Here is a 280,603-nt window from a genome sequence, read left to right as displayed (position 1 = left end):
GTGGAGCAAAGCCAGAAACTGCTTTGGTCCAGTCTCCTTGATATAAACACGGAAGCGATGTCCCTTCCTGTTTACTTGACTGGCAATTGCACCGTATTTTAAAAAAATCTACAGTATTCAGATAGTTTTCAGTGATCTGAATACTTTGAAGTGCAAAGGAGGGATCGGGGGTCTTTTAGACTCCCGATCCCCTCCATAAAGAGTACCTGTTACCACCTATTACTGTCACAAGGGATGTTTAAAACTGATCAATTAATTTAATTTTTTTTTTTTTTTTTAAAACACAATTTAGTAGTAATAACATAAATAAGAAAAAAAAGATTTTTTTCAAACCACCCCCGTCACCCCGAGCTCGCGCAGCAAAGAAAACATACGGAAGTCACGCCCGCATATGTAAATGGTGTCCAAATCACATGTGACGTATCGCTGCAATCGTCGGAGTGAGAGCAATAATTCTAGCACTAGACCTCCTCTAATGCTAACTTGATGACCGTAAAAAATGTTTTTAAAGCGTTGCCCATGGAGATTTTTAAGTACCAAAGTTTGTCGCCATTCCACTAGTGTGTGCAATTATAAAGCATGACATGTTTGGTATCTTTACTCTGCGTAACGCCATCTTTCACATTATACAAAAAAATTGGGATAATTATACTGTTTTTTTTTTGTTTTTTTTTTATGCATGAAAGTGTCCCTTTTTCCAAAATAGTGTGTTTAAAACACTGCTGCACAAATGCCGTGTGACATAAAATATTGCAAAAAAAGATGTTTTATTCTCTAGATGTTTGGGGTTCTAAGTAATTTTCCAGAAAAAAAAAAATATAGATTTTAACTTGTAAACACCAAATGTCAGAAATAGGCTTAGTCCTGAAAGGGTTTAAAGAGGTTTTGTAAGTTAACAGGGCAGGAGACAAAAATTAGAAGGAGCAACCCAACTGACGATAAACTAAATGAAGATACAAAACACTTAGACTAGATATATTCTTAATTATCCATACAGATACAGCCATGATAAGACATATGAAGACCTAAGAGAAGGAAGGGTGTGTACTCTGTTAGACCCACATGGTGTTAAATTTATGCATAGAGTTAGATACAGATAAGTATGATTATTTTATTTTTTTTCAAATAAGAGATCTATTTATTGAGATCCACTATCCTGTCAGAGTGGGTGAGGCAAGGTACATTTTAGCACGATCGGCCTACGAGCGATGAAAAGAGCTCTAGAAATTGTGATCACCAAATTGAGATCCACAAAGGTGAGATGTCCATTTTAATGTATGATAAACAGGCATACTTTGGCCTTATCCATGTCCTTTTATGAAAAATAAAGAATAAAAAAACAAAAAAAACTAGAGACATAGAACATGTACCTTAATTAAAATCTGGTTACCCCAATAGCGACATCAAAGATGAGTTTTTGTTAATAATATTTTTTCTATTTCAACAAAGCAAGTGATTAGTGTGAATAAAATAATAATTTTGTCTTTTCATTAAAAGGGAAAGCGGGACAGTATGTATGTAAATTTTAATAAATATACATTTTCTCTTAATTCTTATTAAACTTTACATTTTTCTAATGCTGTAAGTTAACCCCCTGGCCGAGCAGCCACCATAATTTTACTGTGGTAGGTCAGCACGATCCCACGAGCCATCGTAGCTATACGTCTGCTTGCAGTATACTTTATAGCAGGCACGCCGATGCTCGTGGCCACCTGTCACGATGACTGCTGACCACTAGCGATCACGGGCATGAGTGCCAGATCAGGGAAGTTTGTGTATCATATAAATCCCTGTTCTGTTTGGCGTGAGAGATCATGAGTTCCTATTAGGTAGGAATCGCGCTCAGTCACTTCCTCGACGTTAGTCCCCCCCTCCTCCTACAGTTAGAAACGCACATAGTGAACACAGATAATGCCTTGATCACCCCCTAGTGTTAACCCCTTCCTTGCCAGTGCTATTTTTACAGCACTGATTGCTGTATAAATGCTAATGGTCCCAAAAATGTGGCAAATGTGTCCACCATAATGTCGCAGTTTATCCTTGTGACACATCACAGGAAGCACCTCTGTGGTTAAGAGGACAGAATTAAAATTAGAATTGGGAAACTTAACATTAATAAATCACCGGGACCAGATGGCTTGCAACCAAGGGTACTTGGGGAACTCAGTAAAAATTAGGAACAATGGCCTGGCAATTACTTGACTGACAGTCTACTGACTGGAATGGTACCAGCTGATTGGAGAAAAGCCAATGTAGCACAAATATTTAAAAAGGGCCCAGAATACATCCCTGGGAATTACAGACCAGTTAGCCTAACATCAATAGTATGTAAACTCTTGGAGGGGATGATAAGGGACTATATACAAGATTTTAGTATTGAGAACGGTATCATTAGCAGTAATCAACATGGATTCATGAAGAATCGTTCTTTCCAAACCACTCTATTAACCTTCGAGGAGGAGGTGAGTTGCCATCTGGATAAAGGAAGGCCCGTAGATGTGGTGTATCTGGATTTTGCAAAAGCATTTGCCATAGTTCCCCATAAACGTTTACTATACAAAATAAGGTCTGTTGGCATAGGCCATAGGGTGAGTACATGGATTGAAAACTGGCTACAAGGGTGAGTTCAGAGGGTGGTGATAAATGGGAAGTACTCAGAATGGTCAGGGGTGGGTAGTGGGGTCCCCCAGGGTTCTGTGCTGGGACCGATCCTGTTTAATTTATTCAGAAATGGCCTGGAGGATGAGGTAAATCATTAAATCTCTGTATTTGCGGACGATACTAAGCTAAGTAGAGCAATAATGTTAGGATGTGGAAACCTTGCAAAAAGATCAGAATAAATTAATGGGATGGGTAACTACATGGCAAATGAGGTTCTATGTAGAAAAATGTAAAATCATGCATTTGGGTTACAGAAATATGAATGCAATCTATACACTGGGGGCAGAACCTCTAGGGGAATCTAGGATGGAAAAGGACGTGGGGGTCCTAGTAGATGATAGGCTCAGCAATGGCATGCAATGCCAAGCAGCTGCTAACACAGCAAACAGAATATTGGCATGCATTAAAAAGGGGATTAATTCCAGAGATAAAATGATAATTCTCCCGCTCTACAAGACTCTGGTTCAGCCGCACATAGAGTATTCTTTCCTGTTCCGGGCACCAGTCCTCAGGGAGGATGTACTGGAAATGGACCGAGTACAAAGAAGGGCAACAAAGCTAATAAAGGGTTTGGAGGATATTGGCTATGAGGAAAGTTTGCGAGCACTGAACTTATTCTCTCTGCAGAAGAGACGCTTGAGTGGGGATATGATTTCAATATACAAATACCATACTGGTGACCCCACCATAGGGATAAAACATTTTCACAGAAGGGAGGTTAACAAGACTCGTTGCCACTCATTAAAATTAGAAGAAAAGAGGTTTAACCTGAAACTGTGTAGAGGGTTTTTTTTTTTACTGAAAGAGCGGCAAGGATGTGGAATTGATAGTTTCAAGAAACGATTAGATAAGCACCTGAACGCAACATACAGGGATATACAATGAAATACTGACATATAATCACACACACAGGTTGGACTTGATGAAAGTGTGTCTTTTTTTTCAACCTCATCTATGTAATTATGCAGTCCCGATAAAAATTGCAGATTGCCGGCATTACTAGTAATAATAAAAATGCTACAAATCTATCCCCTATTTTGTAGACGCTATAACTCTTGCGTAAACCAATCAATATACACTTATTGCGATTTTTTATTTTTTTTTTGTTTACCAGAAATATGCAGAAGAATATATATCTGCCTAAACTGAGAAAAAATTATTTTTTTTTTTAAATGGTGATATTTGTTATAGTAAAAAATATTTCGTTTTTTTTTTTTTAATTGTCGCTCTTTTTTTGTTTATAAAAAATAAAAACCGCTGAAGCGATCAAATACTACCAAAATAAAGCTATATTTGTGGGGAGGTAAAGGACGTCAATTTTGTTTGGGTGCAACGTCGCACGACCGCGCAATTATTAGTTAAAGCGACACAGTGCTGAATCGCAAAAAATGGCCTGCTCCTTCAGCAGCCAAATCTTCCAGGGCTCAAGTGGTTAAAGAAACATTCAAAATTCTCGGAAAAGAAAACATCCAGATATAAAGATACATAGATATGGATATCTATTATTTTTTTTAAGATATCGTCTTATATTACCAAATATGCTAGGGCCGATAGTTGTCGAGCGTCTAGAATTATACAAGATTTAGGACAGCAACCTATCCTCAGGTACTTACACTGTATGGAGCATGAAATTGTGTTTTATTTCCTCAAATAAATATGTACATATTTAATAAGAAAGCATCTAATATTTGAATTTTCTTTTCCAATTGGTTTCATTAAGGTTATAAACAATAAAGATATAAAACCGTACAATACAGTATAGAGAAGCATCAGTACATGACAACACCATTGACTAACAACATTGGTCGTTAAAGAACTAAATTAGCCCCACTAATTTTGGGCTATGATTATAGTTCTGAAGAACAGGAGATAAATCCACCAATGAAAAACTGCATGACCAAGACTCCCCCATCTAAGACAATTGCTCATCCCAGCCATGAATTGATCATGATAGCTGGTCATTATAGTGCATACACTGCCTGCAAACTGGGAGTGGGACCAGTGGTCCTAGATCACTCCCCAAACTATCAAAGGGTTTAATAAGTAGGAAAGAGAAAGGGAGAAAGCGAGGGGGGGGGGGGGAAGAGACAGCAAGCCTCTCTTGGAGCACTAAGAGGTTAACCTCAGATCTGACAAGGTTGACCCTTTTTTTCAAATCCGGGAAGCTTATCCTGCAGAATGGCAGAGAGGCGTTCATTAAACGTTATCCAGGACAACTTATTATTTAGGAAGTCAAAAGAGCATCAGGGATTTCCAGGATCTTGTGATTGTTATTCTGGCTTCTGTAAGACTGAAGCAAAAATTAAATGTTGGGTGGGTCTCTGGGTTCCCTCAGCAGGATGACCGAGGAGTGCCTGTGGTAGGGGACTTAGATTGGTCCACGTGAGAGAATAGATAAAATTGTAGATTTGGGTACAGAATCTACGAGCTTTTGGGCACATGTGCCATTCGTGATATGCTGTACCCTCTTGGCTGCGCCCTCTGAAACACAGGGGAAGGCTCACAGCACCCATGCAATTGTAGCGAGGATAATATTACAATTTTAGTTACTGAGCTTATTTATGTTTATAATATAGCTACACTTAAATTGTGTACTTTCTAAATAATAGTGGTCTGATTTTAAAATGGATTTAAGATGTTATTAAATTAACTATTGACCTTAACCCAAAGGTAACTAGCATAGATTTGAACCTATATATCCCAAAAGATTTGCTTGGAGTCAATAATGCATGTAACCTCCACTCTAGGAGTTTTGATGGTAACAATGTGGGGAAAAAAAAGTGTAGAAAGTGTTGCCATTAATGAATTAATCAAACATTATAAGTAATTGGTAGGTTGAAAAGTTGTCTAAAGGTTTGGTGTACAGGTTAAGCTTCCAGTCTATGAAGGTATCGGCTCATTAAGGTTGTGAGCTGATGCTAGTTTGAATCCTGGTCAGTGCTTCTTGGGGACCCCAGTGGTTGGTGCAAATGCCTGGAAGGATACAAATATATTGAAGAAGGTCAGAAAGTAGTAAGAATGTTTTATAACAGCTGCTCCTTAAGGGAAGCAGCTTGGTTTTATATATAAATGTTCTTCTACATACTGTCATGAAGTTCAGCAGTAACACAAGTATTATTACAATCTAAGGATTGAGAATTGGAACAGTGTGATAAAGTGACTTGTCCAAGGAGCTGATGTATTTCAGGAAATCTCCCATGGCTACACTGGCCTTCAGAGTATTTAACCTGCAAGTTGTGGCCCCTTCACAGGTGAAAGCAGACACGGATTAGAACTCACATCAGTCAGGAAGTCTCCCACTGACCGCCAGAGTACTTAACCTGTAGGCTATGGCTGCTTCACCCAGCTTTTCTTCTGAAAAAGTACCTTTTATCACCATGGCTTGATGTAGAGACTTCAGGAAGCCTTTCTTGTATCTCATTCACACAAGGACACACAACTACTAATCCAGCAGACTCCTCAATGGTAAAGTGAACTTTTAGAATCTACAGCATGAGTAATCTTTCAAACCATATAACTGGTGATTTAGTCATACTGGATTTTCAACAAGGTTATGCCATTAGATTATGTGGAACATTAGTTAAAAAATTAATGTCTCTTTCTTCTCTCCGGACATGTGACAAATCACATGACAGAGGGGGAGAGGAAGGAAGACACAGTCTGCCCTCCTTCCGCAGTGCTGAGACGGGGGACAGTTCTGTCCCAGCACCAGCTCTTTTCCCCCTCTTGCAGGCTGGAAGGAGGAGAAAGTCCAATCCTCCCTCCAGCAGCAGCTATCAGCTGCAGCTCTTTCTGACAGGAGTAACACTGCACCCAGGGCTAATGGCTGAGAGCGCTGACTGGAGTGTTTTAATTTGGGGGGGGGGGGGGGGGGGTCAGAACACAACAGCTCAGCAGGGGAGATTGCTGGACTTAGGTCGGACTGGGTTGAACGAAAAAAAAACTATTTGTGTGTACCAGGCTTAAAAATGATAAAATACAGGTAGCTTGTGATATTATTAAATTCTTTTAACAACCCTTTACAGGCAGTCCCCGGGTTACAAGCAAGATAGAGTCTGTAGATTTGTTCTTAAGTTGAATATGTTTCTAAGTCGGAACAGGTACATTTTTTAAGTGTAGCTCCAGCCAAAATAACTATTTGTAAGCTCTCTGGAAAGCATAGGGATGTTTGTTTTGTTTTGCTTCTTCAGGACCCCAGTGGTTGGTGCAAATGCCTGGAAGGATACAAATATATTGAAGAAGGTCGGAAAGTAGTAAGAATGTTTTATAACAGCTGCTCCTTAGGGGAAGCAGCTTGGTTTTATATATAAATGTTCTACATACTGTCATGACGTTCAGCAGTAACACAAGTATATTATTATTACAATCTAAGGATTGAGAATTGGAACAGTGTGATAAAGTGACTTGTCCAAGGTCACAATGAGCTGATGCTAGAATAACATCCAACATCTTTCCGGAAATCTCCCATGTTTACACTGGCCTTCAGAGTACTTAACCTGCAAGTTGTGGCCCCTTCACAGGTGAAAGCAAACACAGGGATTAGAACTCATGTCATTCAGGAAGTCTCCCATGGTTGCACTGACTGTCAGACCACTTAAACTGTAGGCTATGGCTGCTTTACCAAGCTTTTCATCTGAAAAAGTAACTTTTATCTGAAGATGCGCTCACATCAACTTTGTAGAACGTGTGGATGGACAACCAAGTCACCACCTTACACACCTGGGAGACAGACACTTGATGTAGGAAAACCCAGAAGGTCCCAATTGCCCTGGTGGAATGGGCCGTGACAGGAAAGGGGGGCACCTGCCCCTTCAAGGCATAAGCCTAGACCACGATCTGTCTGATCCACCGTGAGATGGTGGTCGACGAGACCTCCAGCCCTTTTTTTGGACCAGCCACCAAAACTAACAGAGAATTTGACTTCCGGAAGGGAGCCATGGCAGACAGATATACCCTTAGGGTGCGGACCACGTCCATGGAATTGGGAGCCACCTCGTTAGGGTGTGTCAGCTTAAGGCACACAGAGATGGAGACACAATGTGCTCATTGAGATGGAGGGTCAAAACCACCTTTGAAAGAAAGGAAGGCTGCGGACGCAGCACCACCTTATCCTTGTGGAAAACCAGATAGGGCAACTTGCAAAACAAAGCCGCCAACTCAGAAACCCTCCTGGCAGTAGTAGTAGCCACTAGAAAAAACACTTTCTAAAAAAGTCAACAAGGGAATTTCCCTGATGTTGTCAAATAGCGGTTTCTGAAGCGCCGACAGCACCAGGTTCAGATCCCACAGAGGTAGGGGTGGTCCCACCGGAGGGACTACATGCCAAACCCCTTGCACAAAGGTGCTTACCAATGAGTGAGACGCCAAGGGTCATTGGAAAAAGACAGCCAGGGCTGATATCTGTCCCTTGATGGTGCTGAAGGCCAGTTTCTGGTCCACTCCTCACTGTAAGAATGGCAGGATCCTGGAAACGGAATAGGTGCGCGGACGCCACCCCATCTCCTCACACATGGAGATATAAGCCTTCCATGTACAATGGTATATCTTCCGAGAGGAAGATTTTTGTGCTCTCAGCATAGTGGAGATTACCGAGTCCGATAGACCTCTGTTCCTCAAAACCTGGCTTTCAACAGCCATGCCGTTAAAACCAGAGACGGTGGGGGCGGGACTGGACGTTAGCCTGGATGGACGTGTGAGGGGAGAGCTCCTGCCATCCAGCTTAATGTAAAGATTCTACCTTACCCACCTCATCTTCCTTGCATTCCACGCGATCCCCAGAGCTTCCTGGTCTGTCAGTGCACCACCAGACCACATCATCGCAGTGCTCTCTGCCCCCATAGCCACCTGACAGACGGGCCACAGCTCCAGCACAAGGTACAGCGGCCATCTTGCTCCACCCGGGCTCAGGGCTGACACTCACCCCTTGTCACAGTGCACCCCTCCCTCGCCCGCTGGAGCTGCCCAGGCTGCCACACCGCTGCCTGCAGAATTTGTACAGAAAATCCTTGGTCCCTAAAGTGCATGGAAGGACGGAGAACAGCTCCAGACCTAGGAGCGGCAGCCATATTGCTCCACCCAAATGCTTGCTAACATAAGGTATAGCGGCCATCTTGCTACACCTGGGCTCAGGGCTGACACTCAACCAAAGCCACAGCACACCCCTCCCTCGACCGCTGGAGCTGCCCAGGCTGCCACACCACTGTCTAAAGTGTGTGCACAGTACAACCTCTGTCCCCAAAGTGCCTGAAAAAAGGTAGAATGGTTCCTGGCCTAGGAGCGGCGGCCATCTTGCTCCACCCGGTCACTTGCTAATAAGGCCATAATCTGAACCTCTACTGCCAACTTAGGCTTTGGTAGGAAATTGCTGATCAGAAAGGACAATGCTTGCTTGCAGACTCTAATAAGGTACTCTACAAAGGATCCAGGCACTCCCCTAGCCCACACAAAATAACATGAAGAGTAACACAAGTATTTTAAGTTTAGCAGTGTTGTTTTATAACTCTTTCATTTTACGAGTAGCTCCAGCTTTGAGAAGGACATTTTTTTTTAAATTATTTATCTCAAGGATTTATTATCCTCTGTTCTGGGGAAAATATGAGCACCCTTTTACTATGGATTACCAACATGTAAGAGCCAAAAGTAAGGTAGTGTTGGCTAAATAAAAAGCTAGCCAATCTATGTAGAATACCACTGTCTACTTTGCCCCACACATGATGCATCTGCCTAGCACAGGCAGGAGGAAGAGATATTGCTGTCAGGGCACTAGTGAATGTTCTTAGCAGATACAGTACAATGCAGATATAAAGCTGCTATAAAAGGACTAGAAATGGTGCCAAAACAATCCAGAAAACATATCTATTTAGGCTAAGTTAATATGTGCGGTTTGGGAAGGGGGGTGGCAGTAAAAATGCACGGTTGAGCTGCATTTTTTAGCACCCCTTCCTGAAGCAGCAAAGGGTAGCAGATGAGGTGTTTAGATGCCGCTGTCTACCTAATATGCAACACCAAACACGACAACACATTCAGAGGAATGAGGAAGTGCTGCAAATGCACATGGTTGCCCCATTTTGTCTGCAAAAATGGGGTTAAAACAGGCAGCATCGCATCACATGTAAACCATCTCTGAAGTGTGATTCAAACACGGATGGGGCTTCAGAGGAGAAATATATTTACCAGTATATCTTGTTATTAAAGCGTAAGTAAAAGGTATTTTTTTTTTTCATTTTGGATAGGCTAAGGAAAGGTTATAACCCCTCTCAGTTTCACCCCCCAGCTGTAGCCCATGGGAAGAGTTCCCTCTATTACTGTTCTGGGGACAACCAACAATTTGGGATTTTCTTTTACTTTCAATAACGGTAAACAGGACAAATAGCGAGAGTGAATCTCCCTGATGGGGGACACAGACGACAATAAAAAAATAAAAAAAAAATAAAAAAAAAATAAAAAAAAACGTCAGGTGTTCTAATCCCTCTATAAGATACACAAAAGGGTGTAGATTAAAAAACTGTTTTAATCACATAAAGTTAAAAAACTCACATTTCAAGGGTTAAAAAAGTGCGATGGATAAAACAATCCAGGGAGTGATCAGATCAGTCTGCACATCCTGCCGGCTGAGACACTGGAAGCTGTCAAATCCAAGGAACTGCTGTGGATAGAGCAGGCGGAGGATGATGACGTCACTGGCTGCAACCGGTTTCGTGAGCGTACGGGCTGAGATAGTGAGTCAGCCGCACTCCTTCATCCAGCCGTGTGTGCTAGTCCGCCGGACTTTTGTAATGAACGGACTTTCCCGCAATGGAAAAAAGTCCATTCATTTTGAACGCGGCTCCAGGTAGCCGGGACTAGCAAAGGAAGTAAATTTTGACGGCGAGATTCACATGTCGCTGGCCCCGTCACCTGGTATGGACTTAAAGGGGAAGTCCTATGCCAAAAAACCAGCGTGGGGGTCCCCCCCCAGGTCAATATAAGACCCTTATCCGAGCACGCAGCCCGGCCGGTCAGAAAAGGGGGGTGAGGAGCGAGCGGCCCCCCTCCTGAGCCATACCAGGCCGCGTGCCCTCAACATGGGGGGGGTGCTTTGGCTGCCCCCCCCACCCCAAAGCACCTTGGCCCCATGTTGATGAGGACAAGGGCCTCTTCCCGACAACCCTAGCCATTGGTTGTCGGAATCTGGGAGCCCCCTTTAATAAGAGGGCCCCCAGATACCGGCCCCCACCCTATGTGAATAAGTATGGGGTACAATGTACCCGTACCCATTCACCTGGTGAAAAAAAATTTAAACAAAACAAAAAAACACCACACAAGGGTTTAAAATAATTTATTGCACAGCTCCGGGGTTCTTCTTCCGACTAATTTGGTTCTTCTTGCCGGGCCTCCGCTTTCTTCCTTAATGGGAGCAGGTAACAGGTCTCAAGGACAGGGTACATGAAACAGAATCCAGGACAAAAGCAGGTTCAGGCAGGGACAAGGCTAGCAGATGGAATTCTGAAGCATTTGAGCCTTGGTTAAGGGTGGTCTTATATAGTCCAGCAAACCCCAACAGGTGTGCTTGATAGCTGGTTGGTAGTCTTGACAGGGAGACACCCGCTGGTGGCCACCAGAATTACACCCGCTGGTGCTGAGCGCAACAGTGCCACCAACAGGTGAAACTAGTAATGACACAGTTCCCCTACCTTAAGGAGTGGCCGCCGCACACTTCATTCAGCCCTTGGTTTGACAGCCCGAGTGGGTACGGAAACCCTAAAAAGTTTCCCTACTGAGTCTGTGGACAACTTCCAAGGCCAGAGTCCTTTAGTTCACTGGGGGATGTGCCATCAGAGTCTGAGAATAGGACATGTACACCACCACCAGGGTCAGAAAGTTTGGATCCGTAAATTAAAATTAGCAGAGCAACAGGCAAGAACCCACCGGAGTTAGACCACACAGAAGCAATACATGCAGGCTGGGCAACAAGAAGAATTGCAACAGCAAGAAGATGGGCAGTCAGGAAAACATCAGCGGCAAGCTGGGCATCAGGAACAGGTTTAGCAGGCACCATGAAATCTGGCGGGGCAAAGGGCACCAGGTCATCTGGCAGGGCACCAGGTCTTCTGGCTGGGCAGCGGGCAGAAGCACATCAAGCTGGGAAACGGGCACCGGAACTTCAGGCTGGGAAATGGGCACCAGAACTTGAGGTTAGATCGTGGGCACTGGAACAAAAGGCTGGACAGCAGGCACTGGAACGGCAAACAGGAGCGAATCAGCTGGTGTGGAGGCAGGATTGTACTGGTAGGATGGTATGGGTTGGGAAAAACTTCTGGTTTTAGCCATTGAAGATTTGTATGTGGACACAGGGCTGTAGGTAGTGGATGCAGCTGGTAGAAGCGAAGAGCAGAAGGATGGTAAAACAGAGGGAGCAGTTTTTGAAGGCAAATTTAGTGAAGCTGATGGAGGCAGCTGAGAAGAAGTAGAAGGGTTAAAGGCAGGGTAGATGCAGAAGGAGGAAACGGTAATGGTAGCTCATTGATAGCAGGGTGTATTGGGCAGCAACTGTGGTTGTTGGGGGTAAAGGAGAGGAAGACATCCCAGCAGGCCAGTATCTAGCCACAGAAATGGGTGGTTGGGAGCGGACAGAGGCCAAGTACAACAAACTTGACCAGGCCTGTGATAATGATTGCACAAAATCAGGTTTGCACACTGCTCGTCTGACCAGACTGCACTGCATCAATACATTCTGCAAGCACCTGTTGAGGACAAGCTGAGTATTGCTCAAAGAAAAAGGCTGAGTCATCTTCCAATAGCCAAACCAAAGACTCTACCTGAGATGCACTAAAAGGGGGTGTATAGTCATCACCTCCCCTAGAGGCACCAGACAGGGCCAACTCGGCACAGATCTGAATAAAGAGTTGCACGTCCTCAAACAGAAAACTGCCTTGATCAATAAAAACAGGAGCTAGACAGATGTATTCTAACTGCTCCTTAATGCATTCACTTAATGTCTGATAACAAAAATCTGTCATCTGTTGCCAGGAGCGATAAATACAGAATATCTTCCAGATGCATCTTTCAGTAATTAGCAAGTGCTCAGACCCAATTTCCAGGTGCAACTGATCCGATTGTATGGCTTCAGAATTCTGTCAGGGGGTGCCATACACAGACATCCAATACAGGTGATAAGACCATCGGGCTGCACCAAGGAATTAGGAACATACGTGAAAAAAGTAAATTTAAGATAAAGATACACATGCAAACCAAACAGCAAACCATAAACAAGTAATAAGTGCAAGACACTGCAAAACACCTATCTAACTAATGTTCATAAGCACAGGAAACAAAAATAAATAACCCAGGCAGGGACAAAAGCAAAAGAGGAACAGAAGCCAGGTATAAGGAAACAGGCCGTAATGGGAGCAGGGGGCAGGTACAGGGAACAGATCTGAAGGACAGGGTACATGGAACAGAATCCAGGACAAAAGCAGGAACAAGCAGATTAAGGCAGGGACAAGGCTAGCAGATGGAATTCTGAAGCATTTGAGCCTTGGTTAAGGGCTGGCTTATATAGTCCAGCAAACCCCACAGGTGTGCTTGACAGCTGGTTGGTAGTCTTGGCAGGGAGACACCCTTTGGTGCTCAGTGTAACAGTGCCACCAGCAGGTGAAACCAGTAATGACACTGTTCCTGACACTGCCTGCCCCTTCTTGGGTCCTTTTGGTAAAACAAAAAAAAGTCTGATCTTCAGAGCTCTGCAGATCTAGACAAATAAACCTTGACTGCCCAGACAATGTCCAATGAATGCAGTCATCTCTCTTCCGCCGAGTGAGGCTGAGAGAAAAAAGAAGGAAAAATTATGTCCTGATTTAAATGAGAGGCCGACACCACTTTTGGCAAAAAGGATAAACAGGTCGTAACACGGCCCTGTCATGGTGAAGGATCAAGTATGGCTCCCTACATGAAAGGGCCACCAACTCTGACACCCTTCTAGCCGAGGTGATGGCCATCAGGAAGGCTAGCTTGCGTTACAGCAAGTCTAATGGAATTTCCTTGATAGGTTCAAATGGTTGTTTCTGTAATACAGACAGCACAAAGTTCAATTCCCAGGGACACATAGGTGACCTAATGGGGGGGAGCAAACGAATCACCCCCTGCATAAAGGTTCAGACTAACGAATGAGATGCTAAAGGCCTTTGGAAGAATAATGACAAGGCCGAAATCTGACCTCTGATTGTACTCAAAGCCAATCTGATTTCCACAGCCAACTGTAGAAAAGAGAGAATTCTCCCAATCACGTATTTCAGAGGAAGCCATTTTCTGGCTTCACACCAAGCAATACAAGTCTTCCAGACCTTGTGACAACTTTTCTAGTATTGACTAGGTTAGACAATACTGGTCCCAAGATGACATGGTTCTTTAGCACCCTGGCTTCAATAGCCATGCCGTCAAATTTAGAGACTGTAAATTGGGGTGGAATATAGGACCTTGAGGCAGTAGATCGGGTGTCATGGAAGCATTCATGGCCTATCGTCAGTCTCACAATCTCTGGGAACCAGGGCCTTCTGGGCCAGGCTGATGCCACCAGAATGACTGGAATGCTCTCTCTCCGAATCCTGTGCAACAAATGTGGAAGGAGAGGGATTGGAGGGAAAGCATAAACCAGGGAGTTCCATGGTTTCATGGAACTGGCAGAGGATATGCTCCGATTTCCAGAGGATCCCTTGTTCGGGACACAATTTGCTGTAGATTGTTGTTGAACCTGGATGCCCATAGGTCGACCTCTGGCCATCCCCAACGCAGGCAAATTTTCTGGAACACACCTGGGTGTAGGGACCATTCCCCCCAGGCAGATCTGCTGATGGCTGAGACAATCCAGTTCTCTACTCCTGGGATGTGGACTGCTGATAGAATCAGCACATGTCCCTCTGCCCAGGCTAGTATGTGGTTCACCTCCTTCAGAGGTGAACGACTCCTGGTACCGCCTTGGTTTATATAGGCCACTTGTCGGACTAAACCCTGATAGAGAAGTCCTGAAGCTCCACCGTCCAGCACCGTAGGGCCAAAAATACTGCCCATAATTCCAGGACGTTGATGGGCAGGATCTGTTCTGTCCCTGATCATTTCCCCTGAGCTGTGAGCCCTTCTAGGGTCGCTCCCCAGCCTGAGAGACTGGCATCTGTAGTCAGTACTCTCCAAGTTACCGGGAGAAAGGATATTCCCTTTCGCAGGTTCGGATCCTGCAACCACCAGTTTAGGCTTAAGCGTGCCCGAGGAGATAAACACATTGGATAATCCAGGGCTTGTCTTCTGTTCCAAGCCAACAAGATGTCTTGTTCTAAAGGCCTGGAATGGAACTGGGCATAGGGCACTGCCTCGGAGGATGTCATCCTCCCTCGAAGACTCACACAGAGCCGAATGGAGGGTTGTCTGGTGCCCCTTATCTGACGCACCTGAACCTTCAGGGCACAGATCCTTACAGGCAACATGAATACTCTTGCTTGAACCGTATCTAGGATCAGACCTAAATACTTTAGACTTTGAACTGGTTTCAAGGCTGACTTTTCGGTATTTATGATGCAGCCTAAGCTTTTCAAATCTCTGAGCAGGAGGTCGTCCAGATACCCAAGTACCAGGATCCCTTGGGCCCTTAAAAGACCCAGTACTGGTGCTAGGACCTTTGAGCTTGCTACAGACCCCCGGGTGTTCACAAAGGGTAGAGCCACAAACTGAAAATGACGTTCCTCTACTGCAAAACGTAGGAACCGCTGATGAGGCTGAAAGATAGTTATGTGTAAATATGCGTCTTTTATATTGACGGAGGCTAGAAAGTCTACCCCCTGGAGTGAGGCTACTACTGAATGGACAGACTCCATCCAAAAGAACTGTAGCAGTAGATACTTATTCAGGGATCTTAGGTCCTAAATGGGCCTTGTGTCCCCATTTGGATTCTGAACCGTAAACCGGTTTCGAGTAAATCCCTGTACCCCTTTCGGATACCAGAAACTCTACATTCAGTCCTTGATGCACTAGATGATGTAGTATAAACAGGGCCAAGAATAAATCCAGGGGTAAAAACCAAGCTTACTTACCTACCAGCTCGCAGACAACCAATTTAGCCTGTATAACAGTATGCATTAAAAGCAGGGGTTTAGTTTCCATGCATTTGCAAATGCTTAGAGACTAAACTCCTGCTTTCAATGCATATTGTTAGACAGGAGGTTTAATTAGTTGTCTGCAACCTGGTCGGTAAGGTTGTTTTTTTTCCCATGGATTTATCCTTGGCCGTGTTTATACCTTATGTAGCCTTCCAATGCTGCTTACTGCCATGGCCAGTTATAGATGGGGGCAGTGGTGTCTTTTGTGTCACTAGACAGTGTAGTGCCTGAAGCAATACTTTTTTTGTAGGATCCGAGGGAACACTGGATCTTAAAAACCTCTGAGGGGGAACCACCCGCAACTCCAGCTTGTAACCACGAAATATAATTGAGGTGACCCACTTGTCCTGAATTATTGTTCTCAAAATGTCGACAAAGTGCAGCAGCCTTCCCCCCACTTGAAGGAATGGGGGCATCCCCTCAAAAGGAGGGCTTGGTGCTGGGTTTAGAAGAGCTTTGGACCCAGGGCTTCTTCTGGCCCTGTGGCTTGCCCCTGGCCCTAGCACCCTGTTGGCGGTGGAACTGCCTTGATGCCGAGACATTTCAGGAAGCAGTCCCTGAGGTTTTAAACAAGGGATGTTTGGTGCTTTAATTCACAGGAAGTAGATAACTCTTCCCTCCGGAAATCTTTTGGATATATTTGTCCAAATGATCACCAAATAAACGTTTCCCATGAAAAGGGAAACTTGCCAATAAACTTTTTACAAGGAAGCTCGACTGACTAGTTCTTATGCCACAAAAGTCTGCGCATATGTACAGACAAGAGAGCCAAACGAGAAACCTGCTGTAATGAATCCTTTAAGGCGTCAATAGCAAAACACAAAGCTTGAGGAATATCTGTCTTACTTTCAGGCAGATCATGCTCCTGGTTAGGCCTATCAGGCTGTTTGACCTGATTCTTCTATGGACTGGCAGATACCAATTGCTGCAACAGCTGGCTGAATAGCTGAACTGGCCAAAGAAAAAGAAGCCTTTAATAATGACTCAATTTTTTTGTCAACAGGGTCTTTCAAGCCCTGTGGGTCATCTACCGGACAAGTTAAGTTCTTGTTTAAGGAAGAGACTGCTGCATCAACGGCCAGGCATGCTCCATTCTTTGACAACATTTTCATCCATGGGATATAAAAGGGAAAACTTCTTAGGAGGAACAAAAATCCTGTCAGGATGTTCCCAATCAGCATACACTGCCTGTTCCAACAGGGGGTGTAGGGGGGAAAGCCTGTGCGGGCTGAAGAGGCCTCAAGGATCCTAAAGAGGACCGGGGGGCTCAGTCACTTCTGCAAGAGGCAACTTAAAGGGAGAACAAACCATTTTGGTCAGATTCAGGATCAAAAGCCTCTGCGACTGAGAGGCAGACATCAACTGGATATCTTCTTGTCCAGATTACTCGGAAGCAGACTTGCCTGCCGGACACTCCACAGAATCCTTAACTTTTAGCTCTTCCCCATCCTCAACCCATTGCTGCTCCAGACTACAAGGCTCTGGGGAGGGGTATCGGTCACGCTGCTTGCAACCCTGCGGGATGGAGGCAGTCAAGCCAGCAATCCTGTGCTCTAACCTGGCTAGGGCCAAGGACAGTTCATCCTTGGTAATAAAGGGTGCAGCAGCAGCATTGACTGTAGGCACAATACCAGATAGGCGCAGCGGCTCAGATTGACCGGAAGCCTTTAGTCCTTCAATTGATACAACACTAGAGATAGGACTAGGTTTATCAGGCACTACGGACGACATAGGTGTGTCCTTCCCTGTAGTGTTAGTCCCGTGCCTCTTTATTGAAGACATTTACTAGCCACAAAAACAGTACTTGGGTATAGTATTAAAACACCTCAGGAGGGAGAACCTTTAATAGGGCTTACAAAGCCCCCATGTAATAATCCTAAGCACCTTTAGCCTGCCAAGCAACACTTGGTGATTCACGTCACCCGGCTAAGTAGAAATGGACTGCTGCAAGTGCCTGTTCAGAGCCTGCTCTGTGACCCACAGCTGCCTTCGGGAAGCACCGCATGCTTGGCGTGTGCGTGCACGGTCCCGAACAGGTGTGGCTGTTTTCTCGTATGATGCAAATCTTCGTAAAGGCTAATGCTCATGTGCGGCAAAGCCGCGTGTGACATGGCTGCCAAACTGCTAAGTCCAGCGGCGCTTTTGCGAATGCATGTGCACCATGGCCGCCAAACTGCTGCTGAGCACAGCGATACTTGGGAACACATGTGCTCCATGGTGAACTAAGGCGAAAGGGCACACCGTCATGCACCGCCATACAGGTAAAAAAACAGCCAAACAAGCAAAAAAAAAAAAAAAAGGTACACTTTGCAAACACCTACAGCTAGCCCAAAACTCTCCCATATGGTCACCGCACACAGGTGTCCTGCCTCTAGCTAGCTTGACTGATTGTTACAATCACTGGGACACCCCACAATAATAAGGGGGTTTCACTTACCCCTCCAGGTGTAACTTGAGGACCTTCAAGGACTGGACCCCTTTTCATATTTGGGCTCCACTCCCTTAGACCTGTACAGCACCCTGCAGAAATGCCTTAGCGCTGTAGTGTCCAGGATTCTGCGTCGCAGGGCCCAGTGCCCAGAGCCCGCATTACAGCCAAAACCTCGCAAGATCTTGAGTCTTCTTTATGAGGGGTTTGGGTACCATTTATCTAAGCATATAAAGCCTGTATCAAATGAATCTGATCGTCAATCCCTTGATTCATTTAAGAACTGTTTGTGGGACTAGAGTCCTGGAGTTCAGAGAGCTCAAACAAACCATGCCATCCACCCTGCAGACACTGGTAAAAAAAAAAAACGGAATTACTTGTATGGGAGGGGTTATATAGGGGATCACTTCCTGTCTAAAGACATTTGGTCTACCAGTGTCAATTCACCTTCAGATGGAGTATAAGCCAGCAGGTAATGAATATTATGTAATGATGTATGAAAAAGAAATATGGCACAACCGTAACATTACCAAGAACTGGATGTCCCTCCAAAATTGATGAAAAGAAGAGAAGAAAACTTTCTTCATAGGTCTGGGCCATAGGGTAGAGTCGCAAGACAGAAGCTTTTTCTTACAAAGAAAAACATCCAAGTCCGGCTAAACTTTGCAAAAACACATCTGAAGTCTCCCAAAAGCATATGGGAAAATGTATTATGGCCTGATGAAACCAAGGTTGAACTTTTTGGCCATAAATCCACATCACCAACAAAACGCCATAATTCCACATCACCAACAAAACACCATACCCACAGTGCTTTGGGGCCGTTTTTCTTCAGCTGGAACAGGGGCTTTATCCAAGGTAGAGGGAAGCATGACCAGTTCCAAATACCAGTCAATATTGGCACAAATCCTCCAGGCTTCTGCTAGAAAGCGGATTACGAAAGGGGACTTCACCTTTCAGCATTAGAATGACCCAAAACATACATCAAAATCAACAAAGGCATGGCTTAACCAGAAGATTCACATTTTGGAATGGCCCAGCCAGAGCCCAGACCTGAATCCAATTAAAAATCAAATCTACATGTGTCATGCTGATAGACTCATACCCATAAAGACTGAGTGCTGTAATAACATCAAAAGGTGCTTCAACAAAGCATTAGTATAAGGGTGTGCACACTTATGCAGCCATATTATTTTTTTACTTCTCTTCACTTAAAATATTTCAGTTTGTTGTTTAACCGAGTTTATATGTCACATTAAAAGGTGGAAAGATTTCTGAAATTATTTATCTTTGTCTAATTTATTTACATCACAGAAACCTGACATGTTAACGGGTGTGTAGACTTTGTATATCTTGTATGTTTCCTCAAATAGTCCTGAAGCTTTTAGCTAGATTACTTGGCATCTGCCCAATATCTTCAACAGTACCACCATCTTAAAGTGTCACTAAATCATAAATCGATACCTGCATTTGTACTTACCTTTGTCTCTTCCAACTTTAGTGTCAAAAATCACATTTGATTGGAATTTTGACTTATCTGTAAATTCCGTATCTTAGAGTACAGTACAGGACTTTTAGGCCTCATGCACACTGGTTTATTGGAAAACATGGTTTCTCCTGACAGGAGAATATCAGCATTAAAAATTCACCCAAGCAGTTTGGCAGCAGTTGGTGTTTAGGCATTTAATTGGCCAGAATGTTAATTCATTAGAAGTGCTAAACATGCCTAGCCTTTAGCAGCGGTTTATCTGGCAGAACTTTGCTGCTCCTGGGAGGGGGGGAGTTTAGAGGCAAATCCCCCCCACCCCCACCAGACACCCCTAGTGTCAGGTCACCCTGAGGCGAGGTGACAGATGCACACCGTAGGGATCAGGAGTGCACCGCAAGGTTGTGGACCCTACGGCTGATTGCTGCAGACAGGAGACAGGTCTCACCGGGGTTAGAGCGTAAGATTCCCTGGGGCGCGGAGTCTAAGAGCCAGCAGGTGTTGACCAGAGCCTCGAGTGGTGAGGATGGACTTGGCTGCAACTGGCTCCAGGTCGCGACCCCCAGCTCACACCCACAGTAGGCAACTGAAGGATAGGGATGGTGAGGGACAAAGCCAAGGTCGGGGCCACAAGCAGAAAGGAATAGTCAGGGACACGCCAATAGGTCAGGATCACAGGCAAACAGGGATAGTCAAAGACACGCCAAAGTCAGTAATGGAACAACAGAAGAGCACACGGCAGGTAACAGGAAGCTAAACACACAAAGGAATACACAATGGTTGATCAGCACTGTTGGCTTGCAGTGCACAGGTTAATATAAGGTTCCCTGATAGGGCCTGGGGTGGAGCCATGCTTAGAGGAGAGGTTATAAAAACCACCAGGTGGAAGTGGCTGGCCTCTTAGCCTGAACACATGAGTTGAGGTAAGCAAACAGGAAGATCACTGCATAACCATGACAGTACCCTCCCTCTTACAAGGCCTCCCCCTCCCCCGCCTGGGTCCAGGCTTAAAGGGAAATTCCAGATGGAACCTCCTCAACAGACGAGGAGCAAAGACCTCAGATGCAGTGATCCAAGACCTCTCCTCAAGGCCCAACCCTTTACAAAGTACGAGGTACTGAAGAATGCCTTTACGGAGCCGGGAATCCAAAACTTGACTAACCTCGTATTTTAGCTTATCCTCAGAGACCGAAACCGAGGTAGGGAAAGGACGAGAGGACTTGAGGACTAAAGGCTTTTTAGGAATGGGTAAGGGCATGAGAAGATCAGGAGTCTGAGCAGGGTCCCCCACACCCTTAAAGATGAGCTGGGCATCCAGCACAGGACCACCAGACTGGGCAGAGGTCAGTGGATCCCTGAGGTCAGGTTGGTTAGAAGGTGACATGTCACAAGAGTCAAGCTGGATAGCTGCAACACAAACAGAATGCAGAGAACCCTGAGAAAAAGATTGAAAACCCCTCCTGGCCGAATGAGGTATTCTATCCAAAGGATGGATTGAGCCTCTAAAACGGGTTAGAACGGACATAGTAGCAGTAGGGTGAGGCCAGGTCACCGAAGGTGCTGAACAAGAAGCAGGAAGCTCATTGGGCATGGGCTGGACTGGCATAACTGGTGCAGAGGTCGACTGAATAGTATTGTCAGGTGTAGCGACCATCTCAATCGCATCACAGGGCATAGCAACTGTGGAACTTGCAGACAAGTTAGCCTGGCTGTGCGTCCAAGGGAGATTAGGGACAGGCAAAGGTAAATGGTTATGCGAACTGGAGTGAATGATTGACTCAGGTTAATAGGTGGACCCCTCATCCAGAGTACCACATGACCTAGAGAGTGCATCAGTCCGACTATTGCAGGACACATCCCAGAGATCGCTATATACAGCGGGAAGAGCAGAAGATACTGGGATGGTGTTAACAGGAAGTTTCTCCTTTGGGGTACCCTTGAGTAGGCAGGAAGAGGAACAAGAGGAACCCCAAGCCAGGATCTGTCCAGCAGACCAGTCAACGTGTGGAGAATGGAGCCGTAACCAAGGAAGACCTAATATGATAAGAAATGAAGTCTTAGGTAAGACAAGGAAGGATATATCCACTCCTGGTGGAGTGTCCCTACTGACATCTTAACAGGAAGAGTCTGAAAGCGGATAGGGCCCCCTGGGAGAACTGTGCCATCAATCGCCAAGACCACCAATGGTGTTGTAAGGGGCAAAAGGGTAAGTCTCATGGAAGATGCAGTTTCCCAATCCATGAAATTGGCAGCGCCTCCGGAATCCAGATGTGCTGAGACCGAACAAGAGGAAGCACCGACATGAAGCAACACAGAAAGGAGAAGACGAGAAGGTGAAGGTGATATTTCAGGGTCTAATACTCCGCCTTCCAGATGTATTAGCCCTGAGCGTTTTTCCGGACGAAGAGAACAAGTGTCACGGAAATGACCTTTGGCTCCACAAGAGAGACATAGGCCCAGAGTTCTGCGCCTAGCACGTCGTTCTTCGGGAGATAACTTAGTCCAGCCCAACTGCATAGGTTCCTCGGTAGGCAGGGGGTGCTCCTCGGATCGAAGAGAAGGGACTGGGAGCTCAGGCTGCCTAAAGAACGGGGAGTGATGGCGTCTTTTTTCCAGAGCCCTCTCCTGAAAGCGAATATCGATCTGGTTACACAAGGTGATGACACTGTCCAGATCAGCAGGAAGGGATCTTCCTGCTAATTCATCCTTCACTCCATCAGAGCGCCCTAGTAAAAAGGTTGCAGCTAGGGCCTCATTATTCCAGCTCAATTCAGCTGTGAGGATACAGAACTGAAGAGCATACTGTCCCACAGATGCGGACTCTTGACGGAGACGTAAAAGAGCGCTAGCCGCTGAGGAGACATGACCTGGTTCCTCGAAGATTTTCCAAAAAAGTTTCAAGAAATCAGACAGGCTAAAAACCACTGGATCATTCAGTTCCCACAGAGGGGCAGCCCAAGCTAACGCCTCGCCGGACAGGAGGGATATGATATATGCAACTTTTGCCCGATCGGACAGGAAGTTTTGGGCCTGAAGTTCAAAATGAATTGTGCACTGGCTAAGCAACCCCCTGCAAACCTTGGAGTCCCCAGAGAAAGGGGCCGGAGCTGGTAGTTGTAATGAATGTGTGGCTGCGACTGATGCGATAGGTGCAGCGGCAGATAGCAGTTGAGGTTGTTGAACCGGGGGTCCTAATGAGGCCTGAACCTGTTCAACACTGGATGCCAAATCCTGAAGGAATCGCATCACCTGGGTCTGATGCGATTCTTGGATCTCAAGTCTGCGAACTAAGCTCTGCAATGGATCATCTGCAGGAAGCGGCACGTCAGCCGGGTCCATGGCTGATCAAACTGTCAGGTCACCTTGAGGCGAGGTGACAGATGCACACCGTAGGGATCAGGAGTGCACCGCAAGGTTGTGGACCATATGGCTGACTGAAAGGATGGGAGACAGATCCCACCGGGGTTAGAGCGTGAGATTCCCTGGGGCGCGGAGTCTAAGAGCCAGCAGGTGTTCACCAGAGCTTCGAGTGGTGAGGATGGACTTGGCTGCAACTGGCTCCAGGTCGTGACCCCCAGGGTCCCCCAGCTAACACCCACAGTAGGCAACTGGAGGATAGGGATGGTGAGGGACAAAGCCAAGGTCGGGGCCACAAGCAGACAGGAATAGTCAGGGACACGCCAATAGGTCAGGATCACAGGCAAACAGGGATAGTCAAAGACACACCAAAGTCGGTAACGAAACAACAGAAGAGCACACGGCAGGTAACAGGAAGCTAAACACAAAGGAATACACAATGGTTGATCAGCACTGTTGGCTTGCAGTGCACAGGTTAATATAAGGTTCCCTGATAGGGCCTGGGGTGGAGCCATGCTTAGAGGAGAGGTTATAAAAACCACCAGGTGGAAGTGGCTGGCCTCTTAGCCTGAACACATGAGGGGAGGTAAGCAAACAGGAAGATCACTGCATAACCATGACACCTAGGAGCGGCTGTAAAAACATCCAGTGTGCGTGAGGTCTTATTTTTAGACCAAACTGACAAAAAAAAAAACTTGCTAGGGCTGTTCATAGAGCAAATCATATACCCTGCCCACTATCATGAAACTCCAGTTTTTGTAGCAAGCAATGAGGTATGATCAAGAAAGAATAGAGGGGCCTGTGTTCTGTACTGCAGTGGTCATCAAACCTGTCCTCATGGCCTGCTAACTAGGGTTGCCACCTGTCCAGGATTCACCGGGACAGTTCGGGTTTGGAACTGTCTGAAACCTGGACACATTATTTAGACTGGACTACTAGTTACTGACTGCAGTTGTCTCAGTTGAGAGTGTCTGTTACACTCTTTTATACTGCCCAAAGCCAGCACTAATAACCCCCCCCTTAACACACGCAGAGGGCAGAGGAGAGAGGGCTCGATCTGCACCTCTTCTCCCAACTCTCTCTGTCTGCCCACACTCCAATCCCCGGTGCTGGGCCTCAGAAAAGGAAAGTGGGGGCCAGAAATTTGAAGTCCAGCAGCCTCAGAATCATCTGGATGAGAGGTGTTGACTGCCAAGGGGTGACTGAAGTCTCCCCCTTCTGTCTCTTGCCTCTGAGTGAGTACACTAAGGCAAATCAGGGTTCTCAGAGCACCCCTTACATCAGAGTTTCCCTTTACACCAGAGGCCACAGTGTTTCCCCTTACATCAGAGTCTTCTTCGTACATCAGAGTTCCCAGTGTTCCCCCTTGGATCAGTATTCCCAGAGCATCCCTTATGTCAGAGTCCCCAGAGTTTTCCCTTACATCAGAGTCTGCAGAGTCCCCCTTTACAGTGAAAGGGAACTCTGAGTTCAGATGTAAAAGGGGAACTCTGTGGACTCTTGTTATTAACTTCATATGATTAGAAATGTTATTTAGTAGCAAAATATATGTATAGTTTATACTATTAAAAAAAAAATTGTTGTACGCCACAAAAGTGTTCGGGTTTGACTTGAAGAAAAGGTGGCAACCCTACTGCTAACAGGCCAAGTATTGCCATGTATTACCTTGGGGAGCTGCAGACTAGACTACTGCAATTACTGCGCAGCAAATTATATCACCTGTGATGTATTTCCGTTATCTTGCAAACCTGGCCTGTTAGTGGGCCCTGAGGACAGGGTTGATGACCACTGCTGTACTGTACTCATTCTCCTGGTCCAATTTGGTAATGAAAACCACTGGAACTCTTGACTCTTCTATCTTTTGCAGAAAACATGGGAGGATCTTCCACTCCTATCTCACACAGCAGTCGAGGGAAGGCACAAACCAGCTTATATTGAGCTCAAGGAACTGTAACAGAGCATCTATTGCAAGGGCTAGAGGATCCCTGGTCTTGGCTACAAATTTGTTCAAATTGTTGCTGAACCTGAAAGCCAGGATGTCTACAGCTGTGTTTTCCCACCTTTGACAGATTTTGAAAGATCTCTGGCTGCGGAGACCACTCCTCCAAGCCTAGGTGTTGGCGGCTGCCAATTGTCCACTCCAGGGATGTGGATGGTTGAGAGAGTTAAATGGGCGCCTCCAGCTAGGAGAATATCAGATTGTTTCTCCCAGGAGTAGCCTGGCTTCTGGACCCAACAGCACCTTTCAGGGCATGTCAAGGAAAGACTTTTACAAGTCTAGGGCAGGATTGGAGATCCACCAACTTAGGGAGAGCTATGTCTGGCTATACAGCAGTATTGAGAGATCCAAGGATTGGATTTGCTTGTTCAACATCCAAAGTTTGATGGATTGAAGAGGTCTGGAGTGAAACTGGGCAAAGGAAACTGGTGTGGGGGGGTTCAACCATCCAGTTCAACCACAAAAAAAAAAATAATAATAATAATAATAATATCATACAATGCCATATACCCAATTCTATACCCACAGTTGATCCAGAGGAAGGCAAAAAAAAAAAAAAAAACAGCAGAGCATGATCCAATTTGCTAAAGCAGGGGAAAAATTCCTTCCTGATCCCCCGAGAGGCAATCGGATTTCCCCCCAGATCAACTTTACCTATAAATGTTAGTACCCAGTTATATTATGTACACTTCGGAAATAATCCAGGCCCTTCTTAAAACAATCCACAGAGCTGGCCAGAACCACCTCTGCAGGGAGTCTATTCCAGATTTTCACAGCTCTTACTGTGAAGAAACCTTTCTGTATTTGGAGATGAAATCTCTTTTCCTCTAGACGTAAAGAGTGCCCCCTTGTCCTCGTTGTTGACTGTAAAGTGAATAACTTGACACCAAGTTCACTATATGGATCCCTTATATATTTGTACATGTTGATAATATCCCCCCTTAATCTCCTCTTATCAAGAGTGCATAAATTCAGTTCCTCTAATCTTTCCTCATAGCTGAGTTCCTCCATGCCTCTTATCAGTTTGGTTGCCCTTCTCTGCACTTTCTCCAGTTCCCCAATATCCTTTTTGAGAACTGGTGCCCAAAACCGAACTGCATATTCCAGGTGAGGTCTTAATGATTTGAACAGGGGCAAAATGATATCTCTCTCCCTCTCTCTCTCTCTCTCTCTCTCTGGCGTCCATACCTCTCTTAATACAGGAAAGGACTTTGCTCGCTTTGGAAACCGCAGCTTGGCATTGCATTATATTATTGAGCTTATGATCTACCAAAACCCCCAGATCCTTCTCCACTATGGATTCCCCCAGTTGTACTCCCCCTAAAATGTATGACGCATGCATATTCTTAGCCCCCAAGTGCATAACTTTACATTTCTCAACATTAAACCTCATCTGCTACATAGTCGCCCAATTAGACAGAGCATTGAGGTTGGCTTGTAAATTGGAGACATCCTGTAAAGACGTTATTCCACTGCATAGCTTGGTAGCATCTGCAAAGACGTAAATGTTACTTTTGATCCCAGACCCAATATCATTTATAAAGATATTAAAAAGTAAGGGTCCCAGCACTGAACCTTAAGGTACACCACTGATAACCTTAGACCATTCAGAGTGAGAATCATTAACCACTACTCTCTGAATTCTGTCTTTTAGCCAGTTTTTTTATCCATTTACTAACGGATATTTCCAAACCTGTAGACTTTACCTTACACATGAGCCGTGTATGCGGAACTGTATCAAACGCTTTTGCAAAATCCAAGTATACCACGTCCACCGCCACTCCTCTGTCCAAGGTTTTACTTACCACCTCATAAAAAGAAATCAGGTTTGTTTGACTTCTGTCTTTCAGGAATCCATGCTGTCTGTTGCTTAAAATATTTTTTCCGGCAAGAACTCATCTATGTGGTCTTTTATTAATCCCTCCAGTATCTTCACAACTATAGAAGTTAAACTAACAGGTCTATAGTTACTTGGTAAAGACTTTGTTCCCTTTTTAAATATAGGCACCACATTGGCCCTGCGCCAATCCAGTGGTACTATTCCTGTCATTAATGAGTCTCTAAAAATTAGATACAATGGCTTTGAAATTACAGAGCTCAATTCTTTTAGGATCCGTGAGTGGATGCCATCAAGCCCAGGTGCTTTATCCACCTTTATTCTGTCCAAATTTTTCTGGACCATATCACTTTTGAGCCATTGTGGATTTGGGGCTGTGTCACTACCACCCCCATTATGGACAAGAAACTCCCCCATGCTCCTTTGTATACATAGAGCTGAATTAATAAGTTAGCCTTCTCTTTGTCCCCAGTCACCCACTCCAGATTATTTTGTAAAGGGCCTACATGCTCAGACTTGACCTTTTTACTATTAATATATTTGAAGAATTTTTTGGGGGTTTGTCCTATCTTTTGCAATCTGTCTTTAATTTTGAATTTTTGCATCCTCGATTTCCTTTTACATATTCTGTTATATTCTTTGTAACATTTAAATGACACTAGCGTTCCTTCATTTTTATATATTTTATAGCTTAACTTTCTTTTTAGCCATTTAAACTTATTGCCCATGGGAATATGCTTTGCAGTGAGAGCACAAACAGTCTTTTTGAAGAATTCCCATTTCTGTTCTGAGCCCATTGATGCCAATATTCTCTCCCAGTCAAGGTCCTGGAGAGCAGCCCTCATCTTTGGAAAATTTTCTCTCTTGAAATTAAGTGTTTTTATCTTTCCCGTATGTGATTTTTGCTTACAGCTAACATCAAATGAAATCATGTTAGGGTCACTGCTACCCAGGTATTCCTTTATCTGAACATTAGTAATACGTTCTGCATGGTTTAAGATTACCAGGTCCAAAAGAGCATCATTCCTAGTAGGGGCCTCAATAAACTGGACCATAAAATTGTCCTGTAATAGGTTTATAAATTTTTTGCCCTTTAACTGTCCCAGCAGTGCATTACTCCATTAAATTTCTGGGTTGTTAAAATCCCCCATTATTATCACTGTTCCAGCCCTTTCTATCTGTGCAAGGAGCTGAGTCTCCACCTCCTCATTAACATTTGGTGGTCTATAACAAACTCCAATGATTAACTTTGAACTACGCACATCTGTATGCAGTTCCACCCATAATGCTTCAGACTCATCACACTCTCCGTCCACCAGCTCCTCTTTCTCACTCGCTTTGAGATCACTTCTCACATACAGACAGACCCCTCCACCTTTCCTTTTTATTCTTTCCAAAAGAGTGCATAGCCAGGAATATTAATAGCCCAATCATGTGAGGAATGAAGCCAAGTTTCAGCAATACCGATTACATCATAGCTCTCCTGATGCACCAGAGCTTCCAACTCAACTATTTTGCTTGGCAGACTTCTGGCATTGGTGAACAAACATTTTAATGCATGAATATATTTTGACCGGTCACATACTATCCTCTTGGGTGTTCCGAGATTACAACTAGGACTTGCCACTATAATTTACCTTGGGTTTATGTGCTTTGGTTACCCTACCACTAATGCCCCTAATATTACCCTCTGGAATATGCTCCACGCTGACTGACTGACTGACTGACTGACTGACTGACTGACTGACTATCTCTGGACCCTCCGTCCCCATCGCCTAGTTTAAAAACCCCTCTAACTTTTTGGCCATCCTTAATCCCAGCTGACCTGCACCCTCCTCATTTAGGTGCAGTCCGTCCCTTCTATAGTACTGGTTATCAACTGAGAAGTTGTCCCAGTCCTCCAGGAACCCAAACCCCTCCTTACTACACCAGCTCTTGAGCCACTTGTTTACTTCCCTAATCTCCCTCTTCCTTTCTGGTGTGGCTCGATGTACCGGTAGTATTCCTGTAAATACTACCTTGGAGGTCCTTTTCCTCAATTTAGTTCCCAAGTCCCTAAAATCATTCTTTAGGACACTCCATCTGCCTCTGACTTTGTCATTGGTGCCAACGTGCACCATGACAGCTGGGTCTTCCCCAGCCCCTCCCAGTAATCTGTCCACCAGATCCGTGATGTGCCAAACCCAAGCGCCCGGCCGACAACATACAGTTCGGTACTTCAGGTCATTGTTACAGATTTGTGAAAAATATAAGTGTGAATAATACCTCTTATACTCTAGTAATGTGAAAAAAAGCAATTGAACCTCACCTGCACAAATTCCGCGCCATGTGGAAAAAAAGGAAAAATACAAACAAAAAACAGAGAAAGCTGCTCCCTATAAAAGTGAAAAAAAGCACCTTAATAGGTAATAACAGTAATTTAGGGGCGCTCAGGAATAATCTAAACATGAAATATTAATCAAACCATATCACTACCAAAATAACATTGATGCAAAATATTAGAACCGAGATCTAATCACCATAAAAAAAGCATAATGTAAAAATATAAAATACAATAAGGGCTGGTGAATAACCAATCACATAATAAAGTCCCAATATGCGTGTCTCTACATGGAAAAATCCTGGATGATCCAAGTGTCTAGACAGATATGATAATTGTGGTATGGCAGCAGATCCAAAGGGTTTATGACTCCCTCCACCAAGAAAACCGCAATACACCACTTGTGAAGATACAAGTCCAAACTGCTTACCAGATTTGTTTGACCACTTTAATTAAAAAGTAAGTCAAACAGCGCCTGTACAGGTAATGCCTGCTCATATGGATGCTGGTGGAAACAACCATAGATAATACGTCCCCTTTCACAGACTCAGGCGGTATATATGAAAAAATACAAAAGGATCCATAGCGTAATACGGACATTAATAAAAAGATAAATAAAACACGGACAGCCAAATGGCTCCTTACGTGGTTGTGTGCCTGACCCGGCACTGGGGCTGCTCGCCTTGACCGAAAAACTCGGTCTTCAGACAAACGGTATATTCTTTCTGCAATCGCTAGTAGCGTGCGTTCCAGGCTTTCAGACCGACAACCAAGGGGCCGGAAGTGGCGTCAGAAGCGTGACCAGGTACCGCTGCGATGTACGTTTAGTTGTCAACGTCCTCAGGAAGCGTACCAGGTCACTCGTAATTAGCGCTTATAACTAATCCTAGTAAGGCTATAGCCAATAGAGGGAGCAGGTGATGCGCAGCCTCAGCGTTGCTCAGGCAACACAATGAACATATGCAATTACTACCAATTACTACCATTCATGTCCATAATGCACAGATTGTTACAGATTGCCCTCCCTGTCCTCCTAAGAATTGAGCGCCCTACCACCAGAATCTGTCTTTCCTTTCCCTTCGCTCCCCCCCACCACTCTCACTGGAGGAGTTCTTCCCCTGGCAGCTAGGAGAATCCCTCAGCTTCAGCATTGCTGGTCTCTGACTGGGACCGCCAATGTCACTCAATGGAGCGTACTTATTGGGATGCTACAGCCCTGGATTGGCCTCACTGGAACTTGTCCCTCTACCCTTCCTGACTGTCACCCATCTACTCTCTGCTAGTGCTGGCACCTCTTTCTCCACCCACCTCTGTGCTGGCCCCTGCCGGCACCTGCCGTTCCTGGCTCTCATTTAGGGTGGAGGGGCCACACAGTTGCTTCCCCAGATTCAGAACCTTGGCTTCCAGGGAAACAATGTGCTTACATTTTGCACAGCAGTATTCGCCCTTGATCAGATGACCAAGGAACGCATACATGCCACAAGACTTACACCGAGTTGCCTCTCCACACCCGCCAGTCATCGTACCTATTAATTTAATGAGGATTCGAGATTATACCCAGTCCAAATTACCTAACAACTAGCTTCTTGACACTAATACTCAACAAGACAGTACACAGGTACTCACCAAGTTCATTTAAATTTGTTTTAAAGAAATGTAAGCATGCTTTGGGCATTTGCAATGTCTTGGCTGAGGAGACCTTCAGCAGGATTTTGTCCAGATAAATTGTGGCATTAATACCCTAGGTTTGCAGAAGAGCCAGAAATTGGGCAAATCATTTTGTGAACACTCACAGTGCAGAAGAGAGCCTGAATGGCAGTGCTACAAATTAGAAATGTTGGTCTCCTACATAAAAAACACACAGAAACTGATGTGAGAAGACAGGGATGTGTAGACAAATATCTTGTATGTCTACTGCTGCCAGAACTTCCCGTGCTTTAAAGAAGCTATGGCTGATCGTATTGATCCCAACTGATAAAAAAAAAAAAAAAAATAGGATTTTTGCACTCACCGTAAAAAAACTTCTCTCTGAAGTTCATTGACGTACACAGCTCCATTAAATCTTGACCGTGGGGTTATCACGCCACCTTCAGGAGAGGACTAGGCAGAACATGTAACATGTGAAAAACAACAGAACTGTCCCTCTGGCTATAACCCCTCAGCCTGCTTCCTGCAGCTCAGTACGTCAACAAGCAGTATAATGTAAAATAATAGGAGGGGTGGGTGCTGTGTCCGTCAATGAACTTCAGAGAAAAAGGATTTTATGGTGAGTAAAAAAATCCTATTTTCTCTTTCGTTCATTGACAGACACAGCTCCATTAAATCTTGACCGTAGGGAGGTCCCCAATCAGTGTCATAACGAGGGGTGGAAACAGAAAACAACTTCACCCACAGCCAGAGGCCATCTAAACCGACCACATCAGAACTTGTGGCCAACGTATGCAAGGAATGCATTGACAACCAAAATGTAACTTTCTCTAACAAGAATAAAGAGTGTAAATTGCAACAATTACACGCTCGCCTGCAAAACTTTGCATCCAAAGCAAGCATCTGAAGATGCGCTCACATCAACTTTGTAGAACTTTGTGAAAGTGTGGATGGACAACCAAGTCGCCACCTTACACACCTGGGAGACAGACACTTGATGTCAGAAAGCCCAGGAGGTCCCAATTGCCCTGGTGGAATGGGCCATTACAGGAAAGGTGGGCACCTGCCCCTTCAAGGCATAAGCCTAGACCACAATCTGTCTGATCCACCGTGAGATGGTGGTCGACGAGACCGCCCGCCCGCCCTTTTTTCGGACAAGCCACCAAAACTAACAGAGAATCTGACTTCCGGAAGGGAGCCATGGCAGACAGATATACCCTTAGGGCCCGGACCACGTCCAGGGAATGGAGGGCCACCTCCTTAGGGTGTGTTTGTGACACAATGTCCTCATTGAGATGGAAGGCCGAAACCACTTTTGGAAGAAAGGAAGGTTGTGGACGCAGCACCACCTTATTCTTGCGGAAAACCAGATAGGGTGACTTGCAACACAAAGCCGCCAACTCAGAAACCCTTCTGGCAGTAGCAATAGCCACTAGAAAGAACACTTTCTGAGAAAGTCAACAAGGGAATTTCCCTGATGTTCTCAAATGGTGGCACCAGGTTCAGATCCCACAGAGGTAGGGGTGGTCGCACCGGAGGGACTACATGCTGCATCCCTTGCACAAAGGTGCTTACCAATGAGCGAGACACCAGGGGTCGTTGGAAAAAGACAGCCAAGGCTGATATCCGTCCCCTTTATGGTGCTATAGGCAAGTTTCTGTTCAACTCCTCGCTGTAAGAACAGCAGGATCCTGGAAACGGAATAGGTGCGCGGACGCCACCCCATCTCCTCACACATGGAGATATAAGCCTTCCACGTACGGTGGTATATCTTCCGAGAGGAAGATTTTTGTGCTCTCAGCATAGTGGAGATTACCGAGTCCGATAGACCTCTGTTCCTCAACACCTGGCTTTCAACAGCCATGCCGTTAAAATCAGCGACGGTGGGGGGCGGGACCGGAAGTGTTAGCCTGGACGGATGTGTGAGGGGAGAGCTCCTGCCATCCAGCTTAATGTAAAGATTCTACCTTACCCACCTCATCTTCCTCGCTTTCCACACAATCCCCAGAGCTTCCTGGTCTGTCAGGCACCGCCAGACGACAACATCGCGGCACTCTCTGCCCCCATTGCCACCTGACAGACGGCTCCAGCACAAGGTACAGTGGCCATCTTGCTCCACCCGGGCTCAGGGCTGACACTCACCCCTAGCCAAAGTGCACCCTTCCCTCGACCGCTGGAGCTGCCACACCCCTGCCTGCAGTGTGTGTTCAGAAAATCCTCAGTCCCTAAAGTGCATGGAAGGACGGAGAATGGCTCCAGGCCTAGGAGCGGCGGCCATATTGCTACACCCGAATGCTTGCTAACATAAGGTATAGCGGCCATCTTGCTACACCTGGGCTCAGGGCTAACACTCGCCCATAGCCACAGCACACCCCTCCCTCGACCGCTGGAGCTGCCCAGGCTGCCACACTGCTATCTGAAGTGTGTGCACAGTACAACCTCTGTCCCCAAAGTGCCTGGAAAGAGGTAGAATGGCTCCTGGCCTAGGAGCGGTGGCCATCTTGCTCCACCCGGTCACTTGCTAATAAAAGTTATAGCGGCCATCTTGCTCCACCCAGTGCCAATACTCACCCCTAACCACAGTCCACCCCCCTCCTCGGCCACGGGAGCACCCCAGACTATCATACTGCTGCCCTAAAGCACATACACCGGCACTCCCCTGCTCTTGCAGACGCCTGGGAGGACTGCTCCCAGCTCCAATCCTGCAGCCATCTTGCTCCACCCGGACACTAACATTGCAATAAGAGCCCATTTTCACCACCAGCACGGGATGCAGTAGCTGCTTTACCATTTCACTTATGGGTACGCTTGGCTGATGGACGGCTGACGACATGTACCACTGAGCTCTGTGCTCTCCCGACAACTGCAGGCTGTGTTCCCAACTAATCATACTCAACCTGCTGATGGCGGCTTCCAGCTCTAACCCTGCTGACTTTTCTGAACTACAAGGCACTATCCAACGATACCTACTGCGTACAATCTCACAGGACTCCCATACCGGGAAAGAAACTTTCGACCCCCGGCAAACTAAAGCCTCCTCCCTTGACTACAGCGGCTTCTTCCTCTTCCAGCAGGAACTCAGGTGCACACCCCAGCTCCTCCCATGGACCCTCCAGACCCCCTAACCGGATTTGCATTGTCCCCTACCACAAATGTAGACGCTGTCCCAAAAGAGATGCCTTCCGCAACCTAGAGTGGTGCTTCGGGCTCCACGTCCACTGCCCTTTCTGCCTTCTGGGCTGACTTTGATTCCTGGGCTTCCAAAATGGAAACTTCTCTCCACATTGAACTGAATGCCCTCAAACAATGGGTTTTGGCATCGGAGATCACAGTTTCTGCAATGGCCACCACCCAAGATCATACAGCCCCATAACGGCGCTTGAAATTTCATCTACAGCGCATCTCTCCCAGTTACGGCAACACCAGCTTCGAATAAAGGATAGTGAAAACCTGAGCCGCAGGAATAACATCCAGCTGCAAGGTGTCCCGGAAGCAACCTCGGGTACTGACCTCAAACCCACTATCATCGCTATCCTCAATCAGGTCCTGGACAGAGAAGTTAAATCCCCTATCGAATTGGACAGAGTGCATAGAGTTAGGGGCATGAGGGGGCGACCGCAGAGACCGCCCTCGTGACATCCTTTTCCGGGTGCACTACTATACCCAGAAGGAAGAGATCTTGCGCAAGGCCTGGCGCCTGGGTCCACTGGACTTTCACGGATTCTCCATACACCTATACCCAGATCTTTCCTGCAACACCCTATACATGCGGCGAGTGGTCCACCCACTGCTGCAATTGATTCGCCAAGTAGTTGCAACATACACTTGGGGCCACCCCTTCAGCATCAAAGTGACCCGGGATGATAACCACAAATTTGTCCTGTCAGATCCAGACCAGCTTCCTGCATTCTTTCTATTCCTGGACCAGGACCTTTAAACTGTCCCAAACTGGTTAGATTCTCTAAATGACCATCAGCGACTACCGGGCCCTCCCCTACAACGTCAGACACCCACAATCCAGATCGGTACCCTCTGGTCCAAGATTACGGCAAGCCGCATCACCGGAAGACTAATCTGAACTCTTTCCAATGAGACCTGAACTTTTTTTTTCTCCACAAAGAGGTTACAGTTCTTGTCCTTGACTCAGGCCAGGTTTGCCTTAACTATGTTTTCTCAGTTTTGTTTTTCCCCCCCCTTTTTTTTTTTTACTTATGTTTCCCTCCCACTGACTCCTGTTCATTGTGTCATTTGAATGCTATTGATGGTTTAGCTGTCTTGCTTGGCTCGGGGACTCTTCCATTGCCCTCAGCTGGTACAGTTGTGCTTGCTGGGGCTCTGAAAGGGAACACAATACTACTGATGTTGCTTATTAATTTGCAGTGGATCGGTTTGGCGCCAGGACCACCCTAACCCCCATCATACTCCCACACCATCATGATTACACTGACATCACGACTACTACGTGTGTTTAGATACACTGGGAGCCTTCTCTCAATTTGGTCCTTAATATCTTATTCTTTTGGAGGGGACACGGTCTGGTCGCTTCTCAAGGGACTGCTCATATTCTCACTGTTTCCTTAAAGCATTGGACCTGCGAATTAACTTGGCTTTTCTTGAATACGGTCCCTGATTTGTCCTGGGGCGTCCAAGTCTTTCCTCAGTACTAGACCTAAACATCCCTGTAACTTGGGACTAGCAGACCTTGTCAATGACAACTAATGTATGTTTACAATGTTATCTGAGCTAGGCTAGGACAACGATCTTAGATAATGCTGCTATGAATGTGGTAATTGGTGTGTCCAACTTCAACCTAACCACATGGGAATACTTAAGCCTTTATTTTGACCCCAGCCAGTTCATACACTGTTCCTCACTGACGTTATTTTGTGTATACTCCTATATTGCTTATGAAGTCCAAGGGTGCCATGGTATTAATTATACACTCCACCCTTTAGTGACTAAGTTGAGCATTAGATGCCATGGTCATTGGGTATGTTACATATATGTTATATGTGCCTGCTAAGTTGTCTGGATCACAACTCAGCTATTCTAACCTCGCTCTCTCTCCCTAAATAGGATTGGCACAATTCGTGCCTACCACGTGATACTGTCAAGTCACCTGAGACCAAGTGACAGATGCACTCCATGCACTCCGTAGGAGTCAGAATTGCACCGCTAGGTAGTGGACCTTAGGACTGACTGCTGCAGATTGTACCCAGGGAGATTCAGGACACAGGTCTACAGGATCACTAACAGACCCCAATGGGAGCTGGAGCATAGATTCCCCAGGGAGCGGAGTATAAGAGTCAGCAGGTGTTCGCCAGAGCCTCCAGTGGTGAGGATGGACTTCGCCGCAGTCTGGCTCCAGGTCGCGGCCCCTAGGGTCTCACAGCTCACGCTCACAGGAGAAGGAAGCAGCAGGCTGGGACGACAAGGATAGTAAGGGGATAAGGCAGAGGTCAGGGCAACTAGCAGACAGGAACAACAGAGTACATGCCAAAGGTTCAGGGACACAGGCAGACAGGGATGGTCAGGGACATGCCAAAAGGTCAAGGTCACAAGCAGACAGGAATCGTTAAGAACACGCCAAGGTCGGTAACGGAGACAAACGTAGAGCACACGGCAAGCAGGAAACAGGAAGCCAAACACAATGGATACACAATGGTTGATCAGTACCGCTGGCTTGCAGTGCACAGGTTAATATAGGGTTCCCTGATAGGGCCTGGGGTGGAGCAATGCTTAGAGAAGTTATAAAAACCACCAGGTGGAAGTGGCTGTCCTCTTAGTCTGAACACATGAGGAGAGGTAAGCAAACATTTTTTTTGTGTCACTATCATGACCCACACAGTGATTTCTCAACCCAGGCTACAATTTTGTTCCTACAATGTAAATGGCCTCAATACTGCCGCCAAAAGATTTTTTTAGGTTCACCGCCAGGTTTTTATGGTGTTAGGTACCCCCATATACTACCCAATAAAGGTTTTAACCCCCTGATTGCCCCTAGAGTTAACCCTTTCACCAGCGATCACCGTGTAAGTGTTACGGGTGACGCTGGTTAGTTTGCTTTTTAGAGCACCAGGGCACCCACCATTTATTACCCAATAAAGGTTTAACCCCCTGATAACCCGGCGGGCGATATCAATTAGGTTTTAGGGTCAGATAGGTTAGTGCCAGTACCGCTAACACCCATGCGCAAAGCATACACCTCCCGTAGTGGTATAATATCTGAACAGATCAATATCTGATCTGATCTATACTAGCATCCCCAGCAGTTTAGGGTTCCAAAAAAATGCATTGTTAGCGGGATCAGCCCAGATACCTGCTAGCACCTGCGTTTTGCCCCTCCGCCCAGCCCACCCAAGTGCAGTATCGATCGATCGAGTCAGGCCTGATCCCTGCGATCGCTAACAGTTTTTTTTGGTAGCGTTTTATATTTAAATCCTGAAGGCGGTGCTTGGTTTTCGGGGTCCCATACGCAGCTAGGCTCCCAAAAAGTCCCCCACATGTGGTATCCCCGTACTCAGGAGAAGCAGCAGAATGTATTTTGGGGTATAATTTCACATATGCCCAGAGCATGTGTGAGCAATATATCATTTAGTGACAACTTTGTGCAAAAAAAAAAAAAGTTTGCAATATTCCCGCAACTTGTGGCAAAATATAAAATATTCCATGGACTCAACATGCCTCTCAGTAAATAGCTTGGAGTGTCTACTTTCCAAAATGGGGTCATTGGGGGGGGGGGGGGGGTGTTTTATTTTGGCATTTTATGGCCTTCGAAACTGTGATAGGTAGTGAGGAGTGAAATAAAAAATTGGCACCCTTAGAAATCCTGAAGGCAGTGATTGGTTTCGGGTGCTGTACGCGGCTAGACTTCCAAAAAGTCCCACACATGTGGTATCCCCGTACTCAGGAGAAGCAGCAGAATATATTTTGGGGTGCAATTCCACATATAACTATGGCATGTGTGAGCAATATATCATTTAGTGACAACTTATTGTAAACTTTTTTTTTTGGTCATTATTCAATCACTTGGGACAAAAAAAAAAAAAAAAAAGATATTCAATGGGCTCAACATGCCTCTCGGCAATTTCCTTGGGGTGTCTACTTTCCAAAATGGGGTCATTTGGGGGGGGGGGGGTTATACTGCCCTGCCATTTTAGCACCTCAAGAAATTTGTAGACGCTATAACTTTTGCGCAAACCAATAAATATATGCTTATTGAAATTTTTTTTACTAAAGACATGTGGATGAATAAATTTTGGCCTAAATGTATGACTAAAATTGAGTTTATTCGATTTTTCTTATAACAAAAATGAGAAAATATTAATTTTTCTAAATTTTCAGTCTTTCCATTTATATCTTAAAAAAAAAATATATATATATCGCAGAGGCAATAAAATAGCATCAAAAGAAAGCTATTTGTGGGAAGAAAGGGACGCAAATTTCGTTTGGGTACAACATTGAATGAATGAATGAAATACTTATATAGCGCACAATGCAAACTGAATCGCCTCTAGGCGCTGTGGCGAGCCTTGATCATCTGCTAAAAGAGGAAGGTCTTGAGTTTTTTCCTAAAAGCCAGGTGATTTTCTTCCAGGCGGATGTTGATTGGTAGAGCATTCCATAGCCGAGGCCCTTGGACAGCGAATCTCCGATCCCCCTTGGATTTATACCGGGCTTTGGGCACGAGGAGGAGGTTTTTGTTGGCTGATCGAAGACTGCGGTTTGGTGTGTAATGATTTATTTTCTCCATTAGGTCCCGTGACCGCGCAATTACCAGTTAAAGCAGTGCGAAATTGGAAAAAAGACCACTGGTCCTTAGGCTGACAATTGGTCCGGGGCTTAAGTGGTTATGCAAGAACAGGCTGCCATCAGTCAGGATGCGGTCCAGAAGTTGACCGACAGCATGCCAGAACGAATTTTAGGTGTCTTGAAAAAGAAAGGTCAACACTGCATATATTGACACTTTGTATAAACTTAATGTAATTGTAAAATAAAAATAAAAAGCCTGTCACTTATAAAATGCTTGCAATTATACCACAGTATGACAAAAAGATCTAAAAACAATGAAGAACCAGGCTTTGTGAAAATGTATATTTGTGTCATTCTCAAAAATTTTGGCCACAGCTTTATACAACACTTAGACAACAGGTTTGTGAATTTGTTTACCAATATGCTTTTTCTCATTTAGAATCAATATTGATGCCTCCCTTCACCTCCTGAGAAAGTGAATAATTCCACAATACATGTTGAGGACACTAGGCAGCTCCTCCCAAATTATCGGTTACATCATGTTTTTGGGATTACGGTTTACCCTCTACAATGTTTTTTTTTGGGGGGCTCTTCCTGCCATGATGGCATGGAACAGTTTTTTTTTTTTTAATCACATGTAAAGATTTAGGTACAAAATGTATGTAGTAAAGGTTTGCAATTTTATTATGTAGTCTGATGTTTATGGACTACTAATAATGTTTAGATTTTTCCACATTTTCTCATTTGTGTCCAAACCCAGATGTGAATGTTGAGGAAATATTCTCAATGTGTTTGTAATGCAGCTAAAATAATTAACTCCATCATATCAATTAAAAAACATTTATATAGACAAACATCAGATCAGGTAAAAAGGATTTTTTTAAACATTTACCTAAAACACCAGACATGAATTGTCTATTGCACAAGGCACTGTCACTTGTACACACAGAAGACTATGTTCACAAGGATAGCTTTCCTTTCAGCGGCTCTCACAGACCCCTGCTTGCCCTGCACTCATGGCAGGGACAAGATAAATGCAGGTGTAGTGTGGGATGGGGCCTCACCTGGTAAGTTGCTCGGGTGCACAGATGCCAATCAATCTTCCTACAGATATGAGAGAGAAGCGAAGCCTCCTACACTGCCAGGAGGTACTAGAGCAGGGCTGGGTAGGTGAGAGAAGATGCTCTGGGGAGGGGGGTAAGAGATGAGGCCTGTGGAGCAGATGTTTGCACAGCTGGGGGATAGGGTAGAGTGGTGCAGAGGTCAGAGGTGAGGAGGGGTGGAAGTGAGATGTCACCCTGTGAAAGAGCTTAAAACCTGCACATTGTATGTAGCACACTTCTCAACCCTGCACTCTGTACACAGCGCACCTTTGAACTCTGTGCATAGCACATCCCTAAATGCAGCACATAACGTACTCGTGGTATTGATTTCCCCTTTAAGATACTCCCACTTTTAGTGCAATTTTGCCACAACCATCGTTCAATGCAGTTCAGGGGGGGCTGGAGTCCCTGCGCCTATTCACTGAGTAAAAAAAATCCTGGATAAAATTGAAATAGTATTACAGATACAACTGATCCTTTGAGGGCAACCATATTATGCAGCCTGCGCTGAAATTGAATTTGACACCCCTGGTCTATTATGAATTATTGAAAGAGGCAGCATTAAATAGACTAGCCCTTTCCCTTTTCATACACTACTTCTGTACTTAAAGCGTATCTATAGGCTTTTTTGATTCGTTTTGGAAGAGAAGGTTTTTTTTCTGTATATGTACTTTTTAGGAGAATTTCCTTCACTTCCTGTCTTAGAGATGCAGCAGGAATTGAGATAGTGGTCACCAGAAAAGAATGTCCCCATTAGAGGACTTTATGACTTGCCAACCATAATGTTCTGGATTTCCTGTTACTTTCTGTCCCAGTTACAAGGGTGGCCAGAATAAACTGAAAAGGACAATCATCCAAGCAGGAGATCTTCCGGGTAATATAAAAACAACAAAAAAAAATTGAAGAACCATTCATCCATTCATGACTTGTAGTAGACTTTGTCCCTCTAGATTGAGGTGCTCACCTTTTGCTGCACCGTATTCTGTTTTCCACTGAAAGGCCCCTTTGGGTCATAAGGGCTTATTTCAAAGGAGCAGCATATATCGTACAATGCTTTGTCTCTCAGTTAAAACCTGACAAGTTCTAACTTTTCCCTACTCTATAGAAAAATTTCTAGGAATAAAAACACAAACTAGCATAAAAAAATAAAAATAAAAACCTTTTGAGTTTGTATTAAGGAGTTCATTGTATGTTATCACAGCATCCTGAAACTTTGGGGCAAATGTGGGTAAATCTTTAAAAAGAAAAAAAAAACCCAAGCCCACCATATTACTCCAAGATATAGAAGGGAAATTAAATGCTGCTAAACAGTACAATGTGTTTCTGCTTCACTCAATTTTTTATTGCCCAATTGTTCATTACATTATTTAAATCACTTTACATAACCAACCATTTTCATCACTGCCACACCATTGTAAACCACATCAGCATGTTAATACATAAAGCTTTGCTTTTCAAAAAATTAGACACTTTAGTAACAATATTACAAAGGTTTCTTTAGCGTCAAAAATAACTGAAATGAAAAAAATAAACTTTTTAAACAATTAGCATAATAAAATTAATTTATTCCAAGTAAAAATACAAAATAATATTAATGACATTGACCAGATCTGAAAGTACCTCCGAGGAACAACAGTTATTTATGGTTGAGAAAGCACTCTAGGGAGAATACAAAATAAAAATGAAAAATATGTAAATATGTTTTCATTTTTTTTTTCTTAGCAAAAAATCTTTCTAAAAATAACAATGAAAATCTTGTCTCAGTACAAAGGCTACATTACTATTGAAAAAATACCAGCATGAAGAAAAAGGTACATATCTGACAGTAGAAAAATGATCTTACGGAACCCACAATGTTTGCAATGAAAATAAATCTGCAATAAGATTTATGCATTTTTTTCTTTTTTTTTTTTTCTTTTATATATAAACAGTACAAACAGTATTGCACATAACAACAAATAATCAAGATTAAGTCTGCCTTCAAAATATTGACTAATTCAAGTCTAACACCAAGGAAAGGCAACCAACTGAACATACATCCAACATTTTTAGTTAAGTTGCAATTGAAAATGCATTTTAAAAAATATTATTTGCGCAAAGGACCCTGCTAAACCACTTGGTTGTAAGAGGGTCAGGCAAAGAAAAAACTAATTGCGGATTCCTCTTACAGCAAATAGGTTAACGTGAATTATTAACAGAATTTGGGGGTTACAGGTTTACAAATTGGGAACACAAAAAAGTAAAGACCACCATAATTTAACAAACTAAAAAATAAAGTTTTCTAAAAAAGACAAATAGAAGAATTCTTTCACAATTCTGGTCAGTCATGCATAATCAACACTTGATTATTAACATACAAATATTTTTTTTAATCTACCAGTCCTTGCTTTGAGCACCAACTATAACATGGTTATTATATATAATTTTGTGGGTCTCTGCTATTTTTTTTCCTTGACCAATGATCTCAAGACTTTAATTCTCACAATTAGGTAGATTTTTGTCTCACTAAATTGTCATATAAAGTTACAAAGCGCAAATTTTTTTCAAATGATCTTAACATAAAAAAAGCAAATAAAGCGTGGAAACAAAAAAAATAGTAATATTAAATCATTATCTTCGAAAAACTTAAATTAATATATATTTCTGAATAAAGTTACTTAGAAAATATTTTTCCTATATTCAAAATTTGAGGTATTGCAAAATATCATGTCAAAAAAAGATTCTATTAAAAAAAAGAAAAAAAAAAAAAAGAAAAAAAAAGAAAAAAAACCCAAAACAAAAAGTGGACTGTGAAAAATTGCCCAGGTACAAATAGTAGTGCATAACAAAACATTTTTACAGATGAGATTTTTTTTATTTTTTTAACAAAAGTTATAGCTTCAAATAGCTCCAAAAGGATATGCAACGCAGAGGGCACATAAAGATGTAGCTCCCACATTTTTCAGCTTGAATATAACATTCAAAAGCAAAAAATAAGATAAAATATAAAAAAATAATTATTTTATGTCTTACATTTGCAACTTAACATACAAATATGAGAAAAATAAATACTTTGTGCCTACGAAGAATTAAATCGCGGGAAAATCCTTCAGGGAACAAAAGAAATTATTATGCTCTCTGTGCACAGACATGCCATCGTTTGCAGGTAAACTACCTGTATTTAATCTATTAAATTGGGACGCTCCTTTCTTAAAGGGAGTCAGGGTACTTTCAAGACATGTACACCAATAAATACTATCTGCAGAACAGCCTTGTGCTAAAAAATGCCCACTGTTAGCAGGACTAAATCTTCAAGCTTCACAGGATACACGTAGGATAAAAAAGTTTAGTTTGTCTTAAAAAAAAAACAAAAGAAAAACTAAACCTTACCCAGATACATTTTCAAGGCAGACATTAATTTAGCATTTTTGTGCCTTGCATGTCCAACAGATAATATATCCAATCATTTTGGTAGTGTCTGAGAACAACAGATTACGGAATAATTAGTGTGCCGAGCTTGGGCTAAAAACTACAAAAATACTCTACAGAAAATATAATAAAAAAAATAAAAAACAAAAAACACAAAATAGGGATTTGTAACTAACAGAGAGCTCATGTTTTTGTTTAACTATCAACTAACAAGCTGTCAGATAAACACAGAGGCCTTAAGTTACATCTGATCACAGTACAGGACATAATCACTTTACTACATAAAATAAATTGCACAATATAACAGAGCACCGCATCTTTAATTATGTTTTTTTCTACTATACTTTTTTTTCGTTTACTTACCGTAATAATTTCCTACATTTATTTTACTTACTGGTTGTAAATAAAAAAAAAATCTGTAACGAACTAACCATATTCTTTTAGATGCATTACAGATAATCAGACATGCCTTCCTCCAGTCTTATTTTATATAATTATTTAGCATCGTTAGTCTATATAGACACTTTATTTGTGCATTGTGGTCAAGTTGAATATGATGTGGTTTATTATTGCATGCAACTATCAGATTATCAAACATGCAGTAGGAAAAATAAAAATGAAAATTAAGACGACCTTCCTCGGAAGTTTCGAAATCAATTTACCAGCAGCTCTTTTTAACTTCATTTTGTATTTTTAAATCACAGATACCCTAGCCTGAATAGAGTATTCTGGAATTACCAACACCATTTTTGTTTAAATAGCAGCAAAAGCTATTGCAGCATACATGTACATAACACTAAAAAGGTCTACATCTTTCAAACATAACCTGCTCAATAATAAAAAAATAAAATAAAAAATAAAACACAGCAAAATAAGATAAAAAATAAAATATACATATAAAAAATCTGATTCACTTTATAAGATATAATTTTTCTTTTTAACTTAGGTTACAAAATACATGGTTCTTAAATACCCATACAAGCTGGAGATGTTGTAGGTTTATAAAGCAGTGATGACATTCACTATACTTCACTGCATGAATGAGATAAGACTGATGGATTGCTAAGGTTTTTGCTACATTATCCACTTATGAGGCCTTTGGTAAGTCATCTTCTATGGGGTGAGAGTAAGATACATTGTGAATCAGATATTTAAGTGCATGCTCCAGTTGAGAATTTCTTCACCACACCCACAACAACATGGCAGAGAGAGGAACTTGCACCAGCCTAATGAGATGTCTCTACTTACAACACTCCTGTGACGGAAAGTTAAGGTACCAAGCAGATGTTTTCAATTATATATAGGTAGAAATCAAAGTGCAAAATTCAGGACAGTTACACTCAGTAAGGTGGCTGTAACTAATATTTATAATACAAAAGAACATAAAGACCAAATTCTTCTGTAGATCTTGAGGAGCCTAGATGATGCACATCTCCCAGACCTTTGGTGAGTGACGGGTGCAGTGTTCAGCTCCAACGGAAAGGGACATGGCGAGGTCGATCACCTCCTTCTTTCACCAGTGGTTTGTGAAACTCCCTGCCAGCACGGGAATGGATACTAGCCCAGCAGTATTCACAATAATACTGCAGGCAGGTCACATTGGCACAGAAAAAGGGGGCAAACTTCCCACCACAACGAGTGCCTTGGCATTCGTCACACATCTGATCATCTAGCACATATGGCTTCACTTCCACCTAGGAAAAAGGAATTTTTTTTATCACTTTAAGAACTTTTTTATTAAATAAAAATGCAGAACACACAGATCATTACAATTAATGATGTCCTGTACTGTACTCCAAGGTAAGAAATTAACAGGCATGCCGAAATTTCTATTAACCTAATCATATCCAAACAAAATACTCAGCAAGAGTTTAAAGTGGTGTTGCACATAAAAAAAAAAAAAATTCCTATAAAATAAATATTTGGCATTATTTTAAACTCGCCTCTAAATGCCTGTTGCTAGGGGTCCCTCGTAGTCTGCCTCCTTCAGTGCCTGGGCTCTTGATGTCACTGCCCCTCAGCGCAGGAATGGCTCAGCTCTGCCCCCTCCCTCCTGTCAGTCATCTGGGATATGCGACATGTCCCAGATGACTGCGTGGGCAATCACAACGCGGGGACGCTCGCGTATGCGCAGTGGGTGCCCACAGTTAGAATGCCAGTGCCGCAGAGCAGAGGGGGGAACGAATGGGGCTTCGTTCACCCGCATCACTAGACCCTGGGACAGGCAAGTGTCCGATTAATAAAAGTCAGCAGCTGCAGTATTTGTAGCTGCTGACTTTTCTTTTTTTTTTTTTTTTTAAGGGGAACTCAGCTTTAAGACACCTTGCGGCTGAAGCTTACATCCACTGAGGTCTGAATGTCCATATATGAGAACTTGACAAAACAAAAGACGAGGTGTCAGCCTTGCAAAGGGATACAGATAATTCATGCTGAAAAGCCCAGAAGACACCAACAGCTCTGGTGGAATGGGCTCTGATGAGAATGGGAAAAACCTTTTTTTAATGGCATAGGCCAGTTGAGTTTTTGATCAGCTGAAAGTAGTGGAGTAGGAAAAAGGGTGTTTTTTTTACAAGGGCTCACAAACAAGACAAATAGAGACTCATTCCAGTAAATAGAGGTTGCAGCTTTCAGCTAGACCCTGTGGATCCTGACCACATCTAGGCAATTTTATTGTCATGTTTTGGGGCAGGACAGAGGGAAGGGAGGATTAACAACTTCAATACCATAGGATGTCCTTAGGGTGAAGTATTTCTACCACATCATCCCATTATCAAAATTTGCAGCCAGATATTCCCTCTAAGGCAGAAGGGGCCTCCCTTCCTCCCGCTGCCATTCCTAGGCTTTTCCATCCAATTGCAAATTCCAGTAGCGATGTGACCCAGGATACACAGAGCCTCCACAGCCAAAAAAAAAAATCTATTTTTTTTATAGAAAATTAAAACATGCACATGAAGTAGAGACTCCAAGAGGACATGCCCCTTGAAACATGTAACCCTTCTATCATGTCTACTAGATAATGATTATCTCTTAAGGTTGCTGTGTGAGTAGTATTGAAGCAGATACAGACATAAAAAGAAACTAAATGCAATTTTAAAATAAAATACACAACATCAGTACATTTGGATATCTTTTACTTTATCCAAAATGTACTGATGTTGTGGATTTTATTTTTTAGGGGGGTCCCGATGGCTTGCTTTATCTTGCTCACACATTGCAAACAATGCAACAAATAAGAGCCTCACTTGCTAAGTTCAACCAAGTGTGGGCACTACGTCATCAGGAGACCTAAGAGTGGATTCAAGTTTACTCCTGTGTGGATGTGATGTGTAATGCTAGCAGGATTAGATCTAATAATCTTGGCAATAAGAAGCTCTAAAATGTGATTAAATCAGCTTCTAAACTCACGGATTGGTTTCTATGCAAAAAGGAGCCTGATTTAGCACTCTCCAGGCTTTAGTAAATAAACCCCACCTTCTTAACCACTTCCCGTCTGGCCTATAGCAGATTGACGGGCGGGCGGTGTTTCGGTTATCCTGACTGGGCGTCATAACCTCCAGCAGGATAACAAGCCAGTGCAGCGATTGGATGTGTTGTGTGTCAGTCTGACATGCCGCATATCTGATCGTGTTAAGGAGCACCTCTAACAGAGGCTTCTTACCATGTGATCAGCTGTGACCAAACACAGCTGATGATCACGTGAACCAGGAAGTGCCAGTAAACAGCATTCTTGGGTTCACGCTGACAAGGAGAGCCGATCATGCAACAGAGCCGACTATAGTATTTTCAGTCACTAACTCAGAAAAAGCAGGCAGTAAAGTCAGAGTAATGTCAGAATTGCTAAACTGTTCTGGATCTGACTTACTACATGGCGCCCATACTATAGCCGAGACACGGCTGCAGCCCAGACCTTAATTGCTGGGAGGGGGTCCGCGGACGTCCTCCCAAGCAAGAGCAGTCTGCGTCATCCTGCGGGTCACGCGCATCAGTCCCTTACCACGTGATCAGCTGTCAGCCAATGATGCCTGATCATGTGATGTAAACAGAAGCTTGGTAATCAGTATTTTTTTTCCTCACGCCATCAGCATGAGGATTGGGGGAGCCGATAACCGGCATCTGTCATAGGGATATCGGTCTCACTCAGAAAGCCGCGTCTGTGCCCACCAGTGTCACCTACCGGTGCCGCCAATCAATGCCCATTGCCTAGTAAGTGCCACAGATCAGTGCCGACAATCAGTGCCAACTACCAGTGCCTAATAATGCCCAGTGTCACCTACCAGTGCCCCCTGAGTGGCGTCTCATCAGTGCCTATCAGTGCAGCCTCATTAGCACACATCAGTGGAGAAAGATTACCTGTTTTCAAAATTTCATAACTATGAAACAGTTTTTTTTTTTTTTCTAAATTTCGGTCCCTTTTTTTTTATATAACAAAAAATAAAAAAAACAGCAGCAATTAAATACAACCAAAAGAAAGCTGTGTGAAAAAAATTAAAAAAATTGAATTTGGATAAATTGTAGCATGACTGCGCAAGTGTCATTCAAAGAGTGACAGCTGTGAAAGCTGAAAATTGGTCTGGGCTCAGTAAGCAAGTGGTTAAACATATCAAACCTAAGAATCAGCATAAAAGCCACACAACAGTAGCTCATTTCTCTTCACAGAATTTCCTTTGAATAGACTATTCATATAGGATTTAGGCACACGTCAGAATCCTCCAATTTAATCTGCACTCATAATTCAAAATGGAAGTCACATTTCATCAGTATATAATGGAATGTAAAAGGACTGCATATTGGCTGATAGAGTTAAAGTATAACAATGGCCTCCCATTAGACTTATAATTTTCTCTTAGCCCCTCTGTAAGTCCCCCTAATACCGGTTAAGCCTGTCAGTAATGTCCACCTAAAGTAGCTTCTTGTGATGCTGCAGCAATGGTACTAAACCCAATTTACAGCAGAGTTGCCACTGCCATATAGGCTCAGGATCTGTTGCAGTCAAGAAAAGTAAAGGAAGTTTATTTACGTTTTGACACTTATACATCACCAAGTAACTGGATTGGGTACTTGTTTAGACTGTCAAACAGGAGCATTTAGTTGTACTTTACCTACATTTGGCCTTAAAGGACCAGTAAACCTTAAAAGAAACAATGACAATTGGGAAAAGATAATACACTGAGAGGACAGCTGGCAGTTCTATTTTTGGGGATAGAGATAGATAGAGATACATATCTCTATCTATACGACGCTACTATTCTGTAGGTAGTTGTCTGCCGGGTGATATTACAGCTCTTCTGTGAGCTGGCTGGCCAGGGGGTGCTGAATGTGTGTGGTTCTCTCCTCTATATGATGTAGCTCTGTGCGGCTTAGCATCTTACCCGTTTGTCAATGTCATTGTGCTGTAGCTGAACAAAACGAGCACTGATTGCAGCAATGTAGCTCTGTTGGTTGGAAAACGCCACCCGGCCAGCTCCTTTTGGATATTTCAACTCCGGATCTGTATCGATGCCAGCATAACAGACACCCCCATAGAGACGATCCATGATCATTGCCAGCTCGACTAAAATTATAGCAGAAAGCCAATACAAATTAGAAAGACATTTTAAACACTTTTAAATTGCATGTTTAAAAAGGTATCCATTAGTTAATTCATCCCCAATTAATCAATTATCCCCAAATGTAATTTTCCTCTTTAGCCAGCTTTTTCTACTGTTCATACATTTTTCTTTTTTTACTTTTAGCTCATTTTGTTTGTTCACTCTCACTATAGCAGCAACTTCTTTCATACAGTGTCTTAAATAGAGTGGAACAAAAAGTGCACACTGCTCAGCCTGAATACCCAGTTGTCAAACCGAGAGACAGGTTAACACAACAAATGGTTTCACATTCTAAGGCTCGGGTCACACTAGTGCGGCTTTCCCCACATCCAATTGCTGGGAAAGGCTCTCTATGGAGCCAGTTCACGTCTGTTGCGGCTGTAGAGGGCATTGCACACGAGTCCTGTGCATCTTTGGCTCTATTTCAGGGCCAAATTCAGGCAAAAATCTGGCAAAATGGAGAACATGGAAGCACTGGATCCCCTGCTGTGACCCGTATCTGGAAGCGGCGTGAGCCCAGCCTAAAGTCCAATATCAGTTTTGTTGCTCAATTTCTAAAACGTGATCTCTTTATTGATCCATGTATGAAGGTTCTATACAATCCAATGAAAGGGAAAAAGGAAAAAAATAAAAATAAAAAATACACCATCTGCACTTACTGGCCAAAGTACAGTCAACTATTTTTTTTTTACCTCCACAGTCTCTTGAAAGCCTAAAAACCCTTTCACAAAGACCGACCAATTGGGTCCGCCTGTCAGCTTTTCAGGCAGACCTGATCAGACCCAGACCCCCCCCCCCCACCCCCCGGCCCCGTGTCTCCCCTATGGAGCGCCAGCATCTGATCCGATCCTATCCACTAAAAACAGACGGATGGGGGATCCAGTCCCCATCCAACCAGCAGATCAGATGGTCATTTACATCTGACTGCCCATAGAGCAGAGTGGGCTGTCTCAGTGTCCACTCTGCATAAGCGGAGCGGACATGTACCAGCCATCCACCTGCTTAGCGGAGGATCAGTGGACAGATTCCACCCTGAGCAGGTGGACTCCAACGGAGCCTGCCCCATGTGGAAGGGGCCTAAAGCAGAACAAATGTTTTAACGGTTTACCAAAAACAAGGTTAAAGTTAGTATATAAATGTTTCTAAATCAAAACATAGCAATCTTTTCTGTAGTGTTTTTGTTTAAAATGCATGTGCAGTTTATGATTTTACATTCAAGGCAACGCTCTGGCGACCTTCCAGTGTTTATGTCAGCTTTCAACATATCTCTCAAGTGGCTGGTGTGATCACTGATCGCATGTGAAGCGCCAATATAACTGTACACTAACATTTATTGGTAAAGTTGATCCAGGGAATATCCGATTGCCTTTCGTGGGATCAGGAATACATTTTTTTTCCCTGCTGTAGCAAATTTGATCATGATTTACTGGGGTTTTCCACTTTCCTCTGGATCTGGGTATAGGATAGGGCATATGCGATTGAATGATATTTTTTTTTTCCTCTTATTGGTTGAACTAGATTAACTTATGTCTTTTTTCAACCTGAATAACTATGCAATTCCTGAAAATATTTGATGAAATGTAAGCAGCAACTACATTAAAAACATCATCAGAGCCAGAAAAAACATGGTGCTTACCAGCTCGTAAGGGTCGTGGGACACCCCCAACAAATATAGTTTTTCTTGGATCTAAAGGTTGAGACCCATCCATCACAAAGTCACTATCACTCAGATTCCAGGGCCGGATCTGAACCTGCAATGACAGATATTCATTCAAGTAAAACAAAAAATGCTATAAACTGTGTTTAACCTACTTTTCTTGTAGGTAGGTTGTAGGAGTAGATGTTTTTAGACTAGCATGTACAGTATGTACCTCTTGCCAATGGCATAACGGACAAACGAAACTATCTTTCATTGGTATGAATGTCCCAAAACCTACCTTTGTTTTGGCAAGCAATTTGTGGCACACAACACTGCATTTCAGAAAAAAAAAAAACATATGGAGACTCTGGGATAAAGCTTGGGTTTACTTTGCTGCTGATAAGATGTGTAAAATGCCAACAATTCAGCAGACTTCTGAAAAGGTGGAGAAATTTAGGGAGGAACTCTTTAGTGCCAGCAGTTTTGGAGCTGTGCTGAAAAAGATTTAATGATACGGATACACATCAGATATATATCAATCGATATATATATCAATCTAATTCAACCAGCTTTCAGACCCTGGCTCCTCTGATGCATGTCACCATAAAGTGGGACTTGCTCATAGGCCATTACAACTCAGCCTTGGGTTGGGGCACAATACGCCACAGGAGCAGCCAGTGTCTGGCTTGGTAAATATACAAATAGTGATAGTGTAGACCAGTGATGGCGAACCTTGGCAACCCAGATGTTTTGGAACTACATTTCCCATGATGCTCAACTACACTGCAGAGTGCATGAGCATCATGGGAAATGTAGTTCCAAAACATCTGGGGTGCCAAGGTTTGCCATCACTGGTGTAGACCATTTCTTTGGATTATAGACTCAATGAGCGTGACAGATCCCAGAGGATTTTTTTTTAGCACCAGTGCCTGGATTCAGGGAGCATTTGGTTAGCCTGGAGCATAGCAGCAAATTTCAACATATTGTCTGGTTTATACAGAAAGCTGTTTATTTGCTCTGTCAATCAAAACCCACAGAGGCACAGAGGCACAGATGACTTTAGGTTACGCTAGATTAGAACATTCACCTCCTGCCTGCCGTACATATTCATACATCTTCGGATGGGGGTTGGGATATCAGGTTCATGGCTGCAGTCATGATCCTGGTATTCTTTTTAGCCGACGGTTCTCTACAAAGTAAAATGTGATTCAAGCAGCTATACTGCCGCCTAATCACTTTTACAGGCAGTGGAAGGGGGTCCCCCTCCTCCTACTGCTGCCTGCTGACCCATCGCATTGGATGAACGAGGCAGTGTAGAGGAACGTATGTTGTTCTTCCCCCTCTGGAGACATCAGAAACTGGAAGAGACAAGGATTCCAGTTTTGGCTTGTTTACAATCGGTTACCAGCTTGTAAAGCAGCCACTCAGACCAATCCTGGTTTGATCAGATGCTTTAGCGAGCACTAAAGAGAACCTCCCATGCTATTACACAAGATGTTGTTTATCCCTTGCGATAGTAAAAAAGTAGTAAATAAATAAAATAAAAATGCATTTTAATAAAATAAATAAAACAACAATGTTAAAGAGCCCCCATCACCCCACGATCGCACACAAATGTGAACACACACGTAGCTCTCTGATAAATGTAAATGGCAATCGCATTACACATGTGAGGTATTGCTGCAAATTATTCTAGTGCCAGACCTTCTTTGTACCTCTAAACTGGTAAGCTGTAAAGGCTCTAATCATCGGCTATGGATAATTCAGTATACTGTATTTTGTCGTCGACCGATATGGGTTTTTCTCTGGCCGATGCAGATATTTAGAAATCATGGCGGCCGATACATGATGCCGATTTTTTTGGGCCGATATGTTAGGCCGATTTTTTTACTTTTATTTTTTTATCCCCGATTTGGCAGCGGTGTTTCACGGGTGCATTTAACCTCTTCCTCGGCCGCTAGATGGGTTATATGTGCCCCACTATCAGCCGAATAGGAACGCTAAAATTATGGTAAAGCTCCGCTAAAACTAGCAGCGTTTTACCATCAACGCCTGCCCACTCCAGTGTGAAAGCAGACTTCATAAGTGATACAGAAAATTTCTTACATTTAAACATTTATTAAACAAAACAAACCTCCAATCAGTTTACTTTGTATGTATGATTTAGATAAAAAAAAACAAAAAAAAAAAAACTATATATTAAATAAAAAAAGGTAGTCAAAACTTTTGGAGGAAAAAAATAAAAAATTAGCTAACTTTACTGTTTTAGTTTTTTTTTTTTTTAAATCATTAGTGTATTTTTTTCCAAAAAAAAATTGCATTTGAAAGATGTAGTAGTTCTAAATCGGCCTCTTTATCAGCACAATCGGCCGATGCCGATTAAAAAACGGCAAATAACGGCCAATTTATCAGTTGACCTCTACATACCACTGGCATTCGCAATCTTAAAGCATGGCAAGTTGGGCATCTATTTACTTGATGTAACATCTTTTGTAATTTACCAAAAAATGGGGTATTATATTGTGGTTGTGTGCACTAAAATACATTTAAGTATTTTTTTCCTGCAAACTTTACTCTTCCACAGTGCAAATATCGTGTGGTGTAAAACAACTGCAAAGCCCACCGTTTTATTCTCCAGGGACTTTGCTTTTAGAAAATATATATTTTGGGGTTCTAAATAATTTTCTAGCATAAAAAACAAAAAGCAGATTTATGTGAGAAATGTCAATTAGCTTGGACATCAAGTGGGTAAACTTGCTGTCCAAACTTTCACTCCACATTCAGATCATCTGACATATGTACATATATACAGAGGTGCCCATATAACTTTGGAAAAAAAAACAGGACATAAGGCCCTGGATATTATAAGTCATCATGCAAAGTCTTTATCTTTTCTTCGTAAAAAGTTAGAACAAATGATTCTTACAGGTTTGTCTTTGATGGTGGGGCTGGATACACACAGGTAAAGCTTGCCATCCTCCTCTAAGCAGGCGTCAATCAGAGCTTGTACAGATGTTTCCTCTTGAAAGAGCAGGAACGCATAACCTTTACAGAGAATGGGGAAAACCACATCAGGCATGTCAAAACCAAACTGCACTATTAATAGAACAAACCAATTTTCCAGCACATAAGCTTCAACATATATCAACACAGGAACAAATGCTTTAAATTGTGATTTCTAAATCACTATTTTCAATAGCAAATGTGCCATTTCATTATTTCTGAGCTTTTCATGGTTTAATACAGAGAAAATAAATAAATAAATGAATGTTATACTCTAACAAAAAGGTAAAAAAAGAAATGATGTTGGGATAGTGTGACCCTAATCCCTGGAACTCGAGGGACTATAGTGCAAACTCAGTGGGACATCCTCTTTCATAGATCTATTTTAAACTGAATGCAGCTGCCAATTCCCGGAAAACTGAAGAAATACCTGCAAACCCGGAAAAAGGGAATTTTGGCCCATTCACTCATATAAAAATTGACTTCTATGAGAACTTTTCTAGGGAATGATTGAGTTTAAAGGGGTTGTAAAGGTTTGCGTTTTTCACCTTAACGCATCCTATGCATTAAGGTGAAAAAACATCCAAAAATACCAGCCCCGCCCCAGCCCCCCCGTTTTACTTGCCTGAGCCCGTTCACCTGCTGCGCTCTCCCCCGATGTTCTCTTCGCCGCTCAGCCCGGCTGTTGATTGGCTGGAATGTAAGGATTGAAAACAGCGCAGCCATTGGCTAGTGCTGCTGTCAATCACATCCAATGATGCAATGCGCCGGGCCGAGCGATACAGTGAACGGCTATAGCTGCCAGCCGTATCACGGAAGTGCGCCCGCAAGAGCTAACCACCATGGGAGAGAGCTCGCATGAAGATGGTTAGTTCTTGTGGGAAGGAGCGGAGACAGCTGCCGAGGGACCCCAGAAGACCAGGTTCGGGGCCACTCTGTGCAAAACAAGCAGCACAGTGGAGCAAAGTATAACAGGTTTGTTATATTTATTTATTTTTTAAATTTGTCTTTACAACCCCTTTAATTTGCCCAAAAAAACGCAGAACAAGTGTCTCACAATGGGTGTAACATCACCCAAGAGCCTGGAAGATCAGCTAACTGTTCAAGTTAAATAGAAGAGCCTATTAAGCAAGAGATCCCAACAAGATTAGGTCTTTGGAATTATCCCCGCACGTGCTTTCAGCCTGGATGGCATGCTAACCCTCTTTGTGCAATATTTCAAGTTATTAAAGAATAAAGTGTGCAGATGAGGATTAATGGATGCTACTCTAACTTTACATACTTGTTCCTGGTCAGAGATTCAAAAGTAATGCAATAAACAGCCAGCTTGCCAAACTGACACATACCTCCTGAATTTAAAACACAAGAGACTTGTTACAAACTTTTGAGGTGGTACAGAGTTCCAGAGAAACTCTCAAAGAGGTATCCTAATCCTTCTGCAAATTGTTGGAGGGAATGTGGCTACAAAGAAACAAATACACCTAAGGTGGGACTTGCAATAATTCAATTTGTTGACACTAAGAGGTACTAGACAATCCCTTAGTTGTACAGTTTCAAAAAACTGTTCCAAAAGATCTAATAAAAAAGGTCAATAATGCCACACCTGCTAAATGCTAGCAAAAGTCCCAATCTTGTGGAAATTATACAGGACATGCAAAAAAGAGTGGCTGCCCAAGTTAAACCAAATATTGGATACCAGAGGAATGAACGCATGGACTAAAAAAAGACTGACACATGGCAGGACCCACAGAAAAATGGCTGCATGACTAGGCTTTAATATAATGAAATAGCAGAACTTTACTTTAAATGGTTGCTGCAATACTCGTGAGTCTCAAACAATTACATACCAGTATCGATGCCAATACTACACGTTTGCACGAGTACTAGTTCAAGAAAATGCTCCGATACCTTCAAGTCCACAGACTAACCACCGCTTTTATAGAGAGACAAAGGATGATGTCACGCAAGGGCACGGCAGTGTTAGACGTGAAATGCGGATGGCAGAAGCTCTGGCAAGTGCTCTACCGCTGCAAGACGCAGGTGAGCTGGGCTTTCTGGGAAAAAAATAGATGCATCCAAGGGCAATGATTGATTTCATGTTTACTGGCCTACCACCCCCAGGACAGAGGCACAGCAAATAAGTGTAGTGAAGTAAAGTTAAAAATGTAAAAATAAATGTAATATTTAATTTGTAAATAAATTCATATCCTGCTGGGCTACCACTAAATGACCAGGGCAAAAGCAGAGTAAGGTAATAGTAATTGGTATCAGCGAATACTTGAGAAAAAGTATTGGTACTTGTACTCTGTCTTAAACTGGTATCGGTGTATCCCTAGAATATACCGTAGTATTATGAAAATAATAAAGCCAGTTACTTGTAGACACATGCCAATAAGTACTGTTGTATTCTCCCTAACGGAATCTAAATAAAAAAAAAAAAAAAACAAAGAACCTTGTCATGATAGACACAGCAGGTTAAGGTGAAACTATAACCAAAACGTAGAAATCTTCAGCTTATACCCATCATTTGAAATAAGTAAAAACGTGCTTCGATTAAGTCAATGAGAAATGCCTAGCAACTGACATGTCTTTTTCTAGGAAGTTGAAAACACTGCAGGGCCTTCATTACCCATAAGCAGCCACACACAGGTGCATTGCCATTTACTATGGAGGGAGCGAGCTGCTAGTGAATAACCCTTTAACCAGGGTGTAACCATAAATCATAAAAGGTCAGTGGGTGATTCAGCCTGCAGACAGTCACCCAAGAACTAAACTATTGTTAAAGAAAAAAAACTTTGAAAAGGTGTGCAATTGGTAGTGTAGATATTTCTCAAAAGTTAAGCTGCCATCATCCAGCAGCTTAAATTTAACTCTAAAGGCCTACATGCTTAAAGGCTCACTAAAGGCAGTTTTTTTTTTTTTTTTTTTTTAAATAACAAACATGTTATACTTACCTCCACTGTGCAGCTCGTTATGCACAGAGTGGCCCCGAACCTGCTCTTCTGGGGTCCCTCGGCGGCTGTCTCGGCTCCTCCCCACAAGGACTCCACAACTTCATGTAAGCTCCCTCGCATGGTGTGGACTGCTTGCGGGCACGCTCCCGTGATACAGCCGGCGGCCGTAGCAGCTCACTGTATCACTCGACCAGGAGCACTGAAGAGGGACCAGAGGAGGATTCAGGCTGCTCTGTGCAAAACCAACTGACGAGACTTTACAAACCACTTTAATCATTTGCTGACTGCCGCATTCTGATATACGTCAGCACAATGGCAGCAGTGGGCAAATGGGCGTACCTGTACGTCCCCCCTTTAATTTGCAGGGCTAGTGGGCAGGTCCCATGGACTCGCTGTCCGCCGGCGTCCCATAATCGTGCCACGGAGCAGCAGAACGGGGAGCTGTAAATAAGGCATTTCCCTGTTCTGCCTAGCAAGACAGATCTGCTGCTCCCCGTCATCGGGAGCAGTGATCGCTGTCATGTTGTAGTGAGCACATCCCCCCATTAGAATAGCTCCCTAGGATACACTTAACCCCTTGATAGCCCCCTAGTGTTTAAGCCTGTCCCCGCCAGTGTTATTTACACAGTAATCAGTGCATTTTTATAGCACCGATTGCTGTATAAAATGACAAAGGTCCCAAAATAATGATAAAAGTGTCCATGTCCACCGCAATGTCACAGTCACGATATAAAATTACCATAAATCTATCCCCCATTTTGTAGACGCTATAACTTTGGCGCAAACCAATCAATATACACTTACTGCGATTTGTTTTACAAAAAATATGTAGCAGAATACACATCGGCCTAAACTGCAAAAAGTAAAAAAAAAAATATATTATTTTCTTTGATGTACATCAGGGGACACAGAGCCATAGTAATTACTATGTGGGTTATAGGGCCACTGATAGGGCATGCCAGTGTCCATCACCTAAGGCAAGAAGTGTACTCCCTATATAACCCCTCCCACTACTGAGAGTCGTCAGTTTTGTAGCCAAGCAATACAAGTGTATACCAAGAAGGGTGGGACCTCTGTGTCCCCTGATGTACATCAAAGAAAAGGATTTTACAGGTAAGCCGTTTTTTGAAAAAAAAAAATGTTTTATTTTCTTACATCAGGGGACACAGAGCCATAGTACTTACTATGTGGGATGTCCCTTAGCAATGGCAACTGAAGGGAGGGAGACAACAAGAAACTGCAGCCTTTAGTACACTGCGCCCAAAGGCAATATCCTCATGACCTTTAATATCGATTTGATAAAATTTGGTAAACGTATGAACTGAAGACCAAGTTGCGGCCTTACAGATCTGCGGCCATAGAGGCCTGATGATGCACCGCCCAAAAGGCACTTATCGCCCTGGTTGAGTGTGTTCTAACATAAGGAGGAAGAATTTTCTTGTTTAAGTCGAACATTGACTTGACGAATCCATTTGGAAAATGGTAGATTTTGACACTGCCTGTCCATATTTTGGAACTTCTGGCAGTACAAGCAAAACGTGTTTTGTGAACCCGAGCGGTCGCCTTTATACAGACTTTGATCACTCTTACTATCAAGGCAATGTAGTGCCTTATCTTCCCTAGATTGAGGCTCTGGGGAGAAAGAAGCAAGAATAATATCTTGGTTTAAATGAAAAAACTGTTACCACTTTTGATAGGAATTGAGGATGAGGACATAAAACCACCTCATCCTTATGCATGATCAAATATGGCTCTTTACAAGACAGAGCCACTAGTTCCGATCCTTTTCTAGAAGAAGAAATGGCAACCAGAAAGATTATCTTTCTTGTCAAAAGAACCAAGGGAATTTCTCAAAGGCTCAAACAGCTGATGCAGCAAAGACGATAAGACCAAATTTAAATCCCAAGGATTTAGAGGTGCCTTGATAGGGGGAATAATCCGTGTTACCCCCTGAATAAGCTATGCACCAAGATTGGGAAGCAAGAGGCTATTGAAGAAACACTGACAAGGCTGGCATCTGGCCCTTGACAGAAGTCAAGGCCAGCTTTATTTCAGATCCCATTTGCAGGAATCAGGGATCCTGCCTATGACATACTTCCTGGGGTGCCAACCCCTGGATCCACACCAAGAAAACATATGCCTACCAGACTCTATAGTAAGTGATTCTGGAAGCCGGATTCCTGGCATCAAAGTAGACACTACCGAAAGAGATCACCCATGATCCTTCATAAAGTGGGATTCAACAGTCAAATTAGTTACATTTTTCGTCCGTAAGGTAGGATGAAATAACGGACCTTGTGCGAGAAGGTCTGGCTATAATGGCAGAGTCCAGAGCTATCTTTATGATCTTGGTAAATCAAGATCTTCTGGGACCCACTGGGGCCACCAGAATCACCTTCTTTTGTTTCTGCTTGATCCTGCAGAGAAGGCGCTGAAGTAGCAGAACTGGAGGAAACGCATAGATCAGTGAAAAACTGATCCCATGGAAAAACAAATACATCTGTTCTGCCTGCTAGTGGATCCATTGTTCGACACAAAGTTGTCGACTTTGTTGTTGAATTTGGACACCAACAGGTCCATGTCCAGAATACCCAATCTCTGACATAACACTAGGAAGATGTCGGGGTGAAGAGACCATTCTGCTGGAATAATTGTTGTCGACTCAATTAGCATGCCTGCCAATTCTCTATTCCTGAAATGAAAATTTGCCGATAGGCAAGGAATGTTGTGTTCTGCTCAAGCTAGAACATTATTCACTTCTTTTTGGGCTGCACGACTTCTCGTGCCCCCCTGGTGACCCATGTAAGCCACCGCTGTGGCCTTGTCAGACTGAATCCTGACAGGACAGTCCCGTAGTGTGACCGTCCAAGATTCTAGGGTCAGACGTACTGCTTGAATCTTCCAAAATGTTGATAGGAAAGGTCCTCTAACCTGGACCATGTACCCTGGACAGAATCTTCTTCCAGGCCTGTTCCCCAGCCTAGAAGGCTGGAATCTGTTAATACTTCCCAGGATACAGGTAGAAAAGATTTTCCCTTTTGCTGGATAACAACCACCCATTTAGGTTCTGACTTACGTCAGGAGCCAAGCGTATTGGAAAAAACCAAGGCCTGAATATTTTTATTTGAGACCGATAGAATGGTGTTTTGAAGCAGTCTTGAGTGAAAACTGCGTGAGGGATGGCCTCGAAGGAGGCCACCATTTCCCCTAACAATCTCATGCAGTCGAATGGAAGGATTTTTCCTTGTTTTGATGAGTTGAATTAGTCCTACAATAGAACTTATTCTTGTCTGGGGTAAGAATACCTTTTTCTGTACGGTATCTATAATCAACCCCATGTACTGTAATCTCCTTGATGATTCTAAGGAGTATCCAACCCAGAGATTCCAGGTAGTTACAGCTGTAATCAGACTCTGGTTTGGACCCGAGACTGAATGATCTATTAAAGGTAGATTATCTAAATAGGCTAGGACCGTTATGCCTTGAGCCCTTAATCTGGCTAAAGGAGGCGCCAGAATTTTTCAGAACACCTGTGGTGCTGTGGCTAAACCAAATGGCAGGACCACAACTGAAAATGATGATTTAATATTTCAAAGCACAGAAATTTCTGGTGAGAGGGAAATATTGCACGTGGAGATATGCATCTTTGATATCGATTGAAGCCAAAAAAACTCCCCTCCTTGCAGGATGGACACAACCGATTGGATTGATTGCATACGAAAGGATCAGATGTTTAAGTGGCGATTCAGATCTTTGAGATCTAGAATGGGTTTTACCTCTGTTTGGTTCTGGAACCGTAAAAAGGTTTGAATTAAAACCTGTGCCCTGTTCCACAAAGGGAACCTCTGATATCACTGACTGGGATAATAGGAGGGAGGGAGAGAGGGAGAGAGGGAGAGAGGGAGAGAGGGAGAGAGGGAGAGAGGGAGAGAGGGAGAGAGGGAGAGAGGGAGAGAGGGAGAGAGGGAGAGAGGGAGAGAGGGAGAGAGGGAGAGAGGGAGAGAGATCTTTTTCTCTGGATCTTTGGTAACATTTTCCCTTAGAAAAAAAACGAGGAGATGGACACTCTCGGAACACTAGTCGTAACCTAGAGAAAAAAAACTGCAGAAGCCACCCATCTGTCTTGACATTGTTCCTGCCAGATCTTTGAGAATTGCAGGAGCCTTCCCCCCCAACCGAGCAGGGGCGTCCCTTCATGAGGTGGTTTTAGCATTCTGCTTAGTAGGCTTTCTGCCCCAAGATCTGTTCTGAGTCTGGTTCTGCCCTTGGGGACTTCCCCTTGAACCTGACGGTGAGGCCGTCGAGACTGCCTAGAAGCTGATGCCCCTGGCACAGGAGAGGCAGCACTATTAAAAGGAGAATATTTTAACTTCTACTTTACTGGTAAAAGAGAGCTTTTCCCATTAGAGATCTTTTGGATGCACTTATCCAGATCGTCTCTAAATAGCCATTCAGCATGAAAGAGAAAACTGGCTAAGAGCTTTTTACATGGTGCTTCGGCTGAGAAATTTTTCAGCCACAGAACTCTGAGAATGCACTAGTCCAAGCATAAGGCTTAAATTATAGAGTCTTTCATGGCATCTACTGTGAAACACAGTGTTTTTAATATACCAGCCCATTGATGGGCCTGTTAAACTATTCCTTAATGGACTGAGATACACCAAATGCATCAAGAACCGGCTGCGCTACTGAACTTGCTAAAAAACATTTTAGAAAGAAGTTCCAACTTTTTATCTGTTGGATCCTTTAATATCAGTGCATTATCCTCCGGACATGTGAGATTCTTGCTCACTGAGGCGATTGCAGCATCAATTGGTGGAACCACCTATTTTCTTTCATAGAAATCCTCTTCCATAGGATAAACTGTGTAGAATTTCTTGGGAGGATAATATTTATCCGGATGCTCCCATTCAGAATACTAAGCTTCTTTAGTATATGTGCTGCCGAAGCGAGCACCATGAATAGGGAAAAACATGCCCAAATCGGGGAGGTTTTAATGAACACAATTGGATGCAAGTTCCTCAAGAGCCTGAGCTGCATAAAGGTTGAGTAATTGAGTACACAAGCAACCTGTCTTGTGATGCTACTCCTTCCAAATTAAGATCCTCAGAAGAGGAAAAATAAGTATCTTCCAAATATTTGGAAAGATCTAACCGATCCCCAGCCTCCTGCACCTCAATAAGAGGGTCCTGAGCACTAGATGGGAATCTGCTATGTTTAGCCCCACTATGGAGAGACACCATAGCATCAATCTTCTTTCCAAATTACAAATGGTAGAAGAAAAAAAACTCTTGTAAGATATATGCAGGGACTTAAGCGTTTATGCAACAGTTTCCTCTCAGAGGAGGGTGACATTCTTTTGGAAATGGATTTAGTTTATAGTAAAACCATTGACCCCTTTAGAACCCTTAGAGGAGTTCCTGGTCCGATTACCACTCATAGCCTGAAGCATAAAGCAGAGGCACTCAAAGAATGTACATTGCTAGGCTATGGTCCAGCGCCTTTAGCTGCTATTAATCCTAGCCTGGTAAAGTATAGTGTGTCAAAAGGAAATGCCTGTGTCACTAACCTGAATACGCCAATAATAGTAATAAGAATCTGTCCCTCCACAGTAAGCAGCAGCTACACATACACAGCGCTTTACACTTCCATGTATGGCCAGCCTCTGACGCCGGCAGCCACACCCCCTCCTTTCCTTTCAAAGTAAAGCATTTTCCTGTGCAAGCGGCGGCTCAGGCGTCCTGAAAAAACAGCGGACATGGCAGCGGGGGGTAAATCCTCCGCTGAGCGGCTGCGCGTTCTGTCGCTTTTTTTTTTACAAAAAAAGGAAAATGCTTTTATATCAATCCCCCAAAGGGGAAAAAGATAAATATTGGGGGCCAGGAGTAGAACCAGACCCCCCCCATCTTACCGGAGGATCTGTTGTGGCCAGAGGAGAGGAGAAAATTACAGGCTTCTGTGCTGTTTCCAGCGTCAGGTCGGTGAGTGCTCAATACAATCCCCAGTGGTGACACATAGGCATGACCACATTATACATAGAAGGAGAAATTCCTGAGAAAATCTCCCTTACCTTTTCCATGCAGCAGGGTTTATCTGAGATAAATAAAAAAACAATCTTCACCCCTCACGGTGGGCTCCGAGACCTCTAGGAAACCTTCAGGAACAGGGGAACCTCAGGATACCCACAATCCTGGACCTGCGACAGCACCCTGCCAGTAAAAACGTTATGGCCTTACTACCAAAAAGTACTGGATCCCAGGGTCCAGCTCTCTAAAAGAGAAGCGTTCGCAAGCAAAACCTTGTTTCTTCGGACACGAGGCCCGGGTACCATCCATTTAGCCCATGAAAAGGACATCAGTGCTAGCCCCAGCAAAGAAGCTTCCAGTGGAGCTCAGCACAGCACATCTTTACTCGTGACCAACACCTTAGACACTGGCGAAAAAACGGATTGCTCCCAGTAGTGGGAGTGGTTATATAGGGAGTACACTTCTTGCCTTAAGGCGTGCCAATTCCCATCTCCTATCAGTGGCCCTATAACCCACATAGTAATTACTATGGCTGTATGTCCCCTGATGTAAGAAAATATAGATTTTCTTTTTCAAAATTTTCGCATTTGTTTATAGCAGAAAATAAAACAAAAACAAACAAACACATGAGGTGGTCAAATACGACCAAAAAAAAAACTATTTGTGGGGGGAAAAAAAAAAAGGACGTTGATTTTGTTTTGGTGAAACGTCACATGACGTGCAATTGTCAGTTAAATCAACGCAGTGCCAAATAGCAAAAAAGTGCTCTGGTCAGGAAGGGGGTAAATCCTGCTGGGGCTGAAGTGGTTGATAGAAGCAGATGCAATGATTTAAGCAATTTGACAATAAAACCGGTTTGTAAACTACAGCCTAGGCAGCAACACCGTGACAAAGCTATAAACTCTTTAAAAGGAAAGTTTGTTAATTTTGGCAGCCAGTAACATTTCTCTACTCTAATTCTATCGGAATGTTCCAGGAATTTACCAAAAGATTGCTAGAAAAAGACTTCTAGTACCCTACTAGCTTCCTCTGAGGTAGTGGTTGTTGACTTTTGAGGTATAGGGGACCTCAACGACAAACTCTTAAAAAAACATGCAATGGAAGGAACACCAGACCAAATAAGTCCAAATTAGTTTGTTTATTGGTTTATACTAACAAAACATCAGTAGATCGACTGCTCTTTAACAAAACTGGCCCTAGCTTGATCAAAACTTAACTGGTTCCTGCTAAACCAAAGTTCAATCTATGGCCAGGTTTACGGTTAGTTGTAAGATATTAAACTATCACAATATTCAGCAGAAAATAACGCATGACGACAAAACTCGCCAACACTGGTAAAAAACTTAACGCTAAAGTTATGATAAAATTAAAATGTAATCTCTGCTAAAAATCTGAACCTGCCACTCCATCATTTCATTGATAAAGAACCTGATATTTTAAAAAGACACAGAGCAAGAATGTTTGGGGAAAGCACAAATTGTGCTCTAAAAACAATTTCACAGATCGCCATGTAACCAACTTCAATAACTTAGGGCGTCATATGACGTCCTTGACATTGAGTGGCCTGTAGCTACAGGCGTCAGATAATTTTTTTCAAGCCGGCGATTCTGTGCACAATAAGAACGATCATAGCGGCAGTTCCGCTGCTTGATCGTTCTTATAGGTGACTGGATGACAACTATAGAGATTTCACCAGATGGTCACCAGTCATCTCTATGACCATCAGAGGCTGGGTGTGACATTATGTCGTCACGACCGGGTTCCCGGAAGTAAACAAAGTCTCGATTGCGCGGGCAGCATGAGATCACAATTTTTTTTTCACAATCTCAAGCTTTCCAGCCTGGAGGAGAGATGTGGGGTCTTATTGACCCGGCATCTCTCCATAAAGAGGACCTGTCACATACCATTACTATTACAAGGGATGTTTACATTCCTTGTAATAGGAATAAAAGTGTAAGAAAAAAAAAAGTCTCGCCCACATGTGTAAAACGCTGTTCAAACCACACGTGAGGTATAGCCGCATGCATTAGAGTGTGTGCAACAATTCTAGCACTAGAACTCATCTGTAACTCTAAACTGGTAGATTTTTAAGTACCGAAGTTTGGCGCCACTCCATGAGTTTGCGCAATTTTACAGCGTGACAGGTTAGGTATCCATTTACTTGGCGTAACATCATCTTTAACATTATACAAAAAAATTGGGCTAACTTTAATGCTTTGTTATTTTCTTAATTCATGAAACCTTTTTTTTTTTTTTTTTTTTTTAACCACTTCCCGACCAGCGCACGACGATGTACGTCGACAGAATGGCACGGGCAGGCATATTGGCGTACAGGTACGTCCAATATTCGATCCCGCCCTGCCATCGGGAGCGCGTCGCCAGCGGCGCACTCCCGCGCTGGTCGGGACCCCCGTGAGTCCGGTCGCGGGACCCGTGGACTCGATCGCCGCGGGCATCCCCGCGATCGTCTCACGGAGCAGCCGAATGGAGGAAATGCTGTATAAACAAAATTTCTCCATTCTGCCTAGCAACTAGTGACGCTGATCTCTGCTCCATGTGATTGGAGCAGAGATCAGTGTACACTAAATGAAAGCCCAACCCCCCCACAGTTAGTAACACACCCCTAGGAACACTTAACCCCTACACTGCCACCCACTGGTTAACCCTTTCACTGCCAGTGTCATTTACACAGGAATCACTGCATTTATATAGCAGTGATTACTGTATAAATGACAATGGTCCCAAAAATGTGTCAAAAATGTCCGATGGGTCCCCCACAATGTCGCAGTCACAATAAAAATCGCAGATCGCCGCCATTACTAGTAAAAAAATAAATAAAAAATTATTAATAAAAATGCTATAAAACTATCCCTATTTTGTAAACGCTATAACTTTTGCGCAAACCAATCAATAATCGCTTATTGCGATTTTTTTTACCAAAAATATGTAGAAGAATACGTATCGGCCTAAACTGAGGGAAAAAAATGTTTATATATTTTTGGGGGGTATTTATTATAACAAAAAGTAAAAAATAATGCGTTTTTTTTTCAAAATTGTCGCTCTATTTTTGTTTATAGCGCAAAAAATAAAAATCGCAGAGGTGATCAAATACCACCAAAAGAAAGCTCTATTTGTGGGAAAAAAAGGACGTCAATTTTGTTTGGGAGCCACGTCGCAATTGTCAGTTAAAGCGACGCAGTGCCGAATCGCAAAAAGTGGTAGGATTGACGTGGGTAATCCAAAAGGGCTTCAGCCATTTTGTAGAGCTGAGCGAGAAATGACAATGCCCAGATATAAAAATCTGGCACACAACTGGACTCCACTGCTGACAAAGAGTCATATACGAATACTAACTTTAAAGGGATGTATAGTTATGCAGTCAAATTTAAATCCACTGTGATGCCATTTATCATAACTGTACAGGGTTTATTAGGTTTATACATGTGGAAAAATGTTAGGTAGCTTTATTACATGGCAAACTAAAAAGAAATACCACTAATATCAACACTTTCCCCTATAGATCTAGTTTTCTTCAGTTTGTATAGAAAATTAGTTTACCCCCCTCTAACCATCTTTATTATGCTACACTGTAGTTACAGCACACACAATTCTCACTAACAGCCTCTGCTGCCTGCTGACTCCCTCATCATTGTTTAACCAACAACAAGTTAGTGAAATTGGAAAACAGGCACACGCTGGGAGCAATCTATGGCGAGCTTGGAGTGCATGCTTGCTTTTTCACAGTAAATAACACAAATGGATCTCCTACCAGAGATCTTAATTGATCTGCTTCAGTGTGCAGAGTCACAAGCCAAGTTCCCCTTCATTTTAAAGAATATAAATAGGTTTATGTAGAGATAATTGCCTGTGTTATAACTGCAGCCATAAGCTGTAACAGAGAATGTACGGCTATGGATCTGAGTCCCGGAAAGCCAAAATTAGATAAAAGTACCATGCGTCATAACCTTTTTAAAGGCTAGTTCATTTTTTCACACAATAAAAGCTTTCATTTACAATGTACTAAAGTTTGAATTAGAACCCAAGCCAGACCAAGAACTCAGGAATCCCAAGAACCAGAAAGCTTTCAATACTGAAGTACACCATGAAACACTATAAAAAAAAATTTTCTGCAAAATTGAATTCATTCTGGAAACAAATGAGGTGTATAGGGTCACACACTGCAAGTTAACCATGGGGTGTTTATTCAATGCCCAAATCTACTCTGGACATTTTTCAGAGCCTTCGCTCCCAAATACAATCAAGAACTAACATTTTAACCAACTGAACATCTGCCAAACCGAAAATAGAAACGTGGCTACTACTCCCTAATTCACCTCTTTTAGAATGTAATAAATCCCTGGCTGATCTGGAGGAAAACATGCAAGGTCAGTTAATCCAAGTAATGATAGGAATTTCATTGGAATATTAGAGACAGGAAACGACTACATTTAGGCATAAAGCTTAGAAAGATAGCCTATAAACTCCTTGCTGGACATGTTACTTGGCTGTCATGCTGATCTAGTGGCTTTGATTCTTCCTGAGTCAGTGGCCAAACAACAAATATGCAATAATGAGCTCTGACTTCATTGGCTGCAAGCATGTTCCAGATTAGCAAAGTATAAAACTTAGTCTTCATCCCAGTCCCAATGCTGCTGCATGGATTTATGAGATCAGATTTGCACTCATGAACTTTGCAGCAATAAATAAAAAACAGAAATGAAGAATGGCATTACAATAGCTGATACATTATTCAAACTAAAAATTAAAACTATATTTTTTTTATTTTATTTTTTTACTTCTATGGTGTTGAGAATTTTTACAGAATTTTTGCCCACAATGTTCCCCATATTATAAAAATACACTTCTTGAAATCTGCCACTAGCTAAAAGCTGTGCGTTTCCTAAAAAAATATTCAGGGCACAGTACGAATCCAAAAAGTTATTTTGTGTAAGGACAACATAAAAAAATAAATAATCATATAGCCTTTGGACTCCACTTTAAATTCCTAACTGCCTTCACTGTCAGAAATCAGGGGGGCTCAAAAGTGCACCTTCCATTGTAAGTCAATAGGATTTCATCAAAGGCGCAAAGTGAGAAAGGGACCTTATTGTTTCTAGGTGAATGGCGAAATACACACACCTTTATAGCCAGACGCACCTTTCATAGATCTCCTCAGAACTATTGCAGACTAGAAAAGTGTTCCAGATTAATGTCTGCATGCACGTTTACGGGTGTTTTCAATGTGTTCCAGAGCATTCTTGATGCGTTTTGCTGCCTTCCAGGTGTGTTCCATGTAGAGAAAAATGCAGCACGTTTTACTTTTGATGACTGCACTGGAACGCACTGCATTGGTGATTAACTAGGTCCACTGGTGTACATGAAAACCACTGTTCATACATTTTTACTACTTATTATACTCAGCAGTATGCTTTTAAAAAAAATTGGATTCTTTGTACTCACCATAAAATCCTTTTCTTTGTAGTTCACCGCCTGACACGGCTCCTTTCTTATATCATTGGGTTGTTACGCCACCTTCAGGAGAGGACTAGGCAGAACATGTTAACATGTTATAATAACACTAGAACTTTCTCGTTCTGCCCAAGGCTAACAACCCCTCAGCCTGCTACTGCAGCCTCAGTACGTCAACAAGCAGTATAACTTAGATAAAAATAGGAGGGGTGGGTGCTGTGTCAGTCGGTGAACTACAGAGAAAAGGATTTTATGGCGAGTACAAAAAATCCTATTTTCTCTTACATTCACAGACGGACACAGCTCCTTTCTTAGACCATTGGGACGTCCCCAAGCAGTGCCAAAACGAGGGGTGGGAAAACAACATAAAAACTTCACCCACAATGGCATGTGGGAACTAATATAAAAACGTTACCCACAAAAAAAGTGTGTGGGAATAACAAAGAACTTTAACCACAAAGAGTGCTCCTCATCTGGGAGCCACTACCTCCAAACCGCCTCAGAACTGCGGTAACAAATGCAACAGTGCATTAACTTAAAAGGTAATGTGTTTTTACCAAAAAACAGGAAACAAAAGTGCAATTGCAATTATATGGCGGCCTGCAAAACTTTGTGGGCAAAACAGGCATCAGCCGATGCACCGACATCTACCTTGTAGAATTTTGTAAAGGTGTGGACAGACGACCAAGTCGTTGCTTTACACACTTGAGTGGCAGACGCTTGATGTCGGAAGGCCCAAGACGTTCCAACTGCCCTGGAGTGGGCCGTGACCGGAAAGGGGGGCACCTGCCCCTTCAAGGCGTATGCTTGTACTACAATCTGTCTGATCCACCTGGAAATGGTGGCCGATACAAACAAGGAGTCTGACTTCTGAAAGGGAGCCGTAGCAGACAAATACACCCTCAGAGCCCGAACCACATCCAGGGAATGGAGGGCCGCCTCCTTAGGATGTGTCTGTTTAGGACACAGAGATGGTAACACAATGTCTTCATTGATGTGGAACGCCAAAACCACCTTAAGAAGAAAATAAGGTTGTGGACGCAACACCACCTTATCCTTGTGGATAACTAGATAGGGTGACTGTTCCGAAACCCTCCTGGCCGAAGTAATGGACACTAGAAAGACCACTTTCTGAGAAAGGGTCAACAGAGGGATCTCTCTGATATTTTCAAATGGCGGTTTTTCAAGCGCTGATAACATCAGGTTCAGATCCCATGGGGGTAACTGTGGACACACCGGAGGAACTACATGTCGGTCCCCCTGAAAAAAAAGTGCTCACTAGAAAGTGAGACACCAGGGGTCATTGAAAAAAAGACAGCCAAAGTTATTTGTCCCTTAATAGTGATTAAAGCTCATTTCTGGTCTACTCCTTGCTGTAGAAACCGCAGGATCCTGGATATAGAAGAGGAGCGCGGACGCCATCCTTTCTCCTCACACATGGGAGATGTAGGCCTTCCAGGTACGATGATATATCTTCCGAGAAGAAGCTTTCCGTGCTCTCAGCATAGTTGGAATCACTGAGTCCGAAAGTCCCCGGTTCCTCAACACCTGGCTCTCAATAGCCATGCCATTAAAACCAGCGATGGTAAAGCAGGATATAATCTCAGAGAAAATGGCTGCCGGACTACAGGAAAATGGAGACACAGCATGCTGCTCCCTGTCACACCAAAAATGGCTGCCGAGCACTGCATGCCATGAGGGACAGTGAAAAAACAGGCAGAGAAATGGCAGTGAAACAGCGCTACAGCGATCAGCAGACACAGGCACCTCAGGGGAGAGACCTACACACATCCAGGGCACAGCTATCCAGCGCAGTCACCCCCCCAGATGAGAGCCCCCCAGAGAGCCCATCTATGGCACACACACCGTTGATCAGCCCATGCAGCATCCCCCACAGGGAAGGGGGGAGAGAAGATGGGGACAGGGAGAGAAGAGAGGGAGGTGAGGGAACCCCGAATTGACCTCCCAGGGAATGCCCAGCTGCTCAGCCCCACGAGGCAGAGAGAGCTGTACTTACCAGTCCTGAAGAGCTGGGAGACGTTCCATCACAGACCCACTCTCCGATCAGTACAGGGTGGCTGCTGGCCCGGCACACTGCGACGCAGACATCAGTAGCCGGTCATGTGTGTGCCGCGGGGCATTACGCCCACTGGCTGCCACTGGGGCATGTCATGGCCGACCCAGAGCAGAGCTCTGGTCTGCACACGCTCGCTGGCCAGGCTGGGGAGACTACAGGGAGAAGAGTATCCAACTTGTCACCCAGCTGGCTGTCGATTGCAGATCACAGGATCTTTAATCTTGAGCAAAAAGTAAAACTTCTGCAAAAAAGTCCACGGACCGATGGGCCCGTAGGGTTCCTAGGTCCTTCTCCTTCACTAGGCAGAAAAAAAAACTGAGGCTGCAGTAGCAGGCTGAGGGGTTGTTACCCAACGGACCGCCCCTCGAGTGGAACTAGAAAGTTCTACTTTTATTATAAATGTTAACATGTTCTGCCTAGTCCTCTTCTGAAGGTGGCGTAACAACCCAATGATTTAAGAAAGGAGCTGTGTCAGTCGCTGAACGCAAGAAAAAATCTTGTATAAGCACTGGAATGTTTTACGAAATGATAAAATTCTAGGACCTCTTCTCCCGGAGCATCCATTGGTGGTTTGCAGAGGGGCCCTCCCTTTGAGGCTCCAAATAGAGCCTAATGTTATACTCCCCCAATAGAGTTTTTCTTCCACAATGTAGGGGGCTTCTTGAAGTGTTAAGTTTGTAACATCAACATGCAGGGGATGACAACACTTTGTAATCCAATTCTTCTCAGCAACACCACGATATTAAACGTTTCATTACATGTACCACCAAGCATGTAGCCCACCTAATATGGTGTCCTTGTGAGCTGGAATATATTGGCCGTACTGTCCGTATGCTTCAGGTTAGACTAAAGGAGTACATCACCAATATCAAGAATGGCTACCCCAAGCACAGCCTCTCCAAACATTATGATACCCATCATAATCGGGACCCCAAGGGTACCGTATTTTTGGGTATCAACAAATATATGGGTAACTGGAGAGGGAATATGACCAGGGTGGTGTCCAAGCTTGAAACTGAGTGGATTTAGAAGGCTAAAACAATCCCTTTGGCCTAAATGTCGCACGGGATGTGAATGCATTTATCAGCAATCCTTGTTTGATCACGGTTTTATACTACCTCGTAACACTGTGTACATTTGATTTAAGATGTAACACTTAGCAAGTTACTTTTTATTTGTATATTTTTATATTTGTAATATTTCTCACATTCTCATCGACTATATTTGTAAGCTCCACTAGATAGTGCAGTCTTCCGGCATACTAGGTTTTCAAAATATATATTTGACCAAGGTACATGATCAATTTTTAACAATCAAGTGTAGGTTGACTAACTTTCACATACATATATGATTGTGGCTAGTGTTTCAACAATAATAATTTCCTGTGCCCACTATTTACAGTTTGATTACTGTGGATTAGTGGTGTTCCAGCCATTGGTTAGCATCCTTGGTGTGTTTCCGCTGGTTGGAGCGCATGTAATTTCCATCGCTGATTAGACGTCCCCTCTATATAATAGCATTACGCGCACGTCAATGTGTGACGAAATGCGTAGGGAGGAGCTTGAGACATGACGGAACTGTATGCCGGGACATGGCGGCCATCTTATTAGCAGTATCAAGCAGGAGCTTCATGTTTGTATGAAACAGCAAAGCAATGATCCTTTATATGCTAATGTGAGTGCAATATTATCTTGTTTTAAACATTAAACCTATATTAGAATTACACCATGAAGATTCTTCCTTTATATTTTATAAGATGATATTTTATGTGAATCTAATGGTGTGGCCATTGGGAACAGAGCGTGGTGATTGGGATACCTGCGTCTATCCTGTTTTATCTGCCGTGCCTGATCGAGTGTGGACGATTGTGAACTGGAGTGCTTATTCCATCTATCTGTTCATTTGACCCCTGTGATAAGGGTCCAAAGAGGGCAAGAGGCAGTGCGTTTTGGTGCCGGTGGTGGTCATCTTCCCTCTCTCACGCTTCAAATATATCCCATGAAGGGTTAAGCTACTATTGATATCTGAAGAACGAAGGGTCTAATTAATTTTTTTTTTTTTTTGAGCGCTGCACCTCTTTTCTTTTTATGCTTCTATGACTGTTAATCACCATTATGCCGGCTGCACAATAGACCTTGATATTTGTTGATTTATTGCTAGTTTATAAGCACAGCAAACATTTATTAGTGCTTAATCATAGGCCAGCACCCAGAGCAAGTGGCACTGCCAGCTGGCTGGCACTTGGTCAGAGTGTATGTGAGGTTCAGCTATAGTGGACCAACCTGGAGCAGCATCCTTTACCCCTGAAGAATTGTAGACCCCCAAAACAACCCCTTCCCAATTCCATCCAAAAATTTTGAGCAGAGCTGGCATTTAACACTATCTTCTAGACCAGGGGTCTCAAACTGGCGGCCCTCCAGATGTTGCAAAACTACAAGTCCCATCATGCCTCTGCCTCTGGGAGTCATGCTTGTAACTGTCAACCTTGCAATGCCTCATGGGACTTGTAGTTTTGCAACAGCTGGAGGGCCGCCTGTTTGAGACCCCTGTTCTAGACTGTAAGCTCTAATGAGCAGTGCCCTCTGATCACTCCTGTATTGATTTGTATTGTAAGTGCACTGTCTGCCCTCATGTTGTAAAGTGCTGCGTAAACTGTTTGCGCTATATAAATCCTGCATAATAATAATAATCTTGTATAAAAAAATACTATAGATATCCGTCAGCACTTACATGGTTTTAATTTTTGACCTGAATGAGGAATTAAGGCCTCTTTCACACGGGGCGGATCAGTAATGATCCGCCCCGTGAAGATCGGCTCGCTCAGCGGGGATCGCTCCGTTGTCCCCGCTGAGCCGGCTGCGGACAGGGCGGTCTCCGCACACTGTGCGGGGACCGCCCTGTCAGCTCTCCGCTCTCCTCTATGGGGATCGGACGAGCACGGACCGTCTGTCCGTGTTCGTCCGATCCGCAGACGGATAGAAAAATAGGATTTTCCTCCGTCTGCAGAATCGGACTGTTGCGGAGGCGGACGAAATCGGGTGTCTGCGGATGCTCATCCGCAGACACCCACTATCCCATAGGGATGAATGTATGTCCGTATTTCATCCGCAAACGGATGGATGAAATACGGACATATCGTCCGCATGTGTGAAAGGGGCCTTAGACTACATTTCCCTAAAAAAGGCAGGTGTTTATGCAAGCTATTATGCCTTTTCAAAAAACAAAACAAACAAAAAATGTCTTTCATGCATGCATTTGTTCAAATTCAAAGATGAATATTTGATAACCACATTAAAAGCCCAGCTGATTCAGAGCATAGCTTAAAATGTAATTCATATGAATCTGCTCCTGATGCCCTTTTAATAACTTCACTGCCAGAAGCCAGAGGGGCTCCCTGCTTGTAGGAATTTGTATTCTCCAATAACTGCAAATCATTTAGGACTCCAGTTAGTGAAGAAACAAAATCAAACATTGTGTGTGGAGTGCAACGTCACCAGGAGCAGTATGAAGAAAGTTTAGGTTATGTGAAGAAGCCTCTGTAATTCACAATGCAACTTTGCTGTGAATTTTGACTTTCCATATGGCTTTTAGAGTCCCTTTCAGAAACCCTGTGCATGTCTCTGGTCAGAGCATACAAAGGGTTTTACAGTGCATCTGCCCACATTACTGAGTTCCAGCTTGCATACTGCGCCCCCTCCGCCCAAAATACTCAGAAGTTTGGTTCTGGTGGGCAAATTCAGCAGAAAGATGTGCAGGGAATGTATCAGCAGTGGACTGGATAGGCTATTCAGCAAAACTATTACTGTTCCAAGTACAAATTCACTAAGTTTAATCCAACACAACTGATGCAAATACTGAAAAACATTTAAAAAAAGTTTACATTCTGTCGAAGCCTAGAAAATATTCCCTCTGCGTAAAAAAAAATTAGATACATTGCATACATGGCAAAATACTTAAGTACAACAGACTAGTCTTTTGGCCCTAGAACTGATTTTTTCCAAATCTAAAGAGTGAAATAGTAACAATTTGTTAAGTAATGCAGTAGGAATGCACAAAGCATTCCAACATTTATTTATTATTTCTGGTGAACCGCTTTCCTGAGCAGACTATAAAACCCTCACCGTGGCCATGTACCAGCACAATCACTCGTGGCCGCATGTGCACTGTGCAATCCACCGCCATACTTCCAACAATGAAAACCTTAAAAACTTACCAAGGTTTGCTATACTGAGGACAAGCATAAGTGGTTGCCTTCCTGACAAATGATCCTTCCATCAGTTTGAGTCATCAAGCCCCTGTCAGCACAGACTTGGGTGCATTCATAAAAACCTGAAGGAAAAAAATACCATCTGCAGTACCAGACCTCTAAAAGCTGACAAAGTGTCACCTCTGACACGGATTCTGATAATTTTGGCTACTTTTTAAACTGCTACAGCTAGTTTCTGTATTCATGTCTCCAAATGATTCCATCAAAATCTATTTTTTTGCGTTTAGATTTAGACTGTCCATGCGCCCAGTGCAACTTCACGATTGTCACCACTTCTAAATAGACCAATTCATTATTTCTAGTGGCTCCAAGCTCAGAAAGAGATGAAAAATGTTTGCCTCTCGTTTCCACTGCATTTTTCTGTAAATTTTAAATAAAATTTATTTTTATATACATAGAAAAAACACATACTTCTAGTAAAATTACCTGTGCAAGGGAGCACACTTGTGAAAAACCAGGGGAGGGTTACCAATTACAAAAATAAATGGCTCACGTAACAATCCACAGCATGCCAGGCAGGCTACAAGCCGTCTTATAGTTAGGACATCAGGAGGGTTGGGTATGAAAGGATACAAGAGAATGGCACCTGACTTCCAGAGTCAAAAAGGGGGAGGGGTAATGGGCAGCTCATATCCACTGCTGTGGAGGGATCTTCCAGCCACTGAGCTCACACGGATTGGGGGGTGGGGGGGGGGGGGAATTCTACAATTTTTATAGGTATGTTGGTGAAGTAGGAAGTTATAGTTGACTGTTTCCAAAAGATTATAAAACGGAGAGGAGCTGCTTTTTTCCCCAATGCACCATAATTGATTTCCTGGTGCTACAGAATAGCAGGCCTAGAAATGTTCTCTCAACATCTGTGGGGGCCATATGCTCCACAAAGGCCCAACAGATACAGCTTTGGATACAAAGTGAAGTGAGACAAGGCAACTGTGTTGATGACGTCCAGCAGCACTGCTCAAAACATGAAAGAAGTCTCCCTCAGGTTGGGGACAAAGAGAGCCAAAAAAAAAATAAAAAAAAAAAAAAGGGGGGGGGGGCGCAAGGCTGGGTTTAAATTGTGAAGCTTGAAAAGGGTTTAAATATGCCTGGTGGAGGATTTTGAATTGGACCAGCCTATCCCTGGCAAAGACAAATTGTTTTAACGGGATGCTCCAAATGTCAGATCAGTCCTCAACATGAATGAACAGAATATGCCAGAAATATCAGAAAAAGTATTAAAGATTAGTTAGTAAAACAAAGTAGCTGGTTTGACGAGACAGTCCGTGCGCAGCAGATTTTCTAAGGGAGAGCAGACTAGATACAAGTCCTGGCAAGGAAACGGACTATGGAAGGCATAGGACAGCTGCATATCTAAATTGGTATTTCAGAGTTAGGTTAAATGGTTGACCATGCTAAAGCCTGTTCTGAGTGAAACCTGTCTTGTTATTGTGCTGTATGGTCTTGGCCACTGTGCTGTAAGCTCAGTTTCAGGGTCTTGGCAATCTTCTTATAGCCTAGGACATCTTTATATACAGCAACAATTCTTTTTTCAGATCCTCAGAGTTCTTTGCCATGAAGTGCCATGTTGAACTTCCAGTGACCAGTATGAGAGAGAGAGCGATAACACCAAATTTAACACACCTGCTCCCCATTTACACCTGAGACCTTGTAACACTAACGAGTCACATGACACCAGGGAGGGAAAATGGCTAATTGGGCCCAATTTGGACATTTTCACTTAGGAGTGTACTTTTGTTTCCAGTGGTTTAGACATTAATGGCTTTTGATGGAACAGCAAATTTACACAATCTGTACACTCACAACTTTACATCGTACCAAAGTGTAATTTCTGCAGTGTTGTCACATGAAAAGTATAATAAAATATTTTCAAAAATGTGAGGGGTGTACTCACTCGTGTGATACTGTACACACACACACACCTTAAACCATTTTCTAGGTGATTTACCTTGGTATTTTAGGAGTTTTTCAGTAAGGCTCTGACTAAATTATTTATATTCATACATGGGGAACAGCTAGAATTAGAAATAATCGGAGTGGCAGTACTCTATGTAAAGCAATAGTTTCATTGGTTTCTTAGTGTTTTTCAGACTTACAATAAACATGCTTACAGGAGAGGAGAGCAAAGGGATGCTCTCATCGGCATGCTGCTGCTCTTTCACAGACCATTCACAAGCTAAGCTGAATCTGGACCAGGCTGTACTGCTCAAATACAGTGTAGCTTGCAGGGAAGTCTCAGGTTGTTGTACCATCAGGTCATGGATGCCCAAATTACAAGCTTGAACAGTTTTTTTAAGCTGAAGTATGGCCAAAAGATATATTTAGCCATTTGTAAAGCAAAAATAAGTAATCTGTAATGAAGCGTTCCCGATGTCTGGCTGCTGCAGCGTATGTTAAAACTTTTACTTGTACTTAGCGTCCAATCTGGTGATGTATAACTACACCTCCTCTAATCACAAAGCACTTTGCACTAAGTAAAGACTTTTTATGAGTGGAGGAGGTTCCATTGAGCAATCTCCCCTGATATCTGTATTGTATATGCATTTAGAGGGCACTTCTAATCGCACTAAAGTGCATGGAATCATTTTTCAATTGCACCATTAAGGCTGAGTGTTTACCTGCATTTAGGTGCGGTCAGTTTAGCTTAATTTACAGAAAACAGAAATCTGTGCTTCCAGGATCTTCTATTTATAATATGCACAATTTCACTTGCGGTCACAGACTGTTTTAAAACATTTGCCACTTAAAAAGCAAAAAACTGAGACTCTTTAATTTTATCAATGATAATGGCTAGCAAATGCAGGCAATTTTAAGTACATGGCCTGGATTCAGGCGAAAGGTCAGGTTCCCTTGGAACAGGAAAAGTCCGGTTTCCAAGACTATAGGGTTCAGTGCCACTGTATGTGCGCTTAATTTTTATTCATGTACACAATGTGTTTAGCTTAGGTTTTAATTCATGTGAACAAACAAAGCCCAACGTAAGCAAGGCAGCTGCTACAACAAGCTTGTAGTGGTGGAAAGTCTATTCTAAAGCTTGATGAAAAACAACTAGGTTATTAATAAATGCCAACAGCTGCGCTATACAGCATTTTGTCTGGTACCTTCCACGACGCAGGCTACTGGCAGAGAATATGAAAGTGGTATCCCTTATTAGAGTCGGGACAGAAATAGAAAACGGGCTCACCATTCACATGGCTGCTGCTGCAATATTTTTATCAACAGTGAAACCAAAAAGTGCAGAGAGAAGTTTCTTATTACAGTCAATTACCAATGTCTATCACAGCAAAATTCTGCTGTGAACTAAAAAAATGCAAGAAAGCATAATACAAAGAAAGAAACTATTGCAAGCCTAGAGAGGGATCTGCAAAAATAACTCCATATGCAACACCAACCATACATATCAGAAAATTCCGCATAGCAGGTTCATCTGAAATAAGCAAAAGACCAATGGGTCAACTGGCTAAGTGTTCCCTTCATTCTTTCCACCATTATAGCTTTTTATTTAATATTTAAATTTACATACATACATACATAAATATACCGGTTTTTTTAGTCTCCCATCAGCTTATCCCTCTGTTACCTTTTGTTTCACTTGCCCCTCCTAAATTAGATTGTAAACGCTCAGGAGCAGGGCCCTCCTAACCCCCTTGTATTGCAGGCCTATACGGTCTTCCCTTTATAATGTAAAGTGCACGCTATAAGTGCGATATAAGTACTGAAGAATAATATTCACCACTTAATGACTGACCGCACTGTACTGCGGACAGGTGGCCGTTGTACGCAAAAGGATGTATTGGTACATCGCACGCATCACGACCGGGTCCTGCTGTGATTGTACACAGTGGGAGCCTGTCAACAATAACTGCCAATGACACATGGCAAGGACCTGCTTATCAGCTTTGTGCATTCACAGCCGAGAGCTCTGTGTTGACACAACACAGAGCTCAGTACACAGATGGAGCATTATTAAAAAAGCAGCACACTTTATACACAGTACAAATAGTAAGGCACATATTGCCCTAGATGTTAACCCCCTTCCGACGCCAGAGTCATTAGTATAGTGACAGTGTATATTTTAGCACTGATCACTGTATTAATAGCACTAGTGATGTTAGTGCCACTTAGTCGGTTCCCCCCAGCGTCAGTCCCATTATAAGTTGCTGATCACCCCCATTAGTATTAAAAATAAAAAATAAAAAAATCCAGTATAAAGAGTAGACTATAGTTTGTAGGCACTATTACTCTCACGCAAATCAATATACGCTTACTGGGATTTTTTTTTCTTGCTTACTGGGATTTTTTTTTTCTTTTAAATCAAAAGAACGTAGCAATATACATGATTGCCAAAACTTAAGAAAATAGATTTTGTTTTTTGAATATGTTTTATAGCAGGAAGATTTTTTGTTTATTTTTTTTCTATTTTTTTTCATGTATATCACACAAAAAAAAAACCCAGTGGTGATCAAATACCATCACAAGACAGCTCTATTTGTGTGAAAAGATTATACAAATTTATTTTGGGTACAGCATTGCATGACCAAGCAATCGCCAGTTAACCGCTTAAGGAACACCTCCTGCACATTTACGTTGGCAGAATGGCACGGCTGAGCACAAGCATGTACAGGTACGTTGCTCTTAAGTGTCCAGCGGTGGGTCGCTTGCGTGCCGCCGCCGGCGAGCTCGCGACCTGGTCCTGAGCTCCGTGACCGTGGATCCCATCGCTGCTGGTGTCCCGCGATTGGGTCACAGAGCTGAAGAACGAGGAGAAGTCTGTGTAAACAAACCTCTCCCTGTGCTTCCTAGTGTGGCTGTCACCGATCGTCTGTTCCCTGTTATAGGGAAAGACGATCAGTGACATCACATGCCAAGCCACGCCCCCCTACAAAAAAAAAAACACACGTCAGACATAACCCCTACTTGCCCTCTAGTGGTTAACTCCTTCAATGCCAGTGTCATATACACAGAATTCAGTGCATTTAAATAATAATGCACTGATGTCGCAGTCACAATCAAATAAAAAAAAAAAATTATAATAAAATTGCTATAAAACTATCCCCTATTTTGTAAACGCTATAACTTTTGCGCAAACCAATCAATAATAGCCAACTTCGATTTTTTTTACGTAAAATATGTAGAAGAATACTATCGGCCTAAACTGAGCAAAAAAAAGGTTTATATATTTTTGGGGGATATTTATTATAGCAAAAAGTAAAAAATATTGAATTTTTTTCAAAATTGTCGCTCTATTTCTGTTTGTAGCGCAAAAAATAAAAACCGCAGAGGTGATCAAAAACCACCAAAAGAAAGCTCTATTTGTGGGGGAAAAAAGGGACACTAATTTTGTTTGGGAGCCACGTCGCACAACTGCGCAATTGTCAGTTAAAGCAACGCATTACCCAATCGCAAAAAGGGGCCTGGTCATGAAGGGGGTAAAATCTTCCAGAGCTGGATAATAATAATTGGGCAATAGTTAGTTCTTTGAGTGAATAGTTATTTAAAATCGATAGGAACGTTATATCATGTTTGCTTGTTTTAAACCTTTTCCCCCACATTTCTTCAGCGACTTCCTGCTTTCCACGCCTAGGCACATGTCGTCATACATCTCAGGAGTCGTCAGGAGAGGGGGGAGGGGTTTTCTCAGCTAAGCACACCTTTCTGTCTGCATGCCTGAACTAAGGGAAGATAGATTCCAGGAAGTAAATGCTACATGAATCATATACCCTTTACTCAAGATGGCCACAGCCAGAAATGCTAGCGAGTGTTTTTCTAAATAATTTATCGGCAAAATAAAGCATGGAGACAGATGGATGGGTGGATTTGCTTTGAATATTAAAAATGAATTAAACTGCCTTTTTAATTTGTGGTGCTCAGATGCACTGTAGTTACGCTATAACCCTTGAAACACTATTTCTCATTCTTATAAAACTTCAGGGTTAATGACAAGGCAAAGCTGGTGTTTTGGAGTGTGATAATCTTGTAAATGAACTTTCACATACAAATATTGGTGAATGCAAATTAAACTTATGGATAACACCTTTAGTGAATTAAAACAAAAACCAAAGCACAGCGACATATAACTCATGCATTACGTTTTAGTGTATTAACTTGCACTGCTAAAATCAAATATTACCTTTTGGTGGAAAGTAAGATTTACTTTCTGCTTTATGTGGCCAATCCACAACCAAAGGTCCAAATCGCCTGAAGCTTGCTGTGATCTCATCTGGAAACAACAACAAACTATAAACAGAGAGCAAAAAATATAAAAACAGCATCTTAGATTATTATGATAAACTCCAGGCTAACCTTAAATTGTTCTGTAGTTTCTAATGTAATGATGAAGACTGAATCGGGCTGGAGGTTTGTTGTGATATATTTAGGAAAGCCAGAGTGTGGGATGGGTTGGGGTGGGGTGGCTGCAATATAATAAATGTGTGCTTTTGGGTTTATTACCGCCTTAAAGCGGAGGTCCACCCTAAAGTGGACCTTCCGCTCATTGGAATCCTCCCCCCCTCCGGCGCCACAATTGGCACCTTTCAGGGGGGAGGGGGGTGCAGGTACCTGTACAGTACAGGTATCTGCACCCACTTCCGGGATAGCTCTCTGCGGAAAGGGGCGTAGATTACGCCCCTTTCCGAAAGTCCCCCGTTGCCTGCTGGGAAACACACAGATCCCAGAGGCAGCGGGTCCATCCTTATTGCGCAGCGCGACTCGCGCATGTGCAGTAGGGAACCGGGAAATGAAACAGAAAGGCTCCACTTCCTGATTTCCATACCCAAGATGGCGGCGGCAGCACCCGAGAGACGATCGAGAGATCGGCTTCGGGTGCCGACATCGCAGGCACGCTGGACAGGTAAGTGTCACTATTTTAAAAGTCAGCAACTGCAGTGTTTGTAGCTGCTGGCTTTTAAAAAAAAAAAAAAAAAAAAAAACGCGGACTCCCGCTTTAAAGAGAAGGTAAACCCTGATTTTTTTTAACTTCGTTCCTTGCAAAGTAAAAGCATAATGGGCTAGTATGCATCACATACTAGTCCATTATGTGCCACTTAATTGTCACCGCTGTCCCCACTGTGTGGCCGCATGCATCTTCAACCTCTCTTCCTTCTGGGGCCATGGACTCTGGTTCAGTTTCTGGCCCGAGTCGCGCGTCAGCCGACAGTCACGGCACAGGCACTATAGAAATGGCACGATCGTGCCCTTACTTCAGTACGCATGCACCGATGACGTCGCAAGTGTATATAACGAATATCTCCTAAACCGTACAGGTTTAGGAGATATTTACAGTACCTAAAGGTAACCCTGTAGGGAAAAGTGGTTGTACAGGGTTTACAACCATTTTAAGCCATACTAACAATTCTATAAACATAGCATATCTTCACTTCTTGAGTACAGGTCCAGATTAAATCTGAATGGCTCAAGATTTTTATGGCAATTTATCCACCCTTAACATTAATTTGGACTGATATTTTTGGATGTGCCAACAAAAGTATTAGCGCCCCCCCATGAAATGTTTAAGTTTTAGAAGCATTAGGTCTGATCAAACACGTTGATATGTGATGGCTTCAAAATATACAGTAAGAACCGCTCAGATCAGAGAAGCAAAAGTATTTATTTATTTTTAAAACCAAGTACCTTCATCAATGTCAGGAGGTAGCCCTCCAACAAACACCTTCCGAGAGTAGCGCTCGACCCGTTCACCATTTTGACAATGAGTTGGAGAACTCAGACCAGATGACAAGGATTGGTCTCCATGACCATCACTGAGGAAGCCATCTTCAAATGGGAAGAGCGAAGATCGACCTGCAGGCAAGAAAAACTATGGTTAATGCTCCAGTAATCCTAGAAATACACATAATGAAAATAGTCCCATTTTCTTCAGAAAGAGGCTTCATTTATCATTTTGAGTTAAACTGAAACACTGCTTGTTTTTAAATTTTGGGGGGAAGACCAACGTTCAGCTTTCCATCCCATAAGTATTACACAATGCAAATTAAAAGGATAAGTTCAGTTTTTAGAGTGGAACATGTAACAGGTGCCCAATGCAGCAGTACAGGGAGACGTTCCCCATATTAGCTGTCACTTTTTGAAATCAGCATGCAGGTACACACAGCTGTGTGTGCGAGAATGAACTACAAGCCCCGACATTGTAGATATTCTTTGCGTCTGTCGGCTTGATGTTCCAAATGAACCACAGTTCTGTGTAGCACCATGGTAGTTCATTGATTCTTCCTGTCAGTGTATCTGCTTGCTCGTATGGGCACACAGATACACTGACAGATCTCTAGGGGACCTGCATTGCACCAGCGTTCTGATGATCGCTGGCGCAATGCTTTACAGACTCAAAATAAAATATGCGCATATTTTTTGTTAACCTGAAAAAAATAAATCATAAAATAAAAAAAGGGCATTTGTGATTTTTTTTTTTTTTAAGTGAACTTTTCCTTCCTTTAACCACTTGCGACCAGCTGCCGCAGATTGGCATGGCTGGGCGAAACAACGTTATGTTACATTGCTTCGCCCTGTGGCCACTAGGGGCATGTGCACACCCGCTGCTAGCCCCCCGAGCCGATGCGAGTGCCCGGCTGGCACGATGACCGCTGGGCTTCTCCGATCACTCATGACACAGCGAGAAGGGGAGAAGAGATAGATCTTCTGTTCATTCAAAGTATGGACAGTGATCTGTCATCTCCCCTAGACAGTTAGACCACACACTAAGGAACACATTTAACCCCTTTATCGCTGCCTAATGTTAACCCCTTCCCTGCCAGTGGCATTTTTATAGTACTGATCGCTGTATAAATGCCAATTGGTCCCAAAAATGTGTCAAAAGCGTTCCTTTGTTTCTGCCATAATGTTGCAGTCCCAATAAAAATTGCAGATAGCCACCATTGCTAGTAAAAAAAAAAAAAAAAAAATTATAAAAATACTATAATTCTATCCCCTATTTTTTAGACGCTATAACATTTGCGCAAACCAATCTATATTTGCTTATTGCGATTTTTTGTACCAAAAATATGTAGACTACTACATATAGGCCTAAACTGAGAAAAAATTTGCTTTAAAAAATAAAATAAAAAAATGGGGATATTATAGCAAAAAGTACAAAATATCGTGTTTTTTTGAAAATTGTCTATAGTGCAAAAAAATAAAGACCGCAGAGATGATCAAATACCACCAAAAGAAAGTTCTATTGTGGGGGAAAAAAAGGACGTCAATTTTGTTTTGCACGGTCGTGCGTTGCTGCACCTATTGTGAGTTAAAGCGTCGCAGTGCCAAATCGCAAAAAATGGCCTGGTCATTCAGCAGCCAAATCTTCCTGGTCTGAAGCGGTTAAACATGCTGGCTATTCATCTCTAGGAATTTGTAAACCACTTTGTTCTTGGAGATGTTCTTTACAATTAGTAAAGCAGTATACTCTCAATATTTATTTTCAACCATAAAAAGTATTAACATTGCACACAACGCAATAAAAAAATGTGAAAATAGTAAATGTAAATTTAGAGCAAAGTTGGAAAAAAAAAAAAGTAGTGTGAAAGGAGGAAACTTGTACATTATGTATTCCAGTTATGATTTCACTAAAATACATGAAATTATTCAGCACATATTGTATGTAATACTACCACTGTTTAAATCATTGATAGCAACAGTTATTGGATCAAAGAGTCCACAGCACCATCTAGACGAGCACAATCAACAAAGTTACACATGCATTAAAAGATGGCATAAATCAGCATTGTAAATTAGTACACTCAGGCTTACTGGACAGACTAACCCATGAAGAAACTATGAAATTGGTACAAAGCAAAAAATTGTAAATACAGAAACGGAAGAACTCAAGTGTAGCATGTTCTCATATAAACACTGCAATGCAACATTGTGTAAGAACTAAATACAAATACTGTAGCCAATGACTTTTAATATATGGACACTTACCTGTCCAGGAAGCCTGCGATGTCGGCACCCCAGTCAATTTTCGGATAGACTACCGGGTGCTCCTGCCGCCGCCATTCCTAGTAAGGAAAACTGGCAGTGAAGCCTTTTGGCTTCACAGCTGCCTTTCTACTGACCTGCCCAGCAGGGGTGGAGGGTGGAGGAGGGCCGAACTTACAAAGGAAGGGCGGCCTCCACACAGTCTCCCAGAAGTGGGAAATGGTACCTGTCAAAATGAGGTACCCATTCCCACCTCCTCCTGCAAGGTGACAAATGTGGCACCAGGGGAAGCAGTTAAGCGGAGGTTCCACTTTTGGGAACACCGCTTTAAGCTGACCTATTACAGCCACACTGAAAAAAAAAAACAGAATACTACCTTTAAATAATAAACCATTTACATGTAATAAACTCATTGTGCATAACATGAATACTAGTGCCAATATCTGTTCCAGAAATGACTGCATTGTCCCTTGAAAACTATCACATTCTAAACCAGCCATATCAGTGTAGCTTCAGCATACATGGAGTGCTTTTTACTTCCTCCCTGTTCCATACTCTAAAATCTAGTGAGACTTCAGTCGTTGCAGTCCACAACAAATAAGCCATAAATAGTAGCTCCCAGACCCAACCCAAGGTTGTCCGAGGATCCTGTGAGAACACAGAGCGACACCTAGGCAAAACACACTAGAAGTCTAAGACCAGAATTATTTTCTTTAGGCCTTGCAATTAAAGGCTGTAAAACTACTACACAGAGCTTAGCGGCTGAGTACCACTATCAGAAACTTAGTACAGCTCACAACTAGGATCAAGGTGGCTGACTTGATATATCACACCTCTAAAAGATCCAAATAAATAGTAATTTTTACTGCCACTGATGCTGAAGAACGCAGATTCTAAGATTGCGGTCTCCAATCAAACCACTAAATAATACAGTAATGATGGAGGTCAGGGGGAGGAACCAGAGTGAATAAAGCTGATTGGTTGTATGGGGAAACGTCAACTTTAGCATATTTTTTCAGGTCCAAATGTCATTAGTTAAATACTACCTCCTTTAGTCTTTAAAATGGTGTTCTGCCCAAAAACGGTGCTGCTGCTGCCATTTTGGTGAGGGTACCTGGCAGTGTAGCATTATAGCTTCACGCGGGGAACCCTACTGTGCATGTGCGAGGCCCGACTCCTATCTCTACTGGCACGCTGACAGGCAGAGGAGGAGGGAAGAGGAGTGAGCCCCGCTGTGGAATCGCAGGCCGCGGGCTGGACTCCTGGAAGTGGGCACAAGATACCCGTCAAAGAATACTTTGTAACTATTGCTCAAAACAAAAGCTTATTGCGTTTTTTTTTTTACCAAAAATATGTAGAAGAATACTTATCGGCCTAAACTGAGGAAAAATAAATGTTTTTATATATATTTTTGGGAGATATTTATTATAGCAAAATGTAAAAGAATGCATTTTTTTCAAAATTTACGCTTTTTTTGTTTATAGCGAAAAAAATAAAAACCGCAGGGGTGATCAAATACCACCAAACGAAAGCTCTATTTGTGGGGGGGGAGGGGGAGGAGACATACATTTTGTTTGGGAGCCACGTCGCACGACTGCGCAATTGCCAGTTAAAATGGCGCAGTGCGAATCGCAAAGAGTGCTCTAGTCAGGAAGGGGGTAAATTCTTCCGGGGCTGAAGTGGTTAAAGCATGTTATCCGATACAGTGCTTATCCTGTGTCATTTTGCCCCCTGTAACACCTAAAAAACCTGGCAATTTCTCCACACCCCTCTGTAAACTTACCACGGTGTATCATGATTGCTGAGCCCTCACACCGTGGTCAGTTGCTCTTTCTAATCCTTTGTCCTCCTTCCCTCTGTGTGTGACCCACCCCTCCTGCTGCTCCCATAATACTAACCTGTATCCACCATCAGCACTGCCTCCTATTGCAGTGTCCCCCTCTGTGAATGATTTATAAATACAAATGCTCTGAAAACCTAATTTAAGAGCCAAGATTGCAATCATATGACCAGCCAGCCCTCTCCTCCATCCCTGACCCTCCAGACTGAAACCAGCAGGGGAATCTCAGGCCCGCCCGCTGCATCTCTCAGAGGAGGAAAGGAGAAAGCTGGCCAGTCATGTGATCATAATCTTAGCAGTGAAATGAGGTGAGGTATTTGCAGCATTTATTTTTATAAGTAACACACAGAGGGGGGAAATAAAATAGGAGGCATGGTGTATACAGGTTAGAGTGTACCACTTTTTTCAACCAGGATGCCAAATGTTTCTGGCTTGCCTTGGAAAAATGCCTAGAAAATTGCCCAAAAAAATGTCAACAAGCCAGTGGGTGGATCAAGCCTGCTTTTTTGTTAGAGGTTTTTATTGTGCAACATTACAACCTTGGGCACCATACAGGTCAGCTGCCAGTGTCCTAACAACCAGTTATTTCATAGGTTGATAAGGTGGATGTCAAATGCCTGAGTACTATGTTTGCCCCTCTCCATCAGCACTGAGGTCACATTAGCCAAGTGAGAAAGAGAAAATGAGGGGGACAGAGAAATACTGGAACACTAGTCAGTACCAGTGTGCATTTTAAGAATACATCACCTGTAATGTTGGGTGCCCTATATATGTGGATGATGCTGTGATAAGTAAAACTATTTGTTTAGCTTTTTACATTTTAGAATGGGGTGCCTCAAAAGTTTGTAGAACTTTACAGGGTGCCGTAACTGCCCCCAAGGTTGAGGAACACTGGTCTATAATTATATATGCACACAGAGCAACAACATTTTCTTATTTTCCAATTAGTGCAGCGCTTTCTCAAACCAGTAGATAATTATTTGCCCATGTAATATGTGCATTAAACTGTAGCAAATTACACAAAATACTAATTGTGAAAAAAAAATATAGTGTGCAAAAAAAAAAAAAAAAAAATACATAAAATTCAACAATGTGCCATTTTTTTTAGCAACACATAGATTGTTGAACTTTATATATATATATTTTTTTTTTTGCACAATTTTTTTTACGATTGAGAAGTATTTTTGTGCAATTTGCTGCAGTTTTGTGCGCCTATTTAAAAAGGGAGTGCGTTGGGATGTTGTCAGCTTTTTTTTTTTTTTTTTTATATTAATTGCACATAGCAGCTCACAAGACCGCAACATATAAAAATGGAAAATACTATTCAGCCTCTCCTCTGCAGTTCTTCATCTCTCAATACAAGTCATACATGGATGATTAAAATAACACATTTTCTATGTTCTTTTCAGCAGTGGGTCAAAAGGTATGCCAAATACCCTGCTGGATATAGAAACATCCACTAGAGGGAGCCTATATAAAATACACAAAACAGCTCATAAAAGTAAAGCACAGCAGACACATTAATACGTTAGAGAGACCAGCATTAATAAAAAATAAATAAAAAAGAAAAAGAAAATAATATGATATACTCTTAAAATATACTACTAGTTTCAGCAAGACTTGCAACTTGACTTGTAGATTATATGGGGTTTGCAAACGCTCCACTTTTTCTCCAGCTTTAAATAAAACCGTCTGTAGAGTCGGTAAGAAGTGTGTGATTGGAAAAAGTAAAACAAAAACATACATACATACATACATAGATGGCTGCAGCTGCCCCCCCGCACCGGCTCCAAGACCAAGAACTAAGCGACCCCATGACCGCTGATTGCTTGCTCAGTTCTTGGTCTCCACTCCAAAGCTCACTGGAGCACCTGGCTGTGGAGCAGGCAGGATTGACTGGCTCTCAGTGACGCTCCAAGAGGCCAAACCAGCTGTTGATCAGGCATCTGGACGCATCCAGACATTGTTGGGATCCCGGCAGAGCCTGGATCAGTTCTGTGACGTCAGCCAATATTATTCCACTGTTGGCTGAACCTAGGTCACGGGAGTGCAGAAATAAGTGCACTCCTCTGAAAAAAGCTTTGACTATACTTTGCTTAATACCATATAAAGTTAATATTCCCCACATGCTCAAAAAGCCGGGGAAAAAAAAAAAAAAGTGAAAGCTCTTCAAAACCACTTGTATGAACAATTCCACTTTAATAAAAATAACCACTTTTTTGCTAAAATTGTTGGGGACCTAGGCAGACCTTGAGCTAACACTTCATATAACTGGGTATATATAATCTGACTGTACAATCTCCTTTAGATCTTACTGTGTAGTACAAGGGCCTGCCTGATTAGATATAAAACGTGAATGGATTGCTTAGGGGGTGTCCTCCTATTAAAGTTTTTGTAAAGCGAAAGTTGGTTTTGCAGTCAGATTCTACTATCTAGTATGGTCAACTTAAGACATTAGCAAAGCCTTTCTTTAAAGTACTCAGACTGCAACGAGTCGGCATTCTACTGCAAGAGTAACTGAAAGTGGGGTCAGTGTCAGGCTGGATATTTTACATTACAATCCATGCATACAGATTTCCCCCCCCCCCACCCCCCAACCCTACAGTTTAATGTCTATGCTTATTAACAAATTAAGGACCAAGCTTTTTGAGATCTGTTTACAAGTTAAAATATTTTTTTTTGCTAAAAAATGACTTAAAACACAAAACATTACATCTCTCTTTTTTCCCCCAAATTACAGACCTTGCAATACTTTATGTCACACCGTATTTGTGCAGCGGTATTACGAGTGCAATTTTTTTTTGGGGGGAAAAAAAATAGCTTTTTGAATTAAGACAACCGTAAAGTTAGCCCAATTTTCTTATTAAATTGTTAAATATAATGTTTCGCCAAGTAAACTGATACCAAACAACATGTCATGCTTCAAAATTGTGCCCGCTCGTGGAATGGTGACAAACTTTGACACGTAAAAATCTCCTTAGGCGGTGGTTAAAAATTTCTATAGGTTACCAGTTTTGAGTTACACATGTGTGGTTTGAACATCGTTTTCATATACGGCCGCAACTTACATATGCATTGGCTTCTGCGTGCGAGCTCATCGGGACGGGGCGCTTTAAACTAAAGTGTGTATGTATATATATATATATATATATATATATATATATATATATATATATATATATATATATATACACACACACACATATACATACACACACACACACACACGCACGCAAAATGCTGTGAAAAAAGTATGTCCCCCTTTTTTTTGCATATTTGTCACTCTTCTAGTAAATGATCCTGTTGAAGGTCGCATCTCACTTGGACACAAGTTGGGACTCTGACAAAGCCACTCCAAAGCCTTGATTTGTTTTGTTTTTTAACCACTTAAGGACCGACTCACACTGAGATACGTCGGCAGAATGGCACGGCTGGGCACAAGCACGTACAGGTACGTTGCCCTTTAAGAGTCCAGCTGTGGGTCATGCGCACGGCGCACTCGCGACCCGGTCCTGAGCTCCGTGACCCCGAACGGGGAGAGGCAAGAGTAAACTCTACCCATGCTTCCTAGTGAGCTTGTCACTGATAGTCGGTTCCCTGTCATAGGGAACAGCGATCAGTGACGTCACACGCCAAGCCACGCCCCCTACAGTAAAAAAAAAAAAAAAAAAAAAAACACACACACACACACACACACACACACTAGGTCACACTTAACCACTACACTGCCCCCTAGTGTTAACCCCTTCACTGCCAGTGACATTTTTACAGTAATCAATGCATTTTTAATAGCACTGATCGCTGTATTAATGCCAATGGTCCCAAAAATGTGTCAAAATTGTCCGACGTGTCCTCCATAATGTCACAGTCACAATAAAAATTGCTGATCGCCGTCATTACTAGTAAAAAAAAAAAAATAAAAAAAAAAAAGGCATAAAAACTATCCCCTATTTTGTAGACGTTATAACTTTTGTGCAGACCAATCAAATGCTTATTGCGATTTTTTTTTAACAAAAATATGTAGAAGAATACGTATCGGCCTAAACTGAGGAAAAAATTATTTTTTTTTTTTAATTTTTGGGGGATATTATACCAAAAAGTAAAAAATATTTTCTAATATTTTCAAAACTGTCACTTTATTTTTGTTCATAGCGCAAAAAATAAAAACCACAGAGGTGATCAAATACCACCAAAAGAAAGCTCTACTTGCAATTGTCAGTTAAAGCGATGCAGTGCCGAATCGCAAAAAGGGGCCTGGTCCTTTAGCTGCAAAATGGTCTGGGGCTTAAGTGGTTAAGCCATTCAGAGGTGGACTTGCTAGCGCGTTTCAGATCATTTTCCTGCTGCATAACCCAAGTGCGATTGAGGTCACAAACTGATGGCAAAACATTCTCAGTCAAGATTTTCTGATACAGCACAGAATTCATGCTTCCATTCATTAGGCAAGTTGTCCAGGTCCTGAAACTGCAAAGCAGCCTCAGACCATAACACTGCCAGCACCATGTTTGACTGTTGGTACGATGTCTTTTTTTAAATGCTGTATTAGTTTTACACCAGATGGAATGCACACCTTCCAAAAAGTTCAACTTTGTGCTCATCAGTCCACAGAAAATTTGCCCAAAAGTCTTGGGGATAATCAAGATTTTTTTTGGCAAATGCTAAACGAGCCTTTGGGAAATTATTTTTTCACATAAGGCCAGAAAGATTTGGACAGTTTTTTTTTCCCTAAAGGGCAAGTTCCCCTTTATACACCTTTTTTCCTAAATTCCAGCTCCCCCATGCACCAATAGAGTGTTAATGTATTTTTTTTTTTTTTTTTTACAAAGATATCAAAGCTCTCTATTAAATCTACAGTCACTTAGGTTTCTTACCCTAATCCATGTTTCCATTAGGTCTTTCTTCCTAATCAGACTTTAGTTCATGACACAGGAAGGAATTGACCAGCTGACCTCATTAGTACACACCCTGCATCATCCAGCTACCCATTCCCAGGTGCACATTTTTTTAAAAACGAAATGCAGTCAAATCAATGGGCAGCCCATACACCTGAAGGGTTGCCCTGCACACAGCAATTACTGCAAAGAAGCATTTCTTTTTTTGAACAGAGCTTGGTGCATTTTTTTTTTTTTATGCGATTCTTGGTGCAGCGCATTTCTGAAATGCAAGGAAACACACAGATGTGAATGAAGCCTCATTGTTCTTGTGTTACTGCATCAATTTAACTTTCAGGCCCCATTCACATCTAGCATAGTGGAAGTGCATATTTGTGTCTTGTTTTTCCTCTGACACGCATAGGGCAGCCTGTTATTTCAATTGGCTGCACTACATGTGGTTAATGGGACATTTTGGCGTTTTGTGGGTTGTGTGTTTTTTGTGCGTTTTGCAGAATTTGCCCCTCATTTTTTTCACATGGCAAAATGTGCATTTGCTTCTGTGTGCAACTAGTAATTTTAGGTGTATAAACAAGGCAATACGCTCTGCCAGTGGTCATCAACCTTGTCCTCAGGGCCCACTAACAAGCCAGGTTTGCAAGATAACTGAGATGCATCACAGGTGATATCATTTGCTGCTCAGTGATTGCAGTATTCTAGTCTGCATCTCCCCAAGGTAATACATAAAACCTGGCCTGTTAGTGGGCCCTGAGGACAGGGTTGATGACCACTGCTATATGCAATTTGTGTATTTAGTGAGAAGGGTGATCACTGACTGATTGCATTTCATAAAAAGAAAAAAACATGTACCTGGGAATGCGTGGGTGGATAATGCAGGGTGCCACTGAGGTCATGACCTAAAGTCTGATCAGGAAGAAAGACATTACAAATGGAAACTGTCTAGAAACATGGATTAGGACAAGAAAAGTGACTGTAGATTTAAATGGAAAAAAAAGAAGGAAGAAGGAAGGTGTACGAAAGGTGAACTTTCCCTTTAAAGAGGCGTTCCAGCGCTCCTATACACACACATATATATATATATATATATATATACATATATATATATATATATATATATATATATATATACACACATACACACACACAAAAAAAAAAACATTAGGATATCATCCAAAAAAAATGTAACCTTATTTCAGTAATTCAATTCAAAAAGTGAAACTCCTATATTATATAGATTTATTATAGATTCATTACACACAGAGTGATATATATCAAGAATTTATTTTTAATTTAGACGATTATGACCTACAGCTAGTAAACAACCAGCATTCAATATCTCAAAATTAGATTACATAAGGCCAATAAAAAAAGGATTAATACAGAAACATTGGCTTACTGTAAAGTATGTCCATGTGCAGTATAGTATGAACTCAATACTTAGTCGGGGCTACTTTTGCATGAATTCCTGCATCAATGTGACCTGGCATGGAGGCGATCGGGCTCTGGCACTGCTGAGGTGGTGTTAGTCCAGGTTGCTTTGACAGCAGGCTTCAGCTTGTCTGCATTGTTGGGTTTGAGGGCTCATCTTCCTCTTGACAATACCCCACAAATTCTCTATGGGGTTTAGGCAAGGCGAGTTTGTGGCCAATCACAGTGATACTATGATAATTAAAGCAGGTATTGGTACTTTTGGCTGTGTGGGCAGGTGCCAAGTTGTCCTGGAAAATGAAATCAGCTTTATGCTGGTCAGCAGAGGGAAGACTAAAGTGCTCTAGAATTTCCTGGTAGAGGGATTTTGGACTCGATAAAAACACAGTGGACAAACGCCAGCAGATGACATGGCTCCCCAAATCATCACTGACAATGGAAACTTCACACTGGACCTCATGCAACTTGGATTCTGTGCCTCTACACTCTTCCTCCAGACTCTGGGACCTTGATTTCTACATGAAATGCAAGATTTACTTTCATCTGAAAAGAGGACTTTGCACCACTGAGCAGTCCAGTTCCTTTTCTCCTTAGCCCAGGTAAGACACTTCTGACGTTGTCTCTTGTTCAAGAGTGGCTTGACACAAAGAATACAACAGTTATAGCCCATGTTCTGGATAAGTCTGCGTGGTGGCTCTTAAAGCACTGATTACAGCTCCTTGTGAATGTCCCCCAAGTACCTGAAAGTCCTTCAGAATCCTCTAAAGGCTGCAGTTATCCCGGTTGCTTGTGCGCCTTTTTCTGCCACGCTTTTTCCTTCCACTCAACTTTCCATTATTATGCTTGGATACAGGTCTGAACAGAAAGATTCTTTAACAATGACCTTTTGTGACTTAACCTCTTGTGGAGGGTGTCAATGACTGTCTTATGGACAACTGTCAAGTCAGCAGTCTTCCCCAGGATTGTTTAACCTACTGAACCAGAATGAGAGACCATTTAAAGGCTCAGGTAAACTTAACAGGTGTTTTGCGTTAATTAGCTGATTAGACTGACACCACGAGTCTAAAATATTGAACTTTCACAATATTGTAATTTTCTGGAGACAATGAATTTTGGGTTTTCACTAGCTGTAAGCTATAGGGATCAAAATTTAAATAAATGCTTGAAACATATCGCACTGTATGTAAGGAATCCATATAATATATGCAATTCACTTTTTGAATTGAATTACTGAAATAAAGTTTACTTTTTGATGATATTCAAATTTTTTGAGATGCATGTGGGGGTCTATGTGTGTGTAAATAAATGGGAGCGATATGGGGCGATTATGCTCAGTGGTGGAGAGCCAAGTTTAAACACTGGTTTCCCATCCAGGGGGGACTCACCTCACCAGCTGCCTCAGCTTTCTCACTCTCCACAGACTTATGCAGCTGCCCCGACTCTGACATTCCTGTGGGCAGGGAATCTTCCCAACAATGGGTGCAGTCACCTAGCATTCACACATGTCCCTCCTGGCTGAACACAGCTCTGTCTCCAAAATGGGAGCCCTGAGCGATCATCAGGTTTGACTCATAACGAACATGCACACCTGCATATTCAACATACAACTACAACCTGACCTGGATACAGGATTTGGGGTTCCATCACTCCCAAGACACTATGAAACCTTCAAGCGCCAGGCCCCAATCTTGGATAACAAAACCCAGAGAATACTGACAAACGTGATGTCTCCATTTAAAAGCAATACTTTGGAGCTTTGCACTCTGCCTTAAAGGATAAGGTCACTTTTAAATTAATTATATATATATATATAATAATAGTAAAAAAATATAAAACATATACATATATATATATATATTTTACACACACAAAAAATTTTCCAGGTTAAAAAATTTACTTTTTTTAAAGAGTGTAAAGTTTGGCACCCACAATATGCAGATCATAGGTGCCATTTCAGACTCTTGTACAGTCTCCCTTCAGCTTTCAGCCTGCACCTCTGTACAGGCTGTTACCTTGCAACCTTGAGGAAGTGCAAATGGACTACGTGTGTGCTAATCAGTACGCTTGTGACTCAAACTACAAGTCCGTCAGCTGTGGTTTAAGATGATATTTGTAGTGCATTCATTCAGGAATCGGTGAGTAAATGACATGGCTGTGTGGGCGGAGTCCATTTTCACAATTTGATCAGTTGCAGTGGGAGGATCAGGCCGACTAAACTGCACAGCACCCAAGTTCGATTTTCCCTTCTCCCCACTAGTCCGCACTCACACTGAACTATAAAAGGGAAGTGCTCCTAGGCACACTCCCCTGCTAACCAGACCAGTGATCCTCGCTTCAGTACACAGTCTTCTGCAGAGAGCTGTGCACACTAGACAAATCCACTGGCTCAAGAAGCTGAACAATTCCCAGGATCAGTTAAAAATGCTTGTGTGAACGCACTTTAGAAAGATGCCACTAGAGATAGAAGGGAAGAAGTTATAAATGTTTCTTTTGAAGCCAATTAATGCAATCCTAGTTTACCAAAACTAATGAAACAGCATGTTTCATGCTGAAACAAAAATACTTTCAAATAAAAACATAAGAAGTTACATTTTATTTTCTGAAATTTACACTGAAGAAGCAAGTGATTTGAAGGCAAGGGTTAGAAGATTACTGATGAAAGGTTTAAATTAATGGGTCTTTAAAATCTAAAACACACGATTGCACATACTTAAGAAGCTTCATATTTACATATGTTAAAGGGCCATAAACTGAAGAGATATGTAATATCCTGTGGCAGTAAGGTCTACTGTTGACTAGATAACTAAACAAAAAGTCAACCATGCTTATTTAAATATGTATAAATATGTAAATGTGAGTCATAACTTTTCGAGCAAGCATGTGTTTCAGATTTTCTAGTCCTTTCAATCACATAACAATTAAGTAATTCTAAATAAATACATAAAATCATTAGAGCTCAATTATTGCATCACCCAAAAAAGCTTGATTTTTTTTCTGCCCAAAGAATCTAGCAAGCAAGAACACCCAAACAATTCTCTATGTATTTACCTCGTCTGCGACCATAGCTCCTGGCTGCATGAAAACAGAGAAATGGTTGGAAAATTAAAACATATACATAGACAGGCTTATTAATGTTCCTGATTTACATATATTTTGGCTTAAGGTTAACTACAGAGGAAATATTTCTAGAGATAAAGTTGCCATGAGTTATACTATGGTTTTTAGTACGCTAAAGGATCTTGACGTAAACCCGTGGGCTAGATATACTTGCTAATCCAGCCACGGAATCATTCGCATTCAGTTACTCATTTGCAAAATGCCCAAGTAACCCAAAAAACTGGAGTGTTGTGTAAACTGTGAACAAGTCTCTCATAGCCAAACCTTCCCACATCTCTGGGTCAAACCAACTGGAGAGGATGACCACCCCCCTTTACAGTTTGAGCCAAATAAATTAGAAAACGCAGTCTTGGTTGTGCCATAATGCAATCTTTCGAGCGCTTTGTCAGGTTTACATAACACAACTTGGCTTCTATGTATTCCAAGGCACTGGGGAGATTTACTAAAAAATGGTCCACACAGAATCTGATGCAGCTGTGCATGGTAACCAATCGGGTTCTAACTTCATCTTGTTAAATGAAACTTTGACAATAAAGCCTAGAAGCCAATTGGCTACCATCGTTTTAGTAAATCTCCCCGTGTGCTCAGATGTGCCTTTGCTAAAACCCTGTTGGTTTACAAAGATCACAGGAAAAGGGAAAAGACATTTCATCTTAGATCCCAAAGTCAATATTTTTTCACTTTTCATTAACGAAGGCCCTGAAAATTATAGTGATAGATTTAGATCTGAACCCAGTCATGTCGGTGTAGAGAAGTTTGATTTCACTGAAGTCTAGACTTTAACTAGTGAAGAACAGTTCAAGCATGGATATTTTACAGTGTCATTACGCGACCTGTTTTAAACCAAATGTGGACTTGAAGTATTTGATCTTCCTCTCGGTAACCTTGGTTAACAACACTGTGGGTAGGAAATTCTACAAGTGTAGGCCCTAGCTCCCATTTTGGATAAGTCCAACAAAAGAAAAATTACCAGCTCAACTTACCAGCCAGCAACAAACCAAACTGTCCCAAAGGTTCACGATAAAAACAAGGTGTAAACTGCTAGACAGGACAATTCTGTTTGTTGCAGGCTGGCTAGTTGAGCTGGGAATTTTATGTGCCCTCTTTACTGTTAAGTCCATGAACCAACTTCAGTTTTCCTAAAGTGGCTAAAGTAACTAGAACAGCCTAGCTTGGTAGTTTTACAACTGCCATTATACATATACAGATCCAGGCTATTAGTATTATACAGTAAAACTCAATGACTAAAATTATCTTTTTAAGCACTAAAGACCAACTCTAAATATGTTGCCAGCTCTTGGCATCAGTAAAATGTCACCAATGGAGGAAAACGCAATAAACATGTCTTTTAGATCTCACGGTCCACACTTTCCTTGAGCCCCGCACATTTTGCTAACCAATCGTTGTCAGGTTAGTTAAACATGGCCGACATAAAACATGCAAATATTCCTTCCCAATATTTGTAACCTTAAGTGGTGCATATTGGGGATTTTTGAAAATCTAGCTATAAGTGCCACACTTTTTTTAAAGAACTCTACTGCATAATGCTAGGAAAACAGCACTACTCCAATGGACACATACTGACCCTATTCGTATTCATTTCTGGAAAAACCTAATCAATCCATCTTTAGCACTTTATAAACTGACATGAAGTCAGGGGCTGTTCATACAAATTTATCAAGATTTGCAGTGAGTGGCTAAACAGGATACTTTTGGCTACTTTTTTTTTCAGCAATTGTTTGAAAATGCCCTTAATCTGCTTTTTAAACTTGTCAGAATCATAAAAGCACACGACGTGCAATCCTTTTGACATTTTTTGTACAACATGTGATGTACAGTCTTTATATTGCTCCTTGGTTTGCCATTCTTATTCTGTTTTACCTATTGTAATAACCTGTACGTAGTTCTACATTATTGGGTAATGGTCTATTGTTTGCTCTGTATATTCCTGTACCTGCTTTATTATTCACCTATCAGATTTTGAAGCAGTGTTTTGAATGGATATTGTGCTGTAACCCATTTTAACCAGACCAACAACTAATTACAATAAAATGAAGTATAAAAGAAAAAGCACATTATACTTCAATGCAATTTACAATTTTAATTGACAAAACTTTGCTTTGACCAAATTAATGTTAAAGTGGAGTTCCAAAAAAAATTCACTTACGTGCATTTAAAAAAAAAAAAAAAAAAAAAAGTGCCTGTTGCTAGCAGGGGTGCTCAACCTGTGGCTCTCCAGCTGTTGCAAAACTACAAGTCCCATCATGCCTCTGCCTCTGGGTGTCATGCTTGTGGCTGTCGGAGTCTTGCAATGCCTCATGGGACTTGTAGTTCCGCAACAGCTGGAGAGCCACAGGTTGAGCACCCCTGTGCTAGGGGATCCCTCGTAGTCTGCCTCCTTCAGCGCCTGGGCTCTTGACGTCACTTCCCTCGGTGCAGGAAGGGAGATTAGCTCTGCCCCCTCCTTGTCAATCTGGGACATGTCTAAGGTCCCAGATGATTGCGCGGTGCCGCTCGCGCAGTGGTTGCCCCGCTGCGAAGCCACAGCCGGACGCCCACAGTTAGAAGGCCGGTGGAGACGAGCGGGGCTTCAATCCCCCGCATCACTGGACCCTGGGAAAGGAAAGTGTCTGATTAAAAATTTTAAGCAGAACACCGCTTTAAGGTTAAAGGCTACGAATCGTTTCTCAAGGCAAAACTTAATATGCTCCAAACAAGTACTCTTAAAAGTGTAGTCACTCGAACAATAAAATATATGTAAACCCTCACATTGTAAAACAACCCATTCAGTTTAAAATGGAAACGAAAGGCACATTTGTGTATACAGAATAAAAACATTATAAAAACCTCCTCCACCCCTTTTTTTTTTTTTTATATATAAATTATCACATACCCCCTTGTTCTCAGCTGCATAGGGATCTTAGGCCCCTTACACACAAGCGGACAGTTTGAGTCGACCCGTCAATTTTTCAGGCAGACCGGATCAGAGCCTTCATTCTCCTCTCTGGAGTGGCAGGTGTAAATGGACATCCAATCTTATCAGCTATAAACAAACAGATATGGGCCCCTTTCCCCTTCCGTCTAGCAGATTGGATGGAAGTCAGGTGTAAATAGAGAGCAGGCTATATCTGTGTCCGCTGTGCATAGGCAGAGTGGACAAGTTCAAGCCCGCCCTGTGTGGAAAGGGCCTTAGAAACAGCAGAACACTATTCTTTCCAGAGAATGGCTGTGCAAGAGGGGTGTCCGTACCAGTCTGATCATTGAAGAGCAGAGTTCTCAACACAGGAAACTGACCATGGGGTGCTCTCATGCCTAGTGTGCTAGCTTTTTAGTAGGAAAGCAGAGTGTTGCACACAAAGGAAGTAATACAAAGAACAGGATATATTTTCATACAAGTACATGATATGGCAGGTACATATCAGGAATATGAAATTCTGGGTTTATCCTTTAACCATTTTAAATCCTTATGCTGCCAGCATTAGTAAATAGCGTTTTAACTTTTTTTTCCCCCCATTTCGTCAGTTGCTTCCTAGGTCAAATGTCGTCATATCCTTGAAATAGACATTTTTATCTGGAGCAGGGGCTCTCTCAGATAAACAATTTTTTTTAAATAAAATAAAGCATGGAGACATGGATGGATGGGTGAGTTTGCTGTGAATATTAAAAATAAATTAAATAGTGTTTTTAGTTTGTGGTGCTCAGATACAGTTTAGTTCCATTTCAAGTAAATTTGCACTGTAGAACATATTTCCAAAATAGTTTTATGCTTGCATTAGAGCCAAAAAGATTGCAGAACACTTATGTTATAGCTTCAAAGCACTACTGAATAGTTAGGCTGGACAGTGCCCATGGCACCATCTCTACCAAATCCTGTATGAGTAAACCATTCTCTGCACAAGATGAAAGAGGAAGTCAGTGGGAAGTATTAGATGTAAGGAGACTGTAGAGTTTCCGCTCTCATTAAGCATTCTACAGAATCTTAGACTTTCTAGCCTTGGCCTGAGCATGAAGCTATATTTTATGTAATGATACACTCAAAAAAAGGAATAAAATATAAAAAAAAACTATTATAAAAACACATTTTTCCTTTTTCACCTAAGCTTGAAAAAGAAAAAATTGGACAATTTTACAATGGGTTAAAGAAGTGACGCTCATTGAGGACTTACAATATCTCTTCAAATGTGCAAGTATTTGCATTGGGAGAGCATATAGAGGGTGCTGGTAGAGGTGAACTCTACATTTTAGTATGTAATGATGATGAATATGCAAAAGATCATTAGTAACAGTGTGTATTTTAGTAATAAACCAAAAAGCTGTAAACAAGAGGAGATTGACATTATACCTGGATCCTTGGCTGATGGTTTAAAAGTGTAATTTTTAAGACCAACTAGTCCTGTGTGACTTATTGTACACCCAATACCATAGCAATCCTAGGAATTTAGCCTGTGAAAGTGCTGGTGTGACAAACTCAACTCTTCAACTACCCCAGAGTATCCAAATGAACAAGATACAAGCAGGCAACACAGTTCCAGGTGAGATCAGTGTGAATGAAATGGTGCCAATGAATCCAGTGCACACCAGTTGTGAGTGCATGTTGCGTGAAACACAAAAAGCGTCTTTAGAGTGCTTCAACCCTCGACTGCGGTTCATCCGCTTTCCGCTCATTGTGTCTAGCCCTGAACATCATTGTGACACCAACTCTCTCTACAAACTAAATTTCCTTACAACTGTCATATGAAAAATAGGTGCATTTTATTATTTTAGCTTAATTTGCATGGGGGTGTAGAATGACAAAATGGGCTACCTTTCATAGTCTACTTATCACAATACACAAACTACATAAGCACATTAAAGTGTGAATTAAATACAAAAAAAAAAGTGAATTGGCTACATCATGTAGATAAATAAATGCAATATTATATTTTAAAGCAGACTTTGCACGGGAATGTTTGCTCCCATGCAGTATCTCAAAAAAGTGAGTACACCCCTCACATTTTTGTAAATATTTTATCATACCTTTTCATGTGACAACATTGAAGATATGACACTTTGCTACAATATAAAGGAGTGTACAGCTTGTATAACAGTGTAAATTTGCTGTCCCCTCAAAATAACTCAACACAGCCATTAATGTCTAAACCACTGGTGGCAAAAGTGAGTACACCCCTAAGTGAAAATGTGCAAATTGGGCGGTGTCAATATTTTGTTAGCCACCATTATTTTTTCAGCACTGCCTTAACCCTCTTGGGCATGGAGTTCACCAAAACTTCACAGGTTGCCACTGGAGTCCTCTTACACTCTTTCATGACAAAATCATGGAGCTGGTGGATGATAGAAACCTTGCACTCCTCCACCTTCCATTTGAGGATGCCCCACAGGTGCTCAATAGGGTTTAGGTCTGGAGACATGCTTGCCCAGTCCATCACCTTTAGCAAGGCAGTGGTCATCTTGGAGGTGTGTTGGGGTTGTTATGTTGGAAAACTGACTGCAGCCCAGTCTCTGAAGGGAGAGGATCATGCTCTGCTTCAGTATGTCAGAGTACATGTTGGCATTCATGGTTCCTTCAAGGAACTGTAGCTCCCCAGTGCTGGCAGCAATCGTGCAACCCCAGACCATAACACTCCCACCACCATGCATGACTGTAGGCAAGACACACTTGTCTTTGTACTCCTCACCTGGTTGCCGCCACACATGCTTGACACCATCTGACCCAAATAAGTTTATCTTTGTCTCATCAGACCATAGGACATGGTTCCAGTAATCTAGGTCCTTAGTCTGCTTGCCTTCAGTAAACTGTTTGCGGGCTTTGTGCATCATCTTTAGAAGAGGCTTCCTTCAGGGATGACAGCCATGCATACGAATTTGATGCAGCATGCGGCATATGGTCTGAGCACTGACAGGCTGTCCCCCCCACTCCTTCAACCTCTGCAGCAATGCTGGCAGCACTCATACACCATTTCCTAAAGACATATGACACAGAGCACATGCACACAACTTCTATGGTTGACCATGGCAAGGCCTGTTCTGAGTGGAACCGGTCCTATTAAACCACTGTATGGTACTGGCCACAGCTCAGTTTCAGGGTCTTGGCAACCTTCTTATAGCCGACAATTAGCAACAATTTTTTTTCAGATCCTCAGTTCTTTGCCATGAGGTGCCATGTTTAACTTCCAGTGACCAGTATGAAAGAGTGAGAGCAATAACACCAAATTTAACACAGCTGCTCCAAGTTCACACCTGAGACATTGTAACACAAACAAGTAACATGACACCAAGGAGGGAAAATGGTTAATTGGGCCCAATTTGGACATTTTCACTTAGGGGTGTACTCACTTTTGTTGATAGCGGTTTGGACACGGCTGTGTGTTGAGTTATTTTGAGGGGACAGCAAATTTACACTGTTATACAAGCTGTACACTCACTACTTTACATTGTAGCAAAGTGTCATTTATTCAGTGTTGTCACATGAAAAGATATAATTTACAAAAATGTGAGGGGTGTACTCACTTTTGTGAGATACCATATGGGGGGGGGGGGGGGGGGGTTTTCCTCTGCACTGACCCGAACACCACTTCATAACCATATGTTTGGTAGGGTGTAACTTTCACACGGCCTGGTGTAAGGGGGATACAGTTGCAGTACGCAGGTAACGAGGATGGAGCTTCCTGGAAAGGGGTTATCCCCTTTATATGCATGGGTTTTCTTGGTTTGATTTCAATATTATGGTTGTTCCTGCTGGCCTGCACTTCAAAACCAGCCTGCTGTATCTTAGAACTAAAATCAATACACCCTCCAGGCTATTTTATGTCCTGCAAAACCCATGTGCGAGTTAGGTGGTGGACCCCAAGAAATGACAGAATGCCCCTAAAAACTCTATGCTAACTACGAATATTTGAAAGAAGTGGGGGTGAAGATCACAGCAAAGATAGAATATGCCAATATTAATTTTATTGAGTTTAGATTCTAATAAATATATTAGTAGTCCACCTTACACCTTCTCCGGGTAATATACTAACCAACTCAAGCACACATTTTGTTCCCTTTCAGAGATAGCAGACCTTGGTATATGCCATTAACATTCAATTGGAAATCTCAGAATTGGGTCTGGTAAAAATACATTTGACACAGATTGCAGCTATGCTTCTGTGATTCACAAATGACTCATTCGTACACTATAGCTACATCCACCATAAAGCAACAAGTGAGCTGTATGCAATAAACACAGCTTGGTTTCTAAGATGAGCAAGCAAATTGGTAATTAGAAAATACATACGGGGAAAAAATAAGACATTAACTTTTTTCTAACCGATAAAGAAACTCTTAAAGTGATATTAATCCCCAAAACAAATGTCTAATATATTACAGCTTACCATTACATTAATATGGTGGCTGCATTTGTGTTCATTTATTTTTTTCTTTTAAATTTTCACCTGGTGATCCAGCCAATAATAATTTTCCTGCTTTGGGGTGGCTCCACTCTATGGAGAAGCAATGGAACAACTCTTCGACATTTTTTAAGCAGTTAGGCTGCTTTCACACTGCAGCGGGAGCGGCGTCGGCGGTAAAGTGCCGCTATTTTTAGCGTCGCTTTACCGTCGTTTTAGCGGCGGTGTGCTGGCGCTAGCGGGGTGGTTTTAACCCCCGCTAGCGGCCGAAAAGGGGTTAAACCCGCCCGCAAAGCGCCGCTGCAGCGGCGCTTTGCCGGCGGTATTGCCGCGGTGTCCCATTGATTTCAATGGGTAGTAGCGGTATAGGAGCGGTGAATACACCGCTCCTTCACCGCTGCAAAGATGCGGCTAGCAGGACTTTTTTCACCGTCCTGCCAGCGCATCGCTCCAGTGTGAAAGCCCTCCGGCTTTCACACTGGAGTTAAAGGGGCCGGTTTTTTTCAGGCGTTACACAGGCGCTATTTTTAGCGCTGTAATGCCTGAATACCGCCCCAGTGTGAAAGCAGCCTTACAGCAACATTTATTTTTTCCTTTTTGGGGTAAAGATTTACATAAAGATTTTACATAAATGAATACAAGCTGACCATTGCAAGCACCCCTGTTAGTATTAAATGGCTTGTCAAAATTCTCCAACAATTTTTCCGGATAATTTGGTCTGTTAAAAGAAAAAAAAATTATTAACAGACATAGGGGGTTATTTACTAAAGGAAATTCCACTTTGCACTGCAAGTGCACTTGGAAGTGCAGTCGCTGTAGATCCGAGGGATACATGTATGGAAAATAAAAAACAGCATATGATTGGATGATAAAATCAGCAGAGCTTCCCCACATTTTAGATGGACCCCTTAGATGCAGTGCAAAGTTTATTTGCTTTTCATAAATAACCCCCTTACTGACAAGTATTACCAGGCCAAAAAAAAAAAAAAAAAAAGGAAACTAAAGCAGCCACCACATTCAAAAATGGTTAGGTTGCAATATACGTTTAATTTATATTTTTGGGTTGAATACCACCAACATGTTCAGAGAGGACAAAACCAAGGTCACTTAAAGTGGAACTTCACTCCCTCAAACATTGATGAGCTTCAATCCTTATGCTGCTAGCATTAGTAAATAGATAGCAATGTCTCATTAACTGGTTTTAAACTTTGTTTTTTGTTTTTTTTGTTTTTTACACATTTCTCAAATTTTTTTTTTTTTTTTATTGCAATTTCTTTATTAATTTAAAGAAATTGAAATTTCTCCAGTTACCAGCTTTGAATATTAAAAATTTATTAGATAGAATTTTTTGCTCTGTGCAGTATATTTCCGCTTTAATGCCCCCATTCGGAGCTAGTTTTTACAGGCAAATTTAATTATAACACCTCTAAGGGCTTTTCAGAACACAAGAAAAAGTTAAGGTTCTTGAAAAATCCTATGATAATCGTATAGTTAAAGAGGAAGTAAACCCTAATGGGTTTACTTCCTCTTTTTTTCCCTGCAAAGGTAAAGCATAATGGACTACTATGCATCGCATAGTAGCTCATTATGTGTCACTTACCTGACACAGGAGCCAGCGAAGTCGCCGCTGATCCCTGTAGTCCGCCGCGTCCATCTTGCTGGTGGCGTCTCGCAGCTCCGACCAATGACAGCGGCGCAACCGCGATGACGTCACTCCCGCGCATGCGCACGGGAGTCGCGCCTTGCAGCTCCGTTGCTGTCATACGGTGAAGCCGCGATGACGTCACTCCCGCGCATGCGCACGGGAGTCGACAAATTTGGCAAATCCATTCTTGGATTTGCCGCATTTAGTGCGCCTGCGCGCCGCTGTCTACGGCGCATGCGCCGTAGACAGCGGTGCCCATTTTCGGGCAAATATCTCCTAAACCATATAGGTTTAGGAGATATTGCTTGGACCTACAGGTAAGCCTTAATCTAGGCTTACCTATAGGTCCAAGTTGTTTGGAAGGGTTTACTTCCCTTTTAAATATTATTTAAAAACCTGTAATGACTGTGAAGGGTCGAGGGGTTCTATAAATCTAATTATACACAAATTATAATGGCTATATCTGAATTGTACAAGTAATTACAGTGCCTTGCGAAAGTATTCGGGCCCCCTTGAACTTTTCAAACTTTTGCCAAATTTCAGGCTTCAAACATAGAGATATAAAATTTTAATTTTTTGTGAAGAATCACCAACAAGTGGGACACAATTGTGAAGTGGAACGAAATCCATTGGATATTTTAAACTTTTTAGCAAATAAAAAACTGAAAAGTGGTGCGTGCAAAATTATTCAGCCCCTTTACTTTCAGTGCAGCAAACTCACTCCAGAAGTTCAGCGAGGATCTCTGAATGAACCAATGTTGTCTTAAATGACTGATGGTGATAAATAGAATCCACCTGTGTGTAATCAAGTCTCTGTATAAATGCACCTGCTCTGTGATAGTCTCAGGGTTCTGTGTAAAGCGCAGAGAGCATCATGAAGACCAAGGAACACACCAGGCAGGTCCGTAATACTGTTGTGGAGAAGTTTAAAGCCGGATTTGGATACAAAAAGATGTCCCAAGCTTTAAACATCCCAAGGAGCACTGTGCAAGCGATCATTTTGAAATGGAAGGAGTATCAGACCACTGCAAATCTACCAAGACCTGGCCGTCCCTCTAAACTTTCAGCTCAGACAAGGAGAAGACTGATCAGAGATGCAGCCAAGAGGCCCATGATCAGCTGAGGTGGGAGAGTCTGTCCATAGGACAACAATCAGTCGTACACTGCACAAATCTGGCCTTTTATGGAAGAGTGGCAAGAAGAAAGCCATTTCTCAAAGATATCCATAAAAAGTCTTGTCTAAAGTTTGCCACAAGCCACCTGGGAGACACAAACATGTGGAAGAAGGTGCTCTGGTCAGGTGAAACCAAAATCGAACTTTTTGCCCACAATGCAAAACGATATGTTTGGCGTAAAAGCAACACAGCTCATCACCCTCAACACACCATCCCCACTGTCAAACATGGTGGTGGCAGCATCATGGTTTGGGCCTGCTTTTCTTCAGCAGGGACAGGGAAGATGGTTAAAATTGAGGGGAAGATGGATGCAGCCAAATAGAGGACCATTCTGGATGAAAACCTGTTGGAGTCTGCAAAAGACCTGAAACTGGGACGGAGATTTATCTTCCAACAAGACAATGATCCCAAACATACAGCAAAATCTACAAAGGAATGGTTCACAAATAAACGTATCCACGTGTTAGAATGGCCAAGTCAAAGTCCAGACCTGAATCCAATCGAGAATCTGTGTAAAGAGCTGAAAACTGCTGTTCACAAACGCTCTCCATCCAACCTCACTGAGCTCGAGCTGTTTTGCAAGGAAGAATGGGCAAGAATTTCAGTCTCTCGATGTGCAAAACTGATAGAGACATACCCCAAGCGACTTGCAGCTGTAATCACAGCAAAAAGGTGGCTCTACAAAGTATTAAGGCAAGGGGGCCGAATAATTTAGCACGCCCCACTTTTCATTTTTTTATTAGTTAAAAAAGTTTCAAAAATCCAATAGATTTCGTTCCACTTCACAATTGTGTCCCACTTGTTGGTGATTCTTCACAAAAAATAAAAATGTTATATCTTTATGTTTGAAGCCTGAAATGTGGCAAAAGGTTGAAAAGTTCAAGGGGGCCGAATACTTTCGCAAGGCACTGTAGATGTGCCGTAATCCTGATTATTAACTTCCTTGTCGTTAATGGTCTGTCCCTTGAATGAATATGCAGCACATACTTATTTCCTCCTTCTCCATTTAGCTAGTGGGAGCAAAGAAAAGCCCTGTGTTGAGGGTATACAGGAGATTAAAGCAAACACATTGCTTTGCCTGGAATCTCCTCAGCATGTGCAATTTGTCAGGTTTGAGCAGCCAGAGCAGGAAGTGAAGTCCAGATTTGTCAGGGATAATAGGAATAATCATACTTTCATTGTGTACAGGTGCCCCCTAAAGTGAAATTGCAGAAATACGCTAGTCCATGTTCTATCCCCAGCTGTTCACAGTGGAATCTGCAGTAAATCACCATTACTACACTGGTATGCCAGTGTGCCTAGGCACTTTTGTGCCAGCAGACTCATAGCTGCAGATCGCAAATGAGAGACAATGCTGCCAGTTAAGTCTCCTAAGACTTTGTGAGCAATTTGGTGATGTCATAACTGTGCTGTTTACTGGAGAAGAATCTGCAATGCTGGGGATCTGTGTGAAGAGAAGCTCTCCTGCTGAATATTCCCTTGCAAGTAATCAGATCACTGGACATCAGTTGACAGCTCTAGCATGGGGAAGTCCTATTCCTCTACCAAGAATGCCACACCCCACACAGACACAGGGCATAACAAGGCATTGTAAGTCATTAATGTGGAAAGGATCAGCAGCAAGAGTGTAAAGGCAACACAGATGACTAGTCTTACCATCTGCTTGCGCTTTATTTTATTTTTTTCACAGTTCAGGCATAATTAAAACACAAGCAAAAGCAAAATGACCTACCTACCAGGTTTTTCCAAAGTATATTAAAATAGATTACTTCACAACATCAGAATATTTATTCTATTTTCTTATCCAAGTCGCCTCTCTTCCCGTTAGCACTATCCTCTTTTCCATCTTTCCCATCTGCTTTTTTTGTCTTAAAGTCTAACCTAGTGACTGGATAACACAGCATTTCCATAAGGCAATTACATTTTATTACACTTGGCTTGCCTCACACCCCGATTTCCTCTGGGTTAGGAGCTCTTGTGGGCAGGGTCCTCCAAACCTTTTCTTTCCTTATGTACCAATTAATCACCCCAATCTAATCAATAGATAGTGAAATGCCTGGAGTGTATTTCCACTTTTGCAGTCAAATTTGAGACAACTCCACCATGTTGGTTACGTTTTGTTATTCACACAGTATACTGTAAAGGAAATTTGCACACTGCACTCACTTTACACGCAGCACTAATGTTTTCAGTACATGTTTGCATTCTTTCGAACCCTGATTAGAATTAGCCAGCCTATGTTAGGCTCCTTGTTACCATAAAAAGTCCAATTGTAATATTTTTATCCAGAAAAAGAACTTTATTTGGTAATACATGCATACAGTGCAGTTATCCATATTCAGAAAACAAAACCGTGAAATACAGTACCAAGTGACTCAAAGACATAGCTTTCTTTTGTGCATTTAGATTGCCCCCGCCCCACAATGTCCACAACCTTGTATCCATATTCAACCTGTATACCAAACAATGAGCTATATCTTATCCGTACAAGTGGAAATCTGGGTTTAGTATTGCATTCAGCCCACCCTAGGGCCGAGCAGTCCATGACCAGGTCATCCGGGGCAAGACCTGGGGTGCCCAGCAATGGCCCCCACAGTTTTTCAAATTTATGTGAACAACCTCTATGCTGATATAGGATTTTTTCCATTCTCAGTGTATTGCCTAGTGTAGTGGTCCATTCCTTGACTGTCGGAGGCAAATCAGATTTCCAGTGCAGCATCAATTTGTGGGCCATGAAGAGCGCCCTAGACAAGGCCTCTCTGGTATGGGGTTCCCACTCCAGTTCGTCCAGCAAATCCAAAATGCAGCACCTGGGGTCCCAGGGGACTGACACCCGGAATACTGTTCTCAGGGTGCCAGTCACCCCTCTCCAATATACATGCAGTCCCATAGAGTGCAACCTGTGGGGTGTATAGTAAACTCTCAGTAGTGTGTACAGTTGTGTAAGTCTTTGCGTCACATTCAGTGAACATATGGCTATTGACTGTAGTACTTCTTCCCACTGTGCGTCCTCAAGGGGTCCTACATCTAATTCCCATATTCTTTTGACTGTCAAGGGGTGTTTCGCCAGAAACTTGCTTAGAAGTGTAGCGTAGATCTGCGAGATGAACCCTTTAGGAGTTTTGCGCTATTTTAAGCTGGGCAACTTATATCTTTCTCTCAGTGTATCAAAGGGTAGTAGTTTACCATTGCTGATTATTTGGGTCAGGTAGAGCACGCCACTCCTGTGCCATCTCTCCTTATGCTGTAGCTTTGCTAGTTCGGGGTAAGACTCATTAGCCCATATAGGGCTGTACTCACTAATTCCTGTTGCCCCCTGCAGATATATGGGTTTTGTTCCATATTTTCTGTATTAAATTATACGTGGGAAAGCTTTTTTGGTGTTTATCGAAGGCCAGTGCCTCAAGGGGAGTTGGAATAGATTTTCCACCCACTGTAAGCAGCATAATGCTCTCGGAGGCGCTGGGGATTCCTGTTAGTGTGCTCTCCTTCTGGGACCATGGTGCCTATCAAGTGCTGTAGCTGAAAAGCCAAATACTACAGCCAGGGGTTTGGCAACGCAAGGCCACCTTCCACCTTTGGGTGTTGGAGATGTTCTAATTTTATCCTAGGAGGTCGGCCTTTCCATATTAGCTCTCGGAATATTGAGTTTACTATCCTGAAGGTCTTTAATGGGATCACTACAGGGGAGTTGTGGAGCATGTATAACAGTTGGGGCATAAGAATCATTTTAATAAGATTTACCTTGCCCGCAGCCGACATACATAAGGTATTTCAAGTCTTTGTCCTTGAGCGGAACCTGGTCAGCAGCGGGGCAATGTTTAAAGCATTATAGTCTCTGATCCCCTGTATCCCTAGGTATTTAAAGGAGAGGGCGATAGGGATCTCTCCCGCCTGCCCCCCCCTGCTGTATTTGTGGTTTGTCTATTGGCATAAGCGCTGATTTGGACCAATTTATCCTAAGACCTAAGACCCGAGACCCCCCCACCCCCCCCCCCCCCCCCAAACGAATCACTGAATCCATCATGTTGCTCAGAGTCTGTGCCGTGTCGCCCAGCAGAATCATCATATCAACTGCATAGAGCATCACCTTTTCCTGCCTGTCCCCATAGCAGAAACCTGTGATGCCACTGTGCTCCCTGATCCTAATGGCCAGTGGTTCTATTGCCAGGGCAAACAGCAGGGGGGACAAAGGGCAACCCTGCCACGTGCACCAGCCAAGTGTAAATGACAAGCACAGCCTGCCGGCCTCCGTAATAGCTGCTCTGTATTGTCATTTTTACCTATAGCCTATAAGGCAACTTAAAGAGGAAGTAAACCCTTATGGGTTTACTTCCTCTTTCATTCCCTGCAAAGGCAAAGCATAATGTGTCACTTACCTGACACAGGAGCCAGCAAAGTCGCCGCTGAACCCTGTAGTCCGCCGCATCCATCTTGCTGGTGGAGTCTCGCAGCTCCGCCGCTGTCATTCGGCAAAGCCGCGATGACGTCACTCCCGCGCATGCGCACGGGAGTCGACACGCGCGGCAGCTCCATTCTTGGAAATGCCACGCTCAGTGCGCCTGCGCGCCGCTGTCTACGGCGCATGCGCCGTAGACATCGGTGCCCGTTTATGGGCAAATATCTCCTAAACCATATAGGTTTAGGAGATATTGCTTGGACCTACAGGTAAGCCTTAATCTAGGCTTACCTGTAGGTCAAAGTGGTTTGTAAGGGTTTACAACCACTTTAACTGTAGGTAAAATGAATCTCTCCTAAACAAGCACAGTTTAGGAGATATTCACCCTGAATGCAGCCAGTGACATCACCAATACATGCGCTCTGAATGTCCGGCATAACTTGCTGGAACTTCAGAGCTTCGTGCTGGAACTGAGGGCTTGGGAGTGATGGTCATCAGCCAAACACACAGCCAGAGCGCTGGAACCCAGAAGACAGACAAGGGAAAGATGTTGGCTCTCTCAGCAGTGACAGCACGGCGCTGGAGGGCTTCATTTGAAGGCAAGTATTTTATATTTTACCAGTATGGGATGCATACTAGCACATTAGACCATTATCTTACAGGCTTTTTTTTAAACCAGCTCTGGTTTACAACCGCAAAAATAAAAATAAAAAATTATATATCTGTCATGTTTGTAACCTGCTTATTGTAACAATAATATAAAAGTATGTATGTTTAACCATATAATTTTTTTTTTATATAAGTGTGGGGGGGGGGGGGGGGGGGTAGCAGCACACTAATCTTCCAAGTGGTTGTACGGGGAGGGGGGGGGGGGCACAATCTGATCTTTGGAGGACAAGCAGACTGTTGCCCCAGCACAGCCCGAAAACAGACCTGAGATAGATGTGCTTCCATACCTAGTGTGGTCAGTTTGAAATAGGAAAGCTGGGAGACTGGCAGGATCACCAGTGATTTTACATGCATTCAGCAATACAAAAGAGGTAAAAGGATGTTTAACCATTTGTATTTTAAAATGCCCAGCCCTCCTCTTAAATAAAATAAATTACAAAAAAAAAAAAAAAAAAAAAAAAAAAACACACCCTCACCTTTACTTTGACTTCCATGGTGCAGCAGGTGATGTGATCCCGGTGAAAGGCAAGTACTTCAAAATTTCCAAAGATGTAACAAAGCGCTGGAAAAGTCTCCTCAGAGAATTTGGAGTACTATATAGTCTCTACATTTCACCAGGAGGATTTTGTCACCATGTCTAGATGCCACTATCAGAAGCACGCCATCTACCTCCTTCCCTCTGCAGGTTTTTTTAATGGTTATTCTGCATTTCATAAAGGGGAGGGAGGAACTTCTAAAGCAGACCTTACATTTTAGATGCAAGGTCTGCTTTAAGTAAAAATTAATTGGCGCAGTAAATCAGTTTAATGGTAATGTGTGTCAACATTTTAACTCTATTTTCAGCGCTCGCATTAATCCATCTCCGTGTTTACAGGGTTTCTAAAAATGGGAATACAGAACCATTTTGTTGCACGGAAAGACTGTAAACACATCCTACAAGATACTAAATGTAGAAGCAAAACATACAACTTAAAGCGGGATTCCACCCTAAAGTGGAACCTCCGCTGATCGAATCCCTCTCCCCCTCCGGTGCCACAATTGACACCTTTCAGGGGGGAGGGGGTTGGAGATACCTGTCAAAGACAGGTATTTTCACCCACTTCCGGGCATAGACTCCCATGGGAGTCTACGCCATTTCCTGCCCTGCCACGCTGTCTGCTGGGACACACACGGGTCCCAGTGACAGCGCGGAGATTTCCTATTGCGCGGCTCGCGCATGCGCAGTAGGGAACCGGGAAGTGAAGCCGATACGCTTCACTTCCTGATTCCCTCACCTAGAATGGTGACTACAGCAGCCGAGAGCCGAGCGATCGATCGGCATCGCTGGAACCCGGGACAGGTGAGTGTCCATTTATTAAAAGTCAGCAGCTGTAGAATTTATAGCTGCTGGCTTTTAATATTTATTTTTTTGGTGGAATCCCTCTTTAATGATGGAACAAAGAAATAAAGACAAGTCCAGAAAATGGATGGATAGGACTTTAGAGTATATTAATGAACATCAGACCTGTGAAATGCATGTTACATAAAGATAAAATGAAGAACAAAAACGGAGCGGTCCTATGGGCTTGCCAAAGAAAAAAAAATCTGTAGCTAGGGCTTATCAGAATAAAGCAGATGACATAAGAAACACTGGAAATGCAGAACACTGAATTATTCTGATAACACTTCAAAGACCCAGAGAACATGTCTTACAACCTAAAGTGGAACATAGCTGCACTATAAAAAAAAAGTAGTTTAACAAACTAGAAATTACATCCAAAGTGAAACTACTTTTTAAGTACAATAAAAAATAAAAATAAAAATAATAATGTGTGTGTGTGTGTATAATATATCGACCTACTCTATATTTGCAAGCAATGCAACCAGTTCAATCACTGAAAGAAGCATTGGAATTGTGCTGGGAAGAGGATAAAGCAGGGAAATCAGAAAGCAGTCAGTCCAATCTAAGAGCCTGGACAAAACGTTCTACTACTGGAGAATTGTCAAATTATCAAAAATGAGAAAATCCAGCTGGATTTTCTTAACCTATCAAAACAAATGTAGAAATATCCTTTATTTGATATTAATAGTAATAGGCATGTGCAGTAAGAGGATTACCTGCACAGTTTGTTGCTGTGATCTCAACATAGTCTTGCTATTGCTGCCTGAATATCTGGCACAGTGCCCACTCGGGATGTGATGATCAATCACAGTGTGCTTTATCAGAATAGAAGCACTTATAACTACTCATGACACAGGGATATGGAGTAATACAATGGGCTTCTTCACGGCTCTATTAAAAAGGTCCCATTCATACTTTTGAACTTAAACATGAAAGTAGATTAATAAGACTTTGAGCATTATTTTGCGCATTTCTGTGACCTTAGCATATGTTTCTGCAACACATATGCAGTTAAGGTGCCTTTAGCTCTAAACCATGTAGGGATAATGAGAAACTTAGTTGAGCTACGCACAGTGTCTGAATGATAAAAGAAAAACAGAAAATTAATGGAACTAATGGCTCTCTATGCTCTAAGCTACACAGTAGCCTGATGCAGCAATTAAATGCACAGGATCACATTATATCACAATGGCATGTGATCAATGGTCACTACATGTGGCCATGTAGCCTACATCACAGGAAGTAATTTGCTCAATAAGTTATAAAGGGTCAGTAAACTCTTTCTATAAAATACATTTCTATCAGTGGAAATAATAATAACCTTAATCACTAAATGGTGATGTGTAGTAGGTGATATAAAAATAATAATTCCATCAAAAAAAAAAAAGTGAAATGTGGGGGGCACCTGGCTGCTGCACACACAGAAAATGCGTTCACTTGACATATAAAATATACATTTAATATACATATAACATGTAATTTAATAAAATGTAATATACATATAACAAAACAGTGTTGTGCTTCCTAAATAACTACCAATAAATCCTAAAATGCAATATAGCAAAATACTGAGTGCACAATCAAATATTCTTGTTCCCTGACTGGGAATAGTGAAAAATACACAATAATGAAATATACGTGTTCCCTAAGTGGGAACAGTGAACAAAAAACAATAAAGAGATAAAAGTCCACACACTCAAAAAATTAATTGAATAAAAATAAGAGTCCGAATGCACAAATGTGATCCTCAGAGTCTTCTGCACAAAAACCACACACCACCAGTGCATAAAAAGTTGAAAATGCAAGTGCTCTCCTCCACCTCAATATCCTAACCGCTCCCCTCACGCTCTGACCCCCGTTTCACCAGAAGGTCAGAAAAAGCGGGACTTTTCAAACAGCGGTGAGACGTTCAAGTCTCCAGCCCTTACTGAAGAAGTCACGGTGGTGTAGCAGCCCATTCGACGTAAAGCGTATAGGGGAAGGAGTCGCAGTGGCAGCATCAAATTGTGAGCATATTGTCGTTTCTATGCATCCTGAACCCGCACTGCTTAAGTGCTGCATTTTTAACATTTTAATGAGGAAATAAACCGTTTTGATATACAGAGAGCACTAGATTTTGCCTTTTTTATTCCCATGTGCACCGGACCCCATTGAGGGAATTTCTACTGGCTGGTATCCATCTAATCAGCCGGAGGCAGCACAGAAGGAATAGGAGTTCCATGACCAGCTTATCCGTTTGTATCCCAGAGAGGGAACCTACTTTTTCTGACTTTCTGGTTAAACAGGGGTCAGAACGTGACGTGAGCGGCTAGGATATTGAGGTGGAGGAGAGCACTTGTATTTTCAATGTTTATGCACTGGTGGTGTGTTGTGTGTTTTTGTGCAGAAGACTCTGAGGATTACATTTGTGCAGTCGGACTCTTATTTTTATTCAATTCACTTTTTGAGTGTGTGGACTTTATCTTTATTGTTCACAAGCATAATGAACTATGAAAACTCCAGGTTAACCAAAACTGACCCTTTTTCTCACCCTGGCAGTCAGAATTCATCTCCCCCCCCTTTTCATACCAAACTGTCAGCTTTTGAATGCTGTGTACCATCGTACTATAGATTTGAAAGCTGTACTTTTCATCTGATCTTGTGATCATGTGTACTAGGCTTCTGAAACCATAAGGTTTTTACGGCTATCCAGGGCGCTGTTAGAGCCCCTCACTTACTGGCCTTGTGACAATTATTTTACCAGACAGCAAAGGAAAGAAAATCTGCAACATACAGACTTCAAAAACAAACTGCCATAAGCAAAACCCTTCCTGTTTCATTTTAGTAAAAGTTTTGCTTTTATTTGTGGAATATTATTTTTTTCTCTATCTGTATTATTGTTTTTGGGCTGCCGTCACTTCCTGTCTCACTCAACTGTTGGCACCGGAACAGCAAGTGAGGGGAAATCTCTGTAATAGAAACCCTAAAAGCAGTCAACTCCTTATTGGGGTACTAACCCTTCCCCACTCTATCCAAAAACGAAAAGGAATAGTTTTCAAAAGACACATACATATTACAAATAGGTAACGGACACCAAACAACTAAAAAAACCTAAAAAAGCCTATAAAACCTCCTTTTTATGTCACACTGTAAAAATTTAGCAGCACACCTTGGAAAAAGCAAAGATACACACACACACCAATGTTATCAGACAAACCATACTAGAATAGTAGAGTAAGCCAAGATGAATACTTACTATTGAGTGCCATTATGTTATCAGTTGCTGGATGATGGAAATTTAACCCCATTCGAGCTGTAGAAAAAAAAAAAAAAAAAAAAGGGAAATGCTTTAAAACAAAATCAGCATACATAAAACACTGCACATATGCTACAGATAAGATAACGCCCTCTTTAAAGCGGAAATACAGATATATATTTTTTAGCATAGTTACCTTGGTCCAATTGGGCCAAAGTAAGTATGCACATTCCATACCTGGCAGATCACTGTTGAAACTGGAAATCATTGCATTAGTCACTACTACTACTAATACAATGATCCTCTCTAACTGCAGGATCCCATGCCTGCATAGTAACCAGCTTGAGTGCCATTTAGAGAACTTACATTTTTCTCAGTGAATACAAGGTGTTTTCTTAATGGAAAAGGTGGGGCAGTGAGAACAAGAGCAAGATGTCCTCTGAATGGCAATCGCTCCAAGCAAGAAACCCCCTGCAATCATCATGCAGCATGGCAGCCACTCAGCAAAGGATCATGAAGACAGGGAGTATCAATGTACTAGCAGCGGCCAATTAGCGATTCTCCACTTCCACAGGTATCTGCCAGGTACAATATCCTCAGATATATCACCAACCTCAACTTGAGAGAAAGACAAAATTGGCACCTTCTCCCATGCTCGCCTTCAGGACTTCTCCAGAAGATCTCCCATCCTCCAGAACTCCCCAACAAAACATATCCTGTCAGCTCCTACCCAGTCTGGCTTTTAGGCAATACTTGAGAACTCATTTACTCAGAGAAGCCTACCCCTCCACCACCTAAAAACTCTACTCAAATCATCTCCCTCAGACCATCCTCTGCAGCTATTACCTTATCTACCACCTCACCTATATATATATATATATATATATATATATATATATATATATATATATATATATATATATATATATATATATATATATATATATACATATATACATATATACATATATACATATATACACACACACACACACACACAATATTGTAATTGTACTGTCCCTTCCACCCTTAATATTGTAAAGCGCTGCACAAAACCGTTGGCACTATATAAATCATGTATAATAATGGGTCAGGACCTCCACCAGGGACCTACAATTCATTGGTATGGTTTTTCATGTACCTACCCACCGGCCCTTACCTTTCACCAACAGTTTATTATTTGTGGAACTCAACAGACATTGTTTTTGTTTTAATAGAGCAGAGAAGGGGATTAAGTCTCTGAATGATTTATACTGCAGTTTATAGCTCTACTGTCTAAAGGGCACATGGACAAAAAAATTTAGCGCAGCTAAAATGGATAAAAACGTAGGCAATTTTGTTGTTGTCTGCAGAAATTTTTATTTTTCCAAGAGTTACACACGTTAAAGTTTATACTGAATATAGCTTTCCTATGACACATGGCAACCGCTGTTAATGAAAAATAAAAATCATAGAAAACACATCTAAGGAAACTGCTAAAGGCCTTGTGGTTGAACAAGAATTGGCAAGAATTTAACAGAGAAAACCATACATAATCCTAGAGTTTTGTGCAGCACAAAACATTGCAGCAGTCAACTGTGGTTAATGACCCTCAACCACAAATGCTGTTTTATAGATATTTCCCTTGTGAGTCCAAAGAAAAGTGTCAATTTGCATGTTGGTGGATATAGTTGACTTTGTGCTTCTAATTACTGCCAAACCACCCATCCCGGTAACAATTCAAGTATTAAAGCAAAAAGTAGACTTTTAAAATGAGGAATTTCTAAAATCACTCACTATATAATTGTTTTTATGGGGCACATATCATTTTTATAACAGCTTACCTGTAAAATCCTTTTCTTCTGAAGTACATCACGGGACACCGTGACATAGTAATTACTATGTGGGTTATAGCCCACCTTCAGGTGCTGGACACTGACACACCCTAAATAGGAAGTTGCCTCCCTATATAACCCATCCCAATACCGGGAGTATTTTGTAGCAAAGCAATACACGTGTATACTAGAAAGAGGGGCGGGACCTCTGTCTGATAATGTACTTCAAAAGAAAAGGATTTTACAGGTAAGCTGTTATAAAAATCCTAATTTCTTTAATTGTACATCACGGGACACAGAGCCATAGTAATTACTATGTGGGATGTCCCAGAGCAATGCCAACTGAGGGGAGGGAGAAAACCAAAGTAGGGCACTATGAGATCAGAGAATTTATACTGCTGCCTGCAATACACTACCCCCAAAGGCAACATCCTCATGTCTTTTTACATCCACCAGATAGAATCTGGTAAATGTATGGATTGAAAACGAAGTTGCGGCCTTGTAGAACTAAGCCATGGAGGCTTGGTGATGCACTACCAACGAAGCACTAACAGCCCTAGAGGAATGCGCTTTGATTTGAGAGGGTAGAACTACCTCTTTAAACCATAAGCTTGAATGATTACTTCTTAAATCCATTTAGAAATAGTAGATTTCGATGCTGCCTGTCCTCTTTTAGGACCTTCTGGCAACACAAACAAAACATCCGTTTTCCGAATCTGAGCAGTCTCCTTAACCACTACAACACAGGGCACTTTCGCCTCCTTCCTTCCCAGCCCAATTTTCAGATTTCAGCGTTCTTGAAATTTCAATGACAATTGAGAGGTCATGCTACGCTGTACCCAGATTAAATTGTTATCATTTTGTTTGCACAAATAGAGCTTTATTTTGGTGTTATTTATTAACGACTCAGTTTTTTATTTTTTGTGATACAAGCGAAAAAAGAGCAGAAATTTGGAAAAAACACAATATTTTCTTCTTTCTATTTTAAAAGAAATCCAATAAAAACGAATGTTGTCATAAATGTATTAAATTTGTATTCTGCTACATGTCTTTGGTAAAAAAAATTTGGTTAAGTGTATAATAACTGGTTTGTGTGATCACGGACATATGTACGCAAATGATCATGTACATGTGTGCAGGTGATCACGGACATATGTGTACAGATAATCATTGGGACATGTAATTTTAGTGGGACATATGTGGGGGACATGTTTTTATTATTTGGGGACATGTGTGGGGACATTGGGTTTATACTGTGTGGTGTGTTGTGTGTTTTACACTAGACTGGTGATCAGTGAGTAAAAAGCTGTAAAAAACAGCTCATACGTGCTGATCATCAGCCGGCTGCAGCGATCTGCTCTCCTCAGCGATGACTTCCGTGTTAGGAGAGGAGGAGCCGATTCACTAGCAACCAGCTGTTTGTTGTGATTGGACACGGCCATCAAGTGATCAGGAGGGCCAATCACAGAGCCCTCCTGCCGATCTGAGATGCGCCATGTCCGGGTGACACAGGCGCATCGGGATCGCACCGCTGCGTGGGCGACCCCCCTACTTCTGATGGACGTTCAGGAACGTCCACTCAGAAGTAGAGAGCTCCCACCCGGCCGTATATATGTACATTGGCCAGGTGGGAAGTAGTTAAGTAGACTGACTGCTCTCACCACATCAAGAGAATGTAGTGATTTTTCTTCCATAGAACAGGGTTCTGGAAAAATTAAGTTATAACAATATTCTGGGTTTAGACAAAAACCTGATATTACCTTTGGTAAAAAGTTAGGATGAGGACGCAATAATACCTCATCTTTGTGAACAATAAAAATATGTCTCTTTCCAGGAAAGAGCAGCTAATTCTGATACCCTTCTTGCAGCAGATATGGATACCAGAAAAAAAATTGTTTCCTTGTCAAAAAAAGACCAAGGGAAGAAGTCGTATCTGCCCAAAAAAAAAAAAAAAAAAAAAAAAAGCTGTTTTATAATTATGACAAAACTAAATTCAAGTCTCAAGGGTCCAGGGGTTACCTAACCTGAGATTAAGTTGTGTTAACCCCTAAATAAAGTTACAGACCAAAGAATGCGCAGCAAGTGGTAGTTGGAATACCAATAAGGCCGAGACCTGCCTTAGAAAGCACTCAAGGCCAGCCTTATTTCTCACCTCATCTGCATAAAGTCAAGGATTCTATCTTTGACCTATTTCCTGGGGTGCAACTACTGGTTTCACACCAGGAGACATACGTTTCCCAGACTCCATAATATATAATCCTGGAGGCCAGCGTCCTTGCATTAACCAAGGTAGAAACTACTGAGCCGGACAACCACGCTTCTTCAGATTGTGGGTCTCAATAACCAGACCGTTAAATTTAGCGTTTGTAAAGTAGGATAGAACACCGGACCTTGTGAGAGAAGGTCGGGCCGTGATGGTAGGGTCCATGGGTCCCCTACTGCCATCTTTACGATCTCCGCATACCAAGATTTCCTGGGCTCCGCTGGGGGCCACAAGAATCAACGACTTCCCTTCCTGCTTCATCCTGCAAAGAAGTTGTGGACGCAGGCAGAATAGGAAAGAATGCATAAATTAGTGAGAACCGATTCCACAGGAGCAGCAAGGCATTTGTTCTGCACGTTAGTGTATTCTTTGATCTTGACACAAAGTTGACGATTTCTTTGTTGAACCTGGATGCAAACAGATGTCTGGGATTTTGGGATCGCACCTTTGACATATTGACAGGAAGATATCGGGGAGAAGGAACCATTTTTCCGGGAAAAACTGCTGCCAACTCAAGTAGTCCGCCTGCCAATTTTCTATTCCTAGAATGAAGACTGACGTTAGGCAACGTACATTGTTTTCTGCCCAAGATAGGGTAGGATTCACCTTTCTCTGGGCTGCACAGCTTCTTGTGCCCCCTTGGTGATTAATATAGGCCATTGCTGTGGCATTGTCGGATTGAATCCTGGCAGGACATTACCGTGAACTGAACATTCAGGCCCTCGGGACCAAGAGCTCTGCCTGAATACTGTTTTGCAGCAGTCTCGAATGAAATTGAGCATAAGGAATGGCCTCGAATGAAGCCACTATCTTTCCCAACAACATCATGCAAAGTTGAATAGAAGAAATTCATCTTGCTTCGACCACCTAAATCAGTTCCTTTAGGACTCTCATCTTTGCCTGGGGTAAGAATACCCTTTTCTGGGTTTAAACTATGATCGAACCCAAGTATTTTCATGGTTTTAAAGAAAATTTCTTCTAGGTTGAGACTCCGACCTAGATATTCCAGGTAGTTGAATGTGGTGACCATACTTTGGTCTAAGGGGGCTACCGACTGGGCTATTAAGAACCATAATCGTTATACCTTGGGCCTTTAATCTGGCTAGAAGAGGGGCCAGACCTTTGTAAACACTCAAGGTGCTGAAGCAGAAAGCAGAGCTACACACTAAAAATTAAGATTTTCCACCTTGAAAAGTAGATATTACTAGTGAGGGAGAAAATAGGCATATGGGAGTTATGCATCTCTGATGTCGATTGACGCTAGAAGTTCTACTCCTTGTAGGATGGTGATAACCGATTTGGATTGACTCCATATTAAAATAAGAGAGGTTATATACAGGAATTGAATTTAGATGTTTGAGATACAGAATCTCCATTCGGATTTGCCACCGTGAAAAAAAGAAGTTTGAATCAAACCCCAACTTCTGTTCTTACATGGGGACCCCATGATCATTTTTCTCTGCATCCTTACAAACGTTTGATCTGAGAAAACGAGGAGACGGGAACTCTTGGGACTCAAGTTTGTACCCTGGAGCTATTGAGGAAGTCCCCCATTCACCTCGACACTCTTCCTGCCAGATCCTTGAGAACTGCATTAGAACCCCCCCCATTCGATTGAACCCGACGGTGGAAGCTGCGGGGACTGCCTGGAGGCAGATGGCTCTGGCACAGGAGAAGGAGCTTTAAAAAGAAAATACATTACTCCCTTTTTTTAAATAGCAAAAGGGTGCTTTTCACTAGAATTTCTTTGGATGTATTATCCAAAACATCCCAAATAGCCGTTTCACCACAAAAAGGAAGACTATCCTGCCTCCTAGGTCTGCTGAGCAGGATAACCTTGAACATATGTTTAAGCTGGTCTCTCAATGATTAAGCAATTGCTGTCAGCGCAGGCTGAGACACTCAATCTGCCAGAGAAAAAAATCCCTAGATCCCTAAGCATTTGAGCATTGTCTGCTGGACAAGTCAAAGTTATTCACACAGGATATAGCAGCGTTAATTGCTGGTATACCCTACTTAATGAATTTCTTCCACCATAGGATAAAGTGTGAAAACTTTTTAGGAGGGAAAAAATGCTCATCTGTGTGATCCTTTCAGATACAAAAAAGCTTTTCCAGCAATGAATGGACAGGAAAAAGCATGCACAGCTTGAGGAGGCTTTAGTGAACCCAAACACTCAGTTAAGGGTACATAAATGAGGAGCGATCATGCAGCAAGAATTTGCACCACCAGCTCTTAACAGCTGATTTTCCCGCATTTGACACCTCAGAAGAGGAGTCATTAGCCTCACCACGGTACCCTGAGGGAATTCATCTTCTCCTGCTCCTAGGACTGCTTTAGCAATAGTCCAGCTAGTGCCGCTGCTATTAATGCTCAGACTGATACAAATGATAAATGTGTCAAATAGGAAATGCCTCTATCACCAAAACATCTTTCATGCTCTTCTTTGCTCTTATGTCTCTCCGACAATTTTGCAGCCAGCATAAATGGAGTTTTTCTTTTTTTTTTAAAAACTAATAAAAAAAAAAAAACACACTACCGCATTGGAGAACAACAACGCAGCTCTAAGCCCTGTCCCCACCATCGCATCACGCCCCCCCCCCCCCCCTTTTAAAAAAAAAAAAAAACATTTTCCCACGCAAGTACGGGCCTCCGATCCGACGGGATCGGCTGAGTGAGGGAGGGATGGCCTGGAGGAGACGTGGAAACCACTGGAGTGTAGGGGTGGTGAAAGATAACGGCATTGCCGATCGTTTTTAGATCTCCCTTATACTCAGCCTCTTGAAGCAAAACTCCCCCAAACTTACCGAAGGACTGCCTGCTAGCCGGAGGGAAAAAAAAGTCTGCTGCTTCTGTGACACAGCGTGACCGAGCAAAGCATGAGAAGGTACGTGCTCCAAACAGCCTCCAGCAGTGACACTTAGGCATGACAACACTTACTTTAAAGGAGACATTTCATAAGAAAAATTTTAAATTACTTAGAAAAACTCCACTTAGCTTTCCCGCCGCAGGGTTTTCTGTCGTAAAACCAACAGACCCAATCTTCCCCCTTCATGGTGGGTTCTCTAAAGAAAAGCGTTACAGGCAAAACCTTGTTTCTTTGGATACCAGGCCCAGGTACCATTCAATTCAGCCTATCAGACACTTTGAATGGATCTGGCTGCATAGCTAGCCTCAGCAAGGATTGCTCCAGTGGAGCTCAGCACAGAACATCTTCACTCGTGACCAACACCTTAGACATTGGTGAAAAAACAGATACTCCCAGTAGTGGGAGGGGTTATACAGGGAGGCAACTTCCAGTTTCGGATGTGCCAGTGTCCAGTACCTGAAGGTGGACTATAGCCCACATAGTAATTACTATGGCTCTGTGTGCTGTGATGTAAGATTAAGATTAAAGAAAATGTTTTTTTTTTGCCTATAGTGCTCAAAGAAATACAGTCACTTTGACCATTACTGTCCATTGGTTTAATGAAGTGGGGATCCTTTGCAGCCTCCCAGTTCTTGTCAAGCCTTTGCTCTGTTAGTTCAATGCAATGAGGCTTCCAGGTATGGGGTATCATGTGTCCTTTCCTATGTGGTAGTGGTTGGGCCTGGGGGGTGTAGTGAAGTTAGCCACCTGTGTGATGACAGACATCATTGACACTGGAGGGTGAACTCCTGTAGTACCATGGGAAAATAGGAGTCATGGTATATGGATTTTTCATATTTACCATTTACAGCCACATGTTAGAGAACGACACTCAAGTTCTCTGCTCAGTGATTTACTGCTGAACGGTGAATGGCCAGAACAGACTGCATAATACTGACACAGATGAGGAACACAGGAGGGAGGAACGAACACACACACACACACACACACACACACACACGTCAAGGTTAAAATTTTCATTATGGGCCACATCAGCATTATGGCTGCCCTCAAACGGCCAATTGTATCTGTAAGACTACAGAAATTTACCCAAAGCTTTTTTTCCTCAGAGAAAAGGTGCAAGAATTCAACCGAAACATCAAATAGTGGGTGTGGCCAATTACACTAACAGTGGGAGAATCCTATAGGGGCAATATATACCAGGAGTGAATTACGTGCAGAGCTCAGGGTGCCCTATGTGTAGAGTTCAGGGGTACACTACATGCATACTGCAGAGCTCAGCTGTGTGCTACATATCCAGTGTGCCATGTACAGAGTGCAGCTTCTGGGGTACCCTATGCACAGCGTAGCAGAGTTTAGCGGTACTTATATAGTGCAGAACTAAGGAGTGTGCTATGCACACCCCTTAATGTAGGGTTAAGGTGTGTGCTATGCACAGCGTGCAGGGTTAAGCTCTATTTCACAGGCTGTTGAACATTTCACTTCTACCGCTCCTTAGCTCTGCACCACTCTTGCCCATTTCCCACCTCTACACACATTGCTCCATCCCAATACCCCCCCAAAAAAAAAAAAAAATTCCTCAAATCTCACCGGGCCCGGCTCTGCCTCTCTCTCCCTTACAGGGAGATAACTGTCGGCACCCATGCCCAATCACAGATGGGAATCATATTGCAGCTTACCACATGATGCCGCATCCCACACTGCACCTCCCTTGCCCCAGCCATTAGTGTAGGGCAGGCAGGGATCTGAGAGAGCCACAGGGAGGAAAGTGGTCCTTGAAAACACAGAAGGCTTCTGTGTTCACAAGTGACAGTGGGGAGTGGAGTGTTAGAGCTGCAGGTGACAGAATGGGAGGAGGGCCGTATGAAATGGCTTGGCGGGTCGGATTCGGCCTGCGGGCTTTGTGCTCAACAAGCATGCTCTAGCAGATGTGGATCTGTATGGGCTTTCAAAGAGACCAACAAACTTGCCATGCACTGAAAAGCAAATGTCATTAAAGTAGACAATCACATACTAGTAAAATAAGTACTTTAAAAAAATATAATGAAAAAAATAAAAAATACAAAAACAAAATTTAATGATTTTCACTTTAAAATCATTTACTGGAAAAAAGCAGCCAAGAAGCAACCCATTGTCCTACACCTTGGATAGTTTTGTACAAAACAGGAAATGAAACAATGAACATGCTACAAATATTACAAATGATGTTCTCTACATACTATCCTGAAATACAAATAAAAGAGTGTATATTCTGCTGGTTTGACAGCAGAACTGAAATGCATAATAGTGCTTCCAGCTGAGTTGGAGCATTTTTACAGCTGAAAAACAACTGTTAGGATCCACTAGTTCTGGCATGGATTTTCCCAGCCAGAAAACACTCCTGCCAAAAAATGCTACTAACAGCTATGTGTGCATGGACACACAGGATAACATGCTGTAGAGTTTACTGGTTGCAGGGAAAAAAAAAAAAAAAAGGCTGAAGCCAATAACAGCAGCTGTAAAAACATCCAGTGTGTTACTCTGTTAATCTCTTGTTAAGGTTAACACTTGTTAGGCCTCACAGGTGCTAGCACCCATACTGCATGCAAGCTGTGTTCGTTTTGGCATCTGCATTTGTCCTGAGCTGGGCCGGCAGCCTACAGAAGTGGATGCAGACACAGAGGTTGCAAGGACACAATTTGACAGCTGCTTCTGCATGCGGCTGTGTCTATGCAGGTGCTTTGTCTGCATCCACTTCTACAGGCAATCTGAAAGCAGCTCTGGGTGCATGCAGACACCAAAACAAATGCATCTTGCAAGCAGTATGGGTGCAAAAGCCTGTCTAAATGAGGCCTATAGCTCTTTAATCCAACAGAACTATGTAGTTCAGGCAGTTACAGGCTCTTACTGAACGCTTTAGCTGCAGGGACTGTGCAACAATTTTCCTTTACCTTCAAAGCAGAAGAAATAGGTCTCTCAGGCAGCTCAAGTCACCCTGCTTCCTATCCCCAAGTACCTGATACGTGATTAGAAGGCTTTTGAGTCACTGCTGGAAAATGAAAGGATAAGCTCACCTTTGAAAAAAAAAATACAAAAATGCACACCTTTTTGCATGTAAAAAAAAAAAAAAGTGCATTTATTTTTCTTACAAGGAGCCTGCAAAGCATTGCATCGCCATCAGCACATCATTGGTGCCATGCAGGGCTCTTGCAGACTGTCAGTGTAAGATGTCTGGTCATACCCCATACAGACAGGCAGTTACACACTGACAGGAAGCATCAATGAACTACCTAAAAGCGCTCAACAGTGCCCTGGTAGTTCATGGATAACTACAAGATGATAGTCGCAAAGGCTGATGGTACTTTTAGTTCTCAGTCACAGAACTCTGAATGAATGATGCAGCCGGGTGGGCAGCGCCACATACGGGTGGCTACTTTTAAATTGTGCCAGCGAGTGTGGGGAGAAGACCCCCCTCTCGCCGTCACAAGGGGGGGTGATCAGGGGGTGCAGGGGCTACTGCAACAGTAACATGCTACAACCTGAAAATGGGTGAAATAGGCTACAAAAGGTGAACTTTTCCTTTAAGAGAAAAAGGACCTAAACTTCTAATAAAACTGCAGTGACTTGCTCCATGGCACATGCAACTACAGAGAGCTGGATGTAAAGCTCATTTGCTTCCTGTGAATATTATGTGAAAGTCTATTGCTTTGCTACATGCTCAATTTAAGCATCTCTAGTAATTTTTTGTTTTGAGTATGCAAGCTTTAGAACTTCCATGTTTTGATGGTGTCTGGGCTCTGTTAAGGAGATTGCTCTTCAAGTGCTATCCTGGAGAAAACGGCATTAATGGAAATCTCCTCTTAGACAGCCATCACTAAAAATTCATATAACAGTTTTAACAGGTTGGCATAATTTCAGAAGTATTTTTCCAATTATTGAAATTTGCAGCTTTTATCAACAAATGCCTGATGCCCCTGCTATGGTGACACTGCTCAAGCCCTGTTTCCTGGTTGTGCTCCTAAAGCTTTTTGGCTATACTTCTACTATAGATCAAAGAAGTGTAGTTCATTCTGCACTCCTGTAATCCATTCTCAGCGGGCTGACAGCCCCTGGCTCTCTGCTCACAGAAAAAGTAGATAACTGAGCGATCGGTGGTATATGAACGATAAGTTCTCAGTGCAGAGGCAGCAGGGGATAGATGCAGCATCGGATCAATACTGCATCCACCTGAGTTTAAACTTTTTTTCCCCATTTCTTTTTTTTGAGGAAGTCCATACTTCCCTCAACAGAGAATAGTGACCATTTTAGTTCTGATTAAGCAGGCATGGTCCTTGTACGGAAATGAGATGGCAGCAACATCTCTCAAAAAAGTTGCTACAGGGCCATGAGAAATAATTCAACGCAGCCACTACTGAAGAGCATGTTGACTGACATTCACTGCAGGAAGTTAGCACCACAAAAAAAAAAAAAAAATTATATATATATATATATACACATATATATATATATACATACATATACACACACGTATACATACATACACACATTTTTTTTTTCATTGTGGAAACGGAATACCACAATTTAGAACTAGCAACAGTGATACTTGGAATATGTATTTTCAGTTGAACACATGAAATGTATTCAAATACTGGAATGTCGCAACTATGACAAAAATAGAATTGATAGTGTGACATCTGGAGCTTTTGGTTTCCATACAGGTCTTTATGCCAGGTGCTACTTGTGTGATATTTGTCACCTGACTTTGGCCTGCTATTTTTATAAATTGCTTTGTTCACCTAATTGAACAGCCAGCAGAAAAAAAAAAAAATCAAAGCTAAGGAAGAGCTCTAGATGAGCTCTTTCACCTGAAATCTAAAGTTACAACTAAATACAACCCCAAATCCAAAAAAGTTGTGATGCTCCAAAAGCGACAAATACAAAAATGCTCACCAGAGCTGGTTTTTTCACTAGCGCTTTGGTTCATTAATACAGGAGTCACTTTGGGCAGGGGGCTTGTGGAACCAAGCTTAGACAGCTCTGGAAACTCCTTGTCCAGCTCCCCCGGCCCCTCCTATGTCTAAGCATGTGTCTATTAGGGGCACAGGATGGCTGAGAACCCCAGTCAGGTCTGCATTTACCAGGCTCATCGTACAACCACACCGGACTTAGCATTTCGTTTTACCGGGTTTCAGGGTTCTATATGTGTGGTTTGTGTTGAAAGAAAGAAGCGGCTCTTTCACTTGGGACAGTAAGGTTTCTAAACAATATCCCTCAAGAAATATATGAAGATAAATTTCCACCTTTCTGGCTACTGCAATATTGTACGAGTTTTGTCTAAAACTGTTGTAGACTTTTTACTAGATCGTTTGAGGTGTGGCTGTATCCCATTGCTCTTTTATTTCTGTCTGCCTTGGGAGCATCCTATTATGGGAGATATATATATATATATATATATATATATATATATATATGTTTCTAGCATGTAGACTGGAGGAAGGGGGGGGGGGGGGGAGGAAGGAATTCCTCCAACAGCCCTCCCTGCGGATAAGACAGTCTACTGCTGGAAAGTGGAATGCTCATGTGTGTCTCTTGTTACTGAATGTAATTTAACCCGCCCTGTGTCATTATGCAAAGGGGGGGGGGGGGGGGTGTCCCCAGGTGTATATCTCTTTGTGCCTGAATAAACTTATGTTTTGTTGCCTTTTGTTTACATGAAATCTCCATCAATAGCTGTAAAATAAACTTAATTATTAATATATTACATTTAGACTTGTATCTATGTGGTCTTGTAACATAGCTTCCCAGAAGGCCCCGTTATACAGACAAGTTGGTTCCTAAGCCTGTGTATCTAAACAATGGGACCCAAACCTCTTTGTTCTACAAATATTCACTTCAAAGGATCCCTTGTTTAGATATGCAATGAGGGTGGCTAGCCCATCATGAATACTCCATTTCCCTGAAAATGTAATCACTTACAAGGTTAAATTTCCTGCTCAAAATAGTCTGGGCCAAAGATTTGCATTAAAAAGGGGCTGAGCTCTGCAAAGTATAGGGATTGGAGATTTAGTCAATCCTTACCCACGATTAGGGAAGCCCACCAATCAGAGCCATGCCAACCAATGAGGCACCAGTCTAATGATATATCGCAGTCACCTGAAGGGAACCTTTGTCCTACTGAAGGAATATACTCTGTATACCTTCATGTAATACATGATTTTTACCCTTTTCCTGTACAAATAGATAGATTGCTGTGTATTAGTATCGATTTTCTACTACTCACCAATACATTTTTGTTATTGTGATAAAGCTTTCTCTCATGGTCCAAAAAACTAATTTAACCCTAAACATATCAGATATTAAATCTCAAAAAAAAGTGTCTGAAAAGTAAAGAAAGCTTATACGATAGACAGACTCTTATTGGAGTACGGGGGTCCGTGACATTTGTGGCAAGCAGTAGGATTGTGTTTCCAAGTTGTGAACGCTTCCAAACCACCACCGGGATCCAAGACCGGCATAGCAGACTTCGGTCAGCCCAGAGGAGATATGGACCTGGAATCTGAGTTGCAGGGGCTGCTGCAGAGCGCCCTTTCAGCAATCCCCAGGAGTGTGTCTGCGGATCAATACCTGGAGATCTGACAGCAGATTCGGGTGCAGGTCTGGCTTGGAGCCCTCGAGGTTGCTGGTACACACCAGGGCAGGTGCTTTCCAACCCCAGAGCAACGGGCCAGTGACCAACGGGAGTTTCAGATGGCATGCCTGGGACAGCAGCCCCAGGAGCAATGCGTGTCTGAGTTGGACAGGCTGGTCCAAAAGGAGATATTGCAGAGCTTGATATAGATTTGTCCAGCGCTATCACGCAGAGCAGGAATACTTAGGGGAGACAAAAGAATGCTCGCCAGAGGGATATGACTTTGGCAGCCCTTGGTTGCTGTGGGAGAGCCTTACAGATGGTTAGGGGAACCTAACCTTAAGGACCTGCGAGAATGGACTATTTTCAAAGTAAAGAACAGCATCTGGCAAGAGCATACAGGAAACTGTTAGAACACGTACAGCAGTATGCCCCAGAGTCGGCAGCGGAAATACCAGAGACTGACATCCACCAAGCTGAAGTTCTGGCCTCTGGGCCAATCACTGAGTTCTGCCCAGCACTAGTAACATTTTTGTTCTAAGGACAGGAGATGGTGAACCTTCCCCAGACACCAGTTCCAGAGACTGGGGATTTAAAGTGGTTGTAAACCCTTACAAACCACTTTGACCTACAGGTAAGCCTAGATTAAGGCTTACCTGTAGGTCCAAGCAATATCTCCTAAACCTATATGGTTTAGGAGATATTTGCCCGAAAACGGGCACCGCTGTCTATGGCGCATGCGCCTTAGACAGCGGAGCGCAGGTGCACTGAGCACGGCATTTCCAAGAATGGAGCTGCCGCGTGTGTCGACTCCCGTGCGCATGCGCGGGAGTGACGTCATCGTGGCTTCGCCGAATGACAGCGGCGGAGCTGCGAGACCCCACCAACAAGATGGATGCGGCAGACTACAGGGGACAGCGGCGACTTTGCTGGCTCCTGTGTCAGGTAAGTGACACATAATGGGCTACTATGCGATGCATAGTAGTCCATTATGCTTTGCCTTTGCAGGGAATGAAAGATGAAGTAAACTCATCAGGGTTTACTTCCTCTTTAATAGACTTTTCTGCTGAGGGGGAACAATCCGGTGAGTCTCCAGCAGAAGAGCTGGCTTCAGAGCATATCCTTTGCCCACAACAAGCTTGCAACAGGGCAGAGTGCTACTGGCCTCTGCCCTCAACTAACAGAAGATGGAATTCCTGTGATAGTGAATGGTCTCCACTGACAACCCCAGAAAAAGGTCCAGCATTGAGACAGGAAGATGTTAGCCTTACTCTGCAAACACTGGGGGATTTTCATCTACCACAAATGGATGGGTCTTGAGGCTTCACCTGTATACCCCATGCTGGGCAGTCGGCCCAGAGCCCCAACAGCATGACAGAGTGAGCCCAGACACCCTGTCTTCTCTGCAGCGGTTTAAAAGGACTCCAGGGGGGGAAGGACCAGCCCGCACTTCTCCCTAGCGGGTATGTTCTACGAGAGAAGCAGATGTTGGCTGGGTAGGTAATGCTCTGTTTGGGACAATGTGTTTGGGGTACTGTGTGGGTAAGGGCATTGGGGAACTAAACTATGGACTAACCTCAAAGTCAAACCTTTTCGGGTCTCCTGTGTTGGTCTTCTGCCAAAAGAGGAGATGAATGATGGAAGTCACTTTGGGCGGGGGGGCTTGTGGAACCCAGCTTACCTTAGCTCTGGAAACTCCTGGTCCAGCTCCCCTCTCCCTCCTATGTGCAAGTTACCATGTGTTTAATAGGGGTACAGGGTGACCAAGAAGCCCAGTTGGGTCTGCACTATCCCAACTCACTGTACAACCACATCGGACACAGCATTTCGGGTAACAGCCATTATCCTGGGTCTTATAGGTGAGGTTTGTGTTGAAAGAATGAAGGAGCTCTTTCACTTGGAACAGTAATATTTCTCAACAATATCCCTCAAGAAATAAAGATAAATTCCACCTGTCCAATTGTTGGAATATTGTATGAGCTTGGTCTCAAACTGTTGTACACTGTTACTAGAACGTTTGAGGTGTGGCTGTGTCCCATTGTTCTATTGTTTATCTGCCTTGGGAGCAGGAGCATTGCTAGGTGAGTAAGACCACCTGCTGGTTGCTGCCTGGCTTTCCAGTGCCCATCAATACTGACCACTAAAAACTGACCTGACACACACTGACCATTACACTGACCTACCTGACCATTACACGTGATTTCAGACATCAAGTGACCGTGACCTCCGGCTCCTCCTGCAGCTCAGCCATAGTGTGCGGCAGCCAGAGACAGGAGAGAAGAGCCGCCCGCCCGAGCAGGGATCTTCTCACAGTGACACGGCCTTCTGGAGCTTGCAGCGCCTATGATGGACATCACACATTCCGTGGTCACGGCATTGGACCAGTGGGATGTTCATCATGGGCACTGCAGCCTTCAGAACGCGGGACCTGCTATGTCACTCGGCTGCTCTCAGAGTCAGGTGGCTCACCGACTCTGAGCTAATAGATTTGTCAAAGCCCATACCCCAGGGCTTTTTTGGGAACCCATTCGGGGCTCTGGCCCCCCTTAGCCCCCCCCCCCCTCCTGACGCCACTGCTTGGGAGCAACCCATTATGGGATGTATATGCTTACATGTTAGATGAAACCCCTGTCCGCTATTAAAGACTGGGGGTGGGGGGGGGGGGGGATTCTCCAGTAGCCACTGTGTGTATATCTTTGTGCCTGAACAGTCTTATGTTTTCCACCCTACACTAATGTCCGACAAGTGACTGGGTGGGCTAAGAGGTCTTGGATCATGCTGGTAACAGACAAAAGGAAGAGTATACAGGGGACAGACTCTCCGAGTACAGGGGGTTTGTGACAAGTACCACTTTTAGTTGCTCTGTCCCAACTTTGAGATGTGTTGCTGCCATTCGTTTTAAAATAGGGAGCCCTCGGTTCCGGCACAAACCTCTGAAGTTATGGCATGTAGGTATGCCGGACCTTCAGAGTGCATATGCCGGGAGGGTCACCAGCTGCATCCAGGGTGAAAATCTTCTAAACAATGGACATCATCAATTAAAGGAAAAACTAGAGCCTTTTTAACTTACACATTTTATAAAGATAAGATTAATGCAAACTAACAATAGCCTTAAATAAAGAGGCGCTTCACGGAAAAGGGGTTCCACTCTTCCTCCTCTCCTGAACCCCCTTCTCAGCGACATTTGGATTATATTTTTTGGGGGGTACCTAGTTTCGACAGATCCAGTTCCACCCGGATTACCTAGGCATTTGACATGGGACCCAAGATCGATGAAGGCACATCCTCTGGTAAGGGCAGCGCTAGATCCTTGGACAGGCACGCGACTGTTGATTAAAAATCAGCAGTTAAAGTTTGTGTAGCTGATGACTTAATTTCCACACAACTGACTGAAGCTCCGCTTCAAGGTCTCTCAGACTTGCTTATTTTCAATGCATACTCTTGTTCCAGTTTAATTGTATACGGCTATTCTCCTCATCTCACTACCAGACCAAGTCTGGTTAAAAAACTAAATACATTCTCTGCAGTGGGCAATAACATGAAATACCCACAATGCTCTTGGCATCCAAAGTGCGTGTTAGATAGGTTTAATGTAGACGTCTGGAATATAGCCAACTAATCTTAAAAATATTTAAACTATTAGTTAGGGTTACCCAGTAGTCTACTTTAAGCTTGGTTAAAGAAGCAGCATTTATTTTTTTAATTCATGATCAGCTACATGGCACGTGAAATTGTGGAAGGAACAGTAGATTTACAGTCGAATGCATTACAAACATCCCCCCCCCCCCCCCCCACACACCATCAGCCAAGGTCAAGCCCCTATCCATCTAGTCTTTTTCCTGGTTAAAGTGGTTGTAAACCCTTACAAACCACTTTGACCTACAGGTAAGCCTAGATTAAGGCTTACCTGTAGGTCCAAGACCGACACGGTTTAGGAGATATTTACTAAAAGACAGTCACAGCTGTCTACGGCGCACTATCGCCGTTAGCAGCATGCAGTTAGTGGCGGCTGCCCTGCGCATGCGCGGGAGTGACGTCATCACTGCTCCGTCGCTGTGAGTGGCCGGAAGAAGATGGACGCTCTGGAGTACAGGGGACAGCGATGAAATTGCTGGCTCCTGTGTCAGGTAAGTGACACATAATGGGCTACTATGCGATGCATAGTAGCCCATTATGCTTTACCTTTGCAGGGAGACAAAGAGGAAGTAAACCCATCAGATACTCATCTCTCTTTTTTTTTATGAAGGTAACTCCACTTATACATTGTTTATTATATGGCCTAGTTCACTGAACAGTTTGTAATGTGGATGAATCTGGAAGCAGCATTTATGATGGACTGGAGTGGGGACAGTCTACAACAGGGGTCCTCAAACTATGCCCGCGGACCGGATAAGGCTCGTCAGGGTAACTTACCCAGCCTGCGGAATGCCCCTTTAACATTGCAGCACTCACCCTCCCTGCTGCTAACTTAATCATACAAATGAGAAACATAACAGGTCCAGATAAAGGGCGGTGATTGGTTACTAGGCAGCGTGGCAGTCCCAGCAATCAATCACCTGCCTTTCACTTGAAAAGCCCTGCCCTTTGTTGGGATCTGTCATGCTTTGCATCTTGTGTCATTAACGTAGAAGAGGGAAGGGGGAGTAGTGAAATGTTAAAGAAGAGGCAGTGCAATACCGCTGGAGGGCTCTGTAATATGGGGGGGGTCATTTTAAATATTATATTGTTTTTTCAGTTTTTTCTGCACTACAAATAAGCTGTGCGCATACAAATACATTTTTTATTTTTATTTTTGAAAACTATAGTACGCCCCCCCCCCCCCCCCCCAACAGTCTGAGGAACCGTGAACCGGCCCCCTGTTTAAAAAGTTTGAGGACCCCTGGTCTACATGAGGGGGGAGTTGCAATAGTTGAGACAAGAAATAACCAGGGATTGAATTGGAAGCATTGTGGTGTTAAAAATTGGCATATTTTGGAGATATTAGAGGTTAAAGTGGTTCTAAAACCTTAAAGGTTTTTTACCCTAACGCATTCTATGTCTCCCCCCCCCCTCCTCATTAGGCAGTTTGATATCAGGCGCCATCGGCTTCCCCTGCTGTCAATCAAATGCTGCGATGAGGGAGCAGGTGGCAGGGCCAAGCTGCCTGCTCTGTGTCAATAGATGTAGAAAGGTCGGCTCGGGAGCGAGTACACAGATGCTTCTGTGGGAGCATTAACCAAAAAGAAGGGGACTGGAGCGCTGTTGGGAGACCATCGTGGCTGCTCTGAGCATTGCATTGCACAGTGCAGGCAAGTATGGCATGGGTTTTTTTATTTTATTTTTAATTAAAAACAGAGTGGTTTAATAACACTTTAAAGTGGCAAGAATTGAACAATAAGTGGACATGGGACTGAAGGGAGAGATCAGAGTCCAGGATTTCACCCGGTACTCTGACACAAAGGAAGGGGCTGATAGTTGTGCCACTGATCATGATGGAGAAGTCAGGGGAGGGGGCATTGGGGTAGAAAAAAAAATGAGCAGCTTTAAAAGCCTTCATCCACATAACACATTTATGTTAACCATCATAATCAGGTTCTTCCTTCAATGCTTCTAAAAGAAAGGTACTTTGTGTCCGGTGGGCTTTACAGATACTTTATGTCCCAGCCCTGAAGAAAATTTGGTAAAGTCCATTGACAAACTGCCTTATGTTGATACAGTTGAATCATATGGTTAATTCATTAGTGACTACTCAAGCTGGTGACAAGATATCACATTTCTTTAATAAATTAGCAGCTGCACCCTGCAACCTATACATCATTAAGTTCCGTTTTTTACTGCACCAATACAGTCAGTTCCGTTCAGTTTCTGCACCAGAAACTGACCGGAAACTGACCAAACACTGACTGCATGTTGTGAACTAGAGTCATTGGAATACATGGAAAACGCTGTGCATGCATTTTTAGTGCAGGAAAAACGCACATGGAACTGAAGTCTGGTGTGAACTGGCCCTTAAGTAAACCATACAAAAGGACCAATGTCCAAATTTGTGCCGCCTCACACCAACATCCACATTTGTGAAATTCACATGAAACATCTACGAATAAGCCCAAATTTGTTGACACAGGCTAGTTGGACATTACAAACAAAATGTGGATTAGCGGTGGGGAGGAGCAGAGAGCTTTGTTCAATGCCCCACAAAATGACCAAATTTGTGTTTAGGATAATAAATGTTATATTTAAATAGCTAGTGTTGTGGTTTTGTTGCATAGTCAGGAAAATCAGGATAGTGCTGGACGACTGAGATAATGCTCATCATGTGGCTAGAAACTCAAACTTCCATTTTATTTGTCAGGTGTGCCTCTAAAAACCATCTGTCAGACATTGTCTTTACAATAAAAAAAAATGTTAGCTTTCTATGTTTTTTTTTTTAGGTTAATAAAGATCCTGTTATACAGCACAGTGCTGGTGCTGTGTTATTTGTCCCCTTCCATCACCTGAAATACCTGGCTGATCCTGCCACTTTCTGCCCTCCCCTTTGTAAATTGACCATGGTAGATCATGGCCGCTGAGCCCTGACACCGTGGTCCGTTTTTCGTGCCTCTATCATCTGCTGTGTGTCCTAGGTCTTCGCCCCCCTGTTTACTGTCTGTCAGAGCCCACCCCCTCTCCGCCTGCTGTTCAAATAAAGGTTACATTTACATTAGCCATAATCTATGTTTCGGAGCACTGATTGGCACTCATGTGAGGTGGTGGGTCAGGTGAGAGCAGATTAGTGCTCAGTAAACAGGTATATAGCTGCATTTTTTTATTTATTTTTTATAAAGCACAGTCACATGGGGACATTACATAAATCAACTGAGAGGGTAATGTAAATTTAACCCTGTGGGCAAATGCAGCACTTCTGCTGGACTCTTTGTAGGTCAGCTCCTGTGACCTCATCTGGGTCATAGCAACTTCTACTACAACCTGAAATTAAACAAATTAACAAATTTGTATTAATTTACGATTTGCAGGGTACTTATAAACTGCGCAGTGAGGAATGTTGCTGTGATTTACAAGATCAAGGTAACTTGTTGCTCTGATTTTTAAAGAACAGAATTTTATACCATCACTCCTGCTAGCTGGCACAGCCTACATGAGAATGGCAGTTTTGCCCTGAATTCAGGAGCAGTGCAGCATTACACCCTGCCAAATAAATCTGACTTTACAGACAGGCTCAACAAGTTTTTGTGAGACTTGCAGTGGACAAATAACATCATCAACTTATAATTAAAAGTAGTTATAAAGCCTAAACATGTTTTACCTTAAAGTGGTAGTGACCCAAAATAAAAAATAAAAAAGGAATCAGAAATCCCGTCCCTTATTGCAGGTTAAACAGCACAGTGTTTGTGCTGTCTAACCTGCCCCTCTTTCCAAGCTGTAAAAAACACCCATCTGATCCTGCCAGTTCCTGTGTCCCCCTGTGTGTCAACCACAATAATCATGGCTGCTGTGCCCTGATTACTGTGGTCAATTTACGTGCCTTAGTCATACGCAGCCCTGCGCCTGTCAGCTCCCGTGTTTGTGAGCTGTCTCTCTCCCCCTGCCGAAATTAGTAGTAAAGGAAAGATTCAAAAATTATTCACTGCTGTAACACAAAGTTTTTTTTTTTTTTAAATGATTCCTCTAAATTACCTTTTTTCAGACATCTTAAGGCCGCTCACGTGACTCCCTGGCGCTTTTCTCCTCCGATCCAGGGCTACAGGAGGAGGGGCTGAGTGCCCAGCACAGCAGTCACATGACCTCCCCGGCTGACTTTAGAGGGAGATCTTGGCCCCCCCCCCCGCTGTAGCCCTGGATCAGGAGGTGGAGAGCAGGCCGGAGTCACATGACTGGCCTAAATATATCTGATAAAGTATTTTGATGCATCGTTAAAAAGAAAAAAAAAAAAGGAAATTGTACAGAGATTGTACAGATTGCAGTGTATGGCCATCTTTATACAAGTACATAAGGACTTGTATGGAAACACTGTCAAGTATCAAGCCCCAATGAATGGGCCGCCCTACATGCAACAATCACCACAATGTTTTTAAGAGCGGAGCTTAGTGCATTTCTTAAGGTGATTATAAGTGCAGCACATTTCTGAAATGCAAGGAAACACAGCTGTGAATGGAGCCTCGTTCTTGTGCAAAAGCATAAGGCAGCCTGTTTTGATATCAATAAGATGCTCTACATGTGGCTCATGGGTCATTTTACAGTGTTCTGGGATGCATGTTTTTACTGTGTTTTGCAGCATTTGTCACTTTTTTCACATAGCAAAATGTGTGTTTGCTTCTGTTCTGTGTTTGGTGTGCCATTTATTAATGGCACTGAAGGCGCAACTAGCAATTTTAGGTGTATAAAAGGTGGCCATATACATATACTACTAAACTACTATCTCCTTTTGATTTACCAAATTAATATAATAGGAGTAAACACGCATCAAGCCAAATCACTCCGTACCCAAACAGGCAGGCCCTTGCACTACATAGTTGATGGTAGCTCTAAAAGGAGATTAAACAATCTGATTGTACAGTGTATGGTGAACTTTACAGAACCAAGGACACACTTCTGTTTTCAACAATACAGCTCTAGCTGCATAGGCTGTTATCTCATCTCCTGCACACGTCAAAAATGCCAAATGAATGATCTATGCAAGATTACAGTTAAGGTTGGGAAAAAAAAAAAAGATGCCTATGTATTTAGTGAGAACAGTGATGACTGATTGATTGCATGTCATTTAACCACTTGCCGACTGCCGCACGACGATGTACGTCCTATTTTTGAAGATGGATATCTCGGTAACGGCAGCAGCTGCTGCCACAACTGAGATATCCATCTCTTCAAGCGGCGGTCGGCTGTACGATAACGGTGGTCTCCGTGGCGGATTCGCCGCGAGATCACCGCTATCGGCGGCGGGAGAGGTGCCACCCCCCCTCCCGCACCTTCCGCCGCTTACCGGAGCCGTCGGTAGCGGCGGAGGCGATCGGGTCCTTTCGTCTGCTGGGCATAGAGACAAGTGAGGCTAAGATGGCTCCCACTCGTCTCTATACCATAGGAGGGCGGAAGTGACGTCAAAACGTCACTTCCGCCCATACCTCTTAAAGGTATATTTTTTTTAGATGTCAGATTTTCTTTTTTTTTTTTTTTTTTTTTTTTTTTTGCATTTTAGCTCAAATATGAGATCTGAGGACTTTTTGACCCCAGATCTCATATTTAAGAGGACCTATAATGCTTTTTTCTATTACAAGGGATGTTTACATTCCTTGTAATAGGAATAAAAGTGATCCATTTTTATTTTATTTTTTTTAAACAGTGTAAAAATAAATAAAATCAATTAAAATACATAAGAAAAAAAAAATTTTTTTTTTTTTAAAAACACCCCGTCACGACGAGCTTGCGCACAGAAGCGAGCGCATACATGAGTATATATATATATATATATATATATATATATATATGAAAACGGTGGTCAAACCACACATGTGAGATATCGCCGCGATCGGTAGAGCGAGAGCAATAATTCTAGCCCTAGACCTCCTCTGTAACGCAAAAAATGCAACCTGTAGAATTTTTTAAAAGTCGCTTATGGAGATTTTTGAGGCTAAAAGTGTGACGCCATTCCACGAGCGGGCGCAATTTTGAAGCTTGACATGTTGGGTATCAATTTACTCAGCGTACCATTATCTTTCACAATGTAAAAAAAATTGGGCTAATTTTACTGTTGTCTTATTTTTTTATTCAAAAAGGTGAATTTTTTTCCAAAAAAAAGTGCGCTTGTAAGACCGCTGCGCAAATACGGTGTGAAAAAAAGTATTTCAATGACCGCCATTTTATTCTCTAGGGTGTTAGAAAAAAAACAATATAAAATGTTTGGGGGTTCCAAGTAATTTTCTAGCAAAAAAAACTGTTTTAAACATGTAAACACCAAGTCTGAAAAAGAGGCCTGGTCCTTAAGTGGTTAAAAAAATCATGCACCTGGAGATGGGTGGGGTAGGTAGCTGATGCAGGGTGTGTGCCAATTAGGTCAGCTGGTCAGCTCCTTCTGTGTCTTGTTCTGGAAGTAAGGCAGAAGTAATGGATAAGGGTTTGTTTTCATGGCCGTTTAAAGTGAAGCGTGTGTAGAATAAATGGAAAGCAGTTTTATTTTTGTAAAAGTAGTACATCATCCTGTTACCCTCTAGATGCACTAGATAGGGAGAAGAAGCCAGTAGCACATGCGGGGGATCCAAGGGGAGGTGGTTTGGTGCAGGTCTGTGCAATTCCTTTGCACAGAGCAGGCAAGTATAGAGAAGTTTAATAATTTTTTTTATTTTTATTGAACTTCTCTATACTTGCCTGCTCTGTGCAAAGGAATTGCACAGACCTGCACCGAACCACCTCCCCTTGGATCCCCCGCATGTGCTACTGGCTTCTTCTCCCTATCTAGTGCATCTAGAGGGTAACAGGATGATGTACTACTTTTACAAAAATAAAACTGCTTTCCATATATTCTACACACGCTTCACTTTAAACAGCCATGAAAACAAACCCTTATCCATTACTTCTGCCTTACTTCCAGAGCAAGACACAGAAGGAGCTGACCAGCTGACCTAATTGGCACACACCCTGCATCAGCTACCTACCCACCCATCTCCAGGTGCATGATTTTTTTAAATGACATGCAATCAATCGGTCATCACTGTTCTCACTTAATACATAGGCATTTTTTAACTTTACATATCTAATAAAAAAAAAAAATCTTATCTCTCTTCAATCAAAAAATTATAATTTTGTTCATACACGAAGGAGAATCTCAAGGAAGCACTGCTCATATAAAAACACAAGGTTAAACCTGTGGATGGCATTCAATTGTGTTCCCAATGAAACACGAACACAAACCAAATGTGCACGATATAATTTTTTTGTGAAAGTTTTTCCACTTTCTATGGAAATATTTATATGTATATATAAAATATTATACATTCATACTATATATATATATATATATATATATATATATATATATATATATATATATATATATACACACACACATACATACATATACATACATATACATATATATATATATATATATATATATATATATACACATACATATATACATATATATATATATACACACATATACACACAGGTCCTTCTCAAAAAATTAGCATATTGTGATAAAGTTCATTATTTTCTGTAATGTACTGATAAACATTAGACTTTCATATATTTTAGATTCATTACACACAACTGAAGTAGTTCAAGCCTTTTCTTGTTTTAATATTGATGATTTTGGCATACAGCTCCTGAAAACCCAAAAATCCTATCTCAAAAAATTAGCATATTTCATCCGACCAATAAAAGAAAAGTGTTTTTAATACAAAAAAAGTCAACCTTCAAATAATTATGTTCAGTTATGCACCCAATACTTGGTCGGGAATCCTTTTGCAGAAATGACTGCTTCAATGCGGCGTGGCATGGAGGCAACCAGCCTGTGGCACTGCTGAGGTGTTATGGAGGCCCAGGATGCTTCGATAGCGGCCTTAAGCTCATCCAGAGTGTTGGGTCTTGCGTCTCTCAACTTTCTCTTCCCAATATCCCACAGATTCTCTATGGGGTTCAGGTCAGGAGAGTTGGCAGGCCAATTGAGCACAGTAATACCATGGTCAGTAAACCATTTACCAGTGGTTTTGGCACTGTGTGCAGGTGCCAGGTCGTGCTGAAAAATGAAATCTAAATCTCCATAAAGCTTTTCAGCAGATGGAAGCATGAAGTGCTCCAAAATCTCCTGATAGCTAGCTGCATTGACCCTGCCCTTGATAAAACACAGAGGACCAACACCAGCAGCTGACATGGCACCCCAGACCATCACTGACTGTGGGTACTTGACACTGGACCTCAGGCATTTTGGCATTTCCCTCTCCCCAGTCTTCCTCCAGACTCTGGCACCTTGATTTCCGAATGACATGCAAAATTTGCTTTCATCCGAAAAAAGTACTTTGGACCACTGAGCAACAGTCCAGTGCTGCTTCTCTGTAGCCCAGGTCAGGCGCTTCTGCCGCTGTTTCTGGTTCAAAAGTGGCTTGACCTGGGGAATGCGGCACCTGTAGCCCATTTCCTGCACATGCCTGTTGACGGTGGCTCTGGATGTTTCTACTCCAGAGTCAGTCCACTGCTTCCGCAGGTCCTCCAAGGTCTGGAATCGGTCCTTCTCCACAATCTTCTTCAGGGTCCGGTCACCTCTTCTCGTTGTGCAGCGTTTTCTGCCACACTTTTTCCTTCCCACAGACTTCCCACTGAGGTGCCTTGATACAGCACTCTGGGAACAGCCTATTCGTTCAGAAATTTCTTTCTGTGTCTTACCCTCTTGCTTGAGGGTGTCAATGATGGCCTTCTGGACAGCAGTCAGGTCGGCAGTCTTACCCATGATTGCGGTTTTGAGTAATGAACCAGGCTGGGAGTTTTTAAAAGCCTCAGGAATCTTTTGCAGGTGTTTAGAGTTAATTAGTTGATTCAGATGATTAGGTTAATAGCTTGTTTAGAGAACCTTTTCATGATATGCTAATTTTTTGAGATAGGAATTTTGGGTTTTCATGAGCTGTATGCCAAAATCATCAATATTAAAACAAGAAAAGGCTTGAACTACTTCAGTTGTGTGTAATGAATCTAAAATATATGAAAGTCTAATGTTTATCAGTACATTACAGAAAATAATGAACTTTATCACAATATGCTAATTTTTTTTAGAAGGACCTGTACACATATATATATATATATATATATATATATATATATATATATATATATATATATATATATATATATATATATATATATATATATATATATATATAATTTCTTTTACATATACACACACAGCACTGTGCTTAAGTTTTAGGCGGGTGTGCAGAAATTCTATAAAGAGAATGCTTTTAAAAATATAGATTTCAATTACTCATCTTTATCAAATTTTCAAAATACAAAGTCAGCGAACAGGAAAAAAAATCTAAATCAAATATTTTATGTGGCTATCATTTGGCTTCAAACCAGCCTCAATTCTTACACTTGAAAACTTTGTACACTTGCACAAAGTCAAGGACTTTAAAAGATTAAAGTTAGGTGCCTGATTCGCCAATTATACCAAGACAGAAAAACAGTCAATAACAGAAACCTTTGTTTAGGAGGCTTAAAAACTGGGTGAGGAACAGCCAATCTCTGCTACCAAGGTGAGGTTGTGGAAGACTGTTTCACATAGCGGGTCATACACAATAGCAAGCCTGAGCACAGCAACAAGACACAAGGTAGTTATACTGCATCAGCAAGGCATCTCCCAGACAGATTTCAAAGCAGACTGTGGTTTCAAGATGTGCTGTTCAAGCTTTTGACACGGGCAACATAAATGACCGTTGATGCAATGGTCGGCCAAGGAAACTTAACGCAGCAGATGAAAAACAAAACATTTACTGCCACCAGCACAGAATTGGCAAACACCAGAAGGACCCAGGTACTCCCATCTACTGTTCAGAGACATCTGGCCTAAAGATCTTCATGGATGAATATCAAGGAAAAAAAAAACCCATCCCACATCTTCCCCAGCCCCGCTCCCATCCCTCCTCTCCTTCACAGATCGCCTCCTGTCTTCATAGCCTTGTTTTGGCCAGCAGTTTCTCCTGAGAAAGCGGGGTGGGCTTTGGAACTATGTTATGTTTGTTAAAAACTGTAAGATGAATTACAATGCAACATATGCTGCAGATTTTCTATAGTGTAGAGCCACGTGGTTATGGTGTGGCACGTGTCCAGCTGAGGGAGCTACATGTGAGCAATGAGTTTAAGGCTTTATTTTCAATAGTGTGACTTGTCATGCGACTTGACACAAAGTCACATAACAAGTCACAGCCCATTGATTTCAAAGGCAAACATTCCCATGTATTTAGTATCTTGTATTGCATACACACGGCAGGACTTTCAGCCAACTTTCACCAAATCACGTGGTTTTTCTGCTCTTTACCGCCACCTTTGGTCAACTTCTGTATTGTTGTCTGATCTTTTGCATTGGCTCTGAGCATGCGTGTTTGTATTTTTTTTCCAAAAGTCCTATGGTTTTCTGTACACACAATCGGACTTTGCTCCATCGGACTTTTGTTGCACAGCCAAAGTTTGCCCGATGGAGCGTACACACGGTCGGATGTTGCCTTAAAACAGCTAATTTGCATGTTTGTTGTCAAAAAGTCTGATCGTGTGTATGGGCCTTTAGAGACATTTCAAACTGGACATGACAATTAACCACCCCCCTTTCATTAACAATGCTGATCCAGAAGCATATATTACTATTACAAGAGCTTGATGACTATTCTCTTGATTTCCAGGTATAATTATCTCTATAAATGAAGTTAGTGTATTTTTGGGAGGCCATGGTTTAGAAAACTTCCTTGAAGATGCTGGCGAACACTCGCTTTGTGCTGATGCAGAAGCAGCAGAAAGGGTTTCTGGAGTAAACTCTGGAGGGAAAAGCTACTCGCACTTTCATAATGGTCATCGTTTAATAATAAAACATATTTTTAAATGTCTTTAGGGCACCTCTGGCATGCCAGAATGTGTTTTATCATCCTTGAAAAATGTTTTGGTCTAATGAGCAAAATTCGTACCCCAGATATGTCACATTCTGGGCCGGAATTAAGAAAGACTTCTTTGTTTATTAACCAGACTAGAGATTGAAGTTAGTCCTGTACAATCTGGAGATCCGCTAACAACTTTTGGTATGACTCCGCCACCACTAGGAGGTCATCCAGGTAAGGGAAAAATAGTCATTGCCTTTTACCTTAGCGGAGGCAGCGCCACCCCCAACACCTTTGTAAAAATTTAAGGGGCTGAGGACAGACTGAAGGGGAGGGCTTGAAATTGCAAGTGCCGAATCTCTGTTCCCATCTTGACCGCTAGTCTCAAGAATCTCTGGAAGGTAGGATGTATATGGATGTGCAGATAGGCAACCCTAAAACCCAAAGTGACCATGAAGCAGTTTGGGTAAAGCAGGTTTTTGATTGCAAACACCATCTCCATACGAAAGTGCTTGTATCTGATCGACCAGTTTAGAGACCAAAGGTTCAGGATAAGCTGATATTTTCCAGATGGCTTTCTAATGACAAATATATGGGAATAAAATCCCTTGCCCAGATCCAACCGGGGAACCGGCATCGGAACCTTTTGATCTATCAAGTGTCCAATTTGGAGACCCAGTGCCCTCGCTTTTACCTGATCTTGGGGAGGGAAGGTGACCAATAATCGCTCTGGTGGCTGGCAAGAAAATTCCAGCCTGTACCCATTGGTCACTAGGTCCAGGATGAATGGACTTGAGGTGACTGCTGCCCATTGTGGGAGAAAAGCCCTCAACCTTCCTCCCACGAGTCACCATGGCTTGGCAGGTTTGTTGAGGAGGGTTAAACGAGACACCTCTACCCCTGCCCTTGCACCCTGTCCAATGTTTTTTGGGCCTATTGTCCCTATTGCTAAAACCTTGCTGCCTACTTTGGCCACAAAAAAAAAAATTCCGGCTGTCGGCTTTTTGTTATTTTCTGGAAAGGCCTTTTTTCTATCGGCCGCACGTTCCAGCACCTCCTGCAGACCTGGGCCAAAAAGACGATCGCCTGTTAAAGGGAAGAAGGAAAGATTTCAGAATCTGCTCCTCTCCTGCCAACAAGTGTGTTTGTATTTGTGTCAATCAAACTACTAAATTTCCGGCTAAACACGGAGGCCAGAGCTGGTTTAAGATTCCCAATGGCGGAGTCCCAGGCTCTGTGAAGAAAAGTATCTCCTCTTCTACCCATCAGATCCCTAAGCGTGCCCATATGGTCAAATGCCAGGTCTGAGTTTTTAGAAACTTTTGAAAGAGGTGCGTCTAACTTAGGATTTTTGTTCCATGGCTGTGCTGTGTCCTCTTCAAATGGAAACCTTTTGTTACGTTTACCGGAAGAGAAAAGGTTTTCTCTCTGGATTTTCTGACTGTAGCTTGATAGTATCTAGAAGGGAACTATGCACTAGAAAAAATCTAGCCTTTTTCTTATGTAAACCTCTGTACATAAAAGGTCATGTTTAGACAATTGTACCTTCTCTTCTACACCAAGTTTCGTATAGATAGCCTTTAATAAGTCATCTACATCTTCCAATGATAACTTATACCTCGAGGCCCTTGCAGATTCTTTATCCCTTGGCCCTGTATCTGACCCCGATTTTTCTCAAGAAGACTGGGCAGATCCGGCTGAAGTCTTAACTGGAGATGGACCCTCTGAGGGAAACCTGAATTTTGTCGATTTAGAGTTTTAAAATTAGCTCAACGTCGACATAAGCTCATCTCTAACATTAGTCAGCATTTTCTGACAGAAGACTACTGGGTCATCCTTAACTAGGCTGTCTATACAGGTGTGGTAAACTGCTTTGCTCCATGGAGGAGCTTAATTTGCTTCAGCAAACTGCACATTTCCTTTTTGGTTGCTGTGCTTGGGCCTTGTCCTGAGTCTTGGCCTGCAAGAGACCAAAATGACCAATACATTTTATGCCACATACACTCCTTAACACCCCAAGCAGGAAGAAAAGGAAAATCTAGCCCCCTCACCTAGTTCCTACTGGTTACAAGGGGGAGAAAAGTCACAGGATACACTTCAGGCTTACCTGTGGGGTGCTGGTGTTAGGGTCTGCTTCCGTTGCCTGTGCAGGTGTCGCAGGGGAGTCCATCCTGCCCTTGTAGTTGTCTGCAGCCTCTGCTGGGTTTCACCATTTTAAACACCAGTGTCCCTGATCACAGAATTTTTAGAGATAGGAACGAACGTCTCTGGCACCCGGTGATTACGTCACACACCACAGAAGTGGCCCTGCCGGATACTTCCTGTGGCCCAGCTCGGAATGCGGCCGTCATGCGTGCAGCTTCCTCTCTTTCCCTGCACACTCCAGCCATGCTGTTTAACAGGGCGAGAACAGCCGATTGCCGCCATGAGGCTAGCGGACCAGAGCTCCAAATGTACACAGCAGTGCTGGCATTCCCCATGCACTAAAAAGCATGGACAGCAGCCACAGACCTACTCCCCTGGTGGATGTGCTGCTCTGGGAGGAGAAGAAGGTAGGAATACCACCCCAAAAACGCCAGAGGAGCCATGCTCATGAGACCTAGGGGAACCAGTTCCAGGAAACCCCAATACTGACATGGGGCCTGGAGGACCATCCTTTTATCTGGTGGAGGTTAACGTGTTTGCTGTCCTGGAAGACTCTTAAAGAAAATAATATTTCTTCCCACAATAGAATAGAAATATATAGAAAAGCTACCGACTACATAACTCTAAACTTGTCTCCAATAATCCAAGAGGTTAGGCTGAAGCTGAAGGCATGGGAGTCCCTACCTCCAAATCGCTAATAGGGCAAATCAACCTGATCAAAATGAAGGTTTCGCCAAAATTCACCTACCTTTTCAGACACTCGCCACAGTGGATCGCAAAAGCTTTCTTCACCCAGCTCTACAAATTGAGGGACCCAGACATAGGAAAACAATCTCCAAGATATAGGTGGACCACTTTGATGCTCCCGGCCTCCCAGGGAGGCTTGGCATTCCCAGACTTTTATAAAATATTTCTTGGCCACGGTGGGGTGGTGGCTGAATACAGATGCCACCAACTCAGCAGTGCTACTTGAAGCGGCAGTGGTACAGTCACTAGAGGCCCTAAAATTCTTACTTTTCCGCACCGCCCCCCCATACTCCATATGCAACGCTGTCTATGACCACTACTCTGTGGGCATGGAGAGGGAGTCTAAAACTTGAACAATATCCCAAAAATAAACACTCCCCGAATGTCCCACTATGGTGTAATCCCAATCTAGCCCAAATCTGCATGATACCAGAGCTTTACGCCTGGACTAAAATTTAACAAAAACACTTTCCCAAATAGCTGAAGATAACTCCTTGATTTCGCCATCTCTCCTACGCTCTAAATGTAATATTCCAGAATGAAATTTCTTTCGATAGTTACAACTCCCCCATGCCTTCAGCTGCCAATTGCCCCACTCTAACCCCCAGCTCATACAAGCACCTCTGGAAGATATCCTCAGGCTCAACTGTACAATAAAAAAAAAAAAAAAATAAAAAAAAAAAAAAAAACAAAAAAAAAAAAAAAAACACAACTTCCCAGATATACTCTCATCTCTTTAGAGTTTCACTACCAGCTATGGAGAAACTCCGGGCCCATTGGCTTCAGAACGTCTTAACATTGATGACTGGGATGATGTCTGCGACTTCTCATTCTGGTCCTTAGTTTCTCTCAGAGACCGCTTAATACAGTTTAAGCTGATCCACCAGGTCTACTATACCCCATAGAGACTACACAAAATGGGCTCCACCTCCCCCCCGGAGTGCTGGAGATGTGGGAGTACCCCGGGAGACTTTAGCCACATTTTCTGGACCTGCCCAGCTATCACGGGGTTCTGGGAAGAAGTGTTATACATTCGTTTAGTCAGTGATATGCCTCTACAGCCTTCCATGTCAGTATGCCCATTAGGTCTTGTTGAGCAGTTGTTCCCCACTGTGGTGGGGCACACTATGGTGAATCTACTAATGTTCTATACCAGAAAAGCCATCACACTTTACTGGAAGAAAACGGCCCCACCTACAAGTACTTTCTGGAAACAGCTGGTGAATAAGAGCCTACCCCTCTACAAGGACACACATCAACCAGGGCTGTCCTATAAAGTACCAGAAAGTGTGGTCTAAATGGTTAGCAGAACCATCCACAGCATAATTCAGGTTATCTGTGGGTGAACGTCTAATAGCCCTTTTCAAATTAACTCCTAATCAGACATTTAATTTCCCACAGTATAGCTGTCTGAGTACTTTTTTTCCCCCCTTCTTTATTAATCTCATTTGTATATTTGCTATTTGGACTCATGTGGGAGCAGGAAAGATGGTAACAGCTGACTTTCATGGCATTAATCAAGGGAACCTCACCTTCTTTACTCAAAGGTGACACGCACTTCCTGGAGTTTGATTCCTTACCAATATACACATATGGGACGCGTGCGTGGGCCACCTTTTTGCTGTCTTTACGTTATGTGTCAATCACCTGTATGTGTTTAACACCAATAAAATAAAATAAAAAAAGAAGGAGAGAGGAGTCCAGCCAAAGCTTGTTTGGCTGTACTTCAATGGATCACAGGAGTGCAGTTCATTTACACTCCTGTGACCCGTTTTCAGCAAAGAGTGGGCTGAAGTCAGCTCTCTGCTGATGTCACTGCTGTCAGTCCAAGCACCGAAGCATCCCAAACACGGAGTCGGGATCTGCAAGATCCCTGGACTGACACACAGCTCAGCCTCTCAGCGAGCCATCCCCTCCACAGCCCATCACTCCAATGAGTGAGGAGGGAGCACAGCAGAGAGCTGTGACTGACGGTCTACAGCTCTTTGTTCGGGGAGCTCTGAAAACCAAGCGAAAAAAAAAACATAAAAGTACACAAACCTTTACTTCTCTTTTAAGGTCTGAGAGGACAGAAAGCACCTACTGTATCCCAACTATAGGAGGTACAAAGATGGAGCCCACAAGCAAACTAAACTGAAACCTTTCCCCTGCAGTGGTCCCTAGTGGCAGAAATGAATATTTCTTGTTTAATAATTGCAAGTACAGTGTTACTTTAAGACCCCTTTCACACTAAAGCGGCGGTTGTTTTTGCTGTGCTTTAGCGGTGCTTTTCAGGCACTAGCATGATGGTGTTTTTAATGTCATGCGATTCTTTTTTTATTCCCGTGCTTTACTTATAGTGGTTGTAAAGCCTAAATATTTTTTACCTCAACCACTTCCTGCCTGCCATCATACGACGTAATTTGAGCAGGGATATGTGAATGAGGCCTGCAGCTACAGGCATCATTCAGACGGCAATTACCTACACCACAAGAATGATCATACCGGCTGTTCCACCACTTGATCATTCTTACGGGCGACAAGAGGGGACATCCCCCCCCCCGCTGGTGCTTCTACCAACACACTGCTGCCATCGGTGAGTCAGAGAAAGGACTCGCCGACCCCGGACGTTGACCATAGAGATTTCTGCGGGACCTGGAGTCTCTATGCATATTCATAGGCCGGGTGATGTTATGACGTCATGCTCGGCAACTGCATTCAAACAAATGGCACCGACTCGACTGGGAAGGGGAGATATTTTAATTTCAGGCTTCCCAGCCTAGAGGTGAGAAGTGGGGTCTTATTGACCGCATATCTCACTGTAAAAAGAGGAGCTGTCATGCTTATGCCCAATAAAAGGATGTTTACATTCCTTGAAATAGAAATAAAAGGGATTAAAAATCGTGTCAAAATAAAAAAAATGTAATAAAAAATTAAGGAGTCTGTCCCCGTGTGCTCGCACGCAGAAGCAAATGCATATGTAAGTCCCATCACATAAGGAAACGGTGTTCAAACAACACGTGAGGTATCGCCGCAAAAGTTATAGCGGGAGCAATAATTCTAGCCCTAGACGACCTCCAACTCAAAACATGTAACGAGTAAAAAATTTTTAAAGCACCGTCTATGGGAATTTTTAACTAAGTTTAGTGCCATTCCACGAGCATGTGCAATTTTGAAGCATGACATGTTAGGCCTCTACTCACTCGACGTAACAGCTTTCACATTATGCAAAAAAATTGGGCTAACTTTTTTTTTTAGCATGAAACTGCTAAAAAAAATTTAAAAAAAAATTTCTGCGCCAATACCATGCAAGATAAAAAGTTGCAATGACTGCCATTCTATTCTCCAGGGTCGCTGCTAAAATAAAAATATATAATGTTTGGGGGTTTCATGTCATTTTCTAGCAACAAATAAATAAAAAATATGATGATTTTTACATGTAGGAGAGAAATGTCAGAATTGGCCTGGGTGGCAAATGGTTAATGTATTGCTTGCATCAAGATACAAAATGTCTAGGTGTCAGCATCTGCCCCTCACCCCACCTTTTACTTACCCAAGTTTTACAAGGCATACAGTCAGGTTGAAAATTCATAAACAGATATCCCTAGACCTGCTGATCATTCTGACATGCAGTTTGAGAGAAGTGGATTATTGTTTAGGGTGTTATTGTATAGGGTTGAGGGGTGGGGTTATTGTTTGTATATACATGAAGGGAGGAGGGAGGGTAAATGCGGGAAGGGGGGGGGGGAGCGGGGTATTTGGGAACCCTATGGCTGACAATCACTGCACTACAACGCCCTCTCCCTCCAAGTTCTGCAGCAGCTGAGACACTTAGGGAAGTCAGAGGTGGAGGCAATGCCTGGCTCAGTGTAGGACACACTACTCACCAGGCAGATCAGTTACCTGTCAGCCACCCCCAGAAATTGCCTGGAGGACCCGAAAATGGAGCCAAGATGGAGGGCGTGGCCACTGCAGGGAAGGGAAATCCCTACTGATAGCTGAAATGTCATCCGTTAAGTGGTGACCCCGCTCCTTAACCAATAATTGCCTGCATTCTTTTGTATACATTTCATCTGTCAGCAGGGGAATCCCGCCGATAGATGAAAGAACTGAACCTGAAGGCATCGGCTGATTTGTACAAGTACCGATACTCATGCAAATTCTTAGTATCAGTATCACCTACTGCAAATGCACTGTAAATGCTTACCGTTCACACTGCTCTTATACAAGCTGAAGCTTGTCTGAAACAGGCCTAAAAAAAAGAAACATACTTCTATTTCTGGCAGGTGGGGCAATAAATCTTACAGGATACAGTAGTGATGTAGAGGTCAGAAGGAACCAAAGTACGAAGCAGAGGGAAAACTGGCACACCAGGAAGTACTGGATAGAATCAGTCTTAGTTCAAGAAATACAGTGCCTTGCGAAAGTATTCGGCCCCCTTGAACTTTTCAACCTTTTGCCACATTTCAGGCTTCAAACAAAGATATAAAATTTTAATTTTTTGTGAAGAATCACCAACAAGTGGGACACAATTGTGAAGTGGAACGAAATCTATTGGATAATTTAAACTTTTTTAGCAAATAAACTGAAAAGTGGTGCGTGCAAAATTATTCGGCCCCTTTACTTTCAGTGCAGCAAACTCACTCCAGAAGTTCAGCGAGGATCTCTGAATGATCCAATGTTATCCTAAATGACTGATGGTGATAAATAGAATCCACCTGTGTGTAATCAAGTCTCTGTATAAATGCACCTGCTCTGTGATAGTCTCAGGGTTCTGTTGAAAGCGCAGAGAGCATCATGAAGACCAAGGAACACACCAGGCAGGTCCGTAATACTGTTGTGGAGAAGTTTAAAGCCAGATTTGGATACAAAAAGATTTCCCAAGCTTTAAACATCCCAAGGAGCACTGTGCAAGCGATCATTTTGAAATGGAAGGAGTATCAGACCACTGTGGCTCTACAAAGTATTAACGCAAGGGGGCCGAATAATTTTGCACGCCCCACTTTTCATTTTTTTATTAGTTAAAAAAGTTTCAAAAATCCAATAGATTTCGTTCCACTTCACAATTGTGTCCCACTTGTTGGTGATTTATATCTTTATGTTTGAAGCCTGAAATGTGGCAAAAGGTTGAAAAGTTCAAGGGGGCCGAATACTTTCGCAAGGCACTGTAAAAGCAAAAATTTAAAACTCACTTCCCACCGGAAATAGCCATTAGGATCATTATAAATAATAAATGTAAAGGGAAGAGATCGCTATATTGCATAGCAAATGAAAGCAATATAGGATTATCTGCAATGGCTAATAACAAAATCACAGTTATAGATTTTTTATTTTAACTTCATACTAAACTAAAACACAAAGTCAGAAGATCCAGACACTGTTCTATGCGGTTTTGATAAAGCACGTACTTAAAGTGGAAAACCCTATCGTTTTCAGTCAAGGAAGCCGCCATCTTGGCCTCTAATAATTCTTCAACTGCCATAATGCTGCACATGTGATCAGTTATGACACCAGCCATTGGATGGTTTGAAAGTTTGGTTGAGAGCACAACCAAACTGGGTTTACTGCCGCTTAAACGTGTGAAATGCGGCAACCTTTTTTTCCCCTGCCAACATGCCTTGTGCCATTTTTTATTGATGCTTTTTTGAATAAAGAAGCTTTTATCTGCATTATATGGGTATGCAGCCATCCAATCTTCTTTCTTCACATGTACTCTGCAGTAATGACAGGGCTTGCACCCCATCATTGCCAGTTCACCTGAAGCAGGATTGTTTTTACTGTTCTATGCTTGGACAGCTGGAGCAAGCATTCAAAATGGTGGTAGCTAAAAAGAATTCTAATATATTTCTAATACAATATCTATTATAAAAAGATTACACTGTCAGACTTACATGAGTTAACTGATGTATGCCCATGCCCTATGATGCTCTGTAGGTCTCCTATAAGCAAATAGACATCTAAAATAAGGCACTGGCCACTCCTAGAACATATTGAGCACAAAGTTTACATTGCTGTGCTTTTGTCTCATCATCTGGTGTTAATCGATGAACCAAGCCTGTACACACAGCAGGTGAAAGGCCAAGCAGCACCATGTGATTTTGAGCAATGATCTGCTTATCCCAAGCTCAATATGCTCATTGTAGGCACGTCCATGTAAGGCATAGTTTTAGATTTTTCTTCCAGAAACCTCCTTGGAGCACCCAGCTCCCCAATAAGGGGAAATGTAGGAGTGACCTATTTTTATACAGTTTAGCAAGGCTTTATTTCAAATCCGACCAAGTATTATTAAACGCCAAAAGTTTTCTATTCGTAACCAGCTTAAGGTTTAGCATCACTCTAAACCCCATATAAAGGGCCAAATAGGGTCAAAAACGGTCTACTTTGAAAATGGCCATTCGGGTTTGCTAGCATGAACTAGGAGATTGCCTAATGATTGACAAATGCAACTGTCACCTATAAGTGTAAAAATTAAACATAACTCCACTGTTTCAATAGGAATAGCTGTGTAGGCAACTATTATATAGGAGATAGTTATAGGACTAGTTTGACCTGGAAATATATCACAACATTTTGCCACAGGAGTACTGCATACAAAATGCATTTCCATTCTTGCACTGGTTATAGTGCAAGTTTCTAACTTCTGTATGTTGTATGATGGAAAGTTATACCATTTGCAACCATCTGTAATTACTTGTTAGTGTTAAAAGGTTTCAGGTGTCAATGGGAAGCAGGTGTGTTAAATTTGGTGTTATCGCTCTCACTCTCTCTACTGGTCTCTGGAAGTTCAACATGGCACCTCATGGCAAAGAACTCTGAGGATCTGAAAAAAATAATTGCTGCTCTACATAAAGATGGCATAAAAAGATTGCCCAGACCTTGAAACTCATCTGCAGCACAGTGGCCAAGCCCATACAGCCGTTTAGCAGGACAGGTTCCACTCAGAGCAGGCCTCGCCATGGTCAACCAAAAAAGTGGAGTATGTGCTCAGCATCATATCCAGAGGTTGTCTTTATAAACATCTAGGATCGATTGATGCAATTCAATCAAGGTTTATTGTTTTATGTATAGAAAGAAATAAAAATATTTTTTATATCAAATGTCCTATGTGTTCACCGAAACCTAAGGTAGCTACTTTTCTTTTCTCCTGGTGCTGGTACGCAAGTTAAAAGCGGGACACAACAGCAGGGGAAAAGTCTCTTTTCTTTCTTTTTTCTGACTATATGTTAGCTACGGCTTCGGCCTTGTAGACTCTGAGGAGTGACATAAGGACTTATTTCTTTCAGAGGGGCCCACTGCCACTATTTGGATTTATTCGGTAGCGACAGTGGATATGGTCATGTAATGGTATAAATAGTGTCTTTGGAAATAGACATACGAGTGCTGCCAGCATTGCTGCAGAGGTTAAAAGGAAAGCGATGGTCAGCACTCAGGATGACATCCAAAATAGTGTTTATTAAATGCATGTACAAAGCTGCAGAGGTTGAAGGGGTTGGGTTAGCATGTCAGTACTCAGACCATAGGCTGCACACTGCATCGAATTGGTGTGCATGGCTGTCATCCCAGAAGGAAAGCATGTCTCCAGACCTAAACCCTATTGACCATCTGTGGGGCATCCTCAAAAATGGAACGTGGAGGAGCACAAGGTCTCTAACATCCACCAGCTCCTGGATGTCATCATGGAGGAGTGGAAGAGAACTCCAGTGGCAAACTGTGAAGCTCTGGTGAACTCCATGCCCAAGGGGTTAAGGCAGTGCTGGAAAATAATGGTGGCCACGCAAAATATTGGAATTTTTGGCCTAATTTGGACATTTTCCCTTAGGGGGCACTGGTTTAGACATTAACCGCTGTGTTTTGAGTCATTTTGAGGGGACAGCAAATTTACACTGTTATACAAGCTGTACACTCACTACTTTACATTGTAGCAAAGTGTAATTTCCTCAGTGTTGTCACATGAAAAGATATAAAATATTTACAAAAATGTGAGGGTGTGTATAATATTATATATACATATATATATATATATATATATATATATATATATATATATATATATATACACACACACACACACACACACACACACACACACACACACACACACCCCGAGATGTTTGTGCACTATAAGCATGATATATGGTACATTTATTCAAGACTATTCAACGATTGGTTGTAGAAGTCTCAGACAGGAATTTGGTGGGGGCGCACAGGGTTTGAAGGGTAATATTAGGATTACTAAATACTAATAGTAATTATTACACCTGTGGCCTATTCTTTCTGGGAGCTTTGGAGACCTCATTGTGGGTTTTAACTGGTGGCCTTCTGCACTGCATTAAATATGCAAACAGCTGGTGAGTCTTGTAACAAGGCAGATTCTGCAAAAGATTTCTAAACAGGGTTACCCTTAAACACTAAAGCCACATGAGTAATCTTTATTCCCAATACTAGGACAGACAGACAACATCCCACAATTGTTTATGGGAACCTTCAAGCACACTTGTGCCCTTGCACAACTGGTGTCTTTATTGTCCTATTCCTGAAAGAAGCATTGGAAGGAGTGCAGGCACTTTTGTTGTCTTTCTCCACCCCCTTTCTCTTAACCCCTTCACTACCAGTGTCATTTTTACAGTCATCAATGCATTTTTATAACACTGATCGCTGTAAAAATGCCCATGGTCCCAAAAATGTGTAAAAACTGTCTGACATGTCCGCCATAATGTCGCAGTCCTGAAAAAAAAAAAAAAAAAAAAAAAAAAACTAGATCGCCGCCATTACTAAAAAAATAAAAAATACCATAAAATTACGCCCTATTTTGTAGACGCTATAAATTTTGCCCAAAAACCCATCAATATACGCTTATTTCGATTTTTTTGCCAAAAATATGTAGAATGCATATCAGCTTAAACGGAGTCGAAAAAAAATAGTTCTATATATTTTTGGGGGATATTATACTATAAACTATTAAAAAAAAAAAAAAAAAGTTGAAAAAAAGTTTGTTTTTGCTATAAAAAATAAAAACTGCAAGAGGGGATCAAATATCACCAAAAGAACTATTTGTGGGAAAAAAAGGACATCAATTTTGTTTGGGTGCAACGTCACACGACAGCGCGATTATCAGTTAAAGCCACGCAGTGCCGAATTGCAAAAAGTGCTCTGGTCAGGAAGGGGGTAAAATCTTCTGGGGCTGAAGGGGTCAACATTCACCTGAAGTGTAAGATGACAAAGGGCACTGAATATTTACCTTTCAGAGGTTCATGATCAGTCCTTATCATATCCATTAACGAATTCTCCAAAGAGTGCAGGTTAAAGGAGTCATAGGGCCTATTTCGGTCCTGGAAGATAAAAAAAATAAAAAATAAAAATAAGTTTTTGTGCAGAATATTACACTTCAAAAAGAAAAACAAATATTTTTATTAATACAGAAAGTATCTTCCTTCCTTGTGATCCTAAACTGTAAAATGGAATATATAGGGATTAAAGAAGAAGCATGTGGGCAATTAAAATAAGAGAAAGGGAGGAGGGAGGAAGAGGAGATGATAGAGCTTTGTTGATCAGACAAGAGGCTGCTGACCTGCTTAGAACTGCACAAAGAATACCAAAATCTGGCTGCAGTAGATTAGATAAAAACTCTGATAAAATAAATAAAATCAAGAGAAATTGAAGCTTTAAAAAGAGCTACACAATTTTCTGCAACTAATGAATAATTTACCGACTGATTTTACTTGCCAATTTGGCTTCATACACACTTATGCGACAGGTGATGCGACTTTGGACACTAAAGTCACACCCCATGTTTTTCAATGAGAACAATTCAAATACATGCGACAGTCGCAGCAACTTTAAAAAAGGTTCCTGCACTACTTTAGTCTAACTTTCATGCAACTTGAGTGCCATATACTGCAATATGAACCCTCAAAAGTTGCAACTGATAGTTATACATGCAACAGTTTATTAGCATTGATCAAAGCCAAAAGATGCATCCAAGCTGCACACTTAGGAGCACAATTTTAGTGCAAATTTGAGGCGACTTTTGCTTTGAATGACAATTGACAACTGTTGCAGGTTGCGACTTTCAAGCAACTTGAGGATATACATTGAATTCTATAGCACTCAAGTTGAACGAAAGTTTGACTACAGTAGTGCAGGAACCTTTTTAAAGTCAATGCGACTTTAGGTTGCACATATCTGACTGGTTTTCAATGAAAAACATGAGGCGTGTCCATTTAGTGTTCAAAGCTGTCTGACAAGTCACACAAGTGTGAACGGAATCTCAAAGCTAAACTTCAAAGTCTCGACTTGAGTTGTACAAGTGTGAATGGAGCATAAAAAAAGGATTCAGCTCACAAACATATATCGTTTTGCTTCTTTGTGTGTGGCATTTAACAGAAATTCATTTTTAAACAAATTCATAATACAGATCTAGGACGAAAAAAATACATTTACCAAAGCAACTAGTGTGTCCCGAAACCAGCAGGTTTATTTTTATTTTTTTAAACAATATTGCCTTTTAGCATCATACATTTTTTTTAAAACCACCTCAACACAAAGCAAACTCTAAATCTGTTTAAACGCTGTCCGTGGTGCTGGAATTAGCACTTGCTCTATTTCTTCCTTTTTATCAAAGACTGCAAAGGATGCGGAAGCTACTTGAAGAACATCATGTCAAGCTCTAAAAATACACAAGGCAATCCAGGGCAAGAACTCGCAGCAACCAATCACAGAACATTACCGGAAAGAACAGAACTTCTGTTACTACTGATTTATACAATACAGCACTTTATTACACTGACAATGTAATGTTGTAGGTTTTGAATAGCAAAGAGAAGGGCGAGTAGTTTCTATTGACGCCTGTCTCTATTAAGGGATATTTCTTCTCTTTTCTGCCCTGGTTACAGGGATAAAGATGCCAAAGTAAAGTTTATCCAATGAGAACAAATACAGTAAGAAAAATACATTTTGACTAATCTTAAAGCATTACTAAACCCAGACCACTGCATTCACTAGATTTGGTCTTCCACAGTACACAGAACATGGAAATGCAATTATTTTGGTACATTTAAGCTCATCAGCTGTATATAGCAGTCTTGTGATTTCTATCAGTTATTGGTGAAGCTTGTAGGAGAAGTTTTCATTGCACTGAGCTGTCCTATGGGGCTGCAGGGCTCCTGACCCTAGGTCTGGACAGTGCCAATTGGCCCTGTGCTGATGTCAGGGCTGGCTTAGCCCTTCCTCCTCTGGGCTGGCCGCTCAGCTGTCAGGTAATTGCAAGCTCTTCTCTTTCCACAGTTACCAGCTGTTCCTGATGATGCTCGTCTGACCTGCCTATTTAAAGCCTTCCTGCTCCCTTTTTCATTTGCCTTCGCATTGGTTACATCACAAGGAACCATCTCCTGCGGTTTGTTTCAAGACTAGCTTGCTGACATCCCACCTGGCTTCTTATCCTGCTTGCGGTTGCTCTCCTTGGATCCCCGACTTCCGGCCTGGCTGATTACCCGATCTGGTTAATGAACTTTGGACTGGCTGACTACAGGACTCTGGCTATGCTTGACTACGCTTTTTTCTATTTACCTTTTTATTAATAAACAAGTGTGATTTGATTGTACTTCTGTCTCAGTCAGTTTCATGGTTTGTGACAGCTGATCACATGCAAAAAAGGAAAAAAAATAAATAAAATAAAAACAAAATAAAAAAAAACAGAAACCTCTCTAGCAACACAAGTCAAACTGAACATGTGCAGCCTGACTCCAAAGGCTGTCTTATCTGGACTTGTCAAGGGGGACAGTGCAGGGAAGGGAGGATCTGTGCATACAAGATTAAGAAGCCTTTTTACACAATGCAGAGGATTACCCCTTAGGTTCCATAGTGAACATAATACGCATGCTTTACTGCATATACAGACTGAGTTTACAGTTGCGGGTTTAGTGACATTTTAATTTCCATATCTTCGCGTATAGTACAGGATATTTATACACAACATAGTCCTGTACAGGTGACTGGACACTGGCAAGGCTTTAGAGAAAATACCCCCTGGGTGCTTTCCTTATATCTCCAATACATTCAGTGAATCCTCAGTCCCGTGGCAAGTAATAGAAAGTAAAGCAAAGAATGGAAGTGGGGTGGTCTGTGGCCTGTACTGTACTTTGAGATAAGCGAGTCAAAATTCCTCTTATACCGTACAGGACAGACAGTATATTTATACACCATAGGAAATATTTGCAAATTGGGTTATTATTCAACTGATATAAATTCATGACAAAATGTTTTACATTGATTTAGAAATTACAATAAGGACAAATAAAAAAAATAAAATTATACTAATAATTGAAATAATAATTTAATAAACAATGCAGGTGACTGGTATAATTTAAGGGCATGCATGTTATACCCGTGTCCAATGATGCAATCTAGTACCACATTTCAAATTTTGTAAAAACAAAAGAAAATCTATTACAGCTTAGGCAATGTTGAGGGGGAGAGGGCATTTTTGTTGGTATTTTGCTAGTAGACACACAACGCAAGCTTGTGATTGCATATAGTGAAGGCACCGATCTAAACAGACTTTACTATCTTTTATGAACAATATTAAAATTTTCAGTTTTAATTTTAGACCATTAGGCAACTGTAAGGATAAATTTAACATTAACTTGTTGTTTGACAAAATGTTTTGATGTTGCTGCTGTACTTTCCAATAGCCGAGCATAGGATTCCAAATGTCCATGCAGCAAGAGGACGGGGTCAAGGCGGGCCAGTGAAGAACGGAAACTAAGCCAAGGGAGGCGGCTCTGCTGTGTGATATACATGCCCACTAACACACAGCCCTTGTGTGTCTATGTTCAACGTAGAGAGCGTCCTGACGCACTCCTGTAGTCCAAGGGTGGGGGCGAGCATGACACTCACCACCAGGCAGAACGGCTCGCCTGATGGTGTGTAGTTACATACAGAGTAAAAGGAAGTGAGGATTTCAATGAAGAAAAAAAGGACAATTGCAAGAGAAATCGATGGAAGGGGTTAGTGACAAGCACTGCATTAGGTAAAAGGAAGCTAGTTAGGAGATAATATTTTTTCCTTTACAACACCTTTAAGTTCAAAATGAAATTCTCCTTGCTACAGTTTGTGTACGACTCATTTGCGTTTTTAACCCAAGTGTATGAAACTATGTGCACTGTAATAAACATGGCAAACTTCATCTTGGTCTTAGACATGTATTGGGCACGTTCAATTTGGGCAACTTATTTTTATAGGATACCTGAAACCAGTCCCAAATAAAAGTTCTGTAGGAGACATGGGTAATCAACAAGTTAGAAAAATTTGCTGGATCCCCACTATTTCCTGCAGATAAGGAAGCACCAGAGCTCTTTTTCCACCCCTTTCCTTAAAAAAGGGGTGGAAATTCTTGAAATACAAAGAAAAGACGCCTCTAAGTATAGAATTAAAAGCTGTTTAATTTCCCCAAAAAGGGTTAAAAACACTTACAAGATATGTAGACTGGCAGAGCATATCATTAAATTTCATGTAGGTGGTCCTGCATGAAGGCAGTGGTCACTGGCATATACAAGTTCTTTAGGCTGTGTATGTCTAGTAGCGGGGGGGGGGGGGGGGGGTTCAGGGGATGCCAACAGGAAAATTAGCAGGGACTGCAGAGCATTGCACTCGCAGTCCACCTAGATGTGTTAAAAATGCAAATGAATATTTTATTTTCTAAACACTAAACTGCCAATCAGGTAGCACGGGTCTAATACCCGTCACCTGATTGGACACCTAGCAGACCGAAGGAGAGGGGAGGGGGAAGCATGAAGGACACAAAAGCCATTCCACAGCTCGACACCATCACCAGCTGCCTGACCTGCCACCAAGATGGGGTAAGTGCCAGGCGGGAGTCACAATGAGGCTGCAATTGATGGGTTTTTCTTTCAGTATTTTTCAATTTGTTTGAGTACTAGCCGCCAGTGAGCACAAGTAGTGGGTAATTGAGGTTTTACACTACTACTGTGAAAATAAGAGGCGGCTACATTGACTGTCTCTACAATTGATCCTTTAGCAGGGTGTTGGAGTGGAGGAAGTTAAGATGGAAGGTAGTAAATTTGACTTGTCTTTTCTCCCGTCATACAATAAAGTGGACCACTGTACCTGTTGAACCAAGTACACGCTTACCTCTACAAAACAAATTTTGCAGTAACCACTGAATACAAAAAACATTCAAAACCATTGTAATCACTTTCTTCTCAATTCCTAAATCCAACAGCCCAGGTGCACGCTTACTTGAAAGCAGTCATTAAGCGCAGGACAGCACAAACATTTTCATATTTATCCCTGTTAGACATCTAACACTATAATAATGCATTCAAACTGAGGAGTGGACAACAGCAACAACACTAACAGGCCCACAAAATAGAAATGGGAACTGCCTATATTCAAAGAGCCACTTGAGTGAAAGGGTGGAACCCCTAATCCTTTAGCATTGATGATGGTTTGTTGGAGTCATTGAGAAATAGTGGAATGAAAAGCAGGTTCCTCTTTACAGTAGACTGAAAAGGTGTTCAACTGGAAGAGCCCACGGAAGATCTTCCTGAAGTGTGATTAGGTTGGAGTACAACATCCATCTGGGCCACTCAGACTCAGCAGAGTACTCTCCATCTGAATATTCCTTTAAAGCAAAGGCATATCAGGGTGTACTGTTCCCACTGAGCCAACAGAGCATCTACCACTTCTGCTAGAGGAAATAGCTGGATATAAACCTGTTATATTTTTGTGCCAAACCTGGAAGCCAGGGAGGTCCACATCTGGTGCCCCCACCTGTAACACAGGTGCAACACCTTCAAAATGTAAGGCTCATTTCACCATTCCCTGGTGCTGTTTGCTGAGCAGGTCTTCTAATAAATTGTATACACCTTGGAGGTAAAATGTCAAAGGCTTTAAAGTGACGTCCTGGCCAGGACAGGATGTGCTATACATCCCTCATGATTGAATGTGGATAAGATGACCCTCCTCTGGGTAGTAGGTCCATTTTTGCAGGGCCTGCCAAATCAATAGAAATTCCGGAATGTTGATCACAGATTACTCTAGCATCAAAATTTCCTTGCAGCCCAACAGGTTGATATTGGTCTTCCAGAGGACTGGAAGGTAGGGATGAATGGACACAAGCTTCTTCAGAGAGAGTAAGAGTATAGCGACACTTTTCCTCAAGTACTTGCCTATACCAATACCCAATTTTTTTTCCCCACATATGGTGCAATTTGAGCCCATACAAAATGGATGTGCTTGAATTGCACTACAGAAAAATCACATGTGATTTGAACAGGAATGTGGTGAAATTCCTTTCTGAAGCACATGCGGTTTTCCACACTGCTCCTGTGTAAACCCAGGCTGAAGTCATTATGAGAAGCCCGAGTTCACAAAGGAGTGGTTTGGAAAACAGCATGAGCTTCAGACAAGAAACACTGCATTCCTGTTCATAGCACATGCAATTCTTTGCAGTGCGATTCCCATTCATTTTATATGGACTCAAATTGCATTGCACGGTTTTAGGCATCGGAATATTGCATGTGTACAATTGTGTAAATGCTTAGTATCGGCATTGGTGTAACACTACTGGAAAGGAAGGACTTAACCCAATCTAGAGCAGGATTCCTAAGCCACCACATCCTGGATTCCTAGTCTTTGGAGCCAGACTATCTAGTAGGAACAAGGACTGTTTCAACTGTCCCAAAACTACAGAATGTTCTACTGTAGAGGTCTGAAGTTGCACCGGGTAAATAGGATTGCCTCAAAAGAAGGCTTACCATCATTACCAAGACTTTTAGGCAGAAGCCAAGAGTTAAGCGATTCCAGGACCAAAGATTCTGAGCCTGGGAGATGAGTTTTGAAGTTTCTCCTTTACTCTGGCTTGAGTAGTGTCTAAAAAAAAAAAAAAAAAAAAAAAAGGAACCAACCACCACATTAAGTAATGAGTTAGTTCCAGTGATGACTTCAAGGGTTCGAGACTCCCTAAAGGAAAGCCAAGAAAGGTGAATGCATTTTGATCACCGTGGTACATTCAGACTGCCCATCAACGGTTCGAATTGCCTATGGCCAGCTTTAGGAGCCCTATAGAAAGCCTAGACTGGAGATCGCAAAAGACTCCTCTTGTGTAGGCTCCTCTATTTAGGACTTTAGGGACCCTACGGCCACAAGTAGATGAGATGGGCATTATGCAAGGGAAGGCTCTGCAGTCAATTAGCAATTACATTTGCAATTTGGTCCATAAAATTCTGCATGACTGCTGTAAAAGCCTCCCTGGGGAGGAACCCACATCCAGCCAAACTAAGACTTCAATCAATAGATTCAAGCAGGGAACACATTTCCATACCATCACTGTCTTGTACCTCCGAAAACATAAGTGGAGTCTGATACCCAGCACAAAGGAACTAGCCTTCCTGTGTCTAGGATCAAACAAGTTGCTACTAAGCTATGTGTCAAATACTCATGAACCCATCTGCAGGGTAACAGGAGAAGAGTCAGGTAACAGAAAAACAGTAGCAGTACTCTGGAGCAGCTATGGGAAGGTATTTCCTCAGTGCTCTATTGAAGGAAACGGCATGAAGCACTTGTGCATGACACTCGACCCACCCTTTAGCGTTACCCCCTTTGTCGGTAAACCAACAGTAGTGTAAATAGTGTTTAAAAAGTCTAGAAATGAGCTCAGCCTAATCACAGAGTAAATTTAAAGAGACAGTGTCACTCTTGGGACTGTGCCATGGCTCTGGACAGAGCACTCTGTGGCTAACCCAGCACAAGCTGTATGTCAGGTCACCTTGAGGCAAGGTGGCAGATGCACACCGTAGGGATCAGGAGTGCACCGCAAGGTTGTGGACCCTACGGCTGGCTGCTGCAGATGGGGGGACAGATCCCACTGGGGTTAGAGCGTAAGATTCCCTGGGGCGCGGAGTCTAAGAGCCAGCAGGTGTTCACCAGCACCTCTAGTGGAGAGGATGGACTTAACTGCAACTGGCTCCAGGTCGTGACCCCCAGGGTCCCCCAGCTCACACCCACAGTAGGCAACAGGAGGATAGGGATAGTGAGGGACAAAGCCAAGGTCGGGGGCCACAAGTGGACGGGAATATTCAGGGACACGCCAAAAGGTCAGGATCACAGGCAAACAGGGATAGTCAAGGACACGCCTAAGTCAGTAAAGGAACAACAGAAGAGCACACGGCAGGTAACAGGAAGCTAACACACAAAGGTAGATCAGCAGGGCTGGCCTGCAGTGCACAGATTAATACAGAGCTCCGATAGGAGCTAGGGTGGAGCCATGCCATAGGATGGATTACAAAAGCAGACAGGTGAGGGTTGGCTGGTCTCTAAACACAAGGGAACAGGTAAGCAAACAATTGCATAACCATGACACTGTACTAAAAAGCACCACAATGCAGAACCCAGTAGGTCACATTTCAGTTGAGCCCCATACGTCCTGACTAGCGGGGTCCAGCTACGGCACTCCAAATACAGACTTAGGAAAAGGTAAATCTAAAGAGTCCCATCTCAGCAGTGATGTAGCAAGAATCCTGGGGGGAAAAAGTAGCTAGCAAGCAGAGAAGACATCCATCCTAAAGCTCTAGCAAGGGATTTATACTTAGGTGGCCACATTTTTCTTATTTGCTAGTGTTTAATTCGCAGATGGCAGTATAACAGTCTCTGAATTCCTGTGTCCCTCAAATGTTCAAATCAGGTTTTTCTCCTCTAACACAGTACCTAATGACCTTTAAAAGAGCAGAGTTTTTATTTAATTTGCATCACTTCATAAAGTTCATCAATGATAGTAGCCCACTAACTGCGTGAGCAAGGCAATGGCAAGTAAACAGTTCAGTAAATAAATTACAAACCATGACGTGCATGGCAACCTTTTCACTAAAACAAGAAGGAAACACTTCTTAGCAAGAAGCTACATAGCCATGTAAGAAAGCAAAGCATGGAATTATCACAGATTAAAGCAAATGGATGCAACAAAAGTCATTCAGGAGTTGCTAATGTCCACCAAGAAACCAAGCACCTGCAAGTTAAAATAGCTCAATCTACCTACACCCATTTATGAGAGTTTTTTTTTTCCATTAAATCCATGTTGAGCATTCTTCAATTTAGGAAGGCTGGTTGGGAATAAACCCCAGCTGTCACAACATGGCTCTGTGCTGCACATGTGCCCTCTCAATGAACTCTAGAAAAAGGTTGCCATCCGCATTGTCACCAGTTCTTATGACACTTGTATAAGATATTTACACAATATTACTTCTACTCAAAACAAGCTGAATATTTTGCAGAGAAGATTTTTATATATATATATATATATATATATATATATATATATATATATATATATATATACACACACACACACACACAACACACACACACACACACGTAAAGATTTGTCCTATGTATGGCATACAAATTACGATTCCATCCAAAACAAATCAGTCTGTATAGCCAAGTTTTATTATGGAAAACATTGTAAATAAGTAAGTTTTCTCCTTCACTGATGGGGCTGCACTGACGGACACTGATGGGGAGCATGGATAAGCACTGATAGGTGGCACTGATGTACTGTAATGTATAGTACTGATGGATGCCAATCAGTGCCAAACCATAACGCCTGCCAATCAGTGATGCTCATTGTGGGCACCGATTGGCATCCCTGGCATACTCTGACATCCCAGGTGGCCCTGTGTGGGCATGTTCGGGGGGGGGGGTCTGCACTGATAATCGATCGGCACCATAGAAGCAGCCGATCGGCTCTCCTCTACTCGCCTCTACTTCCTGTTTACATCATGATAAAGAGGTAAAGAGTCTCCGTCAGACTCTTTACCTAGATTAGATTTGTGATGTGTCAGAGTGACACACCACAACAACGATCACCACTATGCGAGCCCCCAGGAGCGCGCAGCAGTTTAATATCCTGAAGACGTCATACGTCTATTTCCTGAAGACGTTCGGTCAAGATAATGAAATCACTCTGCTGCCGTCATTTTGCTATATGGCGGGTGGCAAGCGGTTAAATGTTCTAAGTGTTTTAAAACACACACCTTTTAGTCAAGGCCTAAGTGCACTTGTGCATATAAAAAAATAAAAAAAATAAAAAAAATAAAGACCGGTGCACACAGATGAGCACATACCTGGGAGTTTCAGGTCATTAAAAGCATATCTGTTAGAGAAATGTAAAACAAAGCACAAGAAATCTCATTGTGCTGGGGGTCAGTGCTCCAGCTGTGCTTTTAAACACTTATAACTCTTTTATAGAATAGGTGTTTGCTAAATGAGATTCTGCCTACTGTGAAGAGGCTGATGTTTGGCAGCAAACACTATCGCACAATCCATAGATGCCTAATCAAATAACACACTAAAAAAAAGGTCAGACAAAAGTCCTCCTTTAGAATAGCAATCAACTTCACAGAACATTTCGTTCTATCAGAAAAGGTTCAGCATCTCTGCAGGCAGGCTTACAAGTAAATCAGCAATCCTGCATTTGTCACATATTCCATCTTCAACCTCTGAATCCAACACAGATCAATAAACTATTACCTACTCATTGAATCGAAGGAAAAAAGCCATTTCAAAGAGCAATCCCTTGGCTTCAGATGATAACGCTGGGATACAGCAATCAGATACTGCTAAACAAACAAAAAATTAAGTTGAAGTAGGTTTTACTGCCAAACAATTAGGCTCTGTCACAGATTTTACTCAAAAGCGGTGATAGTTGAAATAATGTGATTGTGTGGCATCTTTAATCTTTAATGACCATAGCACCTTATTTTTTTAAAGTTAAGCAGAAGGGGAGCATAAAGCTTAAAAAGTTTAAGTTTTTAAATTTAAAGGTTCCTCCTCATTTATGTTACAGGTACTTATATAGCGCTGTCAATTTACACAGCGCTTCACATACATTCACATCAGTTCTTGCCCTCAAGGAGCTTACGTTGCTAACACTTTCATACATACACATAGCGTAAATTTAGACAGCAGGCAACTAATCTAACAGCACGTCTTTGGAATGTGGGAGGAAATGAAGGGTACCCAGAAGAAACCCACACAGGTACATGGAGAACAGAAAAACTCCTCAAAAGGTAGTGTCTTGGTTAGGATTCTAAAAAGGCAACTCTGGTGCTGCTAGATGGAAGTGCTAACCACCTAACCGCAGGACAAACCTTTGTCCCAGTTTAAAGCGGAGGGCCTTTTAAAAAAAAAAAAAAAAAAAAAAAAAGTCAGCAGCTGCAAACACTGCAGCTGCTGACTTAATCAGCCCACTTACCTGTCCAGGGCGCCCGCGATGTCGGCCACCCGAGGCCGACCCGTCCCTCGGCTCTCGGGTCCCGGCGCCGCCATTCCTTGTAAGGGAAACAGGCAGTGGAGCCTTACGGCTTCACTGCCCGTTTCCTACTGCGCATGCGCGAGTCACGCAGCGCTTTGTGAATGGGACGCGCTGTGTTCTGGAACACACAGTTCCCAGAACACAGCGCGACCCATTACCCAGAAGACGCCGCACGGAGGAGAGAAGACAGAAGATCTCCGGAGGAGGAAGAGGAAGATTAGGATTATGTGCCTAGCAACAGGCACTTCTGGTAAGTAAAAAAAAAAATTTTTCTTCATTTTATTTTTTTTTTTTTTAGATTTTTTTGTATTTTTTTTTTTTTTCAGGGTGGCCCTCCACTTTAAGATCAAGAGCACTGGAGTAGCTTTTCATCAAGGAGGTCTCTGTACATTGCTGCATTGATCTTTCCCTTGATCCAGACTTGTCTCCCAGTCCCTGCTGCTGAAAAACATCCCCAAAGCATGATGCTGCCACTAACATGCTTCACTGTAGGGATGGTATTGACCAGGTGACGAACAGTGCCTGGCTTCCTCCAGAGATGTCTGCCATTCAGACCAAAGAGTTCAATCTTAGTTTCATTAGACCAGAGAATTTTGTTTCTCATGGTCCGAGAGTCCTTTAGGTGCCTTTTGGAAAACTCCAGGCAGGCTGTCATGTGCCTTTTACTGAGGAATGGCTTCCATCTGGCCACTCTACCATACAGGTCTGATTGGTAGAGTGCTGCAGAGATGTTTGTTATTCTGGATTGTTCTCTCTCCAGAGGGAAATGCTGGAGCCATGTCAAAGTGACCATCGGGTTCTTAGTCAACTCTGAGGCCCTTCTCCCCCAATTGCTCAGTTTGGCTGGGAGGCACGCTCACGTCCTGGTGGTTCCAAACTTCTTCCATTTATGGATGATGGGAGACCACTGTCCTCATTGGGACCTTCAATGCTGCAGACATTTTCCTGTACCCTTCCTTAGATCTGTGTCTCGATTCAATCTGGTCTTGGAGGTCTAATAACAATTCCTTGGACTTCATGGCTTGGTTTCTGCTCAGACATGCACTGTTAAGGCTCTGTTCACGCCTACACATTTTTGGGCATTTTCTGCTGTAAGCCTCAGGTCTAAAAATGCCCAATAAGACAAATCACATTAATTTCTATGGCCCCTGTAAACATCTCAGCATTCTGTCGCCTGAAACAAAACACCCGGCGCTCAAAAAAGTACAGGAGCTTCTTTTTTTTGGCAGATTACAGGCGTTTTTTACGGCTTTTACATTGATGTCCTTTTAACCTTGAAAATGCCTGTACAAAAATGCTGCAAAACTCTGCAAAAACGTCCCCTAGAAACAAATGTCTGTAAAATAGCAACGCCTAGATATGAACAGAATTTTACTGTGGGACCTTACATAGACAGGCGTTAGTCTTTCCAAATAATGTCCAGTCAACTGAATTTACCACAGGTGGACTACAAACAAATTGTAGAAACATCTCAAGGATGATCAGTGGAAACAGGATGCACCTGTTGCATTAATTTTTTTATTTTAATAAATTTGCAAAAATTTTAAAACAAACTTCATTCTGGTTGTGCTTATGGGGTATTGTTTGTAGAATTTGGAGGAAAACCCATAAATTTAACCCATTTTCAAATAGGGCTGTGACATAAAATGTGGAAAAAGTGAAGCACTGAATACTTTCCGGATGCATTGTAAATGGAAACACACAAAGCAACAAAAAAAATGCAAGCAAAGGCATAAATATGCCTTAAAACTATTCAGTCTTGTGACACATTGGGTTCCAAGCCATTCATTTTCTGGGTGAGGTAACATCTTCAGGGTGCCCACGTCAATGCTTGTGTGACATGAACACTTACCAATTATTGGTCCAATGATAGAGGCCTCTAAACCTTAGTGAGATCAAGACCTTTGAAAATCTTCCATGCCCCAAAAGAAGGGGAAAAAAAAAAAAAAAAAAAAAAAAAAAAAAAAAAAGGTTTATAATCCTACAATAAAATGCAAAATAGGTATTTAAAATGTGTTAAGGAGTAACCTGCCCAAAATGAATTACTGCAATTTCAAATGGACACAATGACAAAAATGATTTAAGTCTATTTAAAAGCTTTATTTCATCTCATTGTGGCTCTTGCTGCAAAGCTGAGCATTAAAATTTAATCCAAAATTTGCTTTCATGCAGTAAATCTTTCAGGCCCATTTCAGGACTATGCAGCGCCCTGCGAGGTAATGCAAACATCTGATTGGGCTGCCAATGCACCAAAACAGATCCAGACCTGCACCATTTATTGGCAACAGGCACCACAACTCACGGTAGTACAATACTGTGTTGCAAGGCTTAGAAAAATGTATATATAGCCAGTATGAAATACACGATTCTGTGTCTGTGCTTGCTGTGACAAAATGACAGCTGAAATAAATTAGTCACAGTCCGGCAGATTACTTGACAACCTGGGCTTACTGGAAGAAAGCAGTGTCCATATTTCTATCCACACAGGTTCCTTTAATACGGTAAGTAATGATATAGCTGAAAGTGCTCTCAATACGAAGAATTACTGTGGGTGGTGAATTTAAAAATCTCTATAAATTTCAGATCAAGTTTTCTTTAACTCGTGTCAAAGTTAATGCGTTGAAACTACAGAATGCAAAAGGTTAAAAAATAAAAAAATTTAAAAAAAAGCACACACACACACACACACACACACACACACACACACACACACACGACCTCCACACTGAGTGCACTGGAGCACTACACATTTAAACCACAACTTTAAAACCCAAGTCTACGGAAATAACATTGACATCTTAAGGCCAAAAAAATTAATAAAAGTTCATTCAGACAGATGTCCACAAGAGCGACCTTACCATAATTGGCCATTAATTATTAACCTTTGATTAGAGCAGGAAACCTTGGTTTGGAGTGAAGGACAGTGTTAAAACACAACCTAACCATGAAAAAAAAAATGCTTTGGCCACAGCTGTGCATAGAAACAACATTCAAGAAAACTGCCTGCTTATAATGGTTTTCAATAAAACACGGACCCCATCGTGCAGTCATCCTTGTTTGTAATCAAACTCACACATACATGAAGGACTGTACCAACATCCAAACAGTAGCGTCAACCAGAAAATTTACAGTGGAGAGATTTTCCTGGCAGTTACATGCAACAGTCTTCAATACAGAGATGGATTTTTATTAAAAAAAATTGTTAGTATACAATAAACCTATATTACACAAGATCAAAAGACTGGTAAGATACTTTGTTCTCATGCAAGAGGTTATACATTTACACAGTCCATAGGGCATCAAAGCTTCAAAAATTCTTGTACAATGTATATATAGCACAAGCCTGTGAAAACCCAATGAGTTTCATCAATTTCTTCCTCGGGGGATAGAGAGCATGTAAATAAAAAATGTTGCAAGATTGGTCAGCCATTGGTTTAAAAAATAAATAAATAAATAAATAAAAACCCACCAGTTTCTCTTTCCCGGGGCTGCCATGCTTAAAAAAAAAAAAAAAAAAAAAAAAAAAAAAAAAAAGGGGGGGGGGGGCAACAAAGGTGCACACAATGGAGTCTTGATTGTTAAAATAAACTTTATATTCCTGATAGCCCAAATAGAACATTAAGATATGAATTCAAGAATTCCAGAAAAAGGGTCTTTTCAAAAGGGTCTGAATCTGCTCACACCAAATGGCATGAAGTAGTTTGTGTTCTATTAATGTTGGAATCAACTTTAAAAATCACTGAACACTTTACTTTTTGCAAGCATTTGGAGCAAACCACAGAATCATTTTCAGAAGCTACTCAAGTCATATAAATGTATCCACCAATTTGTAGCTGAATAGTTACAAATCACCAGTCAAAACAGGCAGGGCAATTTGTAGCAGATACAAATTTTGTAGAGTAACACGGCCCTGAAGCTGGCCATTCGCTATACCAATCTGATTGTACAATCTCCTTTAGATTTTCCAAAACTATGAAATAGGAGGATACCTAAATAATTCAATTTGTGTTCATTTAAAGCCTAACTCCAGCTTTAAAACATCTTGCTTGGACCAAGTTGGTCCAAACGATCCATTACCCTTACTAAGAAATATGCTCACTGGGAGAGCTGTAAAAAATGAATATAGTCCCAGCTACATGGCACGTGGACTTCCCAACCTCTGCTCCTGGAACAAATAGAGTCAGGCTGAGGGCTGCTCGGCCATTCACAGAAAGCCTTGTATTTTCTGAATACAAGTCTTCCTCTGATTGGTTGAGGGGTGGACAGGTGGCATCACAATCTCTATAAATCCCAATCCTGCTGCTGGAACATAGCACTGTATGTAGCTATTGCTATATACAGTGCTCAAAGTGGGCACATCTACTCGTGAGGGTAATAGTTAGATTTGACCAAGCTAGTCCAAGCGATTTTGAAGTAACATTAAGATAGAGTTTGGCTTCATACTACATAGCAGATCGTAAACCAAGAGAAGTTTGAACAGTTAGACTGTATAGTATATGGTCAGCATGGAGTGACACTAAACGATATCTTTATTTTCTGAAATGAATCTATATATATCCACCATTTGATGGACCTATAATTTTTCACGAAATTGTTTCTTACTGCGTTTGTCTGCCTTCTTGTAATGTTCTCTGAGCTCCTATATCTCTTCCCTCCCCCCTCACTTCAATTTGTTCTAAGCTAGCAATACAAGTTAGTTGCACACTACCCCAAAGACAAGAGCCCCTAGTCCAGGGGTGCTCAAGCTGTGGCTCTCCAGCTGTTGCAGAACTACAAGCCCCATGAGGCATAGCAAGACTCTGACAGCCACAAGCATGACACCCAGAGGCAGAGGCATGATGGGACTTGTAGTTTTGCAACAGCTGGAGAGCCACAGGTTGAGCACCCCTGCCCTAGTCCATCTCAGAAGCATGCATACTGTTGGACCCCAGAAGCAAAAAAAAAAAAAGCCTGGAGTTAAAGTGGGAAAAACTAAACGATAGCTGAGCTCCACGAAATAAAAATGCCATTTACTTTTAATATTTAATATTAATTTAATATTCAAAGCTAACACTCATCCGTGCCTCAACGCTTTATTTTGTCAAGAAATAAAAATAAAAAAAAACACAACACACACGAACGGCGGCAGGAGAACTTTGATGCATTTCATCTCCAGACGATGTCCTTATAGACGAAAAGCGTCGGGGAGGGCTCCACTGCCGCCATTCGATTTTAAGCGTGGTTTTATCCTGCCAAATGTGAGAGTTTTCTAACTTTCATTAAATTATTTTACTCAATGGAGTTAAGGTATGTGCCCCTTTTTTGTTTTTCCTCCTTTGATTGTTACTACATCCATGGATATCTGATTATTGTCCTTTGCGAGATACACCCATAAAGACATCTTCACTTTGATGAGAGCTGGGACTTTCCATTCTAGACATCTGATGGTTCCAGTGTCCATCTCTATTGGTTGTATATACAACATAAGCCTATTTGACTCACAGAACATATGTTCTTATGTGTTCAAACGTTCCTATATTTGTGGTGGTGGTTCCCTTCACTTCAGTTACTCATCTTGGTTCACTGTTGGGATATCATAAAGTTTGTCACAAGACAATTTTGCTTTGTTCACAAGAAGCACACAAACTTTTTGCTGAAAATCATTTGTTCGGTTTTTATTTGGACATTCATCATATGTTTCTGTTCACTATAATTATATATCTATCTATATATCTATATATATATCTATATCTATCTATATCTATATCTATATCTATATCTATATCTATATCTATATCTATATCTATATCTATATCTATATCTTTTTTTTTTTTTAACTTTATTCACGTGTTATTTAGGTTCACTGCCCCTATTTATATGTGTCACGTTACAATTTAAGCGCTACACTATTTGTTCTGTTTTACTATTTATTAATCGCCGAATTATTTGTACACCATTTCAACATTTTTCCCAATGCACCTGTACATTAGTGGAGCCAATTCCAATCAAATATACGCTTATTAAAATGTTAATTATTCACTGCTGGGACAGGACGGTAGGTAAATAGAGACTTGCAGCCATGATTTTAAACACAGGAAGTAAAGAAGCAAGCTGTTCTTCAGACAAGACATGTTGCTATAAAATGGAGAAGAGGAGGTTTCAGATTCCTTTACAATACTGTATTAGGTCAAGGCTGGCACTGCCGGTGAAAGGATCTGTGTTACCAGCATCCAGCCAAGATGTGAAATGGCTCAGCATTTTTTTTTTAGAGGCTTTTTATTTTACATTAATGGCCTTAGATCTCTTCTTCTTACATCGCCATGACAACCAACAATGCAGTTATTCTGAGGCCTCATTCTACCAATACAAAGAAAAAGTGGAGGAGTGGTCACAGATTCATTTCTGTGCAACTGCTCATCATTCAACAGGCTTCTGGGCTCTTTGAGAAAACTGTAGCTTCATTTTAAAGCAGCAATGTGCACAAAGGTATACCCAAAACCTGTTATGTTAAAGCATCCATAAAACCCTAACCCTTAACTACAGGCTGTCCCTGGGTTAATAACAAGATAAGAAATTCTGTAGGTTTGTTCTCAAGTTGAATTTGTATGCAAGTTTGAACAGGTACTTTAAGTGTTATTCCAGCCAATAAAAAATAAAATAAAAAAATTACGTTTTTTGGAAAGCATAGGGAAGGGTTAACACCCCTGTAATGTTTGTTTTGCTGTCTGTGCCCCTGCTCAGAAGACTTCACCTTACTTTCTGTCCCTGTGATAATTAGATTTTGAGAAATTTGGATTGTTGTGAAAATAAGGAATTGGTGCTAAAGATTCAGCGGAGACACCTTTTTTTCCATGATAACCCTTACAGGAGTGAATTTCCCTTCCTAAGGGTAGATTTCCTCTCACTTCCCGTTTCCCTCATAGTTTGAGTGATATGCAAGTTAGATGCTTGTGACTAGGTGACTGCCCGTAATGTTTGTGTGTTGTCCATTGGGATTTTCAATTTTTTTTGCATTCACAAAAGTACCCGGGCTTTCTGGGCAGAGGAGATGCAATGGTTCAGATACCTGTGTGCAAGCGGCTAAAGTTTCCCATTTTTGCCTAGGTCTGTTTATTATACTCATGTTTATGTGAGCATAACAGACAGACCCAAGCAAAAAATTGAAAACTTTGGCCACTTGCACAAGGGCATCTGAGCCAGTACACTAAGTTTTATAGCATTTCCTCTGCCCAGACAGCCCAAGTACTTTTGTGAATGCAAAAAAATAAAATAAAAAATTGTAATGGACGACCAGAAGACATTCACATTACAGGCAGTCCCAGAGTACAGCGGCACACACCTATTTATGCCTATGGGTGTCTGTATGCAGTACCCTGGCTTTCTAGGGCTGAGAAAATGCACCATATTTTACATGGCACAGCTTCAGATGCTGATGTGCAAGAGACCAAAAAATATATAGTTAAGGCAGTCCCTTGCCCGATACCCAACTTGGACCCCCACCCAAACACTTAGCCGAGTCCTGTATCGATCCAGCGCTGTGTTAGGCTGCATCTGGTCTGTAGAAGAAAATGGTTTACTCATATATTCATCTCCAAATAGCATTTCAGTTTATTGCTAACCTTTTTTCTAGGTCTTCAAAATCTGAATGAATTTTCTAACATTTGTTTTGTGAAGATCAGCACACATTTACTTCCTGGAATTCTGACGCATATTCACTATGACCTGTCACTGTTGTGTAACGCATTTCACAGAGCCTGCCTTATGAACTACAGAGATGCTGAGAGGAGGAGTTTTAGGAGATTGAGTCAGTACAAAAATCATTGCTTGCAGGCAAGCAATATACCATTGGATATGTAGTCCTAAGAAGTAAAAAGTAAAAGCAGAGGAGAAGCTGCAAAGCATGCAGGAAACACAAATTTGTAAAAAGACAGGCAGCAGACAGGCAGTACTCAAAACATATAGGGAGGTTTTTATTTTTGAAATAGGCTTATATTGACTTGTCACAAATAACTATTGTTATGCAATGCAAATGTTATAAAAATGAAGCATAGGCAGTGACCAAAAAACTCCTTTATATATCCAACCCCCCCCCCCCCCCCCGTTTTTTTTTAATTTTTTTATTTACACCCCTCTGTGGAGAATCAACAAATCCATTTGTCATTGTGACCATCAAAACTGAGATTGCGAATTTCCAAAGATAATAATAATAATAATAATAATAATAATAATAATAATAATAATAATAATATAAATATAAATATATATATATACATACATATATATACACACACACACACACACACACACATACATACACACACACACTTCACATACTTTATGGATATTAGATTTCGTTTAAACTATATTAAAATTGCCTTTAGCTATACCTTCATTATATACAGTATCTCACAAAAGTGAGAACAGCCCTCACATTTTTGTCAATATTTCAATATTTTATATGTTTCATGTGACAACACTGAAGAAATGACACTTTGCTGTCCCCTCAAAGTAACTCAACACAGCCATTCATGTCTAAACCGCTGGCAGCGAGTATACCCCTATGTTAAAACGTCCAAATTAGGCACAATTAGTCATTTTCCCTCCCCGATGTCACGTGACTCCTAAGCGTTACAAAGTCTCAGGTGTAAATTATGAACAGATGTGTTAAATTTGGCGTTATCGCTCTCTCTCTCTTACTGATCACTAGAAGTTCAACATGGCACCTCATGGTAAAGAAATATGAAAAAAAATTGTTGACCTACATAAAAATGACCTAGGCTATAAGAAGATCTCCAAGATCCTGAAACTGAGCTGTGTTCCACTCATAACAGGCCTCGCCATGGCCGACCAAAGAAGATGAGTGGAGGTGCCAAGCATCATATCCAGAGGTTGCCTTTGGGAAATACACGTGTAAGTGCTGCCAGCATTGCTGCTGAGGTTGAAGGGGTGAGGGGTCCGCCTTTCAGTGCTCAGACCCTACGCCGCACACTACATCAAATTGGTCTTGCCTATAGTCAACCATGGTGGTGGGAGTATCATGGTCTGAGAGGCTGCATGAGTACTGCCAGCACTGAGGAGCTACAGCTACATGTACTGCGATATACTGAAGCAGAGCATGATCCCATCCCTGTGGAGACTGGGTCGCAGGGCAGTGTTCCAAGATATCGACCCCAAACATACCTGCATGACCACCACTGCCTTGCTAAAAAAAAAATAAGGTAAAAAAAAGGTGATGGACTGGCCAAGCCAGAACTAAACCCTATTGAGCATCTCTGTGGGGCATCCTCAAAACGGGAAGGTAGCGAAGAACAAGGTCTCTAACATCCACCAGCTCTGATGTGACCATGGAAGAGGGCTTCAGTAGCAAACTGTGAAGCTGTGGTGAACTCCATGCCCAAGAGAGTTAAGGCAGTGCTGGAAAATAATGGTGGCCACACAAAATATTGACACCTTGGTCCCAATTCGGACAATTTCACTTAGGGGGGTGTACTTTTGTTGCTAGCGGTTTAGACATTAATGGCTGTGTGTTGAGTTAATTTGAGGGGACAGCTAATTCACATTATTATACAAGCTGTACACTCACTACTTTACATTGTAGCGTAAATTTCTACAGTATTATCACATGAAAAGAAAATATTGACAAAAATGTGAGGGGTGTACTCACTTGTGAGATTCTGTATACATACACATACTTTAATTATATTACTATTGTGGTCTATCTAGCTATGATTTTCTATTAAAATAAAAAAATAAAAATCAATTTTGATTTCTTTTAAAAACACAACTTCTCAGAAACGCAATCCCTGCATATATAATTGGCTCGCTGCTTTCTTTAGTTATCTGGACAGCCCTTGAGGTAAACTTACATACATCTCCTGCAATAGCAATTTCATATTTTAGTCCATGTACCTGTAAATTGGTGTCGGACAGCAGCTTTAAAAAAAAAAATAAAAAATAAAAAAAAAAAAAACACACACACACCACATGTATTCGTCTGATTATAGTCAAGGCAAGCCCTTCTCAATTATTCAGAAACGGCCTACAACAATATCACTAAAACCATAAACAGAATGATAGGCAATACCATCTGGAATGTAGTTATATAGTTTACTGGATGGGAAACATTGTTTTTCCCAACAAATCAAAGTTCGGCCAGGGAGCAGATAGATATAGATGCTTGCGGTCATCTTTGTTTGCCAGAAAAGCCTTTTTGTAATTCTATTTAATGCCGTTTCTAAGAACGGGAACTTGATCTCCAGGTTAAGTACAAACCTACTGCCAGTTTCCTTTCCAGTGACAGCATGTCAGTGGCCAGTAAGGGCCCAAGGCCCAACAGGACATGGTGCAGATGCCTACTCTTAGACAGAACTTTTACATTTAAAAAGATTTGATGTCTAAAAGATTCAATTAACCTATAATATTAACCAATTAACCTATAGAAAGAAGATAGGCTTAATTCACCAAATGCCCAATGACATGTTTCCTCACAGGAGAGAGATTTTCTAAAGTAATATATTTAAAGCCAAACTCCAGGTTTCATTTCACTTGAAATAGTTTAAACTGTACTGTCCTGGCATTATTTTAAATAGAAAGGATTATTTTTTTTATAGTAAAAAATAAACCCAACAGTTACTTAATACCACCAAGAGATAGAAGAATAACTGGGGGAATCCATAGTGGAGAAGGATCTGGGGGTTTTGGTAGATCATAAGCTCAATAATAGCATGAGAGAGAGATATAATTTTGCCCCTGTTCAAATCATTAGCAAGACCTCATCTGGAATACGCAGTTCACTTTTGGGCACCAGTTCTCCAGGATATTGGGGAACTGGAGAAAATGCAGAGAAGGGCAACCAAACTAATAAAAGGCATGGAGGAACTCAACTATGAGGAAAGATTAGAGGAACTGAATTTATTCACTCTTGATAAGAGGAGATTAAGGGGGGATATGATCAACATATACAAATATATAAGGGGTCCATATAGTGAACTTGGTGTCGAGTTATTCACTTTACAGTCAACAAAGAGGACAAGGGGGCACCCTTTACGTCTAGAGGAAAAGAGAATCATCTCCAAATACGGAAAGGTTTCTTCACAGTAAGAGCTGTGAAAATGTGGAATAGACTCCCTGCAGAGGTGGTTCTGGCCAGCTCAGTGGATTTCTTTAAGAAGGGCCTGGATTATTTCCTAAGTGTACATAATATAACTGGGTACTAACATTTGTAGGTAAAGTTGATCCGGGGAAAATCCGATTGCCTCTCGGGGGGATCAGGAAGTAATTTTTTCCCCTGCTGTAGCAAATTGGATCATGCTCTGCTGGGGTTTTTTGCCTTCCTCTGGATCAACTGTGGGTATAGAATTGGGTATATGGGATTGTATGAGAGATATATATATATTTTTTGTGGTTGAACTGGATGGACATGTGTCTTTTTTCAACCTGACTACGTAAGAAAAAAAATAAAAATAAAAAAGTATTTGGGTACAGTGTTGCATCGTGGACATTATCCATTACTCTATGTCTTGACTTCTGTGGTACAAATAGTGGGTCAATGGACAGGAAGAGAAATAAAAAGCATTAGAAGTTCTAGGGGCCTGTATTGATGGGCTTTTGATCACATCAACACTGCTTCTCTTGCTATACAAGTCTATGCGACTACAAGAGCAGCTTAGAAAGCTGTCAGTGGCAGTCAGAAACTCAGGTATACTTGCAGGTCATTAAAAAAAAAAAAAAAATCTTGCAATGCAATACAAATGATCTCAGAAGATTCTTAAAGTGGTTCTAAAAGGAATAAGTTTTAACCTATATTCATTCCCTGCATTAAAAGGAGTTGTAAAGTCTCATTTTTTTTTACCTTAATCCATTTTATGCATTAGGGTTAGAAACTTTGTCCAGCAGCTGTCCCCCAGAGTCCCCCCTTTTTCTTAGCTGAACTTTCCAGCAACGAGCACGAGCCCAGCAGCCTCCATCTCGGGTCCTCATTGGATAGATTGATAACAGCAGGAACCATTGCCTACCACTGCTGTCAATCAAATCCAATGACACAGGAGTCGGGGGCCGCGCCGAAAAGAAGAAAAAGAAAAAGCTGGTGGAAAGGTTTTTGCGTGAAAAATTACCCAATCCTATTTATTGCTTTCCTATTTTTTGGACTATGCCACACCACCTACAACTGAATTAATGTTGACGTCTGCAATTGAAATTGCTGCACTGTACTGAAAGAATGTCAGTAGTGGGGGGTGTGGAGTTGCAGAATTGTGTGTCAGTCACTATCACCTAATGGAAAGGAGAGTTTGTGCTCTGCAAGCACAGGCCATAAAAGCTAAAAGCTTTCTCTGCTGACACAAAAGGTTTCAGCTGAAAGGGTTTACTCACCCAGACACAATAAGAATGGATAAATATTGCTGCTTCTGAAAGAAGGCTACAATTATCCTGGTAGATGTAGAAGGACAATATAAACACATATCTGCCCCCCCAAAACTCCAAAAATAGATCCAGGGACTTGACAAATTGTGGAACATGAGCATTTAAATCAAAAGATAAAATTACTAAACCTGTGCATAGATGATAGATGGTAATTGGATATAGGCAAAGGAAGGACAAATTAATACCGGGACTAAGAAAGCATGCTTTGGTGCTACAAGAACTTAAAGTGATTGTCTTTTTTTATTGCTTTTATAAAACAAGTTATACTTGCCTGCTCTGTGCAGTGGATTTGCACAGAGCAGCGGTGTTCTGCCTAATAGAGTCCGGCCATCAAATAGTGTCCGCTCCGTACTGCGCATGCGCAGTACGGAGCAGACGAAGCTTCGGAAAATCTCCGAAGCTGAACGGCGCCTGCGCTGTGAGTGGAGGTGGTAGCCTCACCATCCAAGCGGACATAGGGTTGTGAATTTTAGAGGGCCCCTCGTGGGCTCGGCCTCGCTGCGCTCGGCTCTTTTTTATTCTAACTCTATGTCAACTTGGATAGTGGGGATAGAACCTGGACTCACAGCGCAGGCGCCATTCATCCTCGGCAATTTTCGGAATCTGTGTTCCTGTGTACTGCGCATGCGCAGTACGCAGCAGACACTATCCGATGGAGGACGCCATTTGACAAGACACCGGATCCTCCTCTTCTCCAGTACCTATCCACTGCTCTTGGCCCATCCCTCCTGTTGAGTGCTCCCTATAGCAAGCTGCTTGCTGTGGGGCATCCTGAGCTGAGCTGCAGCTGTGTGTCCATTCAGACACAGCGCTACAGCTCGGCCCTGCCCCCTCTCTGATTGGCAGACGACCGCAAGAGCCAATGGCACCACTTCTGTGCCAATCAGGGAGGAGTGTCCTGGATGGCCGAGGAACATGTGGACATCACTGGACAGAAATGGAGCTCAGGTAAGTATTAAAGTGGAAGTAAACCCATCAATTTAAACAGTTAAAAAAGGCATGCCGGGAATGCTAACTGCACATTGGCTGTGCTCTCAGCCAAACTATCAAACCATCCAATGGCTGGTGTCATAACGAATCACATGTGCAGCACCATAGCAGTTGAAGATTATACAGAGGCAAAGATGGCAGCTTCCTTGGCTGAAAACGATAGAGGAGTTTACTTCCACTTTAAGGGGTGCCGGAGAGGCTACTACACACAGAAGGCGTTTTATCTTCATGCAAAGACTGCGTGCATTCACCGTTTTCTATGCGGCTCAAATTCTGACCTATTCCTATTCAATTAAGTTACAAGTTGAAGTCTGGATGGCCGTGTTGGCAGCTCTACAGAGTTATACTGAACGATTGAAGGTGTCGGCTGGATTGTTGTCAACCAAATAGCAACTACATGTTTTCAGATGAAGCAACTGTTTGGGTATTCAGACAGCTGACAAGCTCTGTCACATATGATAAAAGCAATGGGAGTTTCATTTTGGGAAGGATGCTCTAAATAGATTAGCACAGAGCTGAATGATTCAACAGAACTGAAAGTACACCTATAAGGAAAGGGTGTGTGTGCGCCTTTCCTCCAATCAGCTGTCTTGGCTGTATGCTCAGACTTTACTGCAGTGCTGACCAGGAAGAGAAAATCGAACACAATGTGCACTTTCTAAATGGTATATAAAGATGGAGACAGCAGATATACATGTAAAACTTATTTAAGGAGATTTGTTTCATCTCTGTGCATCATCTAAGGCTGTTCACTTCTCTGGATATATGAGGGTTTACCTGCACTTTAATTTTACCAAGCATCTGTGTAGCACACATCGATAGGATTGTCTTATCCGAAAGCATTTACCAAGGAAAAAAAAAATAAAAAAATCTGGGAAAACAAAACCAATAAGGGAGCAAATGAGAGTTCGAGTTTTGTGTACGTTTTAATTTTAGTAAACTAAAGTCTAAATAAAAAGTAATTGGTTTTCACTTGATACATTATGCTTCATATTGGATGCTTTGGTTAGTATGTCATTTTATATGCCAACGGGACTGACTACCTATGAATTCCATAATTTGCTGATGCAGGAGGCAGTATCCTTCACTTTGGGAGAACATGGGTAAAAGCAACTTTTCCATGTAGAAAAGGTACAAAATACTTACAAAAGTATGTCAATGAAAATCATTATATGAGGGGGGGGGGGGAGAGAATTAAAAAAAAAAAAAAAAAAAAAAGAAGAATCAAAGTATATTTTTATAATTGGTGGACAAATTTTTGCAATTCTAAATAAATGACTTGTAAGAAAATACACTTACACACAGGGAAAACCATAATAAAAAAAAATAAAAATAAAAATAAAAAAAAGGGAAGGAAAAAAGGAGGTAGGCAGAAGAGGACTTCCCATTTGGAAACAAAACAGTCCACAAAAGAGCCAGTGTATTACTAGAGAAAGCAAAGGAAATAAACTGAGTAGATCTGTGTCTACAGGCAGCTTCAGTTGCATTTGGAAGTTCTGTAAATTATATATAAAGAACCTGTTGGCCATGTGCCTTGCATTCCAAAAAATGTAAGATTAGGTTACAGCCTGTCTACACAGACACCTGAGTGAAGAGAATAAGAAAATTAAGAAAGAGAACTAGATTTTGGCCTCTAGCTCGTGCTTCTTTTATTGTGGTGTTTCATTATGTTAAAAAATAAACTGAAAAAATTGCCAGAAATAGTAGAGAGTTTTCCTGAAGCGTGCATAAACATTGCACAAATATTTTTGCATAAAGATTCAGACCCTGCCCACTGTATGCTGCTGATCTCGTCAAAGACCAACATTTAATCTATAGGGCAGGAAAATGTTTTGTTCTGTGACAGCAATCACCTGGGCAGGAGGTGAGGGTGCATCTGCCTCAAGTGAACAGAGACTGAAATTATATCCTGACAGAGGTCTAAGCCTTCCTCGCCGTGCTCAAAGATATTTTTATTGCTTTCCGTGTGCTCATCGTGGGTAGAAATGTTTGTTCTGCCTGCCACCTATCACGGAGACAAGTAGTAGAGAAATCTTTCAATTGGGGACACAGAAAACAATCATATGTGAAAGAGGTTCTTACGCTTTCCTTTTGTATTGAATGAACACAAAAACAACAATTTTTTTTAGCACAGCCTCTGATCCCCATTCAAGCTGCATATTTCTTAAAGAGGAAGTAAACCCTTACAAACCACTTTGACCTACAGGTAAACCTAGATTAAGGCTTACCTGTAGGTCCAAGAAATATCTCCTAAACCTATATGGTTTAGGAGATATTTGCCCGAAAACGGGCACCGCTGTCTACGGCGCATGAGCCGTAGACAGCGGCGCGCAGGCGCACTAAACGCGGCAGTTCCAAGAATGGAGCTGCCGCATTTGTCGACTCCCGTGCGCATGCGCGGGAGTGACGTCATCGCGGCTTCGTCGCTGTCATTCGGCGGAGCTGCGAGACACCACAAGCAAGATGGATGCGGCGGACTACAGGGGACAGCGGCGACTTCGCTGGCTCCTGTGTCAGGTAAGTGACACATAATGGGCTACTATGCGATGCATAGTAGTCCATTATGCTTTACCTTTGCAGGGAAAAAAAGAGGAAGTAAACTCATCAGGGTTTACTTCCTCTTTAAAAGGTACTGTACTAAGGTAGTATGAACGTCATCAGTGCTGACTTTTGATACAGAAAAGTCTAGTTCACTGGCTGTCAAACTTGTTCAAGGTCATCAGGACCTTCTGAGCCACAAACACAAAAATCGGCTTGCTTTTGGTTGATTGCATGCACCCTCATTGTACACACACCCTATATTACTAAAAGTATTGGGATCCCAGTCTTAGACCATAGAGTTCAATATTGAGTTGGCCACCATTTGTAGCTATAACAACTTCAACTCTTCTGGGAAGGCTGTTCACACGGTTTAGGAGCATCTATAGGAACGTTTGACCATTCTTTCAGAAGCGCATTTGTGAGGTCAGGCACGGATGTTGGATGAGAAGGCCTGGCTCGCTGTTTCTGCTCTAATTCATTCCCCAAAGTGTTCTATCGGGTTGAGGTCAGGCCAATCAAGTTCCTCCACCCCAAACTCGCTCATCCATGTCTTTATTGACCTTGCTTTGTGCACTGGTGTGCAGTCATGTTGCAACAGGAAGGGGTCATCCCCAAACTGTTCCCACAAAGTTGGGAGCATGACATTGCCCAAAATGTTTTGGTATGCAGATGTCTTAAGAGTTCCCTTCACTGGAACTAGGGATCCAAGCCCAACCCCTGAAAAACAACCCCACATCATTATACCCCCTCCACCAAATGATTTGCACCTGGACCTCAATCCCAGGAAAATAAAATTAAAATTAAAAGTTCTTTGGCAGGCAAGCTAGGTCCCATTACATTCAAACGGTATGAAGAACTGTTCTTGCAGTAAGCATAAATTGAATTAAAATACAGAATAATGTACACACATACATAAACACTGACAAGCCATACCTTTACAACTACTGACAGGTTATGTGAATAATGTGGATTATCTGGTTACAATGGCATCTGAAAGCAAGAGGGATATAATTAGGCAGCAAGCGAACATGTTGACCCTTAGGCCCCATTCACACCTGAACATATCGTTTTTCTGGCGTATTTTTGCGCATATTTGCTTGTTTCCATGCAGCGTTTTCCGGCGTTTTTTTTTCAGTAGCCAATAGAAAAACGATAATCTATTTCATCATTTGTTGCTATGTTTTTAGACTTTGCCATCTGCTTCTTGCTCCAAAAATGCCTACATCTGCCCGATTCGAGCAACAAAAAAGGGTTCATAACTTGTTTGAGAATCAGGTGACTTGGAGTGAAGATGTGAACCATCTCCATAGAGAATGGATTTTTTATCCTTAAGCGTTTAACTTCAAGCTACAAAACGCTTGGGTGTGAATGGGGCCCCAAGGAGATGTATTGCAAGAAGAAAAATTTGCATTGTAGTCTGTTGTGTATGGGGCTGCATAGGCGCATACTGGTTAGGGTGCCAAGCTAACCTATGTCCATGGTCAAAAGCGCCTACAATGGGCACAGGAGCATCAGAACTGGACCACGGAGCAATAGAAGGTGGCCTGACAAATCACGTTTTCTTTTACATCATGTAATTAGCCGGGTGCATGTGCATCACTTACATGGGGAGGACAATGCACCAGTATGCAATGTGGGAAGAAGGAAATGTAATGCTTTGGGCAATATTCTGCTGGGAAACCTTGGCCCTGCCATTTATTTAGAGGTTACTTGACACATACCACCTACACAACATTAAGTACACCCCTTATGAAAAAATGTATTCCATGTTGCCTTTTTTCAGCAGGATAATGCACCCTGCAATACTGCAAAAATTGTTCAAGAATGGTTTGACGAACACAGCAATGATTCTGAAGTGTTTAATGGCCTCCAAATTCTCCAGATCTCAATCAATTGAGCATCTGTGGGATGTGCTGGAAATATAATTCTGATCCATGGAGGCCCCAACTCACAGGACCGGCTACTGACGGCTTGATACCATATACCAAAAGGGGGACCTACTGGATTTTAGGTGGTTGGTCATAAAGACATGGTGGATCAGGGTATATCTATCTCATGCCAGGTTGTTGAAGGCATATATCAGTTTGTAGCAGCGATTAGAATCCCTTATAGGGTTCATTACTATAATAGCCTGCTAGGAGGTTGTTGTATCCATTGATTGCCGATAAGTCCTTTGCAGTAGAGCTGCACAATTCTGGCTAAAATGAGAATCACAATTTTATTTGCTTTTTTATTCATTAATGTGCATTTTCTCCAAAAAATAGTGTTTGAAAGACTGCTGCTCAAATACAGCGTGACGCAAAACATTGCAACAACCGACATTTTATTCTCTAGGGTCGCTGCTTAAAATATATATATGTTTGGCAGTTCCAAGTAATTTACTAGCAAAAAATACAGATTTTAAATTTTAAGCAACAAGTGTAAGAAAAAGGTTTAGTCATTAGAGTAAAAAAAAAAAAAAAAATATTGAATAAAACATTTTATGAATTTTTTTTTAAACTCCCCTCTAAATGCCTGTTGCTAGGGGGGCCCACGTAATCTGCCTCCTTCAGTGCCTGGGCTGGTGACATCACTTCCCCTCAGCGCAGGAAGGGCTCAGCTCTGCTCCCTCCCTCCTGTCAGTCACCTGAGACACGTGACAGGTCCCAGATGACTGCGTGGCCAATCACGGTGCCGCTCGCGGATGCGCAGTGGGTGCCAGGCTGTGATGCCAGACGGGTGCCCACAGTTAGAATGCCGGCAACGCCAAGCGGTGGGGGGGGGGGGGGGGGAGAACGAGTGGGGCTTTTGTTCCCCCGCATCGCTGGACCCTGGGACAGGCAAGTGTCCGATTATTAAAAGTCAGCAGCTGAAGTATTTGTAGCTGATGACTTAAAAAAAAAAAAAAAGGGGAACTCCTGTTTGTGGTTACACTGAGCTCATTTACAGACCAACATTTATTCTTTTGATCTAAGAATGAAATGTTACTTTGTTTATAGTTATCTCTGATATTGAGATAAACTTGGCAGGCTGCCTGGATTTTTTTTAATCAGCAGTCAGAAGTAAGCAGGGAACTCTGCACATGTTACATGGAAGCGGAAAATGCTGCTTTAAGATGGGGGGGGGGGGGGTAGAATGGTGTTTTTGATTCTTTAATCGTGCAGCTCAAGAAGGGTCAACAGCATGTAAAACGGAAACCATTGTTAGGTGAATCACTCACCAACTTCTAATAGATCTTTTAGTTTAATTTCAAAGCAGTAATTTTTTTTCCCAAATGGAGAACTGCAAGGAGGAATGTCTATACCTTTTAGGAAAAAAGATATACAATATAGCTCATATTAGTTTAAAGTTAGACGACACAAAGTGTGGCTTTACATATATTTACGATTGTATTAAAACACTTTTTAACCTAAATATTAAAAAACATTTTCAACAGGCTTTTAATAAGTCACAGAAGTTTTATTAAGCAGAAAAAGAATATATAAATATTCTTTTCCTCTTCAGACTGTAAAGCCGTCTTCCCCCAACAGCAAAAATAAAAGAAAGGTCTGCTCGAAACTCATGCATGATAAACAGCAGTCATTAAAAAACAGAAATAATCTCCATAAAATGGCATTTATTTTCCCTTTCTTGGCACCAGCTTTCTGCTACACAAATTTGACTTGATTTGCCAGAAAAAATATTGTCGAAGTTCATTTATTTATACATCTAGTGCCAAGTTCTGAAGGAACATGGCTTTGCATTAAATATTCAAACTAGCGTGTTTATGACCTACTTGCTAGTTTGTGGGGATAGTAAAATAGACGAAATATTCCGGCTTTGTAAAATTAGCTGGAGTGGCAAGTATCTAACCTAGAAAAAACAAAAATCTGTCATATCCAGGCTTAGCACTGTATACAGGGAGAGGCACCCGACCCTGCAAAACAGCATTGGAAGTCTTTCAAATACAATAGCTTTTCCATCATAATCAAGATAATTCAAATGAAAAAGTCAATACATATAAAAAAGTTAATGCAGCTCTGTAGTCATTAAATAGTTTTAACTGCAACTAGTGTAAATCTGGCCATACACTAGATTTTCATACGAACATTCACAACAGAATTCATGACATTTGAAAACTTGACTAATGTCCTTCAAAAGTACTTACAAGTTTGCATTTAAACATACAATTTTGAAATAAATTGACTTTTCCTGAATGAAAGCCACATTCCGGGAGAAAATTATTTGAGATAAATTTTCCTATACTCTTCCCTTGAATTTTCTCATCATTTCAGTCAAAAACGAATGATTAGAACAGCAGAGTAAAAAAAAAAAAAAAAAAAAAAAAAGAAATGTAATCAGTCTGAGGCTCCATTCACACCTATGCGGTTTGCTTTTGAGCTTCTCTGCAGTTTCTTTTGCTCCAATTTGTAATTTTTATGCTTTTTCTTTTCAAGAAATTTTGTTGAGCAGAGTAAAAACTGCAAAATACAGGAAAAATATATAAAAATAAAAAAAATAAAAAAAATAAAAAAAAAATAAAAAGAAGAAGCTTTTCTGCAGCTTCTCGATTGAAGTCTACTGAACAAAAAAAAAATCACCAACCCTTTCCAAAAATGCAGAGGCACAAAAATGCACTCATGTGAACGTGTCCCATAAGAATGTTAAAAAGAAAGTACAGCGTTTCTGCAAAAAGCATGGGGGGAAAAAAAACCCACACACACATTGATGTGAAAGGAGCCTAAAGTCCACTGGTTTATGTTCAGTTTAAAGACTCATTCACACCCGAATACTGTGTGTTTAAGTGGTATTTATTGTGTATTTTTAAAGCCTCGTATTTGCCCCTCAACGCCTGCTGTGAACATTACAGTACTGTGTGGTGCCCTTGTAGACACAGGAGCATTAGTGTGGCGTTTAAAAATTAAGCAGCATGTCACTATCAGGAGGCATCCATGATGGCAAGCTGCTTCCATTAATTTCACTGGTAATGATCTGTAAGCAAACATTAAGCATTAATGGTGGGTTAGTGAAGCATTTATTAAGTGTTAACTGGGCAATGGAGGAGTGGCAGTGGAGGTTCCGGTATCCCAGAATGCAATGAGGTAATAGAAAACTAGGACAGAGCAGCTCCAGGCACTTCTTGTTTTTAGCGAGCAGCCAATGTAGTGATGCCATTTAGTTCTGTGTGCAGGAAAATGTATTAGGCTGAATTCACATCTATGAATTTTTTGTGTTTTTTTGCATTTTGCAGATTTGCACTGCAGTCCATTTAACATGGTTTCCTATGGAACACGTTCTGTAGAGAAAATCTGCAAAAAGCACTAAAACTGCATAGGTGTGAATCCAGCCTTAAACCAGCAATACTGACAGTGCCAGGCAGGAACATGGAGCAGTGTTGCCAGTAAGCTTTGTTTCAGCAAAGTTGAGCTTAGTTTAGGCTGAGACGTATTGTACATTTATTTTTTTCCATAAAATATCGCAATAAACGTTTAATTAGTTTGCACAAAATTTATAGCGTTTACAAAATTGGGGATGGTTTTATGGCATTTTATTTTATTTATTTTTTTACTAGTAATGGCGGCGATCAGCAATTAATTTATAATTTATTGTGACTGCGACATTATGGCGGACACACCGGACATTTTTGGGACCATTGTCATTTATACTAGAGGTCGACCGATATGGGTTTTTCTCTGGCCGATGCCGATATTTAGAAATCGTGGTGCCGATTTTTCTGGGCCGATATGTTAGGCCGATTTTTTTATTTATTTTTTCCCCCTTCATCTCATAAAATCCAAGTTGGACACCTTTCACAGTGGGCGTTTTTCAGGCGATTTTGGGCTAAAAATAGTAAATGTAAATTGCCTTCAAAACGGCTCCCCTGCAGTCTGCGTGAAAGCCCGAGTGCTTTCAGAATGAGGAGATGCGCTGGCAGGACTTAAAAAAAAAAAAAAAAAATCCTGCTAGCAGCATCTTTGGAGCGGTGTAAACACCTCCTCCACCACTCTTGCCCATTGAAATGAATGGTCACCACTGCTGAAGCGCATGCAATGCGATTTTGCAGCAGTGCTTCACTGCCCCGCTAACAGCCGAATAGCGGGGCTAAAATGACGGTAAATCGCTGCCAAAACTTGCAGCGTTTTACCGTCAACGCCTGCCCGATCCAGTGTGAAAGCAGCCTTAAGTGATGCAGAAAATTTCTTACACATTTATTAAACAAAACAAACCTTCAATCAGTAAACTTGTATGTATAATTTAGATTAAAAAAAAAAAAACTATTAAATACACAAAAACCAGGTACTCAAAACTTTTGGACGAAATAAATAAATAAAAAAAGGGGCTAACTTGCGTTTGAAAGACCTCTGCGCAAATACCGCGTCACATAAAATATTGCAACAACCGCTATTTTATTCCCTAGGGTCTCTGCTTAAAAAAATATATATATAATTTTTGGGGCTTCTGAGTGATTTTCTAGCAGAAAATACTGGATTTTTACTTGTAAGCAACAAGTGTCAGAAAAGATTTAGTCTTTAAATGGTTAAACTGAGAACTTCTACACGAGTTCAGCCCATTGAAGAAGAAACATTGTATCACTTTGATCTTTTCTTGGCAGCCTGCCCAGAGAGGAGGAAAGTCCTTCACTGATGTCTTCAGGCAACTTACATTGACCCATTACAGAAGTCTTTTGCAAGTCACGCTCAACATGTAATCGGCTTTTTTATCAGCACAATCGGCCGATGCCGATTAATAAAAAAATGCCAAATATCGGCCGATATATCGGTCGACCTCTAATTTATAGAACAATCTGTGCTATACAAATGCACCAATTCCTGTGTAAATGACACTGGCAGTGAAGGGGTTAACCACTAGGGGGCAGTGTAAGGGTTAAGTGTGCCCTGGGGGAGGGGACATGGCTATGCGTGACACGTCACTGATCTTTGCTCCTGATCACAGGGAGCAGGAGGTCAGAAGTCAGTGAAACAATCACCACGCAGAACAGGGAGATGCTTGTTTACATTAGCATCTTCTTATTCTTCCTCCCTGCGAGGCGATCGCAGGTATCCCCATGGTGATCGAGTCTGCGAGAACAGCGACCCGATTCACAGAGCTTGCCGCGGGCGTGCGTGCAACCCGCCTCTTAAAGGGCCACGTACGTTAGTTTGCCTGTACGAGCCCTTCTGCTGACGTATATCGCCAAGCGGTTAAAACCGGAGCTCCAGCCAAAAAGGGGAAGCTTCCTCCACTGCCACATTTGGCACCTTTGCGGGGGGGGCTGTCAACCCCCCCACCCCGCCTTCTGGGAGACATGTCCCAGAAGACAGCAGGACCATTCAGAAAGCACAGCGTGACTTGCACATGCGTAGTAGGAAACAGGCTGTGATGCAGCAAGGCTTCACTTTGTTTCCCTTAGTGAAGATGCCGATGTTCTATCAAAAAAGCAAATTCATTGAGATCTCCAATCACGTCACTTCCAGTTATTGTAAAGTATCAGTAATTTAGACGAGTTGCAGTTTTGACACAACGCCGCTAAACATGTTCACGAGTTTGACAGAACAGCTGCTAAGGAGGAAAAAGTTGACACCACCTCAGAAGCAGCCATGTTGTTGGTTAGTACCAGGTGGGCCAACAATGTCCGCTCAGAATATTGTGTACCAGAGTGTATACGGTTGCCGGTGTTGTGTCAAAACAACTCCTTGTCTAAATCTCCAGTAACCGGAAGCGACGCAATTGGAGATCTCAATGAATTGGCTGCACACAAAAAGGTTTTTTGCCTTCATGTATGGAATGTATTAAAGGTAATAAAAACATTGAGCCTTTTGCTCACATGTTCTGCCAATACTCAAACACACACCAGGTACCAATATGTACTATTGACTTAAGACTGCTATAGAGAGTCTATACCAAATCCTAAAGCTCTGCTGTGCCCAGTTTTTTCCCCCAGAAACGTTAAACTTAAAGAGGAAGTGTAGTCTGCTCACATAATTTGGAATAAAAACTTCTTTGCCATTCTGCAGCTTCCCTCCAAACACTTTGCATATTATTTTATATATACTGCGATTATTGCTGTGTATGTCTACTGATACACAGCACGGCTCAACCCTGCACCCCGCTCGCTCCTCACAGAATTTGAATGACAGCAGCAAGAGCCAATGGCTCAATCTCCAGTGATGAGAGAGAGGGCAGGTCGTTGCTCTTGGGGGGAGCCAACCATGGAAGGTTTTTTACCTTAATGAGAATACATTAAGGGGAAAAAAAAAAAAAAAAACAACACACACAAGCCTTTACAAGCACTTTGAATGAATGAAATACTTGTATAGCGCACAATGCGAACTGAATCGCCTCTAGGCGCTGTTTAGTACAGTTTTTTTTTGGTACAGTTTTCCTCTATGAAAAGTGCTCTATTAATTGAGGATGGTGAATGAATGACACGTCAGCCAATTTTAATATATCCATATATTCACAACACATGCTTAGATTTATTATGTTAGCAATTTAACATATTAAAGCAAGTATTATTTCTGACAGAGCACAGTGCCGCCCCCCCCCCACCCCCCACCAAAAAAAAATGCCTTTAGCTGCTAAGGCCTCTTTCACACGGGGCGGATCAGTAATGATCCGCCCCGTGATGATCCGCTCGCTCAGCGGGGATCGCTCCGTTGCCCCCGCTGAGCCGGCTGCGGACAGGGCGGTCTCCGCACACTGTGCAGGGACCGCCCTGTCAGCTCTCCGCTCTTCTCTATGGGGATCGGATGAGCACGGAGAGCTGCTGTGCGTTAGCAGGATGTTGAAAAAATTCCTGCTAGCTGCATCTTTGGAGCGGTGAATACGCCGCTCCTACCCATTGAAATCAATGGGGCAGCGCGGCTATACCGCCGGCAAAGCGGCGCTTTACGGGCAGTTTTAATCCTTTTTTCGGCCGCTAGCAGGGGTTAAAACAACCCTGCTAGCGGCTGCAGACCACCGCTAAAACGCCACTAAGAATAGCGGCGCCCGCACCGCCCCAGTGTGAAAGGGGCCTTACCGTCATTTTAGCAGTGGTATGCGGCAGCTAACGGCCGAAAAAGGGTTAAAACCGCTCGCACTGCTCCATTGATTTCAATGGGTAGGAGCGGTTTAGGAGCGATGAATACACCACTCCTTTCACCGCTCTAAAGATGCGGCTAGCAGGACTTTTTTCACCGTCCTGCTAGCGCACCGCTCCAGTGTGAAAGCAGGAGGGCCGTTTTTTGAAAACTGCCCCAGTGCGAAAGGGGCCTACATGAGGTGAGTACTGTTACCACTCCATGATAGTATGCCTCATTAGGAACATTTAATGGCAGACTCAGTAGGTACTTGTGGGACTTAAAGGGGGACCAAGAAAGCAGATACATTTCTAAATGAGAGTTGCAGCAATTTATGTTTTTTTGGAGGCCACAGTTCTCTTTTAAACTTACAAACACTGATACCTGCTGTAATGACTGCTTCCATTTATTTTGCCATCAATGTGCAGGGAAGGCCAAAGAAGAGTTTTCTCTTCCTAAATGATTTAAAGTTTCTGTCAGACTGAGCCCAGGACTAATCACATCGACGTACACAAACCAACTGTCACTAAGGCTGGCCATAAACTAGTCATTTTTCTTTGTTCAACGGGTCATTCAACAAAACGACTGTCCCTTCCACACACTTAATGTGGTTGGGGGAATCCCTCCTGCAGCGCTATGGTATATTGACAGCAGGGGTATTAACCTGCCATCAGAATACACCAGCCGTAACATTTTTCCAACAGAATTGATAAAATGGACTTGTGTACAACCAGCCGACCATACGTGGATCGAAATTTGGCCAATCCTTGAATTTCGATCCATGCATAGCCAGCTTTACAGACAATGCCTGTACTTGCTTGTCCTTAACATAGCCAAATTACAAAGATTAAAAAAAGAGAACTATTATTTCTATAGTATTTACATAAGCCAGTTTGTCAGGAAATTGTGCACTTTGCCATGTGGTCCAGAAATTAGATCCTTCAAATAAAAAAAAAATAAAAAAAGCAGCAGCTGAAGAATAAAGGCTGTACATAGAATGTGGAATATTAAGAAAATGGGTCTTCCAAATTATTATTAGTTTCTAGCTGTATCTGCAAGTATTAATCCATTTCAGATTGAGCTACTGAAGTTTGTAAACAAGAGTTTAAACAATAGATTGTACAAGCTGTATTTGGCAAGGATGTAAATTCATACCTATAAAAATGTGTAACTAAATTAGAAGGGCAAATGAGGGTTTTTGCAATTAAAATCAGTAATAGCTGGAATTTCAAGTTGTCTATTCTTAGGAAGGGCCTCTTTTTAAACTCTTTAAAAAATGTATTTTTTTTTCCCCACACTAAAACAGGATTAACTCCGTTAATGTTAGGATATTCTGTATAGCAAGATGTTTTAATATGTTACAGAAAGTGCTAAAGGCACAAGAATCTCTGGTGGTTGGTGAGTTTTAACCTCATCTGTAGCCATCATAGGCCACTGTGGCTTCGGATTCTGCAGCAGCAGCTCTTCACTGATTTCAGGAAGCCATGTTTTCTTCAAGAAGCAGTTAGTCTGATTGCACCAGTAGTTAGTGTCACAATGATTCCAGCAGAAGCACCTGGCTTCATGGTAATGCCATGACTATATACTATAAACGCAGAGCGTTGCTGACATCAGGTTTATGAGGAGGCTGAAGCCCCGCCATTCATTCACATAATATGGGGTTGGAGATTCCCAAACCAGGCTTTTTATTAACACAATTGGCAGGGATATGTAAGGTAGTCAATGCAGATTTTAAAAGCACCCAACAATGAAAATAATTGTCATAAGTCTTATCCAACCAATCTACATCACAGGTTTATTTGTATTTTTTAAGCAATTATACATTTGTTGAGTGATGATTGATTTAACTGTGGTCTGCACTTTATATTAAAGGCTTTGCAATGGCATCCTGCAATATTGGTCCATGACATTTGACAGAAAAAAATAAATAAAAAAAATCTACAAGGCACTATTGGATAAACAAGTATGCTAGCAATTACTTTTATGGCAACACACCAATTACCCTTACAGGGTTTAATTAATTCAATAATTGAATTATACTTTTTTTTTTCAGTTTTTCCCACCAGGTTGGAAAAAAATATGATGGGAGAACACAATGGAAAAAAAAAAAAAAAAAAAAAAACAGGCAGAATCAAATACACTAAAGTAGCACTAAACCCACACAAAAATAAAAAATAAAATAAAAAAGGGAAGAAACAACCCATATGAAATGCTGCTCATACGCCATCACCATGAAATTTTTCTTCTGTATTCTGTAAAATACCTGGTTGATCCTACTGCTCTATATCTCCACCTTCTGTTCATGTCACCAATTCAGCTGAGTAATTTGCAGCTGCGGTGACAACTCTTCACATGCGCAGTTTTCAGTGAATTTCTATGCTGAGCATTTCCTCCCTATCACATCTGACCAGCTAACGTGACCATAGTCACACGTAGGCGTATACACAGCCCCCTCCCCCATACCAGCTAAACATAATGGAGGTGGGATATTACACATAGACTGTTGGAGGATTCATCTCTCTGTTATTCCAAGACAGAGGCAAGAAGGGCGTGACGCAGAGTGTGACTTGCATAAATCTGTCCACACCATGTTATTGCCAAAAAATAATTAAGATTCGTTTTCAAATATATATTTGTACGATGATTTAAACATTTGATATAACAGATTTATTTTTACTCTGTATTCCTAAGGCTTTTTATTTTGAACATGTGACCAGCAAAAGACTAAAAGCTCCTGCTTATGTTTCCCTGCAGACAGGCTGGGAAAGATCTGGGTCATGTGACAGCTGGATATAAACTAGGAAAAAGGGTACTTAGAGTTTTTATTTTTATTAAAATAACACTGCCATCATCCACATACAGAAACAGAGGGGCCAGTGTGAATTTAACAGTGTGTGCTTGCACTGCTTGGTATCACTTTAAATACAAACTGCAACATTTTAAAGTAAAAATGTTACAATTTAATATTACTCTGCTAAAATGGTGTTTTGTTTTAGGTATTCAGCCTACCTAGCTGGTAGCAGTATGGTCCTTTGGGGAAGACTGCTTTGATCATCAGGGGACCTTGTCTGCTCACCCCCTGCTGATTGGAGCAAAGCTAGCAGATGACAGGTCCAGGTCAGCTCCTTTTCTGCAGAGCGGACATGGACAGAGCCTGCTCTACTCTATGGGCAGCCAAGCGTAAAGGACTCTGCTGTCTGTTTATACCCGACTGCCCTCCGATCAGATTTGCCTAGATGGAGGACCATGGATCCTCTTCCATTCTTTTATTTTAGCAGACCAGATTGGAGTCTGCTGCAATAGGCAGAGGATGTTAACATGCAATGGTCATGATTCTTCACTTTGGGTCTGTGGCAAAGTTTATCTGGGTTGGAACACTATACATTCAACCAAATGGGGAAGCAACAATTATTTGATGCAAATTATTATATAGCCATAAGGTGAGAGTTCTGCGAGACCATAATCCAGGAGAAAACAAATGGAATTTTATACAAATATCACCACTGAATAGTACCTCCTATTTATAATAGCAACACCCAGTCACATATTTGGACTATTGCTGACACACAGCTTTGTGATTTATGAGGATACGTCCACTTTGCTCTTTATAGACTATTGTGTCAAAACACTCAGACTATCCAAACAAACATTCGATAAAAAAATGAATGGATTAAAAATATAATATTATCTGCTGGTTTATATTTGCTGTCATTCATGTGATTAGACTATTGGCACCTTTTATCACTATCTGCATATGACACTTTAGTTACCATCCTTCCTTGTACCTTATCTTTAGCACTTTACACTTTTTTACTGGCATTTATTTGCACTTCACTTATTGATATTTAGTTGCACTGCGACACTTTACTTGATTATTATTGTTGCTTTTCTTAATGAACATATTATTGCATAATTGCACACGTTTTTAGAGAATTTCTCTTACTTAATTGATTTTTTTTTTCACATTGCGTGAAATCACTTCACATATACTTTTATTTAAAACCTGAACCAGCACTCTCCTTGCTACATCCATATCTGTAGCCATGCTCAACAGATTTGCCATACTAACAGAGTTCTGGTTAATATGCAAAATATTTGGTACTAGGGCACACTTTAGTACAGTTTTGGCCCACTGAACTGCACTATATAGCCGATCAGCGCTGCTAATCTGACAGCTACTGTCTTGGTGAAGGAGAAAGCAGTCTATCCTACAGAGAACATGCAACACGTCAATGTTAAGCTGCATATCTCCAACAGTTTTACTTCCCACTCTGAATGAGACCTCACATGTGTGACGACTGCCCAAGCTACCAGGGGAAAAAATAAAAAAATAAAACACTTTTATCAAACAGTGAATAGATATGAAACATGTCTTACACAGGGGAATAATCCATAATCCAGTGGCAGTGCGTCCGTAAGGGTGCACAGGTGTCGCCCCCCTCTCCTGCCACACCACCCCCCCCCCCCCCCCCCCCATAGCCATGCTGGGCGCTCGCAGGTCACTCAGCTCGGCAATCAGGTGCTCGGGTCCGCTAGCAGTCACTCGATTGGCTGAAACAGGCCCTGTGATTGGATGACAGGCGTCCAATCATAGCACAGAACAGGAAGAGAGGACGGGAAAAGACATTGAGGAGCTGTCCCACCAAGACAGGCAAGTGCAGACAGCAGGCGGCACACTGGCAGCATTTGATATGGCACAGTGCCGAGACCAATGGGGCACAGTGAGGCTGCCATTGATGTTTTTTTTCCAGGATTTTTTAGTTTGTGTGCACCCCCCAAAAATTTTGAGCACCAGCCGCCACTGGAACAATCCTTCATATATTATGAGAGAGTCTGGGTAGAGCTATCAGAAGCTACATGCATAGCCACAACATGAAGGTCATTCCCCCGTTTGCTACATATATTATTATTATTCAGGATTTATATAGCGCCAGCAGTTTGCGCAGTGCTTTACAATATGAGATATACACTGATGTCATTGGTGTTCATTTACTAAAGGCAAATCCACTTTGCACTACAAGTACACTCCACACTTAAAACCTAAGAGACGTGGGATATGATCCACAATAAACAAAAATGGAGCTATAATTAGATAGTAAGCTCTAATGAGCAGGGCCCTCCGATTCCCCCTTGTATTGAATTGTATTGCAATTGTACTGTCTGCCTTAATGTTGTAAAGCGCTGCGTAAACTGTTGGCACTATATAAATCCTGTATAATAATAATAATAATAATAAATTGCACTAAAGGACACAAAGTATTTTCCACTGGGGAAAAGTAATTTGTTTTGAAATTGGATTAAAAAAAAAAAAAAACGAACACACAATTAGATGTGATGGTAAGGGGGAATGTTATACACATTTCAAGAGTTAAAACAAAAAAAATATTATAATGGTGCTAGATGAATGGCGTTTTTCCCCATCTAAAACAAATTTTTTTTATTCCCTCCCTCAACTAGTGATGTCAGCAGTGAGTGAGTTTGGTTTTTGCATCGTCACTGGATAGCAATATGATAGAAAGTTTAAAATGGTCATTTATAACTCCAGATAAAGCTCAAAAATTTCTAACGGAGACCTTGCTGTTGGAGGGGGTGTGGAGAACGGGGAACTAGGTCTCATATTTGGTGGACGTGTCCTAAATTAGACAATTTTGGAGAGAGATAATTCAGAAAATAAAAAAAGATAACAAAAAAGAGGAAGTCCACGAAGATCCGTGGGAGTGTTTATTACACCAGACGAAAACACCAGTTAACCAATATCTGAAAACCCTGGTCCCCTCACTCCTGAATGCAGCCATAAGTTTAATTCCCGGACATTGTCAAGATCCAGATATCCCCACTCTGAGGAAGTGGTGTAATAGAGTAGATGATATCTATAAATTTTGAGTACCTGAGATTTAGTGGAGAGGACGGTTGGGCGGAATTTGAGAGAAAATGGAAAGACTGGCACTCATTTAAGCTTACTTTGAAGTATGCAGAGATGGTAGGAGCCTGATTGGTTTAGGAGCTGGTACCGAGATAGATGTAAGCGACATCAAATGTCGGCTCCAGAGCAGGAGAGGGGAGGGGAGAGGTTTTAAAAGCTTTGAAATAATTTGTATCTAGCTGTAGAGAAGAAAGTTTTCGGGTGATGAAATGTATGTTATTAAACTGTATTGGAACTTTTTTGTACTTAATTTAATAATAAAACATATTGGGAGGGAAAAAAAAAAAAAAAGAAGAATTGCAGTCGCTGTGGATCTGTGGGTGACATGCAATGAAAAAAAAAAATAAAAAAAAAAAACAGTATTTTAGAAATCAGCAGAGCTTTCCCTCATTTCAATCTTCTTACATCTACAGCGACTGCACTTCCAAGTGCAAATTGGATTTGCCTTTAGTAAATTAAGCCCATTCATTTTTGGGCTTCTCACTCTTATTTTCTTAAAGGAGTTGTAAAAGGCAGAAGGTTTTTTATCTTGATGCATAAAATGTATCAAGATAAAACCTGTGCAGCAGCAGCCCCCTAATTACCTACCTGAGCCCCTTCTCTTTCCAGTGATGTCCATGATAACCTCCATAATCCAAGAAACTCCTCTTGATTGGCTGAGACAGTGCAGCGGCGCCATTGGTTCCCGCAGTTGTCAAAGTCAGTCAGCAAGCCAATCAGGGGAGAGAGGGGGTGGGGCCAGGTCGGGGCTCTGTGTCTGAATTGATACACCAAGCTCTGACTCGGCTTGGGTGCCCCCTGTACCAAGCTGCTGGCTGAGGGGCACTCAAAAAGGAGGGAGGGGCCAGGAGAGCAGAAGAGAGACCCAAGAAGAGGAGGATCGGGGCTTCTCTGTGCAAAGTCAATTGCACAGAGGAGGCAAGTATAACATGTTTGTTATTTAAAAAACCAAAACAAAAAAACAAAAACAAAAAAAAAAACACGCCTTTAAAAATCACTTTAAGGATCGGTTCACACTATTGCAATGGCAGGTGCTGTTCACATTACATGTGAGGTCTGTGCGGTGCGATGTCAGCCAAACAGATAGTATGGCTGATATTGTACCGCTTCGGTGCAAACACGCACAGGACCCTTTTTTCCCTTCGGACCACGTGTGTTCACGCATATGCAAGCCGATTCATGTCCGAACTGTCAGTTCGCAATGCGATATGCGAGCTGAAATGGGAGTGTCGTTAACATAATGACACTCCCCAGCAGTTTGCATATAACAGTGTGAACTGCCGTGCGTGTCGGGTGCGACGTAGGAATCCACAGTTGATTCGCAGGGTTCTCACATCACAATAGTGTGAACCGGCCCTTAAAGTTCATGAGTTGAGATACACATCCTACCGTACCTTTTTCCCCCCCGTCCCCTTAGTATGTTTGTTTATAGAGGAAAGCCTAGCAAACAAATTAACACGCACCATAAATCCATCACTTTGGACCAGCGGTGCCATCTTCCATTTTTACATCATCAGTGGACCAGCTGCATTGTTGGCAATCAGTAAATTCATGGAAAGTTGGTAAAACACACAAACTATCCATGAATTTACTAATGGCCAACCATAGCCAGCTGTCTCTACCTGGTTCTCCAACCCCGACATGCCTCAGTGTACATCTGGTGTGATATAGAATGCCCCAAAGCTTCAGGGGATTCATAGCATGAGTATCCTAGCAGGCTGCGGTCAGTAGGGGGCAAGTCATTCTCACCTATGCAGTAAAGTTGGAAGTGTGGGACCGGACACAAAATAAAAAAAAAAAAAAAAAAAAAAAAAAAAAAGGAAGAAGTAGTAGTTGAAGAGGATGAGGGCCTGGTATCAGACTAACTACCTGATATGCTGGAAGGGAGATCATATTTTTAGTATAGCATCGATTGCCAAATTCCTTCCATTACACTTGTACAGGTTTTTGCAGAATTCACTGTATCCAATAAGAAAAACGTACACATCCTCCCTTTCTTACCACTGGGAAACTACAGGCGTAGTTCTACAAAGCCACCAATGGCCTGTATTACCTGCCAGCTTCTCTACTATCCTATAATTATCAACAAGAACAAACCTCACTTGACTGGCAATATTATTTATAGGTTGGTTATACCCAATGACCAACAAAATTCTTGAGTGCTGTCACATTCCTACTGATAAACACATGCTATAGCCAATTGAAGAGAAATAATTTAACCTTCCAGTAGGTTGCTGGATTGCAGAACAAACAAAGGAGAGAGTGAAATGAAAGCCCCTTGCAACAGCTGGCAAAGCCAGTATGAAGGTCTCACTGCAGGATTTCCTATTAGATATTAGTAGTGGCTAGCAGTATAAAAAAAAGGTGCTTCAAATGGAATACGACAAAGCTTGCCAACAGAAAACAAATATACGACGATGCATACGGTTTTTTCATTGCCCTTCTAAAATGGTGCCCTGAGCGCCTTCAAAATGAGCGCCATAGTGCAATCTTTTGGAGTTTTTTTTTTTGGGCTAAAAGCAGGCCTAGAAAGCTCCTGTCACATGAGCAAATTAAGTGTACTGTCAAGCACACTGTGCTACATATAATGAATGGCTTTTTAGAGCCGCTTTGTCCAACAGCTGTTAGAGGATTATACAAACATTTGCCTTTGCTCTTGAGGTCCTCATAATTTCTCAACAAATTTAAAGAGCGCGGATTCTCAGAAGTACCACTGCATGGTCTGCTATACACAAATTGACTTCTAATATATCGGCAATTCCAAACACTCGTAACACCAAACAGCTTGAAAGAAACAATTCTATTCTAGTAAAACCCAATAGCAAAAAAAGAAAACAGCTGTACTGCTGTCTAATCTACACACGGGCTGAAATAGGAAACAAAACAAGTAAAGCAAATACATAGCATCTATAATTACATTTTGCAAAATCCAAGTTGCATCACTCTAGTATAGCGTGACGCGCCAAAGACGCTCATGTACATTTTTGAGCTTTGGGTCTGCATTATTGTCATGCATTTTGTATTTGCAAAAACTTGCTTCTTGCGTAGGGTGCCATTAACAATAATTGACACTGCAAGTGCAAAAAGCGTTTTGAATATGCATAATTTTGCAAGGGATATCGCACTAGTGTGAATGGGGCAAACACCACAATCATTGGTAAACTGTGCCACAAAATGATATATTGGAGTGCTTAGCTTGCTGGATTTAGCACAGGCACACAACGGATGTTTTTAGTGGACATTGTGCTCTGCCATCTATATAGCTATACACACACACACGCACACACACACACACACACACACACACACACACACACACACACACACACACACACACACACACACACACCATCAGAGACTATGATTGGATGGCACGATACAGAGCCCCCTGACAAGGCACTGCTGCTTCCAAAATGTTACAATGTAATTTGTTTTGTTATTTTCTGGCTAGCTGGTAAGTGTGCTGCTAAAAACATTTTAAATGATTATAATGATGTAATAAGTGAATACTTTTAACAGATTAGTCAATGGTTAATATGCATTAAACTGTAAAGCAAGCCAAAAAGACAGCCATGGTGCAGGTTTATAACATTACTACAAGGTTGCACGTACATTGGAGCCGGGTGTCTTTGTTAAATTTTAGAGGCTTTAACAAAAAAACAAAAAACACACCTCTGGGCATTTCAAAGATTTTGCTAGACATTTTATTATTTTTATTCAATGGAGATCTAGTAGTAAGGGGGGAGGAGGAATGCATGCTTTTGTACATTTCCCAATGAATATTACTGTGGCTAAAAAGCAACACTAAGCTCAGGTGTAAACAATAACTATTGAACACTTTTTTTTTGGACATCAAGCACGTTATAGTTTCAAGCTACAAAGCACTTGGTTACAAATGGGGTCTAAAAGAGCATTAAAAGTACCTGGAGTTTGCATGCTCTTGCTGTGCCTGTATGGGTTTCCTCCAGGTACCCTAAAAACATGCTGGTAGCCAATTGACCCCAATAAGTGTATGAAAGAGAGTTAGCGACTTTAGACTGTAAACTCCATGAGGGCAGGGACTGATGCGAATGTGCAATATATATGTAAAGCGATGTGTTAATTGGCGGCACTCCATAAGTACCTGTAATATTTAAACAAAGCGTAAATAATCTCTCCAGTTTTTCCTGTTACAAAACCACAAACATGGCAAAATTAAATTGTCATTGTATTCTCCCACCATCCCTTTTCTGCGGCAGACTCCCTGTTCTGTGTTCTTCATCAGGAAAGTGCAGACAATAAATTCCAGCCTGACAGCTCAGCTGTACTGCATGGTGTATAGACTGGAAATAGATGAGAACCTGCAGCAGATGTCAGAGATCTCAGTGCTGAACTCGCACTGCCCTGCCTCTCACATGGCCCATATGCAAGCTAAGCACTGTCTAGGGGCCAGCCACCCCTAATAGGAGCTGATTACTTGTGTCTAGTAAATCAGGAACCCCAGAGATGGCAGACACTGCTGGGTAAGGTATAAAGACACACACATTAATAATTACCTGCATGGGCAGTAGGTTGTTTCCATTATCCGTCCTGAAGACGTTGTCCTCCACCCAGGATTTGGGGGCTATTGGCGAGGCTCTGGGGAACTTGGGAGGTGCGATCACATTGCTGGAGAAAGGCTTTTTGAGTGGGGAGATGGGATTGAGGGGTGAGGGGACCCCAACTCCCACACCTACCCCAACCCCCACTGCCCGGCGGGGGTCCCTCCCAGGCTGTAGCCCCCCCCAGGGGTTGGTGGGGTTGTTCCAGGCAGCATTATGCTGGTTGTTCCAGCTGGAAGGGGATGAGGAGGAGGAAGAGGAGGAAGGTTTGTTGGTGAGGATGGCCTGGTGGCTATAAGCGTTTCTCTGGTTGTAGGGGGGATGATTGCTGGGGCTCACTGGGGATCTCCTCTGCTGCTGATTTTGGTGGGCGAGCCCCAGCTGGGGGGAGAAGGTGCCCCCGAATACTGGGCTGACGTGGTGGTGGTGGTGATGGGGGAAGTTCTGGAAGAGCATCGTCCCATTGACAGGGGGGATCCCTTGGAAGAAGCTGTCATCCACAGCGCTGCTCGTCCCTCCGGTGGACCAGGTGCTGCCGAATGATGGGGACAGGGAAGGGCCGGCGGGGGGCTCCTGCTGGGGGAAGCTGAGTCCCGGGAGGATCGGAGATTCCATCTGCATCTTCTCCTTCAGGGTGGGGGCGCTGACACTGTTCTCCGAGCTGGGGGACTCTGCGGCACACGGGGCTTCCGAGATGCTACCGCTGTCCTGCTGCTGGGAGGCTGACTGCTGTTGCCGCTGCTGGGATTTGGTTTTGTCCATCAGTAAATCATCCTGCATGGCTTGTACGGCTGGAACAGGAGGAGAGAAAAAAAGCAGATGTGGGTTATGTCAGCTGATGGACGGCCTGCCTCCCCTAATACACAACACCGATCACACCGCACAGCCCCGAGCATCTCCGCTACAGAACCCCCTCTGTGCTGCTGTCAGCCCTCCCCGGGGGATCCCAGCTATATTACACTGCCAGTCCGCCACGTCTGTCTGATCCCCTACCGGAACTCTGTCCGCACTCACCGCCTCATTCTGGTTCCTGTTATTGCCAGGCCACGCCCCATCCCCTCTCACATTTGCATACGTCAATAAAGGCTGTGCGTCCTTCAGCAAGGTTACCGGGCTGTGCTACACCGGAGGGGACTGCTCAACGCTATGTCATTCCCCCTCCTACACCCGGAGCTGACCAGTCACCACCTACGATGTCATCCTCCCACCACACTCATCTCCCCACCAATCCACCACCACACTCATCTCCCCACCAATCCACCTCCCACTATGTGATCTCCCCACCAATCCACCACCACACTGATCTCCCCACCAATCCACCTCCCACTATGTGAGCTCCCCACCAATCCATCACCACACTGATCCCCCCCACCAATCCACCACCTGCTATGTCATCTCCCCACCAAGCCATCACCACACTGATCCCCCCACCAATCCATCACCACCACACTGATTCCCCCCCACCAATCCACCACCTACTATGTGATCCCTCCACCACCTACTATTTCATCTCCCCACCAAGCCACCACCACACTGATCTCCCACCAATCCACCTCCCACTATGTCATCTCCCCACACTCATCCCCCCACCAATCCACCACCACACTGATCTCCCCCCCAATCCACCACCACACTGATCTCCCCACCAATCCACCACCTACTATGTGATCCCTCCACCACCTACTATTTCATCTCCCCACCAATCCACCACCACACTGATTCTCCCACCAATCCACCACCTACTATGTCATCTCCCCACCAATCCACCACCTACTATGTCATCTCCCCACCAATCCACCACCTACTATGTCATCTTCCCACCAATCCACCACACTAATCTCACCAATCCACCACCTACTATGTCATCTCCCCACCAATCCACCACCTACTATGTCATCTTCCCACCAATCCACCACACTGATCTCACCAATCCACCACCTACTATGTAATCTTCCCACCAAGCCACCACCTACTATGTGATTCCCCCCACCAATCCACCACCTACTATGTGATCCCCCCACCAACCCACCACCTACTATGTGATCCCCCCACCAACCCACCACCTACTATGCCATCTCCCCACCAATCCACCATCTACTATGTCATCTTCCCACCAACCCACCACCACACCGATCTCCCCACCAATCCAACACCTACTATGTCATCTCCCCACCAATCCACCTACTATGTCATCTCCCCATCAATCCACCACCACACTGATCTCACCACCAATCCACCACCTACTATGTCATCTCCCCACCACCACACTGATCTCACCAATCCACCACCTACTATGTAATCTTCCCACCAATCCACCACCTACTATGTGATCCCCCCACCAACCCACCACCTACTATGCCATCTCCCCACCAATCCACCATCTACTATGTCATCTTCCCACCAACCCACCACCACACCGATCTCCCCACCAATCCAACACCTACTATGTCATCTCCCCACCAATCCACCTACTATGTCATCTCCCCATCAATCCACCACCACACTGATCTCACCACCAATCCACCACCTACTATGTCATCTCCCCACCACCACACTGATCTCACCAATCCACCACCTACTATGTAATCTTCCCACCAATCCACCATCTACTATGTGATTCCCCCCACCAATCCACCACCTACTATGTGATCCCCCCACCAATCCACCACCTACTATGTGATCCCCCCACCAATCCACCACCTACTATGTGATCCCCCCACCAACCCACCACCTACTATGTCATCTCCCCACCAATCCACCATCTACTATGTCATCTTCCCACCAATCCACCACCTACTATGTGATCCCCCCCACCAATCCACCACCACACTGATCTCCCCACCCACTATGTGATCCCCTCACCAATCCACCTCCTACCATGTCATCTCCCCACCAATCAACCACACTGTGATCTCCACACCACCACACTGATCTCCCCACCAATTCACCACCACACTGATCTCCCCACCAATTCACCACCACAATGATCTCCCCACCAGTCCACCACCTACTATCTCATCTCCACCACCACACTGATCCCCCCCACCAATCCACCACCACACTGATCTCCCCACCAATCCACCACCTATTACCACCTACTATGTGATCCTCCCCACCAATCCACCACCTACTATGTGATCCTCCCCACCAATCCACCACCTACTATGTCATCTCCCCACCAATCCACCACCTACTATGTCATCTTCCCACCAATCCACCTCCTACTATGTGATACCCCCACCAATCCACCACCTACTATGTGATCCCCCCACCAATCCACCACCACAGTGATCTCCCCACCAATCCAACACCTACTATGTCATCTCCCCACCAACCCACCACCACACCGATCTCCCCACCAATCCAACACCTACTATGTCATCTCCCCACCAATCCACCTACTATGTCATCTCCCCACCAATCCACCACCACACTGATCTCACCACCAATCCACCACCTACTATGTCATCTCCCCACCAATCCACCTCCTACTATGTGATCCCCCCACCAATCCAACACCTATGTCATCTACCCACCAATCCACCACCACACTGATCTCCCCACCTACTATGTGATCCCCTCACCAATCCACCTCCTACTATGCCATCTCCCCACCAATCAACCACACTGATCTCCCCACCAATTCACCACTACACAGTGATCTCCCCACCAATTCACCACCTACTATGTGATCCCCCCCATGTGATCTCCCCTTCAATCCACCACCTCCTATGTGACCTCCCCACCAATCCACCACCTACTATCACCACCACAGTGTGATCCCCCTAAGACCTGATCATTCACTACCACCCTCACAGACCTGGTAATTCACCACTGCCCCCACAACTACACAGTGATCTCCGCCCAGACCTGGCAATTCACCACTGCCCCCATGCCCACCGCTACACAGTGATCTCCCTTAGGCCTGGTAATTCACCACTGTCCCCCCCAGACCCACCAATTCACCACTATCCTAACCCCTACACTGTGCCCCCCCCCCCTCCCCAGACCTGACAATTCACTACTGCCCCCACAGCTACACTGTAATTTCACCACCCCCCCAGACCTGGCAATTCACCACTCCCCCCGCCCCCCACCTGGCAATTCACCACTGCCTAAACCCCGCCGCTACATTGTGATCTCCCCTCAGACCTGACAATTCACCACTGCCTCCACCGCTACACTATGTTTTCCCCCCAGACCTGGCAACTCACCACTACCCCCACATAATGATCTCCCCCAAACCTGGCAATTCACCACTGCCCGCACTCCCACTGCTACAGTGATCTCCCCCTGAAACCTGGCCATTCACCACTGTCCCCCACTCCCATTGATACACAGCGATCTCCCTCAGGCCTGGCAATTCACCACTACACCCACCCACCCACCCCTACGCTACACTGTGACCCCCCCCCCAGACCTGGCAATTCACCACTGCTCAAAACCCCCACCACTACACTGTGATCTCTGCCCCAGACCTGGCAATTCATTACTGTCCCTACCCTGAACACTACACAGTGATTTCTCCCCCGGCCTGGCAATTCATCACTGGTCTCCACCCCCACCGCTACAAAGTTATCTCCCCCAGACCTGGCAATTCATCACTGCCCCCACACAGTGATCTCCCCCCCCCGCCAGACCTGACAATTCACTGTGTAGTGGTGGGGGTGGGTGCAGTGGTGACTTGTCAGGTCTGGGGGAAGATCACTGTGTGGGGGCAGTGGTGACTTGCCAGATCTGGGGGAGATCACTGTGTAGCGGTGGGGATGGGGGCAGTAGTGATCTCCCCCAGACCTGTCAATTCACCACTGCACCTGCCCCCCGGCATTACATCACCCCCCACACCTGGCAATTCACCACTGCCTCCACCACCACAGCTACACAATGATCTCTCCCAGACCTGACAAATCACCACTACCCCACCCCTACACAGTAATCTCCCCCCAAACCTGGCAATTCACCACTGCTACAAAGTGCTCTCCCCCTAGACCTGACAATTCACCATTGCATCTCACCCCCCACTGCTAATATCTGCCTTGTCCTTTTACATGGGGGGTCACCATAGCATCCTATTGCTGCCCATTAGTTAGTCCCTTTAAATGAAACACCATCTGTCATGCTGCAAATGTCAATTATAGCTGTCTGAAGAAGTCTAGCAAAAAAAGAGAAATGTGCAATGTGCAGGATTCCATAGCAACTGATCTGTACTGCTCTAAATTAATGGAAAATTTCTAACTGGTTGTCATGGATCAATGCACTGGTTTATAAAGTCTCTAAACACTGCCTTTTTAAAACATTCAGTTAAAAAAATGTATTATAGCCCTTAAAGCATACTGAACTCAAAAATAAAGATTTATGATATTGTAGTTTACCAATCCTAGGATGATGTTTCTACATTCGTTTTTTAGGCTATTATTTAATACGCTTATTGTCCTAGAGTGGCTATGCTCACTCCTCCATTGTATTTATGGAGAGCCATGGTTGCCACCCAGGCAGGACTACTAATATGTCCACCTTTATTTATCTCCTTTATATGGGGGATGGGGTAATTAGTAGTTTACAGAAGAAAAAAAAAAAACATTACTTTTGTTTGCAGCTGAGCTTACAGGAAACAACAGGGACACAGCATTTGTGACACGATCAACAGGCATTTTCTGCAATTGCTGAAATGTTCTAGTCCTAAAAAATAAAATAAAAAACAAATGCAACCAATTCATCCAAGGACTGGTAAGCTACAGTAGATAACATTTATGTTAGTTTTAATCTTCAAAAGAGGAACTTATGTACTCCATCTTGTTTTCCTCCATCTTAGGCCCCTGATCGCACCACCCATTGCCTTTTGAACCTGTGGATGTCAACGGACATGTGTCTGTAGACACCCAACGACATCTAATCCAATCCTAAAAACAATCGTCGTTTGAGTAAAGTGGGCTGAGTTTGTATCTGCTCTACATCAGGACAGATCTGCTGATGGACTCTAGCAGTATGAAAGGGGCTTTACCTGTCAAGCAGCTTTGTCCTTAAAGCGGAGCTCCACCCAAAAGCTTATTTGCCTCCTCCCCCCTCCACTGCCACATTTGGCATCTTTGGTTTTGACAGGTAACAGCTCCCAATTCTGTCTGACTTCACCTCGGTGAACTTATCCAGAAGTTTGGCCCCCCTCCTCCTTCCACCGCCGCTGGGCCATTCACAAAGCGCAGTGCAGTAGGGAACCGGCTGTGAAGCTGCAAGGCTTAACTGCCAGACTCCCCTACCCGAAGTGGCGGCGGCAGCACCTGAGAGCCAATTGAAATCGGCTCAGGTGAAAGCACCACTGGATTATTGGACAGTTAAGTGTTCTTATAGTAAAGGTCAGCAGCTACAGTATTTGTAGCTGCTAACTTTTATTACTTTCCGAAGGAACCTGGAGATCCACTTTATTCACATACTTACCAGCCCAGAGTATCCAGCTTTGTCCTGCTGTGATCAGCTGTAAAGCTGTCAGATCCATCTACAAGGTTGAAGTCCTCCCTAAGCAGGCTATACACCAGTAGAATTGTGTTTGAAAATTGCCATTTTGAGAACATTAGATTTTCTAATGGTTAGTGGGCTCAAATCTATGATCATGTTTGTCAAAATGTGAAGAAGCAGGAAGGAAAAGGTTTCTCAGAAAAACTAAATTTAAACTGTTAATGTGTTGCATTTGGGAAAAATCATAGATATTGTAATAACCACGCAGTTTAAGTGATATTAAAGTCTAGCTTTGTTTTCTTGAAAAATAAACATGCTATACTTACATGCTCTGTGAAATGGTTTTGCACAGAGCAGCCTAGATCCTCCTCTTCTTGGGTCAATCACTGGCACTTCTGGCCCCTCCCTCTTGTTGGATGCCCCCACAGCAAGCAGCTTGCTATGGGGCACCCAAGCCAAGTCACAGCTCAGTGTGTCCATTCAGACACAGAGCCGAGGTTTGGCCCACCCCCTCTCCCTCCTGATTGGCTAATTGACTAAATGACAGCAGCAGCAGCCAATGGCGCCACTGCTGTGTCTCAGCCAATCGAGGAAAGTCCCAGACGGTCGAGGCACTTGTGCACATCGCTGGACAGAGATGGGCTCAGGCAAGTATTAGGGGGGCTGTTACACATAAGTTTTTTTTATCTTAATGCATAGATGCAGCCACACCCCCTTTCTGCCTTCTTTCCACCCTTCATGTGTTCTCTGCCTCTTTCTTCTACCTTCCTTACCCTTATTTCTCCCCCCCCACCAATCACCCAGACATGTTATGCGACTCCCCTAAGCCGATACATCTACCGGTATGTTTTACCACGCATCAGCCTCTTTTAGCAGCATCACAGTCTGTTTTCATGTGATCCCTTACCCACAATCAATCATTCCCAGACACTTCAACATCCGTATTAATACAAACACTCCTGCCACTTTCAAACTTCTCAGCCTAACCCCCTCCTTTGACCTGAAGCAGTGGATAAACGCTCCTTCTCACTCTAAAGGCAATACCCTTGACCTTGTTTTCTCTCACCTTTGCACTCCATGAAACCTCTCTAACTATCCATTCCCTCTCTCTGATCACCACCTTATTGATTTCACTCTATCCCTTTCTTCCACCTCCTCTCCCTCCAACCACCTAAATGTTACCTGTAGAAACGTACATCATCTCAACCCTTCTCTTCTCTGCTACTGACAACCTCTACGAAAAAATCTCACCCCTATCCTGAACCAACCTAGCCACCTCTGTCTACAATGCTTCACTTCTAGCCTCACTGGAATCACTGCCCCCCACCCCCTCACTACACACAGAATCAGGCCCCGACCCCTTCAACCTTGGCAAACATATGATACTAGTAGTTAGGGGTGCAATGGGTCGTCAACAATCCGTGATCTGAACGGGTCACCCTGTTCGGATCGTCACACCCCGCGATCCGTGGAGCGCTCTGCGGCCTCAGGCTTAGGAAAGGCTACAGCTTTGGCCTAGCTCCGGAGTTGCGGCCATCTTGGTACACACAGCGGGCGCTTACCATGTGATCGCTCCGTCAAATGATGGAGCGATCACTTGTAAATGAACCGGCGTCATGTTATGACGCCGGTTCCTCTCTCCCCTCTGTGTACTGATCTGTACAGTGGAGGGGAGAGATCAGATGGCAGCAACGCTGTGGGCTGGACCTGTAGTGCCCACAGCACTGCTCTGTGCCATCCCTCCATACCCTGCCATACCCAGCCATACTCTGCAATACCCAGCCATACTCTGCAATACCCAGCCATACTCAGCCAATATTACAGTGGGGGAGACTGGATATTACAGTGGGGACTATATGGTGGTGGAATTTTCACAGGTTTTTTCCAAATTCAATTATTATTTGCTGATCCGAAAAACGATCCGATCCGTGACTCTGATCCGAGTAATGGTCCGATCTGTGAGTTTTTTGATCCGTTACACCCCTACTAGAAGCATGAAAAAACATAGTTGTGCTCATGGAGTGCCTGTGGCGTGAGACTAATGCCACGTACACACAACCAGAATAAACTCTGATGCCACGTACACACGGTCGGAATTCCAGCCAGAAAAAGACAGACGAGAGCCTTTCATCGGAAAATGCGACCGTGTGCATGCTCCATCGGAATTTAGCTGTCCGAATTTCCGTGAGCCAAAAATTGATAGCATGTTCTCAATTTTCCAGACGGAAAAACTTTTTATCCTTAATCTGATCGTGTGTATGCAAATTCCAACATGCCAAAAATCACGCATGCTCAGATTCAACTACGAGACAGAAGCTATTGGCTACTGACTATTGAACTTCCTTTTTCTAGTCACGTCGTACGTGTTGTACCTCACCGCGTTATAAATGATCGGAATTTGATGTGACTGTGTGTAGGCAAGACAGCTTGAGCCGAATTCAGTCAGAATTCCGTCGGGAAAACCATCAGAGCTTTTTCCGACGAGAATTCCGATCATTTGTACGTGGCATTACAGTCTTTCCGACGGATTTGCGCTGAAACGGACTTGCCTACATACGATCACACCAAAGTCTGTTCATTTAGAATGCGATGATGTACGACGGGACTAGAAAAGGAAGTTCAATAGCCAGTAGCTCCCCTTGCGTCGTTTTTGGTCCGTCGGAATAGCATACAGACGAACGGTTTTGCCGATAGGAATTGATTCCGTCAGAAAGATTTAAAACATGTTCTATTTCTAGGTCCGTCAGAATTTTTGAAAACAAAAGTCCAATGAAGCCCACACACAATCGGAATATCCAATGAAATCATTCAGTCGGACATTTTCTGCCGGAAAGTCCGGTCGTGTGTACGCAGCACAAGTCTCAGAGAGATTTCAACCAATATAAATCTGCCCTCCAAAAATAAAATTCCAGCCTCCTCACTGCCATGCAGACCTTTTTTATCACTCTCATTAGTAACCTATTATCCCGTCCCCATCAACTCTTCTCTACCTTCAACTCTCTATTTTGTCCTCCACCTGTCAACTCACTCACTGCCCAGGAGATGGCCAATCACTTCAAACATAAGATTGATACAATTCGCAAGGAGATCTCTACTGTTCAGATAACCTCCATGCTTTAAACTTCATGCCCACAGGTACAATCATTACTTCCCTCTTTCAACCCCACCACTACAGATGAGGTTGCTAAACTACTTGCCAACGTCTACCACTTGTTCTCTACATCCTGTTCCCTCGCAAATGCTATGTTCACCCTCTGGCTCTATGCTACACTCTCTAACCCACATCTTTAATCTCTCCCTCTCTTCTGGTATCTTTCTCAATTCTCTAAAACATGCACTTGTCAGACCCATACTTAAAAAGCTCTCACTGGACCCATCCAATCTGAACAACCTACGCCCCATCTCCTTGCTCCCTTTCTTATCCAAACTCCATGAATGTCTGGTCTACAACTGACTGAGCGTCCACCTTGCTGATAAGCCTTCTTGATCCCCTTCAGTCTGGATTTCGTCCTCAACACTCCACAGAAACTACTCTCCTAAAACTACCAAAAGATCTACTAATGGTCAAAACCAATCAACACTATTCTGCACTCCTACTCCTGGACCTCCCTGCTGCCTCTGATACGTCTGACCACCCCCTCCTCCTCAAAAAAACTCCACGCCTTTGGTTTCTGTGACTGTAATCTTTTTGCTGGTTCTCTCCCTACTTATCCAACCGCACCTTTAGAGTTACTTACAACTATACTTCCTCCTCTCCTCTTCCTTTTTCTGTCGGGGGCCCCCAAGGTTCTGTTCTTGGACCTCTCCTATTTTAAATCTACACTTCCTCCCTGGGTCAGCTGATGGCCTCCCATGGCTTCCATCATCACCTCTACGCTAACATATCTACGCTAAATCTATTTCTCTACCACTAAGCTCACTCCCTTTGTCTCCTCACGTATTACTAATTTACTATCAGATATATCAGTCTGAATGTAGAAACATTTCCTCAAATTAAATCTATCCAAAACCAAACATAATTTTTCCTCCCCCAAATGCCCCTACCCCTTCCCCTGATTTCTCTGTGAAAATCAATGGCACAACTATAAACCAATTCGCACATGCCAAGGTTCTAGGTGTAATCCTGAACTCTCCTTTAAGCCCCACGTCCAATCACTGTTCAAATCTTGCCGCCTCAACCTCCGCAACATCTATAAAATATACCCCATTCTAACAAATGACACAACACAGCTCCTAATTCAATCACTGGTCATCTCTCGCCTCAACTACTGCAACTCCCTTCTCATTGGCGTACCTCTACATAGTCTATCACCTCCTCAATCCATCATGAATGCTGCTGCCAGATTCACCCCCCTTACCAATAGCTCTGTGCCTGCTACCCCTCTCTTACAATCCTTCCACTGGCTTCAGCTCACCCAACGAATCAAAATACTAACTACTACTTAAAAAAAGACATCCACAATTTAGCCCCCAGCTACATCACTAGCCTAGTCTCTAAATACCAACCTACTCTTCTCTTTGTTCCTCTCAAGACCTCCTTCCCTCTAGCTCCCTCGTCACCTCTTCCCATGCTCGCCTCCAGGACTTTTCCAAAACTTCTCCAATCCTATGGAATGCCCTACCCCAATCTGTCTGTTTATCTCCTACTCTATTAGTGTAAAACAAAAATGAGGAAAAAGGGGGAAAGGGGCTGGAGGATAACCAACCTCAGGGACTTTAAACGGTACCCAGGTAGAGTGAATCAGAAAATACCCATATAAAAATAATATTTTTTTATTAACAAAATAAAGAATAAAAAAATGGACAGAAATATAAACATCAAATAAAAATATTAATTCATTAAATATTGTACAGGAGTGGTCCAGGACTTTTCCAAAGCCTCTCCAATCTGGAATGCCTTACCCCAATCTGTCCATGTATCTCCTACTCTATTTGCTTTTAGACGATCCCTGAAAACCCTTCAGAGAAGCCTACCCACACCTAACAACTGTATTTTCATTTTCTCCATCAGCTCACCCACCACATTTATTACCTTTTGTTTCCACTTGACCGTCCCTTCTAGATTGTAAGCTCTAACGCACAGGGCCCTCTGATCCCTCCTGTATTGATTTGTATGGTAAGTGTACTGTCTGCCCTCATGTTTTAAAGTGCTGCGCAAACTGTTGGCGTTATATAACTCCTGTATAATAACAATGTAATATATCAGCCTTGCTGTACCTTGTTTGCCTGTCCATACCTCTCCATATACTGTATACTTTTAAAAGGTGCCATTTCTTTTCTTTTTTTATCTTTGTTAAGCTACTTCTGGAATTGCTTTATCATTTGAATGTAATCTCACCTGTTGATGTTCTCAAGCTGCTCGAACTACTATTTCTATCCACTTTAAGCATCCCAAATTATTCTGTATCTCAGTTTGCTATGGCTGTCTTTGCCTCTTTTTTTTAGTACAATGCAGATTTCTAATAAAGGGATTAAAAAAAAAATACATACACCTCTGGACTGCGCATAGGGATGTATGCTTGTACACATACGTGGGTTTCTGCAAGTACCAGCGTATTCCTATGTACTGTGAGCAGCTATATGCAGAAGCAGTTTCTCCCGTTGGAAAATATGCCCAAATAATTATATTGTTTGGCCCCTGAATCCAGCAGTGTATGCCCATATATATGCACACGTTTCTGCAATACCAGTGTATTCCTACACATTCATTACTGTGACTGCTAACTGGCCATACACTGATCAAAATTAGGACGGTTCAGCAGGGACTGGAAACATTTTGACCAGTGTGTGGCTGTTCCCAATCGCCTTCTGTCAAAGGGAAGTGCTGTAAAATCTTTCCTCGATCAGTAGCTCCTTGAATTTTGAATTGGCTGCAATTGCACAGATCCAAAAGCCTCCTTTGAGAACTCACTGCAACCAGATTGCATGATACTTCTGTACCATGTGATCCAGTGCAGCCAAATGCAGTGCATTTGCAACCTGCATTTGGGGTGGCCCTAACTTAATATTGACACCCACTGCGGATCGCAACTGCAGTGCGTTTTATTTTTGAACATAGTTCAGGAAATGCACACGTAAATGTGCACTGCGTTCTGGTGTGAGCTGGTTCTAAAGAGAAATTTTAAGGGTCCATTTAGGAGTGATTGAATCCTGGGTGATTCTACAGCTTAACAGTTGTGTGAGCAGGCTCATAAAAAATCTCTATTTTTCTATTCTCTGTTTACTATTTATGAGGAAGCCAGTCATGATAAAGTTCAAATATTTAGCTTTAACTCTGGTTGACACCGGTGCGGCTTTGAAATCATGCTACTCCAGCGCAATTTCATCACATTAGTGCTTTTCGCACTGCCAATTTCATTGCAGCTTGCGACTTTATTTAACAGAAGTCTATGCAAGTTGCAATGAAATTGTTAACAAGTAGTGCGGGAACCTGGGCGATATGAATGGATCCATTGCAATGGGGTGTGACTTGTCATGCAATTTGAAACGGAATCACATGACAAGTCGCACCGGTGTGAACGGGGGCTAATTGTCTTGCTATGTGGCCAAGCATTCAGAGTTGGCTTCTAGCTGAGACTTCTCTAGCAGGTATTTTGATTTAAAATCAATTCCCTTTTAGGTTAATTGACCCTTCATTTGCTTGAAGGAAAATGAAGGCAATGTAAGGAGATAATTCTTTACGCCAAGAAAATTCATAGATTATGCTTTTCTGTGGTTGCAGGAAAGAAAATCATTTGATTCACTCAACACAGTCAGTGTTGATGGGGGAATCCCTCCCACAAAGCAAATGTGTTCTGCCAGCAGGGAGCCTTCCCGGCCAACAGAACACAATAATTACTGCTAGCAGCTATCTCGTGCAAAATAAAACAACAGGTTAGTTGTAATGAAGTTGATTGATTGATCAACTTCAGTACAACCAGCCTGCCCATAGATGAATCAGATCTCAGCCGGTCCCTGCTGAATCGGCCGCAATTCGATCCATCTATGGTGGGATTTAAAGTGCGAGTTTACCTTTACAGAAAATCTGTAAGGTTTACTTACACTGGACCCCCTCCCCATTGCACCGGATCCTGCTGACCTAGTCCAATGGATAGCCGCTTTACTGGTCTGGCGATTTGAAATCCCAGCGGTATTCTCTGCTTTTCTCCAGTGCTGACAGGACGGGCTATACAGGTTCCTATTGGTCGGCACCGATCAGTTTGAATGCCTCCTATACGTACCTTTACGAGACACTAGAGCTGCACGATTAATCGTTAACAAAATTGCGATTCTTTTCATGTATCAATCTTCAAACAGCATTTACTGATTCTATCTAACAAGTACAGAGAGTTCTCTGACAACTAAAAAAAAAAAAAAAAAAAAAAATACAGACAGCCTGCCAAGTTTTATCAGAACATGCTGATTTCATTCTTAGACCAAAGGGAACTTTTGTCTGTAGATGAGGGAAGTTTAACCACTTAAAGACTAAACCTTTTTCTGACACTTGCTGCTTACACGTTAAAATCAATATTTATTACTAGAAAATTACTTAGAACCCCCAAACAATATATAGATTTTTTTTTAGCAGAGACCCTAGAGAATAAAAGGGTAGTTGTTGCAATATTTTATGTCATACTGTATTTGCGCAGCGGTCTTTCAAAACACAATTTTTTGGGGGAAAAAAAAAACACTTTAATGAATTAAAATAAAAAAAAAAACAGTAAAGTTAGCTCATTTTTTTGTATAATGTGAAAGATAATTTTAAAGTGGAGGGCCACCCTGAAAACAAAAATTTTTTAAAAATTCCAAAAAAATCTAAAAAAAAAAAAAAAAAAAATGAAAAAATTTTTATTTTTTTTTTACTTACCAGAAATGCCTGTTGCTAGGCACATAATCCTAATCTTCCTCTTCCTCCTCCGCGGAGATCTTCTGTCTTCTCTCTTCGTCGTGGCGTCTTCTGGGTAATGGGTCGCGCTGTGTTCTGGGAACTGTGTGTTCCAGAACACAGCGCGTCCCATTCAGAAAGCGATGCGGGACTCGCGCATGCGCAGTAGGAAACAGGCAGTGAAGCCATAAGGCTCCACTGCCTGTTTCCCTTAGAGGGAATGGCGGCGCCGAGACCCGAGAGCCGAGGGACGGGTCGGCCTCGGGCGGCCGACATCGCGGGCGCCCTGGACAGGTAAGTGTGTTTATTAAGTCAGCAGCTGCAGTGTTTGCAGCTGCTGACTTTTTTTTTTTTTTTTTTTTTTTTTTAACGGCCCTCCTCTTTAAGCAGCGAGAATCATGAGAAAATCGTCATCTTTATTCCAAGCAAAAAAATTGCGATTCTCATTTTAGCCAAAATCACACAGCTCTAAGAGTAACGTTTAGGAGATTAAGCCCAGGGGATTTCTAAACCCGGGACTGGTAAAGTGGTGATCCGATGTGCCAGAGCGGGTGATCGCCGGATTCCAAGGCAGGGCTACGGGGGGGGTCTGCAAAGGTGAAGTTACCCTTTAACTAAATAACAAATGATTCAGATGTCAAGTATCCTTAAGGCTTCGTCCACACTAGTGTGAGATCATATGCGACTTAAGTTGTGATTGCGCATGACAGTGGAAATCTATTTATTTTTTTCCAAAGGGTTCCCATTCACAACAATGCAACTCAGCACAGCACAATTTTGAAAAAGGATTCCAAACTACTGTTGTGCAATTCAAGCACAAATTTTGGCCCCATAGTATATGCAAACCACATCCAAGTTGCACTATATAATCGCACTGAAGAGCAGATAAAAATCGGATTGCAGCAGTGTGATACTAGCCTAAAAAACATTTACCCAGAATGTTTGCCAAGCTAAAAAAAAGTGCAAATATGGATTTGTTTTGCAAGATTTACTTTTCACTGGTATAAACAATGCAGTTGCAATCACCAGAAATAAACTGTATCTCTCTGGGATCCATTTTTGTAATTCTCAGAACTGCGTGCTCGAGTTATCTCCTAATACACACATATAAAATATTAAAGCATATCTACAGTCTAAAATGTAAATCATATATTCATTTCCACATTGTATTTCAATTATTTATAGCCTGCTCCTATTAAAATGAATAATTCTTAAACCTGTAAGTCTGTAAACTTACTTTGAGGATCCATGTGTAGTGACTTAAAAAAACACAGCTTCTAGAGGAGTTTTGCCTGTAGAAGCAGCTAATGTTATCTTATGTGTCCATGCACATTAGGACATTTAGAGGCATATTTCACCCCCTTCCTGATCAGACCAATTTTCAGCTTTCAGCCCTGTTACACTTTGAATGACAAATGTAACACTGTACCCATATGAAATTTTTGGTGTTATTTAATCACCACTGGGTTTTTTGCTAAACAAACAGAAAAAAAACAAAATTTTTTTTAACCGGTTCCCGACCAGCGCACGCCAATGTACGTCGGCAGAATGGCACGGGCAGGCATATTGGCGCACAGGTACGTCCAATCTTCAATGCCGCCCTGCCATCGCGAGCGCACTGCCGGCGGTGCGCTCGCGTGCCGGTCGGGACCCCCGTGAGTCCGGTCGCGGGTCCCGCGGACTCGATCGCCGCGGGCATACCCGCGATCGTCTCACGGGATGGCTGAATGGAGAAAATGCCGTGTAAACAGCATTTCTCCATTCTGCCTAGCCTAACTAGTGACGCTGATCTCTGCTCCATGTGATTGGAGCAGAGATCAGTGTTCACTAAATGAAAGCCCAGCCCCCCACAGTTAGTAACACACCCCTAGGAACACTTAACCCCTACACTGCCACCCACTGGTTAACCCCTTCACTGCCAGTGTCATTTACACAGGAATCACTGCATTTATATGGCAGTGATTACTGTATAAATGACAATGGTCCCAAAAATGTGTCAAAAATGTCCGAGGTGTCCGCCAAAATGTCGCAGTCACAATAAAAAAAAAAAATCGCTGATAGCCGCCATTACTAGTAAAAAAAAATAATAAAAAATATTAATAAATATGCCATAAAACTATCCCTATTTTGTAAACGCTATAACTTTTGCGCAAACCAATCAATAATCGCTTATTGCAATTTTTTTTTACCAAAAATATGTAGAAGAAAACGTATCGGCCTAAACTGAGGGAAAAAAAAGTTTTTGTTATATATTTTTTGGGGGATATTTATTATAACAAAAAGTAAAAAATAATGCGTTTTTTTCAAAATTGTCGCTGTATTTTTGTTTATAGTGCAAAAAATAAAAACCACAGGGGTGATCAAATACCACCAAAAGAAAGCTCTATTTGTGGGAAAAGAAGGGTGTCAATTTTGTTTGGGAGGCATGTCGCACGACCGCGCAATTGTCCGTTAAAGCGACGCAGTGCCGAATCGCAAAAAGTGGTCTGGTCTTTGACCAGCAAAATGGTCTTTGACCGGTCTGTAAGTGGTTAAACATATTTAGTTTCCGTTCTAAAATTTAGCAAAAAAAAATTTTCTCCGTCACTAATGTGCACGGATAATCATTGTAAATGTGCCCTGTCAGAATTGCCAGTTACAGCGCGTGACGAAAGCAATGCTGATAACCGTCAAGTTTGTTTACACGTCATCAGTTCTGATTGGACACAACTGACAACTGGCCACTGAGATTGGCCCTTTATTGCAATCACAGAGAGTGCTGGATGTTCGGGGGCTCAGTTCTGGGAGAATGTCCATAGAGGCCCTCCCACAACTGGACGACCATGCTGTAGCCATCTTTTTGGCTATAGCATGGCCAGGAAGTAGTTAAGCTCAGCAATTATAGGCAGGAAAAAAAAACAAAAAACACCTTGTTTTGCGTTTTTGAGCTTAAAAAAGCTGCTTTTGTAAGCATTTAAAAAAAAAAAAATGAAAGGCGCATTTAGGAGAAGAGCTGAAGAACAGAAACAAATCTTGATGCACCTAAACCCTTGTTGATGGATTTAGAGGCATTTGACGTTAATAGATTCCAATAGCCAAAATATTCTGGCCAATGGAGTTCATTAATGCTCAAAAGCATGACTTGCCTAAACACACCTAAGCACGTGTGCAATACACAGTTTTAGATACATTTAAGCAGTTTTTGGTGTTCAGGTGAGAAAATATCCCACGATAGTTGACTCTGTGAGAGCAGTGGGAGTGATTGGCTCCTGCTTCTGTCAATCAAATCCAGTGACAAAGGAGTGGCGGGGGGGGGGGGGGGGGGGGGGACTGAGCAGCACTGCATACATCTATTGAGCCCACACATGTGCCCCCATAGCAAGCGGCTTGCTATGAGGCACTCGAAAGGCAGGAGGAGACAGGAGTGCTGGTGAGGGACCCCAGAAGAAGGGGATCAGGGCTGCTCTGTGCAGTACTATTTATATATATATATATATATATATATATATATATATATATATATATATATATATATATATATATATATATATATATATATATATATAAAAACCTTTTACAATAACTTTAAAATGATGATTATATAAAATTACAATTCATGAGAAATAATGGCTATTAGTGATAAGTCTTTCATTAAAAATAAATGCTTATCTATGTGACTGGAATTTACGGTTGTAAAATGAATACAGTTTAGTGATTAGACTCTACTGAAGATAGTCGGAGAAAATAAATTTACATTAGGCAAGACCAGGCCAATGACCTCTTGCAAGTTGATGGATGCTGTCAGCTGGTGGGATTTCTCAACCTCCTTGAGGAAAAATTAAGGAAAGGTCAAATGTTGCAATTTTCTTAATTGAAAATTCTTAAGTGTTTGGCCAATGCTGAGTTGACAAATACAGGGTCAGTCCTCTGTGTGGGCTGTCAGAGGATGGTTCCTCCATCACGTGAGTATGTGAAACCAATAATTTTTTGAAAACTGCCAAACGCATACGAGAAAGAGGGAGAGGCATTCCTACTTAAACCAAACATTTTAGCAGGAACTTTTGGTAAATGGATAGTGAATTGAGCACAAATGAAAGCAAAAGACAACTAGAGTGAGGGTTAGAAAAATGTCCCATCAGTCTCCATTTTGAATGCAGATTTCCACTGCTTCTGTAGTCCACAACCTATCATTCAGTTGTATTATGTCTGAAATCAAAACTATGGAAATCTGGAAAACTGGAGTTGGAAAACTGGTCTGGTAGCCCAATGTTTTCATATATGGGGACACAAATTTCAAAAGACGCCGTTACTAAAAAGTGGGAGTCACCAGCAACTAACATAATGATGAGTTCTAACTGCCCCCTCGCTAAACAGAGTTATAAGGATGAGCCAAACACCCCCCGGTTCAGTTCGTACCAGAACTTGCAAACAGGCAAAACATTTCAACAAACACACAAACACCGTTAAAGTCTATGGGACACGAACATGAAAAATCAAAATTGCTAATTTTAAAGGTTATTGTCATAAAAAGTGTATGGGGAACCGGGTCCTGTCCCAAAGGACATGTATCAATGCAAAAAAAGTTTAAAAAAAACTGCAGTTTTTTCAGGAGCAGTTATTTTAAAGGGGTTCTGCACTCATAATACAACATTTGCCCATTCTGTTGCCTCTAGTTAATATATCTCATAATGCCACCTGTTTTTTTTTTTGATTCACCTACCTTTTGTAATCTTCAGTAGTTTATTTTAAACCCCTGCGGCGATGGGCGGTCTCTTGCGGGGATCAGCGTCATTTCCTGTTGAAGCCCGCACTGTCTCCTGGGATCTCGTTCGTGTAATCCCAGGAGACATTGCGGCTAATGCACCCGACATCTCGCGAGATTTCGGGTGCTACAGCCGACATCTCGCGTGATTTTGGTAATTACAGCCGAGATCTCGCGAGATCTCGGCTGTAATTACCGAAATCACACGAGATGTCGGCTGTAGCACCCGAAATCTCGCGAGATGTCGGCTGTAGCACCCGAAATCTCGCGAGATGTCGGGTGCATTAGCCGCAATGTCTCCTGGGATTACACGAACGAGATCCCAGGAGACAGTGCGGGCTTCAACAGGAAATGACGCTGATCCCCGCAAGAGACCGCCCATCGCCGCAGGGGTTTAAAATAAACTACTGAAGATTACAAAAGGTAGGTGAATCAAAAAAAAAAACAGGTGGCATTATGAGATATATTAACTAGAGGCAACAGAATGGGCAAATGTTGTATTATGAGTGCAGAACCCCTTTAATAATGCTTAAAATGAAACAATAAAAATTAAATATTCCTTTAAATATCGTGCCTGAAGGTGTCTATAGTATGCCTGTAAAGTGGCGCAGTATTCCCATGTTTAGAACAATACCACAGCAAAGGTACATTTCTAAAAGGAAAAAAGGGAATTTAAAACTGATCGCGGATGTGATGAAATGTTGGGTCTCGGCAATATAGATAAAACTCATTGAAAAAACGGCATGGGTCCCTCCCCCCAAGTTCATTACCAGGCTCTTTGGGTCTGGTATGAATATTAAGGGGAACCCCGAACCAAAATTTTAAAAAAAAATTGTGTGGGGGGTTCCCCCAAAATCCATAACAGGCCCTTCAGGTCTGGTATGGATGTTAAGAGGAACCCTGCGGCAAAATATCAACAAAAAATGCCATAGGGGTCCCCCTCAAAATCCATACCAGACCCTTATCTGAGCATGCAACCTGGCAGGCCGCAGTAAAAAGAGGGGGCAAGAGCACCCCCCCTTGAACCATACCAGGCCACATGCCTTCAACATGGGGGGGGAGCTTTGGAGTCACCCCCAAAGCACCTTGATGGGGACAAGGGCCTGATCCCCACAACTCTTCTCGGTAGTTATGGGGGTAGTTATGGGGGTCTGCAGGCGGGGGTTTATCGGAATCTGGAAGCCTCCTTTCACAAGGGGACCCCCAGATCCCAGTCCCCCCTATGTGAATTGGTTATAGGTACATTGTAACCCTAATAAATCACAAAAAAGTATCAAAAATAGTAAATATGACAAGAGACACTTTGGGACAAGTCTTTTATTTAAAAAAACAAAATGTCCCACGATGTAAATTAATCGCACGCCGCTTGACAAACCAAAAAAAGAAAAAAACCGCAACAGCTCTGCCTCCATCATGTGGCGTCAAAGGGGGGCGAGATCACCCATTTAGGTCACGGGTGACCCCATCCTCAGTTATATAACAGCTGTCAAGAAGAAGAAGCATCACTCGGCTGGTGCCTCCCAATGGAGGTGGAGCTGTTGCATTTTTTTTTCTTTTCCCGATTCGTCGGGCGGCGTGAGATGGATTTACATTGCGGGACATTTTTATTTTTTAATAAAGGACTTGTCCTAAAGTGTCTGTCATTTTTACTATTTTTGACACTTTTTTTTATGAATTGGTAGGGTTACAATGTACCCGTTACCAATTCACATGGAGGGGGCAGAATCTGGGGTCCCCTTGTTAAAGGGGGCTTCCAGATTCCGATAAGCAACCCACTCGCAGAGCCCCGCAACCACCAGGCAAGGGTTGTGGGGATAAGGCCCTTGTCCCCGTCAACAAGGTGCTCTCTCGTCCCCTCTTCCTGCAGCCTGCCAGGTTATGTGCTCGGATAAGGGTCTGGTATGGATTTGGGGGCACCCTTATGCCGTTTTTAAATTTGGCGCAGGGTTCCCCTTAATATCCATACCAGACCTGAAGGGCATATAAGCCTTTAAAATGGAGCACTTTTGGTTTTTCATGTTGGTATCCCATAGACTTTAACGGTGTTCCACGGGTTTCGAATTTGCCGCGAATGCTGCATAATGTTCACTGTTCGATGATGTTCGATTCGAACTTACGTTTGACTCAAACATTGGGCTTATCCCTAGTTACAATACTATAGCTTATGCACTAAGGCAGTGATGGCGAACCTTGGCACCCCAGATGTTTTGGAACTACATTTCCCATGATGCTCAACTACACCGCAGAGTGCCAGAGCATCATGGGAAATGTAGTTCCAAAACATCTGGGGTGCCAAGGTTCGCCATCACTGCACTAAGGCAATTGAAAGGACAGAAATCAAGTCTTAACTGAGATATCTTCAGTAAACTGAAATCTGGGGAGGGTTACTTTCCTTTTGATTATTATCATTGCTCTTTCAAATGCCTTACCTAATAACCCTAAAGCCTAGTACACACACTGAGATTATCGGATAAATGATCGTTTGAATGAAGGGGTTACTAAAGTACGAAAATTCTCGTCAGACAGAATAAAAATTTAGTAGTGATGTAATGTACTGTATTGTATTTATATTGTGTTTTCAAACTAAAACTGTACCGATTCATCAAAAATCATCCGATCTGGTAGCGTACGGGAAAAATGGTAATTTCAGACAAAAGCTGTGTAGGAACCATCAGAATCACTTCTAAAGCGGTACTTTTTGTACAGTTTTACGATTGTGTGTATGGGCCTTAAGGCTACCCAAAGACGCAAGACCGTTTTGTCAGACTTGTAATAGATCTTTCACACAAATGATCTTTCCATGAATGCAAAAAAAGGGGGGGGGGGGATTTACTAAAACTGGAGCACACAGAATGGGGTGCAGCTTATTGTCAAAGATTAATTGAGCAAACTAAAGTTAGAATCTGACTTGTTACTATGGACAGCTGCGCCAGTTTCTGTGTGCTCTGGTTTTAGTAAATAACACCCCCCCCACCCCAGTGTCTTATCTATATAAAGGGATGATTTGTTTCTAAATACATTGGTAATAGTGCCAGATAGGGTTGCCACCTTTTCTTCAAATCAAACCCGAACATTTTAGCGGTGCAGAGCATTTTTTCTTCGTATACACTATATGATTGTCCTACATGGAAAAGCCTTGGGACACCTTCTACGCGCAGTGGCGAGCAGTGGGTGTGGCCAAATTGTGTTAAGAGTGGAAGGGCCTTAAAGGTGCATGGTTAATTAAAACAAAAGTCTCTAGTATATGGTCCCTTGTACACAGTATCTAGTTAGTATATAGTCACTAGTTCCTAGTCTCTGGTCCATACTACAGAGTGCACTGTTCATAATGCAGAGTATAGTATAATAAGTGTCTCCAATGGGGGGTACTGACTGCTGATCTAATGGTTGGCCAGCCTTATGGACAAGACATCCAGTTTTGAACAGAACCCGTTCTTTCACGGGCAGCCAATGCAGGGCTCTAAGGGATGGAGTGATGTGGTCACGACGACCAACACCTGTCAGTAACCTTGCTGCAGCGTTCTGAATCAACTAGAGCTTGTAGATGGTACAAGCAGGCACACACATATAGGGTATTGTAGTAGTCCAATCAACTGCTGATAATGGCATTGACCATGCCGATCTTGTCAGAGTCTGCGATATAGCAAAAAGTCAATCTCAGAAGTCTCAGGTAGAAGTGGCATGAAATCAGTACCTGATTTACCTGAGGGCGCAAGTTCAATCTAGAGTCAAAGATGACGCCCAGGTCCCTGACCTGAGTGGCCAGAATCAGAAAAGGTCTGAAAGATTCTGGCCAGGACGGAATACCCCTGGTTACTGAAGATGATGCATTCAGTTTTGGTGTCATTTCATTTTAGATAACTGGCACCCATCAAGGATTGAATTTCCTCCAAACAGGAGGCCAGCATAACCTGATCCTCCCCTTTCTTAGATAACTTGAAGTAGATCTGGGTGTCATCAGCATAGACATGGAACGGGAGATTGTGACGGCGAATGATGTACAGCAGCGGCCTCAAACAGATGTTAAAAAGGATCGGAGATAAAGCCAATCCTTGTGTTACCCCGCAAGACAGGGAGCTATCAGAGGAATAAAATGGTCCCAACAGTTCTGGTGAACCAAGGAATTTCCTTAACCACTTCAGCCCCAGAAGAGTGTAACCCCCTCAGTTTAGGCCGATATATAATCTTCTATGCATTTTTGGTAAAGAAAATCACAATAAGTGTATAGTGATTGGTTTGCGCAAAAGTTATAGCATCTACAAAATAGGTTATTGATTTATGGCATTTTTATTATTATTCTTTTACTAGTAATGGCGGACATTGGGGCCGCTGGGCATGTACATTGGCTCCTCAGTGGCACGGCGGGCCCATGCTCCCTATACCCCTTAAATTGGTCGCTGTACAGCTACAGCTATTCACGCAGGGGAGCCATCCTGCCATGTTCAAACTACAACGGACGGTCGGCATGTAGTTAATTGGCAGGGATTTCCTCTCACTTACTGGTTACTTACTGATTGTTGGCAGTGCAGAGATACACCTGCAGTCTTTTTTAACCTTTTTCTTAGCTTCCTGGAACTATACGGTGAGGGAAAAAAGTATTTGAGCTTCTGCTGATTTTTTACATTTGCCCACTGACAAAGAAATGATCAGTCTATAATTTTAATGGTAGATTTATTTTAACAGTGCGAGACAGCATAACAAAAATATCCAAAAAAACGCAGTTCAAAAAAAGTTATAAATTGATTTGCATTTTGATTAGTAAAACAAATATTTGACCCCTTTGCAAAATACGACTTAGTATTTGGTGGCAAAACCCTTGTTGGCAATCACAGAGGTCAGACATTTCTTGTAGTTGGCCACCAAGTTTGCACACATCTCCGGAAGGATTTTGTCCCACTCCTTTGCAGACCCTCTTCAAGTCATTAAGGTTTCGAGGCTCACATATGGTACCTCGAACCTTCAGCATATTTTCTATGGGATTAAGGTCTGGAGACTGACTAGGCCACTCCAGGCCCTAATGTGCTTCTTGTTGAGCCACTCCTTTGTTGCCTTGGCCTAGTGTTTTGGGTCATTGTCATGCTGGAATACCCACCCAAGACCCATTTTTAATGCCCTGGCTGAGGGAAGGAGGTTCTCATCCAAGATTTGACAGTGCATGGCCCTGTTCATAGTCCCCTTTGATGCAGTGAAGTTGTCCTGTCCCCTTAGCATAAAAACACCCCCAAAGCATAATGCTTCCACCTCCATGTTTGACAGTGTGGATGGTGTTCTTGGGGTCATAGGCAGCGTTCCCCCTCCTCCAAACACCACAAGTTGAGTTGATGCAAAAGAGCTCAATTTTTGTTTCATCTGACCACAACACTTTCACCCAGTTCTCTTCTGAATTATTCAGATGTTCATTAGCAAACTTCAGACGGACCCGTACATGTGCTTTCTTAAGCAGGGGGACCTTGCAGGCACTGAAGGATTTCAGTCCTTCATGGTGTAGTTTGTTACCAATTGTTTTCTTGGTGACTATGGTCCCAGCTGCCTTGAGATCATTGACAAGATTATCCCGTGTAGTTCTGGGCTGCTTTCTCACCGTACTCATGATCATTGAAACTGCACGAGGTGAGATCTTGCATGGAGCAAGAGGGAGATTGACAGTTATTTTGTGTTTCATCCATTTGTGAATAATCACACTGTTCCCACCCTCTCACCAAGCTGACTGGCGATGGTCCTGTAGCCCATTCCAGCCTTGTGTAGGTCTACAATCTTGTCCCTGACATCCTTGCTCTTTGGTCTTGGCCATGGTGGAGAGATTGGAATCTGATTGCTTCTGTGGACAGGTGTCTTTTATACAGGTAAACAAGCTGAGATTAGGAGCACTCCCTTTGAGAGGCCATAGGAAAAGACATTGACACGGCCTGGATCTGGCTCTTCATAAAAGTCAAGGCCAGCTTCATTTCAGATCCCATATGCAGGAATCCTGCCTATTCACATACTTTCTGGGGTGCCAACCCCTGGATCCATACCAAGAAACCTATGCCTTCCAGATTCTTTAGTAAATAATTCTGGAAGCCGGCTTCCTGGCATTAGTCAAAGCAGACACTACCAAAGGAGATCACCCACCATCTTTTATAGAGTGAGATTCAACAGTCAAACATGTTAGGCCTCATGCACACGAGACGCAGTTAAACGCGTGTTCAGATGCAGTTGGACACTTTTTTCAACTGCCCCTGAACTCATTCAATGTTATCCTATGTGTCCATGCACACAGTCTCGTTTTTTTTGCCGTTTTTATGCAGTTGCGTTTAACCTCGTTTTTCCAGAAGCAAAAAAATGGGTTCAGATGCAAAATTTTCCACGTTTCAGACGCAAAACGCGGCTAAACGCGGCAACCTCGTTTAGCCGCGTTTGCGTTTACATGCGTTTTTAAAGGAACCCACTTTTTTTGGACCTGAAAACTCAGAAATATGATCCGAGAATTACATTTTGTGTCCCGACTTTGGGGGCCCATATCTTAGGGCCACTTATTGTCAGGAACACCAAATTTGGTATGCATACACTGTGGATCTAGCACTATAACATATTCAAATTTGGGGTTCCTATCTCCAAGTGTCCCCGAGATAGGGGGCCCCAAATTCGGGTCGCAAAATGTCATGCACTTTTCTGCATCAGAGAATGACATTTTATAAATATATACACATACCTGACCGTTACCAACAGACGTTCCTCTGGTGACACACTGTTTCTCATATTGGTGTCCACGAATGTCAGACCAGGTCGTACTTTTTCTAAGAGCAGATCAAATGTGACAATGGACATCCGGCTAAAATTAAAAAACTTGTCGGGGTAGGTACGCAGCTGCACATACATGTTTGTGAAATATCCAACGGACATTCGCTGTCCCATCAACGGATGGGTCCTATATCGATGAGCTCGAGGCAAATGCAAGTGTGCAACTACTCTCTATGCTGCTGCTGCTCACTCTGATCAAAAAAGCAGAAATAGTTAAAAAAAACATGCTTTGAGAGCTTAGGGAGGGTCTACATGATGTTATCTTTATAAACGCTTATAAACGCAAACGCGTCTAAACGCGGCATGTAAACGCGGCAAAACGCGCGTTTCAGCTTTTTTTGAGCAGAGTTTTCACCTGCGTCTTGTGTGCATGAGGCCTTAAACTCCTTGTCCGTAAAAGTAGGATGAAATACCGGACCTTGTGCAAGAAGGTCTGGCTACAATGGCAGAGTCCAAAGGACTCCTACTGCGACCTTTTACGATCTTGGTAAATTAAGATCTTCTGGGACCCGGCTGGGGCCACCAGAATCCCCTCCTTCTGTTCCTGCTTAATCCTGCGGAGAAGGCACGGAAGTAGCAGAGCTGGAGGAAATGCATAGATCAATGAAAACCGATCCCCTGGGAAGACTAATGCGTCTGTTCCGCCTGCTAGCGGACCCCTTGTTTGAAATAAAGTTGTTGACCTTATTAATGAATCTGGACGCGAATAGGTCCATGCCTGGAGTACCCCATCTGACATATTGCTAGGAAGATGTCGGGGTGAAGAGATCATTTTCTGGAAAATAATTGTTGGCGTTTCAAGTAGTACACCTGAAATATTAAAATGCCGATAGGCAAGGAGTGTTGTGTTCTGCCAAAGCTAGAACATTATTCACCTCTTTTTTGGGCTGCATGACTTCTCGTGCCTCCCCTGGTGATCGATGTAAGCCACCACCGTGGCTCTGTCAGACTGAATCCTGTCAGGACAGTCCCGAAATCTGACCGCCAAGATTCTATGGCCAGATGTAATGCTTGAAACTTCCAACAAAGTTGATAGGCAAGGTCCTCTAACCTGGACCATCTCCCCTGGACAGAATCTTATTCGAGGGCTGCTCCCCAGCCTAGAAGGCTGGCATCTGTTAACACCTTGCAGGATAAAGATTTTCCCTCCTGCTGGATAACCACCAATTTAGGGTCTGACCTATGTCGGGAGCCAAGCATATTGGAAACAAACAAGGCCTGAATCCTCTTTATTCCAGACCGACAGGATGGTGTCTCGAAGCAGACTTTGAATAAAACTCCACGTAAGGGACGGCCCTGTAGGAGGCCACCATTTCCACTAAAAATCTCCTGCAGCCGAATGAAGGAATTTTCCCTTATCCTGATAAGTTGAATTAGTCCTACAATGGAACTGATTCATGTCTGGGGTAAGAATACCTTCTTCTGTATGGTATCTATAACCAGCCCCCAAGTAACCTCCTTGATGGTTTTAAGGAGAATCTTCCTAGGCTGAGAATCCAACCTAGAGATTTCAGATATCTGCAGCTGAGATCAGACTCTGGATTTAGACCTGAGACTGAATGATCTATTAAAAGTAGATCTTCTAATAGGCTAGGACCGTTATGCTTTGAGCCCTTAACCTGGCTAAAGGAGGTGCCAGAATATTTCAGAACACTTGTGGTGCTGTGGCTAAGCCAAATGGCAGTGCCACGATTGAAAAAATAATTTTATATTTCAAACCGCAGAAATTTCTGGTAAGCGGGAAACTTTGGTACATGGAGATATGCTACTCCCCTCCTTGCAGGGTGGACACAGCCAATCGAATTATGAAAGGATCAGATGTTCAAGTGCTGATTCAGCTCTCCGAGATCTAGAATGGGTCTTTGTGACGGAACCGATCCCACACTCCGATTGAGTGCTTCCGTCTATATAGCGCTTCCCAAGTCCTGGAACACAAGTCCAATGGATCTGGCTATAGGAACCCCCAATAACTAGATGACACCATGACACCAGTCTTAGGAGGACATCAGGAATGACCTTTATTTGAGATTGCACACAAAATATATATACAGCGGGGTGACTAAAACCTAACCTAATTAGCATGAGCTAATTATCTAATCAACACTCAGACTAGTTTGACTGAAGGGATAAGACTTTTCGGCTCCTAGCTCACAATTCAATAAACATTACTATAAACATAAACAAAGGGTTAATTAGCACAAACAACAACGTTTGGAATGTCCTTACAAGCCAGACTAGACTCAACTCGACTTTACACAACAGACAGGTGTCTGGAGTTAATGACATTAGCATCTGACAGTGTGTGTCCCAACAGCATGAGACAACACACATCATGTATACATATATACAGCACTGAATCTGACTAGCACAGATTATAGTGGGGTTCTCATTCAGCCTGTTAAATATAGGGGTTATTCCTGCGCCTAATCAGGAAGGGGAATGGTTTTTAGTGCCGCTGCACACACTGAATACGGGGTACCTGAACCCCAAAGAATCAAGAAAGGTGAGAGAGTAGTGGTGCGCAGTACTAGCTCAGGAAATATTGGCCTACAAAGTCTGTAGATACCATAAATACAGGTATTTAGATGTTAGGTGTGTGGCCACCCAGACCAAAAGAGTAATGTATGGGGAGCTTAATATATATGTTCTATGAGGGAACGTGAGAAACCCTCGCCACTATCACATAATAGTGTTTGGGATGAATATTAGATGGATGGAGTAATGCGCAGAAAAGGAATATAGTGGTTAAAACCTAATAATTTCTGATGTGATTTTTAGGGTAAGCATAGGACTCTAAAATAGTAATACTAAACAGTAAATAGGTCCATATTTTCGTGTCTTACAACATCCCATAGGTAAAATCTATATATGAAAAATGTGATAGAGACTAATGCGATTTGTTGCAACTAATCCAATCGCATAAAAAGTGCTGGTGCTAAGTGATACAATAAGTGTGTTGCAATGTCTACTACACCATGAACAACAATGTATAAATACACAATTATTAACAAAAAGCAGTTTAGTGCAAAAAAAGAAAATAGCTAATTGTGGTTAGCGAAAAATCGCATAAAGTGCCAGTGTTAAACAAATTGGGTTGGATACGTGTGGGTGTCTCTCCACCCTATACTGAATAATAACTGCAGTGAAGTGAGATAAGGTCATGCAAAATTGACACAGAAGATAAATGAAAAACGCAACATTAAAAACGCATAAATAATATTAGTGTTGCAGGTGAAAAAACTCTCTAACAATAATGCAGGTAAATAGTGCTCAATAGTTAAAAACTATATGACATATCCATTCCACAATAACATGTGTTAGAATTGTGTCCATACAAAACATGTGCGACAACCAATAGCGATTATATCCAAAATCGCATATGGCAAAAAAAATGCATGCGGTGCTGGTGTTTAGTTCTATATGAACTATAGCGATCTGATCGGTGGTGGTGGTAGTGAAAGTATCCCACGTGGTCCTGTGTATTCGGGATATGGGTGTCCCCTTACCTTACAGCTGTAAGGTAACAGCATGTAACATATATATCCTCAGGATTCCTGGTGGTCTTTATCCCACGAGGTCTTGTTACTGTGTCCCCGTCTCCTGCCTATTCCGCTGTGTAGTCTCTTTAAATGGTTGCTCAGCGATGCCCAGTGTAGGGGAAGGGGTTGTTACAGGTTAAATTAGATGAGTTCAGTATGCAGTGAAAATCGCCAGTCCTGGAGTCTCATAAATGTCTTCCCTTTGCAGCCTGGGGCACTGGTGTGATCTTACAGGGATCCAGAAAATGCTGGGAACCAGGAGGCAGGAAACAAGAAGCAGCTGGTCGTGACTTCACAGGAACAGGAAGTGTGATTATTCACAGTGGAAAGGAATGGTAATGCATTTCAAAGCTACAGCTTCTTCATCAGACCATGACCATGACAGACAGACAGAAGTAGACAAACACCTGACTTGTGCGGCTATCCCTCCCTGTTAGGATCCTCCGAAGAGGAAAAATAAGTATCTTCCAATATTTGGGAAGATCTACCTGATCCCTAGCCTCCTGCACCTCAACAAAAGGGCCCAGTATACTAGATGGCAATCTGCTATGTTTAGTCCTACTATGGACAGACATCATAGCAATAATCTTTTAAATGATAGATGAGCCAAAGGTAGAACACTTCTGTCCGTGTGTATTTCATACAAACAGTTTTTTTCTTCTGACTGGCCGTATTTTTCTTTTTACCTCTCAGGGGAGGAAGACATTCTTTTGGAAGGGTTTTTAGTTTGTTGTATACCATTAACCCCTTAGAACCCTTAGAGGAGTTCCTGGTCCCTTTGTCACTCATAGTTTACAGTACAAAGCAGAGGCAGTACCAGTAAAAAAATGTTTCACTTGCTAGGCTATAGTACAGTACAATAACTGCTACTAATCCTAGCTATACAGTACAATGTTGTCAAAAGGGAAATGCCTGGGTCACCAAACCTGACTAGCAACCATCTGCTCTGTCCCTCCATCACCAGGCAGCAGCTTCTCTTGCAGAGCTCTAAACTACTTCCTACACATGTGGCCGGCATCTGACACTGCTTAGCCGTGCCCCTGCACAGAAACTGCCCCCCCTTCCTCTTTGAAACAGGGAAGTTGAATCTCCCGTGTGAGCGGCGGCATCACGGCGGGCGGGCGGGGGGGGGCGGTTTGCCAAAAAAAACGTCAGCGTCAATCTGGGGGCCCAAGAAGTGATCAGACCCCCCTTCATACCTGAGGGTCTGAGCTGGCTTGAACGGAGAGGAAAGTGGAGCTTCTGCTTTCCAGCCTAAGAATGGTGAGTACTCAATACAGCCTCCAGTGGTGACACACAGACATGACATGAAATGACAACACAATACATAGAAGGAGAGATTCCTGAGAAAATCTCCCCTACCTTATCTCACAGCAGGGTTTATCAGAGATAAAAAAAAAAAAAAACACAATCTTCGCCCTTCATGGTAGGCTCTGAGACCTTAAAAGGAAACCTTCAGGAACCGGGGGAACACTCAGGTTATCCCACAATCCTGGACCTGCGAGAAGACCCTGCCAGTAAACTTTTATTGGCCTTACTACCAAAAAGTACTGGATCCCAGGGCCCAGCTCTTAAAGCATTCGCAAGCAAAACCTTGTGTCTTCGGATGACAAGGCCCGGGTACCATTGATTTAGTCCATTACGGAGACATCAGAACGGATCCGGTCAGGATGGCTGGCTCTCATCAAAGGATTACTGCCCATGGAGCTCAGTACAACACATCCTTACACGTTCCCAACACCTTAAACACTGGCGAAAAAACGGAGGACTCCCAGTAGTGGGAGGGGATATATGGAGGAAGTTCACGCCTTAAGGGGCGTGCCAGTGTCCAGCACCCGGGTACCATTCATTTAGTCCATTACGGAGTCATCAGAACAGATCCGGTCAGGATGGCTGGCTTTCAAAGGATTACTGCCCGTGGAGCTCAGTACAACACATCCTTACACGTGCCCAACACTTTAGACACTGGCAAAAAAAAAACTGAGGACTCCCAGTAGTGGGAGGGGATATATGGGGGAAGTTCATATGGGGGAAGTTCACGCCTTAAGGGGCGTGCCAGTGTCCAGCACCTGATGGTCCGATATAACCCCACATAGTTATTACTATGTGTCCCCTGATGTAAGAAAAGAAAAGTTTTCCCTATCGTTCTACTTTAAAGGTGGAATGGACAGGCTAAAAGTCTGCTCACCTGTAGGAAAATGTCAAAGAAATTCAGGCTCTACACGTCTGAGGCTTGCCTTCAAAACAAATTTAATAAGATCCTTCTTACACAAACAGTCATCTCAAATATTTTGTTCATTGCTTTGTGTCTATAGGTAGCCTCACTTACTGTACCAAAGATTTAAGCTACAAGGACAACAAGTGTGGGGGGAGGGGGTACTCTACTCAATGGGAGCACAGCAATAACCTCATGATAGAGGTTCTAACTTCTATACTTCAAAGAGTTTATTTCAAGAATTCTATTTTAGGAACTGACATTGATTGTAAGTCCTTCAGAAAACGCTGACAGCCGTAATAACACCAAAGAAAAATCTAATAAACTTAATTATACCAACACCTAACATACCTTGGACTACAGAAACTAATAAACTCCCAGGAGTAACGAAGTCATTTAGATTAGAATTCTCTTAAAGCAGAATTAAACTGTATCTGAGCAACACAAACCGAAAATGCTAGTTAATCAATTTCAATATCAGCATTTCTAGTCACGGTAATCTTGAGTAAGGACTGCAGATAAATTATGCAGTACTCACTTCTTGAAATCCACCTGCCCCTAAAAGTGACATCATACGTTCATTTAAAAAAAAAAAAGAAAAATAAAAAATAAACATGTCATACTTAAATGCTCTGTGCAGAGGTTTTGCACAAAGCAATACCAATCCTCCACTTTTTGGGTCCTTTGTCGGCACTCCAGGCTACTCTTCTTCAGCCAGTGGCTCCAATAGCAGGATGCTTGCTCTGGGGGCATTGGTGCGTTCTCGCTCATGAGCCTCACTCTATGCATCCATAAACTACACAGAGCCGTGGCTCCACCTCACCCCGGGTCTCTCCTCCTTGGCTCATTGGCTGAGATGGACAGTAGCAGGTGCCAAGGGCTCCTGCCGCTGTCTCAGCCAATGAGGAATAAGAGACCAGAGATGAGCTGCATATCCTTGGCTTGAGAAGGGGCTTAGGTGAGTATTAGGGGGGCTGCTGCACACAGAAGGTCTTTTAACCTTCATGGATAGAATACAGGATGGTAAAGAAACCTGGAGCCTTTAAAACCACTTTAGGATTTAAGATACTTAATGTTGAAAGAAAGATCAAAGCTCTGCCTTAAAGCAGAGTTCCACCCAAAAGTGGAGCTTCCAATTTAAGGACTCCTCACTCCCTCACATTTGGCATGTCATTTCTTTTGGGGGGGTGGTACCCAGGTACCCAGCTCCCACTTAGGCCTACTTCCTGACCCAAGATGCTGCCCTACTGGTGATACAATCATGTAAATCCTGGTGCTTGCACAGCAGACTTTAAATTCCTGTCTGTGTATTCGCATAGCTTCCAACTGTCCCTGATTTCGAGGGATTGTCTCTGATTCGGAAAAAGATTCCCTCTGTCCCCGCTTTCATCCTCATTTGTCCTTTATTTTAGTCCAATCTATATAGTTGTATATAAAATATACTTTTTATCCTTAAAAAAAAAGTGTTTCCCAGTGCTAAACCTTTCAGCCAATTACTAAACTACTGCATCTGTAAATTTCAAAAACCAGAATAAAAAATTATCAGTGGTAAAAAAAAAAAATAGCACTTACGTGTTTAACCAATAATTTTTGTGTATAGTTCTCCTTTAGGGGGCGTAGCAGGGTGTGTCCTATACCTACATAGTTTTGCTAATGGGTGTCCCTCGTTCCCATTTCAAAAAGTTGGGAGGTATGTATATGGTAGCCTAACACATACCAGCCCCATGCTTCAATCTCACACTTTGTTCCTATGAACAGTCCGAGTGGAGAGAAGACAGTTTACTGCCCACAGGATGGCTTTATTCTCACATATTACATATCTTACACAGTCCCATGACTGAAGCCTAAATTACTGCTTTTGCTGTACATATTATTTTTGTAATGCTTTGTAAACCAGACTGTTGCTGTTTTATGACATGCAAGGAATGCATTCATGCAGACTTATAAAATGGCTGATTGTTCCACTTTAAGTCTTTATCTTTCCATACGGTTTTGACTGTGGGAATAGTTGGAAGAACTTTATGGCTCTGTCACAACACCACAAAGCCACATTTCTTCATCTCCACATGATTAAGCTTAATGTACATGGGACCTTTTTACACCATGCTCTCCAGAACGATTTAACTTGACAGAAAGTAACCCACGTTTAAACAGTCCGCTTTGCCGTGTCTGCATGCCGCATTTAGAAAAAAACTGTTTTTTTTTTCGAAAATAGCCAAAAATGAAAACTGTAAACAAAAACAAAGGCTCAACGCAAGTTACCGCGTTTGGCATCTGAAACATTGGAAACATCAGCGTCTGAACTCTTTTTCAAAGAGAACTAATTTCTTCAAAGAAAAGCCTATAAACGCAACAGCCTAAAAACGACATTAAACAAACATGTGTACATGTACACATAAGATAACATTGGATGAGTTCAGGGGCAGTTGAAAAAAAAGCATCCAACTTCCATTTACCAGCAGCAGTGTACATGAGGCCTTATAATAAGGAATGCAGAGATGGTAGCCCTTGCATAGCTGCTATCATTATAATCATATTAATGACTATTTGTTCTCCTGACATCTTTTGGGAAAAAGGGGTAATGGGTATGACTAGCCTACATTCACATAAGCAACACATGCACTCAAGCGATTGCCACCCCTTACTAAGCAAGATACATAAAAGAGGAAATGATACTGAACAGTGAAGCATGCAGTGACCACTATTACTATTTGCCTTTTTTGAAGTGAGAGATGGGGACAGAATGATAAACAATAGAAGCAGAGCTAAACAAGGAAAATAATACTCTTTACCGCATCTTTCATTTCTGCTGTCAGTTTTCAGCTCCCTTTCTCATTGCAGTAATGCTGCAGAGTAAATATCTTTCTTTCAATAGGCTTGCAACTGGAAAGTCAGAGATGGTAGAAGATGCAAGATTATTTCCCTACCTCACTGTAGTTAGTCACTGGTATGCTCCACTACTGGAGCAATCAATGATTACTACATATTTATGCATCACAAAGTGATCCTTCTGCATTCTATATCAATGACCACTCAGAAAATTAGCACCAGAATGGGAAGGGAGAGAATTTACAAGACAGGAGAAAAGTAATCTGAAAATCAGCCTCCTATCATACCTCACAGTGAGAATGATAATGTATGCAGCTGGTGGTAACTAGACAAGTCAGCCTGCATTTTCTACTGATGAGCATGGTAAGGTTGGCACCAGAATAGGACTAGAGAAAATATGCAGGACAAGAGAATACCTCATCATTTAAAAAAATCTGTATATAGCAATTTTGTTTCAAAAATCATAATATCCTCCTTTTAAGAACCTTCCTAAATTTTAATAATGATAATATAAAAAATATAATAATTTTAGGATACTCTGTATAGTAATTTGATAGCTTGGTTAATATCAGACAAAGTTCTTAGCTAGCCTCTAGAAATGCAACATGAAAGAATTTCAAGTTCAATGTGTATTAAAAGGTCTTGCTATCATTTGCCTCTCTGAAAGCCCTTTACTCGCTACCTGCACACGTGTTTTTTTTTTTTTTTTAACATGCAGCTACGTCATGCAGTTAGCGCTGAGGGTGACATGCATGAATGACGTTTATCCCCCACACCTATCTTTTATAAAATTCAAATGGCAGATAGCTCTAAAGCAGGCATGTCCAAAGTCCGGCCCGCGGGCCAGTTGCGGCCCGCGGTCCGGTTTTGAACGGCCCGCCTGGTCTTTCTCAATTTATTGTGCTGCGGGATCAGGGCTGTCAGATCAGCCGATCCCCAGCACTGTGAGAAGCTCCGTGAGCTTCAAAAGTGAAAGTAAAGTGCAGAGGATTGTGCTGTGCTCTCTGCTTCCCTCTACAGTGCAGTACCCGGCTGAATGAGGAAGCTGCAAAGGTACTGTACTATGCTACAACTAGATTAGTGTTAAAAAGGCCTTTATTCATGTGTGTATGTATGTGTATGCATGTGTCTGTATTTGTGTGCATGTATGTCTGTATGTGTGTGTGTGTATGTGCACATGTGTCTGTATGTGTGTGTGTGCACATGTGTCTGTGTGTGTGCACATGTGTCTGTGTGTGTGCACATGTGTCTATGTGTGTGCACATGTGTCTGTGTGTGTGCACATGTGTCTGTGTGTGTGCACATGTGTCTGTATGTGTGTGTGCACATGTGTCTGTATGTGTGCACATGTGTCTGTATGTGTGTGTGTGTGTGCACATGTGTCTATGTGTGTGCACATGTGTCTGTATGTGTGTGTGTGTGTGCACATGTGTCTGTATGTGTGTGTGTGTGTGCACATGTGTCTGTATGTGTGTGTGTGTGCACATGTGTCTGTATGTGTGTGTGCACATGTGTCTGTATGTGTGTGTGTGCACATGTGTCTGTATGTGTGTGTGTGCACATGTGTCTGTATGTGTGTGTGTGCACATGTGTCTATGTGTGTGCACATGTGCCTGTATGTGTGTGTGCACATGTGTCTGTATGTATGTGTGTGTGTGCACATGTGTCTGTATTTATGTGTGTGTGCACATGTGTCTGTATGTGTGTGTGTGTGCACATGTGTCTGTATGTATGTGTGTGTGTGTGTGTGTGTGTGTGCACATGTGTCTGTATGTGTGTGTGTGCACATGTGTCTGTATGTGTGTGTGTGCACATGTGTCTGTATGTGTGTGTGTGTGTGTGCACATGTGTCTGTATGTGTGTGTGTGTGTGCACATGTGTCTGTATGTGTGTGTGTGTGTGCACATGTGTCTGTATGTGTGTGTGTGTGTGCGCACATGTGTCTGTGTGTGTGTGTGTGTGTGTGTGTGCACATGTGTCTGTGTGTGTTTTTTTTTTTATTGCACTGCACCAAAAGCACCCTACATTTTCCAATGTGTGGGGTACCATTAAGAATTAACGGTGCCCCCTAAAGTGCAGAGCATTCGTCTGTGTGTTGGGAACGAGTGCGACAAAGGCAAGAGAATTCTTGTTGGGCTGTGTATTAGTGCTCGGATGGACACGCTTAGACCGAATTTTCAATGGTTCAAAGAATGTCAGGCAAAATGGTCGGCCCTCAGGCATGTTCACGTCATCAAATCCGGCCCACTTTGAAAAAAGTTTGGACACCCCTGCTCTAAAGGTTTCATTTCATAGTGCTGCAATATGCTTTTGTATGAATTCCAAAAAAGCACCCCAGTGAGGCAACATCACCCTGGGAGAGAGATCTGGGACCATTGACGAGCGACCAATGGGAGTAAACGTATCAGGCTGTGACAACACGCTCTATTGACGTGGCCTAAAAGTTGTCCCAAATGTATATTTTGCTGCACTCTCTCCTTACACTCCCTTACAGTTAAATTAGATGGGATATAATGCAGAGCCTTATTGTCACAGGTGTAAAAGGGGTCATGGAGACTTAAAGTGGATGTAAACCCTCTGCTATAACCAGTGAAGTCAACAGCCTCAGATGACACATGGAGATGAAACAAATCTCCCTACATAGGTTTTACATCTTTATCTGCTGTCTTTCCCTTTTTATATTCTTTAGAAAGTACACATTGTGTTAGACATAGCTCTTCCTGTTTCTGCAGTGGGAGGGGAGTCTGGGCATACACTGTGTGATAGCTGATTGGAGTAAAGGCACACACCCCCACTCCACATAGGCAAAGGAATGAAGAAACTTGCAGAGCTGTGCTGTGAATAGACCAGCTCTCTGCTAATCTATTTATAGCACCCTCCCAGACACAAATTTTCAGCTGCTTTTTGCTCCTGTGTTGGACAGCTTGTCAGAGGTTATAATAATGATAACAGAAGAACGGAGCAGCAGAAAGATACAGGATTTAGTGGAGAGAGATAAGTGAACACTACAGATATGTGTCCAGGTCAGATTGCATGAATGGGATTTACATCCACTTTAATTCACCTATTATGGCATGCTCCAAACTGCATCTTTCTTGGAAGCAGGTAGTAGACACACTAAATATGGTATTGAAGGTGAAAACTCTGATGGATCCCAAGTGTTGTATACTGAACATATTGAAAGAGGTGGTTGAGGAGGAACATCCGAGGGTAGCCTTAGGCAGGGCACTCTCATGCCCCTGGGCTAAATTTATTAGGGTTGAAGTCACCAGACCTTCCCACGCATAAGGCTTGGGTATCCTCCGTAGGCAACTTGTTACTCTTAGAAAGCTACATTTTAAACACGCAGGAGCTACTCTGGCAAATTCGAAAAAGTGTGGGGAAGGTGGTTGGATACTCCTGGACTCAGCCCTAGAGAACTTGTCTATCAGTGAATATTTAACTGTCCGAGTAGACCCTAAAGGGGTGGTTCTGTGTTTAAGAAAGTTAGGGCCGGTTGACACTGGGGGCGATGCGAGGCGACACGACTTGCCTCGCCGCGACCTGACAAGTTGCCCCCGTTCTGTACAATGGAACCGTTCTGAGAGGAGCGACTCGAGTCGCTCCGACTCAGAAAAAAGGTTCCTGTACTACTTTTGGGCGACCTCGGGGCGACTTGCATTGACTTCTATACAGAAGTCATTTGCAAGTCGCCGCTGAGGTCGCGCCGTGGCAAGTCGGTGTCGCCTCGCATCGCCCCCTGTGTGAACCGGCCCTTACTCTAGTTAGAAAGACTGAGACGCGGGCTACGTGGATTGGTTACAAAGTCATGCTATGTTAACTAAACATTGGAGTGGAATATGTTAATATTTACATAACTTTAAATGTTGTCGTTCATTTGTAGAATGCCACAATTTTAAACAAACATTTGAAATAAACATTTTCCAGATTCAAAAAAAAAAAAAAAAGTGTATTAAAGAGAACTATAGGTTGTTGTTTTTTTCTGGATTCTTACTTAGCTAGGTGGATGTAGTATTGGTCAGATGCTACATCTGTCCCCCGGCGCCTCTGCACTAAGAACCGAGCAATTGATCACCCGGTTCTCACAGCTTCATGAGCAGAGAGCTGGCGTCAGTCAGCAGCTCTCTGCTCTGCCCCCTCCTCACTCATTGAAGCGCTGGGCTGTGGAGGGGGTAGAGCATGTGGCTAAGGGTCTCAGCGGCTTGCTGAGAGCCTGCGTCGGGTGTCGGTCCAGGGATCTGGCGGATCCCAACTCCGTGGTCCTGATGACTAGGAGACTGGACCGATTTCTGTGACGTCAGCAGAGAGTGGACTTCAAAACTGCAAAACGAACTGCACTCCTATGATCCATAGGAGAAGTACAGCCAAACAAGCTTTGGCTGTACTTCTCCTTTAAAGAGTGTGTAAACCCAATATTTCATATTCCTGGTATGTGCCTGCTTTACCATGTACTTGTATGAAAAAAAATTCGGCTCCCCTTGTATTGCTTCCTTTGTGTGAAATCCTGTTGCTGCCAGTCTCCCTGCTTTCCTATTAAAAACTGACTACACTAAGCAGGAGAGCACAGCATGGTCAGTTCTCCAGCTTTGCTGACAACTCAGTCTGCTCTCCTACAATGATCAGACCCTGCACAGCCTTTCAATGGGAGATTCAGTGTGCTCCTGTTTCTCCCCCTCCCCCAGTTCTTATGCAGCAGAGAACAGAGGATATTTACTTATAAACTTACTTACAAAGAAGGGGAAAAAAAAGGTGTACGTCATTTTTTTTTTTGATATATCTATACACACATTTTATTTCTATTTTAAACAGAATGGGCCCATAAAAAGCTTCACAAGTCTCAAGTCTCAATTAGTGAAATGGTGTCCACCTGTGTGCAATCTAAGTGTCACATGAGCTGTCATTACATATACACATCTTTTTGAAAGGCCCCAGAGGCTGCAACACCTAAGCAAGGGTCAACACTAACCAAACAATGTCATGAAGACCAAGGAACTCTCAAAACAAGTAAGGGACAATGTTGTTGAGAAGTACAAGTCAGGGTTAGGTTATAAAAAAATATCCAAATCTTTGATGATCCCTAGGAGCACCATCAAATCTATCATAACCAAATGGAAAGAACATGGCACAACAGCAAACCTGCCAAGAGAAGGCCGCACACCAAAACTCATGGACCGGGCAAGGAGGGCATTAATCAGAGAGGCAGCACAGAGTCCTAAGGTAACCCTGGAGGAGCTGCAGAGTTCCACAGCAGAGACTGGAGTATCTGTACATAGGATGACAATAAGCCATACACTCCATAGAGTTGGGCTTTATGGCAGAGTGGCCAGATGAAAGCCATTACTTTCAGCAAAAAACAAAATAGTTTGCTTCACAATAAAAAAAAAAAAAAAAAATCTTCAAAGCTGTGGGCATGTTTTAGAAATTAAATGATGCAAATCCTCAAACAATCCTTGTTAATTCCAGGTTGTGAGGCAAAACACGAAAGATGCCAAGGGAGTTGAATACTTTTGTAAGGCACTGTGTAGACCTCGTGTGCGTCTAGGAGTTTCCTGAGGTAGATGGCCCAAAGAATTGTATAAACTGACACTGAATCCTCCCTTTGGGATATTTATTTGAAAAGACAAGTACCACAGCTTCTCAATGAAGGGTAGAGGGTAAGGAAGTGCAAAAGATAGGAAGTCTCTCACTATAGAAATGCAGAGAACTACCGTTCACAACTGGATTATCACAGGTACTGGATAGACCTCCTCTCACTAGGCCTAGCAGCCAATAGAGTGTTTACGTAAAGCTAAGTAAAGCAAAGTAAACCAGGACCAAACAAACAAAGATCTTCTGGACCGGAACCCAGAAGCACGTGAAGTCAGTACCTTAAATACCCTCTCCCAGAATGCACAGCAGGATGACACTCCCACTGGGCTGGTTCCGAGAAAGAATGGCACTCAATAAGCCTAGCCAAGCTGCTTTCTCACACTTGCCAGGGGAGACAGCGACACCTGTGGCCAAGGAGAACCCAGTGCAATCCAGCTAGACTGGTACTGAAACCATAATTTGACATAACTCTAAAACCCAACTGTGGTTTTAGAAACATTAAATTTAAAAAAAAAAACACGCATATTGCGTGCTCGTCAGGAGCCGACGCTACACACATATGGCCCCGGACTGTGGATGCCGCTCCCCCATCCATGCACATGGCCCCTTTCAAGATGCCGGACGCATGGATTCCTATGGCGGGGGTGGTACCTTTTGAAGCACCCGGTTAGAGCCAGAAGCTCTAATAGGCGTCAAAATAGGGTGGGCTTGGGGTGCAGAGAGTGCAATTGTGTGAAGATAGCGAATGAATGTTTGCTATTTTCACACTAACCTTCCTCCCCGCCAATCAAGAGGCAGGGTGTCAGACCCCCTTCCTGATTGGCCAAAGTGCCAGGTCACCCTACTGGATGCCTGGCGCTTAGGAAGAGGAGCAGACTAAGCAGAGGAGACACACGTTGGAGTGGAGGTCGCCGCTGCTCTGGTGCACTCACTGAGAGGAGGAGCTGATGCCTAGCGGTAAGTGCCTGGGGTGGTCTGTCAAAGCCACACGGGGGGGGGGGGAATTTGGGGGTGATGCCAGAGACACAAGCCCTGTGCGGGGGGGGGGGGAGGGTGGGTGTGCACAGTGGCTGCATATGATGGGCACAAGCGGCTGCATTTGATGGGCATAAGTGGCTGCGTAAGACGGGCACAAATGGTTGCATATGACGGGCACAGTGAGGCTGCAATTGATTGGGGGGGGGTCGGAATTTTTCAGTTTGTGTGCGCCCCCACCACCACTGATTATATCTATACATAAACATACACACCCCTCACATTTTTGTAAATATTTTAATATGCCTTTTCATGTGACAATACTGAAGAAATTACACTTTGCTACAATGTAAATTAGTGACTGTACAGCTTGTATAGCAGTGTAAATTTGTTGCCCCCTCAAAATAACTGAACACACAGCCATTAATGTCTAAACCACTGGCAACAAAAGTGAGTACAGCCCTAAGAGAAAATGTCCAAATTGGGCATTAGCCATTTTCCCTCCCTGTGTCATGTGACTCGTTAGTGTTACAAGGTCTCAGGTGTGTTATCGCTCTCACGCTCTCATACTTGTCATTGAAGGTGCAACATGGCAACTCATGGCAAAGAACGCTGAGGTTCTGAAAAAAAGATTTGTTGCTCTACATAAAGATGAAAAACTCATAAAAACTTTGTTTGGGCAGAACGGACTCCAATGACATAAAAGGTATAGGGAAAAGTGGAAAGGAAATACACAGCCCACTGTGCAAGTACAAAAAGTCTAATTTTATTGTATTAAAAACACATAAATGGAATAGCCAATGATAAAAACTGAATCATTCACAAAGTGCTAATCATACTGTGATAAAAACTCAATGTCCACCATTCTTGCCCCTATCCAGTGACAGCAATTATATATAGTATCAGAGGTTCACTCGAAGTGTAGCGCTTTAAGGACACCACCACTCGCTTTAATCTATTTCAGGGCTGGTTTTGCCCTAGCAGTTCCCTCGCAGGGGTATTCAGTATTTCAGTCCTGCTAACAAAGTAAATGATTTTCAGCACTCCTGGCTTGTAAACGCAGCTCTCCAGCTCAGGCCTTACACTTTAGGGCCTTATTCTGTCTCCCGCAGACCAGAAGCTCAGCACCTCCATAAATACAGCAAGTAGCCTCATGCTACACTGGCTCTCACCTCTCTCTCCTAAGTGAAGCCCTACTGATTCCCATGCCCAGACCTCCTGTCTGCAGATTGGAGTCGTCTCCAACTGGGAGCCTAGAGCCTTGGTCTGATGATTATTTAAAGCCCAGAACACAGCTGACCCATTAATGAACTGGCTGTTTATTAGACCTGGATCCTGGCAGGGTACCACCCTGCTACAAATTATATATATATATATATATATATATATATATATATATATATATATATATATAGCAAGGAATATGAAAGTGCAATATCTTAAATCCTGAGCAGCAATAACAACTTGAAACATACAAATTGCCTACATGTGAATATGATGAATAAGTTGGCTCCCAACGGGAAATGGATCCTAGGAAAATCAGACCTGGATCCTGGGAAAGAGGCACGCTGGCAAATTGTGGTGAATGATGTGAATAGGGAAAGGAGATGACACCCTGGGTCAACAGTGGTCTAGAGGAGGTGTATGGAATGCAAAACAATGTCCTGTAACCTCTCTCTCACTGTTGCAAACCATAATTTGATATCCCGTTGGGAGCCAACTTAGCTCCACATCCTATTCACATGCATGCAATTTCTATGTTTCAAGTTACTATTGCTGCTCAGGATTGCAGATATTGTACTTTATATATTACTGTCACTGGATAGGGGCAAGAATGGTAGACATTGAGTTTTTATCCCAGTATGATTGACACGTTGTGAATGATTCAGTTTTTATCACTGGCATTCCATTTATGTGTTTTTGATAGAGTGGGCTTTTTGTACTTGGAGTGGGCTGTGTATTTTCTTTCCCCTTTTCCGTATCCCAGTTATGTCATTGGAGTCAGTTGAGCCCAAACAGGGTTTTTATTATGAGTTTTTGATGATATGATACAGAGAGCTCCCACTCCAATCCTTTACCCCCTCTTTCCTCTTTCTGTCGTTTCAAGCGTATAGGGGTTTATTCATACATTTACAGATGTATTCATTAACTGGCATTAGCAGGGTTTTGCACTTTAAGGGATCCATATTTTTACTCTACATAAAGATGGCCTAGGCTATAAGAAGATTGCCAAGACCATGATACTGAGCTGCAGCATGGTGGCCAAGACCATACAGTGGTTTAACAGGACAGGTTCCACTCAGAACAGGCCTCGCCATGGTCGAACAAAGGGGTTGAGTGCACATGCGCAGCATCATATCCAGAGGTTGTCTTTGGGAAATAAACGTATGAGTGCTGCCAGCATTGCTGCAGAGGTTGAAGGGGTGGGGGGGTCAGTCTGTCAGTGCTCAGACCATACGCCACACACTGCATCAAACTGGTCTGCATGGCTGTTGTCTCTGAAGGAAACCTCTTCTAAAGATGATGCAAAAGAAAGCCCGCAGTTTACTGAAGACAAGCAGACTAAGGACATGGATTACTGGAATAATGTCCTGTGATCTGATGAGACCAAGAAAAATTTATTTGGTTCAGATTGTGCCAAGCGTGTGTGGCGCCAAGCAGGGGAGGAGTACAAAGACAAGTGTGTCTTGCCTACAGTCAAGCATGGTGGTTGGAGTGTCATGTTCTGCTGCCAGCACTGGGGAACTACAGTTCATTAAGGGAACCATGAATGCCAACATGTACTGTGGCATACTGAAGCAGAGCTTGATGCCCTCCCTTCAGAGACTGGGCCACAGGACAGTATTCCAAGACGATAACGACCTAAACACACCTCCAAGACAACCACTGCCTTGATAAAGAAGCTGAGGGTAAAGGTGATGGACTGGCCAAGCATCTTTCCAGACCTAACCCTATTGAGCATCTGTGAGGCATCCTCAAACATAAGGTGGAAGAGAGCAAGGTCTCTAACATCCACCAGCTCCGTGATGTCGCCAGGAAAGCGTGGAAGAGGACTCCAGTGGCAACCTGTGAAGCTCTGATCAACTCCATGCCCAAGAGGGTTAAGGCAGCGCTGGAAAATAATGGCGGACATACAAAATATTGATACTTTGGGCCCAATCTGGACATTTTCACTTAGTTCACTTAGGGGTGTACTCACTTTTGTTACCAGCGGTTTAGGCATTAATGGCTGTGAGTTATTTTGAGGGAACAGCAAATTTACACTGTTATAGAAGCTGTACACTCACTACTTTACATTGTAGCAAAGTGTAATTTCTTCAGTGTTGTCACATGAAAAGAGATAACAAAAATATTTACAAAAATGTGAAGGGTGTATTCACTTTTGTGAGATAGTGTGTGTATATGTATATGTATATATATATATATATATATATATATATATATATATATATATATATATATATATATATATATATATATATATATATATATACACACACACACACACACACACTGTCATGGTCGGTCCCGAGTCCCAGCAGCCCGTGGAAGACTTACCCACAATGTTGGTCCGTTGAGCGCTGATAGGTCTTCCCGGGCGCGCGTTAGCGCGAACGGACGCACGCGGGTGCGAGCAGGTACGATCGGGCGCACGCGGGTGCGCAGGGTTGCAAACGTGCGCACGCGGGTGCGCGGGGTCACGGTCGGTTGCACGGTTTGACGTGGGCGCGAACGGACGTGCCGTGCGACCGCCCTTGGCGCCCAGAAGGCTTCTTAAGTGATTCATTCTAGTGGCCCGTTGCTGTCCTGTCTACAGCGTTCCTGAGAGTTGCCTCTGATTACCTGATTGTTCCTGTCTCTGATCTACTTCGGCTTGTTCCTGATTATCCTGCCTGCTGCCAGCCCTGACCTTCGGACCTCCTGACTATTCTTCTGCCTTCTCCTTCGGTACCTCTGCTGCCAGCCCGTTGACGACCCGGCTTGTGTTTACCCCGCTTCTGCCTGCTGTTCCAGTCCGTGTTTTGTGACCACCGCTGCCTGCCGCTTGCCTGTCAGCCCTTCCGGTGTGCCCACCTGCTTGCTGCCAGCTGCTGACCTCCAGCCGTTCCAGAGTCACCTGTCTTCATCCACTGCTGTCTGACGCCAGTTCCTGGACCAGGCCCACCTACACGGACTTGGCACTTGTGCCCTCTGCCCTCCAGAACCCCTGTTCTCACTCCCAGGGGGTCTCGAGCCAGAGGCTTACGAGAGGCCGCTCCCTGCACTCCGGGCTCTCACCACCAGGTACGTGACACACACACACATACATACATACATACATACACACTCTCCTACAGACTGCAGCCATTCCTTTTCGGATGGAGGATCTGGAGACTTCCAGTGCCATAGAAGAACTCTCCAGGCTTGAAATAAGGCCCTGGCTACTGCATCTGTATTGTGGGCTGGCAATTGGAGATCATCTAGGATTCCCAACAAATAGCTGCTTCACTTTAATAATCAACAATCTTCACCAAGCAAGATCAGATTTAGCCACAGTGAATCCAATATGATCTGATATGCTGTATTTTGCTATACACTGGTTCAGTCCACAAAGTGGCCTAATGTTTATGTAATATGTACACTTTAATGCAGGGATCTCAAACTGGTGGCCCACCAGCTGTTGCCAAACCACAAGTCCCATAATGCCTCTGCCTGTGGGAGCCATGCTTGTAACTGTCAGCCTTGCAATGCCTCACGGAACTTGTAGTTTTGAAAACAGCTGGAGGACTGCCAGTTTGAGACCCCTGCTTTAAAGTGTTAGTAAACCCAGGAGCCTGCATTCACTATATCTGGTCTCCCACAGAAACGCAATTATTTGAGTAAATATAAACTGCTAAATACCTTTTCTCATCAGAAGTATATAGCAGTCTTGTGACTTCTATCAGTGTCTGGTTAAAGCTGTCGTTAAATGCTTGGTTAAAATTTTCATTCTCCTCTGAATGTCCTATGAGCCTGTAGGACCCCCTGACCCTCTGGGCAGCGCTGATTGGCCCTGTGCTGATCACATGCCCCCTCCCAAGAAAAAAAAAAAAACTCTCTAGCAATACACACCAAACTGAGCATGTACAGAGGGACTCCAAAGGCTAAGTCTTATCAGGAGATGGATTGGGGACAGTAAAAGAAGGGGAGGATTAGAGAAGACAGGATCAAACCGCCTTTTTACACAATGTGGAGGATTAACCCCTTAGGTTCCACAGTGAATATAACAAGCATACTTTACTACATACATAGACTGACTTTACTGTTGCGGCTTTGGTAACACTTTAAAAACATGGTTTTGTCAGCACCATCTAAGTGAATAATCACCAATGTCTTTAAGGACATTTAAATTGTGAGTTACATCTTTGTTCTTCTACCCACACATATTTCAAGTGACTGCCTATGTGTTGTAGGAAATAAAAGAGAAATGTAATTAGTCCTCTTGGCAGTCATGAGTTTGGACAATGCAAACTGATCTGTCAATGCTACTTTTGGCAGTAGCGGATATGTGTAAATCTGCAGGACCTGGGTGGCATTCGCTCTGGCTGCTGTTTGGTAGGATATGAAGGGCATCCAGCTAGATGAAGCCAGGGACTAAGTCCTATGGGTCTGCAGAGAGGCACAGTACACAGAAAGATTCTCTCACATCTTCATGCTGCAGTACAACACTGCAGCAAACCAGGATCAGCTGCCTCAATGCTGGCACAGTATTCATAATACCCTGAGGCCCCACAAACCTTCCATGAGTTCAGTGTGACAAAGTCCTGCGTAATGAACTCTCACACATTTACTAGGGCTGCTATTCATATAACCTTTGAAATAACCCTGTTATGCTGGCAGATATGCAAATAGCTGCTTTGTCACCTGTTATTATGAAATATTTTGACAGTGACAGCACAGTCAGCAGCCACAATGTTTATACACAGCCATACACTAATTGCACCTTTTTGCTTATTAAATAGCTTGGGAGGGGAAGGGATTTTTGGATGTATTATTTGTGTTTTGCATAAATAATGGCATTTCATTGGAATGTAAAAGCATGCAGTAATATACACAGAATACAGCAGCATTCCATTACAGCTTCCTTAATATTTAGAACTTAAAAATAACCTAAGCCCTAGAGTTTTCCACTGACATTACTCATCATGAACTATGCATGCTATGAGAGGAAGCTTGCATACTTGTTTAATAGGGTGTATGCTCATCTGTCAATAACAACACCCAACATGAAGGTGCAAAGTAGCAATAAAAAAATAAAGCTTTTGTATCATGGTTAGATGGCTAATGACAGGTGGTGATGTATATGCACCACCTAATAAAACCTGTTTTTTTTCTTCTTATGTTACAACAAAAAAACTATAAAAACACCTAAGAGACTCCTGTCTCTGGCAGATCACCTATAATGCTTTGCACAGCTAATGGAAAAAATTCCCTACTGATAAATAGCAAGTGGACCCCTCAATATAGCAGGCAGTGGTCAATATGTCATCAACCACTTCATTATCTCCCACAACAAACTCGCCTGCCTGCTCAAGGTCAAGTCCCATCATTCATCAGCCACAGCCTGGTGGGCTTTATAATCGGGCAACCGGTAACTTTTACATATAACACCGATCTAGAAAGATCACCTCCGACCAGCTCTAAGCAGATGACCAGAACAGATTACCCACTAATTAAATTCAACGTATTGCCAGTGAAAATTGATTTTTAACATGCATTAGATCGCGGTGATTGGTTATAGTTACCTTTTTGTGACCACTTTTAAAGATCGATAAAAGAATGCTATGTGTCCTTCTTTCGCTTTGCTTACTGCTGGCGAACGACCGATCGCCAAGAGCACTTTGACAACTGGAAGGCAAGTGCGCAGGCGCTCGTAGAGGCTCCTGGGGGATGTAGTCTTTGCAGACACAAGCGCATGACAGCGAGGGTAGCTTTCCAGAACTGCAGTAAACGCGCTGAGCCTGCCTACCGCACATCAGCTGATACATTGCGCAACCAGCACTTGTACGGGGCAGGCTGAGGAGACAATGACACACTCACATGTCCATCAATAGCAAGGGGCAGATACACAGCAAACCTACTCCTGTTTTATTTATTTATATATATATATATATATATATATATATATATATATATATATAAAATGACAAGATGATCTGACTACAATACATCATGTGATGATGAGCACACATTGATCATCTGCAGCAGCACAGCAATCTAATGTGAGCCGATAATAAAACACAATGAATAATACATGTTGTATATACACATGGCTCTGGTATCATGCCCGACAAAGAAACCTGCCATAAAGAGAACAAATATATATATTATGTATCAACTTGCATAGCAATTGTATTTGTTTCTAGTTTTTGCACCAATGTATGATTATCAGGTTCAGAATTGTATGCATCATGCTTGACTAAGAAACCTAGATACCTCTCAATGTGGGATGATCGTTTAATGGCCGAATCTGGTGATAAACTCAGTGCCAGGCTGCCTGCAGATAATTTAGTTCCAGTGGTGGTCAACTTTCTTGCTATGGGGGTCCTCAACTGCACCATTCAACATCACCCTGGGGCCGCACATAAAGGTCAGTAAATACTCAATGTCAGAGACACACACAAGATATAGTCCACGAGTATTATAGAAGAGATGGTCAGAGACTGTGGGCACAATATACAAGATGGCCAGAGACTGCAAACATGGTATATGAGATGGCCAGAGACTGCAAACATGGTATCTGAGATGGTCAGAGACTGCAAACATGGTATATGAGATGGTCAGAGACTGAAGACATGGTATATGAGATGGTCAGAGACTGCAAACATGGTATATGAGATGGTCAGAGACTGAAGACATGGTATATGAGATGGTCAGAGACTGAAGACATGGTATATGAGATGGTCAGAGACTGAAGACATGGTATATGAGATGGTCAGAGACTGAAGACATGGTATATGAGATGGTCAGATACTGAAGACATGGTATATGAGATGGTCAGATACTGAAGACATGGTATATGAGATGGTCAGAGACTGAAGACATGGTATATGAGATGGTCAGAGACTGAAGACTTGGGTATATGAGATGGTCAGAGACTGAAGACATGGTATATGAGATGGTCAGAGACTGAAGACATGGTATATGATATGGTCAGAGACTGAAGAGATGGTATATGAGATGGTCAGAGACTGAAAGACATGGTATATGAGATGGTCAGAGACTGAAGACATGGTATATGAGATGGTCAGAGACTGAAGACATGGTATATGAGATGGTCAGAGACTGAAGTCTGCAGAAATGATATATGAGAAGGTCAAAGAAAGGGGGAGGGTGAAGGAAGGCAGAGGAGGACACTGCTACACTGCTATGGGATGGTGAAAGGAAGGCAGAGGAGGACACTGCCGTGGGAGGGTGAAGGAAGGCAGGGAGGACACTGCCGTGGGAGGGTGAAGGAAGGCAGAGGAGGACACTGCTGTGGGAGGGTGAAGGAAGGCAGAGGAGGACACTGCTGTGGGAGGGTGAAGGAAGGCAAGAGGAGGACACTGCTGTGGGAGGGTGAAGGAAGGCAGAGGAGGACACTGCTGTGGGGAGGGTGAAGGAAGGCAGAGAGGACACTGCTGTGGGAGGTGAAGAAGGCAGAGACACTGCTGTGGGAGGGTGAAGGAAAGCAGGGAGGACACTGCTGTGGGAGGGTGAAGGAAAGGCAGAGGACACTGCTGTGGGAGGGTGAAGGAAGGCAGAGGACACTGCTGTGGGAGGGTGAAGGAAGGCAGAGGACACTGCTGTGGGAGGGTGAAGGAAAGCAGAGGACACTGCTGTGCTGTGGGAGGGGTGAAGGAAGGCAGAGGAGGACACTGCTGTGGAAGGGTATAGAAAGGCAGAGGACAACATTGTTGTGGAAGGGTGTAGAAGGCAGAGGATGACACTGCTATGGGAGAGTGAAGGAAGCAGAGGAGGACTGTGCTGTGGGAGGGTGAAGGAAGGCAGAGGACACTGCTGTGGGAGGGTGAAGGAAAGCAGGAGGACACTGCTGTGGAGGGTGAAGGAAGGCAGAGGACACTGCTGTGGGAGGGTGAAGGAAGGCAGAGGACACTGCTGTGGGAGGGTGAAGGAAGGCAGAGGGACACTGCTGTGGGAGGGTGAAGGAAAGCAGGAGGACACTGCTGTGCTGTGGGAGGGTGAAGGAAGCAGAGGAGGACACTGCTGTGTGAAGGGTATAGAAAGGCAGAGGACAACATTGTTGTGGAAGGGTGTAGAAGGCAGAGGATGACACTGCTATGGGAGAGTGAAGGAAGGCAGAGGAGGACACTGCTGTGCTGTGGGAGGGTGAAGGAAGGCAGAGGAGGATACTGCTCTGGAAGGTGAAGGAAGGCTGTGGGAAGGTGAAGGATGAGCACAAACATGCACATATTTGCTAGATGTGTGGGGGTGTCATTATGAAATAATGGCACCCACATTCAACTGAAAAGGCAGCACATTTTTGTGCAGTACACAAAATGATTTGCTTCCTCCCTTTCAAATCCCCCCCCCCCCAACACAAATTCCCTCTCCAATTCCCCCCTCTAGCACAACCTTCCCCCTCCAATTCCTTCTCCTAGCACAACACCCCCCCCCCCCCCCAATCCCCCTTCCAAACAGAAACGCCCCTGCACTCAAATACCCACTTCTACCACAAACTTTACTCCAACATCCCACTCCTCCCCAATCCTCCCTCTTAGAACAGGACCGCCCCCCCCCCCAAAAAAACCCCTCCTAGCACAAATGTGGGCTGTGCTCTCTGCTCACTCTTCCCCCCCCCCACTCCTCTACCCCCTCCCTCATCTACAGGTTCTCCGGCCTGTACAGGAGCAGTGTGGGGAGGAGATAGGGGCAGTAGTCAAATCCTGCTAGTTTGTGCTAACTCCTGGGGGGGGGGGGGGGGGATCCTGCACAGCTGTCTCCTCCTCCCTACAGCTATGTGAACTATTGCCGGTGTTCTGCCCAAAAATGTCTGCCTATCGAATATTGTCCGCTGTGAACTGCGCAGACGCAGCGCTTGCACAGTACGGAGCACACAGAGATTTGGAAAATCTCTGAAGATAAACGGCGCCTGCGCCGTGAGTCCAGGTGCAAGCCCCACCATCCAAGTGGACATAGGGCTGCACATAGTTAGAAGGCCCCTTACGGGCTCGCTTCACTTGCCACGCTTCAGGAACGGCCTCACTTTGCTCGGCTCTTTTTTATTCTAACTCTGTGTCCACTTGAATGGTGGGGCTTGAACCTGGACTCACGCCACAGGCGCCATTCATCTTTGGATATTTTCGGAATCTGCTTGTCATTTGTACTGCACATGCGCAGTACACAGCGGACACTATCTGACGGGGGACAGTATTTGAAAGGACACCAGTGTTCTCTTGATTTGTGCTCTCCAGTGAAATATGCCTGCGTATGCGCAGAACAAAGAGCGGAGGGAAACAATAGATGTCAGATTGTGCCTCGCTGTAAACTCGTCGTGCAACAGCGAGGCACAGTATGACAAATACGGTGTCCCTCCGCTCTTTGCATGGGTCTCAATCGTGCCTGAGAAATGGTATCTCCCATTGAAAAAAGGCTCCTACAATGTGGCAGCCCGGTTGAAAAACCCTGTGCTAGACTCAAGAAAAACATTCATAAAAGCTACCCATATTAAATAATTTGAGGGATGACTCTGCAGATTTATATTTGTATGTCCAGGGAATTACAATATACCTTATGTAAAGTGTCTCAAAAGTGGCTTCTCAATTTTAAAGCTGTAGGGAAAAAAAAGAAAAAGCCAAAAAAGCATTCTTACGTAAGAAAATGTCAAAGCAAAAGGGGCACACAACAGCTCTTCCATATCCTGTTTTCTCAGAAACATGCGGCACAAGTACCCATGATCACACCCATACTTAACCACTTGCTTACTGGGCACTTAAACCCCCCTCCTGCCCAGACCAATTTTCAGCTTTCAGCGCTGATGCACTTTGAATGACAATTGCGCGGTCATACAACACTGTACCCAAATGAAATTTTTATCATTTTTTTCCCACAAATAGAGCTTTCTTTTGGTGGTATTTAATTACAGCTGGGAGTTTTATTTTTTGCTAAACAAACAAAAAAAGATGCAAAATAAAATAAAAATAAAATCATGTTTAATAGTTTGTTATAAAATTTTGCAAACAGGTCATTTTTCTCCTTCATTGAAGTGCGCGGATGAGGCGCACTGATAGGCTGCACTGGTGGGCACTGATAGGCTGCACTGGTGGGCACTGATAGGCATAGTTAAGGCGGCACTAATAGGCACAGATAAGATGGCACCGATAGGCACAGATAAGGCAGTACTGATGGGCACAGATAAGGCGGCACTGATGGGCAAATGTGGGCACGGATGGATGGCACTGATAGGTACCACTGATAGATGGGACTGATGGGCACTGATAGGTGGCTCTGATAGGTGGCACTGCTGGGCGGCACTGATGGGCACGGATATGTGGCACTGGGGTGCAGCACCGTTGTTGAGGCAGATTGTGGGTGGCACTGTGGGCACTGATGGGTGGCACTGTGGGCACTGATGGGTGGCACTTACGGGGGGCACTAATTTATTCCTGAGGGGGGGCAGGTGGGCACTGGTAAGTTGCCGTGATCGGGACTGATGTCCCGATCACGGCCGCCGGTAATCGGGTCTTTTTTTTTCTGACAGCGCGAGGAGGAATAATAGCCGATTACCGACACCGTTGTATCACATGATCAGCTGTCATTGGCTGACAGCTGATCACGTGGTAAGGGGTCGGGATCGACCCCTTGCTCGGATCGGTGATCAGGCGAGTCTCATAGACTCGCCGATCACAGAGCGCGCCGCGCGTGCCCCTCAGGGGGCGCGCAGGGCGCTCGTGCACGGGACGACGTCAATAGACGTAGTCCTGGCAAAGAAGGTCCGCGCTGTAGCCGTCATTCGGCTATAGCGCGGGTCTCAAGTGGTTAAATAAAGTGTATAAAAGAGAATTTTAACTTTGCAATGGATTTTTTTTTTTGTTAAATAAATGAGATTAAGCTGTGCAGACTTCTACCATCCAATCATGTGCAAGCAACAATTTGTTTTTGTTTTTTTTCAAATTTTTTTCAAATTTTCCTTGCATGTGGTTCTTTTGTAAAGTAAATTATCAGCAAGGCTCGATTCACATCTATGCATGTTGCTTTTGAGCATTTCTATAGTGCTTTTTGCTGTGCTCTCTACAGGTTTTACTGTGATTTTACCACAATTTGCGTTTTTATGTTTTTTTATTTATTTGGAAAATTTGTTGTTTGGCAGATTTAAAAAAACGCAAAATGCAAATTGCGGCAAAATTGCTGTAAAAATGCACTACATGCTTTTCTGCAGCTACTCCATTATAGTCTATTGAACCAAGAAAATAAGTTTTGTGTTCCAAAAATGCAGAGGCACAAAAACAAAAATCCATTCATGTGAACATCATCCATAGGAACCCATGTTAAAAAAAATGACCTGCATTTCTGTAAAAGGCAAAAAGCATGAAAAAACGCATTAGTGTGAACTAAGCAAAACTTTCCTTGCAAAATAAAAAATTACTCTGGAAAGTGAACATGCTCTACCCTTTTAGTAAATCAGAGTTTTGCCATGCTAACTGCCATATACTGTATGCATGATAACATATGCTGAGCATAGAGGTGAATGGGAATTGGGAGGGGGGCTTGGATGTGTTAAAGGTGTGAAAGGAGTCACTGGTTTCTTGGGTGTTTTGCCGATCCTCTTTTCCTGCACAGTCGGGGTCACTGATTCTGGTGTATTAAAGCCATTAGATGAGCTTTAAATTAATACACCATAAAAAGAGTTTTAAAAAACCCAGAAAAACACATTTATAGCAGGCATAACCCACTTCCAGGAAGCTCCATCCTCAAGGGCCCTCTGCTCACCTGTATTGCCATTGTGTCCTCCTCTTCCACCAGCCTGTATGGAAGCAACATCCTGCCACAGACATGGCTGTGCAAGGGTTTCTGGGAAGTGGTGATCGGAGAAGAGGCCCATAATAATGCCCTTTTCATTAGTGAAAGTATTAACAATAAAGTTAGTGGCAGATATAATAAACTCCCCATCAGCAATAAATATCCCACCAATTCCTCTATGTTAGTCATCTACAAACAATTCCCCCTTAAGCAATAAATATACCTGTTCATTGGTCTCCATGATATAAAAGATAAACACCCCCCCTCAGTAACACATTTCCCCACTTAATGGTGCCCTCATGCTGGTGACCTAGGACTTTGTGGGCTGCAAAAGAAGGCCCCATGGGCCACTAGTTGGACAGCCGCAATCTAGATCTTCACCCTGCAGCAGCAGTCAATTAAAGAGCTATAGGTGGGCTTTCTTATTAGAAATTCTAGCATGTCTTCACACACTAGAGCAACATGGGGAAAAAATACCCTGTATTAATTATATATAAAATTAAACCCAAAAAAATAATTAGTAATTAGTTTACCGTATTCAGAAAGTCTTAACCTGTGTTGTTATCTGGGAATACATACATATTGTTTTTTTTTGTTTTTTTTACGAAATGCAAATCCATTGAAAGTGCACTTGGAAGTGCAGTCACTCTAAATCTAATGCCTCGTAGACACAACTGGATTTTCCGGCAAACTAGGTCCGACGGTCTTCCCAATGGACTTTTGGCGGAGTTTTGATGAACTTTCCGAACTAACGGACTTGGCCACGCACAAATGAACTAAGTTCGTTCGAAAGTCAGTTCGTTTTGGAACATGATGACGTAAGATAGGACTAAAAAGGTAGTTCAATAGCTAGTAGCCAATAGTTTCCCTTGCATCATATTTAGTCTGTCAGACCAGCATACAGACGAACGTTTTTCCCAATAGGAATCGAGTCCGTTGGACAGATTTGAAACATGTTCTATTTCTAGGTCCGTCTGATTTTTTATAACGAAAAATGATCGGATTAGCCCACATACAATCGGATTGTCCGACGGACTGATTCCGTCGGACCTAGTCTGCCGGAAAGTCCGGTCATGTGTATGCAGCATAAGGGGTAGATCTGAAACGAGTGGAAGCTCTGCTGATTTTATCATTCAATTATGCATAAGCTAAAATGCTGTTTTTTATTTTCCTTGCATGTCCCCCTCGGATCTACAGCAGCTTTACTTCCAAGTACACTTTCAAGTGCACTTGCAGCGCAAAGTGGATTTTCCTTTAGTAAATAACCCCCATTGCATTTCAAAAGAGAGAAATACAGAGTGTTTATTGTCCCAAATTAGGCAGAATGGTCAATTAGATAACAAGGAATATGCTCTTCAGTGTATAGACAGACACAATGGAGTTGATTTACTGTAGCTCTCTATAGAAACCAATAAGCTTCCAGTTTACTTTTATCAAAGCTTAATTGAAAAAGCTGAAATTAGAAGCCGATTGGCTGCCATGTACTGCACCGGAGGCAAACAACACACTGAGGCTCGGTTCACACAGGGACGACTTAGCCGCCTGACAAGTCGCACTCCATTCTGTACTATGGAACCGTTCTAATAGGATCGACTCAAGTCGCTCCGACTTAGAAAAAAGGTTCCTGTACTACTTTTGGGGCGACTTCAGGCGACTTGCATTGACTTCTATACAGAAGTCGTTTTGCAAGTCGCCGCTGAAGTCGTGTGCAGGTCGCGTCTGTGAGTCGCGCTGCAAGTCGTGCCGCCCCTGTGTGAACCGAGCCTTAGGGAATAAAATCATATCTGATTTAGTATTGTCAGAAGCAGACAACATAAACAAGCTGCACTGATAAAAGAGACAATTAGCAGAAACACAAAACAAAAGGTGGTCCCACACAAATTGCTTTTTAGAAACAATGTTCCAGACTCAACTATCTGAAGCAAAAGTTATCTCACATGATTTCCAATTTGTTGAGAAATCTCTTTGAGTGGGGCCTGCTCCTTAACTTTTTCTATGCAGAAGATGGAAGGATCAGGGGATCCCCTGGAACAACAGTTCCAAGTACACGTCTATGGTTAATCAGACAAAAATAAATGACAAATGTGAGGACATATGTGTTCTGTTTGGGTTGCTCATGTAAAAATAGCCTATACTTGGAGGAAACTGCATTTGTATTATATTAATGTTTCAGTGTTGAGGGCAGTCATTATTTCAGTCTATTTACTAAATTTGGGGACAATAGCAATTACACCTTGCCCTGATGAATTCACCCATAGTGACACTATTGTATGACTTAGATGACAGCCATTAGCTAGTAGCCAGGTGTGAAACTTCTGTCAAAAGAAAATAGGAGGCATCATTTTTAACCTGGCTGTTAGGCTGACTCTAGACATGCGCAGAACGAAAAAATATTTTTTGTTTTGATTCGTTATTTACATAAATTTGATTAGTTAAATTTGTTAAATCCATTTAATTTGTTTCCATAATTCGTTCCATTTATTCAAATTCAAAATCGATTCAAATTTAACAAATTGAACTAAATTTGACTGAATTCAGGAAATTTGAATGGAATTCAAATTCAATTCCATTTTGAATTTGAATTTATTCTTTTCAAATTTTGGAAGATGGTTATATTCTATTTTATTCTATTCTATTGTTTTTCTATACTAGTCTTTTTTGAATTTTCTATTTTATTCAAATTTATTCTATTCAAATTCAGAAGACAGTTATATTCTATTTTATTCTATTGTTTTTTTTCTATTCTATTCTTGCCTTATTTTCCATTCTAATCTTTTCTATTCAAATATTGAGAAATGGGTATATTCTATTCTATTGTTTTTTCTCTCTGCTATTCTATTTTTATTTTATTTTATATTCTATTCTTTTCCATTCTTTTCTATATTCAAATTTCATAATATGGTTATATTCTATTTTATTCTATTCTACTGCTTCCTTTTCTATTATATTCCTATTCAAATTCTATTTGAAATTCTAATTTCAGAAGATGGTTATATTCTATTTCATTATATTGTGTTCTACTCTTTTCTATACTATCCCTTTATTATTCATTATTATCCATTCTATTGGAATGGAATCTATTGGGTGCAATGGGCATTTGATACCTTTGTATGTATATTATTCGCTAAACGCCACAGATGCACTTCAAATGTCACATTTTATATGAATAATATGTTTTTATGTATACTATTAATAAAATATATTTGTTTTAAGATATTACTTTTTTGTTTATGTGCCTTAAAAGTCCATCACTAGGGGGTCTTTTCATTTTGGTCTCAATATTTGATGTGGCACAAATAAGCACTAAGTTGCTGTCCTACAAAAATTCAATTTTATTCAGATTTTTTTTCAATTCTATTTCGTTCTGTTTTACTCTGATCTTTTCTATTCTATTCCGATATTTTCAATTCTATCCCTTTATCTTCTATTCTATTTTTTCTAGGATTTTATTTTCTAATCTGTTCTATTATTTTCTATTCTATTATTTTTTTCTATTCTATTCCTTTACTTTCAAAAACGAAAATGAGGAAACAGAAGTCTCTAAGTCCTTCCTACAATCCCTGAATCGTGGACATTTTTGATCTGAAAAGACTTGATGGTAGTGTAAAATTTTAGGGCTAAGTTCAACTTTAGGCGCATGTTACATGTTACACTCACATTTAAAGGGGTTATAAACCCTCGTAGTTTTTCACCTTAATGCATTCTATGCATTACGGTGAAAAACCTTCTATAGTGCAGCACCCCTCCAGACCCCCCTTTTACTCACCTGAGCCTGGTCTTTTCAGTGCCAAGAAAGAGCATACCAGTTCCAGCCAATGTCTCGGGTCCTGATTGGATAGATTGATAGTAGCACAGCCATTGGCTCCTGCTGCTGTCTATTAAATCCAATAATGGGGGAACCAGGGGCTGTGTGTGTCAGTAGATGCAGCAGCAGGACACGGGAGCGTGCACGCACAAGTGCGCTTCTCCAATGGGGCACTTGAGAAGAGGAAGAGCCAGGAGCGCCGCTGAGGGACCCCAGAAGAGGCGGATCAGGGCTACTCTGTGTAAAACCAACTGCACAGAGGAGGCAAGTTTGACATGTTTTTTTTTTTTTTTAAATAACAAACCAGGTTTAGTTATCCTTTAAGCCTAGTACACACAATGAGATTATCGGAACAAATACTGAAAATAAAGAGGTTACTTAACCACTACAATACAGGGCACTTTCGCCCCCTTCCTTCCCAGCCCAATTTTCAGCTTTCATCGCTCTAGCGCTTTCAGTGACAATTGCGCGGTCATGCTACACTGTACCCAAATGAAATTGTTATCATTTTGTTCGCACAAATAGAGCTTTATTTTGGTGTTATTTATTCACGACTCCGTTTTAAATTTTTTGCGATATAAGCGCAAAAAAAGCGGAAATTTGGAAAAAAAGCAATATTTTCTTTTTTCTATTTTAAAAGAAATCCAATAAAATCTAATTTTGTCATAAATTTAAGCCAAAATGTATTCTGCTACATGTTTTTGGTAAAAAAAATTCCGTTAAGTGTATAATAATTGGTTTGTGTGATCACGGACATATGTACGCAAATGATCATGTACATATGTGTGCAGGTGATCACGTACATATGTGTGCAGATAATCATTGGGACATGTGATTTTAGTGGGACATATGTGGGGGACATGTTTTTATTATTAGGGACATGTGTTTTTATTATTTGGGGACATGTATGTTTTGGGGACATGTGTGTTTTGGGGACTGTGTTTACACTGTGTTGTGTGTTGTGTGTTGACACTAGACTGATGATCAGTGAGTAAAAAGCTGTAAAAAACAGCTGATACTCACTGATCATCAGCCGGCTGCAGCGTTCTGCTCTCCTCTCCTCAGCGATGACTTCCGTGTGAGGAGAAGAGAGCCGATTGCCTAGCAACCGGCTGTTTGTTTACATCACATGACGGCCGTGATTGGACACGGCCGTCATGTGATCAGGAGGGCCAATCACAGAGCCCTCCTGCCGATCTGAGATGTGCCGTGTCCGGGTGACACGAGCACATCGGGATCGCGCCGCTGCGTGGGCACGCGCGCGCGATCCCGCTACTTCTGAAGGACGTTCCTGAACGTCCTATCAGAAGTAGACGGCTCCCACCCAGCCGTATATATGCATTGGCCGGGTGGGAAGTTGTTAAGTACAAAAATTCTCGAATTCTCGTACAACAGAATAAAAATGTACGAGTGATGTAATGTATTGTATTGTATTTCTGGACAAAAACTGTACGTATTAAACAGTTGCAGCCCACCCACCGTCAAATTACAGAGGCAGGGTGTGGCTCTCGTTCTGGGACGTCGTCATATGACGGCATCCCTGAACAGCCACTCCCCTGCACCCATTGTGCCCACACCGTACTGCTAGGACACGGAGCAACCCCGATCTCTGTAAAGAGCCGCATCCGTGGCTCTTTAACCATGTGGTCGACTGTTGAATCACAGCCGGTCACATGTAAACACGGAGATTCCGGTAATAGACACTCCTCGCCTCACTCGGACAGAGTGTGTGGTGAGGAGAGCCGATCAGTGGCATCTCCACACAGGGGGATATCTAGGCATTTATTCAGGGCACTGATCATCAGTGCCCTGATTACAATATAGCGCCAACAGTGTCACCAATCAGTACCCACCATTGCCAAACAGTGCCAGCAATCAATGCCCACAAGTGGCACCAATCAGCGCTGGTTATCAGTGCCACCTATCAGTGCTGCCCATCAATGCCCATCACTGCTATCCGTCAACAACCATCGGTGTCGCCCATCACTGCCACCCATCAGTGCCACCTAACAGTGCCCCTATCAGTGCTCATAATTGTGGCATATTAGTGCCTCCTCATCAGCGCCACCAGTTCAGCCTATCAGTACCCATCAGTGCTGCCTCATCAGAGCACATCAGTGAAGGAGAAAAATGACTTAGAAAATTTAACAGAAACTAATTAAAAAAATATATATTTATTTAGGCGTTGTTTACTTACCTCCACTGTGCAGTTTGTTTTGCACAGGGTGACCCCAATCCTCCTCTTCTGAGGTCCTCCGGCGGTGCTGGTAGCTCCTCCCTGCATCGACCAGTGTGGGTGTGCTCCCGAGTCCTGCTTTTGTGTCCATTCACACAGCATGCAGGACTCTGCCCCGCCCCCCGTCACCCAATTATTGGATTTTATTGACAGCAGCAAGAGCCAATGGCTGCGCTATCAATCTATCCAATCAAGAGCCTAGACAACGGCCAGAGAGGTAGAGCGTGTGTGTTCAAAAAAGGTAGAGCGTGTGTGTTCAAAAAAGGTTACCTCTAGGGGACTTTTTAGGGAAAGGACAAATACTTAGTAGTATAGTATGTTGTTTAAAGTTTTATTTACAAAAAAATTATTAGACTTACGTGGGCAAAAACAGCCCATGTGGATGTAAGACAAATTAACAAGTGTATGAATAAAGAAAGAAAGACAAGGATGCAATAAACAGAGAGCATAAAGAGTATTTGCTCTTTATGCTCTCTGTTTATTGCATCCTTGTCTTTCTTTCTTTCAGTACACAGCACACACAGATTCCGAAAATAGACAAATATGAACGCCTGCGCCGTGAGTCCAGGTTCTAGCCCCACCATCTAAGTGGACATAGAGTTAGAATAAAAAGAGCCGAGCTCAGCGAGGCCTTGCCCGAAGCGTGGCGAGCAAAGCGAGCCCACGAGGGGTCCTCTAATATCTGCCGCCCTATGTCCACTTGGATGGTGGGGCTAGCACCTCCACTCACAGCGCAGGCGCCGTTCATCTTCGGAGATTTTCCAAATCTCCTTCTGCTCCGTACTGCGCCTGCACAGTACGGGGAGGACAGTATCCGATGGCCGGACGCTATATGGCAGAACACCGGCAAGGGATGGAGCTCATCCCAGCTCCTATAGTCACTAAAGGGAAGAGAGGAAAAAAAAATCCCTGGTGCCACACATCCACTGAGTCCTATGGTAATGTAGTAGTGATGGGAGAGACCTCAGCCTGGTTTCCCGCCGGGCCACACCCCAATGTGTTTTTCTTTGTCCCCTCGGAGCTTAAACATGGGGAGCACTGGATGTACAGATACATGTTAGCAGCAGTGGCTCTTTTCAGCCCATCACTCAGGTGAACAGGCTGAACAGTTGACAAAAATTGGAACATCTGGGATCCTGGCTGTAGGCATTCGTGGTATATTTGCCATTCCATGGCCATTTAGAACATATGAATGAGATCTAAAGCCTGGTTAACGCAGTAAGTTTTTTTTAGTTCAACCCAGTGGGCTGAATGAAACAAAAACTAGGGAGCTTAGTAGGAGCTCGCTGTACTAATGAGTACACTACCGCACCACAACTGCGTGCATTGCGTTCTATTCAGTTGAAAGGGGGTCATTTTTTCTGAGCTGCATTGCAAAGCCTCATGGCCCCACTCTGCGGTCACATGTTTTTAACGTACCTCCCCAACATAAAAGTTTAGATGATGCCTTTAAGTTTGACTGATCTACGGCCCTGGCCTATATTAAAGATGAACTAAACTCTCTTATAAAACATTAACTATTTTTAATCATTATGCTGCAGGCATTAGTAAATAGACAGGAATTTATATTATATTTACTTGTTTTCAACTTTTTTATGCATTTCTTTAGTTGTTTCCTGGTTTCTGGCCTAGGCCAAAATGATGTCATACATCTCATGAGTCTTCATGGGCAACTTTCATCTGCAGGAGGGGATTTCTCAGCTAAGCATGCCTGAGCTAAGGGCAGACGGATTCCAGGAAGTAATTGCTACATGAATCTTCTGCCCTTACTCAAGTTGGCCACGGTCAGAAATGCTAGGAGGGTGTTTTTCAAAGTGAGTTCTCAACAAAATAAAGCATGGAGACATGGATGGGTGGGTGAGTTTGCTTTGAATTAGGGTTGCACCGATACTAGTATCGTTACCAATACCAAGTACTTTCACAAGTATCGGTACTTGTGCAAATGAACCGATACCTGAAAACGATACTTTCAAGCTCGGTTCTTTTAGCCGTCAGTGGGGATGAAAATTTTTTCCTCTGTTTAACCCCTTATTAACCTTTAATTTACTCTAACCAGCTATTCTCCTCCATTTAATTATTATTTTCCTGCTTTTTTTTTTGTCCACGTCTATTTTATAAACTATAAGCAATTAAAACGTTTTTTGTTTGCTTTGTTAGGGAATATTTTCACACACACATATATATATTTTTTATATATATTTACACATGTCACATTTAAAAAGCGCAAAATGAAAAAAAAAACAATTTATTTAATTTGTAATTAACTTTTCAATGCTAGGTACCATTGCTGACAGCTGAAGTGTAAGCAAAACAGTTGCGGTAGATATCGGTAATTGGTATTGGCGAGTACTAAAAAAAAATTATCGGTATTCGTACTCATTGTAAAAAAAAAATTGGTATCAGTGCATCCCTACTTTGAATATTAATAATGTATTAGGCTGGGTTCACACCGCTGCGGGGGGAGAACCGGATGTGATTCGCACAGCAAATCACATCCGATCTCCGTAGCGCTGCGAGTTCAGCCATACAGATAGTATGGCTGAACTCGCAGCGGTCCCGCAGCAAACTCGCACGGGACCCTTTTTTGGGTCCGCAACGGAATCGGATCGCATGGGGGTTCACACCATGCGATCCGATTCCTGTGCGAGTCGGCAGATCGCACTGCGATATGCCGACGGATCTGGGGGTGTCATTAACATAACATTGACACCCCCAGCCGTCCGCATAGGGCAGTGTGAACTGCCGGCGGGAGGTATGCGATGCGGGAAAACGCCGCGGATTCGCGGCGTTCCCGCATCGCAGCAATGTGAACCTAGCCTTAAATAGCATTTTCAGTTCATGGTGCATAAAGCTACTGAGGTAGAAGGATTTTTTTTTGTAGCGTACTGCTGCCTGTAAAATATATACATTATTTATTGTAAACATACTTGGGCAATAGCATTCTTATCAGACTTGCCCTTTAAATGCAGGCAATAGCATGGTTACCTTTGAACTGTAGTTACCTGCAGAGCACTCCAACAGTTTCAGAGAGAAATAACCTGTGATGTCACTTTAGAACACATTCAGGTTTTTGGCTGAGGTCCACGCTGGCCACGTGGCAGATTGCTTACAGCACAAAACAGATAAATCCTTTTAGCTCAGTGCACTGCCTTATATCAAATGTTTGTTTATGCAAGTCTTCCACCATGGTTCACTTGACTGTATGACGTTAGTTGTGCTCAAATACTAAGCTCTAGACTTCAGAAGTCTTAACCCTCAAAGTACTGTAAGGGTGAGACAAACCAATAGAAAATGACAAAAAAAAAATAATAAAATCAAACCCCCCTCCCCGAAAAAAATAACATAAAATAGAAATTGCTTATCAATGAACAAGACCTGGAATGGATACCTAATTATTATCGATTGACAGCAGCAGGAGAAAATGGCAGCTGCTGCTGCCTCTGTGCCCTGTGAGAAGAGGGAGAGAAAGCAGCACACCACTGCAGATGGGCACAGCACTGGCTCAATAAAGGACTCGGGTAACTATTTAGTGGGGGGGGGGGGGGACCCGCATACAACTACAGTTGCAGGGTAAGATAAATATTTTTTGACTTTAGAACCACTTTAAGGGGCACAGAATAAAGCAATTCGGGTACACTGGGTTATACTGGCAAGCAAAGCTGTAAGTACAGCGATGGTGAACCTTGGCACCCCAGATGTTTTGAAACTACATTTCCCAACGACACTATAAAGTGGATGAGGATCATGGGAAATGTAGTTCGAAAACATCTGGGGTGCCAAGGTTCACCATCACTGGCCTAGTATACATCTCCTGCTCCCATCATGCCTCAGTTTTTTAGCTAAGCAACCATTGGTGTTTATTATAAGAACAAAGGGGAGACCTGTGTTCCTAAATGTAATCCAAGAAAAGAATTTTGCAGTAAGTCAAAAATCCTATTTTCTTAATTGCACATTAAAGTGGGAGTAAACTTCCATCTCTGATTTTTACCTATAGGGCGGCTTACCTCTAGGTACTATAAATATCTCCTAAACATGCACTGTTTAGGGAGATATTTACTGTACAAGCAGCAGGCGACATCACTGGTGCATGCCCTTTAAAGGAACAGCCACCCGGTCGTTCCTTCAAAGTCCTGTGCCGTAAACGGTGGCTCTAGCACACATGCATTCACAGTGTGACTGGGCAGAGACGCTAACCCAGAAGAAATGGCTGAAGATGGGAGTGGCGCTGGAAGGCTTTCAGGTTTACCTTTCAAGATAGGGGGGGGGGGGGGAGAAAAAAACCCATCGGCTTACTACTGCTTTAAAGCATTCCCCAACCTTTTTCATACCAGGGACCGCCCTGTAAAAAAAAATTATTTCTCCACAGACCGGGGGTTGTGTTGGCTGGGGTTATGGGGGCTTGTGGTACCAGGGAATGGTACATAGATATAGAGTATACATATGTATACAGGACACACAGGCGATAGGGAGATCCCATGTCACTGGTTATCTGATACCCCCCACAGCCTAGCATGACAGGATAGCACACAAGGATGGCTCGCTTACAGCACCGAGGTACCCAGCTAGGTGCTATGTACTCACTGCTCCTTGCACCCAGTTAAGTGCTATTAACTTAACATGCCTTGTACCCAACAGGGTAAAGTTGATAAGAAGCATGTACAGGTTCCCAGGAACTCTCTCAGGGGAGACACACTTAGATTGGAGTGGAGTCCCTATACTCCGGTCATATGAGGAACGCCTGTCACCACAGGGCAGGAATCTACTGCGCACTGCTCGACAATGCTGCTGTGCATAAGCTAGGTTCCCTCTTGCTGTCCTCAGTAGAGCATAAGTGTCTTGTCCCAGCTGTGTCCTCTGCATGCAAGCAGTGTTTGCACTGTACAGATACCATGCACATGTCTGATGCCAAGAATGAGGAGACCTGAGAGCGGGTTTTAGAAGGGCAGTGAGGGAATATAAATAGAACTTGGACATCTTCAGTTCTGGAGCAGTAAAGTGCTCCGGCCCCCTCTCCATTCCCAAGGGAACACAGATCAAGATTTCACCTGTGCGGCCTAGTGCCTAACAGGGCACGGATCACTACCGGTCTGGGGCTTGGGGACTTCTGCATTAAATGAGTCTGGTACATCGGGACATCCAAAATCAGTCCAACTGAGAGGTGGCAATATAGCAAACAAAGCATCAACAGGGCCACAAAAATCACAGACAACAGAAGAGACTCAAGAGAGCAGCTAGAAGCAACTGAAGTAGCCTGAACATCCACTTGGTAAAATGTAATGAATATGTGAACCGAAGACTTGCAATGCTGCAAAACAGAAGCTTGATGCTGAAATGCACATGAAGTGCTAACTAATCTAGTATAGTGTATTTTGACAGCCTAAGTGCAATCTTGTCCTTAAGTCTATAGGGAATAGGAATGACAAACAGTGTCAGACTGTCTAAAGGAGCCATTTTTAACCAGGGTTCTATGGAACCCTACCCTAGCGATTATCGAGAGGTTGACAGGGGCTCCTTAAGCAGTGAGAACTTTCTGCCACTTATATAAATAACCACAGAAACCAATGATCTTTTTAGCTATTTGGAGTGATCGTTACCACTGACCACAAATTTATAGAGCATTCTCACTGACCATCACACTAATATACTGTGAGCTGTAGATATAGTAAATGTTAATTCAAAAGTTCCTCCATGTTAAAGAGGTTGAGAATAGTTGGTCGATATACTTGAAAATGCATACTACCTCCAGACAATGGATGGAGATCACCTTTGCATGTAAAAGGAAGAATAATGTGCTGGTTAAGGTGAAAGGAAGAAACCAACTTGAGAAGTTAGAAAAAAGAAGCCTTAAGCCTCAAGAAAACCTCATCTCTGTGCAGCTAAAGAAAAGGGTTCTGTACCTGTAAGGCAAACCACAAGGGGCAAAATGTAGCCCTTGATAGTAGACATGCAAGAAGTTGAATTCCTAAAAGCGTAGAGCTAAAGGAACAGGTTATGGGATCTGGGATTTAATATCCAAAGAGATAAAGCCTGCGACTGACAAACAGGGTGGTAAACAGGCCCTTGGGAAAGAAGATCTAGACGATCTAAGAGATCTCATGGAAAGTCTCCCTGGAGTCTGATGAGGACCAAGTACCAAGTACACCTAGACCAGTTTGGTACAATGAGAATCAGTGGAATTCCTTTCATCTTAATCATGCAGAGCAGGAAAGGAAGGAGTTTCAGAGGAGAAAAGGCATAGATCAGGCTAGACTGGAGTCTCAATAGCATTCACTGCAAAGACTAGAATAATCCCTGTACCCAAGGACAAAGTTGCTCAGGGTGTTGGTGAATCTGGAAACCAGTAGGTCCACGTCTAGCATCCCCCACCTTTTACTTGAAACACCCTTGAAAGCCTTGAAACACCTCAGTGAGAGCAAAACATTTTCCAGAGTGTTGACGTTAAAGTTTGAGTGATTTCCAATTTCATATGCCTGGGATGTGTACTGCAGACAGGGCTGGAATGTGACATTCTTCCCAAGCCAGGGTCTCTCCTTTAGCCAAGCTGTGAGACTTCTAGTCCCTCACTTATGGTTGAAGGCACCGTCTGGCTGAATCCTGGTCAGAATACTTTAAAGCTGAGAGGCCCTGCATTAGGAGGGATCACTCTGATCATTCTGAGCTCCAGAATATTGATCAGGAGACAAGCTTCCTCTGGTGATCTGGTCTCTTGTACCAAGAGAGAATCCAGGACTTCCTCTCAGCTCAACAGGCTAACATTCATCATGTGTAAGGAAAGATTTCTCTTACTCCAGCATTGGACTTCAGACCAAGGCAAGTTTGGTTTTGTGAGGCATATGTGATGTCCCAGAGACTCAGCCTGTTTATCCCGCCCTGCTAGAATGCTAAATTGCAATGGTCTAGAGTGAAATTGGGCATTGCGAAGATGGGGACATGCAAGAAGGCCTCCTGAATTGAGGAAAAAAGTGACTTTTCTGCTGGATTTCATGCTATTTTTTTTTGTACCAGGTGGAAGGTGTTAAGGACTTTTAGATCCAGTATGGTGCAGATGCCCCCCTTTTGGCCCTGGGTACAGTGAAAATGTTTGAATAGAAACCTTGGAACTCGGTTCCCAGCATAATCATTCCCTTGTTTTTGTGGGGAAAAAGGGTACCTGGTGAACTTCTTGATAAAGTTGTCCAGTGATTCACCAAAGAGGGCATACATATGAGGCGTTTTGTGTACCATAGACCAATATTTGAGGCATTTGAGGGTTCTCCCAGAGTGGACTGAAACAAGGCCTATCCTAGATACTTGTAGTATAATATTCACTAGCCAGTCAACACAGTAAACACAGACATGAGCTCCAGTTGTTGGAGAACAGAAGGATCCAGTAGGATTAATGCAGGATCTCGAGACATATTCTTGGACCAAACAGCTATGGTCAGGCAGATGGATCTGGCAGCACAGGCAGGTTACAGGGCAGGGCCTGTGAGGGAGAATACGAGCTTAGAAAAGTCCTTTAGCTTTTATCCACAGGGTCTTTAAACACCAAGGATTCTAGTCATAATCTTGTTAAGAAAAAAAATGACCAGATACACAATGTGAACAGTCCACTTCTTAAAAAAAAGGGAAGACTGGAACATGGGCACACACTAAGCCCCAAAAAAAAAAGGGCAAAACCCTGACTCTAGGCAGTGTAGACTGGAGGATTCTAGACAGGATGCAGAGAATAAATACCCTTCCATTCAGTTTTTGTCCCACCAGTGGAAATACCCTCTGGAGTAGGGATAGGCAAGCTTGGCACTCAAGGTGTGGTGAAACTACGAATCACATGTGGCACTGCACTGATAGCCACAGACATGACCCTCCAAACGCAGGGGCATGATGAGATTTGTAGTTCCACCAGCTGGAGTGCAAAGGTTGCCTGTCCCTGCTCTAGAGGGTCCTCGGAGTCCATTCACACAGGGGCAACACGACTTCCAGCGAGACTTTGGGAGGCAACTTGGATACGACTTGAGTATGAATCACAGCACGACTTGAGGCAACTTACAAGGCAACTTGAAGTTGCCTCCAGGACAGGGGACTTTGCCAGTGGGTAATTACATAATAATCAGCTCTGTGGGAGGGAGGGGTTTGCCTAGAAAAAACTTTTACTTCCTGGAAAGTTGCTTCAGTTAAGACAGGGGATCCGACTTGGAGGCAACTTCGATTGAAATCAATGGGTACAAGTTGCCTAGAAGTCGGATTGAAGTAGTACAGGAACCTTTTCTGACTTCAGTAGTGTACATTAAGACGGCTCTCATTCACGTACATTGATTTTATCATGTTGCAGACTTGAGGCAACTTGGGACGACTTCAATTCGGATCCAAAGTTGCCCCTGTGTGAATGGACTCTCAGTGACAGGTTTCAACAGGTGAAGCACAGCCTTGGACCTGTAATTGTTCTGCAGCTGATGCCCATGTTATACACAGGTGTTTAGGCATGCGCCTATTCAACCTGCTTAGCAACATGCACCCTAAATACGAATAACATGTATTCCCACTTTTGCAGCCAGATTGGGATAATACCTACTTTATATTTATTGCATGTCCCCATTCACATAGCATAACAAAAATATTAAAAAATTGCAGCTTATCTTTTGGACGCTCTTTTCAGAAACTTCCACTTATTGCTCTTTGTTATAGGGGCGCTGGGAAGGTGTGTTTGTTTACCATAATTAACTGTCTGGAGGTAGATATCTCATCGATTGTACTATATTTGAAAAATAGCTGTCTAAACACAAGGTTAAAGGTTTAGGAGCTTCTCTATTGCATGCTAAAAAACTGGACTCAGGCAGTCCCCAGCACAGCTATTGGGACACATTACACTGAGCTAGCTGAGGAATTCTTGCAGCCAGCCATGACACCTTCTCCTCAGAAACATATAAAAGGTAAGAAAGATATATTTTTTTAATTGTTAGGTATTCTGTGTGAATAGGTGCACATAACATGCGTATAGTAGGGTTTTCTCAAGTCTGGCTGCAAAGTGCAGATACACTTTAAGCCGGTTCCTGTATAAGAGCCTCTAACTGCCATGCACTTCAATGAAGGGCAATAACCAACTAAAAATATGGTATGTGTAATCTAGTATAAGGAGATCTTATGCTAGGACACAAGAACAGCCACATATAGCTGTGGCCCCCAACAACCTGTTATTGAAGTGCACGGGTTCCACAGCCGATGCTAGCCGCTCACAGGTGTCAAACATAACAGCAGGGATTGGAAGATTCCTGCTGCTGGCCTTTGCACTGTGGCAAAATGCCTGTGCAAAGACAGACCTTAGTAGGGAATCAGTGACATCCCTAAAAGTAAAAACATCTTATCTAATACTATGTTTGGTGTGAATAACTGGAGCATCGAGTGGGTACAGACCACCTGTCAATTCATTTTCAAAAGGGAAAAAAGCTCCTTCACAAGGTCAGGGAGAAGCCATGACACCACAGGTAGTTCCTAATGCTCAAAGAAGAAGGATTCAGATACCAAGTGCATAGGAAGGTCTTAGGTGCAATTGCTTTAAAGGCTCATGCACACTGCAGATCATGTTCACTCAGCTTTTACAAGCATTTGAGCTTTTATTTTAGTTTGAAGAAGTTTTGGCTGGTTTGTGCTCTTTTGCACATTTTTATTGAGCTTCTTTAGGCTTTTTTGAGCATATGAATTTTTTTTCCACAAACCCTCCCCTGTTTTGTTGTCTGTTTTTTTATGCTTTTGCATGCTTTTCGTGCGTTTTGGGGTACTTGGGAGTTTTTTCTGCTCGAAAGCAAAGTTGGTGTTTTTTGTTTTGTTTTTTTCTGCCTGACACATTGGCTAACATGGAGGTTTGTTTCCAGGCTGAAAACAAAAACCTGTAGGAGCAGTTCCTTTGAGCTGCAGTGTGCATGAGCTTTAGGGCTCATGCACACTGCAGTTAAACAACAAACAAACTGCCTTTATAGGCATTTGAACTTTTATTTCAGCTTGAAGAAGCTTGTACTTGTTTTGGGCTATTTTGCACTTTTTTTTTTTATCTTCTTTGAACATGAGCATTTTTCTTCACAAAACAGCAAAATTTTCCTTGCTTTTTTCATGCTCTTATGTGCTTTTTGGGCACTTAGGCATCTTTTCCGCTTGAATGCTCCTCTCAAAAACATGAGTTTGGTGGGGGGTTTTTTCTGCCTCTAAGAGCATATGCCTTGGCTAACAGGGGAGTTTACAGGCAGAAAAAATGAGAGCTCAAAAAAGCTCAAAATCTTATAGGAGCTGCAGTGTGCATGAGCCCTTAAAGCTCTTTGAGCTGCAGTGTGCATGAGCCCTTAAAAGACCTTGTGCCTCAAACAACAAGTTTATCCTCCAATTGCAGGGCAGAATGCACTGCATCAATCAGAATATCAAGGAGTCCTTGAAAAGTAGAGCTTGTTTAAATACAGGCTCCTCAAGAGAAGGCTGTTAAAGTCCACTAGGATGGAAGTGGGATTCTATTGCGAAAGGCGCTGGAGCATGCTGAAAACCGCAGCAAGCAGATTGCTGCCTTAACTGTGGACAAACCTATAAAAACCTGAAGTGCATAATAAAGTCCTTATGGACAGATGGGGGCTCTCAGTGGGCCACCCTACAGTAATAAGGGTCCCAAGGTCCCAATTGCTGGCGTTAGACTTTTCTGCAGATACTGAAAAATCATCCCTATCTGCAATGGAGGTCACCAACTGCAGTGGGACAATTCTCTGTATGTCTGTTAAAGCGGAATTCCACCCAAAAATGGAACTTCCGCTTTAAGGGAGGTGACCCCCCTGACATGCCACATATGGCATGTCATTTTTATGGGGGGGGGGGAGCCGGTACCCTCTTTCCAGAGGGTCCCAGCTCCCACTTCCTCCCAGCGCACTGCATCACTGGAAGGGAGATCACCTCTCCCCCCTCCCTCTCGGCAATCATCTGGGACATGTCACAGGTCCCAGATGATTGCCTGGCCAGTCGAGGCGTGCAGTGCGGCTCACGCATGCACAGTGGATGTCCAGCCGTGAAGCCACAGCCGAGCACCCACACTTACAATGCCGGCGCCGCACAGAGGAGAGGGAGACGAGTGGGGCTTCATTCCCCTGCATCGCTGGACCCTGGGACAGGTAAGTGTCCAATTATTAAAAGTCAACAGCTGCAGTATTTGTAGCTGCTGACTTTTATTAATTTTTTAACAGAACACTGCTTTAAAGAAACATACTGCACTACACAGCGGACAGTAACTATGCCCAAAGTCTAACATAAAACAGATTCCCAGGATGAGAAAACCAATGTAGATTTATGCTCATGCATGTGCGCATTGCACAGCTCATACTTCTAAGCAAAAGGATAATACCAGATGTACTCTGATGGTTTGCCACATGTACGCTTGGAAACCAGCAGCCTATTTAAACTGATGTGTCACAGAGAGGTTGCTCAATGTTCTTCAGCTTGTTCCTGTGTGTCCTGAGACCTGATCCATTGCACTTGCCTACCCATGTATGACTCCGCTATCCCCTGGACTTTGCCTCTACTTTCTGCCTCAAATCTGCCCCTTTGGTTACCTTGACCTCAGCCTGATTACTGGATTTCTCTGTCCCTGCTGATTCTGTACTGCTCTGCCAGGCTGTTACCGACTTTGGCATGCTTTCTGGACTTGCCTTTTCTAGTGATTCTGTACTGCTTTGCCCAGCTCTTACTGACCTTGATCTTATTCCTGGAGAAGGCCTGTCTCCTGATTCGGTCCTGTGCTTGCTTGGCTGTTACTAACTTCAGCCTGATCTCTGGTTTCCTCTACTACCCTCTGCTCTGGTGCCAACACTCCTCTTGTGTCCTGAGGACTCAGGCTTAAAGTTGTACCCTTCTGTAGGGCAGATACCGTCAGATACCATGGCACTTGTGCCACTTTGTGCCTTCACACTCTCTGTCTCCATTTTCAGGAGTATTGGGCAGTAGGTGCAAGAGAAGCCCCAACAACATTCCAGGTATGTGATAGAGAGGTAAAGCCTCGCTTAATCACAAACCTTGGCAAATAACACTGAGAAGATTCATAGATGGTGGAAGGTGACCAAGTCACAGCAGTTGGGTAGCTGAGTCAAACAAAGAGAACAGTAGATCCACAAAGCAAAAGCAGGAGCAGCAGCATCATGAAGTAATTTGTCTTTTGTAGCAAAAGGCAGGAGAAAGAGCCCAAAAAGTGGACACTCCACCTATTGGATGATGTCAGAGTGCAGTTCACTTATCCATTACCCCTACCAAATGGCAATGACAGGAAATCTAATATGATGCTAAAAAGTTTCAACTGTTAGGTAGCTCCCAGTGCTTCAGCATGACCATCCTTAAGCTGTCCACAGATGCAGAAAAGAAAATTGCTTGATTAAAAACCATGAGTTGCAGAAAAGAAAATTGCTTGATTAACCCATCAAAACAGTTGAACTGCCCCATGGACTCACTATGTAAGTCTTCAGAGACTGTGTCACACCAGAAGCTGTGCTACTGCTTAGCACTGAAGGTGGCTCTGTGGCTACTCAAGACAGTACATACCGTAGATGTTTGGAAAGTGCCACAAAGCAAAGCCTAGTGCTACAGTATCTCACAAAAGTAAGTAAACCCCTCACATTTTTGTAAATATTTTATTATATCTTTTCATGTGACAACACTGAAGAAATTACCCTTTGCTACAATGTAAAGTAGTGAGTGTACAGCTTCTATAACAGTGTACATTTGCTGTCCCCTCAAATAACTCAACACACAGCCATAAATGTCTAAACTGCTGGCAACAAAAGTGAGTACACTCCTAAGTAAAAATGTCCAAATTGGGCCCAAAGTGTCAATATTTTGTGTGGCCACCATTATTTTCCAGCACTGCCTTAACCCTCTTGGGCATGGAGTTCACTAGAGCTTCACAGGTTGCCACTGTAATCCCCTTCCACGCCCCCATGAAGACATCACAGAGCTAGTGGATGTTAGAGACCTTGCACTCCTCCACCTTCTGTTTGAGCATGCCCCACAGAAGCTCAATAAGGTTTAGGCCTGCAAACATGCTTGACCAGTCCATTACCTTTACCTTCCACTTCTTTAGCAAGGTAGTGGTAGTCTTGGAGGTGTGTTTGGGGTCATTATGTTGAAATACTGCCCTGCAGCCCAGTCTCTGAAGGTAGGGGATCATGCTCTGCTTCAATATGTCACAGTACATGTTGGCATTCATGGTTCCCTCAATGAACTGTAGCTCCCCAGTGCTGGCAGCACTCATGCAGCCCCAGACCATGACACTCCCACCACCTGGCTTGACTGTAGGCAAGACACATTTGTCTTTGTACTCCTCACCTGGTTGCTACCACACACGCTTGACACCATCTGAACCAAATACGTTTATCCTGGTGTCATTACACCACAGGACATGGTTCCAGTAATTCATGTCCTTAGTTTGCTTGTCTTCAGCAAACTGTTTGCAGGCTTTCTTGTGCATCATTTTTAGAAGAGGCTTCCTTCTGGGACGACAGCCATGTAGACCAATTTGATGCAGCGTATGGTCTGAGCACTGACAGCCTGACCCTCCCCCACGCCTTCAACCTCTGCAGCATTGCTGGCAGCACTCATACATCTATTTCCCAGAGACAACCTCTGGATATGATGCTGCGCACATGCAACTCAACTTCTTTGGTCGACCATGGCGAGGCCTGTTCTGAGTGGAACCTGTCCTGTTAAACCTCTGAATGGTCTTGGCCACCGTAGTGCAGCTCAGTTTCAGGGTCTAGGCAATCTTCTTATAGCCTAGGCCAGTGATATGCAATTAGCGGACCTCCAGGTGTTGCAGAACTACAACTCCCATGAGGCACAGCAAGACACTGACAGCCACAAGCATGACACCCAGAGGCAGAGACATGATGGGACTTGTAGTTTTGCAACAGCTGGAGGTCCACTAATTGCATATCCCTGGCCTAGGCCATCTTTATGTAGAGCAACAATTCTCTTCTCAGATCCTCAGAGAGCTCTTTAGCATGAGGTGTCATGTTCAACTTACAGTAACCAGCGTGAGAGCGCTAACACCACATTTTTATTTATTTTTTTTAACTTCTTTTATTATGAACAGTCATTACAGACAGGCAATGTACAACAGACATTTTACATCATGGTGTAGAATATTCCCATGTCATAAACTTGTTATCATTAAAGTTATCACTCCGCAAACAGCTTCTTTCAATCTTATTTTCCCTGTTCTTTATTTATACCTAAAGTGTGTACTTTTCTTTCCCCTCCCTCATCCCATTCCCCAAACAATAATAAACAGTCAAACTTCTGCATGCATATGCCGGATAATCAGTCTATCATTACCACTAAGCTCAGACCCATTTCCATAGGCCCAAGAAATCTTCCATAGTATTACTATGGTCCGGTTCAAAGTTCAGGAATTCCACATGTCTCTACCTTCTCCACTCAGTCTCCCCATATTTTAAGAAACGTCCCCGTCCTTCCCCTTGTCTCGTATGTTATTTTGTACACTGGTATTTCCTGATTAATCAATGCTTTCCAGCGATTTAAGGAGATCGTTGCGGATTGTGTCCATTGTAGAAGTATAGACTTCCTAGCATAGTATAATAGAAAGCAAAGGAACTGTTTGCGTTAACTGCTAAGTTCCACCTCTTCAAAGACTGAGAGGACTCACCATTTAGGACTACAAATGTTGGGCAGGTCAAAAGTGACCGCAACAAAGTGGGTCACTTGGGACCAAAACGGTCTTATTTTCTCACAGTCCCATAGCATATGCAGCAAGTTTCCTACCCCTCTACCACACTTATGACACATTGGGCTAGGTATTTTCCGCATTCGAAAAAGTCGCAGTGGAGTGTAATATATCCTGTGAAAAAAACGTATCTGTATCATTCTATCCCTGGCGGAGATAGCAGTGCTAAAATATGTATCAAAGAGTTCTTCCCAGTTATCCTCTGAGAGATCAGGTATATCCCTCGTCCAGTGTTGTTTCAAAATTTGTAATCGAGTAGCCCTAGGTTCATTCAGCACCTTATAGTAAGTGGAGACTAGTTTTACATTTTCTGGGCGCGCTAACGCCCCTTCTAATGTAGAGTTCTGAAAAGAGACATTCCTAAGTCCCGGTTGGGAGTTAGAGGCATGTTTTAGTTGTAGGTATCTAAATCTCCAGGTCTCGGGTATACCCAGCTCCTGTCGCAATGTGGGGAATGTTTTAAAGATATCTTCCTCATACAGTAGGTGAACGTATTTTAAGCCCTTCTCCGCCCATCTGCCAGCATCAGGTAAATCATGGAAGTGCGGAAACAAAGGATTATTCCATATGGGCTGATTGGGTGAGATTGTTGGTTGGGCCTCAGGCACCAGTATCTGACATAGTTTAAAGATTTTGAGAGAGACCTTGATCATCTCTGTGCTTCCCCTTCCTCCAACCTTACCCCTGAATATGACATTCGACAGAGCTTCGTAGGAGGAAAGCAAGGCTGCCTCCGCTGCAGTCGTAGCATTATTCAGTTGTGGGAACAGCCACCAATGGACGTATACCAGTTGTGAGGCATAGTAATATATTCTCAGGTTTGGCAACGCTAGTGCCCCCTTATTTGTGGGTAATTACAGAGTAGTCAGGGCTAATCGTGGACTCTTAGGAAACCAAAGAAATGTGGATATTAAGGAGTCAATCTCTTGAAAAATCATTTTGGGCACATAGACCAGGCAGTTTGCTAGAATATATAATAGTTTGGGGAAAAACACAATTTTAAATATATTAGCTCTCCCCATCAATGTCAGAGGTAAGCTGACCCAATTATTAAGTTTAACCTTAAGGGAGTCTATACAGGGGAGAAGATTATCTGAGATATACTTCGTAATTGGTAGTTGGACCATCACTCCCAGATATTTAAACTTTGTGACAACCTGCAATGGACAATTTTGCGGTAAGTCAGCAGGAGAGTCCGAATCTATTGGGAACACAATAGACTTAGTCCAATTAATTTTCAGCCCGGAGTATGCGCCAAAATCAGTGATTAACTGGAGCAGCTTGGGGATCGTAAATTTTGGATTTGACAAATAAAGCAGCATGTCGTCTGCGTATAATGATATACGTTCTTCCTACGAGCCTATCCACATTCCCTGTAGCTCCGTAGAAACTCTTAGCAACCTAGCAAGAGGCTCCACTGCCAACGCAAATAGAAGGGGTGATAGAGGACATCCCTGCCGGGTGCCTCTATGAATTCTAAAGAGTTTAGAAATGGTACCGTTAATCCGAAGGTGGGCTATGGGTTGGTCATACAATATTTTAATCCAGGTAATAAGGTTGTTTCCGAATCCAAATTTTTCCATAATGTAGAGGAGATAAGGCCATTCCACAGAACCAAACGCCTTATGGGCGTCCAGGGACACTATTGCTCTAGGGACTGTTAGTGCATTTGGGGCTTGGAGATTGGTATATAATCTGCGTATGTTACTATAAGTAGATCTCCCTGGGATGAATCCGGTCTGATCCGAGTTTATTAGAGTGGTAATTACAGAATTTATTCGGGTGGCTAAAATTTTCGATAACATTTTTAGGTCCGTATTAATTCGTGAAATCGGCCTGTATGATTCACAATAAAGAGGGTCCTTGTTGGGCTTGGGGATTAATACAATGAGTGCTTCTTTCATGGATGGGGGTAGACCGCGCTGGGTAAAAATGGTGGAGAAAAGTTTACAGTCTAGGGGCCAGGATTTTCTGATATTCGAAATACCATTCAATGGGAAACCCGTCTGGGCCTGGGGTTTTGTGTTTAGCAAAGTTTTTATTAGTTAGCGTTATCTCCTCTACAGAGATAGGCGATTCCAGTGACATTTTCTGTTCCAAGGGCAACACAGGGAATTCAATCGTATCAACATATTCATATAGTTCTGGTATGGTATAGTGGGCCTGGGATAGATATAAGTTTGAATAGAAGTTGTGGAAGGTCTCCAGTATCTCCTCCCGAGTGTCTCTAAGTGTGTCAGAAGCATCATAGATGCAAGGGATGAAGATGGGGTCAGGGAGCGGTGCGGCCAAAAACGCCAGCAGTTTTCCGCACCTATCACCCATTTCAAAAATCCGCTGGCGTTGGTACAGGATTTTTTTTCAGAGTTTTCGAAAAAGAATTGCCAGTTCATATTCTCTACTGATGCTCTGCAAGTTCTGATAACAGAGAGGGGAAGGATCCCTAACATAGCATTCCTCCGCCTCCTTTAACTTAGAGGCCAACCCTTGTAGTCGCTCCCCATTTGCTCTCCTCAGATGCAACACCCCCTTCATGTAGGCCCCTCTGGAAACCGCCTTAAAAGCATCCCAAGTGATTAATTCCGGGACCTCCTCCCTGTTTTCCTGCCAGAAGTTAGTCACTGTGTCTTTACACGTATATGTCACCATGGGCTCCTGCAGCCAATATGAACTCATCCGCCACATCTGGTTGCCCAAATTTGTATGTACTCTCATAATCAACTGCAGGGGGGAGTGGTCTGAGACTGCCCTCGGCAGGTAGGAAATCCCCTCCACTCCCTGCAACGCATCCCTGGAGAGGAAAAACATATCCAGCCTAGAAAGAGATCTATAGGACGCCGATGCACAAGAGAACTCCCTCAACTCCGGTTGTTTCCAACGCCATACCTCCTTCAAATCATAGGACGTCGCCCAATCACTTAACACTGGGGGCGATGGTCTAGTGCAGTGATGGCGAACCTTGGCACCCCTGATGTTTTGGAACTACATTTCCCATGGTGCTCATCCACTCTGCAGTGTAATGGAGCATCATGGGAAATGTAGTTCCAAAACATCTGGGGTGCCAAGGTTTGCCATCACCGGTCTAGTGCCTCGGAGCCTATCCTGATCAGCGTTCATGACCTGGTTAAAGTCTCCTCCTATAAGGAGGTGACCTTGTAGCATGGGGAGTACTAAAGACATACAGTCCCTTAGCCTTTGCAGTTCAAAAGGTGGCGGCATATATAGGTTCATTAATGTATATAATACTCCCTGGTATTGTAAAACCACCACAAGATAACATCCCTGTGGGTCAGTCTTGACCTCCAATATCTGGACCGGTAGAGATCTTAATATAAGTATAGAGACACCTCTGGAGTAACTAGAATAAGTCGCATGAAAGGCATGTGCAATTTAACGCTTCTTTAGGGCCATGACCCGGGATCCCACCAGGTGAGTTTCTTGGAGCATAAGTATTTGCGCTTTAGTACGTTTTAGATAATCAAAGACGAGAGATCTCTTAATCTTTGAATTTAGCCCTCTGACATTCCAGGTGATACAATTAAAACTCATCGGTGGGATGCAGAGCCCATGTACCAGAAAAGGGGAGGGAGATCATCCCAGCAAAAACCGGGTCTCCTCCCCCTTTAGTTATTAATATACCTTGAATAATTCTTAAAGGAACTAAGTACTGACAACATCTATCCCACAATTTTACCCTCTTCCAGTTCATATGTGCAGTGTCCGTGCAATAAAACAAAAAAAAAAAAAAAACAACCCAAGTTCAAACACCCAAATTCCCCCCTCCCTGCTCATTGCCTCCAACTGTAACGAGCTTCATCCCAGTAACCAAAAAAGAAAAACAGATAAGACCAGGGAGTGACCAGGCGTATCTCCCAGTTGCT

At 42.7% G+C, this 280,603-nt stretch overlaps 1 protein-coding gene across 4 annotated transcripts; it reads right to left on the bottom strand.

The window, feature by feature from the left end:
• Nucleotides 1–41,030: 41,030 nt before the first annotated feature.
• Nucleotides 41,031–249,884, bottom strand: CPEB3 (cytoplasmic polyadenylation element binding protein 3). 4 transcript variants are annotated; one of them, XM_077455224.1, is made up of 12 exons: nucleotides 249,734–249,847; nucleotides 207,572–207,666; nucleotides 201,943–202,778; nucleotides 155,444–155,534; nucleotides 115,239–115,295; nucleotides 95,281–95,304; nucleotides 81,775–81,942; nucleotides 80,276–80,365; nucleotides 53,276–53,394; nucleotides 50,347–50,461; nucleotides 48,492–48,673; nucleotides 41,031–44,816 (listed from the first exon to the last, which is right to left on the bottom strand). In XM_077455224.1, exons 2-12 carry the CDS (start codon nucleotides 207,636–207,638, stop codon nucleotides 44,589–44,591), a joined length of 1,977 nt encoding a protein of 658 aa, XP_077311350.1. In that variant the 5' UTR covers nucleotides 207,639–207,666; nucleotides 249,734–249,847; the 3' UTR covers nucleotides 41,031–44,588. The 4 variants fall into 4 exon arrangements, with proteins under 4 accessions (XP_077311350.1, XP_077311352.1, XP_077311351.1 ...); XM_077455226.1 differs by lacking the exon at nucleotides 207,572–207,666 and having other exon boundaries at nucleotides 249,734–249,884; XM_077455225.1 differs by lacking the exon at nucleotides 95,281–95,304.
• Between the last annotated feature and the right edge of the window lie 30,719 nt (nucleotides 249,885–280,603).

This window comes from Lithobates pipiens, unplaced genomic scaffold (genome assembly GCF_037356315.1).
Source record: "Lithobates pipiens isolate NorthernLeopardFrog02 unplaced genomic scaffold, aLitPip1_a1.2 Scaffold_25, whole genome shotgun sequence".
In the NCBI taxonomy this organism is placed as follows: domain Eukaryota; kingdom Metazoa; phylum Chordata; class Amphibia; order Anura; family Ranidae; genus Lithobates; species Lithobates pipiens.
Note: the sequence above shows the minus strand (reverse complement) of the source record. Positions and strands in the feature narration are given on the sequence as shown.

What these genes read in the sequence shown, in the direction of transcription:
- CPEB3 (XM_077455224.1), bottom strand. Translation starts at nt 207,638, where the DNA reads ATGCCTGTTGATCGTGTCACAAATGCTGTGTCCCTGTTGTTTCCTGTA. An exon ending in ACAACCTACTGCCCATGCAG is followed by an intron (nt 155,535 to 201,942) that starts GTAATTATTAAT and finishes TTTATCTTCCAG; the next exon opens with GACCGAAATAGGCCCTATGA. An exon ending in ATCTTACTTTCCACCAAAAG is followed by an intron (nt 53,395 to 80,275) that starts GTAATATTTGAT and finishes TTCTCTGTAAAG; the next exon opens with GTTATGCGTTCCTGCTCTTT.